Source organism: Phasianus colchicus, chromosome 23 (genome assembly GCF_987193195.1).
Source record: "Phasianus colchicus chromosome 23, bPhaCol1.hap1.1, whole genome shotgun sequence".
Lineage (NCBI taxonomy): Eukaryota > Metazoa > Chordata > Aves > Galliformes > Phasianidae > Phasianus > Phasianus colchicus.
The window spans coordinates 2,840,764-3,075,644 of record NC_143458.1 but is presented as its reverse complement, the minus strand read 5'-3'; the positions used below and the strand labels follow the sequence as shown (position 1 = coordinate 3,075,644).

The 234,881-nt window shown below is 51.9% G+C and overlaps 16 protein-coding genes across 38 annotated transcripts; 7 read left to right on the top strand and 9 right to left on the bottom strand.

The window, feature by feature from the left end:
• The first annotated feature begins 68,886 nt into the window (after window positions 1–68,886).
• THY1 (Thy-1 cell surface antigen) lies at window positions 68,887–73,259 on the top strand. Of its 2 annotated transcripts, XM_090123386.1 has the most exons (5): window positions 68,927–69,031; window positions 69,653–69,833; window positions 70,971–71,050; window positions 71,134–71,469; window positions 71,799–73,259. In XM_090123386.1, the coding sequence occupies exons 3-5, from the start codon at window positions 71,014–71,016 to the stop codon at window positions 71,909–71,911; spliced, it is 486 nt and encodes a 161-aa protein (XP_089979512.1). In that variant the 5' UTR covers window positions 68,927–69,031; window positions 69,653–69,833; window positions 70,971–71,013; the 3' UTR covers window positions 71,912–73,259. The 2 variants fall into 2 exon arrangements, with proteins under 2 accessions (XP_031455688.1, XP_089979512.1); XM_031599828.2 differs by lacking the exon at window positions 69,653–69,833 and having other exon boundaries at window positions 68,887–69,031.
• A 114-nt stretch (window positions 73,260–73,373) lies between these two features.
• Window positions 73,374–85,274, top strand: USP2 (ubiquitin specific peptidase 2). 6 transcript variants are annotated; one of them, XM_031599830.2, is made up of 15 exons: window positions 73,374–73,435; window positions 74,324–74,428; window positions 75,534–75,608; window positions 77,070–77,719; window positions 82,201–82,251; window positions 82,483–82,606; window positions 82,693–82,804; window positions 82,900–83,010; window positions 83,096–83,160; window positions 83,240–83,343; window positions 83,430–83,510; window positions 83,589–83,667; window positions 83,771–83,878; window positions 83,954–84,074; window positions 84,158–85,274. In XM_031599830.2, exons 4-15 carry the CDS (start codon window positions 77,111–77,113, stop codon window positions 84,243–84,245), a joined length of 1,653 nt encoding a protein of 550 aa, XP_031455690.2. In that variant the 5' UTR covers window positions 73,374–73,435; window positions 74,324–74,428; window positions 75,534–75,608; window positions 77,070–77,110; the 3' UTR covers window positions 84,246–85,274. The 6 variants fall into 6 exon arrangements, with proteins under 6 accessions (XP_031455690.2, XP_031455691.2, XP_031455689.2 ...); XM_031599831.2 differs by lacking the exon at window positions 73,374–73,435 and adding an exon at window positions 73,677–73,751; XM_031599829.2 differs by lacking the exon at window positions 73,374–73,435 and adding an exon at window positions 73,685–73,792.
• Window positions 85,275–85,629: 355 nt separating this feature from the next.
• MFRP (membrane frizzled-related protein) lies at window positions 85,630–90,253 on the top strand. Its single transcript, XM_090123387.1, has 12 exons — window positions 85,630–86,216; window positions 86,392–86,520; window positions 86,627–86,785; window positions 86,864–87,083; window positions 87,164–87,294; window positions 88,310–88,435; window positions 88,536–88,612; window positions 88,712–88,860; window positions 88,982–89,112; window positions 89,299–89,433; window positions 89,577–89,704; window positions 89,770–90,253. The coding sequence occupies exons 1-12, from the start codon at window positions 85,970–85,972 to the stop codon at window positions 89,992–89,994; spliced, it is 1,857 nt and encodes a 618-aa protein (XP_089979513.1). The 5' UTR covers window positions 85,630–85,969; the 3' UTR covers window positions 89,995–90,253.
• A 1,092-nt stretch (window positions 90,254–91,345) lies between these two features.
• Window positions 91,346–93,760, top strand: C1QTNF5 (C1q and TNF related 5). Its single transcript, XM_031599634.2, has 3 exons — window positions 91,346–91,446; window positions 92,107–92,339; window positions 92,781–93,760. Exons 2-3 carry the CDS (start codon window positions 92,114–92,116, stop codon window positions 93,296–93,298), a joined length of 744 nt encoding a protein of 247 aa, XP_031455494.1. The 5' UTR covers window positions 91,346–91,446; window positions 92,107–92,113; the 3' UTR covers window positions 93,299–93,760.
• A 3,813-nt stretch (window positions 93,761–97,573) lies between these two features.
• Window positions 97,574–100,853, bottom strand: RNF26 (ring finger protein 26). Its single transcript, XM_031599834.2, has one exon. The coding sequence runs from the start codon at window positions 100,764–100,766 to the stop codon at window positions 99,357–99,359; it is 1,410 nt and encodes a 469-aa protein (XP_031455694.1). The 5' UTR covers window positions 100,767–100,853; the 3' UTR covers window positions 97,574–99,356.
• A 6,014-nt stretch (window positions 100,854–106,867) lies between these two features.
• MCAM (melanoma cell adhesion molecule) lies at window positions 106,868–115,889 on the top strand. 2 transcript variants are annotated; one of them, XM_031599835.2, is made up of 15 exons: window positions 106,868–107,013; window positions 110,317–110,444; window positions 110,516–110,735; window positions 110,814–110,884; window positions 110,968–111,055; window positions 111,142–111,321; window positions 111,404–111,531; window positions 111,615–111,777; window positions 111,866–111,987; window positions 112,095–112,233; window positions 112,310–112,431; window positions 112,518–112,653; window positions 113,336–113,477; window positions 113,816–113,933; window positions 114,577–115,889. In XM_031599835.2, exons 1-15 carry the CDS (start codon window positions 106,920–106,922, stop codon window positions 114,604–114,606), a joined length of 1,881 nt encoding a protein of 626 aa, XP_031455695.1. In that variant the 5' UTR covers window positions 106,868–106,919; the 3' UTR covers window positions 114,607–115,889. The 2 variants fall into 2 exon arrangements, with proteins under 2 accessions (XP_031455695.1, XP_031455696.1); XM_031599836.2 differs by lacking the exon at window positions 113,816–113,933.
• Window positions 115,890–117,652: 1,763 nt separating this feature from the next.
• On the bottom strand, window positions 117,653–151,975 carry CBL (Cbl proto-oncogene). The gene is made up of 16 exons (XM_031599837.2): window positions 151,701–151,975; window positions 146,847–147,094; window positions 135,460–135,606; window positions 134,028–134,184; window positions 132,439–132,560; window positions 131,632–131,769; window positions 130,818–130,905; window positions 130,284–130,415; window positions 129,697–129,900; window positions 128,438–128,569; window positions 127,028–127,405; window positions 125,890–125,984; window positions 125,190–125,345; window positions 124,896–124,999; window positions 124,219–124,401; window positions 117,653–122,213 (listed from the first exon to the last, which is right to left on the bottom strand). The coding sequence occupies exons 1-16, from the start codon at window positions 151,845–151,847 to the stop codon at window positions 121,933–121,935; spliced, it is 2,712 nt and encodes a 903-aa protein (XP_031455697.2). The 5' UTR covers window positions 151,848–151,975; the 3' UTR covers window positions 117,653–121,932.
• Window positions 151,976–152,839: 864 nt separating this feature from the next.
• Window positions 152,840–156,906, top strand: DRC12 (dynein regulatory complex subunit 12 homolog). Of its 4 annotated transcripts, none has more exons than XM_031599842.2 (6): window positions 152,840–154,498; window positions 155,082–155,150; window positions 155,350–155,469; window positions 156,038–156,130; window positions 156,429–156,559; window positions 156,634–156,906. In XM_031599842.2, exons 1-6 carry the CDS (start codon window positions 154,270–154,272, stop codon window positions 156,760–156,762), a joined length of 771 nt encoding a protein of 256 aa, XP_031455702.1. In that variant the 5' UTR covers window positions 152,840–154,269; the 3' UTR covers window positions 156,763–156,906. The 4 variants fall into 4 exon arrangements, with proteins under 4 accessions (XP_031455702.1, XP_089979733.1, XP_089979732.1 ...); XM_090123608.1 differs by having other exon boundaries at window positions 154,362–154,498; window positions 155,085–155,150; XM_090123607.1 differs by having other exon boundaries at window positions 155,085–155,150; window positions 156,429–156,906.
• NHERF4 (NHERF family PDZ scaffold protein 4) lies at window positions 156,883–160,567 on the bottom strand. Of its 2 annotated transcripts, none has more exons than XM_031599841.2 (10): window positions 160,433–160,567; window positions 159,651–159,678; window positions 159,336–159,400; window positions 158,966–159,177; window positions 158,652–158,838; window positions 158,431–158,567; window positions 158,147–158,351; window positions 157,856–158,052; window positions 157,551–157,721; window positions 156,883–157,423 (listed from the first exon to the last, which is right to left on the bottom strand). In XM_031599841.2, exons 1-10 carry the CDS (start codon window positions 160,473–160,475, stop codon window positions 157,379–157,381), a joined length of 1,290 nt encoding a protein of 429 aa, XP_031455701.2. In that variant the 5' UTR covers window positions 160,476–160,567; the 3' UTR covers window positions 156,883–157,378. The 2 variants fall into 2 exon arrangements, with proteins under 2 accessions (XP_031455701.2, XP_089979731.1); XM_090123605.1 differs by lacking the exon at window positions 160,433–160,567 and adding an exon at window positions 160,064–160,215.
• NLRX1 (NLR family member X1) lies at window positions 160,313–166,216 on the bottom strand. 4 transcript variants are annotated; one of them, XM_031599840.2, is made up of 10 exons: window positions 165,876–166,009; window positions 165,481–165,550; window positions 165,229–165,356; window positions 164,972–165,032; window positions 164,662–164,762; window positions 163,898–164,514; window positions 162,097–163,511; window positions 161,290–161,376; window positions 160,964–161,215; window positions 160,313–160,841 (listed from the first exon to the last, which is right to left on the bottom strand). In XM_031599840.2, exons 3-10 carry the CDS (start codon window positions 165,347–165,349, stop codon window positions 160,523–160,525), a joined length of 2,973 nt encoding a protein of 990 aa, XP_031455700.2. In that variant the 5' UTR covers window positions 165,350–165,356; window positions 165,481–165,550; window positions 165,876–166,009; the 3' UTR covers window positions 160,313–160,522. The 4 variants fall into 4 exon arrangements, with proteins under 4 accessions (XP_031455700.2, XP_089979723.1, XP_031455698.2 ...); XM_090123597.1 differs by having other exon boundaries at window positions 165,881–165,896; XM_031599838.2 differs by lacking the exon at window positions 165,481–165,550 and having other exon boundaries at window positions 165,876–166,216.
• A 2,836-nt stretch (window positions 166,217–169,052) lies between these two features.
• Window positions 169,053–175,793, bottom strand: ABCG4 (ATP binding cassette subfamily G member 4). Of its 5 annotated transcripts, none has more exons than XM_031599844.2 (15): window positions 175,661–175,793; window positions 174,732–174,969; window positions 172,828–172,945; window positions 172,629–172,761; window positions 172,291–172,341; window positions 171,983–172,128; window positions 171,614–171,737; window positions 171,313–171,427; window positions 170,955–171,094; window positions 170,774–170,872; window positions 170,472–170,640; window positions 169,873–169,973; window positions 169,579–169,737; window positions 169,353–169,471; window positions 169,053–169,278 (listed from the first exon to the last, which is right to left on the bottom strand). In XM_031599844.2, exons 2-15 carry the CDS (start codon window positions 174,958–174,960, stop codon window positions 169,053–169,055), a joined length of 1,929 nt encoding a protein of 642 aa, XP_031455704.2. In that variant the 5' UTR covers window positions 174,961–174,969; window positions 175,661–175,793. The 5 variants fall into 5 exon arrangements, with proteins under 5 accessions (XP_031455704.2, XP_089979729.1, XP_089979726.1 ...); XM_090123603.1 differs by having other exon boundaries at window positions 174,732–174,964; window positions 175,661–175,732; XM_090123600.1 differs by lacking the exon at window positions 175,661–175,793 and adding an exon at window positions 175,211–175,632 and having other exon boundaries at window positions 174,732–174,964.
• A 661-nt stretch (window positions 175,794–176,454) lies between these two features.
• Window positions 176,455–178,820, bottom strand: LOC149915184 (complement receptor type 2-like). The gene is made up of 3 exons (XM_090123611.1): window positions 178,481–178,820; window positions 178,173–178,340; window positions 176,455–178,069 (listed from the first exon to the last, which is right to left on the bottom strand). The coding sequence occupies exons 1-3, from the start codon at window positions 178,572–178,574 to the stop codon at window positions 177,852–177,854; spliced, it is 480 nt and encodes a 159-aa protein (XP_089979737.1). The 5' UTR covers window positions 178,575–178,820; the 3' UTR covers window positions 176,455–177,851.
• A 1,167-nt stretch (window positions 178,821–179,987) lies between these two features.
• On the bottom strand, window positions 179,988–184,381 carry HINFP (histone H4 transcription factor). 2 transcript variants are annotated; one of them, XM_031599845.2, is made up of 10 exons: window positions 184,087–184,381; window positions 183,704–183,930; window positions 183,445–183,556; window positions 183,155–183,307; window positions 182,781–182,858; window positions 182,583–182,703; window positions 182,352–182,490; window positions 181,940–182,064; window positions 181,124–181,266; window positions 180,771–181,005 (listed from the first exon to the last, which is right to left on the bottom strand). In XM_031599845.2, exons 1-10 carry the CDS (start codon window positions 184,247–184,249, stop codon window positions 180,911–180,913), a joined length of 1,356 nt encoding a protein of 451 aa, XP_031455705.1. In that variant the 5' UTR covers window positions 184,250–184,381; the 3' UTR covers window positions 180,771–180,910. The 2 variants fall into 2 exon arrangements, with proteins under 2 accessions (XP_089979730.1, XP_031455705.1); XM_090123604.1 differs by having other exon boundaries at window positions 179,988–181,266; window positions 184,087–184,380.
• Window positions 184,382–191,483: 7,102 nt separating this feature from the next.
• POU2AF3 (POU class 2 homeobox associating factor 3) lies at window positions 191,484–198,378 on the top strand. 2 transcript variants are annotated; one of them, XM_090123610.1, is made up of 5 exons: window positions 191,484–192,715; window positions 194,467–194,561; window positions 196,204–196,261; window positions 196,996–197,222; window positions 197,820–198,376. In XM_090123610.1, exons 1-5 carry the CDS (start codon window positions 192,709–192,711, stop codon window positions 198,147–198,149), a joined length of 717 nt encoding a protein of 238 aa, XP_089979736.1. In that variant the 5' UTR covers window positions 191,484–192,708; the 3' UTR covers window positions 198,150–198,376. The 2 variants fall into 2 exon arrangements, with proteins under 2 accessions (XP_089979736.1, XP_031455707.2); XM_031599847.2 differs by lacking the exon at window positions 191,484–192,715 and having other exon boundaries at window positions 194,315–194,561; window positions 197,820–198,378.
• A 68-nt stretch (window positions 198,379–198,446) lies between these two features.
• On the bottom strand, window positions 198,447–207,149 carry LOC116233136 (NF-kappa-B inhibitor delta-like). Its single transcript, XM_031599851.2, has 6 exons — window positions 206,836–207,149; window positions 205,356–205,407; window positions 204,597–204,763; window positions 204,355–204,471; window positions 202,222–202,386; window positions 198,447–201,592 (listed from the first exon to the last, which is right to left on the bottom strand). The coding sequence occupies exons 2-6, from the start codon at window positions 205,369–205,371 to the stop codon at window positions 201,521–201,523; spliced, it is 537 nt and encodes a 178-aa protein (XP_031455711.1). The 5' UTR covers window positions 205,372–205,407; window positions 206,836–207,149; the 3' UTR covers window positions 198,447–201,520.
• Window positions 207,150–207,172: 23 nt separating this feature from the next.
• POU2AF1 (POU class 2 homeobox associating factor 1) lies at window positions 207,173–226,060 on the bottom strand. Of its 3 annotated transcripts, XM_090123609.1 has the most exons (7): window positions 225,838–226,060; window positions 220,307–220,580; window positions 212,448–212,575; window positions 212,003–212,045; window positions 211,641–211,912; window positions 210,215–210,486; window positions 207,173–207,481 (listed from the first exon to the last, which is right to left on the bottom strand). In XM_090123609.1, the coding sequence occupies exons 2-7, from the start codon at window positions 220,320–220,322 to the stop codon at window positions 207,313–207,315; spliced, it is 900 nt and encodes a 299-aa protein (XP_089979735.1). In that variant the 5' UTR covers window positions 220,323–220,580; window positions 225,838–226,060; the 3' UTR covers window positions 207,173–207,312. The 3 variants fall into 3 exon arrangements, with proteins under 3 accessions (XP_089979735.1, XP_031455710.1, XP_031455709.1); XM_031599850.2 differs by lacking the exons at window positions 207,173–207,481; window positions 225,838–226,060 and adding an exon at window positions 208,319–209,397 and having other exon boundaries at window positions 220,307–220,551; XM_031599849.2 differs by lacking the exons at window positions 207,173–207,481; window positions 225,838–226,060 and having other exon boundaries at window positions 208,319–210,486; window positions 220,307–220,551.
• Between the last annotated feature and the right edge of the window lie 8,821 nt (window positions 226,061–234,881).

The window sequence follows — 234,881 nt, the reverse complement described above, 5'->3', positions numbered from 1 at the left end:
CAGCAGTGTGGGGCCAGGGTTATTTCTGTCCTGGCTGGGGGCAGGTTCTAATCTGCATCCCTGTCTGCTCAGCATCTCCACCAAGGTGGGAACAAAGCTGTGTTTGCAGACCATGTAGGCATGGGGATATCATGGGTACAGAGAAGGAGTCTCGGAGTCCCTGTCTCAGAAAGAGTTGACAGGATTGGCACAGGCTGCCCAGGGAGGTGGCGGGGTCACCATCCCTGGAGGTGTTCAAAAATTGTGGAGATGTGGCTTTTGGGGACGTGGTTAGAGGGCATGGTAGGGGTGGGCTGGAGTTGGGCTTGGGGATCTGAAAGGCCTTTTCCAAACTTAATGATGGGGTGATGGTAGGCAAGCAGGCTCCACTGCCACCATCCCACCTAGGGATACTTCTTCTTCTTCCAAAGGGTAACCAGGAATGCTCTTTCGCTGCTGCCGATGTCAGAGCCTAAGAGCAGCCCTGGGGATGGGAAGGAAGTAAGGCTGAGGACACAGGGTGCCTCGTGGCATCCCACACCCAGCACAGCTGCTCCAGGAGATGGAGGCTGACAAGCAGACTGACCTCCTAATGGGTCTGGCTGACAGAGAATCCATTTCCTGAGAGCGGGGCCTCCTTCACACTGCGCAGGTTTGTACCACGCTCCCTAATTACTGTAATTAAGCAGTCACGCTGAGTGATGTTAGACAGAGGGTTCAGAGTCATTAGAGGCCTGTAGAAGATTAAACCAGTCTTGGCTTCAGTGTCTGAGCTCCTTTTGGGTAATAGAGATGGGAGCAGGAGACGGAGCTTCATGACGTGAGGGCTTGCCCTTGTCAAATGTGGCCATTGCAGGAGGGACAGCAGCTAATCCTGCTCGTTCTGCAGGACCTCAGCATCCCTCCATCTCCTGGAGATGGACCGCTGTCATGAACTGCAGTTCTGAAGCTCTGGCAGTGAAAAGTCATTGGGACTAGCCCGGAGATGATGGCTATGCTCACAGCCTGAGTGCCTATTTTGTCATCTGTCAAGCACCAGAATAAAAAAGCAGCTGGATTTGCGCAAGTGAAAACATCCTGTGGAGCAGAAGGGGTTCAGCATCCTATTCTTCACTTGGTGCCCATCAGTTATTCTCTCTCCTGGTCCCCTCGAGCTAGGAGGACTGAGGTTAGTCTATAACCATGTATGTCAATACCGCGGTGATCATGGAGCTGAAATCTGTTTCTCTACGGATTTATACAGCAGCCTGATTAGTTTAGCAACGCGCTCCCCAAGGCGCTCACTGACAATAGCACAGGGCTGGAGACAGCTTTGTTAGTCCCACAGCTCTACTCCTGCTCCCCTCAACCTCTTCTTTTCCCTTAAGGGCACCGAGATGTGCTTCTATTCACACAGGTAGGAAGACACGCTGTGTACAAGAGACTGTGGCTCAGTTCATATACAATTGGCATCTAATTCATTTCTCTGCGAATGTGAAAATCAATACTGTTTACAGAATGCACAAGGGCTCTTCAATCGGTCAGTGTCCTTGTTAAATTCGGTTCTGGCTGCCAGGAGATGATTCCAGGAGCTGATTCTATGAGATGAAGAAGGAGAATAATGGTCCTATCACTCTAATGAACCCTGAGAAGACTCAGATTCTGCCCCTGCCCTCGCTAGATGGAAAGTGGTTCAGAGTAATCAGCTTGATGGGATGGACTGGCTTTTCTTGGAATTTTGCCTGGCTAGTCCAATTCTGAGCCATGGTTTTGCTCCAATGGAGGTCAAAGTGTCTTCTTCCACATGCAGGAACATACATCTCTTCAGCACTATTTACTCGTGCAAACCTTGTGGGTGAAACCATGGCAGTCCCATTTGGTCTGTCCCAGAGCATCAGAGCTCCACAGCTCTTCCCAGTTTCCCATACACCCAACTTTATCTGTCGAAGCATCTTCCGAACAGAGCTTGATCTCCACACTCCTCTCACTCTGCCTGCAATAGGAGCAGCCCCGCGGTCAGCAGCTCCAGCTGGAGATGTTCCAGGGCTGCACAACTCTTGACATCCTTCCCACCTCTATTTATCCTCCCTCTGAGTCATCAGCTCAGTCCACAATTTCCAGCATCATTCTCGTGCCGCACTTCCAACAACACCAACCCAGCAACCACAGCCTCCAGGCTGAGGGCTCCAATTCACAGCCTCTCCTTTTGCACTGCACCTTCCAAAAGCCTACACAGCCATTACCAATATTCCACCCTTGCTTATTGACAATGAGCCAGCTGGAGTGCGATTTCTCCTTATATCTAATGCTGCACATCCCTGCAACACCAGCCATCTTACTGTTGTCTGGACTTCAGGACCAGAAAACCTTTAGTTTCCATTTCCATAATAAGAATAATACCCCCAGACTTTAAAATTATTTCCCTGCAGGGCATAAAGGACAGTAAGGAATCTTAATGGTAAATCCGGAGTTCAAATAAATTCGTGTTCTGTTTGAGATTTTTTCTCTCCTTTTTGGAGGAGAAATTATTATTATTATTATTCTGCAAAATCCTACAAATACAGTCATAGGACTCCACTGAATTTGTAGATTTTGTCTGAGCATTGGACTCTTCTGCTCCTATTCACTCTGCTAATTACCCTTTTTAGCTTGCTTTTGCTCTATTTTCACAGATCTCTTGGTTTATTTATATCTACCTATCTATAATGATTTCAGAGCCATTACTCACAGCAGCACCAGGAAACATTACATTTCCCAATTTACAATTGCAATTATGATATCCGTCAGAAACAAATGCAGCTGCCTTTAATTTTAAGCAATATTTTGATCATAATAATTAAAAAAGGAACTTATGGCATTGCACACATTAGAGAAATTAATATAATTTCCTGGCTGCCTTAAAAGGCATGCAAAGCAGTGGTTGCTGGGTGAGAGATACAAGGGGGGAAGTTAACTCTTTTGGTTGCTTTCACCACTCTTCAGGGCACACGTAGAGCCTTAATGATATTGTTCTTGAGAGTTAACTTCTCTGCAGGATTTAATACATGAGTTTTTTTGGCTTTCAACTTATTTTTCTCCTACTTTCATCTTTCCGAAATTGCTGGTTATTAAAGTATTTGTGTGCAAACAAGAACATTTTCCTGTCACTGTTCATTTAGGCTTGCCTGTTTGAATGCGCAGGGACAGATGAAATCCAGTTGGTGATATTATAATCATTCCCACAATTGCACATTACAAACTCAATAACAAACGGTGGCGGATCCCAGCTCTTGCGCGTCTCATTCTGCTTTACAGTGTGAGTCTGAATGACACAACAGCATCTTGGGGGGAAGCAGGGATGCAGCTGAACAGCCATGGAAGAACATCAATTCCATGAGCTGTAGGACTCATCCCATTAATTTTAATGTGCTCTCTTAGCTAAGAAAGGTGCAAGTTGACTTCTGGCTGTCTTGTTGGCAGAGCACAGGTGGACCAGGGAGGTGGAGGAGTCACCATTCCTGGAGGTGTTTAAGGAACATGGAGATGTGGCACTGAGGGATGTGGTGAGTGGGCAACACTGGTGGTAGATGAAATGTTAGATTGAATGATCTTAGAGGTCTTTTCCAACCCTCTTGGTTCTGTGATTCATCCCTGGGCTGAACGATCCCATCACAACTCCCTCCACTCCCATTTCTGCCAGGGCCATAAATCATAGAATCACAGAACGGGTTGGGTTGGAAGGGGTCTTTAAGACCATCTACTTCCAACCCCATGCTGTAGGCAGGGACACCTGATAGCTCGACTGACTGCAGACCTGCACCAGGGGCACGGTGATCACGAGACCACGTCACACAGTCAGTGACAAGTCACTCCTGGACGCTTTTAATGTTTTTTTCTTTAAGAACCAGAGCGTACAGCAACAACGCAGAAAGAGAAAAATCCATTCCAAACAGAAAAAGGAGCCGTGCAGGAGGAAGCGCCGCGTTTTTTTATGAATTTTCCTTCAGGTTGACACCTCATTTTAGCGGCCAGTGTGCTCACATTGTTAATTCCAACCTCCAAAGGTCAGCTCAGTTAAAGGAAATCAAGCTGTAGTCAGCTTGCGCCGCACATCAGCGCTCGGAGCGAGGAGCAATAATCACTCCCTGATCAGAACTTGTTTGCCATTATCTGCCCAGTGTTGGTCTATGATATACGATGCAATTTTGGCTGCGACAGTTCTGTTCTGTGCGCATGCAGCTCTTTCCTGGTAAAAACTATACAGGATTGGGTTTTTTTTTTTTTTCTTTGTACTTTCTTTTTTCTTTTTTTTTTTTTTTTTCCTTACCAAGGAGCAATATTTTAAACTAAAAGGAGTTTTCAAACCGTAGTCGCCATCATTCATCTTTAGAGTCTGGGGATGGGAACAATCCCTTCATTAGACACTGAATTTTTCTCCATTACAGCACTATCTGAATGCATTTATTCAGCCATTTATTAGAAGTCATGATAGGGTGCGGGGAAGGAAAGGACTAAATTAAAGCCAACGGGATGCGTGTGTGTAACACAGTGTCTATCCTAAGCGGGCAAGTCTATAAAAACACCCAAACAACATAGATGGGTGCTCCATGAAAAGCTCAGGGCCACCTGCTCGGAGGTGGGATGGGTGAATTCAGCCTGCTGGCAGCACACAGTGAGACCATAGGCATGCATCGTAGGCGACGCTCTCCCATCGCTGTGCGTGTCACACCATCACCCCCAGCTCCCTGCTGGTGGGATGCTCCTGGCCCTGCTGCTTTCAGGCAATGTGTGGCTGCGTCTGGGTTTATTTTCCTCCCACCTTCTCACTTGTATTAAAGAAGACAAGTCTTTCTTGCATCTTCCATGGTTCCTCAGAGGGGATTTGTAAGAACTGAACCAAAAAAGGGACCGTTTCCCTCGGAGTGCTCTTAAAAATTTAACAAAACGACACAGCAGCTCATCACTCAACAGCAGCGTTTAGCCTTGGTGCTTAATTTCCACTGTGAATCTTTCCCTCAGAAGTGTGCTCGTGTAGCAAACAGCAGACCGAAAACCGAATGCAGGCAGGCATTTGGCCTATGCAGGAGATACTGGGACATAAAGCAGGATTACGGTCCCAGAAAGCAATAAAAAGAGATAAAAAATTCAGAAGAGATCAAAGTAATTTCAGAACCAGATGAAACATTCACATGGGAAGCATGGCTTGCAAATAGAAACACAGCAAACTGTATTATCCCTTATTATTTACAAGGAGTGTCATTATTTACCTGAGAGCTAAAGCAGGGCAAGGTGAAACGGGAAGAATGAGCTGCTAGCACGTCAGGTCCCCAGTGAGTGCTGAACATGCTCACGGTAAACAAATTGTTGGGAAGGAGCAGGATGCAATTGAATCAGTGCTAGTAATAGTCAATTAGTTGGTTTTTACGTGAACAGTCATAAGAATGCTCTTCATGGCTCAGATCTTGGGAGACACCTGGGTCAGAGAGATTGCAGGCTCCTCTTGGCTTGAAATCCCTTGTGCTGATCAGAATTGTTCCCAGCCAGCAGTCGAAGGGAAGGAGGAGCTCAGGTTTTGCCTGGGAAGGAGGAAGGGAAGTCAGAAGCAGCACAGCAGAAAGGAGCCAGCGCCCAGGTAGGTGTCTGTGCACAGAAATTGATGGATGGAGGTCTGCTGGTGCTGGGCCTCTGAAACAAAGCCCTTTGACAAAGTCTTTAAATAGGTTCGGTGCCTTATCGCCGCCGTGGGCTCTCAAGATATATCCCCACCTGAGCTGGGGATGGAGAGACAAAAGGAGAAAAATCCCAAACCCAAACCGAGCTGCGATCAATTTTAATTTGTCTGGGACACAATACATTTTTTTTTGTCTCTCTTGACACAGGCTCAGGGAGAAGCAATTTTTTAATGTCACAGCTCATGACCTCCGCCTCTCTGCCCATTTATAGGATTCTTCCCTGCCCTGGTTGGGAAATGAGGCTCCTGAAGAAGGTGCAGCAGCCCTTGGGAGATGGTTTCAGTTTAATGCCCAGCATGTTCGGCTTTGGATGTTCTATTGAAATAGAGGGAATTTGTTAAGCTGATGAGGGAAAGCTGCAGTGGAGAAGCACAATAGCATAGTGGGATTAGGCCTGGAGTAAGTGTCTGTGCTTTGGAGGATTAATGAGAAAACCGCGATGGATTTTACATGGTGAAAAGGATTCACTGAATGCTTTAGGTGAAATGAAATTAGTCCCACTCATGCTCTCTGAGCCCTCAAGCAAGAGAGACCGGAGCCTGCCCATCACATACCCTAACCAGATCCCTTCCAACTGCTCTCCTTATGGAAAATTCCAGTGCCACAATGTGTGTCCTGCTCTCCTCTGGGCAATGTCTCCTAATGGCCATGGCTTGGTGCCAAGGGGTACCCCTAGTCTGGGCAGGTCTCACTATCTCTGACTTCAGAAAGTCTAAATGCCCCCAGATATGGCAGGAGAAAAGACAAGGGAGGGCAGGCATCCAAGAAGAGAGAAAGGGAAGGACCAGAAAAACATTCCCATTGGAGAAGACCTCTCAGATCCCCAAGCCCAACCCCAACCCATCCCACTGTGCCCACTGACCATGTCCCTCAGTGCCACAGCTCTGGAATGGCTCCAGGGATGGTGACACCTCCCTGAGCAACAGTGTCAGTGCATCACCACTCTCTGGGAGAAGAAATGTTTCCTAATATCCGACCTGACCCTCCCCTGGTGCAACTTGAGGCCATTCCCTCTCTGCCATCAGAGTTCCTTCGATGCATTGTTTTTTCAGGAGAAGGGTTGGTGGAGTCAATCAGCACAAGGCTGGATGAAATCAGGGTCACGCTGACACATGGGACCTGGTAGGGAAGACTGTCCCAGCCCCCTGAGGGAAGGATCAGACCAGGAAAATGGACGTCAGTGTCCAAGCATTGGTGCTGTGTTGGCACTCCTCCATTGGCAGAAAGGCCATAAAGAGCAGCTCGGGCTGGCTCCTGCCTCCCGTGTGCTGCCTTCCAGCCCATCATTCTTTCTAATTAGGCACCTCTGACACACAATTAATCCTATTTGCCTTCAGGCTTTTTTATCTTTCCTTCTGCTTTTATCAGACAGGGAATTAGACTCTGTTAGTATGTAGAGTGCGTCGCCTGGACCCAGCTTATCGTAGGGATTTGGAGACTTTTAAGAAGGCAGTGTCTAACCCATGATCTTAAAAGTTTCTTATGAGTAATTAATTTCTTACTCTCCTCTTCTTTTGCTAATCACACTGCTCATTTTGCCTGCACTCACACAAGGCAGATAGAAGAGAGGGGCAGAGCACTGATGGATGCTACAGTGCTGCCACACCAACCATGTGCCACTGCCAAGGTCCAGTGCAGCCTCAACCCAACCCAGACCCAAACGGTGAAGGTTTGGCTCTGCCCAGCTTGCAATCTGTCATTCCTCATCCATATTCCTCTGTGTTAAGTGATGGACTGCAGGGCTGCCAAGGTTGAAGAGTTACAGACTGCATGTCTCAATTCACTCAATTCCTCCATCCAAGCTGTGCTTTCAGGTCACAATTTCCCCAATGGGAGGAGTGGTGGGGAATGGGGATTTCGGTCACCTCAGGCCCTGGTCCCTCTGCTTGGTTCCTGCACAGCAGTGACTAGCAACAGTGAGCATGTACTGCAGGAAGGAGCTCCTTCGCAGGCTTCCTCCACTGCCTCTTATATATCAAACTGAAATGTAATTATCTTCACGGTGCGGGGTGTAAATCAGGGCGTGTGTCAAGGCGATTTCCTTCAGGGTTTTATTATATTGTGTAATAATATTTGACACAGGGCTTAAAGGTGCTGTTACCTGCCTAATCGCATGAAACAATTTCATGTGCAAACAGCTGGTAAGTGTAAAACTACCATCAACCAGCTCCGGGGGATTCTCTGCTTCACTCCTCTAGAGACCTTCTTGGAAAACACTCCGACAGAGAATACAGAAAGGGAGAAGCTGCTGGGGCCACTCACCCCAGCAAAGCCACATGCACTGAGAGAGAAGCAAAGGAAGGATGTGAGCAGCCCCAGCACAAACACAAGCCTTGGAATCTGCCTTAGAGAGAGAGAGCAAAGGAGCGAGTGAGATGGCAGTCCTGGAACAATAGGGGTTATTTATAAGGTTGTTTTTTTTATGTGCATTGCAGATCATAGCCAAGAGGCATCTGCCTGAGGTCTGAATTAGTCACAGTGGGGTTGGGAGGGGAGATGGGCAGCTGGCTGAAATCACTAGTCTCCCAGTCACTGGTTTTTCTCTCTTCAGGGTTGCTGGCATTGTCAGCGATGGTTTAACCTACTTACAACAATAATCCCTGTAATAAAGGCATTTTTTAAATATCTCATAGCCCAAAAAACTGCACGGAGGGGCATGGGAGCTCTGACTGGTTTGCCAGCAAAGAGCCAGCTTCGTGCTCTCATTCCTTCCCTGCACTGCCAGACCCCTGCCCCCTGCAAGGCAGTGGAATTTCTTTCCTGGAAGGGAGTTGGCAGGGAGCATCCCTTCCCCCAAAACCAGCTCCTCCTCGTGGCTTAAGGCATCACACATCTGGAGTGATATTAGATCATCTAGGTTTCTGAGGCATTCTGTAAAATCCAGCGCCTCTAATCCTCCCCACCATCTGGCCCCAGCCCCTCACCAGCTGCTGGGCTCCTTTTGCACACCCAGCAGTCCTCGTGCCAGGATGCTCGTCCCATTGTGGCAAGCTGCTGCTGTGCAGAACCACGGCACTGAGGCAGATGTTGCTCCAGGCAGCAGGGTAGGAGATGGCAAAGGTGATGCCTCCAGCTCTGGGTCCATCAACTTGGCAGCCAGGGATTCCTGAGCAAGAAGAAACCTTCTGACACCAGGACCAGCGGCACTGAGGCAGCACCAACCCAGCAGCAAAACTGAGGATGCTGTAGGAGGACTCACTGGCTGAGCATCCTGCTTTGTGGCACTAAGCATAAGAGCAAGGTGTGCACGTCTCCCACAGCCTGAGCTGCACAGAGAGACCCTTCAGAGGCCATAGGCAGAGCTGGCCTTGCTATTTATCTGTGCTTTGTTTCCACTCCTCCATCAAGAGCTCTCTTCTCCTGCTGCTGTTTTCAAGGTTTCCAGCTCTCCTTCAGCACACAGCTGCCCAGCCTCCTGCAGCTCACCATCACACTCCCTAGCTCTGCTTAATGAGGTGCAGACCTCTCTGTTTCCCTGAATGCAGATCCGATAGGGCCCTGGCTCAGCCCTCCCCTGCTCACCCACTCAAGGTGCTGAGCTCTGAGCAGGCATCTGAGAGAGCAGGCTGGGAGCTGCCCCCCAGGGCTTCTCCCCAGGCTGGGACACACGAGGAGCAGCAGCTTTCTGTGAGCTGGGCAAGGCTCACAGGCATCCTCCCTGCATGCAGAGTGATGCTATAGGTGAAAAACCCTATAGAGGAGCTAGGCTGAGCCTGGTGTGATCCACAGGGACATCGAACAGATGGGGTCACCCCAAACAAAGGCAGCCCAGGGGCTTTGCCTGTTCTCCTCCCCAGCCAGATCCCTCCCCTGTCCCAAGCCATGTTATTCACGAGAGTGCTTGGGGCCCTGGTGTTGCTCAGAGGGTTTTATAGAGCTGCAAATCCCAGCTGCCCTGACAGGGAATAAACAGCAAGTGGGGGAGATTTACCAGCACTGGGATGTGGAGCAAAAGCTTCCATGAGACCAGAGGAAAGGAAGGTGGCTGCATCCACAGGGATGTGGTACTGAGAGGGACTGGAGCAGGTGGGGTAATGGTGCATGCAGGATGGAGGATGAGCATCAGGTGAGGAGGAGCCTTCATCTCCAGAGCTGGTGCAGGATGCTGGTGTCCAAAGCAGCTGCTTTCTTGCAGGGCTGCTTTGTTTGCAGGTGGTGTGAGGGCTAAACAGGAGCTCAGGGACAGCCTGACTGATGGTGTCTCGCTCCTATAAGCGGGGGAGAGGGCAGAGGGCAGTGCCTATGTGCACTGAGCAGCTGCTTTGTGAGTGCTGCAGAGCCCATTCAGGCCGATGCAGGGCTCTTTATTCCAAACCATTCACAAAACATAGCTTGGAAATTGCACTCACTATTGCTACTGCTGCTGCCACAATCAAAGCTGAAGAAATACGCAGCTCGGAGGGCTGGGAGAGGCAGCTGGAAATAAGGCCTGGGAAAAGGGAAAGGGAGAAATACAGTCAGGAAGGAACAGGGAGGCAATGGGAGCTTGGGGGGCAGGGAGGAATCAGCACCATCCCTGCTCCATCAAAGGGAAGGGGAGAATACAATCAAATCCAAACTAACAGGCAAAAGCGGATCTACTGCAGGATGCAGTAACTATTTGGGAATCCTGTTAATCCTGCATAGATCATTTTAACACCAATAAAATACTCCGACGGTTCTCTCTGTAAAAATGTCAGCGTTTATTAAGTTCTGCTTAAGTACGAGCAGCAGCATCGCTTCATTTTTTTTCTCTGGGATTTTTAAGGGGAGAGGGACAGCGTTTGCTTTTACCATTTTGCAGAGAGAAGATTGTCTTTAAAAAAGACAAGACACAGTGACCATAGGGAGGTCTGGATGTAAGCATCCAGGCTGGTGCTGCACATCCTTCATCCACTTCGCAAGTGCTGGACTGAGCCTTTCTCTTCATAGGACAGCCAGCCACCAGCATGCAACACGAGGACTTCTGACTAATAGAGCTGATGGAGATGGGGAGATGACATCACCCAGCACCTATGGGGTCTGGGGGTGATGGATGGTGGTGACCACCCTGCACAACACCAGACTGCCTTTTTTTTTTAGATTAAAGTTGTCGATTTTGCTGCTATAGCTACTGCTAAAGTCACACAGGGGGCAGTCTGTGAGGGAGGAGAGGTGGTTTGGGGGGAGGTGAGAGGATGCAGGGCCCAGGCTGGGGGTGGGCTGAGCCCCAGGACCACAGCTGGGCTCTGCTTGTAGCAATGAGAGCAACACAGCCTCTCTCCGTGCCTCAGTTTCCCCATCAGAGTGCAGCAATGAGCCCCAAAAATGGAAGAGCTGCTCTTCGTGCCACAACCCAGCCGCTCTCCCAACGTCTTTCCTAAGTCACCCCCAACATTCACAAACCCACGTTGAGGTGAACGCCACCAAAGCCCACCATCCCTTGGCCAGGTTTCATGGAAGCCTTTCAGAGGTGGCATGCACACACACCAGAAATGGGCTGATCTCACAAGCTCCTCGCCCCAGGAAAGCCATCACACAGTGCTACGCTTCCCCCGTTTCAATTATTTTCCACAAATGTTTTTCTAAACCCAAAGTTGAGCAAAAATGGCCCTTTTCAAAGCAAAGGACTTCAATTTAGCTAAATTGTTATTTTCCAGCCAAAGTCTGATTTTACTGACAAATTCCCAGACAGCCTTATTCAACAGCTCAGAATAACCAAGCTTTCTTCCTTTATGATGCCTCTTTCTAACGTCGAAACAGAAATCTGTATATTTTAAGCATGCTTCTGTTTGTTCATAAGCTGACATTGACTTCTCATTCCTACCCAGTGTTTTAAGTGCATTAATTTTCCTGGCAGACGTTGTCAAACATGCATCCCCGTGTTTGCATCCCGGCTGCCAGCTCTGAAAAGCACGTTTTATTTCCAGTCTGACCCACTGAGCACTGATTGCAAACAACGATTTCTTCTGCTTTCCCATCATCTCTGCTCTGCCCTCCTTTTTTGCTTGGAGTTTATGGTCACTGCCTCTGGATTGTGTCATTCTTTGTCTTTGTTCCGTGTTTTAACCTTTGTTAGAGACTCAGCCATTGTGCAGTTTCTGCTCAGTGACCTATAATATCCTAATTTAGTTGGCATTTTGATCTTGGACTCCTGGTGAACAATCCATCATACGCAATGCTCCTCTCCCTTTCTGTTTTCATCACTTCACCACTCTTTTATTCCTTTGTACCTTTAGAGAAAGCTCTCCTGAGTTTCCTTGCCCTCCCCACGCTCAGCTCTCTCTCTTCTTCTGTTCTCCTTTGGTTAAAGTTGCTTTCACCCATTCACGTCCCTCTCTTTCTTCCTTCTGCATCTCCCTCCCCCTTTCCAACCCTGCTTCTCCCTCCATCCCTTAGGTCACCCGTAGGTGCTGGGATGCATAACACACATATGCAACCTCTGATAAGGAATCTGCTCTTCTGCTGAGCGATACATACTGGGAGATGAGGTGGAGCCCATGAGAACGAGCTTTGAGGAGTGATGCTTCCTGCCCTCTGAGGACCAGCAGCAGGTGTATGCATATACTCCTCACCATCACCAGAGGGAGTTCCTAGTGCTCACTTACATTTTCTTACCAGACATTGATGGGAAGGAGAACTAAGCAGCTCTTGGCTCATCCCAGCACTGGAGCTCTGCTCTGCATTGCCACCTACTAGCTGCAAAGAGAGGACCTGCACAGCTCCCCACAGCCTTCAAAACACATTGAAGGATCCTCTCATAGCAGGGAGTGCTGCGGCACCCAGCAGGTGCCCCAGGGAGCTCTTCAGTCCCTCTCCTGTCTTCCCCACTATCCCCAGTGGCTGGAACTAGTTGTGATATTCAATAATTAAGACAGCATTTGGAACCTGAACACTCAGAACAGGATTGCCCCCATTTTGCCTCCCCCATTCCCATCGGCTTTGGCTCACCAGTGTGTTCCTCTGCCTGGGAACTCCATGGGGAACATGCCCACATCTCCTCCAGCCACAGGGACATGAATATTGCAAGGGCTGGGAGCCAGCTGCTCCAGGAGGGCTGTATGTCCCTCTCCAACACACCAGCAGGCTCTTGGTCTCTGACACAGTTGAGCTCCAAGATGCTGATCCAGTCAAGCACTGCCCAGGCAGTGTGAAATACCTTAACCATAGCACAGCACAAGGCTGGCTCTAGGATGTGAACAGCCTGGCAAAAAGAGAAAAAGAGCCAGAGGGTTTAAATCTTCTGCAACATGGCCTGAGAACTGCTAAGATGCTGGAGGTAATGAACAGAGGAGACACAGCAGGTGTATAGTTTAGAAATGGGTGGAGGGTCCTAACAAGGATAGCCACCTGCTCGCCTTTGTGCAGCTGGGACCACGGGCACCATTTCCAAAGGGGTACAGACCCACACAGGGTGTGCTGTGTGCCACGTGCCTGCAGTCCTGTCCTCCTCCCCCTCGTGCATCAGCACAGCCAGCTAAAATAGCAAGATGGGGCACACTGCACTCGGCCACATGTGCCACCCATGTGCAGAAAAAGGAGTGCGCTGCTGCAGCAGCAGCTCCCCGTCTCTCCTATCGCCACGGTGGCATTGTAATGATAACATGAAACAGGGAGATAACACCAAAGGGAGGCAAATAAAGCCCTTTTTTTTCCCTCTCTCTCCTGTTTAGGACGCAATGCCAACCATGGCACGCAGGCCTATCAGATCTGTCAGCACAACTGGCAATGGGAGCAAGGAGAAGGTGCTATTGTGCGAGGCACTGCTTGGCGGCTCCTCTGCTGGCTCAGGGAAGGAGAGAGAAAACAGAAGCAAAACAAGATGCAGGCGTTCAATGGGAGCCAGAGACATTTGTTATCAAAATGGAAATGCGTCTCTTTGTTGATGAAGGTGTATCTGCTTCCCATTGTCTCTGGTGCCAGCCCAGTGAAAGGCTCCTTTGATGGCTCCGTGTTTGTGCACCGGCTATGAAATTGCTTTAGAAGATAAAGGGAGCACGTGTTTATTGGTAATGAAAAGGAGGTGAGGGCTCCGTTTCTCTAACCCCAGCTCGCCACACAAGTGCAATTTCCCCGGGAGCAGCTGTCAAAGGCTCACGGAGAAAATTGGAAGGCTGAGGGTGGATGGGGGCTGCTGGTGCATGGTGAGATGCGCTGCTCTTTTGCAGGCCTAATGTGGCCATCTGCTCTGCTTTAGTGCTCTGGTCCAAAAGGCAGAGCTCCAGTCCAACAGTTGGAAGCCCTTCAGCCACAAAGCACAGCATTGGGCCGCGGGGTGCTGGAATGGGTTCCCTTGGTTGGAGGAGTGAGAAAAGAAACCTAGAGCTGGTTGATCCTATTGCTTGTGGGTGTGCAACTTATTGGCTTGCCTGGGCCACAGTGAGTAAAGAGAAATTGTATTGGGCAGGGTAGAAAATACATAGTATATCTCACAGAATGGAATCATAGAATGGCTTGGATTGGAATGGATCTCAAAGGCTCTCTAGTTCCTGATGAATATAAGGACTGATGAATATAAGTAACAAAACGTATTTTTTTAATAACCCTCAGAAGAACCCGAGGCTTGAACATCTTTCTGCTCATCCCATGGAGGCTCAGCAGGGAATGCACCAGGATGCACAAAGCCAGGAGCAGCCACGTCTGAACTCACTCCTGCTCATCACAGAGCAGCGGTCCGAATGGGAAGGCACTGCTGTCCCCACATCTCCTGCTCGATGGTGGTTGCGTTGCTCCTTTATCTGCACACAAGGAGGGCTTTGTGGCAGACGGACGCCGCAGCAATTTCACACAGGGCCTTATCAGCACTCACACACAGTGCTGGGCTGTAGGAAGAGAGATGCAGCGTTTGCATGTCTAACAAGCGGGGTTAAACACTGCTTCTTTTTTTCTCCCCCCTCCTCGCTTTTCCTCTCATTGCTCCTTGTTCTGCTCTCCCTCCTTCTTGCTGCTTACAGCCCTGCTGGCTTTAAGAGCATCCTGCCCGGGGCTGCTGCTTCTAAAGGTGTTAATTTATTGTACTCCGTTCTTTATTCACTTATTGGTTTATTAAAACTGCCTGAGGTGACAGAGCGAAACCTCTGCTCTCCTTCAATCCGTCAGCAGCTTTCTGGACAGGACACAGGCATGCAGTGGTGCCTTGCTGAGGAGCTGTGCCCCCCATCCGTGGGGCTGGCTCTGCATGCTGTCTCCAGGACACAGCATCCCCAGCCCCACTGCCAGGCTCACCCAACCCTGCCTCTGCACAACCAGCACCTGCAAAACTGCAGCCCCCTCTTCAGCTCTCTCAGCAGCTGCCAATGCTTTCATCCTTCTGATCTGCCCTCCAGCTCAGCCACAATTGCTCAGAACACTATTACAGTGACATAGCTTGTTACAGATGGCACTGCCTGCCACATGGAAGTCAGCAGCACGGAGAGGAGCGATTAATGATAATGGCTGACATTTTACACGGCGACTCCCAGCCTCGGCATTGGAGCTGGAAAACCAGCTCTGAGACAAGCACAATGCAGCAGGTGGGGGCTCAGCACCCAAATCTACCAAACAGCCTCAGAAATCTTCACTTCCACCCCTAAGGCTGCCCCAGACACTGCTGATGTATGCCCCGCTTCCACCTGTGCAGGGGAACCCATGTGCTGATGTCTCCACTCTGAGTGATGTGCCTGAAACATCTTTATCAAAACAGAGACCCGTCTCAGCTAACCCGTAATTTAATTTTCTTCCCTTCTCAGTCAGACATGAGCAGCTGGGAGGGGCCTCGGGTGAGCATCATATTGCTCCCTCATTCACATAAGCACAATCAATTGCATCCCAGTGCATTGCCACACACTGGCTGAGCTCACCTTCAGAAGCCCCTGAGGAGGAGATGTGATGACTCCTGGGTACCTTGTTCCCACATCTCCCTCTTTTCACAGCTTGAAAGTTGTGCCTTACACCTCACCTGAGTTACCTTGTCACATTTTTTTTTTCCTCTTTCACCTATTATGGATAAATAAGCCATGAATCAAGCAGTTGTCCTGCATACCAAGATGAACTTTTAACACCATCCATAGGGAAAAAGCCCCACCCAAAAATTCACTTTTTTTTTTTGTTTCCAAGCAGAAAGCACTTGAGATGAAGGCCCAAGACCTAGAGATAATTGATTAGGATGAGCAAGAGGCATTTAAGCAATGTGTTGATTATAAACCAGCACTCCCGGATCTGTGCTCCCCCAACAGCCACAGGGCACAAAGCTCCTGACTCACACGTCAGCATTCTGGGCAGAGTGGGCTGAATAATTCATTGCTAACCCTACAGATTTGGCTTCTGCTCCCATCTGTGAGCTCTCCGCCTGGAGATGTCTCTCCCAGAGTCTATTCATTAGGTGAGGTTGCTCATGAAAATGGCAGAGGGACTCCAGGCGTGAAAGCCTGGCCCTGGTGGAAAGTTTGGAATTTGCTTTGCTTTGCTTTGCAGGAGGAATTCATTGCAAAATCTCAGGGCTGCTTTGGATTGGCCACGCTGCTCACATGGCAGCATCTGCCTGCTGAGGATCTGAACTCAGCCTGGAATGAGTTTCCAGGGTGAATAAGAATATCACATTTGATTTCCACTAATGTTCTATAACACTGCTTAAAATTCACGTCTTCCCGACGGACGGATCCATCCATCTATCTGTCTATCTATCTAATTTTGTTTCTAGAGCACCCATCACTGCTCTGTCTAATTATTAATTCATCCACTGGAGTGGTTGCTGCGAGCTCACATCAAAGGCATGTAGATACAACCGGAGTCAATCAGCTGAACAATGCAAACAGATCTTGTCTGCAGTCTGCTGGCCAAGATACTTCCCCTCATCTAACCCTATAGGGCTGGAAACCTTTATGTGGGACTATTTTTCTTTTTTCCAACTGCTGAACCACTTTCACAAATCCAGAAAAGGACAGGGGGATGAAAAGAGATGGGAATGGAAATTTGCTCGGGGTGACAAAGTTGTGCTGGAAAAGGTAGAATTTGCTACAAAGGAGTGGAGAGATTCTGTGTGTGCTGCAGCCATTCTGCACATCCAGGTGCTGTGCCTACAGCAGACAGCGAAAAAACCAGTGTGGCTCAACAGTGGATTTCCAATGGGCAGAAGGAGGTGGTAATGCCTTGAGACAAGGCACAAAGAAAGGGAGAGATCGTGTTTTGAGACATACAGACGAAAGCAGCAGAGAGAAGGGATTGCTGGGCTTGTTTGGGGGATGATGAACCTTGCAGAGAAGGAGCAGGAGTGGGCATCAAACAAAAGCAGAGGCTGAAAGGGCATCTGATGTCTGCAGCTAAAAACAGCAGCAGAAAGAGGAGGAGGGTGCTTCAGTCCTCGAGGTAAACGGTGACAGAGTGGGAGAGCAAACAGAGAAAAACCTTCGTGGCCACAGCTGGGCCCTAAAGAAGGAGCTGCTGTGCTGCCAGAGCCACCAGGTGGGGGTCCAAAGGAGGATGAGGAGGCACAGCCCATTCGGGGGGAAGGGCTGTGGATGCAAACACAGGTGGTGGCTGTGCCATGAGGGTGATGGGCAGCCCACATGGCAGCCCCACAGCTCACTGCATCCACCGACCTCAGCACAGATCTCCATCCCTCTTCCCACGGCCCCGAAACCTGAAGGGAGGATGAGGAAAGCACATCACTGCTGGCAGACACTGCCTGAATGAGTCACCCTCCCCTCACCCCGCCGTCCCCCCAGGTGACACCACACGTGGGAGGATAAATATAAATAAAGAGGGGGAAGAAGCCGGAGCATTTTGATGACTCATGTAATATTCATTTTGAATTAACTCGTACATGATTCTATAAAAAAGATACATTCCATGAGATTATTTTTGTGAGCTCTAATTTGCTGCTGGCAAGGAGCAGCGTTTGGGTCTTTTATGGGTATTAGTTCCATAGTGTATAGCAGGAGGCAGAGGAAGTTTAATTATGATTCAGTGAGCCACATTGTGGGTATGTTTTAAAGCCACTTAATTAGCGTAGAAATATACAGCTGTAATTATCCTGAAATATGGCCTAATTAACCTATGGAAAACCCATACACACGGCTCAGGAAACTTGGAAGTGTTAATAGTCTATTAATACACCAGAGCTGACAGCCTGTCACGCTCGTGGGGAGCAGTAAGGCAGAACGAGAGGGGATCTCCTGCTGGGACAGCTGTGGAAGCAGAGGTGGGACTGTCCCATGTCCAGTGAGGGACAGTGGCACGTGTGACACGGATTGGGCACACTGTTCTGACAGCTCCTGGGCAGCAGTGATGCTCTGGAGCCTCCCAGAGCATCCCAGCCCTTCCTTCAGTTCTGGCCTCTTCTCACACTGCAGGGCAGCTCTCAGCCCCGTAGGCACTCAGGGGGCTCAGGAAGCACTCAGGGCACCTACGATGCATTGGCCACACTCTGTAGCTCCTCTTTCTCTGGAGCTGGATCCCATTTCACATTGAATAGGGCTTTTCTCTGCTGGATGAATTCCCAGCCCTGGAGCATGAAGTGGATCATCATGGAGATAGCCAGAGCATGGCCAAAGCAAAAAGGCGATGGCAAAAGGCCTCCTGTTTATGCCTGGGGTGTTAAACCTGATAAAAAGCAGGAAGAACCAATTACCACTTTGTGTCATAGGGTTTCCCAAACGACTTGCAGACCCAACATTACAACTCTTAGAACAGCACAGGTAGGAGTCTTAGCAAAGCCAAGCATCCAATGGATGCCCTGTCCCTCAGCCCTGACATTTTATAGATAAGGAAACTGAGGCACACCACTGAAAATTTAACTCCCCGATTGTGTTTTCTTTCAGCTATGCCCTGACAATCAGATCTTGGCTGGGAAAACAGCCGATTTTAATTTTTAATAGATTTTAATAGAGCATCATCTGTCAGAAAGGGATGTTGACTTCCACTCAAGCTCCAGGAGCAGCAGCAGGACTCTTCCTGTGCAGGGGATGAATGCAGTGAGGTGGGGAGAGAAGGGAGGATGAAGGCAGCTGGCACGGAGCTCTTCTCTAGGCAGAGCACATCCCCAAATATTCACTGGCGTCTGCGTCCTTTGGTGATCAAAGCAAGAGAAATTGAATCCGGCTGTAATCATCCACAGGATAGTTTGCTTAAAATTCCCCTAATTATGGAAGTGCAGAAAATTACCGCTCCGTGGTGCTCTGAATAGGAAATGGAAGGTTTCCACAACCCAGTTGCCACCACTGTGACTTAAAGAGAAAAGGCAAGGGAGGGTCAGGGAGAAGGAGAGGGAGAAAGAGATAAATGTGAGCAGGACAGGGAGGGGAGAGGAAGACCAAGAGAGGAGGATAATTAATTGCCCCTAGAGAGGAGGATAATTAATTGCCCCTATCCCACTGCCTGGAAGGTCACCAATTTTGGAGGACTGTGAGCTGAAGAGGGAAATAGAAGTGTTGTGAGCTGGTCCTTGCAATTCTGCCATCACACACATGACTGTACCACAAACAGTGCTTCATCCAGAGCTTCTGCTTGGATCTCAAAAGCCTCTTCCCAGTGCCATTCCATCTGATATGCACAGAGCCACCCAATTGCATCGGCAGAAAGGTGTCTGTGTGTCTCTCTGCCCGCGGTGTCAGTTTGTCTCTTTGCTCTCAGCCCCAGGGTGAAGATGGAAAGGGACCCAAGGAGGGCTGTTGCCCAACAGAAGAAGGTTCTCACAGCACCGTAGTTCTCCTTCAAGCACAAGCACTGCCATGGTCCCACCTCTGCACGCATCCTGACTCCTGTTTGAATGGAGGTGCCTGCAGTTCCTGGCAATAACACGGGACATTAGGCTGCTGACGACTTTGCATAACAAGAGGATTGCAATTAACGTGACGATTCCTTGTGTTCGAACACGTTGGCATGGGTCATGAAGTCGGTGTAACAGAGTGATCCAAAGGGAGTTATTTATCTGGCTGTGAAGGAGCTGCGTTCCCGCTTGCTGCTGCAATGTCAGCCATTGCCATCTCGTGCCCACATGCCACCAAGTGGACAATGTCTCACTTTGCACACACAATATGCCCAGTCCGACACCCACCCAACGCTGTCAACTCCTGCATTGGAAAAGCCGGGGTCTCTGCCCATATGTTTGCCATCACATCTGCACAGACCTGCATGCCCAGCACCACGCAGCCAGGCTGTGTGCCATCACCTGCCACCTACCGTCACGGAACCGATGTCTCTGCTCTCCTTTCTCCTCCACCTCTCCTTCTGTAGCTGTAATGAGTGGCCAGCAACAAACGAGCGGTGTTTATCATCACTCTGCAGTTAAGCAGTGGTAATTAATGTAGACACACATGAAGATTTGCTGGCAAGTCCCCAGGGCTGCTGCTGTGCCATAGGAGAAGCGATGCCCCATCACAGCAGTGCTCCCTTGGGTGTCTGGATGGAAGTGCACCTCTCTGGGTCTTCTCATTGCCCATCCTTCCTTTTTCCACTTCCCATGCATGCTACATGGACCACGCATGGGAAGTGGAAGAAGGAAGGATGGGCAATGGGAAGACCCAAGACTCTTCACGTACCTCATTCAAAGCCTGTTGAATGCAGGGTTCTAAAGACTTATCGCATGCTGCTGCACAGTCATATCTTTCTGTTTCTTCAGCCCATGATTTTTTCCCCCAACCTGCCTGTTTCATAGTCAATACAGTTTGTACCTTGCTTTGCATAACTCCAAATCATTTCATTAATGAAAAAAAAAAAAAAAAGTCATTATAAAACAAATATACCAAATACGAACAGCTAATCTTTCCCTTATATTGCAAGGATTAAATAAGCAGAACTATCAGCAGAAAGTATTCCAGACACGTTGGGCTGCCGTAAAATTTAAGAGGTGAACAGTTAATTTACATATTCCCCAAATGCAATAGGGTGACACTTTTGAAATTAAAAACTGACGATACAAATGGCATTTAAAGTTCATTTAATATTATTTGTTAAAATTCCACTGACAAATCTGTCATATGTATAGCAGATCCCATTACTGGAAGAAGAGAGAAAAGAAGCAATTGAAATCCAAACCTACCCCTACACTGAAGGGTCTATTAAGACAGTAGATGAGAATTTGCGTTATCAAATAACCCTAACGGGAGGTTTTGTAAGTGGAAATGTAAACTGCAGAGGGTTCTAAATGGCAATTTCTGAGGATAACGAGCTTTAGGAACAGACTTGACTATGTTTCTCCTGGAGACGAGGAGGAAATGTTTCCCTGGGGGACTGGGAATACCCAAACAACAGAAGTGTATTTCCGAAGAACAAATCTGCACCCACCCAGGGTTAGGTTGAAGAAGTTGGATGGATAATACAGTGCTGTGGGTCAGCTGTGGGCTGTTTTTCTCCCTCTGAAACTCTGAGAAGAGCTCATTCCTGGCCTGCAGGGCTGGCTTCCCTTGGGACACACCGACAGCTCTGCCTTCAGCACCTAAAACAATACTCTCAGCCTTTTGATGCTGTTTGCAGCCACAAACTCTCTTATTTAATGACTGGTCCAGGATCTCATCCACTGTAGGAGCTTCATCCCACAGAGACTGCTGTTGGCTCTTCCAAAAAACTCCCCAGGGTCTCAGAACCCTGGAGAATTAATGTGATGATGAAGAACACGATTCCCACTGGCCAGAAAGATGCAGAGCAAGACTCTTTCCATGCAGCAAGGAGCATCCTGATTTAAGTGACAGGGAGTTCGTGCACCATCTATAAGAAGATAGATATTTGGACTCCTTTTTGTTCATTTATTTATTTCCCCCTTACATAAATATGGAAGGGAAGCATTGCAGGTGAAATGGTGCATGGAAATTAATCTAGTTCACAGTCCTCATAAATATTAACAAGCTGGTAAATATGTAACCCTATTTCTCCTTCCCTCTGCGTTGATTTCCTCCAGGTCATCCTCAGGAGGGGAGGTGAAGTGGCCATGGTCAGAAAAGGTGACCATAGAAGACCCAGCCCTGGGGATGATGCAGGATGCTCAACCCCTTTCCTGCAGGACAAATTCCTGCTGGAAAAAGAATTACCAGGGAAAAAAAAAAAAAGAAAAAAAAAAAAAAGAGAGATTTCTTCTTTTCTGTCTTTTTTTTTTTCCCCATTCTTTCAATTCAGGAGAGCATCTACCTGCTCTCTCCTCCTTCAGTAATTTCACCAGATAAACAACAGAGTGAGAAATTAATAGACGTTTTCATCTGCACTATAATAAAGTGTGTGTACTGGGCAAGGACAGTGGAGGAAAACTCCATCTAAAGATCAAAGCAGCAGCCTGGTGTCTGATGGGCTCGGTGGCATTACACACCCTGAGCTGGGCTACAGCTCAGTGCCAGCAGAGTGAGAAGGAACACATGGAAGGAAATGCAGAATTGAGTTTGTGGTGTTGATCTCTCGAAGTAGCAGCACTAGAAAAGCAGATGGATGGAACCATTGGGCCACGACATCCCAGAGAGAATGGCCACAGCCATAGGAAGTGGGAATATATGGGCAGGGCTCCCATATGGGCAATGGAATGGAACCAAGGGGACATGGGGAGAGCAAGAAGCAGAGACCTGCAGACACATACACTGCTTCAGGAGGGATTGCTCCTTCAGTAATGAGCACCTGTGGTTTGATTCCACGTGCCTGTGTTTTCCCCTGCAACAGTGCAAATGATGGAGGCTTGAAAGCAACCATGCCATTTTCTGCCATCTGATCTTTTCATGCTGAGATTTATGGGAGATGGCACCCTGTATTTTGGTGTTTACATGGATCGCTGCTCAATTGGAACCTGTCCTGTTTTCATGAAGGGATTCCTCCCTTTTTTGGCAGAGAAAATGGGTTTGTTTTCAGATCTAGCCTGTGTGAAAGATCACATGGCTGCGAAGAAAATCTTGAATGGGTTCCAAATGGTGAAAATCATGAAGGCAGATTTGTACCAAAACCTCTAACATTTGCAGCTTCAGATATTTTCAGCAGGGAAAACCCTCCGCTTGGCGAAATTTCACAGAGGAGACATATTTCACTGGCACGAGCTTTCCCAAAAGACGAAATTGTGAATCATATACAAAGGAAGCAAAAAAAAAAAAAAAAAAAAAAAGAAAAAGAAAAGAAAAAGGCTATAGAGACATTGCACAGCACTGCCATGTTCGTATCCTTAAGCAGCTCCCCAGAAAGGCAGTGCAGGGAGCCAAGGTTGGCACAGGGAGTGCATCAGGTGAGGGTGCAGAGGTGCAGGCAGAGAGATGTGGTGCAGAATGAGAGAAGCAGAGGGGACAGATGACAAAGGTGGCAGAGCTATTTGTGCTCAAGCTACCACGAATGTTCTGATCTTGGAGATGGAATGGTGCCCCATCCTGGCACCTGCCCTCTACCCCAGCACTGTGCTTCAGGTCTCACTGTGCTCCAATATTCCTTTTCATCACTATTGGGTGACCCATCCCCTCCGTGCTGTTGGGCCCCTTAGGAAGCATAGAGCTTGGGCAGTAATTGCTGTGTCGTGGGCTGACACCTCCAAAGAGGCAGCTCGGGTCTTAGCAACAGAAAATCCAGAGGCAAAGCTGGAAAGCTATTAATGTTTAACACACGAGGAAGCTGCTGTCTGTCAGATGCTCCCATCACCCCAAGCTTGGCAGGCAGAACGACGTGTTAGCACATCTGAAGCTGCTGAAAGGTTTGATCAGCCTGACATATCATCTCCCCTTCTGCTGCAGATCCGGTGCATGCACAAAGAGAGGGACCCAGTGGGATGAATGCAGACAGGATCATGGGCAGCTCCTGCACCCCTTTGGGTGAAGACAGCTGGTGGTGCAATGGGAGCTCAGGGGCTGCAATGTGTGGTGAAGCAAAAGACGAATGCTCCTTCCTGATTCCAGGGGGAAAAAATATATAAATAAATTAGAATTAAATGGACTGAAGGGCCCTCCTTGGCTATCCTCATGTCTGAGCACTTGTCTTGTCACGTACTGAGCGTTCAGTCTGTTTTCTAAATTTCTGATCCTGTTAAATTTCTCACAGAGGAATCATTTCTCTGACCCTGAAGACCTCAGTTAAGCTGCTGACAACAAGTTGGCTTTCCTCCTTTCCTTTTTACAGCTCTTTAGATTTAATCTGTTGACCCCCAGTAGTCTTCAAATTGCGGGTTGAAAACCACTGACCTGCAGCACTTTGGGGTCTGCCACCTGAAAACTGCTTCCCGACATCAGGGATTGGAAAATGCATTACAGATCCTATATTCCTTTATGGCAGCACACAGCCCTGAGGGGAAGTGGCTCAGACCAAACCAGGAGGGCACACTCAATAAAGTGCACGGGGTTGGGAACGCTCATTCTCTTTGTCAGCCTGGAGACATGGCAAGCCATAAACGCAGGTGAATGTGCCTGTCTATCTCTGCAGCAGGCAAGGAGAAATTGGATTTTGTTGTACCTGGAGCAGTTGGAAACTTGTAGTTTTTAGCTGCTTTGCTGAGTGCTTTCAGGCACTGTTAGTTCACATGAGAATCCAGGAGATTCAAGCTAAAAGTTAAGTTAAAGGTTAAGAAATCGCTATGGAGACAGAGGCAGTGAATGTGCCACTATCAGCCAGGGAATCCCTTAAAGGGATGCAGAAATGGGGTTACATATAGAATCATTAAGGTTAGAAAAGACCCTTAAGATCATCTAGTTCAACCCATCACCACCATACCCACTAAACCATGTCCCTCAGTGCCACATCCACTCTTTTCTTGAACACTTGCAGGGATGGTGACACCACCACCTCCATGGGCATCCAGTTTCATATTGCACAAGCCCTAGAGCACCTGAAATACTGCCCAATCCATGCTCCACGCCAGCACTTCTCCAGAGCAAAGCTGCAAGATGGATGACTCTGATGCACCTCTGCAGGACATGGGCCATCCATCTGGATGCAGGAATGCAGCAGAGACTCAACAAAGACTTCTGCATGCAAATTCCTGGCAAAAAAGGGTGCAGAGGAGTAGAGGTGGGACTGCACAGAGCTCTGACTCCCCCGGACCATGGCATGCTGAGCCTGGCCAGAAGGAGCCATTGATCGGTGTGACAGATGGGGGCTTAAAGGAGGAAAGTGTGCCAGATCAATATGCAATCCACAGTACATGAATCACTCCAGCTTTTCCAATTTATTCAGCTCCAAATCAAACGAGCTAACGAAAGATAAATATATAGCCATGGGGAGGCTTGGAAGGGGGGAGAGGAAGGCAGGTGGGGGAGGCAGACTCATACGGGATAATTAACTAGCTCTTATCATCCTGAAAAAGCACTAAGCCAGTAAATCTATGAGAAGGAGAATGCTCCAGAAAGTCATAACTGGTGTAAAGTAGAAGCTCTGGAATCCTCTCCTCATCTCCAGGGATGGCAGAGCTGCCCTGGGGCATGGCACAGCCCCAAACTCAGGGTGGGGATCCCTGTTCCATGGCATTTTGGGGTGGCAGCGTCTGCCCTGCACAAGCAGACCATCAGCTGGAGGCCAACAACACCACTTGGTTCAGCTCAATAGAGGAACCCAAAAAAACCCTCTTTTCTGGTGATGAAGCAGACAAACTCTTTATTTCCTTTTTGGGTCAACTTGAAATGTCCTTATGTTCAAGTCAGAATATTTAGGTTGGCTCTGGGGATTGCCCTGCAGATGGCCGACCCCTTTGTTGCACTGTTTTCTTTGGGGTGAAAGCTGTCATTAGATGACAGAACGTGGTTGTAAGATGAGAGCTGGTGAAGTTTAGTCAGACACAAGAAATGCCATTTCTGCCTTTTACAAAAGCGAGTGTTTAGCGCTCAAATATGTAGACATGCCACAGGGTTTCATTATCCCTCAGACCTTCATTTTAGGCATTCATTTGCTATTTACACAAAAAAGAATACGGTTGCTGGGAGATCACATGCCCCTGCAGGCTCTTTCCCAGCACTCTGTCCCCCCCAGCCCTCCCACCACCCATGTTGAGGGGTTTCTCAGCCAAGAGATCTCTGGCTTTGCAAAAACGAATGCCGCTCCACTGCTCCAGCACCCTGATTAATTACTGATCTAGTAGGATTTGCTCTGCTCATTATCAACTTCATTAACAGGATAGTGACAGGGAGGGGGAAGGCTTTGAGGGGGGGAGTCAGGAGTCTCAGACAACAAATTCTGTTTGTTTTATTGTGGAAATATTTGGAAAAGGCCCATGCTAGCTTCTTTCCCTCTCTGCTAATGTCTTCTGCTCCTCTATTTGTGCTCCAGCTTCGGGTCTTCCCTTGCCTTGTGGTCCAGACATCGCTGGGGGTGATCCCGTGGTGTGGCTCATACCTTCATCCCATTTTTAGAGCTCCACTTTTGGCTCTTCCCCTATACAACTGCTCTCTGCCTCCCACTGCCTCCTGCTCAGCGCTCGGTGCTGCAGAACAAAGCCACCAGGAAGCAAAGGAGAGAGGGAAGGGAAGAGATGGAGCAGGAGGCAGACCCACAGGTGCTGAAAACCTCGCTTTTCAATTCTGAGCACTTCCTCTCCCCTAGGCCCGCACAGGCAGAAAAAGTCAGTTTAATTAAAACTACATTAATTCTCCTCGTTCTGAACCGATGGGTGTCCTGGAGCCATCTGTCTGTCAAAGCCATGTGTGTGATGCTGTGCAAGGTGTGCTTTTGTCAGTGCACATGGGGACAATGCCCAGCACAGGGCATATAGTCCAAATTCCAGCCCTCTTGCTTTGGGATGGACAGGATAGGGTGGGAAAAGATTTCTCTTATAGAGATCCATCTGAAATTGAGGTGGGAAACCAAAGTATTGCCAATTTTTCCCAAGACGGCCAATTGAAATCTAGTTTAGGTTGGGTCACTCCACACTTCACTCTGATAGCTTTAGATTGCTCCATTTCAATTTTGTGCTTCGGGGCTTTTTTAAAGCATACAAGTTTAAACTTTAAGTGAAATGGAACATTTCAGCTAAAACTCTCCCAGACTTTGTGTCTGGATAACTTGAGGCTGGGGTGCCGTGATAATTTCCAAACCGTGTTTTTCCACCCCAGGAAATTCATCACAAATGCCTCCAAAACCCGAATCGTTCTGTTGCAACAAATCAGTGCTTTTCAGCGATGGAGAAAAACACATCTCAGTGCAAAATATTGCCACTGCCTCAGCCTGTCAGAGGCGATCTCATGCTCTCCATTCTCCTGCCAGGTCTCTCAACCCTTCCTGACCACGGCACGCTTTGCTGCGTGTTCAGAGAGAATTTCAGAGAGTTGGAGTGGCATGGGGGAAAAAAAGGCATTTTCTTGCATTAAAGCTGAGCCTACAGTTGCAGGAACAGACCTAGGTACAAGCTCATCTTCCCCTACACAAGGTGCAGCTGTTTTCTATCACAGCCTCAGGATGTCTTCTTGCTTGCTGTCCTCTTTGCTATTCCAACTAGGAGCAAGTGCTGCCCAGAGATGTGCTGAGGAGGGGAGAGGGGCTTTGTTGCCATGTCAGGATTTTTAATTTCCCCGTGTGGTGATGCTATCGTGGCCCTGACAGTGCACTAAACACGTCTTATCTCTCTGCCTGTGGAAAAGCAATATCAATTTTGTGGCTTTAAGGGCTGGAGAGAGAACAATGCGCTGTGCATTGTTAAACAAGCCACTGGCCCTGTGCTGTACAAGCAGAACAAGTGTAGTCAGTGATAGGGACTTGCAGCATAATTACAGCTCGTTGGTAAGCATGAAACCTTCCTTGTCGCCCCTGCCTCACCTTGAGCATCCTGCTCTGCAGCAGCTGAGTGAAACGGGACACAGGCTGGGAAGGAAGGCACAGGGCTCTCCATCCATCCATCCATCCATCCATCCATCCATCCATCCATCCATCCATCCATCCATCCATCCACCTCCTGCTGCCTCCTTTGGGGCTTTGCTCTTTGATGGAAGCTCCCACGTTCCCCCAGCAGCTGGGACAGAGTGTGGGCTGCCCCAGTACACACCGGTGCCTGCAGCTCCTGATTTATACAGCGGATCATCCTGTGCTGAAGCCTAATTGCTTCTCTTAGCAGACAGATTCACGTAATGAATACAGTGTTTTGAAATGTTGAATAGCAGCTGTTGATCGGTGATATCTCCGGAGCAAGGTCAACTGCTATGCAGTAAAATTCTATCCTGTCTTTCGTATCCCACCAGCTCCTCTCCGAATACCAAATGCAACAGCAAACTCCAGAACGAGTTTCCTTAGAGAGCATCAGGATCAGATGTGTGCTCTGGGCATTGCACTGTCCCCAGCCCCAGCACAGCTGGTAGGGGAGCACGCCTGGCATGAGTGCAAAGACAGCCTCCAAAGGGTTAAGGGCAGCATCTCCATTGGCCAGGAAAACAAAGAAGGGATGATTTCACAGGCTGGAGAGCAATTTAGCATCCACTCAAGCTCTGTGCCACTCTCTGAAATCTCAGTGCACCCCAACTAGATCAGAAATTGGTTTACACTCCCTTCTATGCATTTATGAGTTTGCAAAAGTTGATTTATTTTATTCTGTTGCTACTCCTCAATACCACAGCTGAGACACCTACTGAGAATAGAACTAGGATTCAGTATAAAGTTACCTAAACAAAGTCACTGCTAACGGGGTTGCTGGATCAGACAGTATTTCATTTTTTATTGAGGTACACCTTGGCTGTAGCACTAACTTTGGTCCAGCATCCGTTGGGGGAGTCTGGAGCTGTGGTCAGGTGCAGTCAGCAGAAAAATTGCTTTTCACTTCTCAGAGGACAGGGTCTCACCTGGAGAGTTCCATTTCACACGGGGCACCACACTGGCTCACAGTAGAGCTGCAGTTCCCCTTCTCCTGTCACTGCTGGAGAAAATACAGCAGGCTGCATGGATGCTGGGTCCAACACAAACAGCACCCTTGATGCTTCCTTCCCTCCCTGCATCTTCTTGCCCTCAGCCTCTTGGCTTCTGCCTGCCCCATCTTCCCAAACCTTTTTCTCATCTCACTTTCACCCATCTCAACCAAGAGCTTGACGAGCAAAACCCAATTGCATAACAATTTGAAAGCAATTTTGCAGTTGCCTCATGATAAGAGGCAGAACCAGGATCATGGGTGTTTGCTTAAAAACCACGACACGCAGAAATAATTATCTCTGTTCATGGAGAAAGAGAAAAACCATATGCAGCACGTGCCCTGTTGGCCTGGCTTCTTCTTCCTGGGTTGTTGGCTTGCTGTCACACTCTCCTGGCTGTTTGTGTTGTGTGTGGTCATCTTTGAGTATCTTTTCCAACCTTAATGACTGTATAATTCTATGAGTGGACATGATGGTGATGGTTGGACTTGGTGATCATCAGGCTCCTTCCCAACATTAATGATCCCATGATTCTGATTCTACTTACGTCCATCCCTATGATTGATTCCCCATTGGCTCGTGGCCCCAGCTGTTCTCTATGTTTATCAGCAGATCTGGGGAGGAGCTGTGGTTTGCTTCATGCCTGCACAATGCAACACAACCGGGTTCTGGTCTCAGCTCGCTTCAGCTGACTCTACAATAATAGAACTGAAACATTAAAATCTGCCATGACATATTGAAAACTCATGTCTTTTCTCTGAATGTAAAAATAACGCTTTTTTTCCCCAAAGCTAAGCCCAAACGCAGCCACTTCTAAAACTTTCACTGCAACTTTCTCATCCAGATCTGAAAATTGCCTGTCAAATCAAGCCAACAAATCGCAGCACTGCCCTTCCTCTGCTAATTCTGTGCCAAGAGTAGCATTCCTGCTGGAGCTGCAGGAGGAGCAGAATGAATAAACAGCATTTGCTGTCCAACCCTGCACCTTTTCCTCCAAAGATGACAGCAGATAATTGCACATATTCTTGGTTTAACAGCTGATTCTGGAGGATATTAAAGCTGAAAGGAAGAGGCCACAGCTGAGGAACATTGAGCCATGGGTGGGAGAGATATCCCAAGTGGCTGCAACAAGGGCATACACACAGTCTGAGTGGACAGAGGTTTCCTGTTTCACTTGAGATAAAGTGCTTTCTTATAGGATATAGGTCTCCAAAATCTAAGGGAGGCAACAAGTAGCAATTCCCCAGGTGAAGCAGCAGGAAAATGGCAGAAGTGGAAATACATGATGCCCCGTGGGGTTGGGGCTGAGTGGGCACATCTGGGCCATCCCACACTTCGCAGGGTTTCAGGTTCTGCAGCTTTTTAAAGACTCCCAATCCTCAGACACAAATCCTCCCAAAGAGATGTGCAGCCCTCCTCTGCTCTCCTAGTGCCCGTTCCAAGCCCTGAGCTGTAGCACAGCAAAGACAAACAGTGCACCTATTAGCACTGCATCAATATCATTTAAAGCCCCATTCTGAGGAGGGCCTGGCAGCCCTGTTAATGCACTTAATTTCCTCGTGTCTCTGAGCGGACATAAATAATCGTGCAGCCCTAGCCCTTCCTGCTCCATACTCTCCAGCCAGACGGATTATCTCTTGTTCTTTCTCCAGATTTGGCTTCGGGATGCAAACACCATTTATGGTCATTGATTCTTCCAAAGGACAAGTATATAATGTGCCATAAAATGAGATTTTGATACGTTGTGGGAGGTTAGAGCAGCTCTGTGTTGTTACAGCAGCCCACGTTCCCACACTTGGAACTCCAGCTTCTGCAACTTGCCACTGGCTCCAGCAGAACCTGCTGTGAGGAGGGCACATGGTGACTCTGCGTGGGAGAATTGCAGAATAGCTTAGGTTGGAAGGGACCTTAAAGATCATCTAAGTCCAACATTTCTTCAACCCCATAAGCCTCACACATGGGATGGCACACATGGGGCAAAAGGTGGCTTAATGACCTCCAGCAATGGAGGTCCAGCATCCTCCTGGCCATCACCACCACTTGGCCTCTACCAGGCTTTCAGTTGCCAACCCTGGGAGCTGTTGGTGGAGGAGAGGCCCTGGTGGAAGCTTCTGGTGGAAGAAGAGTGGAAGCTCTGCACAGACAGGCAGAGAGAACACCTCCAGGACATCCCTCCCACAAAGCAGAGATGAAACATCAGCTCAAACCTCCGTGTCACCCAAAACTGAGTGTAGGGAACAGACTGCAAGCAAAGGAGTGAAGATTTATCATGAATTAATCACAATAGGGCATCTTTCCTCCGACTTGTATAAGACTCCTGCGTGATAATTTAGTGGTGAGAGTATCCTCTAATGAGCTTCGAGGAAACTGCAGTCGTCTTAATGGGCTCCTTAATGAAGAATCATTTAGGTTTTTATTAACACTGAGGAAAAACACATGGTGTTTGGTAGCTATTTGGAGCTGGATGAACATGAATAATTGCTTCAAATGCTCAAACACAAGCGCTCTAACGGGCCCCTGTTTGGTGCTTTGAGGGATAGCACAAGTTTGGTCTTTGGGAAATATATTCAGAATGAAGAGTTGATTTTGGTTCCCAAGCAGAATTTCCAGCACAACACGCTCTGTGACAAGTGCCATTGGTACCATATGGTCCCCAGATGTTCTCACGACTAAAGATGAAGATCCAGAGGAAACTACCAGTGGATCTCAACCCTAAATCTTGCACTGAGTTTACTGCAGGTTCAGCCAATGCTCTCCAAGAGCAGTGTTTGCCCAACCACTCCTCAATCTGCTCCTACATGGCATTGGTTATTTTCTATTTTAAGTCCTGACACAGCGTCGTGTTGATTTCAGTGGACCACAGCCCAGCCCCAGAGTGAACAGCCCACGATGTCCACGTGATTTTCTCATTCCTGATCCTCCTCCAGGTTCTGAAATCCCCTCTCTGACACACCAAGGCTATGGCACACCAGTTGGGATGAGCTGGGAGAGCTAGGAGAGGAGTGGGGGATAAAGGTGTAGTGATGCACGGAGGCGATGCCCTGAGATGCACCCATCTCCTCCTGGCCTGAGTGAGAGGCTTTGCTTAATTATAAGTTTCATAAGAACCATCTGAATTTGCTCCCAAGAGACCAGCAGTTGAGAAAGACAGAAATAACCATGAAATTACTGTCTTAATCTACGCTGCTTGCTGCGCAATCAGAAGGACAGCAGTTACCGTATCATTATGGAGTTAATTAAATGGGTATCTGTGCCCTTAAACATAAAACATTACCAGGAGGCACCTGCTGAGTGCTGCATTTTGGAGAAATAAACGAGACAAAAGAAGGGAGAATGAGAAAAACTATTTTAGGTTAAAGGGGAGAAAGGAAAGGGGGGGGATCATCGTTGCCTTTTCTGATGTAGCACTTTGCTAGATGCCAGCAGATGAACTTGTGCTTAATTTCCAAGATCTGTGCTTCAGTGCAGTGCAAGCAGCAAAGGAAAGCTTTTGCCAAATTCAATAGAATTAGTCAATAATATTTCATTAATACCAGAGCAGTATCACAAGCTTTTAAGTGTGGACACAGTAATCACAATTTATTTTCAGGCTAGATCTACTCTCCCTGTACGACTGGCAGTGAAATTAATGGCAATATTACCATTATAATTAATTTCTAACCTTGAAATTTTAGTAATGGCTGAGAAAAGAAAAGGAAGCTATCTTTAAGGAGAAACGTTCCAGGGAGGTATTATATGCAGGTGGATTTATTCCACTTCCAATTAAAAGACTAACACTTCTGTTATTCTATCAGCTTTGATTTGCCAGCCGCTCTCTTTAGTTTCGCTGCAAACTGAAATTAGGTTCCTCTGTTTCTAATGGAGTCAACACCAGATTAAAAGGAGATTTACCCAAATAGCTGAGGAGTGCCTTGAGCTTCCTAATTCACACCATTTTGCGGATAGCAGCCCTGCAGTTTGCTTAGGCTCTCCCAAAAGCTCCATCTCTCTACGATCCGGACCAGTGCATTCATGCACAAACCACCTTGGGGTCACCAAATTGCTTTTTGCGGACGATGAGTTAAGGACCAATAGGCTGAGATCAGCAGAGATGAAAGAAAGCCAAAATTCATACGAAATCTCCTTTAATAACAGGGTGAAAAAGGTCATCGGCTGGTCAAAGCATGGAATAGGGATTGAACCATTCTCTGTGCCAGAAGGAGAACCTGGAGTCTTGAGTGCAATAGGGACAGATGTTAGATTAGGCCATTACTCAAACTTCCATCATCTCCACCACTAATTAATCCAGACTCCCACTCCCATGCTGTGATTTACCGTATAATCTCCTCTCTGCTTGCTCCTATTTGGGTTTCCAAGAGACATTCCCCCACCCATTGGGGTGTGATAGCTTGATTCACTTTTGGCTCATTTCCCCATCATGCCTAAGTGATGGACAACGTGTCTGGAAGCCAGCACAGAATAATAACATTAACTCTATGTCTAGTGAACAGACTAAACTTAAGAGAATGCTGCCAAAGAAACCCTGAGGAGGAGAAAGTGATGAAAATATAAATGATTAGAAAGAGATAAGAGACAAAGAGTCCAAACCTGTCCAGGGAGAGAGGAAATGAAAGCGGGGAAGCAGTATTCATTGAGTTTAAATCAACTCACTGATCATCACAGATTGACACCAGCTGAAGATCTGCCTCCCTGGGTGCTGCTGGGGGGGCTCAGCCCCTCACGCTCTGCAGGCTGAGTCCTCCAAGCCTTTGCTAGCCAATGTTAAGGCTGCAGAGCTTGGTATGTTGCACTGTGTTCTTGCAGCAGTGTGCCGATGTGTTTTGTTTGCAATCCCTCCTTCAGGTGCAGGCAGAAGGAACAGAAAGAGCCGGGTGGGTTTTGGTGCACCCTGGAGGATGGATGCAGATCTGTGAGCATACACGTGTGCTCATGCAATTAGAAGTTTCCCTATGGAAGCATGCTCCTTAGACGTGGATGGGTTCCCCACCCCAGAAGGAAGAATTTATGGAAATGGAGGAAGGTGTTTTAAATTATTCAATATAAATGTAAATAGGAGAAAGGGTTCCTTTGAATAAATTGTGTTATTTATGCTCAGCCCTGGAAAAATGGGCACAGGTTAGGATCTGCTTGCAAAGCAAAGGCATTTGTTTTCCTGGTAGTTGATGCAAATAACGTAAACACGCTTTACATTTTAGAAGGAAGCTTATGAAATATTAAAGCCAAATTCCTAGGTTCCCATCTCCTGTTGAGATGGAGTGCTCTTGGGGGAGGCTGAACTTGCACAGGACAGCTGAAGGGTGCAGAGCAGCGAGAAAGCAGAGCATGGAAAAGGCTGGATGGGAGAGAGCTGCATGCACAGAACTGGAGAGATGCCTGGAGGGACAGCTATGCAATGAAGGAGGGGGACGTGTAAGGGCTGTTTCCCAGGAGGGTCTCCCACTTTCCTGTTCCCAGGCGTGCGTAGGGTGATGCGTTTTCCCAGGGGACAACAACAAAGGAGGAACAGGGCACAAAAGTCCCTCAAGTGATTCACTGCTCATAAATTACCTCTCTGCTGCTTCTGTATCTGCAGGGCATGTTGTCATTGCAGGGGGGAGGCATGGGGATGGCAGAGCATCCTGACAGCAGGCATCATTTAGGGCAGTGGTGGGATGCTGAGGGCTGGAGGGAACTGAGAGCATCACTTCAGGGTTTCAACGTGTTTCCATAGTGAGAGACTTATTTCTCCCCATCCAGGCAGCCAAAGTGCCATAAACCAGCTCAGAAGTGGAAGGTGAAGGGCAGCAATTAAAGGCAGGGGGCAGTGATTGGAGGTGCTGCAGGGCACGGAGGGTGATTACAGCTGTGCAGGGAGCAGAAGCGATCCCTGCTTTGGTGCTGGGCCAGGATGTCAAGAGCAGGTCTTGAAAAAATGCAGGAGAGTGGATGCGCATGACTTGGTAAACATCATGACTGCAGTAGGAGAGGGGATAGGCACAGCACCTGCCCCCATCCTCAGCAGCCCCAGTGGGGATGTGACACGTGGGATGGAGCTGCAGCTATCAGCAATGGCACTGCCCTGCAGCGGAGGCAGAAGGGCACACACACACTCCTCTGGCACGCCTGAAGCAAGTGACCCAGCTCCTGTTTTGTCTGACTTATTTTCTTCCTTCCCTCTTCAGAGAGGCAGCGCGGTCATTTCGGATAATTCTGGAGCTACATAAGGAACAGTGCAAGGAGGGGGCAAAAGCAGGGCTTGAGCACCTGCTTTCCATTCCCTGCATATGTCCAGGGAATCTGAAAGCTCCAGGCATCCCTTTGGAAGACAACTGACAAATGTCACCCTTGCAAAAAGAGCAAGATGTCCCTTAGCAGGTCACCTCTCTGCCAGGAGATCTGAGTTCCAAAGCACTTTTAGTCTGGAAATTTATTTATTATTGAATGCCTTTCTCATCTGTAGTAGTGCCACAGTGCCAACCCTGAAGACAGCAGGGAGGAAGGAAAGCAAAAAGAGAATTATTTGACTTCTGATTGTGGGGTCTGCCAGCCTAAGCTGCAAATCTCTGACAACATCCAGCATCTTTGCAGCATTTTAAGCAGGACCCCCAAAAGAAGACATCACTTCAAACTCGTTGACTTGATGACTGATTGGGTCATTGCCTAAATCTGGAAGCTGCGTTTGTATTTACCGACAGAGCTGGAGATTCCAGCAATGCAATCATTTGCTTGAGTTCCCCAGGCAATGGTGTATGATAGGCAGCTGCAAATGGTAATGGATAGAGAAGCGTTGGTGGGGGCAGAGCTGCAGGAGGGGAGGAGGAGGAGGAGGCAGAGCTGTGTGCTCCCTGCCATTGCACAACCAGCAAATGCTTGATGGGATGATGGTGAAGAAAAACAAACAAAAAAAAAAAGCAGACAACGAACAAAATAGGAAACCTGCAATGACTTCTTGCATTATCAGCAATTAAGCACATTTCCAGCCAATGGAGAAGGGCTTTCCCCAATGTTGGCCCTGGGACAGAGCAGCACCCCAACGAAATCCCATAGGGAGCATGGCTGTGTGCTGGGAGCGGATCAGGCAGGCTCCAGCTGGGTGCTGCTGTGCCACCAGCTCAGCACCAATTATTTATGAAAGGAAATAGAAACAAAACTGCTTGACATTTGAAGAGAAATCATTACCACACACTTGTGGCGAATCAGAGCTGGAGTGCTTTAAAGTTCCGCCGTCCCAGCGCTTAATTAGAGACCAGGCAGCTAATGCTTAGCTCTCACAAAAACTAAATTAACCCCTGGCTGCTTTGCCAAGTTCCAAACGCTGCTCCTGGACAACATCTTCCACTTCAGGTGTGCTCTGCTCCCACGCCAGAACTCAGAGCATCCATCAGAGCTTTCACTCCGTACCAGGAGACGTGGTGCTCCAGCACGGTCAGCACTCGCAGGGCTTTGCCAGCTGTTGCTTCAGGTCAGATATTGGGAACAATTTCTTCTCTGAAGGAGTGGTTGTGCACTGGCACAGCTGCCCAGGGTGGTGTTGGGGTCACCATCCCTGATGGGGTCCCAGAACCGTGGAGATGTGGCACTGAGAGATGTGGTGGGGTGGATTGGGATTGAGTCTGGGGTTCTTAGAGGTCTTTTCCATCCTTTATGACTCTACGTTTCTAACTTTGGCCTGGGTTTGGGTTCCACAAGATATTTCCATGGATGGCTGAGCTCTTCTTAAGGAACACAAGGGGCAGGGAGCAGAGCTTGCTGCCCGCTTTGGGGCCCGGGCTCAGCTGCAGTTCTCCCCCTGGATGCTGCATCCATAAAGCAGAGCAGCAGGTGTAGCATGGAGATAAATAGACTGAGGAGCACTAACTGCTCAGATAATGGGATCTGTATAAGCTTCCGCAGTAAACGATCATTGTAGCTACAACTGAATTTCCTTAATCTAGACAAGCCTCTGCTCTCCTGTCCTTCAACCAGCAGTTTAATTTGCATTAAAAAATCCTTCCAAGATGATGTGGATTGCACTTTTTCCCCCTCCCTTCCATGCTTTACAAGATATAAACACCACATCTTCTTTTTAAATGTAGCCTCTGGGTAGGGATTCCTGTGAAACTGAGAAGCCGGGCCATTTTACAGATAAATGATTTATATGGAAGATGCTATGGATGACCTGACGCTGACCTGTGTGAATTAATTCCAGCGTTTGAGCTTCCATTTCTATTAAAACTCCATTTACCAGGGAAGTGAAAAGGTAATTATCGTCCCCTGCTTTAAATCACTCCGCTGCTGAATTATTAAAGGGAAGAATTAAAAATAATCAGGCTTTTTCATTATACTTCATAGAGAGGAAATTAAAGGTGTAAGAATGTATTTTTTTTTTTTTTGCTTGCATTTAAGTATTCATTTCTGAGATTTATGTCGAAATTGAAATTATTCTCTCTGTATGCCCAGCTCATTCTCTTTATGAAGAAACACAGACACATGCATGTGGGGAAAAAGGGGGAAAAAATAGCAAAAAACCCTCTTGTAAAATTAAAAGAATAGAAGGAAGAAGGGATTTAACATGAAAAAGTACCAGGAAAGCGTTTTGCATTTTAATACCCTTTTTTTCTGCACAATTACACCTCTGAGTGATCCAGCAGAGGGAGATTAAGCTGCTACTAATTTCAGATATACAGTTGTAAAACGCTGGGTTAGTTCTTATCAGGAGAGGTAGGAAAATCCGGAGCTCTGGCAGGCAGCAGATTGCTGCTGGTGCACGGGAGCTCCCAGGGAAAGCAATACAGGGACTGCAGGGGTGCAGCAGATTTGCACCACCGTTGGCAAAGATGGATGGATCTCCTCTGCATTCAGTGGGAACGGTGGAGGACGTTGGAAAAGAGCTCTGAGATCCCCAAACCCAACCCCAACCCATCCCCGTGGACCAACCTCCCTAAGGGCCACATCCACCCTTCTGTTGGCCAAATCAGGGAATCGAGGCCAGCAGACTTCTGGCCCTGGCAAAGCAGCCACAGAAGTTGATACACGATCCAACTGATAAAGAATTAAAGGCGAGAAATATAATTAAGATCAGTCAACGCGGTTTTCATGGAAAATAGGTCTTGTCGGACAAATCTGATTTCCTTCTTTGATCAGATTACGGGTCTGGTTGATAAGGGTAGCTGCAGAGATGTAATATATTTAGGCTGTTGTAAGAGGTTTGACTTTGTATCTCGCAACCTTCTGATTAAAAAATTAGCTCTATACGATATCAGTAGAGCACGTGTTAAATGGATTAAGCAGCAGCTTTCTGGCGGCTCCTTGGAAAGAGGAATCACTGCACGAGGGAGGGAGGCACAAGCAGTGCTTCTTCCACATTTCCAGGCTCGGACTCAATTTTCCTCAATAATCTTCATACGAAAAAATCAAATTAATACTGATGTAATGTGCAGGAAGCCCGAAGATCTGAGGAGAGATGTATGGCAACAAAAAAGGGTAGAACGCGGAGCGGAAAGCTTCCCCCAGTGCAGAGCAATGGAGGATGCAGTGTACAGAGAGCACTGATCCATCACTCCCCGGGGAGACATGAGAGCTCCATCCGTTAGTTTATCAGAGATGGAGAAGTGACTTGACTGGAAGAGATAAAAACCTTCACGGGGAGACAATGGCAGGTAATAAAGGCCTCGTTAATCTGCCACCAGAGACACGAGGAGAGCCCGATGACTGCGAGATGAAGGCAGGGAAATTCAAATGAGAACTCAGGCCAAACTGTTTCACTACAGCATAATTAAATGCCGACAAATTGCTGGGAGGGCAGCCCTTCCTCCAGCTCCAGAAGTACACATCCACAGTGCCACGCTGCCGCTCCCGGCCCCACGCACCCACCCAGCAGCTCAGCCCCATCCATGGGGATGGGATCCACGCACATGGAATGCACCGACTCCTCTCAGACTCCTCTTTGATCCCACTGGCTTTAACCCAGAACCAGGATAACCCAGTCTGCACTGCCCTCCTGCTCAGCATCAGCCTTTAAGCCCCCGGTCTCCAGCAGCCTTACCTTTTTACCATATTCTGCACAGAACTTAAACTACCCAATCTCCTGGGCAATGAATTTATTATCCCTTTAACTGCCTGAAAAGAACTTACAGCCCTTGTAATAATACCTTATATCTCTCCAGGGTTTTCCTTCAAGGATCTCAAAGAGCTGTGCAAATAACTGTTCCTCCTTACATTCCCATGTGCAGCATTCCCTTCCATCCTACAGAACTCATGTAGATCACAGAACATCCCATGTTGGAAGGGACCCATAAGGATCCTTAAGGACACGGAGATGTTTTCCATGCTCTATCACTTTTTCTCCAGCATTATTACATCTGTTGAGAAGGTAATTTGATTTAAAGACCCAATAATTCAGGAGAAGCATTTTTGGTAAAGTTGAAACTGTTTTGATGCTTGCAAAGGAACACCTTCACTTTTCATTCCGGACCCGCCATGTCAGAGCGTGGCTTTTCCACTATTATCTTCTCAAGGAACCATTGACAGGAAACACAGCAGCTGGCCCCAAAGCAGGGTTTCCTGCAAAATAAACAAACAAAGAAATAAATATTCCATGGGAAAGAGTAACATTGAGTTCTTATTCAGAGCAGTAAGTAGACAACCTCATCCTCTGCATGGAGGGGTAGATTGGGGTTGGACTCAATCTCTTGATTGAGTCCCTTCCAACCCCTGCAATTCTGTGACATCAGAAGACAAGTAGAGAAGAGGTGAGCAGGTAAAGAAGAGGTGGGTGGACATTGCAGATGGATAAAGTAATAGAAACATGGTTATAAGCAGGCAGGATCCCCAAGTGGAACAGATGCTCTTGGCACCATCCTGCTCCCATCTCCTTGTTCTCTCCCCTTCCCATTGGGTTTATTTTGCCTCTTTGACCTCTGAAGCTCCAAGCAACCACTCTCACTTGGATTTCTTTTGCGCTCCTTCTCCTTCTGTTCCTGCTACCACCTCCTGTTCTCCCATCACTTCCCACCATAGCCCAGTGAGTGTAAATATTGCCACCAAACAGAAATGCCTGCACGGATACCTTCCCATTCACCTCCCCCCCCTTCCCACTGTGCAAGTCTACAATAAATTAGGAGAAAAATGCTGCTGAGAGGTGTCAGAACAATTTCTATTAAACATAATTTCCTAATGAAAAGGTTATAAGCGGCTGTGTCAGAGCTAATCAAAATTCAATCTCCCCATCACAGCTCGGCAGCATCCCCCTGCACCTCCTCCAACCTCTATGGCCGTGTCTGTGTGTCAGAGCAGGGCTCTGTGCATCGCACCCCATGCAGATCCCAGCAGCCTGACCCCCAGATCCTCACCAGCTCACAGCCTTCAGGGCTTTGCCCATAGCACCCAGAATGTTCCTCTCCCAGGGATGACTTTTCCTCGCCTCCAGCACCACCCTTAAGTCATCCCTCTCATTTCTTGCTGTCTCCCTTCCCTCCCACCCTTCCTCTTCTCTCTGTCCCCCCCAAGCCACTAGGGAGGACTGAAGACAGGATTACTCGATGATAACAACAGCCACCATCCTAAATCCAGTCAGGGATGGTGGCTAATCCCTTTAATGAGTTGCTGCAGCTCTGGCAGCTGAGCTAACCTGCATGCTAACACATCCTCCGCCCTTCTCCTCCCAGAGAGAGGCTTCTGAGCCAGCAGACAGGCACAGGACATGGTCCCCCTGCCCCCCATTCATTCACATTGCCTTCCCTTCCCTTCTAATGAGGCTTTCCCTCTTCACATAACACGTGCTGCCTGAGTTTTTCCCTCCGTTTCCTTATTAAGATAAAGCTGTCATTGGCTTCCCCACTCTGCTGGTTTGTTGGGGCTTTCAAAGCCTGGAAAAGTATTAAATATTCAGCCCGCTCCTTTGGGCTGCATTTCAGAGCTGTATCCCTCCCTTTAATTGCTCCGTCAAGATGAGATGAAAGTTTGATGCTGAGGCTTTGACTGGAGCTAACTCCAACACTTTGGGCTCTGCTGATTTATTTATTTAAAGATAAAATATCCGGATTATTCTGCTTAAATTAGGCACCACACAATTACTAAAAGCCTCCTTCATTTGTTCTTCTGCTCATTTATGCATTCTCTCAAAAATTCACTCTTTCCCACGCTGTTTTGATTGTGCCAAAATATATGCGTGCACCTTCCTTCATCCCTTTCTCTCCATCCCTCTCCTGTCACCACACGTACATCTCCTCAAACACCTCTTCCAAAGCAGCACCGTGCCCTGAGCTCCCATGGGAAGCAGATGGAGACTTCCAGCCAAGGAGACAGCTCCCCTGGGCACTGCTGCAGCAGAAATCAGTATCGGGAGAGAGTTTGGCTGGCAAAGAAAGCGCAACCACAGCATCCCCTGCTCAGCTCCAAAGGCTGCCCTGATTGACGGGTGCCCAGCAGAAGCTCGTTAACCTGCCCCCCCTCCCTCCCACCCTACCTCTCCTAATGGGCTGAGCTCCCAGCCATCCCCCAGGGCCCTCTGGAGCAACCCCTGAGCATCGCCTGATGTCTCCCTTGAGCATCTTCCTTCTTGCTTTGAACGCTTTCTGTGCACGGAGTCCAGCTTTGCACAAGAAGGCAGTTTTCCACGCACAAATTCAGCTCCTTCTCATTGCAGGCTGCAGCTGGATGGAGGTTTTTTTTTGTCTGTTTGCTGGGGGGCTTTTTTGCTTTGTCCTCATCTGCCCCTATGTGCATCCCAGCTGCTTCTCACAGAGGTCTGGAATCAGTGGCTGAGCACATCTGTGCCACAACCAGGGGACAAGGTCAGCCCCTATCACAAGGCAGCAAACAGCAGCCATCCGGCTGCACTGCCCTCCTGCTTCCTCTGATGTAATTAACATCCCTTTGTTATTGTCTGCAATCACGGCTGTCTCTGCTTTAATCATCTCCCAGCAATGAGCATTCCTTCTCATTAGGGGCTTAAAAACCTCCATTATAAACATGTAAATGGGACGCAGTGAGGAGGGAAATATTTTACTATTCCAATTTCCTGTTGTGCCACTGCCAGCGAGTCGTGATGTTATTACCAAGCATCTCCATGCAGCACCAGCATCCATAGGACCAGACCACATCACTCTTGCCCCCAGCATCTAACAGCACTGGTATCAATGCTCCCAGCCTTCAGTGGTGAAAGGACGTTTTTCCTTTGAGGATGCGATAGAGATGAGGCTCTGAAAGCAGAGGAGGACATGATGCACCCTAGGAGAGACCCAATTCTCAGGTGCAATGATGGTCTTACCTTAGGAAGGAAAATTGACCTATCTTCATGATGCATTAAACAAAATCTCAGCCCTTCTGGCAGCACAATTTCATGTCTTTGGCCACTTCTGCTAAGAGCTCTGGGCCAGCAGCTCCTGACCTGCTAGCACACCTGGGCTAATACGAGCCCACCCTGCATGGACCTGGCTGATACTGCTGATTTCCTTCCCAGTTACCTGCAGAGCTGCCTACAGGAGCCCCCTTTCATCACAAAGATCCTCCAAAAAGGTCAGCCCAGGTATTTCTTCCCTTTCAGAAAGAGCAGGGTTTTATATTCCAGGAGGGGAACAGCCCCTCCTCCCTTCTTGCACACACTCCTGCCCAGCAGACAATTGATTTGAGATGAACCCCTTCCTGCCTCCCTGTATGACCCCCATACACCCTCACCAAACAGCTGTTGTGCAACTCAGTAACATTTACCATGCAAAGAGCAGCTCTGTTTGCATGCAGAGCAGCTGAGGGAGGAGTGCTGGGACCTGGCTGTAGCTGATCCACAGGACCACTTGCCATCCAGCCCCCAAAATACGCTTTTGGGGAGGTAAGAAGCTCTGCTCCCTTCCACAGCTAGTCTCATAGATCTCCCAGCAAGCATCTTCTGCTCTAAAAAGGCCTCTCATGCGCAGCCATTATTTGGACAACAGCTGGAGAGCAGAGCAGCTGTGACACCGCTTTGCTGCTGAGACCACCAGAGCTCCCACCAGCAGCTTAACCTTCAGCATCCAACCTTCCCCCGCACCAGCCTGCAGCTCATGTTACAGCACTGCGTCCGTTTTCCTCTTCTCTCTGTTTTTGTCTGTGGTAGGGAACAAGGGACACTTGATCTGATCTCTCCAGACAGGCTTTCTGCCTCGTGCATAGTAAGGTCTCTGCGAGCAGAAATCACTGAATACATATAAAAAATTTCTCACCCAAGGTGGCTAACAAAGCCCCAAAGGCAGAAATAGCAGCCAAGGTGCAGAGGAGAGATAGCAAATCAGGCACTACTGTGCTTTCAACTCCAATCTCCTCGCCCTACCTGCTGATAAAACGTCGCTGAGACTTCTTCCATCTCTCAGATCCTTCCTAGCGCATGGATTTGGCACCCATGAACTTTTTAATTTCATAAACCAGCAGCGCCTTGCCTTCCCTTTTTGCACTCACTTGCCTTCTTGGAGCTCTCTAAGCCAGGTGCATTCACTTGATAATTCCTTGTAATGTTATCACATTAGGGACTCTGCACCGGAGCTGAGCTGCAGCCCCAACTCCAGACCGCTGCAAAAGAGCAGGGCAGCTGGGACCTCAGGCTGGAGGGCATCACACAAACCCTATTTATCTGATCCCCAGCCCTGCTGACACCTACAGCATCCTCCTGTGGAGCAACATGCAGCTAGGCTGCTTGCCCCCCACCCAAAAATACCCTCGTTGGGTTCCTGCTGGCTGGTTTGTACCCTCTGTGCACCCGAGGGAAGGGCATGCATTGTTTGGATATAAGCACATGCACCTTTTTGCACTCCAGTCATTCAGATGTGGGCAAGGGGACTGTGCTCACTTAGTGAAAGGAGCAAGGGCAGGAGAGCTAGCAGAGGTTAAACAGAGCCTTTTGTACCAGACCCTGTGCTCAGGGCAAAGCCATCAGGTTTAATCCTCTTTAGAAAACACACTGGTTTGCTCCTGAACTTTTCTGTGTGTTCCCTTGGAGACGAGCCCTGAAAGCTTCCCTAGCAGCCCCAAGCACTCTGGCCGTGCCTCCGCCTTGCCTTGGCCAAGCAGGGGATGGGGAGCATGGGAGAGACCAGGTGATTGCCTCCTGCAGCAGAAATACCCCCACACCAGCACAAGTTATGCTTCATCCCACCCTTCCCTTGCACCAAGCCACAGCTGGCCAGAGCATCTCTTCCAAGGGCAACAGGGATGTGCACAAACAGCTCAGGACCCAGTGCTGACCCACTCACAGCCAATGGCTCGTAGCAAAATGGGATTTATAGGCAAACACATCCACCTGCCCAGGGGCTGCTGCAAAACTGTCTCATTCCCTTCCAAGCACCACTCAGTCAGAATTTAATGCGTGCACTTTGCTGTTTATGTGCCCATCCTGGGAGCTTACAGCGCAGCCAGTATTTTCACAGCAGTGGATCCTTGAAGTACTGAGCTGCTCCTGTGCTCAGCCTACACCATACAGCAATACAGATGAAATTTGGCCTTCTCTCGTGGCCAGGATGGGATACAAACCTACCACCAAAGTCAGAAGGATTTCAGCCTTTGCTCTGTTTGGTTGCTATTCCAAATTCTCCTTCGCATTGCTGGTTTGGGAAAAGATGTACCTGCAGATGCAGGGATTAAATGGCTTTTCTCTCTGTCAGTTTGGGTGCTGATTTTAATCAGGTTTTTTTTTCCCTCCTCTCCCATACCTCCATTTCTAAAGAAAAGGAACAGCTCTGAGAGAAATTGGAGCTGCTCCCAGGACAAATGGGCCCGGCTGGCTGTGCATAAAATCACCACTGTCTCTCCACCTTGCTTTCTGCAATTCCTTTATTAACTAATTCTGCCTCTCCTCACTCATTCATTCTCTTCCTTTTTCCCATTTCCAAGGTCTGTGGGAGCAGCAATGCACCCAGACCATGGTGCAGTGCTGGAGCACCCCAACTCAGGATGCAACCACAAGACTTCAACACATGGTTTATGCACAGGATTGGGGAAGAATCATTGAATCATGGAATGGTTGGGTGGGAAGGGTCCTCAAAGCCCACCCAGTGCCACCCCCAGCCATGGGCAGGGCTGCCCCCCACCAGCTCTGCTCAAGGCCCCATCAGATCTGGCCTTGAGTGCCTGCAGGGATGGGGCACCCACAGCTGTCTGAGCATCCAGGCTGAAGTTCCAGGAGTGTAATTAATTCCTATCCCAAGACTGGAGGAGAAGTGTATTTGTTTAATGAACGCATTCACAATTTGTTCTTCTGCTCAGTGTGTGTTCTGGCATTTTATTAAGACTTTTTCTTACTTGGGGGAGAAGGGGGGAGGGAAACAAAGGCTAATAAAATGTGTTAATGACAAATACCAACTGCGTGAAGAGAAGGCATTAAGGGACAGGATGATTTGTGAGCTGGATGGGAAGAGACTGAACACCCAGTTCAGAGTGAGGGAAAGCTGACATCACATTGACTGCAGTGGGCTTCAGCCATGCTCAGGTCTTGCTCATCAGCTCCACTGCATCTCCTCTGCAAACTCTTCTCCCTCGCACCCTTGGCACCATTCCTTTCTCCAGGACCACTTCTCTCCCTGCTCTCTCAGCCACCGGACCGCATCCAGGGGTAAATTATAATTTTTTATTTTCTTAATATTACATCCCTGACATGGCAATAAATAACCAGAACCGCCGCGCCTTTGCTGCAGCAAATATTGTTCTACAAGAGATGAAGGCAGATATGATCCTCAATATACTGCCCTTCACTGGAGTTATTTTCTCATTCCTCTATTTTGGGTGAAGCTTTCTAGAACCATTTATATTTTCCTTATGTCACTTTAAAATCAGAAAGAGCCTTAAACAGAAAATTGCATTTTTTCTCTCACCTCAGAGCTTCAGCTTTCTTAATACCTTTCTCTTTGATATTTCTTTTTCCTAAAGTAAATAAATAAACAAATATTTCCCCCAGCAGCCTGCAGAGGTTACACCCTGGTCATTTCTCATGACTTTCTTTCTCCCAGTGTTGGGTGTGCAATTCATTCAAAATGAATCATTCTTCTTCTTTTTTTTTCCTGGGCAGAAAAGAAGTTTCTTCCAATATCTCCAGGCTGGAGGACACCAAGCATCCAATTTCCAGCAAAATTTCTCCCATGCTGAGCTCCCTCCCTGCTTTCAACAGCTCTGCTGAGCGTGGGATCCTGCCAGGACATGCATGGTGTGTGAGCCTGGAATTGTACATCCTTTTGGCACTATTGCTAAGGACAAGTCACCCAGCCACCCACTGCCTGCAGCACGTTGTTCTGTGCCCACGTCATCCAAAATCCAACCTACATCACCTAGAACTTGTGCTTTTAAGAGAGGCACAGCTCTGGGGTGAATAACTCGTATTAAAGCCACGAGCCACGCTGTTACTTCAGTATCATCCCATCGTTTCAGAGGTGTGGGAGGCAATGAACAAAACCCCACCTCCTCACTGTACACAAGAAATTAAAACCTCATTTGTATCCGCTGGGGGAATAAACCAGAGCTAATGAAATCCCACAACAATGGGTCATTATACAAACGAGCACCGCCTCCTTACCAGCACAGCTGGGGATGAGCCCAGCTGCTCATGCTGTGCCCCTCCAGAGTGCTGGGGTGGTATGTCTGTCATGGAGCTCCCTTGTGCCCTGACAGCCAAAGCCAGCCAAGAAAAGGCGTTTTTTTCCCTTTCTTTTTTTTTTTTTTTAAGGAGGGGGGGCAGGGAGAAAGCACACACAGGAAGAGCATGGGTTCTCCCTCATGATAAACACTGCTGCTGCCAGACAGCAGACCCTGCTCTGTCTCTCTCCCTTTCTTCCCAGTATTGGGATGAGGACTCGAAATGGCAAACTTAGAGCCAAGAAACCAACCCACCGTGGTGCCAACACCTCCATCCAAAACTCCACAACTGCCCATCTCCCTCCCACCCTGCTGCTCTGGCATCCAGCAGAGGATGCTCTACCCCTTCCCAGGAGCAGCACCAAGCAGAGCAGTGCATCACACAGCAGGAGAGGTTCCCCCCCTCTCAAAACCAGAGAGTGCATCAGTGGGTACCTGACAGCTGAGGACCTATTTCCATACCATTTATTCTTCATTCCCATTGTCTGGTGTAATGCACACAACGTGTAATGCACACAACATGTAACGTGCTTGCTCGCAGTGCTGCGTTTGCAGTAAACAGTGTTTAGAAGCCTATGGGTGGATTGGAAAAAGAGCTGCTTTGTATGAGAAGGCTGAGGTTCATTCAGCAGAGCTCGGTGTAACTGCTGCAGCAGGAGGAGGGCTCCTTCCCTACCCACATCGACACAAGCTCAGCCTTTGTGATTTCTTTGTGACAGCGGTTAAGTACCTCGGTGCCTTCTAACACAAAGTTATGGTGTGTTTTTGCCATTTTGATAATGCTGAAATGGGCTGATTCATGAGTGCTGGGGGGTTTATAAGGTTTTTGCCCTGATTTCGTGCCAGTCCTGCAGTTCCCAGACACTGACTTGTGGCACAATCCCCCCCAGCATCTCCTCCCCTACCTTCTGCTCCCAAGGGCAGCCTCGTTAACTCACCTGCAAGATTATTTATTTGGCAGTAAAACGCACAAATAAAACAGAGCAGCCTAATGAAGACAGCTCAGTAAGTTTGGCCCATTTTTAATCTTAATGCTGCATATATTCCCCGTTTGGGTCCACAGACTTGTCAACAGCTTTACAACTTTGGACGATACGAGCGCGGCAGGCAGAGAGGAGCTGGGGAGCAGCTTTAGGAGCTGCCCCAGGGGAACCCTTCTGCAGGAGCCAAGGACGTGTCCTCACCATCGCAGCAGTGACAGAGAGCAGAGCTGAGCAAGCCCTGCTGTGGTGTCCTGCCAATAAAGCCCTCCAGACTCATCCGCCTCCTCTCCTTAGACAGGCTTTGTAGTAACCAGCTTACAGAACAGAGAGTAAATCTATTCAGGAGCTAAGGATTTTCTGACAGAAGGATGGATGCAGAGAAAGCAGTTTCCTTCCTATCATGAGCTGAGGCAATGGGAGCTCCATGGCTCTCCTGGATGCTGTGAAGGCTCTGCCCTGTGAGGTCTGCATTCCTCATAGGCAAGGCAGGAGGCACCCAGCTTTATGGATAGGAGAATTGGGACTGGGTGGAATTATATCACTGCTTCACAGCGCTACAGGGAACCTGTGGCAGAGTTTTATTCCCGTCCTCCATCACCTTGCCCCATCCAAGGCTCAGAATGGAGCTTAATCAAAGCTGCATCCTTTACAGCAGTGTAAATCAGGAGCTGCTCCCTGGAGGTCCTTGCACAGCAGCCTGCGGGGAGGCAGGGAGCTGCAGGGCTGCAGTCTGTGCACACAGGTATGGAGATGGACAGACTTCAGGCTCTTTTGCCCCCCTGCCCCAAAGCCTTCCTGCTGCTCGCTGCTCCTCCTGCTGGGATAACAGCGTTGCAGTGCAAAGTGTGCTTGATTAAGGCCCCGAGCCCCAGTGATGAGGAAGGAGCAGCCTGGCAACCCGGCTCCCTGCAGGGCCCAGCGTGCAGACACACACAGAGATGTGTCTTGCGTGAAGCACAGAAACTGCCACCAGCTGCAGAGCTGGTGGAAACCAGCCCAGCCATTGCCCAGCCCTCCTCCAGAGTGGGCTGACTCAGAAGGCTCTCTGCCTCCCAGGCAGCTCCTGTCGTGTCAGGGCTGTCACTTCCACATCCCACCATCAGCCAGAAGGGCTTTCTGCCGTCTGAGTTTGACCTTCTAAGGATGTTCAGCATCTTTCAGCATCTGGCCCATGAAGGATGTGACATGCTCCACAGACAGGCAGGATACAAGGCTCCTGCTTGGCAGAACAATAGGGACCTCATTCCCTTTCCTGCTGCAGCAGGATTCCAGCTCCCAGCAGGGTCTGTGCCAACACCCAGCATGGGACCCAGGTGACTGAATCTTTCCCTGGAGGAAGAAGCTTTGTCTCATTTACCCCTGCAAAAGGACTCTCTCCAGCCATGCTCTGCTTATTTCATTCCCTTGACACATTTTCCTGTCTCCATTGACGAGGGAAATTCCTCTGCACTTCAGGGCTCACTGAGCTGGCTGCAGCCTGGCTTTGTACCAACACCTGCAGCTACCCTGCTGGCTGGGCTTCCCGAGGGGCAAAGAAGAAGCTTGTCTGTCTTTACAGGTAATTAAATCTGGATTAAAACAAGATCTTACTGTAATCCAGCCCAGGAGGAATTGTAAAGGGCTTCGGGAGGTGGTGAAACTCCACACCAGTGCCCAAGCAGTGCTTTGCCCTTTCTCTGTCCCTTGAAAGCAAATGGGAAGCCAAAGCTACCCTGAAGCAGTTTGATTCTATCAGCTGGGACCATAATGAGCACTGAAGTACATGGCAAAGCCTTGCTGGGGATAAGCCAGGGGAATCTGCCACCTCCTTTCCCCGTGCCTCAGTTTCTCCAACCATAAAATGAGGCATCAGTGGGCAAACTGAGCCTTTGGTAAGCACACCAGCAAAGAGTGCATGCTGCAGCCCCAGCAAAGCTCCTGGCACTCGCTGCCCTCCCGAGCTCCTCCTCCTGCTGCTGCTGGGCATTTTCCATGGCACGTCCCTATGACCAGGCACACAGAGCTGCCATTCCCTGCTGGGTTCCCACAGCACCCCCGTCCCTCCCGGCTGCTGCATAATGGGCCTGAAAACACAGAACCGATATGCAAATCTGACATTTAATTTGGATACAAGAGCTTAATGAGACTGTGGAGATTCTGCCACTCGCAGCCTCCACATCCTGCATCCCGCAGCCACACTCCCTTAATTGAGCACGTCCCCATCCACACGTACTGATGCACACTCACGAGCATCTCCTCTCTCCCAAACTGCAAACCTCTCCCTAGTAGGATGAGTGCTTCAAGCCATCACAGTGGGGCCTGGAGCATCCCACACTGTATGCCACCAGCCCCGGTGCTCTCACCATCCCAAAACCTCAGCAAGATCAGCTCTGTGTGTGTTTAAACAGCTCCAAAGCAGCTTCCCTGCTGAGCAAAGGCTGCTTGGGCATCCCTGGAGACCCCCTTTGCCACTCTGCCCTCCTCTGCAAGGTGGGGAAGGAGGAAAAATGCACCCTCCCCAGTGTGCAGCTCATTCTGACATGAGAGGCACCCCTGGAAGCTGGAGCTGAACTGGAACAAATGGAACCATAATTAATCTGCCTCCTCGACTGCAACAGCCTGAAATCAGCACACTGCTGAGAGCCCCAAGTGAGATGAGCATAGGATATATTGGCGCTGAGCAGGGCACCCAGGAATGAGCTCAGGCCTTCTGAAATCAGCACAATCCTTAACATTTCCAGTGAAAAAGAAAACAAATAGCAAAGCCCAAGCAAAGCCAGGAAATCCTCCATCCATAGGAGTTACATTTTGTGCCACCCTCCAGAATGTGAAGCCTTGCACCAGCTCAAAAACCTCACAGTCTTTTTATTCGCAGAGGATTATGGAGCTGCCATTCAGCAAAACAAAGCACTACCCAAGCTCTGCGCTGTGCCTGTCCTTGTGCAGAATCAGCACCGCTCTGGGGCCATGGGAGCAGGAGCTGCTGCTGGCCTTGGAACTCTGCAGAGCAGAGAAACACCTGAGGGTGCATGCATAGGAGCCAGAGCGGCGTGAAAAAGCAGGAGGAGAGCTTCTCTTCTTCATTTCTGCTGCTCCTCCAACAGGTACAGCCGGGCTGTGCTACTTCAGCAGCCTGCTTTCCTCCTGGGGCGCAGCCAAAGCACTGAGCTGCTCCTCTGGCAAAGGAAATACAGCTCCCATTTTTCCCTGCTCTAGTGGGGCAGGAGGATGAGGGTTGCTCGCCTTCCCCGCTGCTTTATGTCAAAACAAAATCCCTTATTGCAGCAGCAGCGAGGCACCCCGTGCACCAAGGACGACGCTGCAGCCTCCAGCTAAGGCTGCCATATTGAATTGGGAATGGGAGCTGGGATGAGGCAAAGGGATGGGGAGAGCCAGCCTGGGGGAGGGGATGAGAAGGGGACTGGGGGAGCAGACCAGCGGGAAGAGGTGAGTACCTGGGACAAGAACCCTTCAGCATGAGCTGGCTTCAGGATGAAATATTAATGCCAGCATCCCAAGAAGGCAGCAAGCAGCGGCGTCTGCGCCGCTCGGCCATGAATAAAAGATGGTCCTGAAAATGAGGAAGAGCAGCAAATTAATTAATCGAAGCAAAAGACGCTCCACTCCCATTAAAGAACAAACTGCAACCCTCCCTCACGCAGCCTGGGGAAGAAGCTGGGGCACAGAGGGAAGCACCAGCAGGGACTTCTCCCAGCACCTGCAGCCTCCCAGTGACCACCAGTGCCTTTCAGCTCCAATCCTGGTCCAGTTCCCCTGGGAAAATGCTTGGCAGAGGGCTCAGCGATGCTCCTGCTAGCAAGGGAAGGCAATGTGGTTTTCTCCCTTTGGAGGTAGGGATTGTCTGGGTGCTGCTCAGCGGCTGCTCTGCCCGAGGCAAATCCCTTCAGCCTCGCCAGTTGACTGGGAACAGAGCAGGGGAGGCTGTGCAGATGGAGAGCCACCCTGAGCACCAGGCAGTGATTGATCTCCTCTTCTGAAGCTTTGCCCATAAATTATAGATTTTAAGCAGTGTTTGTTTAAAATATTCAGCTTGCCACTTAAAAAAGAATACTCACATACACCGGGAATGGGGAGGAGAGCTTGGAGGAGGGGAAGGGCAGCAGGAGCAAGAGGTGTTTCCTTGGTTCCTGTACCAGCAGCCCTCCTGCTGGATGCTGCAGCAGTGCCTGCTTCTCCCAACAGCACATTGCTCGGCCCAAAGGTTTACAGGAGCAAAGAGTCTCTGCTTTTCCCACCCAGCAACCAAAGTGCAGCTTGTCCCAGAGGCTTCCATTGCAGCCTGGCTCTGTTTGCAAAGCCAGCACCCAAAGGCTGAAGGAGGTGAGAAGGCAGCAACACAGCCACACGCACACCTAAAAGCACAATCACTGCTTTGATTAAAAATTCAGCTCTCCAGCTGCCACGGCCAAGGGGCAAATCTGTAAGAGGTGAGAGGCAGAGAGCTGCAGCTGGGCTATTTCTCATCAATGAAAGATGCTGCCCTCCATCCCTGCTCACCATCAGCAGAGCCTGCATTGCCGCCTCATGGCAGAGAAGGAGCAAGGCTTGCTGCAGTATGAGATTTCTCGAGCTTGCAGCACCTCCCAGGTGAAGGATTTCACAGAGGAGACAGCACTGGAGGAAAGATAGAACCGTGGCTTCTGCTGGCTTTTACAGCTACCATCACTACAGTGTGTTGCAGCAGCACTGCAGGGTTCATCCAGCCCAGGGAACAGCAAGTGAGGCTGCCCAGCATAGCCCTAAGGATGCTGCATCCCCTCCTCCTGTATCCCTCTGAGCAACCTGAGGGCCTGGTGGTCTCTGCTCAGCCCGCTGCCCACCAGCATGCCCTTTCTGGCCCCAAAAGGAAACAGGTGCACAAAGCTCACCAGCCCAGCCTGGAGCTGCAGCCAGAATCTCAGCACAGAAATTCAGATCCCTGACTTTCTCAGCAAGGTATTAAAATGCACTGATAAGGCCAAGCAAAGGAGTGATGCCGAATGAAAATCTACTCTTCGCTCTCAGAGATTCAGAGGAAAGGCACAAAAAAGAACCTCCAGGAGATCAAAGAGTCAACAAGCACCTGCTGAACACATTGATTTTACAACTTTTTTTTTTTTTTTTTTGGCAGCTCTGTCTCCAGGTTTGCTCAGCACCTCAAGCAGGGCAGGGCGATGTGCACTGCCAGCAGACAGCAGCACTGTGCCCTTCAGCTGCGGGCTCACAGCCCATCATTGCCCCACAACTCATTATCCCGACAATCCCAGCCCTCCCTGAACCCAAATCCCACACTCTGGCAGCACTGTGCTCCTCACCATCCCTCCCATGAGATGCTGACCCTTCTGGCGAGCTCCACAATCTATTTTTAATAAATTAGCCCCGAACTCCATTTGCATGGATAAATATAGCATCAACCACTCTGCCAAGCCATTTTTTCTCTTGGTTAACACATTTATCCAAGCTGCTCTATTTGTCTTTTCTCCACAGACTCATATTCTTCTGGATTCATTTTGTCAAACAAATTGCACAAGCTGGACTGCCCATTTACCCAGTGTTGCTTGATTACAGGGGTTATTTATGAAACAGCAAGACATATGGCATTAAGCTTCTTAATAATAATAATAACAATGAGAAGAGAAGGGGGGGAAGCACTAGAAGAGGAGGGGGGGGGGGTGGGAGGAAATGTTTTTCATTGCAGACAAAAGCTCCTGCCATGGGTGATAAATTCCAGACACTTTTCCCTGTTGTTCTTGTGCTGCTGGCATGACAAGCAGCATGGGCACCGGCATGCAGCTCAGCTGCAAGAGCACAGCTGGAGGTAAGGAGGTAAAACAGCAGCGTGCACAGGGCAGCAGAGGCATGCAGGGCCAGCAGGCACTTCACTTGCACAGTGTGCAGCCATCGCTGGGTCCCTCTGGGTGTCCCCTCTTTGGTCCCACACAGCAGTGAGATAGGAGGTGGTGAATTGTCATGAGCAGTCCCCTGCTGTCAATTCCCAGCTCCAAGTCTGCAAGAACCAATGGAAGACATTGGATTTCTGGGTAGCTAAGCCACTTCTGAGCCTGTTTTCCCCCAGCACGTTTCTCTGGCTCAGTCGCATAGTGTGGAGGTATGTTTGGAAATGCTCAGTTCAGCACAAGGAGAGCCCAGCCAGGTCTCTGGACTCACCCTCCTCTGACCTGGAGAGCCTGGCTCTAATGAGGGCTTACAGCAATTCAATCAAAAGCTCTTTCAAAGGAAGATGCTTGATTAAGGGCCTGGGAGACCTTGCAAGTGAAGTCAGTCCTGCAAGAAGATGGTAATTAATTATTTTAATCAGTGGGCACTAATCTCAAGGTCTAGGGAAAAGCATCAGCAGCAAAATTACTCCCACAGACAAAGTGGAACATTGGCACATTGCTGGGAGCCCAGTGCTCAGAATGGGGCTCAGCCCACTCCAACCTGCAGAGCTGCTGCATCATCCCACCCCTCTTCCTGCTGCCAGAAGGCCAAGCCTGGTCTGGTATTAAATGTGAGGTTGGTGGCCCTGCCTGTGGCAGGGGGGTTGGAGATTAATGATCCTTGAGGTCCCTTCTTGCCTTGGCCATTCTGTGATTCTGTGAGCCATTCCAAAGGGCACGGTGCATTTTTTCCCCTCAAGATCAAGGCTCAGCAGCTCTTCCCTTCACACTCTGTCCCAAAAAGGAGAGAACACCAAGCCTGAAATGAGAGGCAACAATCTGAAGATGATTCCTTAGCATCCAGGCTCCCTGGATCCCATCTCAAAGGGAAGAGCAGACAATAGGATAACCAACAGCCAACATTAATACTCAAGGCTTTCCCCTGGCAGATGCAGATGGTTCTGCAATACTACCTCAGCTTCTGCTTCCTTCTCCATCAGCTGGCACAGACCTGGGGATGCTGGGCAGGCAGACTTAATCAGGCCTCGTTTGTGATTACAATGAACTCTTGTATTTCATGGCCTGCATCCTAAACCTGCTTTCTAATTCCCCAAGGGAGTAGGATTTACACTTTCAATTTTATGTCTAGTTAGTTAATGGTTCATTACTGTCAAAAGGATCAGTCGCTGGAAGTTAAATCCTGCAGGATTTATGATAAAGAAGAACCAAAGGCTGCAGAGGAAAACATGCCAAGGAGAGGGCACCAGGAATGGGGAGGGGGGTTGGCCAGTCCATAGTGCAGTTCTAGAGCAAGGTTCACCCTGTCATTTTGAGGCAGGATGCTCTTCCTTTGGATGATGTACCACGTTTCTGAATCTGGTACCCAAAATTCAGTAGCAGGCTCCCAGGAGGAAGAGAATTCAAGTAAATTCACCTTGTATTGTCTTCCCCTATCCACAGAAAGAGGTCCTGCAAGGCAGGGATCAGATGGATGGGAAATCAAACGCCCAGTGCTTGTTGAGCTCCAGCCTACCTTCCATCAATGCCATCACAGTTGGGTGCCAAAATCTGCTTGGGTAGGTGTTGCAGCTCCCTGTGAAGCAGTCACTGTCACCATCCCATAGCAGAGATGCAGTGCTTATGGTGGGTAAACAGAGGCTTGCAGCAGAACAGCAGCTTTGGCAAGTCTCAAGTGGGTTTGCCCTGCTCATGTTGAGTTTAGCCTGCCACAACAAGAGGCACTGGAAGGTTTTGGCTCCCTTAGCTGGATAAAGGTTCCTGTGAAGTACACACAAGCCTGCCAATAGCTGAAAATTGGCATCTCTGTTTCTGATCCCATCCCCTGAGATGCATGGTGTTTCTGCAGAGGTATTACAGCAGCTACACTGAAAAGGTCTGTCAACATCACAAGGCTTGAAGTGCAGGGGCTTATAACCTGCACAGAACTCACTCCAGGCTGAAGCAGGGCAAGCAAAGTCCCCATACACCCCAAGCAGAGAAGTGCTATTTTCTTTTTATTACATATACACTCTGTTTTCCTGCTGTCTGGTTTTATTCAGAGATGCAAACAGTGCCAAGGAGAGTTGGGGGAATATCTTCAGGCAAAGAAAGAAGCTGTTCAGTTCAGCAAGAGGTTTGGAATGCTGTTACAGGACCAGGTAGCTTAAGTTGTAGCCAGGCAATGAACAATCACTGATGCTCACAATCACTGGTGCAGGTTCACACTCCTCACCCAGCCAGGTCCATACCTGCAGGAAAAGGATGTGTTAGGCTTGGAAAGATGCTCTATAACACACGGGGTAGAGAAGGATGGCTTAAATACTGCCATTCTGGGCCTCCAGCAGTGCTACAGCTCCCACTGCCAGCTCTGCCCACCAAAACCTGCATGCTTACAGCATCAGGGAGCCCACGGCACACACCACACTCATCAGTGCCAGCACTCAGATGATGTTCTGTACTGTTGTTGCTTTTAAGCACTTACCTGATGTGGGATGCAGCTGAGAGGTCAGCACGTTTGAAGCTTCTTCCCACTCTCTGTGCAGCTGGAAGCACTTCTGCCCTCTGAAATCTGTGCTTCCCCACCACCTCAGGGATTTGCACACTATCACTTCTGTACCCAGAACAGAGCTACGCCACTCAGAGCTCACTTTCATCCCTATCAACCTTAGTAAAAAAGCAGCACAGCGACCAGAGAGAAATCCAACCCCCACCATCAACAAACCGCATCCCACAGGGACTCTGGCTGCTACAATGAGGAGCGTTCTGCCTTGCACAAGACTGAAGAATCCACAACAAGGCCGTGAGATCCGGGCTCATCATCATCGGAGGAAAGAGCAGAGCTGTGCAGGACCGAGAAAAGCAGTGCAGCAAAGAGCAATGCTACCATCTGCTGCTGCCTGGGGGAACAGCTCTGCCTGCTGCTCTTCAGGGGGGCTGCAGTTGCAAAGAGGGGTTGATGTTGTCGTTGTTGTTATTATTATTATTTTATTGTTGTTGTTATTATTATTATTTCACAGAATTTCACAGAATTGCCAGGGTTGGAAGGGACCTCAAGGATCATGAATCTCCACCCCCCTGCCACACGCAGGGCCACCAACCATCCCACCTAATGCTAGACCAGACTGCCCAGGGCCCCATCCAATCTGGCCTTGAACACCTCCAGGGACGGGGCATCCACAGCCTCTCTGGGCAGCTGTTCCAGCACCTCACCACTCTCTCCGTAAAGAATTTCCCCCTGACGTCCAACCTAAATCTCCCTTCCCCCAGCTTAAAACCATTTCCCCTTGTCCTGCTGTCACTCACCCTTTCAAAGAGTTGATTCCCCTCCTCTTTGTAGGCTCCCTTTAGGTACTGAAAGGCTGCAGTGAGGTCACCCCGCAGCCTTCTTTTCTGCAGGCTGAACAAGCCCAGCTCCCTCAGCCTGTCCTCATAGGGGAGGTGCTCCAGTCCCCTGATCATCTTCGTGGCCCTCCTCTGGACCCTCTCCAACAGCTCCCTGTCTTTCTTGTACTGGGGGCTCCAGACCTGGACGCAGTACTGCAGATGGGGCCTCACAAGAGCAGAGTAGAGGGGAACAATCACCTCCCTGTCCCTGCTGGCCACCCCTCTTCTGATGGAGCCCAGGATCCCATTTGCCTTCCGAGCCGCATGGGCACACTGCTGGCTCATGTTAAGCTTTTCATCTATCAGGACCCCCAGGTCCTTCTCCACAGGGCTGCTCTCAAGGCCCGCTCCTTCCAATCTGTAGGGATGCCTGGGATTCCTCCGGCCCAAGTGCAAAACTCTGCACTTGGTCGTGTTGAACCTCATCAGGTTCACCCAGCCCACCTTTCCAGCCTCTTGAGGTCCCTCTGAATGGCATCCCATCCTTCAACCGTGTCAACCACACCACTCAGCTTGGTGTCATCAGCAAATTGCTGAGGGTGCACTCGATTCCGTCATCGATGTCATTGATAAAGATGTTAAAGAGCACCGGTCCCACGACAGACCCCTGGGGGACGCCGCTCGTTACCAGCCTCCACCTGGACATGGAGCCATTGATGACCACCGTCTGTCTGCGGCCTTTCAACCAATATCTTGTCCATCGAGTGGCCCACCCATCAAATCCACATCCCTCCAGTTTGGAGAGAAGGATGTGGTGGGGGACCATGTCAAAGGCCTTGCTCAAGTCCAGGTAAATGACATCGGTCGCCTTTCCCTTGTCCACCGATGCCGTCACTCCATCATAAAAGGACACCAGATTGGCCAAGCATGACCTTCCTCTGGTGAAGCCGTGCTGGCTGTCATGGATCACACGCCCTTTCCTCATGTGATCAAGCATGTCATCCAGGATGATCTGTTCCATGATCTTCCCAGGCACAGAGGTGAGACTCACCGGCCTGTAGTTCCCAGGGTCCTCCTTGCTCCCTTTCTTGTAAATGGGAGTGACGTGACCCTTCCTCCAGTCATCCAGGACCACACCAGACAGCCACGACTTTTCAAATGTGATGGAGAGCGGCTCGGTAACCACCTCAGCCAGCTCCTTCAGAACCCTGGGATGCACGCCATCCGGCCCCATAGACTTCAAGGCCAGGCTGGATGTGGCTCTGGGCAGCCTGGGCTGCTGGTTGGTGACCTGCACACAGCAGGGGGTTGGAACTGGGTGAGCATCGTGGGCCTTTGCAACCCAGGCCAGTCTATGATTCTGTTGCAAAGTGCTGCTTTCCCACAGGTCCGCAACATGAGGATTTATTGCAGGTAAAATGGCAGAAGTTAAAGCCTGTCGAAAAATAAAATGAAAAATGAAAATAGGAAAGAAATAAATGAAACATCAAAAAAAAAAAAAAATTAAAAAAAAGGAAAAATAAACAAATAAATTTTTTTAAAAAAAGAAAAAATAAAATTTAAAAAATAACAAAAAATAAAATAATAAAGAACAGAAAAGCAAAAAATAAAAAGTAAGAAAAAAATAATTTAAAAAAGGAAAAATAAAGAAATAAAATTTTAAAAATAATAAAAAATAAAATTTAAAGAATGATAAAATAATAATAAAAATAGAAAAGCAAAAAATAAAAAGTAAGAAAAAAAATAATTAAAAAAAGGAAAAATAAAGAAAATTTTAAAAAATAATAAAAAATAAAATTTAAAGAATGATAAAATAACAAAATAATAAAAAATAGAAAAGCAAAAAAATAAAAAGAAAAAGGAAAAAGGAAAAGAAAATTAAAAAATAAACGAATTAAAATTTAAAAAATAAAATAAAAAATAAAAATAAGAAGTAAAAAATAAAAAAATTAAAATTAAAAAAATAATAATAAAAAAGCAAAATAAAAAAATAAAAATGCAAATCAAAAATAAGATTATAAAAGTAAAAGTAAAAAACTAAAATAAAATAAAATAAAAATAATAAAAAATAAAAAATAGAATGTAAAAAAACAGAACAAGAAGTAAGAAATATTAAAAAATAAAGAGGAAATAATTAAAATAAAAAAATAAAAGGAAGAAAAATAAGACAAAAAAAATATAAAATGAAAAATAAAATGAAATAAAAATAATGAAAAATAAAATAACAAAAAATAAAAAAGTAAAAACTAAAAAGTAAAATAATAAAAAATAAAAAGTGAAAAAGTAAAAAGTAAAAAAGTAGAAAGAAATAGAACAAAACAAAAAAATAAAATAATAATAGATAAAAATAAAAATAAAAAACAAAAAAGTAAAAGTAAAAAAGAATAAAAAGAATAAAATAAAAAAATAAAAATAAGACTTGAAACGTAAGAAAAAGAATAAAATAATAAAAAAGCAACAAATCAAAATGAAAAGAAAATAATAAAATTTTAAAACGAAGTACAAAAAAAATGAAAAGTAAAAATAAAATAAAAAATAAAAAAAATAAAAATATAAAAAATAAAAATTAAAAAAATAATAATAAAAAATAAAAAATATAAAAATAAAAAATAAAAAAATAAAAAATAAAAAATAATAAATAATAAAAAATAAAAAATATAAAAATAAAAAATAAAAACATAAAAATAAAAAATAAAAAATAAAAAAATAAAAAATAATAAATAATAAATAATAAAAAATATAAAAATAAAAAATAAAAAACATAAAAATAAAAAATAAAAAAATAAAAAATAAAAAAATAAAAAAATAAAAATATAAAATATAAAAAATAAAAAATAAAAAAAATAAAAAATAAAAAATATAAAAAATAAATAAAAAAATAAAATAAAATCAGCCATAGGCAAAGCCCATCCATACCAATTCAATACTCGCAGAGGAGCTGTGCCCACACACAGCTGTGCAGATGCAGATTTTTTTTCTCACCCCCCTGCTGACACAGGAGCCCCTCAGGCTGGTTCTGTTGTAAATCCATCCCTGTGTCCACCTGCAAAGCAATCACTGTGGCACGGAGGGAATGGAGGCAGAAGGCAGCTCCACCCAAACGCTGCTGTGCAGGAAAGGACAGGTGGGGACCTCAGCCTCCACTTCACCCCCATTTACAAAACCTCACCTGCACAGAACTCTTTGTTATTATTCCCAATGTGTTTCCAGGAAATCACCCACAGCCTTCAGCCAAGGCAGGGATTGATGCATTAAGAGGAGGTGGTTCAGTTCCCAGCCTTCACTTCTTGTAGTAAACAGCAGCTTACATTGTGATGCTCAATAAATGCCCTTTTTGTTAAGTGTATGTTTATATGTAAGTGGAGCTTTCCCCTGTGTGTGTGTGCATGATTACAGCTGCAATGCTTTCTGCTGACAGCACGTGTTTCCCATCTAACTCTTTGAAGCCAACACATAGAATCATATCAGAGAATCAGAATGGTTGAAAAGGACCTCAATGCTCACCCAGTTCCAACCCCCTGCTGTGTGCAGGTCGCCAACCAGCAGACCAGGCTGCCCAGAGCCACATCCAGCCTGGCCTTGGATGCCTGCAGGGATGGGGCATCCACAGCCTCCTTGGGCAACCTGTTCCAGTGCCTCACCACCCTCTGTGTGAAAAACTTCCTCCCCATATCGCCTTTCCCTTCCTAGCATTGCATAGGAAATATAGAGAAGCCTTCCTTACTTAGTTGCTATTACAACTGCAAAACAGCACTTCGTGCTTCAAGGTTGGTGGTTAGAATGGGCAAACCCAGTGGCCTTTCCCAGCCTGGATGATTCTCCAATACAACTTTTCCATGCAAGAGGTGTAAAATACCTCACTCAGAATGCGCTCCCAATGCAAAAGTTAATGGATTTACTCAATAAATCAGGCTGGGCTGCACCTGTGCTCTGGTAATTGCTCCCAGGTGCTGCCCATGAGGTCTCCCAGCCCCAATGCCAGCAGATGGGGCACCTGCCAGAAGCTTCCCAACACCTGGGGGGGACTTCTGCTCATGCTGTAGGCTGGTTTGGGAGAGATTAGAGGTGCTTAAATCACCCCCTGAGTGTTCAGGATTAAAGCTTTGGATAGGGCTCAGTATTTGGCTGGGTGTTGGCATTTTAAGAAGTAGTGAAAAGTCTTGAAATATCTCCCAGTCTTACGGAATTCGTAAATGAGGTTTTGTTTTTCTTCTGTAACTCCTTGAGGTGGGGAAAGTGTCACTAAGGCTTTCCAGCCCTGAGAACAGAGGTGAGCTGCAGGGTTTTGATTGCAGGAAAATGTCCTCTTGTTATAAACACAGATAACTTCTGTCCAGGTGGAAATAGAAGACCTATAAAAGGCTTAAAATGCATAGGGAACGCTCTTATTTTCTTAGCTTTATAGCTCTGTGTGACCTCATTCCAGTGCAAAACAGCACACTCCCTTTGGAGCCCTCACTGGCAAAGCAGCAGCACAAATGTGGAAAAGATTAAGCAGGATGCTTTTGTGTTTAAAAAAAAAAAAAGAGAGAGAAAATATCCATCTTAAGTGAGCGCCATGTGGTTGAAAAGTTGGGGAAATCACATTGGAGTGCCTGATTTTCCATTGTAAATGGGGTGGAGGCATAGGGTAGAGCCTAGGGAGCTGCTGCAGAGGATGTTGTGGAGTTTTAGGGGAGTATATATATACATATGTTTATATATATACAGCTTTTTGGCAATAAGCCATGATGGTGTGCCTCGTGTTACATTCTGATATCACTTAGAGAGAGAAAAAGAGAAGAGAGATGGGGAGAGAGACAGAGAGATTGGATAGGCAGCGGAGGAAGACCTGGATTCCCATGATAGGAGCTGGTCTGGTAATATTCACCAGTGGTGGATGCACAGCTGGCTGTTGAGTTGTGGTCCTTTTTTGTTCATTGCAAGAAGGGAATGTGTCACATATGTTGGCATGTGAGATGGAAGTAGGTTGGATTTGGCATTTGCACGTGCATGAAGGGGGAAGGATAGCATCAACCCTTTCCTCCAGTAGAGGTGGGGGTTGCAGAGACACTGTCCCTTACCACATTGGCCACAGAGCATCTCTTACAACAGAGGGGTTTGCCCACACCTGCACAGTGGGATGGCCATTCCTCTATCCATCATAAGGATTACAGTATTTGTATAATTTGTACAAATATTGTAATCCTTATAATTATGCCTTCTGACACCATCTGCAGCTGAGGCTGTTTTGTGTTTGACCCAGGTGCTCTGCAGTGGAATCTCAGGGGTCTTGAGGTGGTTTCCAGATGGGAGTTTGATGCAGTGCTATGAAAGAGATCTTACTATAGGAGACTGGGACAGCTTGTGGGTGTCTTGGGATGGCTTAAAGGGTGGATAGTGATAGGATGAGGAGGAATGGTTTTAAACTAAGACGGGGAGGTTTAGGTTGGATATTAGGAGGAAGTTTTTCAGCCAGAGGGTGGTGAGGCACTGGAACAGGTTGCCCAAGGAGGCTGTGGATGCCCCATCCCTGCAGGCATCCAAGGCCAGGCTGGATGTGGCTCTGGGCAGCCTGGGCTGCTGGTTGGTGACCTGCACACAGCAGGGGGTTGGAACTGGATGAGCATTGTGGATCTTTGCAACTCAGGCCATTCTATGATTCTCTGATATGATTCTATGTGTTGGCTTCAAAGAGTTAGATGGGAAACACGTGCTGTCAGCAGAAAGCATTGCAGCTGTAATCATGCACACACACAGGGGAAAGCTCCACTTACATATAAACATACACTTAACAAAAAGGGCATTTATTGAGCATCACAATGTAAGCTGCTGTTTACTACAAGAAGTGAAGGCTGGGAACTGAACCACCTCCTCTTAATGCATCAATCCCTGCCTTGGCTGAAGGCTGTGGGTGATTTCCTGGAAACACATTGGGAATAATAACAAAGAGTTCTGTGCAGGTGAGGTTTTGTAAATGGGGGTGAAGTGGAGGCTGAGGTCCCCACCTGTCCTTTCCTGCACAGCAGCATTTGGGTGGAGCTGCCTTCTGCCTTCATTCCCTCCGTGCCACAGTGATTGCTTTGCAGGTGGACGCACCTGAATTCCACTTCAAGCCTTTGGACGGATTTCCATCGATTTCAGTGAGCTCTGAATACTTCCAGAGTTGGAGGCTGTGGATGCCCCATCCCTACAGGCGTTCAAGGCCAGGCTGGATGTGGCTCTGAGCAGCCTGGTCTGGTGGCTGGTGACCTGCACATAGCAGGGGGTTGGAACTGATGAGCATTGTGCTCCTTTGCAACCTAGGCCATTCTGTGACTCTACAGTGATTCTATGATTATAGGTCCCTATGGCACCCTGTGGGTTCTCTGGCAGCCTGGTCTGGTGGTTGGCGACCCTGCACACAGCAGGGGGTTGGAACTGGATGATTATTGTGATCCTTTTCAACCCAGGCTGTTCTATGATTGTATGGCTGGGTCCCTTCCTGCCATAGATGCCTCCTGCCTTTGGGGCTGTCTGGCCTGGAAGTGGAGCTCCCCAAGGGGGAGTTAGTGCATCAGCTGTCACAGGCAATTTGCACAGACTATGGGATGGACCCATTGCTTCCATTCCCAATTAATAATTAAATAACAAAAATAAGGCTCCTGGATTGCACACACAGTGAATATCACAGCCCATTTCTGAGTGCATCGGTTACGGAAAAAAATACAAAGCTATGCATAAAACACAGAGCGTATTGTTAAGCCATTAGAAGCAATACACAGATTAATAAACCAATTAAATTATCTTAAAAGAATAGGAGAGGTAGTTAATTGTAATCAAGTGCTGGCTGGCAGGATCCCAAGTTCCATTAGGAATCAATGCTCAGCCAAGTGTGGTGGAGCTTCCGATGCTGAACATGAGCAGCTGAGTACCTGAGATCTCTTCTGGTAAATGCAGACATTTGGGAGCATTTATCTTTTCCAGTAAAGTGTTTTTTTAAAAAAAAATTACAGGGATTTAATCTTCATTCGTTGCATCACTTGTTTTAGGGATGGCACAGAAGTGCATAGCATGTGGCTGCACCGTTTGTCAGCTGTCAGTAGCAGAGAAAACAGGCTCTGAAAAGAGCAGCAAAGCTTGCACCAGTATCCACATCCCTGCTTTGCCCATTAAAATATGAAGGGTTTGGAATAAACCCACTGTTTCATGAGTGACAGCTTTGATGGGAAACTCCTGGTGAGGGGATTTGCTGTCATTTAAGCAAGCAGATTGATGTCTCTTGCAATGCTTAAGTGGGATCTTGCAAAAAGCAGTGACAGCACTGCCTGGCCGTGGTGCCTATAGTTCCTTTCTTCATGGGGCCTTGCCCATCACTTTCTAATTTAAGGTGTTCTGTTTTGGTGCTTGTGGTTACAGGGCAGGCAGTGATTATGAGCCATGCTAGATGAAGTTTTCCAAGTGAGAATTGTTCCTGAGGTTCCTTTTTACAACAACTCAGTGGTCACTGCTGGCTGTGCTGTCTCCATCAGCGATGTCTCCTAGACCCATTTTTCAAATGAGAGGGTTGGCCTGGACAAAAAAAAAAAAAAAAAAAAAGCAGCAATTTCTTCAGGATGTGTTTCTCTGCAGTGACCCACTTAACTTCTCTGGAGAGAACTGGAAGAGATGGGGACAGGAGACTCCAGCTTGCTAGCTGTGCCTCGAGCACAGGAACACAAAGCTTTCCAGCCTTCTAGCAAGCAGAAGCAGACAACAATGGGTAAAAAGCTGCCTGGGAAGTGCTTGAAAATTGCCCTCTTCTCCAAACAATTTGTCATTATGGACTGGGGAGAATTGCTAAGTGCAACTGCAGTCTGAGTGCGTGGATAGCTGTGGCTCCAAGGGTGATGGTGATGGGAGAGGGGGTAACGTGTGCCTTGGAGGAATGCCCACTGGGCTGTAGGTAGGCAAAGCTGTGCCCACACCGTGGGTGTCCCTGGGGCTGGGGGGGGGCTCAGGCAGGGCAGACCCACTGTCTGCCATCAGCTGGAAGGAGGGCAGGGGGATCTCCTTGCCCAGCCCTGACACACACTGCCATTGTCCCTGCTAACAATGGGGGAGATGTGCGAGCGCTGGAGCTGATGACACAAACCCAAGTGCAGGGAGCAGCTGGTTGGCTGCTAAACGGGAGCACTGTGTGTGCTGTAGCAACAGCCCCTACCCATCTATTGCTGCCAGGGTGAGATCCAGGCCTGAGCATCCCTCTCCCACCAGTCCCCACGGTAAAACTGAGCTCTGTGCTGTGCTAGACCTTCCTGCCCACCTTTAACCCACCTCTTCCCAGAGCCAGGAGCTTTGCAGCTGGCCCGGATCACAGGGGTGCCCTGCATCCCTGCAGGAATCTGCTTCCAGTTGGCTGCTCTTCTCTGGGAGCCTGCATGCTGAGAGTTAACCATCCTGTCCTGATGGTTTCTTCATAAATAAGCAGTGCTCATAAACAGTTTCCATTCCTGAAGGCCCAGCAGGTAGGAGGAGAAAATGCAGGAAAGCTATTTCCATTTTCTGTAGCTTGCATTATTCATCTCTTCTGAGACATAGAGCAGAAAGCCTGGCTGAGAATGGAAGGCAGAAGCAGTGCTGTGCTCTGAGACCCTTTCTCTGCTCAGCAGCTTCCTCTTTTCCAGCTAAATTCCCCCATAACAGAGCAGTCTAAAGTAGCTCTGAGCATCAGCTGACTGCCCAGGTCCTGTAATGTCACACAACCCTGTTTGTGCTCCCCTCGAATCCCATCTTAATGAGGGATAGGTGTCACCGGGTTCAGCAGGTGTAGCAGGGAAGCTCCACCCTCTGAAACAGCACCTTTTCCCAGTTCAAGCTCTCCGTCCACATCAAATCAGTTATGAAGAGATGTGGCAGCCTTGCAGGGAGTTTGAACACGAGCCCTCCAGCCTCACCCTGCAGGCACCAGCCCTAGATCTGCAAAGTGAGCTAGCAGCTATCAGCCACGCCAGCCAGGTCCATTTGACAGAGATATCCCTCCTTCCCTAGGGATGAGTCTCCCTGTAAGCTCAGAACAGAGAGGGTTTGCTCAATACAGAGAGCAGCTCTGGAAGCCAGCAGCTGTGTGGGAAAAACCCAACCCCTGCCAAGCACCAGCAGGATGCATCACACGCTGCAATGGGAGGCAGCGAGGAGGAGGCGGCTGACGCAGGCGGTGCAGCTCCGCTCCTGCTGAGGCTGGGGAGCAGATGGAGTGAGCACAGAGCTCCATGCCTCCACCACCCCCCTCTTCCAGGCTCCTGTTATCCTGGCTGGCTCCCACTGAACCTCCTGCAGGAAGATTTTCATAGCTGTAGGCAGGAAGGCTTGAAGGAGGGCTGCTCTGCTCTGGTAGGGCAGGAGAACTGTGTGTAGGACAGGGATTTTGCCTGGTAGGTTCCCAGGTCCCAGGGGGGTGGGATGGCAGCCAGATGAAGTAGGCATCCACTGTGTGGGATCTGATGCTGCCATCAATGCTCATTGATAGAGGCATCTCTATCACCCAATGCTATGGGGACAGAGGGGTTCTTATAGGGATCCTTGGTGGTGAGGACAGCCCATAGAGCTGTGGTTATAATTAGAGTTTTACTGTCACATACAAATGTTGGCATTCTGAGTAGATTATTGTTATCTACAATCATGGGCAGTCAGTATAGCTTATAGTTACACAGAATTTTTAGTGATCAACATAGCTTTGTTGTTAGCTAGAATTGTTATGGATCGGGCCAAATTGTTAATTATCAGCTGTCCATACAGTAATCATCATCTCAGGCTCAGAGTTCAGCTAAAAGCCACTGATTCCTTAGGGATGGATGGTGGCATTGGCCCTCACCACTGGGGGACTGCAGCTTTTGCTGCCCAGCAGCATTTCCCATCCAAGTCCCACCAAGGACTTGCAGCTGCTTGATTTCAGAGACAGTATCTCATATGCTGCTGCACAGTGCATGTCACCACATCCAGTGCCACGGGCAAATCTTCCTCCAGCAAACCTCCCTGCTAACACTGGGGCTTTGCATCAGGCATCCCTCCCTTTCACTGGGCTCACAGGGCTGCTCAGAGTGCAGCATCCCCAGCGGTGCTGCAGCAGGAGCCCTGCCCACCCTGTTTCTGTGGCTGTGCTGCACGCAGTGCAGTCTCCTCCACCCCTGCTCTGTGCAGTGGTGTCACAAAGCCCATGGGCTTCTTATCTGGGCCGTGCTCTATATAGCATCCCGTGGGGCTCCCAAGGGCTGCTCTGTCTCTCCAAACAAGGGCAAAGCTTTTCTGCAGCCTCCCTTCCTCATCTATTGAAAGCAGCAATGGAAGGGCAGCAAGCACAGATCCTTCACAGCCCTGTGCTGCCTGGCAGGTGGGCATTTCCATCCTTGAAGCCACAGCTAGATTGATCACAGTTGTTCTCGGATGCCCTCTCTTGCTCTTCCATCCGGTAACTCTGGCTCTAACAGCTTTGTGGAGGAGGCCAAGGACCTCTCCTTGGGAGATGATGGTCAGGCCCTCCTGCCTCCCATTCCCAGCAATAACAGTGGACAGTTACTGGTAGGGAGAGGCTGCAGTGTGGGCAGGGTTTCAGTCAGACACACAGCATTCAGCTATGCAGTGATTCATGAGCAGGAAGGAGAGATGCTCTCTCTCCATGCCTTGGAAAAGGATGAAAGCAGGGGAGAGGTGTTCTTCCTGAGAAGGATGTGCACCCAGCCTTTCCCTGGAAGGGCAGTGTGCTGCAGCAGACGTGCTTTGGGGCAAGGCCAGGTTTTAATTGCTGCAGCAGCACCAGACACCTAAGGCATGGTCCTCCTCCCTTGTGCTGCAGCTGCTGGGCACTGCAGGAGCAGTGCTGCCCCTGATGCACCTCAGCACAGCAGGAGGACTCCCCACATTCCCCACCAGTTGGATTTCACTGCAGAACTGAAGGCAGTTTGGCTGATCTGAGCTCTCAGGAGGGCTGGCTGTGCTTTGTCCCACTGCATCGATCCGTGCCTGCTGATATCAGCCTGCACTGCTGCACTCTATTCAGCTGCCTCCCTCCCCTGCTTGTGCTTGTCTGTCTGTCTGTCACTGCCTGACATTTGCTACTGCACACACTGCCTTTCCCCCTCTCTCTCAGCCTGTCATTAGATTTTCTCATCCCCACCCTCATTTTTCCTTTTGCCCCTGTGTTATGTATGACTTGGGGTCTGATTTTTGGGTCTGATTTTCTCTGGTTTATGGATGGCATCCAGACTGCAGTCTGCAGTGAAAGGAGCATCCAGCTGGAGAACCTCTGCAAGGAGCCTTCTACAAATCACTTATGCAGGATGCTTGCTGCCAGCACTGCCCAAAAACTGCAAAATCACGCTTGTCTCCACAGCACCATCAACCAGAAATTTAAAGGGAGCTGACATCACTTGCAATGGTATTTGGGCAACAGCTTGCCTCCAAAACTGCCCTTTGAGTGTGAATTCTCTGCTTGCCTATATTTGCATGACTAGGGGGAAACTGAAGGAGACAGCCTGTGAAAATGTGGGACTAAATGGAAAAGAACCCACCAGCGTGCATGCTATTACATGCGCTGCCCCACATCACAGCCCTGTCTGCAAGCCTTGGGCTTCTGGGGTTTTTTTGCACCATGACATCGTAGCAACATGCAGGCAGTGTTTCTGTGAATTTGCATGGCATCAGTCTGTTTTCAGGCTTGCTAACGTTGGCTTTCTGTGCCAGTCTGCCATGCCTTTGCTCCCTTGCTCAACACTGTCAGTCCGTACCACCTCAGCTTGCTGTTATGGTGTTGATGCAATGCACACAGCTGGGTGCAGTCCTTGGCCAGCCTGGGTGTCAGACCCCATTTGGGGCAGCATGCCCTGCAGCCCACTCAGCAAGCCAGCAGCCCCAGTCTAGATTTTGTGGAATTAGCAAAACTCCCCTGCACTGGCAGTTTGCAAAACCTCAGCATTTGAATGTCACCTGGGATCAGGTTTTGCTGGAGCAGAATATGGCTTTCCATATCATCTTTCACCAAGCCAGCCCTTTTTGCAGAGACTAGCCAGGGATGGGAGGAGGTGAGGACCAAGCAGGACTCCTGCATGCCTCTGCTCCTTCCTTAGGGATGCCTTAGGATCCAAACCTGAGGGCGATCAACTCCCTGATGCTTCCATCTCCTTGCCCAAGAGCAGGGGAGATGTCTTTTGCCTGGCTGCCTTCAGGCAGACATTTTGCCTGTTCAGAAGCAGCTCTGCTTAGACCCTTCCCATCATAACGATGGGAGGCAGAATGGAACAATTCTTGGTTGTATCCTTTCTGCCACCAACCCTGGGGCTAAACCAGAAGGCTGGTGGCCTGTGGCATCACAGTGCCAGTGTCCCCACTGGTCCTACTACCACCTCCTAAACAAAGGCAAGCATTGGGTTCTTGAGTGAATTGGTGCAGGCTGCACTGGTGAGGACTCTGACTTTTATGCATTTGGAGAAGGGGAATCTCTTCCCTTCTCCAGCAGAGCCAGGCCCAAACTCTTCTTCCCACATCCATACCACCCTCCTTTCCCAGCAAAACAACCCCACATTGCCAGGGAAGGCTGCAGGCTGGCATGCAAAATGCCGCGTTCCCATGGCAATGGGGATCCACCACCCCTTCCAGCCCGCACAAAGATGGAGAAGGGTGGTGGTGGTCTGCGGGGGGGGGGAGGAGGGTGTGCCAAACAAGACCCCCCACCCATACCCAACCATGCTTCGGGGCTGCTTCGGGGCTACAGCACCGCCCAACACTCAGGCCCGGTGTCGGGGGGGTGCAGAAGCAAAGCTGCAGAAACAGCCCCCCTCCAAGCACCGCAGGGCTGGGGGCTGAGCCTGCGTGACGCCTCCCGGTCCTGATTTGCTGGGACCGCCCGATCGGCCCTTCCCAAACTGCGGGAGCTCCGCGCCTCCCACACCCCGCCGGGAGCCGCGGGCAGCAGCGGGCGGCAGCGCCGGGAGCAGCGGGCAGAGGCGGGCGGCACCGCGCCGCAGGTAGGCAGAGCATCGGGACACCGCGGGGAATGAAGAGCGGGGAGCCGGGGGGAGCCGTCCCCCAGCCCGGCCCGGGGGTCCTCGGGCGTGCCGCGGTGATGCTTTGCACCGGCGCACCGAGCGGGGAGGGGGTTCTGGAGCTGAGAGCTGGGGGGGTGGCGGTGATGGAGGGAGATGCTCTCGATTTTTCGCATCGCTGCTCCCTCTCCTTCTTCTCCTCTATTTCCCGATGGTCGGAATTGCGGCGCTGCTCCACGGGCGCGCCCGCGCGCACACGCACCCACCTGCATCCCTGCAAGGGCAGATGCCCGAGCTCTGCTCCTCGCACGGACGCACGCAGACCCCCGCGTACCCGCTTTCGCTGCCCTTCCTGCACTGGGTCTCGGTGTCTCACACCCCTGATGTCCTCCTATCTGCCATCTCCCCGCCGGTGATCCCCTGCTTGGCACGGTGCTGGGCGCAGAGGTGCACTGTGGCGTGGCACAGAGCATGGTGCAAAGCTTTGCTCCGCAGGGCTGGATGGAGTCCCTCGGATGCCCGTGTCCTTGTGAGTCCTGTCCCCTTGCACAGCCCCTGGGGTCACTCAGAAGAGGGTGACACCTGGCTCTGCTCCTGCTGCAGAGTACAAGGGACCAAAGGGCTGGGGGACACGAAGCTGAGAAAATCAGAGTGCTTTTGTGCATCAATGGGAGGAGGTCACCGTCTTCAGGAGCACATCTGAGCTGATGTGGCTGTGACCTAGGCAGTGTCCCAGGATGTTCAAGGAGGAGCAAGTCAGAGCTGGGGAATAACAAAGCAAAAGGCAAGAGCCAGCTTGGAGGAAAGCGGAGGAGACTCAGTCTCCTCTGTTGTGCCTCTGTATCCTTTTATAACCTCTTGATTATCAATACCAAAGAGAAGGGATTTTTTTATGCTTCACCAGGGTTTGAGGTTGTGAAATAGAGACCTTTCACAGCTTCAGAGTGAGTGAATGGTTTTGGTATTTCCTCTTTGAATGTTATATGAAAGACCCAAAAAATGCTCAAAAGAAAAATCCAGATGGCTGAGGTACAGGCAGTTCCCAGCTCTTCCCTGGATGCTTTGCCAGGTCCAGGCTGGGCTCTGCTCTCCCCTCTGCCAGACTGGGATCCAATGGGTGCTAATTCAGAACCCTTCTTGGACGTCCCCCAATCCCCTCTAGGAGGACTGACTGCAGAGCATCCTTCAGCTCTGTTCCTGCAATGCTGCTCCCCCACTCCTTCCCTGTGCTCTGCATATCTGCGGCTGGATTCCCCATGCAATTGCTTGGCTGGGCTGCAAACCTATAATTGATTCCTCTTGGTTGGATCAGATCACCAGCAGGGCTGGGGTTTGGATGGCACATCCCCAGCTCCAAGCCCACGCAAACCACAGGCAGCCTTCAGAGGGCTGAGTTGCAGGGATAAGGACCCAACAGGACGCCAAAAACCTTCCACCCAGCAGCCAGACTCAGCCCGTGGAGTCTGGATGCCATTCTTCAGCATCTCGGCTGTGTCCAGCTGCCGTGTCCCTCCTTCCTGCTGCTCTTGGCCCCTTTCCCTCACTGCATCGCAATGAGTCATCTCTGCTGAGCTCACCCACTGGGGGGGGGGGGGAGGGGGCAGTCTGGATCCCTCACCTGGCACCACGCTGTGCAGGCACCAGGAGCATCCATTCTCCTGCCCAGTCCTTGAACAGGCACCCAGCCTGCCCAAGGCACAGGGTGAGCACTGCATGAGGGTCTGCACTATGCTTCATGCCTGCTGTGGGGGCTGCATGCGGGTAAAAGAGCATGGCTGGCATCCCTAAGGATACCAGGATGTAAAGCATCATTGGTCCAAGATGCAGCAGCCTCCAGCCCACACTGTGCGTGCCCACGTCAGTGCAGCACAGCTGTGTGCCACAGCCCTGCCTGGCTCACCGCATCTCTCCCCCCACCCAGGTTCATCTCTCACTGGCAGCCACCCTCTGGGCAACTCGAAAAGATGAACCCCACCGTCAGCATTGCTGTCATCCTGACAGGTAAGGCTCTGTGGGGTCTGATTTGGGGGGCTGCTCGGATGTCCCCAGTGCTCACATTTCCCCTTTCTGCTTGCCTGTCCCAGTGCTGCAGGCTGCGCACTGCCAGATGATCCGGGACCTGAGCGCCTGCCTGCTGGGCCAGAGCCTGCGTGTGGACTGCCGCTATGAGAACAAGACCAGCAACCCCCTGACCTACGAATTCAGCCTCACCAAGGACAACAGGAAGCACATCATCCAAAGCACCATCAACGTTGCCGAGAACGTCTACAGGAACCGAGCTAACGTCACTGTGCACAAGAACCTGGTGTGCCTCTACCTGCACAGCTTCACCACCAGCGATGAGGGGGTCTACGTGTGCGAGCTGAAGGCCACTAACGACTACACTGGCAACCAGATAAAGAATATCACTGTCATCAAAGGTGAGGGGGCAGCAGAGCCCGGCCTCCAGTTTCTCCTTCCTACCCACCCTGGGCTCTGCAGGGCCAGCAAAACAAAACACATCCCACTGCGGGTGTTCCCAAACCAGGCACAGGCAGGGTTTGGTGTTCCCCAGGGTCTCTGCCCCCAAAATCTCTCCTGTTCTGTGAAGTGGAAGGGGAAATGGGCAGTGGGGCAGGGTGGGGCTGGCTGCATTTGCATGGCAAAGATGAGGTGAGCAGTAGGGTCCCAACACCCCGTAGCACCTAACCCTAACCTCATTCCTGTGAGATCTCATTTTTCTCTCCCTCCCCACTCCCCATCCTCACAGACAAACTGGAGAAGTGTGCCGGCTTCAGCCTCTTGATCCAGAACACTTCGTGGCTCCTGCTGCTCCTCCTCTCCCTGCCTCTCCTGCAAGCTGTGGACTTCGTGTCCCTGTGAAAGGAAATACCCCCTGCACCCTCACAGAGCACCCCAGCCAACCCGCCTCCCCTGCCAGAGCGCAGCCCTTGGAAAGAGAAGATTTGGAACACACGAAACCTCTCTCTATGTTATCTCTATATAGCCGTGTATCTAACGCTAACCACCGTCCTGTGCTCAGCCCTGCCATCACGCCCTGCTCTGCTGCATGGTGGCTCTGCTAGGCAGCATCGCTGCTCCCATCGTGCCCTCCCTGCACTCAGGCTGGTGCTGGGGGATCCGTGCTTCTCCCACCCCTTAGCTTTTGGGGTTCTGTTTGGCCTGGGGAAATGCAGCTGGACGAGCAGGTAAGGGAGGTGATGGGAGAGCGTGGGGAGGGGTCCCGGTGCTGTGGCTGCAGCACCAGGTGACCCAGTGACTTCTGACCATTGCAGCCAAGCTGGAGCCGGGGGGAGGGGACCAGCCCATAGCTGTGACGAGAGCAGTGCTGCCAGCCCCACAGGGAGGCCTGCGGAGCCTCTCTGAGCTAGGCACAGCACCGTGCCCCCCTGGGGAGTGAGCCTGGTTGGGGAGAGGGCTCCTCCGCAGCACCTCTGGGTTTTATTTGGGGAACATCTGGGCTCCCCATCCTTCCCCATGGGATGCATCCCTGTCCTCCAACCCCATCGGACCGCTGGGAGGAGCCCGTGTGCCCCCTCCTGCCTCCCCGCTCCCTTTCAGCATCTCCCTGTCTCTATTTAGGGGTAGAAAAAGGTGGTTAAGGCCACCCTCGGTCAAGCTAAGATGTTTCCCAGTGGTCAACGAGAGTGGGGAGAGGGACCCCAAGCATAGCCTCAGCCTGTCCCTATGTGCCACGGGACCCCAGGAGACAGCGGACCCCATATGAGCAGAGAGCTCTCCCAGGAAAGGGCACAGGGTAGGAGGAAGTGCTGGCAAGAGCATCAGCTCTGCGGAGCGAACCCCACACTGATCTCCTTGTGCAGTGCCTGACAGCTTAGAGCGATTCCCAGCAGCTGGTCCCCACTCTTTGCTTTTCTCCGGCCACCAAAAGCTGCCTCCCACCCCACTGCCTCCCACCCCAATGCCTGTCCCTGCCCATCCCTGCCTGCTTGCTTGCTGTCTAGTGCTGCCCAGGCTGTGCGTGGCCAGGGACGCGTCTCCAAGTCTCATTTTTTTGTGAACATTTGTAGTTGTTTCCACAGCTTGTCGTCAAAGAAATTCTGTTCAAGGAGAAAAAGAAAAAGAAAAAAAAAAAGAAAAAGAAAAAGAAAAGCCAACCTTACAAAAAGCAACAACAACAACAACAATACACCTATCCTCCGGGAGTTTTCCTCTGTCTGCACAATAAAACCTTAGGTTGTGTGTTGGAGCCGTGGTGACCTGTGTGTGTGGCGAGGGGCTGCGGGGGGGCACAGTTTGCCCTGCTGGGGGGTGACCCCCTCCTGCACCCATCTACGCCTCCATTCCATACCAGAGAACCCTTCTCAGCTCATTGTGAGCTCAGGGTTGCGGCAACCTGTGGCATGGGGAGAGGGGTAGAGTGGGGTAGGTACCAGTGGCTATCCCTGGGCACATGGGCATGGGATCCCTTGGCACCCCATCTCCATCCTTCCCTGCCCGCAGTGTGAAGGCAGCCCTGGCATCCTGCAGGCAGGGAGCATATGGGAGTGAGGTTGGGCACACAACACATCCCAGAGCCACGGGATTTGTGCCACGGGGTGCACTCACCCCTATGGGTGACCCCATAGAAGTCTCTCGGAGTCACACCCAGACGCGTGGCCCTCCCTGTTTCAGGGCTGGAGCTGGGCAGCAGGGAGGAAGATGCCACCATAATTGCATCCCGCCTAATTATCGTCAGCAGGTGCTGGCTGAGTCACGGCCACCGCGGTGCCGGCTCACTGGGTGGGTCAGGCGTCAGGGAGAGGTGCCCAGGGTTGTGCCATGATGTCCCCCCCGTGTCACCATGGGGCCGTAGGGGTGGGTGCACCTGGCCCCCACCCACCATGCTCTTCTCCCTGTGACTTTTCCCAGGACACAAAACCCAGACCATCTCCCCACTCCCCACTTACTCCTTATCCATCCTTTCCTTCCTGGTCCCCCATCTCCATCCCTCTGCCCACATTCACCCTTCACCACCCCTACAACCACCCGTGCCCCCCTAGCCTCACTGCCTTACCGTGGGCCACCTTGGGCTCACGTCCCCTTTAAGCCTCCCTGAAGCTGGAATGCGAGAGGAGCATTTCAGCGCCCTGCGAGGTCAGATAAAGACGCTATATTTATCTAGCTGGTAACCTGAGCCCTGAATTTCTGCTGTGTGGTTTTTACGCGGCCCCGCAACCCTCCGGCACGGCCCCTCCAGACCATTCTCAACTGAGCCCCGGGGGTGATCAGACCCTGCCACCAACTCCCCCACACACCTCTGCTCTGCTTCAGCCCCAGGAAGCACCCCAAGGAGGGAGGACCGACACGAGGCAGCCCCATGAGCCACCGCTCACCCCACACCGTGCCAACCTTGCGCCCCTGAGCGCGCACCCACTGGTGAGTGCAGGGAGAACAGGGGGATGCTGGTGCTAGGGAGGGGGCTGTGGGATGCAAGTGGGACCACTAACTCTGCCCTCTTTCCCCTTTGTTTGGGGTGAACCCATGGGGAAGATGTTTCTCTGTCTCCATAGAGGGTATTAACATAGGACAGCCCAGCACCATGCCCGGCATCTGGCCCCTGGGTGGGCAGAGCCATGTCCCGTGCACTTCCCTCCAGGGTCCCTGTTTTTTTTTCCACCTGCAGACCTCAAAGCAGTAACCTTGGGGCTTCCATCAGGGTTCCCCTGTGGGATTTGGGGATTTTGCTGCCTAGGGGTGGCCCTGGAGCAGTGAGCAGCCAGGTGGGGATGTGTCAGCACAGTGACACCTGGCTGGCACATGTGCACTGAGCTGGGAGCGTTCTCGGGCTGTGACTGCATGGGGAAAGCTCCCCCACCTCAGCTCCCTCCCAGCACCCTCGGCCTTAAACCAGATTGGAGCAGGCAGGGTGCTCCACGCGGGGTCCCCCCCATTGCCTCCTCAGTGGCAGCATGCTGGGAGTTCTGCAGTAACCTCCAGGCTGGGACATTGCGTCTCAGGGCACAGGGACAAGGCTCACAGCCTGCGTAAGTGAGAAGCAGCTGAGCCGTAACACCTCGGCCAGAGCCAGGGCTGTGTAAGCTGAGCTCACCCTGGGGCTCCGCAGCCACCAAGGGGGAAAGCTGCCACTGGGGCCACCAGTGCGAGGCCTCCAGCAGAATGTCAGCCTCCTCAATGCCTAGGAGACCCATGGGGATTCCATTGGGAATGTTGGTTGGAGCAGGATGTGCTCCCCAACACGAGCATCCCCGTGGTGCTCAGACCGCTGTGTCCCCTCGGTGCTCATGGCCACGTGGCCACAGACCGGACATTCCCGTGCCTCAGTTTCCCCAGGGAGGATGATGAGGGTGCAGGAGGCTTGACTCAGCCATTCCAGCCCCAGGGCTTTGCTATGCATCAGAAAAGCTCAGCATTATTATTGGGCAGGGAGGGGCCAGGCAGGTCAGGGAGCGATGGGAGGAACCGGGGTTTTCTCACACCCCCTCAGCTCCTCGGGCTCATGGCACACTCTGCTCTCCCGCAGCCCTGGGGTCCACAGCGATGTGACATGGGGACAACACGGTGCAGATCATCCTAGCAGACACAGCAGCCCTACATGGTAAGACCTCTCCTCCCATGATACCAGTGGGTTCACCACTGTGTCCAGGGCGAGTTCCCCTTCTGAGCCCCACATCCCTGCACATCAGCTCCCCACATCCCCAGGGCAGACAGTGTCCTGTAGGGACTAATCCCATGGACTGGAAAGCCCCCGTTGGAGCCACAGGGCTCCAGCACCCTCACCCCAGTGCCCGTGGGAGTGCTGGTTTTTGGCTGGGTCCCACATCCCCCAGCAAAACCCCACAGTGTGCATTGGATCCTGGCTGGTGAAGCAGCTCTCCACTGGCAGCCTCTGAGCCAGTGCTGGCACGGATGTGCTGAGGAGAGCCGGGTGTTGGTGGTGTGTTTGCCTGCAAGGGGATTATTCACCCCTCGGCCTCAGTTCCCAAACAGGTCTGTGCGCTCTGGCTTGCTCTTGCTTGTAAATAGTTTCCTCTTGCTGCTCCCTCAGCAATAGCAGCCGGGACACAGCCCAGGGCTGAGGAGGGAGGATCCCATGGTGATAGCACTCAGTGACCATCCCCGGGCCCAACTCTGCCCTGCATGGCAAAGGCAGGGCCAGGCTCCATCCCATCACCTCCACGCTGCCTTGGAGTGGGGCCAATGCCCGCCCCATTGGGGCTGGGAAAAACCTCTGAGCTGGGGTCATCTCCTGGGTGACAGGGGACTCTCAGAGCCACACGAACCACTGTCCAGCCAGGGAAGGGACACGAGGCAGCACAGCCCTGGGACAGGTAGGGGACCTGCTGTCAGCACAGAAGAGAGCTGTCCTCCCTGTTTGCTCAAAGCTTGGGGAGGTTTCTTGCTGCTCTGTCTTTGACTCTGTGCTGGTTCCTTGTTTGCTCTGGGTGCCTCCATCCCCCTCCTGTCCCGTGCATGGGTCTCTGTGTGGCAGAAGCCACCCCTCCCCATGGGACCCAGTGCTTGGCTGTCACCCTGCCCTGCAGGCTGTCTGTGCCTGGAGACAGGGACATGGTGGCCACCTCCATTGCTGAATTATTGATGGCAGGCAAGCAGTATGGTGTGGCAGGGAAACAGGCAGTATGCTGCAGGAAGGTGACCCCTGGCTGTCCCCACCGTCCCCAGTGCCCCCTGGTAGGTGGTGGCTGCACTTGGCCCCAGGCACCATACAGGGAGCAGGGATGGATGATGAGGACTCCTGTGCTAACAGCTGGGGGACAGCATGGCAGCAGTGCTGTGGCAGAGGCATCAACTGACCACAGGTGCCCACTGCCATGCCCAGCACAGCCCTACTCCAGTGGTGTCAGGTGCCCAAAGGCACACAGTTGGCATTGCTGGTGTTTCCCTGATGCCCCAAGGAGGGCTGGTAGGCACTCTGTCACCTGTGTCCCTGCAGCCTCCTGCTCACCCCTCACAGCATCTCCAGGTGGGGGTCTTGGGGTGGGCACTCTCTGGTGTCACCCATAACCCATGCAGCTGAGCCCAGGCCCTTCTCTTGCAGCCGATGCCTCCAGCCGAGCCCTCTGAGCACCAACCTCCAGCATGTCCCAGCTCTCCTCCACACTGAAACGGTACGTTGACTCGTCCCGCTATGCCGAGAACACCTACAGCAAGATGCCCAGCGGCTACAGCTCCTACACCTCCTACGGCTCCACCTATGCCTATGCAGACAGAGACAAAATTGGCTTCAAATCCAGCTACCTGCCCTCCCCTCGGTACCACCACAGCAGACTGTCCCCAACCAGCGGCTATGACAGCGGCCGCCTGCCCCTGTATCCCGACTCCAGCATCCGCCTGAGCCCCGCTTACATCCGCACACAGCCGCCGGGCGGGGGGCTGAGCGGGGGCTCGTGCTACTCCTTCACCGGGACCCCCGGCAGCCCCTCTGGCTATGTGTCCACCTCCACACTTCTCAGCCGTCGCAGAGCCATCAGCCACTCGGACCTGGTGCAGGAATTTTCGGGGCTGCACACTTCGGATAGCGCCTACGCATCCAGCCCCAGTGCTCTGTACCAGGCTGCCACGCGCTCTGACTACGTCCGCGATTACCTGGAGAAGAGCAGCCACTGCAGCCTGCCCTCCAGCCCCTCCAGCAGCCAGCTCTGTGAAAGGGATGATGGTTATGGCAGCACGCATGGCCCCGACCCCATGGTATGTGGCACGCGGTGGGATGGTGACTTGATGATGCCAGTGGGGTGCGTGGTCCGAGTGGGCTTGTGTGGGGCAGAGTGGTGGGATCAGTGTGGTGCAGGGATGGTGCTGTGCAGGGATGCTGGAGTCAGTCTGTCAATGACTGCAAACCCAATGGGTGCACATGGGAACACTTCTCTGCAGTGCTGGCACGGTGGCATGGCATAATCCAAGGCAGCACAGCGTCACATGTGGTGGCACAGCATCACGCCTGGTGACAGGCACTCGGGGCTCCAATAGGCACTGTACCATCCCCAGAGCCACGGCCCAAGGCACGTGCAGCTATCATGCACTCAGCCCAGCTCTGGTGTGCACAGCAGCGCTGGTAATTTTCCACTTGGGTCCCCTTCCAAGATCCCTCTGGCTCTCACTCTCCGTCCACCCCATGGTGGAGGTTGGTCCCCCCCAGTGCAGGGCCTGACCCCCAGCTCCATCCCAGTGCTGTGCACCCAGCAGGAAGGATAAGGGCTGGGGGTGTCACTTGTGCATTCCCAAGAGCAGGATGAGAGGCTCCTTCCCTTCAAGCCCCACATCCCCCCCTATGCCCACACGCCTGGGAGAAGTGCTGTGGGAGCATTCTGGAGGTGCCATGGGACAGCAGACAAGCAGGGAGCTGGATCGCTGACACCAGCTGAGGTTTCCTTGGCCTTTAATGTGCACACCTGCAATTTTCCAATCCTATGCATTTTTCCCCCCATTCCCAAGCAGGGAAGTGAACGTACCAATCATAAAACAAACTGCAGGTGCCTGCGGTCACGCCAGGTGCCGGAAACATGTGCACCCACTGCTACCATTGGTTCTGCCCCATTACACAGCCTCAGGGGCAGCACTGCAGCCAGGGCAAGGACGGGGCTGTCCCCACGCCTGCTCCCATCCCCTTACCCAGGCACCTTGGCATCACATGGAATGGAGGAGCCTGGCAGCTCCATCTGTCATCCTGTGGGGTACAGGGAGGTTTGTGCAGCTGCAGCGAGCAGAGAATTCATGGTGCCAGGAAGGAAAGGAGCAGTGCTGTGCCACCCCATTAACCGCCTTGTGGGGACATAGGGTCAGGAGGCCAAAGCCAGCCACAGAATCACCGGCAGCTCTGCACAGCCCCATCCTGAGCAGCTGATGGCTCTGGCCCTCGGCCAGTCCTGCCATTGCAGTGCCAGCTCATGGCAGAAGGTCACTGCTGCCGAGGGGACAACTAGGACAGGTTGCTGGCTCCTTCACTTTCTGTCTGCAGCCTTGCCCCAGGAGCCTGCATCCCTCTCCAGCTATAGGAACAACCAAAGTCACTGGGGAATGAGGTTGGTCATCAGATGGGGCTGATGCCACCCCTTCTGCCATCTAGCATCCTGGGGAGTGCTGCACCAGCACCCACACGGCACCTGAGGTACACAGCAGGCTCAGTTCTGACCCCAAGCCAGGTGCTGAGCTGCAGGGCAGGGTGCTGAGCCTCAGCCCTGGGGTGCAGCCGTGCCCCACGTGGGTGAGATCATACTGTGGGGCACCCACTGATCCCAGCGGGGTGTGCACCCCCGTGTGCACACCATGTCCCTGTGTGTGTACAGTGTACACAGCACAGGCTGTGTATATATATATACACGAGTGCAGATTACGACAGGGCTCCTCTTGTGATGCAAAAAGCGCTGGCCCTGCAGATGAATAACGCTGCAAGATGCCTCCTCAGATATTTTTGCTGATGCCAAAAATAGTCTCCTTCCCTGCTCCCACCCCCCCCCCCCAATCCCCATCTTCCCCTCCAGTGGCTAGGCATCGCGGGCAGGGCAGGCTGCAGCTGCATCACGAGGGGTCCAAAAAGCACTGCTGGTGTGGGCTGGGAGCATGCTGGGGGCTGGCAGGGGGCAAAGCAGCCTCACTCCATGCCTGCTACATGACAGCCCGTGGAAATTTCCCTGTGCAGGTGGCCAGGACACCTGGGCATGGATGGTCAGAGGGGTGAAGTGGAGGGATACAGGATGGGGAAGCAGGACGGGGATGCAGTTTGGAGATGCAGGTTGAGGATGCAGGACAGAGAGCTGGGCTCGCTGCCAGCCTCCTCACCTGCCCTTGCTGCAGGGGCAGAGCTGGATCTCTGCCTGCTCGGTGCCTCAGTTTCTCCAGTGCTCAGAGGGGAGTGACTGGGGGGGTCCCTGCTCCATGCCTTGGTGAAACAAACAAGTCTGAGAAACACCCTCTGAGCCCAGTGCTAATGCAACCTCCTTCCCCCCCTGCCCCGCAAAGGGGTGCTGCTCCCCGCCTGCCTCTCTCCCCACACTCCCTCCCATAACACTGTCCCGTGAGCTCCGCATCCCATTCGGATACCCTGCAGCCCCATTCCATGGCTTGGGGGCAACTTTCGATCCTCTGGGAGCCCCGGGGACGGAGGGGGCCGTGCCGGTGGTGCTCCCCACGTTATGCCGTGGCGGTGGCGAGACGGAGCCCTGGAGCTCAGCGGACATCGCACGTGTCCTCCCCGAGGTGCCGCGTCCCCAGCTCGGCAGCGGCTGCGGGCACGGCCGCCCCTCGCGGGCCCCCCTGGCTCAGGGCTGGCTGTACCACGCGGTGCGGCGGGGGCCGGCCGTCACGGAGCCCTGCTGCTGCCTCTCCACCCATTTGATGTCAGAGCCGCTCAGGTGCCGTCAGCCCCAAAGAGCCGGCATCGGCTCCGGCACCGCGACCGCTCGGCCACGGCGGTGCTCCGGCCCGGCCTGACCCCATACCCTTACCCTCGGCCGGCCCGAGGAGAGGGGACCCTCCTGCCCACCCCCCCTCGGCCCCTCGTCATCTCGCTTTGCTCGCGGGGGGCACCATGCGGGACTCGTACACGGTGACGCTGCCCGAGGAGCCCCCCGCGCTCCCCGACCTTCACAAGGAGTTGCGGCCCCGCACCTCCATGCCGGGCTCCCTGCTGGTTTCCACTTTCGTCGGGCTCGTCCTCAACAAGACCAAGGTACGAGCAGCCCGGAGGATGGGGGGCCGAGGAGGGGACGATGGGGAGGGGGAATCTGCTGTGTGCTTTGGGGAGCGCGGGGCTCCCCGCTGCCCCTCAGGGTGCACGTTGCTGCAGGATGGGGTGCGTGGTGCTGGTGCCCATCGATGCCACCGGCGCTGGGGGACGGAGCCTCCGGAGCAGGGAGCAGGAGGGGAGGTGAAAGCACGTGGCTGTGCACCAGGGTCCCTTGGCCAGCGCTGCCCTGGCCGTGACCTTGGCCCCATCCCATGCCCCCGTGGCAAGGAGGAGCTGGTGGCCATACAGCGTGGTGGTGGCGTCACCGGCACAAGTGGGAGCAGTACCAGGAGTGGGGACGCCCAACGCAGGCACAGCAGGGCCATGGAGGTCAGGGTCTGGGCACTTAGCTAAGTTGGGTTTCTCCAGCACTTTGCTGGTGAACGGGTGGAGCAGGGCGGCCCGCATCCTGTCCCCATCCCCGCGCCTTGTCCCCTGTCCCCCTCCCGCAGTGCAGCCTCAGGGACTCCCCAGCCACCGCCGCTGCCGCGTGAGCCAGCTCTGCTCCGCCGCCTGTGAGCCGCGCCGTGTCCTAGATAAAGCCCCGGCCGGGCGAGGGGGATTAGCTGGAGTTGAGTCACCCAGGAAAGGGAAAACGTGGGGGGGGAAATACGACCTTGGTGTAGCCACGGCTATGGCATCGGGGTTCTTGTGCATCCCTGCCCCATGGGAAGGGATGAGGGCTGTGGGGCCATTGGGCCAGCTCTCTGCTATAGGCACTGGCCCGCATGCAGAGCACCCGAGCTGCCCAGCAGAGCCACGTCTGCCCGGCACGGGGCACCTGGGTGCCCACCGGTGCTGTGCCCCTGCTGTGGGTGATGCCTGCATCATTGCTATGGCACACGTGTAACTGTATCTGGGTTATTTTGGGCTGCTGTCAGGGCTGGGTGCTCAGCACCTCCCACACGCGCACCAGCTGCTGCTATTTTGGAGCTGACGGGCCCCCTCCTCTCCTCCTCCTCCCCCTCCTCACGCCTGGGGAAGGACCGGGAGCTGCGGCCGTGATGGGCACAGGTCGGGGAGGCTCACCCTGTCACCGCCCTCTCTGGACTTTATCCCACAAAGCAGCCGTGTCTGTGGAGGGTGGCACTTGTGTGGGGTGTCCTGGAGGGATGGGCAGCAGTGGGACACCCCCTTCAGCCATAGGGCAGGCATGGAGCACGGCCACCCACAGCTTCCCAGGGTGTAGGGTTGGCAGGGAGAGGCAGGGGGTGGCCAGCTTGGCCTGCAGGGCATAGGGCAGCAAGAAGGACTTTGAGCCCTGGGAGTCATCCCAGGCCAGGCAGCTGGGTGAGCAATGGGTCCTCAGGCTTCTACTATGCATGGCAGTGCCAAGAGAGCCCGGAATGCCCCTGCATGGCCATGTGGGGCTGCCCCACAGCGGTGCTGGTGGCCCCACGGGCTACTCATAGGCAGCCTGTCTCAGCCCTACTCCTTCTCTCTGCAGAGCTCCAAGGTGGTGCAGGGGCTGACTGGGCTGCGGAACCTTGGCAATACGGTGAGTGCTTGCCCTCATGTGTGGGCACAGCCCCAACCCACACAGTGCCATTCTGTGGGCACGTTAGGGACCCCAGTATCCACTCTCCCAGTGGTGCAGGTGGACAAATGCCTTCCCACTCTCCCCCCTTCTCCATCCCCATCCCCTGCCCACCCGTCCCAAGGTGCCCCCCTGCCACCACCCGCCTTCCTCCCTCCGCCTTACGTTGCCATGGTTTTCTGCCTCCCCCAGTGCTTCATGAACTCCATCCTGCAGTGCCTGAGTAACACCAAGGAGCTGCGGGATTACTGCCTGCAGAACCAGTACCTGCGGGACCTCAACAACAACAGCCGCATGCGCACCGCGCTCATGTCAGGTATCTGGGGTGGGGGGCAGGATGAGGACAGCTATGGGGCACATCTGCCCCCTCCCCGTATTGCTGAGCTTCCTCTCTGCACGCAGAGTTCGCAAAGCTGATCCAGCTGCTCTGGACCTCATCCCCCAATGACAGCGTGAGCCCCTCCGAGTTCAAGACGCAGATCCAGAGATACGCCCCATGCTTTGTTGGATACAAGTAGGGACTGGCGGTGTGGGGCTGGTGGTGTGGGCCTGGTGGTGTGTGCAGAGCCCCCGGGGGGTCTCTCACAGCCATGCCCCTTTGCTTTGCAGCCAGCAGGATGCACAGGAGTTCCTGCGCTTCCTCCTGGATGGGCTGCACAGTGAGGTGAACCGCGTGCTGGTGCGGCCGCGGGCCAATGCTGACACCCTGGACCACCTCCCGTAAGTGTGGGGTGGGTGGTGGGATGGGGGTTGGATGCCCGTGGGATCCAGCATTGCTCAGCAGCTCTGTCCCTCTGTCTCGCAGTGATGATGAGAAGAGCCGCCAGATGTGGCGGAGGTACCAGGAGCGGGAGGACAGCCGTGTTAGTGGTGAGCATACAGGGAGGGGTGGGGGCAGGCAGGGGGCTGAGGCCTGGAGACTCACCCTTCTCCATCCCCTTGCCCCCAGATCTCTTCGTTGGGCAGCTGAAGAGCTCACTGACCTGCAGTGAGTGCGGCTACTGCTCCACAGCCTTTGACCCCTTCTGGGACCTCTCCCTGCCCATCCCCAAGGTGAGGTGTCCCCGTTCTTCCCTGTCCCCCTACCCCACACATTGTGCCCCATAAACCATGCTCCTGACTGTGCCCTCCTCCCACAGAAAGGCTATGGGGAAGTCACCCTGATGGACTGCCTGCGGCTCTTCACCAAAGAGGACGTGCTGGATGGGGATGAGAAACCGGTATGGGATGTGGGGTGGGGGCACAGGGAGTTGCATGGGTGCAGGATGGGTCCTCACTGTACTGCTCACTGCCTGCAGACGTGTTGTCGCTGCAAAGCCAGGACGCGGTGCACGAAGAAATTCAGCATCCAGAAGTTCCCCAAGATCTTGGTGCTCCGTATCCTTTGTACTAATAAAAGGGGTTGGTGGGGCTGGTGCAGGGTGGCAGCTCTTTGCAGGCTTCCCTTTGCTCCCCATCTCCTTGACGTGCCCCCCCAAAGACCTGAAGCGCTTCTCAGAAGCCAGGATACGAGCCAGCAAGCTCACCACCTTCGTCAACTTCCCACTGAAGGACCTGGACCTGAGGGAGTTCGCCTCACAGAGCTGCAGTAAGTGCTTGGGCTGTGGGGGCAGAGCTCAGAGCTCACATGTTGGTACCACTGATCCTCACCCTGTCCCCTCAGACCACGCCATTTACAACCTCTACGCCGTCTCCAACCACTCGGGCACCACCATGGGGGGACACTACACTGCCTACTGCAAGAGCCCCATCTCCAGCGAGTGGCACAGCTTCAATGATTCCCGGTGAGGCTGCATGGGTGGCACGGGGAGGGGGACCTCGTGTGGGCACCCCATTGCTCATAGTGCATCTCCCCATATCTCTGCAGCGTCACCCCGATGTCCTCCAGCCACGTACGCAGCAGCGATGCCTACCTGCTCTTCTACGAGCTGGCCAGCCCATCCTCACGCATGTAGCCGGCCCCCTGGGCACCCCTCAGAGCCTCCTACCTGGATTTTGGCACCCCAAGAACAGTAGAAAGCTCCAAAATGAGGGCAGAACCCAGGTAGCCCCGGTGCCTCCGGGCCGCTGGTGTTTGCTTTTTACCCTGGGGTAGGTTGTTCTTTTTTCTTTCTGGTGTGTAATAAAAACACTGAGCAAGGGCCATGGGGCTGCCTGCTCCCACCAGGACCTTGGGGACACCCAGAGTTGGGTCCCTTCTGCCATCTTTGTACTACTCTGCCATCCCCGAGGATCCACAAGCCTCCTCCCAGCTCCTCCAAACCTCCTGGTGAAGGATTACAGCTCTTTGGTCACCTCCATCCCACCTCTATCTGCTTTCTGATCGGCCCAGGACTCACGGCCAGGAGGGAGGATGATGTTTCATGGAGTTTCTTTCTATTTATCACGGACTTCTCTCATCCTGGAGCATCCCTCCTGGCTGCCCAGGGACTCACGCCGGGGGGACTGACCCACCTCCTTATACGACGGTGCCTTAAACCATTTCGGGGCGCGGGAGGCCCTTGGGGTGCACAGGGATGTCCGTCCTATGGGGGGTGGGGGGGGTGGGCAGCACCTTTCCAGTACTGGGGCTTTCCTCCCCTCTTCACCAGGAGCCCCATGGGGTGCCTAGAGATGCTCACCTAGCCCCACTGCTCTATCCTGCAGCTAGCAAATGCCAGTGGCCTTTTTAGCCTTTTCTCTAATTTATTCTCCTCCCCATCCCGCCCTGCCTGAGGTGCAATGGGGGGGGACATGCAACTGACCCAGCACAACCCCAGCCCCAGTCCAACCCAGCACCCATCCTGCTTTGGGTACGGGCTGAGCCCCCCTGCCCCAAGCACATCCCCCAGGGGCATCCCGGTGGGGCTGGGGGGCAAAGGTGGGTCCCGGGCTGGGGCAGTGCTGCAGCTCGGCAGGTGGCTTGTTTACTGTGTAAGCAAGATGGGCAGGATGTGTCTCGTACAAGGGAGACTCGTGTAGGAATAAATTTTAGCTGGAACAGAGTGCTGTGTGTGTGTTGTTGGCTCAGGGCTCCAGCAGCGGGAGGGAAACTGAGTCAGAATTCAATCTAGAAGGAACCATGGCACGGGGCTCGCCTGCAGCAAGTGGATGTGGTGGCTGTGGTGTGTCCATGGGGCACAGGGAGCCTCTCCTCCTCCTACTGTGCCCATGCTCTGCCCCCAAAGCCCTGAACAAAGGCCTCTTTCTGCCCAGCTCAAGCACAGACCTGTGGCATTAAAAGGCAGCAGGAACACGGGCAGCAGCGCTCAGACATCAGCAAGGGGGGACAAGAGGGAAGGAGGGGTGCACACCCAACACAGCCCCTCCAGGACTGCCCCACTCCCACCAACACCTGGAAAGCCATGTCCCCAGCCCCTGGGGCAGTCTTCCAGCTCTGGTGCGAGCACACTTTCCCCTTTAAGATGTGGGATCTCCGTGCCAGGGCCTGACCTCGGCATCCTCAGCTGAGCTGGATTAACGGGGCAGAGGGAAGGGGCCCACCAAGGGAAGCAGGGCCTCCCAGGGCTCCCCACACACAGCCATAGGGCTCTGTGGGGCTGAGCACACGTGGGCACAGCCAGCACTGTATGCGATGGGAGCATCCAGAGAGCAGTGGGTGGAGGGACATGCAACCACGCTGGGGAGCAGAGCACTCTGGGGGGGCTTTTAAGTGCTCTGTACCAGGAGTGCTGCTACCATGAAGGACTTCACTGAAATCACGCTTTGCCCCGAGGCTCTGGAGCGCAGTGAGGTAGGGCTGGGGCAGGGGTGCCACCTGATGGGTCTCCACAGTGCGGTCCCCACAGTGCCACGCACCACTGCTTTCGTGCAGACTGAGTTCTGCAACCCCGTCTTTGAGGGCGAGGAGCCCCTGGCAGTGCCTCCAGCTGAGAAGCCACCGGACGAGGATGGGGTGGGAGCCACATCACCCCAGGATGCCCTCGGTACCTGCATGGGGTTTGTACATGCGCCCGTGTCTGTGGGGCCGCTGGGAGCCCACCCATGGGGTGCTCCCTGTGGGGGTGTGGGGATGCGTGGGGAATTGCTGGCATCCTGGGGTGGCACAGGGCTGGGGACATGGCAGCACCCCGCTCTGCCCTCTCTCCTCGCCCTCCCCAGGCCGGCAGCTCTGGGTGCAGGCGGGCTGGCAGTACCGTGCCGACTGCAGGTTCACCTGGCTCTGCGTGGCTCTGATGAGTGCTGTTCTCCTCTTCCTCATCGCCCTCCTGCTGGGCATCGTCATCCACCGTGAGTGCTGTGAGCAGGGAGAGTGGGGGGGAATGTGTCGTGACTGTGGGGCTGGATGGGGTTCCAGAGCTCCCTCCCCACACTACATCCATCCCCCTTGGCGCAGAGCTGACATCCCCGCCACCACCCCACTCCCCGGCTGCAGCCCTGCCCGCCCGCAGCACCGCCACCACCACTGTGGCACCCAGCCAGAGAGACCCCCAGGACCCCAAACCCTCCACCCCAACCCATGGCCAACCACCTGCAGCCAGCACTCCAGCACCGGGTAAGTCCCCATGCGGGTGACACACCATGGTGGCCACGTCCCCATGTCCCTTAATCCAAACCCATTTGTAATATGCAGTGTGTGGTGGGATCCTGCGTGGCCCCGAGGGCTCCTTCAGCTCCCCCAACCACCCCGGCCCCTACCCACCCCATGCCCTCTGCATATGGCACATCGAGGTGGCAGCTGGCATGGCCATCCAGCTGACAATGGATGCGTTCAGCGTGGAGGGCACCGCCTCCTGCCTCTTCGACCGGCTGGAACTCTATGAGGAGCAGGGGACCCGGGGGGGCACTGCCAGGTAGGGCTATGAGCACCCAAGGAGGGGGTGGCATACCCAGGGATGGTGCAAGCAGTGCTACTACACCACTGTGCCCCCAGGTTCTGTGGCAGCGTGGTCCCCCCAACCTTCAACAGCATCTCCAACCACCTGCGTGTCACCTTTGTCTCTGATGGCAGTGTGGGGGCACCAGGCTTCAGTGCTCGGTACCGTGCTGTGGCTCCCAGTGAGAGTGAGTACACCATGTGGGTTGGCCTCAAAATATCCAGGGGTATGGGTATGAATGTGGGTATGGGAATGGATATGGGTATGGGTGTAGGTATGGATGTGGGTATGGGTATGGGAATGGGAATGGATGTGGGTGTGGGTATGGGTATGGGAATGGGTATGAATGTGACTATGGGTATGGAAATGGATGTGGATATGGGTATGGATGTGGGTATGGATGTGGGTGTGGGTATGGATGTGGGAATGGGAATGAGTATGGGTATGGATGTGGGTATGGGAATGGGTATGGATGTGGGTATGGGCATGGGAATGGGTATGGATGTGGGTATGGGAATGGGTACGAATGTGGCTATGGGAATGGGTATAAATGTGGGTATGGATGTCGGTATGGATATGGATGTGGGTATGGGTATAGGTATGGATGTGGGTATGGGTATGGATATGGATGTGGGTATGGGAATGGGTATGGGTGTGGGTATGGGTATGGGTATGGGAATGGGTATGGATGTGGGTGTGGGTATGGATGTGGGTGTGGGTATGGATGTGGGCATGGGAATGGGTATGGATGTGGGTATGTGAATGGGTATGAACGTGGGTATGGATGTCAGTATGGATATGGATGTGGGTATGGGTATGGGAATGGGTATGGATGTGGGTATGGGAATGGGTACGAATGTGGCTATGGGAATGGGTATAAATGTGGGTATGGATGTCGGTATGGATATGGATGTGGGTATGGGTATGGATATGGATATGGATGTGGGTATGGGTATAGATATGGATGTGGGTATGGGTATGGATATGGATGTGGGTATGGGAATGGGTATGGATGTGGGTGTGGGTATGGATGTGGGTATGTGAATGGGTATGAACGTGGGTATGGATGTCAGTATGGGTGTGGATGTGGGTATGGGTATGGGTATGGGTATGGGTATGGGTATGGATATGAATGTGGGCATGGGTATGGATATGGATGTGGGTATGGGTGACCAGCCTGGACAGCTGCACTCACTCCACAGAGAGCTGTGCATGGGATGAGCACTTTTGTGACCAGGGGCTCTGCATCCACCTGGGCTTTGTCTGTGATGGGTTCCACGACTGCGAGGATCGGAGCGATGAGGCCAACTGCAGCGTGAAGCACAAAGGTGGGATGACAGCATGTGACTCCCCCAGCCCCAAGGAGGTGATGGTAGAGGGAAAAGGGGGCACAGCTGCCATATGTGTGAGTGCTGTGTGTGTCCCCAGAGTGCGGGGGGCCGCTGACCACCCTGGAGGGGCACTTCTCCACCCCGAGCCACCCCCAGCCATACCCACACCAGCAGGTGAGAGAAGGGTTGCTGGGAGGAGAAGGAGGAGGAGGGCAGGAGGAAGGAAGGCCATGCCCCTGCCTGGCTTCACGGCTCTCATGGGTGTCCCCACAGCTGTGCCTCTGGCAGATCTCCGTTCCCCTGGGTCACATCATAGACCTGCACTTCCACAACTTCAGCCTGGAGTCACACGAAGACTGCAGCTTTGACTTCGTGGAGGTTCACGACAGTGCAGGCACTGGGACTGCCAGCCTCATGGGCAGGTGTGGGTCCTGTGGCTCAGCTGGGGAAACTGAGGCATGGAGCGGGATGCTGAAGTGAACCAGAAGATGAGGTTTAGGGTTCTGCACACCTAAAGCCCTCTCTTGCCCCATCTCCCTACAGGTTCTGTGGCCACCAGCTGCCACCTACCCTGACCTCATCACGCCACGTCATGACAGTCCTCTTTGTGGCAGATGAAGGAGTAGCAGACACCGGGTTCTTTGCCACCTACCAAGCCCGCAATGCCACAGAAAGTACGTAGCCAGGCAGGGAGCAGGGTGCCAGCAGGGGCTGTGTGGTCTCCATCCTTAGGGGTTTCCAAGGCCTGGCTCAAGGAAGCCCAGGTTTTCCCCCACCTCTGACCCTTCTTGAAGCAGGAGCTTGGGCTGGAGGTCCCCTGGCTCTCTTCCCACTCCCATCCCCATCCCCTGCTCTGGCAGAAACCTGCAGCCCCGCAGAATTTTCTTGTGGCAACGGCGAGTGCCGGGCGCTGGAGTCCGTTTGTGATGGTTGGCACGACTGCCCCGATGGCACCGATGAGCTGAACTGTACTGGGGTCTCCTACCCTGCATTTGGTGAGTGCCCACGGCTGGGGGATGCCCCCCAACACCCATCCCATAGCCACCACCTACCCCAGGAGCACACCTGGAGACCATCAGACCCTCAGTGATATGTAACCCCTAACTCTCACCCTAACCCTGCACCTCTCCCTGTGCAGGCTCCATCTGCGAGCCTGTGGAGGTGGAGATGTGCCTGGGGCTGGGCTACAATGCCACCTCCTTCCCCAACATCTGGCTGGCCATCCCAGACCAGGCGGGAGCTGCCGAAGTGCTGCAGGACTACCAGGTGAGCTGCTGGGCTGCAGGTGGGTGCTCTGCACCAACATTGTGCTCACTGCTTCTCTCCTGCAGACGCTGATGGAGCTCGCCTGCTACCAGCACCTCCGCCTGCTCATCTGCAGCCTCTTTGTGCCCAAGTGCACACCAGATGGGGGTGTCCTGCAGCCCTGCCGTGCTGTCTGCCTGGCTGCTGAGCTGCGCTGCCAGCACTCCCTGGGTCTCCTCGGCATCCTCTGGCCCATCAACTGTAACATCCTACCCGACTCCAACGACCCTGTGGAGTGCTTCCAGCCCTGAGATGGCGAGGAAAGAGGAGTGCCCCAAACCTCCCTTCTGCTCCAGCTGTGAGATGTCCTGCCCTGACGCCTGCCAGTTTGCTCTGTGCCCAGTTCAGTGCCCAGATGCCATGGGCTTTTTGCAGGATTGTGTTCTCGAAGAGGGACTCTGAGCCCTCAGCAGCAGAGCTGTTAATGCTCCGTGAATGGAGCAGGGCTGGGCCAGGGTGAGCCAGGCTGCAGGCTGTCCTCCAGCCTCAGAGCCAGCAAAATAAAGAGCATCAGCAGCTGATGAAGTGATGGAGCAGGAGGTGTGTTTGGAGAGGGTCTGCGTGTGGGTCCCACCAGATTATACTGCAGAAATGGAAGCATGGGCTAAGAGAGGGAAGCCAGGAGCATGGGCAGGAATAATAGGGCACAGGACTGTCCCAGTTGCAGGGAGGACATGGGCTGGTTGCTGTGCCCTCAATAGGATGGGGGACTCCAGGGAAATGGATGGGTGTTGGAGAGTGTCATGCAGGCATCTCCGTGGTGCAGGGAGCAGAACGCACTCCAGCCAGGGCTCTGTCCTTGCTGGCCATGCTGGCACCAAGCCACCCCACTGGCCACAGCCTGACAACACCCTGTGACCATAAACCAGCTCCCAGCTGGCCAAAACAAACAGCCCCTTCACACCTGGGGGAGAGTAGCCAGATCCCATGCAAGCACCCAGCTTTTTGGGTATGTGGGCCAGGAAGGCTCAGCCAGCAGTGTCACCCGCACCACTGCACCCTGCGGCATCCCTTGGATGCACTCGGTGCTGGAACAGATTCAAGGAGAGCTGGGAGTGCCTTGCAAAGCCCAGCACCATCCCAGCTTCGTCACATGCCTGCAGTCTCCCTGCCTGCTGCCTGCACCTGCAGCCTGGCGCATCCCTGAACCATGCAGCACCACGCCTGCACCCTCTGCAGCCCCCACGGGTGCTCCTAGTGCTGGCACTGCCACACTGTGTGTGTCTCACTGTTCCTCTTGCCTTATCCCTTCTGCCAGGGACAAAGTGCCAGCCAGGGCATCACACACCTCTAGGACTCGCGCTCCCCTCTCCAATTCTCTCGCTCTGCTTTCCTTCTGTTTTCTCTCATATTCCCCATTCCATCGTGCTGTCCTGCTGCCCAGATGCCTTCAGCGCTGATGATTCTCATCCCACGCCTCCCCTCGCCCTGCTGGGCTGTTTGTCTGGCTCTCCCTTCCCCCTGCTTACAGCGCTTCCGACACCGCGGGATTATTTTTCTTTTTCCCCTTGTCTTGTAGTTTTTGGCTCCCGGGGCCCGTGATTTCCTTTGGAGTTTGGGAGGAGAGACGTGGGGAGGAGAGGGGGGGGGGGGTGGAGAGGCAGCCTCTCCTCGGGCCTTCGTCAGAGCGAAGCGGTCAGGAAGAGCCGCAGCCATCCCAGCGGAGCACAGCGGGGCGTGGGGACAGGAGCTGGGGGACTGCGGTGAGTAGGGAGGCATGGACACAATGGGGTCCCAGCTCTGGCACTGGGACAGAAAGGAGCCACATTTCTCCTCCTTTTCCTCTTTGCTGTAGCCGTCACGTCCAGGAGAGGGGAGAGAGAAACTTCATTAGGGCAAGGCCATGGGGAAAGGGCTGGGGGCTGCGCCGGGGATGGGAGGGCTGTTGGGTGGTCCCAGCACAGGGGTGGTCCCAGTATGTTCCCATGCGATGCTGCAGCCCTGGATGGCTGTATACAGGGAGCTGGGTGGCTCGGAGCAGGGAGCCGGCCGTGGGGATGCTGCCAAGGGCAGGGCCACGATGCAACTGGAGCTCCTGAGCTGCCGCCCCGCCACGCACTGCTGTCTACCAAAACCACAGCCCATGCATGGTGTCAGCTGTGGGCATCTTGCCAGCGGTGCCCACTCGGCACCCAAAACCCCGTGTCAGCACGTGTGCACTGTTATTGCCTCCCCTACCTGGTCCCCTCCTGTTTCTGGCACCGGTATCACCACGGTTTGGGTGGGCAATGGGGATGCTGCAGCAGGTGCAGGCAGCGCCTGCCAAAAAGGCAACTGGGAGAGAATTGAGGGCAGCTGCAGGGTGCCAGCCTTCTGAATTGGTGCCCACAGGAGTGTAACCTGTGTCCTGTGCCCCCTCCCAGCCCCTGCATGGCAGACGAGATGAAGCAGCTCTTCCTTCTCTTCCTCCTCGGGCTCATCAGCAGCTCTATGCAGATTGAAGACAACAAGATCCCCAGGCAGTGCTCAGGGCAACCAGGCATCCCAGGCACCCCAGGCTTGCATGGGGGCCAGGGTCTGCCAGGCAGAGATGGACGAGATGGCCGGGATGGGGCGATGGGGATGCCAGGCGAGAAGGGCGAGATGGGCCCACCAGGTAAGTAAGGGGTCATGTCAATAGGGGACCCTCGCCATGGGAATGAGCTTGTGTCTGAAAGCTGGCACTGCCCTATATTGCCAAGCTGGGAGGAAATCCCACAAAAATGCCCCTTTCGTGCTGCCACTGCCCTACTTCTGCATGGATGACCCTCCAAGAGTCAGCAGCTTGCTGACACCAGCACCGCTGCGTTTCTCCCTTCTTTCCACTTCCTGCTTCAGGAACCCCAGTGTGGGTACAATATCCATTCCATGGTTCCTGCGGGTTTATCTCCTGCCCTTGTGGGGTATGCTGCATCCCCAGATAGAGTGACAGCACCCATGGGATGCTGAACCCCGCTGGGATGGGTCTGGGCAACTGAGCTGGGGGAGTTCAGATGGCAGGGGTTGCGCTGGGAACAGCAGCTTCAAGGTTACACTGTCCCCTCTGTGATCCCTCCAGGAGCTCCCGGACCACGTGGGGAGATGGGCAGCCCCGGCATGGATGGCATGCATGGTGAGAAGGGGGCACAGGGTGAGTGTGCAGTGGCCCCCCGCTCCGCCTTCAGCGCCAAGCGTTCCGAGTCCCGCAGCCCACCGCTGGCCGACCAGCCCATCCGCTTTGACATTGTCCTGATCAATGAGCAGGGCCACTACGACCCCAACACTGGCAAGTTCACCTGCGAGGTGCCTGGCCTCTACTACTTTGCTGTCCATGCCACTGTCTACCGCTCCAGCCTGCAGTTTGATATCATGAAGAACGGGCACACCATCGCCTCCTTCTTCCAGTACTATGGGAACTGGCCCAAGCCCACCTCGCTCTCTGGAGGGGCTCTGGTTCGCCTGGAGCCCGAGGATGAGGTGTGGGTGCAGGTGGGAGTCGGGGACTACATCGGCTTCTACGCCAGCGTGAAGACAGACAGCACCTTCACTGGCTTCCTCGTCTACTCCTACTGGCAGAACTCTGCCGTCTTCGCCTGAGCGTGAGGCTGGGGATGGGGACCCCATGGGCACCCCTTGGGGATGGGATCTGGCCATATGGGAGCCAGGATGTTCAGCATCCTCCCCTTGCTCTACTGCGACTTCATAGCCTCGTGCCAGGCAGGGGCATGCTCTCCCTGCCACCCCATGCAGCTCTGTGCCAGAGCTAAGTGTGATCGTGGGCACCCAGCTTTGGGGCTCTATGCCCATGCCGGGGAGCTGCAGTGACCTGATGGCCACATTGTCCCTGTGCACGCAGCATCCCCCCGGCCCGCTTCTTCCCGCGGGCTCTCTGGCCGCTGGCACGGCGAGGGGCCCGTCCTGCCACCCCCTGCCACGTCCCACGGTGGGCAGCCATCCTGCCCGTGTCACCCGTGTCCCCGTCCTTGTCGCTGTCCTCCAGCCGCCCCTCTCCTCCTTCACCCGCAATAAAGGGGTCTTCATCCCTGCGCCTGCTGCTGTTCGGCCCTGCCTAGGGGTCGGAGGGGAGGCTGGCACCGCTCGGGGGGCTGCACGGAGGGATGCCGGCTCGCAGCGCGGGGAACAGGACGCCAGCAGGCAGAACAGCCAGTGGGAAGCCACTAGGTGGAGGCATCGGCATCCCTTTGCTTCCTCCCTCCCCGTGAGCCTTCCCCTAAATCATCGAGGGGAGGGGTTGGGGAGGGACTCCCCTCCCAGACCTCTGATCTCGGCTCCCTGCAGTGCGCAGTGATGTGTCCGGGGGTCGCTCCTCGCAGGGACCTCCTCACCCCCCCCCCGCCCCCCCCCGGTGCCATGGGGGCCCTGACCGGGCTGGGGACACGGAGGTTGGGCAGGGGGAATTGTTGCCCCCCACCGTGTCCAGGATTTCGGGAGTTCGCCAGCCCTCTCCCATCCCGGGATGCAGTGTGAGAGCAGTGATCCGCTGGGAGAAAGGTCCCTATTTTTAGCCGTGGAACGAAAAGCTTCCTCATTCCTGCCCAAAATAGGTCCTGCGGGGATAGGGGACGAGCAGGGAGGGGGCTTTTGGCTGGGGGCCGAACTCCTTCACTCGGCAGCCGTGCTGCCCATCAGGCCGGGGACAGAGGGACGAGCAACCCCACAGTGCAAGGAGCGAACCCTCCAGACCTTGGGACCGCGCAGGGGCCCGGAGCCAAGGGAACATCGCTGCATCACACCTGAGCACACAGAGCACAGCGGTGCTTGTGGGACCACCCACAGCCCCACAAGGACTTGCAGAAGCTATGGGGCCAGGGGTGAGGGCTCGCTCCCCATGGGAGCCCTGCAGCTCCCTCCCAGCCCCAGCCGCAGGGTCGGGTTGCAGCGGAAGCGGCTGTTTGGGTTGAAGATGGCTTTTTCTGTAAGCAGAGCCGCTCAGGGATAAACAACGAGGCAGAGCAGATCGATGGTCGGAACTGTCTATTCTGAGAGGAGGAAAATGACTTTTCTTGGGATGAGGCCAGGGGAGGTGCGTGGGGGCTGGGAGCATCCTCCAGGCCCTATCATGATGCGGGGAGCAGCGCTTGGTGCAGCAGCTCTGGGCTCTGCTCTCCTTGAGATGCTCTTTTTTGCCTGGGTGCTTTGTATGGGGTCAGTGGGGGACTGCTGGGACCCCCCCGAGCAACATAGTGGTGTCCACAGCTGCCTAGGGAGGGGGACAGGGAGGGGTTAGGGTTATGAGGAGCCACAAAAGGCTTTAGTTGGTGGCAATACCTAGCAGCTCCTAACGAGCTCCAGCAGCTGCCCCTGAGGAAGGAGTGGCCATAGCCCCTATTCCAGCTGCACCCAGGTTGGGGAGGGACCACCACCCCTTTGGTCAGCAGGAGGGTGAAGCTGCTATAAGAGGAGGATGAGCAGATAAGCCTTGTTGTGCAGCTGACAGAGGTGGCAGCTGGAACAGAAATGTTTATTTAATTAAAAAAAAAAAAGAAGTGCTGGCAGCCCTTCCCAGAGCAGCACTCTGTTTCTTGGCCACAGTAAGGTCACATCTCCAGCTGGAGGCTTGGGCCCAGCAGGGCTGGGGCTGCAGCAAGAGTCCGGGGCTGCCATGTGCAGCATGCAAGAGGTGTTGGCTGTGTGTGCGCCCTGAAGCTGCAGAGGAGGTGGAGATGCCAAGTGGATCAATCATCTCCACCAAGAGCCCAAACCTTCAACTGCAGGAGCAGAGTATGGAAATGCCTTCAGTGGCAAAGGCTGTGCTGGTGACTCCTGGCTGACCTGGTAAGGAGAAGTTCAACCTGGGAGAGGGGATGGGGGCTGTCCACAATCAGGGGAGGATGAGGTGGGCAAGTAAAGGGCTCTAGTGTGCAACCAGGGGGTCTATCCAGTGCATGCACACAGCAATTCCCACACCAGCACTGTGTGAGTTCTCATGGCTGTGCTGGGAAACAGGCTCCTGCTAGGGTATCCAAAGTGCCTGTAGAGCAGTGTGAGGACAAACAGGAGGGTCCTGAGGGCTCTGTGCACTGGTTCCTGTGGGAATGGGAACCACTTCGATATCTGGCAACAGCTCACAGCAGCAGGTGGCTGAGGAGCAGAGCTCAGGTGGGTGAGCCCCTACAAACCAGAGGAGCTGAAAGAAGGGGACAAGACCAAAGGAGGACCCAGCTGGGGGCTTCAGGAGAGCAGACACTGTCTTCTTCAGGGATCTGCATGGGAGAATCCCATGTCCTGGTGAGTAGAGTGGGACCAGCAGGTCCAGGGATCACCTCCTCCAGGCTCAAGTGATGTTTTTATCTGCACCCCAATGAGATGGAAACTCTGGGAAGGCAGCAGGGAGTTTCCATTCATGATGATATGCACAGCCCAGCTGAGCACAGCCCCCTGCAGCATTCTCTGAGCCACTAATGAGGGAGCAAAGCTGGTGCCTGGGAGCAGCCCAAAGGCCCCCCATGGTTCTGCTGCTGATCATCACCTGCTCCCTCCTCATCGGCCAGGGGCTGTGAGCTGCTCTGCAGTGTGTGTCTGTCATGCCAGCTCCTTGTTGTCACACAGGCAGTGGCAACTCATTAGGGCTGGGATGTTGCAGCTGGGCAGACAAAGGGATGCCAGGGATTTTCCCAAGGCCTGGGGCAGATTTCAGTTCCAGCAAGCTGTCAGCATCCCCCCATCTCAGTGCTTTTAAGTGGGGGTAACTCAGCAGCATCACACTGCTCCCATCCTAGTAGAAGGGAACGCACCCAGGACCTCAGACCTTATGCCCATGACTGGTTTGTGAGCATCACTGCAGCCCCACATCAGCTGCATGGTGTTGGAGAAATATCAGGACACTGCGGGCTGCCATCAGCCAGGGGATGGTTGCATTTTCCTCTTGTAATTGCTTGCTGCATGTGAGCCAAGTGCGTGCAGGACAGCTCCCAAGGGAAGGCTGTGTCCTTTACATCCTGTTCTCACTTGACCACAGTGGGATGAGGTGGCTGCATGCATCTCTGCTTGAATGTCTGCTGCACAGGGCATCTCCCTGCCAACTCCCATCCCCCAGCACACCTCAGCTTTCTGAAGGCTGTGCCTCAGTTTCTCCTGGTGCAGCCAGTCCCCTGCAGGGCTTGGCAGCTCCATGCTGGCGCTGTGTCTGGCTGAGCTGCACTCCTGCAGCCTGCCTGCAATCCCCCTGTGTGACTTTCAGCCAGGACATGAGAGTTTCCTTGTTAAAATTAGTTTGTTTGCTGGCATAGCCCTGCCAAGGCAGGTGAGTTCAGGGCAGGGTGAGCCAAACCTCCTGAGGTCTCTGCCCATCGGGGTCTTGAAATGTATTTTCCAAACAGTTTGCAAGGATTCTGGAGAAGCTGAGGGTGCTTAAAAGCACACAGTAGTCTGCCAAGAGCTCAGATCAGGGCCAGGGAATAACTGTGCAGCAAATCTGCTCACCAGCTCAGCCTGTCCTAGCTTTTTTGTGAGGCAAAGTTGCCCCTGTGCTGTCTCCATCCCTGAGGATACTGGGCTTGCCAACACCCTCTGTCACAAGCAGCAGGATGGGGAAGCACCAAGGACACATGAGAGCTGGGATTATGCATCCTCATGCTTTGTTCTGCCAGCCTGGAAAGTCTCAGCCCTTCTGCTCTGGACTGCTCCAGCTCTGGAGAAGCCAAGCACAGATTGCATTGGTCTAGCAGAGAAAAGTCACATGCTTCTTTCCAGGAGCAGCTCAAGACCCTCTGCAAAGCAGACTGCTCTGTCTTTTCCTCACTGAGCAGCCCATAGTGACACCAGCCCTGGAATCCAATTCTGTGTCAGTGATGGAGTCCAGGGGTAAGCAGAGAGGAGGTCCCAAGGGATGCCCACCCCAAGAATGAGACAGCAGGTGGCTTCTGGTAGAGGAAACTTTAATTTGCTTGTTTGTAGTGCAAAGAGTTAAACTTAAGGCAAAGCTTTCTCTCTTTTTTTTATAAACAGGCAAAAAACAAATGGGCTCCTAAAACAGTGACTGCTATAATAATAATTAAAAAAAAAAAGATTTGTAGGGAGAAATTGCAGTCTGGAGAAGGTGTCCTTCCTCCCCAAGATTGGAAAACGTTGCACCCCAAGATCGCTAGCTGGCCCCAACCAGGGGTGAGTCCATCTGAGCTGCAGGAGAAGTGGCTTGGAGGTGAGGATGAAGAGACTCCAGCACACAGCAGTCCCTGCAGAGCTGCTCTCACACACCATCACACCTCGACACAGCACAAGTTTGCAGGGCAGAGTTGTCTCCCAGCATGGCCTCGCCTCTCTGCTGCCTCTGTTTTGGCTTAAATTACTAATCAATTATTTGTTAGCAGGAGAATGGAGAAAGCCACGCCAGCCGCCCCCAGGCTCTTGGCTTGCAGTCGAGGAGTCAAGGCTCCTTCCAATCTGGCTCCAGCCAAAATTGGCTTTGATGCATGGCTGACCCCAGACAAGCAGCTGAAAAAGGGAAAGCTTTTTAGCGCGTGGCTCTCTTGCAGCCCAGCAGTTTCTTGGAATAGTGCTGGGATGAGGCACTTCAGCCCTCCCTGGCTAGGAACGGATGGCCTCCTCAGACTTCGTGGGACACTTACATTAAACAAACTGTATTTCACATCGCAGACAAAAAAAAAAGTGTAACCCTGCCCTAAACAAACATAGCTGTGGTCCTGGTACTGCTCCGTGCACAAGTCTGCAGGTCCATTACACTTGTGCCTGGAGCTGGAATGTCTCAGTGGGCTTCAAGGAGGATTGGGGTGTCCCCTTGACTCCCAAAGAGCCACCCCTTCCTGCCAGCCCTGCCTGGGAAGTGGCAAATGCTCTCCAGCCTTAGGGAGCCTGAGGGCTGCTCAGGTTTCCCAGGCAACAGGTAACAAACTCCCTTCAAGCCCCTCCATGCAAGTAACGCAGTATGTGCTTGCTGGTCTTGCATAGGTGTGGAAGCAGCAGCAGCACTGAGCTCTGCAGTCAGCTGTCCTGCAGGGAGATCATGCTCATCGTGGCTCCTACAGGCAAGGGAAAATTCAGACTCCAAAGCCATAATGGCTGGGATGTTAAGGAGCCTCAGAAACCCTGCTGTCCTCCAGCTGAGAGCTGTGCTCAGCCCTTTGGTAGAAAAGCCTAAAAAGCTCAAGTGTGCTTTGCTAGAGCCTGCAAAAGGGCTATGCGAATCCCTTCCCTGGGAGCTGCCCCACTTAAATGGAAGGAGGAAAAAAGAGTGCAAATGCAGTCCACCTGGTAGATTTTTGGCCAAGCCTTGGTAGAAAAACACTCCTTTGCCTTGCACCAGTTCCAGTAATTTCCAAGATGGCACAGCTTTTATCCTTTCATCAGCTTTGGCTAGGAGGAACCAGAGCATCCCTCTGTGCTTTGTTTCAAATCACAGGCTCAAGGCAACAAGCCTTGAAACAGAAGTTGTCAAATACAACAACAACAAAAACAACCAACCTTTCAGCCTGCTGCTTCTACTGTGCCTGCTAGCAGGATCTACAGCCTAGTTGTGCACTGAACATGGCTCAAAGACACCTCTGACAGCCTCTTGGTCCTTAGTTCTTTGGAAATAACTCAGGGCAGCCTTGGGAAGAGCCATCCTGTGTTCCAGCATGAGGCAGAGGTGTCTTCAATCACCTGGAAAGACAACCCAAACCACCCACCCCACAGTTCACAGGTACACGTTGAGCGTCTGGAGGATCATCTGGCGGCACAGCGGGCAGTTGCGTTGGTAGATAGCCTGCTGCAGGAGGACTTCTGTGCACTCCTGGCACAGGCACAGGTGCCTGCAGGGCAGAAGCAGCACTGTCTTGGTTTGATCTTGACAGATGACGCATTTCTTACGTTCCTCTTGTTCTTTCAGAAGCATCCAGGGGTCGTCATCTGGAGCGCCTTCTCCATCCCCAGCTGCTGCGTTCAGCTGCTCTCTCCTTGGAGCTTTCCCCCAGGAGGTGCTCGGCTCATCCCTGGATGCCTGGAGACGCTGCCCAGACACAGTGCTTCGACTCGTCCCTGGATGTGCCTGCGGGACCTGCTCTGCACGTGGCTGCTCCTCCTGCTGAGCTGCAGCGTGGTCGTCCCCTGCCAGCATCAGCCTGCCCAGGGCCTGGGCTGCCCCTCGCCGCTCGCTCTCCTGGTTCATCGTTCTGCCCCCTCGGCTCCAGTTGGTCACCTGCAAGCTCCAGTCCACCAACCTGCGCCAGGTCTGTGAGGTCATGGCCATGCCCAGCATCAGCACGGCCATCTGGTAAAGCCTCCACACCTCTTGCTGCAGGCGGGGATATGCAGGCAGCGTGTGAAAGTAGCCCAGCACATGGCCCAGAAGTGTGAGGAGCAGCCCGGGGTTGAAGATGACAGCGCTGACGACAATGATGGCAAGGAGCAAAGCCAGCCCATACACGTTGACAAAGAAGATGCCAATGAGCAGCTCGGCGGTGGAGACCAGCAGCTCGAAGGCCAGCTGGCAGGGCGACCAGAGCAGGATGGAGACAGCAATGGCACTGCTGGAGACGTGTGCCAGGAAGGCGGCCAGCAGGTCGGCAACGCGCAGCACCGGGCTGACCACCGAATCCCAGAGGGCCAGCAGCAGGGTGAAGAAGTTCTGCGTGCCCAGCAGGCACAAATTAACCATGCTGTTGACCAGGTAGGCCAGCAGACTCACCCCGATGGCCAGCCCCTCGCCCGCCTCCCTCAGCAAGGCCTGCCCCGAGCCCAGCAGGCTGCAGAGCCCGCGCTGCAGCAGCTCCCTGCCCCGCAGCCCCAGGTGGGTCAGCAGGTGGCCCAGCACCTTCAGGCCCTCCAGGGCGGAGCAGCAGCCCCTCAGCAGGCCGCCCAGCCCCTGCACGGCCCCCAACGCCAGCCCGCAGGCCGCCTCGGCCAGGCCGCACAGCCCGCCCAGCAGCCCGTTCCAGCAGGCCCACATCCCGGCTGTGGCAGCACCGGGGAGGCTGGCGGCGGTGGTGAGGAGCCAGAGCAGCGCGGTCACCAGCGAGGACACCAGGAAGAAGTTGAGATCGAGCAGGAGGAGCAGCAGGTCCAGCGCCAGGCGCAGGCCGCGCAGCAGCAGCAGCACCAGCTCCATGGCGGGGCCGGGCCCGGCCGCAGCCCTCAGCCGAGGCCCAAGCGGGGCCCCCCCGCTATGGGCGCCGCCATCTTGTCGTGGGCGGGAACGCGGCGCAGGCCAATCGGAGGAGGGGGACGCGGCGAGTCTCGCTTCCCATTGGGCAGTTCGGAGGACGCCGCGGGGGGGAGGCGCCTCCGATTGGTTGTTTGCGCTAGGTTGGATTTAAAGGGCCAGCAGCGCCGACTTAACCCCTGCGAGCGGTCCCCAGCCGGGGCAGGCTGCGGGGTCACGCGTGTGATGAGTCGTGCCGGCCTCAGCGCTGGTTGCCAGCAGGTTTCCGGTTGTGACGCTCCAGCACAGGGTCAGCCAGGGCAGTGCTGCTTACACCACATCAAGCAGTTTCCTGCACAGGTCTCAGAATAATTCCAAGGCCAGGACCAGCCCAAGGTTTGGCCAGGGAGTAGCTCTCACAGCAGGTCCTGCTTCCTGCTGAGAGGTTCCTGACAGCTTTCAGGCTGGGCATCCCCAGGAGACAGCCTGGCCCCACTGCCTGGACGGTGACGCCAGGCAGAGGAACACCCAGCATCGTACCCAAGGCTTTTTAAGGAAGGGGAGAGCAAGTGGAACAGATGACCCATGAGAAAGACATCCAAGGCCCTGGGCAGTGCCTGGACACGGGGGGAGCCCCTGAGAGTAGGGTGCCTGGGTGCCCCTCCTGCAGCCCCCTTCCACTGCACAGCAAAGCCATGTGTCTGTCTGTCAGTCTGTCTGTCCTGCTGGCTGCTTTCAGGTCCGTTCCCTCCCTGCTTGGCTGGTTTCAGGGTTTTGGCTGTGTGTTCCCCCGTGGTAGGGTGTGTGCCGGTGCCCACGTGACAGAGCCAAGATGCTTTGAGCATTTATGGTAATGTTTGGATTTCTTATTGCTTTACCAGGAGGCAGGAAAAAAAATAAAAGGGGGTGGAGGGGGGCAGAACAGAAGAGCCGGGCGTGCTGTGCTCCATTCATTCCTCACTCCATGCTATGGGGAGGGGCCCTGCGAGCCCCATGCACCTGCGTCCCCTTCCCTGCTGCCGGGAGGCACAGACAAGGGCCAAGAGTTGCAAAGCTTCTCCTTCCTTGCTCCTTTCTCCTGCAAGGATGTGCAAAGACCTGGAGGAAGAAGCACCTTGAGAGGGGCTGCAAACACCCGAGGAAGGTCACTGAAACCTGTGCAGGATGGGGTGCTTGGCAGCCTGCCCCCCCCCCCCCCCCCCCCTTTGGCAGGCTCCCCCCCAGCTGTCCTCACACTTGCTGGAGGTGTGGGCATGATGCCACCGCCCTGCCAGCTGTGCATGGCAGCTGCCTGGAGCAGGGCAGACTCCTGCTGCTCAGACCTCATTCCTCTCATTGAATCAGGGCTGTGCTGTACCTTTAGGGTATAAGAATTGGAGTGTGGGTGCATCATGCCCGGGGCTGTGCTGGCACCCAGCCCTGCTGTGTGGCTGCATCACTGCCTTCCCAGCTCTGAGCTCACCGCAGCGTGTCGGGAAGCAGCAGCAGTCAGCCTGGGCTATTCCAGAGCTAAAAGCAAAGAGATGAAGCATCCCAGTGCTGGAGGAGCTCTGCTTGTCCTGGCTCTGGGGGGGGTGCGTAACACTGTGGGGCCCAGCGTGCGGCTGTGGGGGTGGAAGAGGAATGGGAAAAACAGGGAGACAAAGGGTTGGCAGCCTAGCCTGCAGCTGCACAGGGGGGAAATGATGCTGAGGAGGGGGGGAATGGCGCCAGGGGCCACCACGGCTCCCACCTACGCTGCTTTGCAGTAGGACACAGCTTCCCCAGCCCCAGCATCTCCTCCCAGTGCTGCCTGGGGGCAGGAAGGGTGGTGCTGGGGTGTGGGTCCTGCTGGCATCGTGCCCCTGCTCCCAGCCCTGGCTGGGTCCATGGAACTGTCCCTAGGGTGCTGACCCCATACAGGAGCAGGCTGGCTAGCACTGCACGGTGACACCAGCACACAGCCCAGCTGTGGCTGCTCTCAAGGTGCCCGGCTAAATGCCCCAGCACAGCCCCATGCTCCAGATCAGGCTCAAACAATGGCTCATTTCAGCACATCCGCTCCAAGAAGGTCTCCATCCCCATCTCCAGTTAGGCTCTGCTCCAAAGCGGTGTGCCTCACTCTTCCTCCAGCCTCCACCTCTGGGTAGAAAGGAGCCCTGTCCCCCAACATCCCTACTGCAGGCACCACCATCCATGGGCTGTGGCGATGGGGAGCCTGAGAGCTGTAGGAAAAGGAGCTGGGATCTCTCTGTCCTGTTGGAGCCCAGCCAGGCAGCCCTGGGAAAAGCAAGTCCTCAACCATGGGAAAGTCCTGTGAGGAGAAATCCCTGCCTGGCCCCACAGCTCCCATGGGTGTGAGTGGCCTCGCATGTCCCCAGCATGGTAGGTGCAGGCAGGGGGGTGGCATATAGACAGAGCCCTGCTCGCTGCCCTTGCCCTCTTTTGAGCAGCCCCAAACCCTGCACAGCATTACCCCTGCCCTCCCCCCCCAAAAAATCTGGTGATGTTGTGATTGACTTTTCCTTCCTACTCAGTGACACGAGCTGGGGAAGCCCAGTGACGTGGAGAGCTGAGACCTCGGGTGCCCATTCCTCTGGGAGCTGCAGTGTTAGCAGGGGGCAAGGATGGAGCGTGGCCGGCCCCCTGCCCATCCCTGCACCGTGGGACCCCCCGCCATCCAGCCCCATAATCCACCCCATTGTGCAGGCGGGTGCCCGGCCCCAGCCCATCTGGCGCCAAGACAATGGGGCCTTTTTCCATCCGGCAATAGCCGGGGGGAGATGAACTCAGCATCTTCCGAAGGAAAAAGCCTGTTTATAAATAGCTGTCCCTGCTCTGCAGGCTTCCCCCAGCCCCAAAGCTTTCCCTTCACAAGTGTGGTGCACTCAGGGCTGAGAGAGGATCCTTGGGCACAAACGTGATGGTTGTCCCAGTTTGGCTGTGCACGTGCAAATGAGAGGGCAGTACGTGGCCATCTGCACACCATGCAGGGCTGCACCTGCTCTGGGCTGCATGGAGCCCGCATCCATGATATGGGATGAGCATCCAGCCCTGGGTGCAGGGCTCCTTCCCTATGCCTTGGTGGTGGCCCCCAGCCGGGTAGGGTTTCCCCTTCATTCCCCAGCTGTCCTTGTCTGTCTGTGCTGTGTGTTCTCAGAGCAGGTTTGCATGCCCCAAACCTTTCCCCACCGTCACCGGGGCAAGTGTGGGGCTGGGTGTCCCCTTTGCCATTTCAACTCCTTTTTTGGGGCTTTGCCACTACTCGGCATCTGCAAAGCTGCCTTCCATCCCCAGGTGCACAAATCCAGATGTCATCTTCCTTCCTCCCTCCGCCTGCTCCCAGCCCCTCCTAAACAAAGCCCCGTAGCCATGGTCGGTAATCCCTGTAGAAGGGAGAGCAGAGGCTGCAAGCCCAGCCGAGCAAAGGAGGGAGGAAGGGAGCTTTCTGCTGAGCCATGGGACGTCACATAGGGCTCTGGTGGTGGTGCAGGTTGTCTGTGTGCTCCCGGCACAGCTGATGTTCGTCCCTCACCCTCCACTCAGGATTACATCCTCACAATTCAGCCCAGGCTGCGATCGATCTGTGCATCCCATGAGCCCTACAGCTGGAATGCAGCCCCAGGGGTTTCTCCCCGGACGGATGGAGGCAGTGAGCTTCCTATTGCTGAGTGCTGGCCTCACTCCCAGCCTTTCCCTGAGGATGGGCCCCTTCCACCCCAACGGTGTTGTGTGAAGCAGCGCAGGCCTAGGCGGATACAGCAGCCGGCTTCCATCCTCCTTTCATCCACTCCGTGCCAGCAGCACTGCATCACCCAGCACCCATCATCAGCCTTCATCACCCATCATCATCAGGGCGAACGCTCAGCCCCATGCATGGCCCTTCCTGCAGCTACTGCTCCCCGCCGGCAGCACAGAGCCAGGTGCAGGAGGAGCAAATGCAATTACAACCCGCCTGCAGCTGGGGATGCTCAGACAGCACCGTGAGACAGCCCTGCTGTGGGCACGCACCTCGAGCAGAGCAGGGATCCATGCCACTGACCTCCCCACTCTGCCTGTGTGTGCGGGACAGCGGCCCCAAGCACGGCGCACGCTGTTTGTTTGCATAGCAGCGAGCGGGGGCCGAAGCCAAATCCATTAAGCAAGCAAATAAATAAGAAGGCGTGAGATAAAGCAGCTGAAGGCAGCCCGCCTGCTGTGCTCCCTGCTGAGCCTGCACCCACTGGGTGCCAGGTGATTTCATGCATAACCCGGCTCCCAAACCTATTTTCCCCAGAACCATGAGGTTGGTTGGGAAACAACAAAAAACATAGGAAAAAGTTGTCTTCAAAGCAAAGCGCCCCGAAAAGCAGAAGGCACATAGAAGCTGCTGTCGGCTGGCACCCACAGCCAGGCTGTTTTCTCATGGGAGTGGCATTGTCCTTTCCCAAGGGCTGGGAATTTTCGTTTTGCTTTATTTTTAACGGGGAATAAAAGCTCGCAGTGGAACAGAATGCACAGCAGCGTGGCAGCCAGGCTCTCCCACTTGTTTGTTTGCAGCATTGGGTTCTTTCTCTGCCCTCACCGGGTGGCATTGGTAGGGTTCATTCATGCTGCTTTGTACAAAACAAGCAGAGCACGGGGCTGTGGTGCAGCATTTGGGGAGAGGAAAGCATCCAGGGACCCTCAACCCTGGGCAGCCTGTGGCTATGTGAGCATCTCCACCATGCGCCCATAGGGGAGCGAGTGAGGCTCTGCTCCATGCACTTGTTCCTGGAGGGCTGCACCAGTCCAGGAGCCTTATCATTGCCCAGCACTGCCATTTTAAGCAACTAATCTCGACGGGAAAGAATTTAATCATTTCCGATGAATCATCGAGTCCATTTGGCTAGGGAAGGATTTTTGGGGGCTGGCTGCTCCGGCACGGAGCCAAAGGCAGGAGGGGGCATGGAGAGGGCAGATGCAGGGCACTGCTGCGGCTGGGGGGTGAGAATGGGGATGCTGGGGGGACTGATGGCATGGAGAGAGGCTGAGGGGAGCCTGGGTGGGGTGGGCAGAGGTGTGCAGTCCCCAGGGCCTGTGCTGCAGGAGCAAAGAGCAGAAGTGCAGAGCTGGAGGAGGGCATTCTGTCTGCAGCAGGATACGGGTCAGAGAGCTTTGGGTGCAGGTGGGGAGAGGGTGGGAGGCAGAGGGGGCTTCAAGGGAGCTGTGGTGCTTTGTCCCCGAGATCTGATGGAGAATGGGGACAGTGAGGCATGCAGCAGTGTGGGGGACAGGAGCTTGGGGGGGGGAGGAGGGGTTGCTCTGCTCTCTGGGCTTGCACTGGGAATGGGTCTCAGTGGGGTTGTGTTGGGGACGGGTGATTTCCCCAGGATAATAGCAGCCTTGTCCGCCCCACCGCCCCCGGGCCGGCCCCCAGCCAGCCCTCTGCCCCGGCCGTGCAAACCGCGGCTCTTCCACAGCCGCCCCATTCAGCAGCTGCGCGGGGGTTGGGGGGCAGCAGTGCGCCGTGGGGCCCCTCGGTGGGGCTCTGCTATAGGAACGGGCATCTGCTATAGAGCGAGCATCCCTGCTCGGTACGGCATCCCTGGTACGGAGAACACGGTCTGGGGGCAAAGCCACAAAGATACGGGTCTGTATGGGGTGTGTATGGGGGTGTCCCCTCCGCCCCACAGCCCAAGCAACGACAAAAGGCGTTTTGTTGTCCCACTGTTCCTGAGCCACTCTCCGAGGCTTCAAGGTGAGCCAACCGCTTTAGGGGTTGCTTTATGGGGCTGCTCCGCTCGACGGGGATTGTGCCCCTATCTGCTATTCCCGAAGAACGGCACCCCAACCCCCAACCCCCGAGGGGTTCCCACCTCCAGCGCCTGCCTGTCTGCTCCCGACAACCTGAGCAAGCCTGGGCAGGGCGGGCGGGGCGGCAGGAATGAGCCGCAGTGGGACCCGGCGCCGGAACCGAACCGAACCGGGGTGGTGATGGTGGGAGGGGAGAAGTGGGGAGAGCGGCTCGGCACCGCGCGACCGCTGGGGGGGGATAAGGGGCTGCGGGCGGGGGGCAGCAGCACCGCGCCTTCCTCCTCCCCGCCTCCTCCTCCTCCTTCTCCTCCTGACGTCAGCCCGCGGGTCCCGTTCAGTCGCTGGCGGGCGGCGGCGGCAGCGGGCATGGCTGGGGGGCGGCGGGCGGCCCCGCGCTGCGGTTGGGGTTGGGGGGGCGGCTGGAGCTGCTGCCCCCTCCTGTGCCTCCTGCTGTGCTGCGGTGAGTGGGGCAGGAGTCGGTGGGTGGGTTGGGGAGGGGGTCTGGGAGCACCTGAGGCGGTGCGGGGCTGTTTGCGGGGTGTGGCACCGGGAGCACCTGGGTGGGGGGGCAGGGGGGAGCGGGGAGCGTCTGTTTTTTTGGGGAGGGGTGGGATGCAGCCCGACTGGATTGGGACGAGGGGTGCTGTGCTGTTGGGATGCGGTCGGTTTGTGGGGTGTCTGCGGGATGGGAGAGCGCGGGGTGTGGCTGCTCTTGGGGTGCTTTTGGGGTGGGACGCGGCGCGCAGTCGCTTTTGGGGCGCAGCTGCTTTTGCAGCGGGGCACGGAGTGCATCTGTTTTGGGGTGCAGCGTGGAATGCGTCTGCTTTCGGGTGCAGACTGCTTTTGGGGCGTGCTACGGGGTGCAGTCCCCTGTGAGATGGGAGACCGCAGGGTGCAGCCGCTTTAGTGCTGGGAAATGGTGCTCTGCTTTCAGGGTGTGACTCTCGGGGTGCGAGGCATAGGTGTCCCCCCATGAATAGGGAGCCCCTTCCCCACCAACTTTCCTCCCTGTGCCAGGGATGCGGCCAGACGCTGCTCCTGCAGTTGCGGTGCGTGGGGCTGGGTTCTGTGCTGCAACCCTTCCCCAAATGGAGCTGAAGAGCCCCGTGGGCCGTTCCCCACTCCCGGGCTGAATGCAGACGGCCGGGGGAGCTGACGCCCTTCGGGCACCGCCTGGCCAGAGTCCAGGAATGCTAAAACCGTGGTGCGGGGGAGTGGGGTGGGAGCAGCCCCCGCCCCGTCCCCCCCCCTCCGTCCCCGCCCTGCACGTCCCAAGGCTCCGCTTCAGGAGTGGATCTGTGTGCAGAGCTGGGAGTTGCCCCGTGCTGTCCCTGGGGCCGCTTTGCAGCTCCCTAAATCAGCACAGGGCAAGGGATGCTCTCTGTATCCCCGGTGGCTTCGGGCAGGTGGCTGGTGGTAGCCCCAGTCCTGTGGCTGTTCTCCATGGGGCAGAGGTGAGGGCAGGGTGCCCGCACGTGTGTCCAGTGTGCGGCAGGGTGCATCGGTCAAGCTGTTAGGAAGCATCCACCCCTTTCCTTCTAAGGAGTTTTTCCCCGAGCGCCGTGTTTCTCTTGGCTTTTTACACTTTCTTTTTTTATCTTCTTTCCAGTCCGTTTTCTCTTGGTTTATGGGCTGTGCTTCCTACCCCAAGCTGTGCCTTCCCCATAACGGGGGTCCCCGCTCTTCACCCCTGCCAGCCTGCAGCACAGCATGGGGTAACCCTGTCCTGACCGAGGCCTGGGTGCTGTGGGAGAGCTGAGAGCTGAGCTCCCACCCCCGGCCCGTGCTGGGATCCCCTTCCTCTCAGCACACGTGCTGAGCAGAGCACCCATTGGTTGGCATCACAGCGGTGTTGGCGAGCAGAGCTTCGGCGAAGGGCTTGATGCTTCCCAGAAGCACGAGGGGTTGCGGCCAAAGCCTTTCCCAGACAGGCTGGGTGCTTGCTGTGCACCCCCAAGTGGGGGTATAGGCAGTGGGGCTGTTGGCATCGCGTTGTTGGAGACGGTTGGGTTTGGAGAAGGTGTGAGATTGGCCATTCCTGTTGCACGCAGCTGGGGGAGTTTGCTGGGATGGCAGCAGAGCATTGCCTCCATCACCATCTCTGGCACAGCACGGAGCTGGCAGCAGCTTCTCCCCCCCCGAGAGGGAAGCAGAACCCCACTGCAGCCCCCCACCATGCCCCCACCATGCCTTTCTGCTCCGTGCGCTGCCCGCACACCTCGGCTCCACAGAAAGCTGCTGGAGGGACCGTGCTGCTCCCCACCCCCTTCCTCTGCTCTAAAAGCAAATCTTTGTTCTTGCGGAGCGCTGGCTGCCGGCCGGCTGTCCGCCAGCCAGATGGAAAGGCACGGGGGCTCTCCTCCCTTCCCAGCTCGCTTGCTGCAGGCGGCCCCTCCGCATCTCGAGGTCTCCCGTTGGAGCTGTGCCAGGCACACAGGGCTCACTGTTATGGGCTGGCGCTCAGCTCTTGCAGCCTGTGAGTGGCTAATAGTTTTCCAGCCCTGACCCGGTGCCCGCTGCTGGGTTGAGGTGGTGTCCTTGTGAACCCATCTAGCAGTGCCTGCCATGTCACCAGGTGCTCCCTGCAGCCCGGTGCCTGGCTGAGCCCTTCACCCTGGGTATCCAGCCTGTCCTGGAGCAGGCGGGGAGCAGGGAGACGTGGGGAGGGGGCTGCAGTCTCCCTCTTTGCCTCTTCAAGGGCAGCGAATGGACAGGAGGGGTGCCTGCTGCCAACCCAGGATGCCAGCCATTCCCCAGCTCTGAGTTCATGGTTTCGGCTGCTTGGCGGCCAGGACGGGGGCTGTCATGCTGAGCTGGTGAGCTCTGAGAGCTGCAGCTTTCCTGCCTCTGCCTGGGGCTGGGGAGCAGAGCCTGGCATGCCTGGGTCTGTGGGTGCCCAGCTGTGCCAGGTTGGGGCCAGGTGCCTCCGGTTGTGCATTCAGTCCGGTTTCCTGACCCCAATGCACACTTTATCTCTGGGGCTTTCACCTGTTTTTCCAACTCCTCCTTTCCTGCATGCTGTTTTGCTTGTCCCTCTGCTTAGTGCCAGCTGTGCTGCCCCTATGGAAGGGGTGAGGACAGGAGCGGGCTGCTGCAGTGCCCTGGCTGTGCTGGTGGTGTGAGCCAGCACCTTGGCTGTGGCAGAAAGGGCTCCTGGCTGCATTCTGGGACCGTGCCACCACATGCCCACTTCACACAGAGAGCATTCTATGGGCACGGTGTTACCCTTTGAAGCTGCAGCCCGTGTGAGGCTGTGTGGCTGTCACCAAGCAATGCTATCAGGTGGCTGTTGACACAGCTGCCTTCCTGCAGCCCTCTTATCTCCTGTTCTCAGACGTGGGCTGGGTAGGGGGTGCTGCACTGCTGGACCCATTCCTGGGCTCCCCATTGCCATCCCAGCTTGGGGGACTGCATGGGGCATGCACACCTCATTGCTTTACTGGTGTGCCAGCCATGCTGTGACGCAGCTCTGCTCTGCCCTGTGCTGTGCCCAGCTGGGGCTGCTCAGCCCACAGCCCCAGTGCAGGGCAGCTCTGCTTCAGGCCCTGGATCAATAGCCATTACCTTGGAGCATGGCCAGGTGCTCCATTAGTGCTGCAGGCCCCCATGCTGCAGGCAGGGATATAACAAGGAGCTCACCTTGGGTGTGTTGGAGGGAGGGTGCTCAGGCTGCTGGCTCTGTGGGTGGAGATCTGCAGTCCTGGGGTAAGCCCTGGCCTCTCTGTGCTGGGGATGTGGTGTGAGGGTGCTGTTCCTCCCCCAGGTGCGGCTGGCAAGCTGGAGGTCTACATGCCAGCAGTGCTGGAAGTGGAGATTGGGAGCACAGCTAGGCTGGAATGCAGCTTCTCCATCCCTGGAAACGTCTCCTTCACCTCCATCGAGTGGTTCTATGTGAGTGCTGTGGGGTTGGGTGGCCACAACACGGGGCTGTGCCCAGGGCTTTACATCAGGCTCGTCCCCAGGTCAACCACGGTCACTCCAATCGGGTGAGGCTGTGCGTCCTCACCGCCAGTGGGGCACGGATAGATGAGACAGAGTACAGCGAGAGGCTGTCGGTGGGGGAGGACAAGGCCCTGTCCATCAGCAAGGTGACAAGGCAAGACAACGCCAGGACCTTCATCTGTCGGGTTGGGGCGGACAGCCAAGGCGTGGGGGAGAACCACACCGAGCTCAGCACCTACAGTGAGTGATGGGGCAGCCATGGTGTGGGGATGGGGATCCTGTCCTGTTCCTCCTAATGCGTGGAGTGGCTTCTTCCAGAGATCCCTGCGCCCCCTGAGATCACACCCAACTCTGCCGGCATCCCTGCGCAGAGCAATGACATGTCAGAGGTGAGGAGAGGTCCCCAGTTCCCCATCCCCACAGGGGCACCCCCTGGGCTGTGCCATGCCCATGGTGCTCCCTGCTGCTGCAGATTGCTCAGTGCACGAGCGAGAACAGCTTCCCGTCCCCCAACATCACCTGGTACAAGAACGGGGAGCCGCTGCTGCAGGAGGAGGACAGTGAGTTGGGGTGGGGATGGGGTTGGAGAGGGACGGGACACCCCTCCCTGCTTGCGGGCTGGGAACAGCGGCTGCATCTCCTGCAGAGACAAAGATCCTGACCACGTTGGTCCGCCAGTCGAATGGGCTGTACACGGTGGTCAGCACACTCTTCAGCAAGGTGACACGGGAGGACCGCAACTCCCTCTTCCACTGCACTGTGCACTACTGGCTGCAGGGACAGATGCGCACGAAGGACTCTCCGCGGGTGAACGTCACCGTGTTCTGTGAGTGTGGGGCTGGGGGCTGTTTCCAGTGCTGTGGGGAGGGGGGACCAACACCCATCCCGTCTTCTTCCTCCTCCCGCAGACCCCACAGAGCATGTGGAGCTGCGCCTGGTGAGCAAATCGGGGGTGGTGAAGGAAGGGGATGATGTGAAGTTGGTCTGTGATGCTGATGGGAATCCGGCACCTGTCTTCAGCTTCTACAAGAGAGAGGTGAGGGGGGGTTCTGGCCCCACTCCTTCAACATCTGTCCCAGGATGGAGGGGCTGAGGGCTGTGCTGTCCCCGTTCCCGCAGCTGGAGGACAACTGGCAGGATGTGACCTCGCTGGCGGACACCAACAGTGGGGTGCTGATGCTGCACGATGTCAACAAGAACAGCAGCGGTGTGTACAGGTGCCAGACGCTGGACTTGGATGATATGACACAGCACGAAGGGGATCTGGAGCTGATGGTGAACTGTAAGGCTGGGGGACAGGACACTGTGCATCTTGTGGGTGGTAGCCCCTCCCTCTGCTCATGCTGCCCTGCTCCGCATCCCTCTCCTAGACATCGAAGGGGTCCAGGTGAAGATGGAGCCGTCCTCACCCCTTCATGAAGGGGACAGCGTGAGGCTGAGCTGCAGTGCCCACAGCCCTGTAATCCTGGACTACCAATGGAGGGACGCGAGGGTGAGCAATGCTCGGGTACTGCCATGCTGGGGTGCCCCATGGGGCCCATTCCTGCCGTGGAACATGGGAGGTGCTGAGCCCCAGCCTTGCGTTTCCCTCTCCAACAGGGCAGGAAGGTGGCAGAAGGCAACCAGCTCCTCTTGAGCAACCTCACCTTCGAGACCTCCAGCAACTTCAGCTGCAGAGTGCAGGCACGCAGCGTGCCGGGGCTGGAGCAGAGCAAGCAGGTGGCCGTGGCTGTGCAGGGTAAGGATGAGCACAGGGTGAGCTCCTTGCTGCTTCTATCAACCCCACAGCAGACACTCACTGTGTCTCCCCGCAGGGAAGCCGCGCATCGTGGCCATCAGCTCCCCGCTGTACGTGCGGCAGGACGAAGTGATCAACCTGACCTGCAAGGCCATCGCCTTCCCCCGGCCCTCCGTCCAGTGGAGCATCAACGGGACGGTGAGGGCTGGGAGGGGCTGTGGGCGGCTCTCAGGATGAGGGCTGCGTGTGAGTGCTGAGCTCTGTGCTTTCCCACATCCCTGCAGACCCACGAGTACGTAGATAACCAGCACATCGCCAGCAACCTGACGGTGCGTGTGAACCACGACCTGCTGCGGGCAGGAGCCATGTGCCGGGTGTCCAACGCGCTGGGGGTCAGCGAGAAGCACATCCAGCTGCTGGGTGAGCCCCACCTGCCCCCATTTCTCCTCTGCCTGCTCTGTGCCACTAAGAGTCATGCTGCTGTCTTGCCTGGGGAGGGAGCCTCCTGCATCTGCTGCTCCTCTCCCTGTTCAGATAGGGAATGAGGCTCTGTCTCCACCTGCAGGGGTGGAAAAGCTGCTGCTTGGTCTCATCCTACTGCCCAGCAAGGCCAGCAAGCTTCCTGCAGGGCAATGGAGCAAAGGGATGGCTGGGGAGGCTTGCAGGAAACACTGTGAGCCATTGTCCTGCAGCATGCTTGGGAGCTGGGAGCAGAATGCAAAGTGTGGCTGTGTGGGTACTGCTCTGTCAGAACACATTCGGGTTGGATATGTTGGATATTAGGAAAGATTTCTTCTCAGGAAGAGCAGTCAGGTGCTGATACAGGCTGCCCAGGGAGGTGGTGGTGTCACCATCCCCAGAGCTTATCAGGATCTGTGGAGGTGTGGCACTTGGAGATGTGGTTGGGGATGGGTTGGGGTTGGATTTGGTGATGTTAGAGGTCTTTTCCAACCTCCATGCTGCTATGATTTCTGTGCTGACATCTGCGTCCTACAGACAGCAGGGAGTCCTGTGATGCTATGCTGGGGATGGAGCTCCTTTTCTTACCCCTGGGAGCACAGGAGGTTTGATGCACGTTCACCTACTCTCCTCTTGCCTCTAGATCAAAAGACCTCAGAGAGCAAAGGCATCATCATCGTGGCCATCATCGTCTGCATCCTCGTGGTGGCCGTGCTGGGCTCCATCATTTACTTCCTTCACAAGAAAGGCAAGATCTCATGTGGCCGCAGCGGCAAACAGGACATGTAAGCACCGCCGCCCTCGGGGCAGAGCCGCTTTGCCATCACCACCCATCTGCTTCCCATCCCATCCCACCTCACCCTGCCCGGCATGGCAGTCTGGGCCGCTTCCAGCTTCCCGCGATGAGGAAGGAGCAGAGCTTTAGGGCAGCCAAAGGACCCATCCCCAGGGAGGGGCCGTACAGCCCAGGGCTTCCCCCCTGCTGGAGCTTTGTCCCCAGCTGTCCCTTGTCCCACGGCGTCCCCCGAGGCGGAGCCCGGGGGCTCGGTTGGCCTCTCTCCCCCCAGCCACGTGCCCTTGGCTATGGCAAAGATGTCTCAAAATTGTCACCTCCCTCCCTTAGCACAAAGCCAGAGGCACGTAAAGACAAGAATGTAGTTGAAGTTAAGTCAGATAAACTTTCCGAAGAGGCGGGGCTCCTGCAGGGTGCCAACGGCGAGAAGAGGTCGGCTGCTGACCAGGTAGGACCGAGCATCGTGTGCTGGGGCCAGGGTTGTGCTGCAGCTGGGCAGCAGCCAGAGGTGCTCCAGGTAATGCTTTACTCCTCTCACAGCCCTTCCCACCCTGCATGGGCCTCCATCATCCATCAGCAGCGCTCGAGGAGGGGCTGGGAGGGAGGGGAGGAGATGGATGTGCTGCTGCGAGGATATGCAGGGCAGCTCTGCCAGCTCTGCTGTGTGCCAGCCCTGGCACCTCGGGGAACAGCTGCCTGGCTGTGTTCCGTGCTGGCTTCTCCTGGGGCTGCCCCAGGGGCGCTGGGGGAAGCGGCTGCACGATCAGCCCTGGCAGAACTCAGCCCAGTGCAGGCTGAGATGGCAATCCCAGGGCTGAGAGCCCCCCGGGGGCTGTGCAGGAGTTGTTCCCAGTGCCTGTGCCAGGCAGTCACCGTGCCAGGGCTGGGCTCTGTGCACTCATCTCATGAGATGCAGCACTGAGCAGGCTGCCTTAGAATGGTTCCAGCCCCACTCCTGCTGCCAGCACAGCTCACTGCTCGCTGCCCCATGCCCTGCGATGGTGCACGCTCCTGTTCTTACCCCCACCTGTTCTGTTTTGTTAACTTAACTGCTTTCCTCTCCCCCCTTTTCTCTTTTCGTTGGCCTGAAGAGCGAGAAATACATCGATCTGAGAAAATAAAGAGAGGGCGATCTCCGAAGTGCTTTCTTCCTTCGATCCTTTCCTGCTCTTGGATGGCCTTATCCCACCCTGCCCCACACCTGGGGGGCACAGCCAGAGGCAGCGACCCCCCCTGACAGCTCACAGCGGGCTGGCGGGTTGTCGGCTCAGCAGCAGCCTTTGCTTACTGCTACAGAGAAGCCAACAGCAATACTCACACCCCACTCGGCTACCTACCTGATGGAAGGGTTGGAGGCTTTTCTTGTTTCTTTTTCTCGATTTTTTTTTTGTTTTGTTTGTTTGTTTTTAATGGAAATCTGTACGTGTGTGAGGAGGTTTGGATGAGTTTTACCCCAAAACTTGGCTCGGAAAAGCTGATGGGACTTTGCCAGCAGGATGCCCCAGGCAGCATACAGGCACGGGGGTGTGCAGCTGGAAGGGGAAGGGCTCTGTTAGGGGGATGGGGAAGAGCTGTGTGAGCCCTTGATGCAGGGCAGGGCTTTGCTCTCAGACAGGTGCCTGAGCTCTGAGCCTCCCAGGTTTCGGGCTTTGCTGAGCAGGGGAGGGAGGTGGGATTGCTGCAGGGAGGATGTGCGGCTGCTGGCGGCACTGGGCTGTGTCTGGGTGTGAACAGAAGGAATGCGAGGTCAGCGCCAGGCAGCGACGGCTCAGGGTTGGATTTTTTTTCCTTTCTTTTTTTCTTCATTTCGTCATTTTTCCTTCTTTTTTTTCCTTTCCTCCCCCCTCTCCCTCTTTTCCTTTCCTCCCCCCTCTCCCTCTTTTCCTTTCCTCCCCCCTCTCCCTCTTTTCCTTTCCTCCCCCCTCTCCCTCTCTTCTTTTCCTCCCATTTCTTTTCTTTTTTTTTTTCTCCTTTCCCTTTTCCTCCTTTTCCCTCTTCCTCCCTTTCTTCTTTAGCTCTTGCCCTTCTTTCTTATTCTTTGCCTAACATATATCAGCCCCAGGGAAAAACTCCTTCATTACTTTCTCCCCCCTGATCCCACAGGAAGGATCAGGACAAGCAGAGACCCCCCCCCCCCCAGCCCTTCCTCTTCCCCTCCTTGCCCTTCCCAACCCAGCTCTCCTCTGCCCCCCCTGCGCTGCAGCAGGACCTCAGGTCACCAGGAGGAGGGACAGATTTTCCCCCCCCCACCTCCGAAGCTGTAATCGTGAGCTGCAAGTGTTGTCCAAACAGACGCTTTGGTTTATATATATTTTTGTTGGATGGTGTGTACATTTCCAGAAGTTTTTGTCTGATATTTGCAAGGTTTTTTTTATATATGTGAAAATAAAGTACCGAGTTCAAAGCTTGGTGGTGGTTTTGTTCCTGGGGGTGGTGATGCTCTGCTTCTTTGCATGGGGTTCCCAGTGCTGGGAATGGTCAACTGCTGGGATTCCAACAGCTGCTGGATCCGTTCCCACTCTTGGATCCTTGGGATGCCATTAATAATTCTTATTAATGGGTTTTAACACATTTTAAGAGGTAATTGTACTACTGATACTAAAATAGGTCAAGTAGCTTATGGGAACAGTGACAGTTTGTAACAGGGAATGACAACAACACTAGTATGGATATGAACAAATACGTTAAATTTCTCATAGATTGAGATAAAATACTACCAGTTCTATTAGAAACCAGCAAATCGTAACATCCACTCAACTTGATTGGCTTCACAAGAGCCCACTGGAACCATGAGCATCTCATTGGGCCTAAGTTACACAGTGGGAACCAACCCCTGTGTCTGTTAGACCAAAATTAACCCAGGGGGACAGTTCAAGCCACTTATTTCATGTCCAGTTGACCCTCTGCGTCCTTGCTTGACCTCATTTGACCTCTGTGACCTCATTTGACCTTTCTGACCACTTATTTTCTGTGATTGGACCTCACTTGACCTCTGCGTCCTCATTTGACCTTTCTGACCACTTATTATCTGTGGTTTGACCTCTCTTGACCTGTGACCTCACCTGACCTTTGTGTCCTCGTTTGACCTCCATTAACCTCATTTGACCTTTAGGACCACTTATTTTCTGTGATTTGACCTTTCTTGACCTCATGTGACCTCATCTGACTTCTGTGACCTCATTTGACTCCAATTAACCTCATTTGACCTTTCTGACCACTTATTTTCTGTGATTTGACCTCACGTGACCCCTGCGTCCTCATTTGACCTCTGTGACCTCATCTGACCTTTCAAGCCACTTATTTTCCCTGATTTGACCTTGCTTGACCTCTGTGACCTCATTTGACCTTTGTGTCCTCGTTCAACCCCACTTAACCCCTTTTGACCTTTCTGATCACTGATTTTCTGTGACTTGACTACACGTGAGCTCACCTGTCTTCATTTGACCCCCAATTAACTAGTCAACTTCATTTGGCCCACTATGTCCTCATTTTAGCCACATGGCAACAGGCCTTTTGCCCATCAGTGCATCACAGTGTAGCAGTATCCAAGCACTCTTCCCAACCCTGTTGGACCCCACAGCCCCTCATGCTTCCATCTAAGCCCACAACACACCATTCAGGGCAGGCAGTGTTTTAAGAGCATCTCTGCCCACCAGTGGCCCAGCAGGGTTCATTGGGCACCAAGTGCATTCATTAGAGCTCAGGAGAACCCTAGACATGCTGTACTATGCATGTATACACATCACCTTGAGTTCTTCTGATCTCTCTGTATAATTTTCTGCATTCCACAACTATGTAAGAGACATCAAAACAGGATGCAGTAAAGAAGAGATTAACATTTACTGTGATAGACCAATGGAATTTGTGAGAGGCAGATGGGCTCTACAGAGTGGGATTGATGCTTCAGGATCTCCCAGCCCCCAACCAGCACTGCAGACTCCATTAGCAGCCATTCCTTTTGTACTCTTTTAATGGATAGGAACAAACTTGTTGATGTGACCCTCAGACATATAGATTCTTATGGATTCTATAACATGTTAGTCAAGATTAGTATGATAGCATATGCTCTATCATTAGCATTAACTCCCCATGCCAGACTTCGGTACTCAGATGAGGCAAACTCCAGCTGGATGCTCCCCTCTCACAGAACCACCACAACGCAGCCCATCTGCTACAACAAAGGAAATTTTATTTAAAAATAAAACTTTGTTTCGTTTTCTTTTTTTTTTCTTTTTACTGACACAGGTGAATGAAATCCCAAAGAAGCTCTTAGTGGGCAGCATACGAGAATGGAAACAATTAATAAATAACATTAGTATAACCTCTAAACATTAACAATGCATTTGCAAACAAAATGAGGACTTTAAACCAAGTGAACCTTAAAGCTCAGCTACTCTCTGTAAGAATATTTACCTTCTGTTTTTCCTTATTCTTTACAGATCTGAAAGGATTAAATACTGCTATTATATTTTATATTAATGACACTATTATACTTCTTTTTAAAATATTTTTTTTTGTGTGAAAATCTCAATATTTTTAACACTGATATTATACAAATGGGTACTTGTCATTCAAGAGAAAGAACAACTGTTCCTCCCCCACCAGAAGTTTCAAAAAAAAAAAAAAAAAAGCTTTCTAGGAGGAACTTTAAGAATAAGCTTCCTTATTCCCCTCTGATTTCCAATGTGGCACCTTGAAGGAAGTGCCCAGGGAGTTGCATTTGTAATTGCTCAACTGGAAAACAAACAAACAAACAACCAACCAAACAAAAACCATGTACAGTAATGACCCTGCCTCAGGATTAGCTACAGTAATGCAGTGAGCCTCATGCAGGGAGCAGCACGCTGTTCTCCTGGGGGAAGGCTCAGCAAAAGGTGAGCAGCAAAGCCCTTCTGTAGAAAGCAGGGCTGCTGGGAGGCTGCCAGCCTAAACCTGCATCTCGTGCAGGGACAGGCAGAGCAGGGCAGTGCAGCAGACAAGCTCCAGCACACTCCTGCCAGGATATGTCTCCCTGCAGAATCCCATTCAGCTGTGGTGGCATCCAACTCACCAAGTCAGCAGGGCAGACAGATGATGCGTGCTGCTTTCCTGCTGCTCCCATAAGTTCTGTGCCCCAGCCCTCACTGCACAGAGGGTTTTCTGCTTGCTTTGTGTCCTGGCTTGGCAGGTGGGGGGGAGAAAACAGTATTTTTTATTGTGAGCAGAACTCGTATTTTGTTACAAGCAAAACCAATCTTGTTCCTCCAATTCTACCACCTTCACACTGAGCTCAGTGCAGCACCAGTGCAGTTAGTAACAGGTAGAGTGGGAAACCTCCACAGCTGAAATGCTACAAAACACAGTGTTGAAGTGACAATTGCCCATCTCTCTCGCCCCTCCTTTTCACACCTTTTAAAGTCATTTCAAAGGCAGCGTGGGGCTTTTTACTTCCACCCAGATCCAGCCCAGTGACACAGCATTCCCTTAAGAAAGGCACGAGACATTTGGGTTTCTCTTGTTAAAGTAGCGTCACAAAGTGAACTTCTTAAGAATAAAGAACAAGGAGGTGAAGGGAAAGAAAGAGAAAATAGCATCAGGCTCACCTTTCTGAAAGAAAAACAGTAAGAAAAATACACTGTACAGTGCCTGGGTGGACTTCACAGAGCACAGCCATAAAACACAGGCAGGACTCTGCTGCACTTCAGTGGTGCCAGCAAACGCTTACACATCTAAGGAAGAAAAGCCAAGGCTTAAGTTTCTTAACTCAGTTGGAGACACAAACAGTGCACAGAAAGGACACATGCAGAAAAATTAGTGATACATGCCACAAAGATTGCTCTCTCTAATCTCTAATACCTGGAACAACATCTGCAGGAACGTCCCTTGGCACACACAGCCCCAGAGACAGGCCTGCATAAAGCTCTGCTAGGTGTGGGTTGTTCAGCATCACGGCCAGCCTGGAACCAAGGGCTAGCAGGGGATGGGGCATCACTGCTCCAATGGCACATGCTGTGCAAGACAAGAGTTAAGGCTTTCCAGCTGGTTGCACTCAGCTCCTAGCAGCCCTGGCAGCAGCAGCCCTGCCTGCGTGCTGCAGCCTCACACCACACTTGAGCACACTTAGGCTGAGTTTACACAGCAAGGCGGAACTGAAGTGGCTCCAACACCAACAGGGAGTGAGTGGCAGCACTGGAGAGAAGGGAAATAAAGAGCAGTGCTCCCTTGCAACACATTTCTTTATGTGGGTCTCCAGGACAAAGCCAGAAAATAACTCCCAAGCACTAGGATTGGATGGTCAGGCTCCCAAATGCAACGTGCAGATGGGCAGTGAGAGCACCCAGGGTTGCCCAGGAACCTGCTCAGCAGTGCTGGTGCTGGACTCACTTCCCAACAATCTGCTGCAGACACGAGAGCTGCTGGGCATCACTGAGCACAGTGAGAGCAGGGCTGGCTCAGGGTTCTGCTGACCGCTGCACCTGTGGGCACAGAAGAGGGAACAGCTCTGCTTCCCCGAGCACAGCATGAACAGATATGGCCCCCTCTGCCAGGCCAGACCCTGCTCCTGGCTGCTTGACCTCTCTGCAGCACTGCAGAGCTCACTGCTGGCTGACAGCAATCTCAGCAGCATGCTGCATTTGCAATTTCAGCCCCAGCCCCAAAATAGCAACAGCAGTGATGGCATTAAGTGTTGCACTTAAGAGATCTCCTTACAGATTCAGAGAAATACAGAAAGGAGAGGAGTGAGGAGAGACAGCTCATGCTTTTCAACTGCCTGGACCCCGCATCATCAATTTACAAAGCTGCAGATTTAAAGAAATACCAATACTCCACACAGAACAAACATCTGATGCTTAGTTTCCTATGCTAACATTAGTTAAGTCCCCTCTGCAAACTGCAAGCTGCTTCGCTCAGATGTGGAAGCAGCAACCAGATCCTTTAAAAGCTTCAACTGCATCCAACAGCCACTCCAGCAATATTTCACGTTGTAACCCTTTGCCTAGTGACTGCTGCTGCCCTCCCAGTGATGCAAGTAATGCAGGACATGCTGAGCAAGGCGAGCAGCCCCTCGCTGTGCACAGAGCACCGTTCATCCAGCAGGCTGTGACCTGCAGATCCTACTCCATTTAAATCCCCTCCAGAGGAACCCTGCTTCTCACACACCAGGCATATTATGCACAGAGTTAAGGAGCTGAGTATGCAAGTCAGGTTTCTGCAAAGTAACTGCCGAGTACTGACTTGTAAAGCCCAGTGTGATTGTTTTACAAATGCAGAGGTTTCCCAGATCTGCTTCAACACGAGCTCTGGCAATTCCTTGGAGTAAGGACAGTGCAAAGAAGAGCCCTTGTGTTGTTCTGATAGCCATGCAGAGAACTGCTGCGTTTATTTTACTGTAAAGCAGGTAAGATACCAACAAATACATCAGCTGCATCTACCAATCCCACAAAACAGCCTGGCACAAAGACAACTGGCTCCCAAGGAAGCTGTCTGAAGGAGACGATGGAATGTGCGTGAAGGCCACTAGGCTGCAACAGCCACCATGCAGTTAAGATAAATAAAACATTGTATTTACCAGGTGCAACATTCCTAGAGAAAGAGCATCCGGTGGTGCTGCTCAAGCCCAGCAGGGCTGCAATCAAGTTGGAGCACCGAAAGCACGAAAGGCTCAAGGCTACAAAAGGAGCAGCACAGCCAGTTCTCTGCTCCTAGCTCAGCTTCTTCCCACCACTCCAAAACATGCAGGACTCTCAGCTCATCTTGCTCCCTGGAATCTGGTGCTGCCAGCACAGCTGGCACGAGGACACTTACGACAGAAATCCAACTCCAAGATCCAAAATGCCTGGCAGATGCTGGTCAGGCTATCTCCAAGCAGAAAAGGACAACTCAAATCATAAGCAATAAATGCTACTGTTACAGGTAAGAGGGAAACGCCGTGGCGAACAGGAAGCAATCGAGTGATTTCTTCCAAGGTCTCCTATTTATTCCCAGCAGAAAGTGACCTCTCAACTGCTCTAAAAAGCCTGAGCCAGATACACAGCAGCGAACAGGTCCAAACCTAGTACCATGAACCACAGGACACACCACACCGACCCGGAGACTTTGTTTCTCAGAGCACTCACTTAGAATTCACAGCACAACACACTCCCCCCCAGCCTCCAGGGCATCAGCTCCAGGATCCCTCATTACGAAACCTTCCTCTACTGACACCCTGGAAATAAATCTGTTCTCTCAAACAAGAGGTAGGGGTAAAGGACTCCAAGACACACACTGTATAAAACACCGTTCCGCTCCATTCCATTTCACTGCTTTGAAATCTGGAACCACAAAAACCTGATAACTGATTCTCTTAAGAGGCAGGGCTGACCTCCTCACGAAGTCTCTAAAGGAACCCCCTTCCCCTTTGGTGAGTAGCCGGGCTACGGCTGCCCAGGCAGCTGGTCCACAGAAGCTCTAGGTGTGGAGGTAATGTGCTATGTGGCCACGTGTGCAGGGGAGGAAATGGAAACAAACTCACGGAGAATATTCTTGGCCATTTCAATATTGTTATGTGCAATGACCAGAGCTTTCTGAATGTCCTGATATGAGTAGCCTTGGCTCATGAGGTTCTCAATCTCGCTGGAGAGCTGCAATGATGTCCCAGTGCTGCTGCTGGCTGCTCCTGGCTGGCAGCTCCCTGCTTTGCGCTCAGAATTGATTCTCCGTGGCAGTGGCTTCGGAGGCCTTTCTGGAACTTGAGAGCCATCCGAAAAACCTGGAAGGAGAAACAAAGGAGTCACAAAGGGCATGTGATTCTTGCTTGGAACACAGAACGACGTCAGATTGGTAAGTGGCACTTAAACATGGCACTGAAGCTGGTGCTGCTTTCTCCAGTCAACCCATCGACCCTCTCAGTGTCACAGATCAGATCAGCTTCCCTCATTGTATGCAAAAGCAGCCACAGGGATTCATTATTTGATGGGCACATCAGGCTCATTTATTAAACTAAAACTAAAGAAAAATTTGGCCAGGGGGGTATGCACCCATGTAAGCAGAGCTCAGGCATCAGTCTTAGTGTGAGACAGTGTCCTGCTGTGATAAAACAGCACAGGGAGTCCACAAAAGACTGCAAATGATGAATATTTGACATCACCTTAAAGAAAGTTGTATTTACCTTCCTCTAGGTACTCAGGATGGAGTTCTCTAACAGCTGAACTTGTACACAGCACACAAATCTAGAAGGCTAAGAACACCCACACAATCCCTCTATAGGAGTGGGCAGTGCTGGTTAGAGATGAAGCAGTCATTGTGGAGCTTTTCTAAAAGACTTCTACCAAAAGCACTACGATAGAGGAAACAAATTCACTGAGGCTTCCTCACCAACCACAATGCAGTTCATCTCCCTGATCCTCAGAGTACAAGCTTCTTACTCATAAAAAGCTTTTTGTACGTTGGAGAGAAAGGACTACCCTCTCCTCTCCCCCAAACTGTCTTTTGAAATAGCTGTTTCAGCTTGAGCTGGTTCAAATTTCAGACACCATGGGTCAATTTCAAAGGGCGACAACCAGCTCAGCTTTTTTGGTAAATGATTAAGAAACTAAATTGTAGAGCACAAAGCATGAGAACATTAATCTGCCAAAATGTATCCCATAGAAGTCAGGCTTGCTTAGCACCAGGCTTCAGCAGCAGCCAATACCCAACTTTTCAGACAACAGCAGATGCTTCCCAGAGCACTAACATCAGCGTTTTTCATGAGCAGATCTCCTACCACTACAAAGCAGAACAACAGCACTATCATTTCAGGGTTGTATAAACAAGGAAGGGTCAATGATTAAGCTCAGTTGTTCATCTGGGAGCAGCATGTGAGCTTCCATTGCACTTCTTCTCCCTGCCAGCCATCACGGTGACAAAGGCAGGGAGCAGGGAGGAGTGGCAGCAGCTAATACATTTATCTGAACTAATAAACTCTTCTCTGAGCTGAAGAAGAGAAAGCTCCAAAAAAGGGAAGCCAGTGAAGCAGGTGAATAGAAAACGCATTGGGACAAGCAGCCTTGGGTATGGGAGGCTAAAGGAACAAGAAACTCACTCCTCTTACTTGGCAAATGGCCAGAGTTCAGACGTGTTGAAGCCCAGAGCACCCCAACAGGATGTTTCAGAGCTTCCTTTCGTGCTGCAGGGCAGTCATAGGGAAGAAGCCAAGCATTATTCACAAATGCTCTTGGAGACACGAGGCTTTGGTTTCCCCTTGGTGAACGTGTGTCACAGCCAGAAGGACGAGATGTCCTCTGCTTTTCCTTTGGGGACAAAAAGCTGACCTTGCTGAGCCACTGCCTCCTCGCTTAAGGACACTGAAAGCATCAAGCAGTACACTTGTGCCATCTGCTGGCAACCACCCCTTTGGAGCCAGGCAGAAGCCAGGCCAGCCATCCCATCTGTTGCCTGAACAGCTAGAAGCAGTAATGTTCTGAAGTTCTGCTTCATGCCCTAGTACGAAATAGATGCCATGTCCTATAGGACAGAGTGGCTCAAGCATATCCCTCAAGCTGAGAAAAGGTTTTGCTAACTGAGATTTAATCATGATTTGCTAGCTCAGTGATTTAAATGAGTAAGGAAGCATTCTGAGTCGTAAATCAAACTGAACAATTAAGGACCAGTATAATACTGCTGTGTAAAGCAGATTTTACAGCCTGCACACAAAGTCTTGAGTCGGTGACAGAAGTTTCAATAGCAGCAAGCCATCGGTACCCACGAGAACATCCAGAATACAGCTGTTCTCTAACCTGTTACTGGGTCATTTTCCAAAGACATTCGGCTGAAGGCAGGTGTGGCGTTGGAGATATCAGACAGTGTGCGACGAGCAATGGCAACTGGGAGTGGTGGCTTGGGGATATCGTAGCCATCCTCTTCATTTTCTGACTCCTCAGGGCCGTTGCTGGCAGTGGCTGCTGCCAGATCCCCTTCATCTGGAACAAGAGGCGCAGTCTGAGCTCTGGGGCCAAACAGAGCCTCTGGCTCTCAAGGCAGACTCTGTTCCCGTGTCCACAAACACTGACAGGACACAGAACTAAGGCTCTGCTGCCAAGAACCCATATTCAATGGAAGCTCTTTCCAGAAGGTAATACGTGATGAAAAATATTTACCATACATGTGGGCTGTCAACTGCTGCAGCTGCCTACAGCAACTAAGCCCAGAAAACAAAGTCTTCAAAATAGCAATTCTGTTGAACAACTGCTGGATGTTTTTACAGTACATTCCAGCTATGCTTCTCTCTAACATCCCCACACACAATTTGCAGTGCACAGATACAAATGCTTCCACACACATGATGGCTATTTTAACAGCAAAAGCAAGTAACATTTAGCACAAAAAGCTAAATGCTATTCCAGCTGGTACTGAGGTCAATTCATTGCATCCCAGTTTGGTTTTGGTGGGGTTTTTTCTTAGCACACCCACTCACCAGAAGTGTTGATGGTCTCAAAAGCAGAGGGCACTGCTTGGGAATGAATGTTGTACATTGCTTCGTACATACAGCCATCCGCCTGCCGGTCGCACTCCAGAACTCTGGGGGAGAGAACACACATTCTGCAAAAGAGCAGCAGCCACATTTCATTTCCAGTTCGCTGCACTGGTCTCGATCTGGTGAGTGTCACCAGGGAAATTCAGCTAACGGAGAAGGCAAAACCTCCACCCTATTAAACAAATACCCCAGAGCAGCGAGGAGGAAGAACAGCACGTGCAAAAAGAATCTCACCGCAAACTCTGAGTCATTTCCAAAGGCATTTTGAGCTCTGGTTTTTGTACAGCAGGACCCGGAGGCACCACTGGCAGAGAGGAGGGCGACATGTATTCAGTGTCTTCATCGCTTTCAGACTGCTCCCCAGGAGGCAGTTTTGGTACAGGCAGTGGTCTGGAGGCAGAATAAACAAGATATAAACACCAGGAAAAAAAAAACCAAAAAACCATTTACACTAAATCCAATTAATATCAACGTGTCCTTTCAAAGGCAGAGCTGAAGGAACAAGCAGTCACGTTACATTAACACTGTCTAGAGAAATAATCTGGCTTTTGGTATTCTCAGCAGCCCAGCTGCAAAGTCACACTGACACAAGGTCATTAAGCAAAAAGCAGTTGACAGCACATCATACATCACCTGCTTTGCAATGTGCATTTATAAAGGCTAACTCAGAAGGAAATTTATGAGAGAGCTAGTGGCAACCGTAGCCTGTTTCCTACTGCCACAGCCAAAGGTAACAACTCAGCCACAAACCTCTGGGTGCTGATTTCATCTCCTTTCTCTAAGTTCTGTGTTTGGAATAATCCATCATCGTGGACTGAAACTAAAGCTGGACGGAGTTGTGTCAGACACTGCCTCTGCCACCAGCATGCAGAGAGACCTACAATTACCTTTCTGTAATTTATGAAAGAACACAGTTTGCAAGAAAACAGCATACCTGGCAGCTAAGGAGTAGATAGCATTGGCAGACGAGGAGGGTTTGATTTTGGGATGCTCACATTCTGAGGTTGCCGGTGGACCAGCGTTCAAGCTCTGAAAGAAAAGGTGCCAACCCAGGAATTAGAAATGTCAGGTCTACCAATGCAGTTGCAAAGCTGTCAGCCAGCCACCCAACATGCCTTCTTGGGGAATGAAACACCTTCACTTATCCAAAAGCATTTACTGACACTTTAGAAATTCAGCAGTTCTGTGTTAGTTTTCCCTTCCTGAGAAGCACAAGCAGAGTTTTTCTCCTCTAGCCAACTGCCTGTTTACACAAGAACCAAAGGAACTCTTATCTTTGAGACTCCAATGACTTTGTCAAACTCAGCTGAAATTGGCCCAAAGGCCAAAATGTTAATAAGGGAAAAGAGGAAAAGGATGTAGAGAAGCATATACACACAGAGACAGAACCATAGATCACAGAATCACCAAGGTTGGAAAAGACCTCCATGATCATCTAGTCCAACCAAGTGCAACAGAATGACAGCTGCACTAGTGTCAACTTCTTAGACAATGTGGCTAAAAATGTACTTGTTTCAGTTTCTATTTTTCAAGAAAGCTGGAGATTTTAAAAGGAAAAAGTAGGCAAATGGAATCAAAGGAAGCCAAACTGCTTCAGGTTTCTCTTAGAGAGCAGTATGTTGGACCACCAAGTTATAGATCATGACATTATTAATAGTAGCAGACCCAAATTTAACTCAGATTTTACTTCGTTAACCGTTGCTATTGTGTGCAGGTTTTACAGGATTGAAATCTGACGTGTGTGAATTATACTTTTTCAGCATACCAGCTCCTAATGCAAAACAGCCTTGGTTTTTCAAAATCCAAAGGTGAACAGGGATCGTGAAATTGTGGCTCACGACTGCTCTGTGGTAACCGTGCAGGACACGCTGAGATTTCAGCCCTGCTCCCAAGAGGCAGGAAAGCACATCCCTAAGAAGTCCTCTGACTGTTCCCTCCTGCCTGGCAATCACCAGCTCCCTTCTGCATCTCCCTTGGCACAGGAACGCCCTGTTCTGATGCAAATGAGAAAAGGGCACCTTGGCTGACTCAGTTCCCCACAATCTGTCTTCACCTCCAGTAGATCCACTCACCACTGGGTTGTCCAGGCTGAGCGTGCTCCCAAGCCGATGGCTTTCAGGCCTGGAATCCATTTGAGAGGGCAAGGAGAAAGGAAGCGAGTGCCTGTTTGACAGTTCTCTCCCAGGCCAATGGTCACCAGGGCTGTGAGCTACAGATGGGGCTTTTGGAATTGGTCGGGAGGGCCAAGGATCCCCCTGACGGTTAGAGGGCACAGGGGGTGGTTTGTCCCTTGCAGGACAGTCTGCTGGTGTGCAGGGCAGGGGCCTCCTCTGAGGTCGAGCGTCGGTGCCGATGGAATGCGGTCTGTCTGGAGGTGGTGGTGGTGGGAGATCTCGGAGCGTGGGTGGGATGGGCAGAGGCTTGTCTTTGTGAAGGGTTCCAGGAACAGTCTGGAATGCAGAGGAATGTAAAAATATTGCTTAGCAAAGGTAGTTCTGCTACAAAACAGAAAAAAGCTGGGCAGAAGGTTTGGTTTTCTTTCTTTTTTACAAGAAATTATCTCAACGGATGAGGAATAATGCCAAGTTAACCCTCCAGAAACACCTTCTCTACAAGCTTGAGAACACAGTATAACCACATGCAGCTACAGCAGCTAGGCACTGAACACACCAGGTCATCTTTCTTAAAGGAAAAAACACTCTCAAGGCAGCATTGGATTGGATTCCGAACAAAGGACACTCATCATTTCAAAAAACTTCGGCTGCAGCTTATTTACAGTTGTCATTCATCAGTCAGCAAGTCACATAAATGCTTATTTTTTTCTGTCTGGACTTTCAACTTGATCACCCAAACCAGCAGAAGAGCTGCTGCTGTATCTCAGCAGCCAACAAATAAATACCACCAAGATCACACTGCTGCCTTCTGCTCATCTATCATAGGAACAGCTAATCTCTCCCAGTCACACACATTTCATTCCATTCTTACTTCTCTATCAGTGGAAAAGTTTGGGAAGAGAAGAAAAACTGGGACAGGCTTGTGACACCTTTCCACATCTAGCCACTAGCTAGAGCAAAATACAAGTCAGTAAGTGCAGCTCTGAGGGCCACAGGCAGCAGTGAGTGGGGCTGAAAATCAGTAATGGCAATAATGATCACTTTGCCATTCACCATAAGTGATCGAGCACTTCAGCTTAGGATCATCTTCTTTCTATCAACTGTTTGGATGAGTGAGAAGAAAGACAGGTTTTCTATTTCTATGAAATAGAGACTTTCCAGCAATAGACTCCAGAAGGAAGCATTCACTTTCAGCACAGACTAAGCTCTTCTGGGGAACAGAAGGAAAGTGGCCTGACAGAAAGAATATAAAGCCTTGTGTGAAAGACCTTAGGGATGGCACAGAGAACACACAGCATTCTGCAAAATGCCTTCCTTCCCATCTGCCCTACTAAAATCACACCTGAAAGGGCAAGAAGTGTGCTTTACCTTTGAAGAAGTGCTGGGGCTGGAAGCTCCAGGTGGATTGGACACTCGCTGCTGCAGAAGATCCAGTCGTGGTGGCACAGGAGGAAGGGTGGCCTGTGGAGCTACTGAGAATGGGGAAGGAGGACGCTCGACCTGAAAGAGAAGATTGGGAAAATCAACAACAAAATCCAGCAGAACTCTTTTCTAGAGAGGCTTTCGAGCTCTGTGACTCTTATTGGCTTTGGTAATAGATGACTATAATAACAACAACCATACACTAGCAAATTAAGGTAATTTCACAGCACAACAGCATTTGACTTGCAGCAAACAACCTGAAATGCATGCTTAGCAGGGGCACAATAAAAGACAAGCTGTTTTGCTGGAGTGCCAAACCTGCCTTGCTGAGCCCTGAGCAGCAGCAAGCTTGCTTGCTTTTCAACACAAGAGGGCATATCTGCTGCAAAACCTCCTTATCACTGCAGGCACTGCTGTGCAAGCTACCTCAACTACAGTGTTGTGGCTGCTGGAGCAATCATTAGTGTGCACCAAAATGTCCATTTTTGTCCCTGCAAAGCTGTTTTTTTACCTAGCAGAACAGTGACTCTTCTCCTCTTTTTAAAAAATGTTTATTTTGTGAGAAAGGTTAGTGCTTGGTAACTCTGCAAATCTTTATACATGTTTGAACTCACTAATGCTAACAAAAATGGAATACTAGCCTGCTGCAAACCACAACAGGATGTCACATCAAGGAAACTGTGCTTTGCTTCCCCAACCTATGTATACAAAAACAATCCCCAGGAATACAGTTTACAGAATTTCACAGGGTAGAGGCTAAAGAGAAATGTGACCATAGGTTAACATTGTAGAGCAGGAAAAGCAGTTTATTTTAATGGGTTCGACTATGGAAAATTAGCCAAATTCAAAACCACCTTCCAATGAAGCAAAACAATGCTTCAAAACTGTAGATGTGCAAGAGCAGCAACATGCACTGAGAAAAGAATGTTCAGAGATCCATAAAGTATCCCTGCCCTGCACATGTATCCTGGAAGGAAGGCGCAATAATGGCAGGGAGCTACCAGACCTTTAGTATCCAGTTTTATCAGACACCATATAAAAAGATGACAATCAAATTGTCTTCCTCAGCAAAACACCCTGCCCTCTAACCCGTTAGTCATCATGACCTTGGGAAGACTGTGACTGGTTGGCTGCAGTGATCACTGAACAGAATGGACAAACTTTTGCTGATATGAGTGAACCAACGCACACAGAGGAGACCTTACTTTGGTACCAGCGAGTTCTTTCATCATGAAGAGGGAATCATCAGCTCTGTCATCGTCATCATCATCGTAGTTGGGTGAGGGAGTTCCTTCTGCACCTTGCCGTGACAACCCTCCTCCTCCTCTGGGGTCAAAAGGGTCCACAACAATTGGCTCCGTGCCTTTGATTTCACAGCGGCAAAAAGGACAACCCTGGCCTTCTGATTCCTTCAGGGCAGAGGAGAGATCTGTTACAACCACCATTAAGATGCAGAAATTAAATACGTGGTTAATATATAGGCAGGTTGAAACCTGCTTTTTGGCAGGTACAGAGAGGATGAGAGAAAAGCAAACTGTGCTAGAAGTATGGAGGATTTTCCCTCTGGAGTAGAGAGACTTTTTAGCAAGTCCTTGCACTTGGCTATATATTGAGATAGAGCATCTGAGCAGCCTTTCCCTGTGCAGGGGAAGCTAGCACTGACATTTCTGAACTACGAGCTTATGTCTCTTCATCTCCATACCTGAAGGAAACAGAACAGGAGGACACACTGTGTTTCTGTAGGAAAGCAATTAGTCTCACTCAAGGAGACAAACAAGAGGCGACGCCTCACCTGCCATGCAGTGAGACAGGACGTGCACATCAGATGGCCACATGGTTCAATCTTCACATCCTTGTCGTTTTCAGCACATATTTTACACAGCTGGAACGTGGAGCCCATCTCACAGTACAGTTCATATTGTTCCTTGGAGAAAAGATGGACAGACGTTGTTGATATTGTAAAATAACGTGCAGGATTTATCATAGCTACAAAGAAATCCAAGACAAAATGGGCACAATAGAAACAGATTGCTCTGAGGTAAGTGGACTTCAGGTTTTCCCAGATTTTCATTCAAGTGTCCCAAGAACAGACTGGGAATGAAGGGTCTGAGGGTGCAGACATGGTGGATATCACAGAAGAATTAATCTGTTGCAGAACATTCTAAATAAGTAATTTAAATTCTGTGAGCAGAAAGCTTTGCAGTCTCTCTGCCCAGCCCTACCTGTCAAAGACTTCTGCAACTCCTTCAAGATACAATAAAGCAGCCTTTAAAAGAAGCCTTTAGGATACTGAGTATGACAGGGCAGGATAGAAGACTTCACTCACCTGTGTGACTTTAATGTGGTCCTGAGGCGTGGGCTCACACAAGCCAGTCAAGTCAGGGTTCTGATTCCGGCCATCAGGAAATAAATAACTGTAAGCAGTTGAGAAAAAATAATATCTCACTCTGTTTACACACACACACACATACACATGTACATAACGTTTCCTTTCAGGGTGGGGGGAGGAAAAGAAGAATGAGGGTGAAAACAAAGGGGTGGGAATTCAAGGTACTGTGAATTCAAAAGAAGTTTTGCAAGAATTCCCTTATCAGACAGAAAACAAACATGCCATTCTTTACTGCAGAAAGAAGCTTGTTTTCCTTCCTGGGAGCAATTATACTCGTCTTAAATCATTCCACAGTGAAATTGTAATTATCCAGAGTGAGAAAACCGAGGTCATAGTATCAGTTAAGCACAAGTTAAGGAGCCAATTACAAAAGAGTCTATGATGAGGAAAACACTGACACACACTCATTGTCTGCTCTTGCAAAGGACAATACAGCTCCCAGTACAAATGATAGCTGTCTGAGTATTCTCAAGTGCCAAAGCATACAAATTTTTCCACTGACACCAATTCACTTGCTGGAAGTGTTTTCCTGAATCAAGGTCTAAATAAAAAGGAAGAGCTGAGAGATGCTCAGAAGGGGCTGAGTGATGTCAACAGTGACTGCTTGACCTCTGCAACACGCTGTGTCTCCCAAGAAGAGATAATGTGTGATGAGCCCTGCAGGTGCACTTCACCATTCAGCTGACTTTGTGGCAGCAGGATTAAGGGGTATAACACAAACCCACAGTAAAAACCAGCAAAAGTTACTTACAAGCCTTCCCTGAAGCCGTCAATCAATGCTTGAAAAAGAGGTTTGTTGTGAGGGATTGTCTGAAGAATATTCCCATCTGCAGTGACATATCCAATGGCCCACTGACCAAGTCGGGTGCAACTCAATCGAAAAATGTAACTGAAAACACAAAGGAAAAGGAACTTCAGTTTGGACTGGAACAGGCAAGTAGGCCTTTGCCTGTCTCAAGACAGCAAATAAAAACTAGTAGGAATGACCGGATGATTTATACCAGCTTTCCTCACTTTACCCCCAAGCAGATCAAAGGAGAACTTTGCAATGTGATACGAAGTGAGAAAAGCATCCAAGCAATGGCCTCTGTGAAATTAAACACAGGATCTACAGCAAGAAACTCTGGCATCTTCATAATCATTTGTTTCAAATTAATTTCAGGAAAGAAAAAAAAACCATCAGACTACACAAGGTTTCCATTTTTAAAACCTGCACAGAACTAAAAGCATACTAACAACCTCCAGAAGGGAACACTTGACCCTTCCTCTTTATAAAGAGAAATCTGTCAGCTTTGTTGCACTGGGCCACATTTAACCCAGGATACTGGGCAGCCCAAATTTACTCATGCCTACAGATCTCTGTGTCATGCTCATGCCTGAGTGAGCTGCTATGACACTCGTGCAGGTAAACCATGACACAGAGGAGAACTGAATACAGGACAAGCTAGAGCTTTGCATAATTAACAGAGGAGGACGAAGACAAAACCAAACCGATCTCCTCAGCCAGTAGAGTAATCAGCAGTGTTAGAAGTAGCTACCAGAAAGGCCAAGCACTAACCTGCCAGGTTTGTGAATGAATTTCTGAAGCCGGGCTTTCACCTCATCATACGTTAGGAATGCCATATAACCAGGATGAGTCACTGCTAGGCTATTCCAGTTCCTGAGCAAAGAGGACCATGGCTAGAGAAACAACAAAGAAATATATTAACCTAAAAGGCATCAAGACACACAATACTCCTTAATCAAAGGGCTCAGTGTTTCACTTAGAACAGCAGGTTTCTTATCCCACCATAAATCCCACAGATGACCAAAAGCCTACAGCACCTCAGCGTTGGATTTTCTCTGGTCAGCAATAGAAATATTAGCTAAGAAGGACCTGCATCAAAACTCCTTTAAAAATGAGGGAGAGGTCACTGACATCACAAAAAGCTCAAGAAAAACTACCAATCTGTATTGCTTCTGCAGAGAAAATGACTCATTCCTGAGACAGGGATAGAGATGGGGAACTTGGGAAGGTTATGCAGAAACCACGACCAGCCTGATTCCATCCCTGACTTCTTCATGGCCTCAGGAACGTGACCTCCCTTCTCTGTCATGGTTTCACTGTGTGTAAGATGCTTGTGACTTGAGCCACCTAACCTCACTTGGGTGTGGCATGGATTACTGCCTAGTCCAAGATCTGAATCAATGAACCAGCATGCACACGTTAGGTTTTCCCCAAAAAGTGATGCGTAACGACAGCTTGAAAACTTTCCATTCTGTGGAAAAGTGCTGGGACATCTAAATCTCATCTAATTTTCCCAAACTTCTCAACTCACCCAAAATGATACCTCTCCCTAAGAACTCTGTATCTCTTGGAAATCACATAACTCTTTTATGTACCATAGCTGGAAAAAGTGCAGAATGAAATGAGATACACTGCAACACCAAACATGGGAATTTTTCATCTAGACGTTTCTTAATTACAACCCACCCTATCACATGGGAAAAAGCAAGCCTGAGCCAAAGAAGTAAGTGTTTGTTCCTGTAAATACCCATCTGCACCATCAAAAGCTGTGTTTCAGAGCTCAGGACTTTTAAAGACCATGGGCTAGAATTTTACTTGCTATTAATATCCCTTCAGCAACACAAATACTTCTTGCACACAGAGCACAGAACGTGTCTGCAACATCCTGGCTGTGTCAGTTCAAAAGCTAGGAAACCTAAATTTCCATGCTATGATCCATCCTGAACATTCCCCTATGGAAAATAAATCTGACAAGAAAGAAATGGATACGAAGAAAGATGGACTGATAAACTCAGCTTCACATTTCCTGAAGCTGTGTCAGAACTTTGGTCTAAAAATGACTTTTGAAAGGGAAAAACTGATTCATGGGAGGATACAAAATGTGCCTCTTACATTTGGTTAGAATCTAAATTTAGAAAACTTTTTCTTCTCCAACCAAAAATATCAAATGCTCCTATGTGATTTAACTACCAAGTGTTTTAAGAACTGCTCAGGGGATGAGGGGCAAGACAAAATCCTTTGCAATATAAATACCACGTTAGTGTTCAAAATATGGTTTATCCTTGGAGAAGTCTCAGCTGAAGCACTAAGACAGATTTCAAGTGATTTACACTCCTGTAAATCAAGTGATTTACACTTACCTGAAAGAGTCGTGTGAAGATATCAAACTCAAACACTGAAATGTAGTCATTGCACGTCAAATCAATCGTTGACTTCAGGGCCATGGCTTCCAGCCCCGAACTGATGGGATGCACTTCATGTAGGGCTTGGCGGAAGCTCTTCCAAGGAACAATGGTCCTAGGGAAAAGCAAGCCATCTGAGACTGGATGTGTCCAAAGAGCACAATCACATGCCTACCACCTTATACGTTTTACCTGCGGAGTGTACAGGGCATAATAATGGAAGAGGGAAAATCAAGAATGGCCACAAGAGATTTAATCGTGTTGTATGAGCTAAAGACTCCTTGGGACTGAAGGGAACCAACAGCCAAGCATGCTTTTTAGCCAGTTTTCCCTGCAAATACAAAACTCTGGCATCTGAAGTCCATCTCTGCTTTTTCCATTCTCTTTTTCTGCTGCCCTGTCATGTCAGCTGTACATATTACTGCCATTTAGTAAGAGTTTAATAGTTTTCTAGCTGGCAGAAAAGGAGTTAACAATAAGTAGAGGTGCAGACAGTTAAAAAAAAAAAAAAGAAAAGAAAAGAAAAAAAGCTGCAAGCAATTCTCCAAACAGGCATTAACAGGAGAATGAAGATAATCAGCAAGCCAAACACAGGCTCCTCTTTAAAGGAATATATTCCTTCCTTTAAAATATCAAGTGGAATAGAAACATGAAAAGAATGTGTCTAGCTTCAGACAACTGAATACATGAGTAAATACACTACAGCTTTCTGTTCTGACAGCTACTAATTAAACTCTTTATGTGAAGCACCTTACTTAAAAGCCGTGCCTAATTCCATTAACTTTAATCCCTACACACTGCTGCTGACACCTCTGAGGTTCATTTACACAGAGTTTCATTAGACACAAAAATTAAAGCTGACATTTCAACTGTTTACACCTAAATATACGCTGTGCTCAACTTTCTCCTTCATTCTGTCTTATCAAAGCCATCATGCAAACTGACAAAAGTTCAGAGAATGCAGAAGAAAGGTGTCTTAAATGATTGGAAAGACTAATTGGAGGGAAGATGAAAGAATTTAATATGATGGCTTAGCTTGAGGACAGCTAATATTGGGGGCACAGAAGCTTTGGAAGAAGAAAGGTGATTCTGCATTGTTTGTGGAGCTCGCTTAGAAGTTAAGGAATTAAATTAAAGAGTGGAAAATTTAAGTTGAATAATCCAGAGAAACCTTGTGACAGTGCAACAGTCTGCTAGGGAAAGTGGGAAGGACCATCACTTAACACATCTAAAATGAGACAGGACCAAGAACTGGAAAATATATTGTAGGAACAACTCTGTACCCCACCCGGGACAGCATACCAAATGACCTAACAGGTCTCTCCCATCGCTCATCCAAGCTTAAAAACACAATTCTGTGCACAATGTGTGGTCACAGCCAGAAACTCACTTCTCCCCAAATGCTTTTCTCCAAAATTCTGCAGCATCAGCTTTGGTGATCCGGAATGTGTCTCCTTGGAAAAGGCCACTTGGGAAAATACCTTTGAGTTCTGCCAGCATGTGGCTGAATATCAGGGATAACTTCGTCAGGTTACGTCTAGAAAGGAGCACAGAAATACAAGTTTCTTTTAGGAAAGAAAGATGTGGTTTTGCACGATTAATGCCTGTAAGAAACAAGACTTGTTTTTTGGTTTTTTTTTAATATTAAAACATAAAGAAGAGGGAAACAAATGCATAGAACTGGTGGGTTGGATACTGATGCTCCTCTTCTCCCCCCCCCGGTAACACCCTCTAGAAGCTAGGAAAATGGAGATGCAGAAAAAAGAGCTGGGTATTTCTAGGCCAGAGGCCTTTTTTATGCCCCACATCACATGCTGGGAGAAGAAAGAAGGAAGCAGTATCACATGGGGAAGGACAGCTTCTCCTCTGCTCACATCTGACACCCTGGGTCTGGTCAGGAGACCTCACTGACCATCACAGACACAGGCTGGTGGGACACCAAGCAGGCTGACACAGCCTGCAGTCTGCAAAGCTCAGCTGCTTCTTTGGCAGCAGCACTCACCCTTACGTTTTCACGTGTACATTGTGTCTCAGCAGTGCTTACACCACAAGGGATTCTGGTTTTTGCTATTTTATCCATACCCAACACCACCAGGTGCTGGAAACCAACTGAAGTAAAACTACCCAGAAGCTCTTCTGGAGGCTGCTCAGTTCAGCAGCCCTCCCCCGGATGCATTACCCATCCAAAATGTGAGTAAACATTTGATTTGATCCTACAAACACTGAGCTAAAAGCTGTCTTCACCTTCATTAGCTTCCAGGAGAGGTGATGTGGGAAGCCCCCCAGCCCATTGCTGTCCCAATTCCCAGTCACACTGCTTCCTCTGTTTCACACCTTGAGGTTCTGGTGCCATTCCCCACCCCCTGCTTTAGGAAAGCTTATGTATCACTAAAAGACTACACAGTAAGAGAAAGCAACTCAGTGAACTGCACCCAAACAGCCAGGTAAGAGATCACCACGTGATCAGAATCACACCTGTAAATATCAGTATAAACTCATTTCAAATGGTGTATTCCTCTTTCCAGGAGCAGATGAGCATCTCTGCATTACCAAAGGCAGGCTCAGGTTAGGGGGCACATCCCTCATCCTACAGGGGAGATGATTTAATGGTGAGCTCACTCACCCCTTTGGAAGCACACAGGTTGTGTTCCTTCTATCCTTCCAGCAAACATTCAAATAATTGCCAATGGAAGGTTGCAGTTGCATAGCCTGCTCCTTCAGCCCCCTCCCAAAAGTGCTTTTTTTCACAAAACGAGACAAGATGACACTTTATGGCAGAACACACAGAAAAAGCAAAGACTATTGTGAGTCATTTAATCCCAACTCAAGCAACAAAGGAGAAGTGGAATTTGTATCCACTCCATTTGTAAAAACAGAGGCGTGAGCTGACGTGGAAGCAGTCTGTAGAAAATGCTGAAGGGTTTCCTGAATGGGTTAGGGAGCAACGTCTGCATGCAACCTCAGCAGGTCGAGCAGCATCAACACACTGCTGTGAGATCCCACGTCCCACAGCAGCAGAAGCCTGAAGGCACCGAGGTCCCCCAGCACTCCAATGTGTGAAAAGGGGCTGATTTATGAAAGCATCCCAATCCTGCTTGGAGTGAGCACCTACAGCACAGGAAGGAGCATCATTTCAGGTGTTTACTCCCATGTGCTGCGGAAGGCTGGGTAGGATGGGGTGAGAAACAAGCTCCAGGAACAAGGGTCTGACAAAAAGCAAGTGGGTGCACTGCAAGGAGACAAACTGCATTCCTGTGTGTGCTCACTCAGGTCTGTGAGAGCTCTCTCCTCTCACTGTGCTTCAGGAAGTGCCTGCACCGAGCTGAGCCCAGCAGGCAGACAGAAGAACAGCTTCCTTCAGCAGCCTTCGGTGTGGTTTAACCAATGATGACTTTACAGCGCACACACACACACTGAGGAACACGGGGTTTGCAGAAAGGTTTCTAAGGTCGAAACACTTTCAGGTCTTAGGTTGAAGTCGCCTTCTTTTTGTACAAATATTGAGTCATATCTTCTGTAAACAAAAACAGGAAGAGCACGGGCTGTAAACAGAGAAGAGCAGATTACAGAAGGCTCCAGGTTAGAAACCAGCTTGCATACAGAAACCAGCTTGCATGCAGCAACCAGTTACCAATCCTGTTCCCTTTAAAAAGCATGCTGCTTTATTTGAACAAGCCAAGTTATACGTTTGTAAATGAATACAGACCAAGTGAATGCTTGCAGTTACAGTGATGTTTACAGCCTGTTATCACATTTTCACTGGCATTTCAGTGCTTAGTGATTGTGACGATATTTTACTTTAGTAACATCAGCAACTGTCCTTATCTCTGTAGCTGAACAGAAACCAGCATTCACCCACAAAACGTGGCAATGTTTTCAAAGAAAATTTAAGCAATTTAGGTCATAAAGTCTCAAATCTTTTTGGCCACAGACCTGCAGGGTTCCTTCTGTGTTTCTTAGAGAAGAGGGCCCCTACCAAGCTGTTGGGAGAACACAAAGGCTGCTACCAAGTGCTGTCCCAGAGCTCCACCAGCCACAGCTTGGCACCTAAATCCCACAGGCCATCAGAGGAACTTCAGCACCTGCCAGAGGCATCTGTCAAAACCTCACCCAGGGAGCACAGGCCACATCAATGGGCTCTCCTGGCTGCTTGCAACGAGCTGAAGGCAACACCTGCACCAGCTTCTAAAGAGCTGCAGCACATCTCTGCGCAGCGGTCGGGTCTGGAGGCAGAGCAGCAGCTCCGTTTGGGTGGGATCTCATGTTCCCTGCGAGCAGCTTCACACACACATGCAAAGCTTGCAAGCACAGAAACCAACCACACACACAGAGAACGAAAGCGTGGAAAACCAACGCTTTTCCACTCGCTGCAGTAACCCAACATATTACTAAGAAACACCTGCAGCTTTAGCGTGGGTCCATTAATAACAGGCAGCAAGAAACCAGTAACACCAACAGAGCTTCCTCAGCTGCGATTACACTCTGAGCATCGTGCAGCCTTCACAGCAACAAGGGCTCCAGCGATGCTGGTGTGCAGCAGTGCCTTTGGGGAGGCTGTGACCGCCCTGCTCAGCTGCTGGCTGTGGGGCTCCATCCCTGCGTCCTCCCGGCGCTGCGGTCGCTGCTTCCTTCCTGCTCGGCTCCACGCATTGCAGCGGAAGCCCGGAGGTCAGCTGGGCACTTCCAGGCACACCAGGGCTGCTCCCTCCCCCAGAGCCCGAGCAGAGCTCTCTCCTCCAGTTTCCTGTTTGCTGGACAAAGCGTTTTTCCTCTGTACAGGCTCGGTCTTGCAAAGCCATTAACAGCAGAGGACCGCTCTAATCTCAGCATTGCCTCTTGCTGCTGCAGTGATGCAATTAGTTCAATTAATCCACGTTACAATCAAGCAGCATCTCGCGGGCTCAGGACTACATCAGCCTTACCTCGAGGCAACGTGAAGGCAGTGCTGCCTCTTCTACCACTGCCAGTCAGAGGTTTGTCATTGCCTTCCAACATCTCTCAGCTACTTCTCAGCAAACCAACGGGCATGGGATGATCCTGCTCCTCCTCCATTGGCTCAGTACTGCACCAACATGCCGTGATGCAGCACTAGGGCTGCAGAGCTACTCCATGCAAAGGGAGGAGCTGCCATGAGACAGTCAGCTACAAAAAGCTTCAATTATCTGGAAGTTATTGTGTGCAATTTCTTATCTAAGGCAATTTCCAGAAGGATTTTCTATTTGCGCTTCTGCTGATGTGAGCAGGGGGTCTGCATAAGCAATGCTCAGCACCTTTAGGTACAGGCTGCTTTTAGCAAAGATTCTTCAAAGGAAGAAGACAGCCACCCCTCCACCTCAGCCCTGAAACAAAATTCAATGCTGTTATTTCATAAAAATCAGCAGCAAGCTGAGCTCGGTTACGAATCAACAATGAAAACCAAGAGGGTAATAAACTCAAATCAGAGCACCTAAGTTTCAGTAAAACCATCCTACTCAAAACTGAAGAGAAGGCTCTCTATATGCAAACTTGGCTGTTTGAAAGGGCACGGCCCGAAACACAAAATGCAATCTCAGTCCATGGAAAAATGACAAATGACTGGTGAGTGTTTTTTAAGAAAGCAAAGCACGCTCGTTTAGTCTGATGGAAAAGTAAGGGAAAAAAAAAGCATTAGAGAGGATGTGGGAGTGTCTGACAGCTAACACTAATCCATTGACTGCAAGTCAGGGCTCCTAAGGGAGATGATGCAGTTTCTGATTGTGTTGCCCCAGAACTAACACACACACCTAGGGCAGCTCCCACACACAGCTCCCTTCTTTAGAAATTCTGCAGCACTGTGGTGGCCTGGAAAGGAGATGATTGCTCAATTAAAGTGAAGTAAAGCACTCTGATGGCTGCACTATTCCTTGCTGCTGCTGCTGCTGGAAAAAAAAAAAAAAAGTGCATTTTTATAATCAACTCAAGGTCCGATTCGACCCACAGCACTGCAGCTGTATTGCTGCACCCCAGGGGAGAGGCCACACAGAGCTGCCAGCACACTGTGATTATTTCAGCAGTAGAGCAATTAATGGTTGTTTTTCTGTAATCACATGCTGCTGACCCTGCTGATGGACAAGGCTTCCTTCAGGACTTGGACATATTTCAGGTTGCCCAAGGAGGCTGTGGATGCCCCATCCCTGCAGGCATTCAAGGCCAGGCTGGATGTGGCTCTGGGCAGCCTGGTCTGCTGGTTGGTGACCTGCACATAGCAGGGGGTTGGAACTGGATGTCACCGTGGTCCTTTTCAACCCAGGCCATTCAATGATTCTTCTGTGATTCTGAATCATATTGGACTTCCTAGAGGCAAAAAATCCCAGTGATTTACCTTATTTTACAGGCGAGGCAGCTGAAGCACAGGCAGTGCTGGAAATTAGAATGGGAAATCTAAAATCCTTTATCACGTGCTCATTATTGAAGAATACTGTCCACTAAGTGCTGCTGCAAGGAGTTACTGCTATGGAAATCCAAGTTTCCTACTCTCACTCCTGAAGTCAATGTGCAGTTATGTTCAGGATGACACTCATCAGACAGGGTTTGTATCCATGTGGATAAATGGAAGCACAAGCCTCGGGACTTAGGAAAATGAAACCACAGCTCTTGAGGTCCTGAAAACAGCCAGATAGGAAAAAAAAAAAAAATACGACTACTTTATATATGTAAGAGTTTGAATAAGTCAGCCTGTTTTAACTCACCAATAAGTCAAACTCACGTTTCAGAAACCACAAAGGCACGAGGTTATCGTGTAACAGATGCATTTCAGCTGTTAGCAGCTATGCACCAGCCAGCAGCAGCTCCAGCCCATTTGGGCAGCTAGGTGGCTGCACCTGGTCCCAGAAGCAACAACTGCACCAAGGTTCTCATCTTCGTGTCAGCACAAAGCACCACGCACAACCAGCAGCAAGTGGGAATGCTCGAGGTGCTCCCAAGCTGACTTTCATAACTCAAACAGCTTCAGAGCCCTCTATGCAGAGTGATCAGTTTTAAAATAGCTACAGCGGAACTACTTTCAACAAAACTTGCAACACAGGAAGTGAATGAAATTCCACTTAACTATTGCTAGTTCAACAGAAGTCACCTTCTGCAGCAGCACTGAGCCCTGACCTGCAAAACACACAGCATGCAGGCATCTCCCAGCAGGGAATTCACTGCTTTCTTCAGACTCTGCTAAAACCACCTTGGTTTTGTGGAGATGCCTGTCTGGGAAAAAGGAAGCAAGCAACACGCTTATCGTGACTTGTTTGTACAAGTTTCACTTCCAACTCACTTTTTGGTTTAAATGGGTGCAGGCTTTGCTGTTTCGTTCTTTACAGAGCTACAAAAACAGCTGATCCATCCTGCAGTTCTGAGGCTTCCCTCACTAAACCCACGGTGCTGAAGGTGCTGTGACCTCAGCAAGCAGAGCTGTGTCAGTGCTGCCCTTCAGTCCTGCAAAGCTCTGTGCAATGCAATGCTGCTTGCCAGCAGAGCCCCAACTACAGCCTTCTTCAAACCCACTGAGACCCCAAACACAGCAGCCTGGCCCTGTGCACACGAGCTGAGCACCCAACGAACACAGCACAGTTGCCAAGAAGCAGAATCACACTTGGCCAGCACCAGAACCCTCCACATTTTAGGTGGCCATTCCTCCTGACTAAACTGCATGCTGGTGCCACCATCCACCAAGCCAGCACACAGAGCTGGCCTTGCATAAGGCTCTACACTTTTATAGACTCTGAGAAGAAGAAAAGTTTACTTCCCCATTGTGCAATAAGCTGGAAGGTTACCTTGGCCCATAAACAAGACAGCAGTACAAATTCTGACCGAAAGAAAATGAAAATGAATGCAAGCTTATGCCAGTGATATGAAGCCTTATCTGAGTCTCGTAACTATCACCTCAACTTGCAGTTTAAAGCAGAGTTAAAGAGAAAATAATTCACATTCCTCTCCCCAACAACATTTAAATGATAATGAATTTCTCCTTGGGTAATAAGCAGTTAGTTAGTTAGCACTCATATGCTGGAGCCTGGCAAGGAAACCTTTCTTGTGGGCAGCTTTGGAGCCTGCTCTTTTCTTTAAGATGTTCTAATTTAAATGCAGATGCAGACTTCACACTAGTGGGTTTTGTTTGAAAAAAAAAAAAATAAGAGTCTTTGCTGTATTGGAAGGAAGCAGCAGCAGGAGGACCAGCTCACAGTGTGTGTGTGTGTGTGTGGGTGTGTGTGTGTGGGTGTGCAAGCACTCCCAAATACGTGATCAGAGCAGAACCTCCTCCGGAGGGCTCTCCTGGGTCACAGCATTGCACCAATGCTTTCCGAATTGTTACATTCCAATCCTTTTTCCAAGTCATTCTTCACGCATTTCCTTCCCCTTGAGGGACACACACGGTCATTTTGAATACACATTAAATCCCGGTAGCTTTTTCCTGTGTAAATCACTCTCCAATACTGGAGATGGAGAAGAATACGAAATCCTGCTGAGCCAGCATCCCTTCTGTCAGGAAGACAACAGTTAAACACAGACAGCTTCCCAAAACTTCCCTTGTTACAGGCAGGGTTTATGCCACTCCCTGTCCAAGCCCATTTTCTCTTCTACAAATGCATTAATTTTGTTAACTGCTTACTGGAGCGTGCAATTTCCTAAACAATCAGTCGATATCCTGAGTAATTACTTCTCCCTTCACCTGCCCCCACCCACTGACTCAATTCTCACATGGAAACGTTCACAATGGTCTGATTTTCTTCAGGAAACAACTTATCTGAGTTTCCCCTTACAGCAGACACTCTATCATATTCAGTAAAGCTGATTCATGACTGAAAATGGGACTCTTTGCACTAATTTATCCTCTCCCAAGTAAGGGAGGGTTCCCACTACGGGTCCTTTGTGTGTTGACCTGTTGGGTATCCTGTACAGAACTGCTCTTGTTGCACTGCTTTGGCTGTAGAGCAGATGAGCTTCACTTCTGGGTGGTTTGCTTCCTCATTTTTAACAAGTCTTAAATATCTTCTGCATCAGGAAGCACTGGGACCTATGAAGAATACAAGCCAGCAGTTTCAGAAATGTTTGCATCCTCAGCAGCACTGCTGGTTACACACACCTCACCTCCAGCAAATATCAAGAATGATAGACCAGCTCCTGAAATACTATTTGACCCCAATACCAAACCCTGCAATGTTAACTTCGTAGCCCAGCAGATTCTCAAACACCAGTTTTAGAGATTTTAAAGACCAAAGAGCCCATTAACAAGGGCAACCACAAGAAGCAGCCAACAGTCAGTGCTCAGAGTAACACTGCACCTCTGCTAAAAAAGAAAACCTACTCAGAAGTCACCATGCTGAAGCAAACCTACGTGCCTACTCAGTCTATAAGCAGGAGCAAGAAGTTACCAAGCATACTCAATTAGTCAGGAAGTGCACACGCAGCACCCTTAACAGTGCTGGTTTTTAAATAGAAACCCAAGTGACCTAAAGCAGAATTTAAATAGTTATCTTTGAAGCTCTACTAATAAAATAAACGAGCAAGTTCCCCTTGCAACAACTGCAGGATGGGTTTGTGGAAGTTGGTACCAGCTGAATGACTACACCCAACCACACTAAGGACAAAAGGGAAGCCTTGAGGGCTGACAGCAGTGTGTGAACCACGAGGACAGCCCAACGGGGGCTGCTGTCAGCAGGCTGACCGTTGAGGTATGACACAGGAGAGCGTTTAACAGCTCTACCATTGCAGCTGGACTAAAAGTGAAGGAACAAAGACTCACCCACATCCGTAGTACAGCGGGTGAGCATACGAGGCTGTCCTAACCCTGCTCTTGGTGTGTTATTCTGACTTTCAAACAAGCCTTGTGTTGTGCTCTGCATAAACGCACCTTCCGACGTCCTTATTTCTGCTTGTGGATTTGACACTAAGTCTGCCTTACAGCAAACCCCGAGCTGTGCTCCCACACAGCCTGCTCAGAACATCCACACACTGCAGTGCTGCAGAGCACTGACGCTGCCTGACACACATCTTGCAGCTCTGAGGGGTGTGTGATGCAGCACGGGCAGCCACGAGACGCGGTGCTCCTTGCAGCTCTGCTCCTGTTCTGCCTCAGCCCACTGCAGAAGGATGTGCAGGAGAGTCTGTGAAAAGTATGAGCAAAGGCACAAAGAGGTTTAGAAATAAGAAAAACAGCTTTGGTTGCTTTGATGCTCGAGTGTGAAGACAAATCTGCTTCCACAACGTCAGATACTTTGGGCATTTCTAATGGCTGACACGTTTGCTAGCAGCAAACACCTGCAAGGTTTGCACGCTACTTATGCAAATGTCACAACAGTGCATTTGCTTTACATCAAGAGATTCTGGGGGGAGGAAAAAAACGGCGTACACAACAGGAAACAAACCGAATGCTAAATCTGGAAGACAGGAAGAAAGAAGCTTCAAGGACAACAGAACAAAAAAAGCCAGAAAAAGTCAAGAAAAAGTGATTATTCAGTACACCAAATTAGATTTTTAAAGGCATGTTTTCAAAACACTGTAGACTAACATTAGCAGTGAGCTTACATAAGATCAGGACAGATTTTTTATATATACATACATATGCACACACACATTGCCATGAGTGTGCTTGCAATGAATACCAGATTCGAGTTATATTTGTTTGCTCTGCAGGATGCTGACAAGCTTCCAGAAAGTTTCTCCCACGCTTTGGATATTTGAACTCATTCATGCTTACAGACATTAAAAAAAAAAAAAAACCACACAGAAAAAAAAAAAAAAACGACACCACTTTTGTCTTCAACTCCTAACAAGGTAAGAACATCTTCCCTTTTAAATCAAAAGGTGCATTGATGGCAACGTTTCTTTTAAGTCAATTTCAGAAGAAACAAATGAACAGCATTTAGTTACCAGCTTCCAAAAGGCTGCACGGATGCTGGAAGTGCAGCAATTAGCAGATTCCCTATAGCTGAACCAGCAGCAGCATTCTTTGGGCAGAGCTATCTCTTGAACTGGTATATGGCTCACATGCACACCTTCTTTCTTCTCTACAAATTAGAGAATTGAGAAGGTTACCACTCTTGTTACCAGCCCCAGGATAAGCATATTTTGCCCTCTGTGCCAAAATAGTAACTGCTGCTTCCTGGGCTGAGCACAAAGCAGAAGGAGATGCCACGACACTGCTGGGATGTGATTCTGCTTTCACACTTAGGTCTGTAAGTCTCACCGCAGTTGCTTCTCTGGTAAATTGTTTATTTATAAATGGCACAATTAGCAAATCACCAGAGACTCCTGTCACCTCTGATAGAATCCTCTTTCAGTTCATTCATCTGGATCCTCCTGCTCCTTTTACCAAAACCACTGATGGAACAAGGAGCTTTTCCAGGATGGTTAATTCTGCAAAAACATTTCTCTGCTTCCCCTCCTGTCCCTTGGTATTTCAGAGGGAGAGGTTGAACCTACTATTGACACGGCTGTCCTCCATTTGCTCATCAGATGTTCCACACTGACGACAGAAGGATCACAACACACGCACAGCTAACCAGAACAAGCATCAGATAAACCCTGAAGGGTTTCACATACCCTCAGGTATTTCTGGAGAAAACAGTGAACGTTCTAGAAAACATCATCACCCGTATTACGTGGCAGCAACATACAAACCATAAGCAATAACTTCTACTTTAGGTATTTTAGGAGCAACCTGTTGCACTGCAAAGTCATCATCTCCAATGATCATCCATCTGTCACCATCTTAAAGAACAATCCAATCAAATAAGCAGGAGACTCAGAGTTCATTTGCTGTGGGTTTACACAGAAAACTAAACTTCTTCTAAGGGAGACAATCAGACCACGTGAAGATGCCATATTTGCACTCTGAAGCCCCATCTCCAGCAAGGTAACTGCAAGTCTCATCTGACAAGGCAATGCTGAACAGCAACTCTAAAAGAGATTTTTATTTCTTCATTCATTCTTCAGCACTGGCAATGAGAAATCAAACAGCACGAACAGCAGCTTCTACAGCCACTCCAACAGACTTGCTGGAGTTCAGAATTATAGAATATGCTACAGTGAGTTCAATATATACCAGAAACATGTGCCAGCACTTCTCTTTTTTCTTCACCCCAAAGTAATTCAAGCAAGTAGTTGCCAGGGCGTTAACCACATATTCTCCCCAGAGCAATTACATTCAGCTACTGGGTTGTTTCACTTTTTTTTTTCCACTGTTCCTTAATTCTTTGCCTGCTGCAAAAAGCTGAAATGACTTTTAAATGACAAGTGCACACTTTGTATGCCTCTGTCCATTACATCTCGCTGCCAGCAGTTGGACAAATGCATAAGATCAATGTTTCCCAAAGCTGTATTCTTCCCTTAAGTCACCCTAGCTCTCCTTAAAGCCAAATGAAGGGAAGACACAGCCTTTCAAGTACAGCACAGCACTCCTCAGGATCCAGACAAAGCCTAAAGATAACTGCTTTGCTACATAACACAAAACATTCTTCTGTTCCCTAAAACTGCCAGAAAGATTATCCTGAATCTTATCATGCTTTAAGAAAGGAATAAGACCTTTTCACAGCACGCTTTATTGTTCACACACACCTAATGAACCTGAACTACACAACAAGGGCCATGCAGGCTCTGAACACATACCCTGCACCCTGATTTCATTAGAACCAAGTATATTTTGCTTGAAACTCTACACTTAGCCTTAAATTTCATCAGTCTGTTCTCATGTACAGACATGTCACCCAGCAGACATCAGTTCACTAAAGCACATTAGTATCACGAATATGGGAATGCATTTTTCCCCATTACCTGGGCTGAGAGTTCTCCTCATACATCCGCTCTTTCCCCTCCTTGAAGAGGCTGATAGTCTGCTTGGTTTTCTTCATCAGGTTCTCCATGAACACACGGAAGTACTCGTTTTCTCCCAAGGTCTCCATCTTCCCCTCGTAGCGTGACAGGATGGTCCGGAGGTGCTGGTAGGTATCAGGCAGAAGGTCCAGGATGTAGGGTGGGCTGTTCTTCAGGGCCAGCTTTGGGTTCTGGCACAGGCGTACCACCTGTGGGTCATCAAAAAGACTCATTTTTAAAAGTTAAAAATAGCAAGCAAGTCATCAGTCACTTCCAGACCATCCCGTGTTACTTACAAACCACATTTCTTTTGTTCAGACAGGGAGCCCAGCCACTGGGCAAGCCTAGAGACCAAAGCACACCAGGATGTAAGCTGAACTTACTACAGGTTTTCACTATATATGCCAGTGGCTCATGATAACAAGTCTGTGATGGGGGCAAATAAAAGAAGCCTCTTTGCCACCTACTACTGCCAGTGTTATCTGTTGCCTAGAATGAGAGAAGGGAAGGGAGAAAGAAAGGCAAAATGGCAATTGGAAAAATTACTGGTGTGCTGTCAGTTGTAAGAAGAACCAAAACTCTGCTATTCTGTTCTACTGTTTTGAGCCCAGTTTCAGAACTTGGAGAACTAAGAAAGCAGCTCATACAGCCCTACTCCTACCCTGCTAGATAACTGCTTCCATCTTCAGCCTCTTCCATCAGATGTGAGCAGAAAACCAGCACAAAATAGGCATACAGCTTCCTAAAGCTCTTTGATACAGTGCAAGTTATCTGACGGCCTAATACCAATGCACACTAATGAGGTCTATTAATGACAGCCACATGCACAAGAATATACAGGGGTCCTCATGCAGACAACACTTCCACAAAGCCTTGAGAAATCACAATGGCTCGAGTTGGAAGGGACCTTAAAGATCACCTAGGAATCTTCCTGAGCAATCTGCTGCTTCCCTGCTTCCCTTAAGCACCTCAGCACTGCTGTAAAACAAATAAATTCAGGCTGAAACAAAGCTTTAGCATTTCACTTTGCCACTGAGGGCTGTAAAAAGGAACCCTGAAGGGTTAAGAGCCATCTCCACTGCCACCTGACTTACAGCAGAGCCTCCAATGCGAGCTGACTGAGAAGGACTGTGTCACTGAAGAGATGGGCACCCTGTATATTAACAAACAAACAGAAAAATCCGACCTGGCATTTAGAGAACTGCTTGCCTAGAAAACCTTCCCTGAGAGAAGATGGAAATTAAAGCACCAAAATGGCCCCTATGTGTGTTAGGAAGCCTCAACCAGCAGACGGGTGGTCACGCAGCTGACTTAGCCAATTGATTTGGATGCCTCAATTGCTGCTTCCTTGGAGCCTGTGAACACTGCAACGAACCACATCAACAAATTGAGTCAACACATTCGTCCCCTGGATAAAACCAGCTTCACTGCAGAGCATGAGCAGATCCTAAATATGCTCCACAGGCAGCAAAATCGCTTCCTCCTTAGAAACTGTTTTCTTACACAGTGGCTTAAAAACTTAACAAAAGCAGTTCTTATGAGGAAGCCACATTAAATAGGCACACAGGTCTGAGTATGCCCTTCTCTCAGTCATCTATAATAGAAAACAGTTGGAAAACACCCAGCCACAGAAGCAGACCCTGTGAGTCAGTACTGCACCAACTTCAGCAGTGATTCCAACACGTCCATGCAGAAGTCCTGCAAAGCACAGTTCCCACAGGATGCCCTACAAAACATCCCGCTCAGCTCGCTGTGCTCTCCATTTTGCCATCCCATGTCCTATCCCCATGGAAGCTGCAGCCAGCCCATCTGCTAGGGCCACCGACCTGTTGCCTGATGGTAGAAAGGCTTCAGCACAGACACCTCTGCTCTGTGCCATGGGCTGGGGATGCACTGCAGAGCCTGCCCAGCCCCTGGAACCACTGCACCATGGCACAGTTCTCCAGCACTGCAGAAACACTACAGTTCTTTCCTTAAAAGCAAGTTCTGTTGAAATAACATCTCACCTTGAGACAGCAGTACAAGAAAAGCTACTCAAACTCCTCTTATCTCTTTCTGCATTTGTACCCAGCCTCTCTGCTACTTGCAAGGAAGGTGACCTACAGAGGCATTTCTCAGTATCAGCTTCAGCAGCTCAGTAACATCAGCACGCCTCTCTGAGTTACCTATAAGCTCATCTTCCCTGCCAGATCTCACTGCACTGTACTGCATCTCTTAAACCTTGCCTCGAGTGCTTCAGGACCACAACACCGATCCCTGAAATGCCTCCAGATGGTCTGCATCAGCTGCTGCCCCTCCACATCTGGGAGAAGCCATTCCCAATTGCAGCTGTTCATGTAAAAAACGGAGAGTTGATTTCACCAGCCAACACATCGTATGTTTTCTTACACAGAGCACTGCTTTATTTGCTGAAGACAGTGATAAGATGAGCAAGCGTGATAAAAACAAATGAAAAGCAGTTCCTCCCACTTGAACCAATCTATACACCAGGTTCAAGATGCTGCAAGGAAGTGACTGCATTGCTTACTGTGCTGTTTGTGCAGGCTCACAAGATGCCTGACAACATACCCATCCTCAGAAGGGCGCTGATATTTCAGAGATAAATGCACAGATATCACCTAGTTGAGTGCAGGTGTGCATCCTTCTGCACAGCCACGACAGGGATGCAGAGGGCTGTGTGTTAAGAGTGCAACCAGGGCAATGGCCCACACTCACAGTTAGAACTTCAAGTTAAAGAATCTGAAAGGCAGGAATACATCAGGCAGCTTATGGAGAACATTATGGGGAAAGTATTTGGACAAGAATCAACTTGCATAGGAAATTCATCAGTCATATCCAGAACCAGAGATGCACGATTGCTTTGACAACTCCTGTTCATTATGCAGGCTGAGGAATCAGGCCATGAACGCACTGTATGTACAGCACACATCTCTGCAAGGAAAACATCATCTATTAAACATGCACACAAGTTGTTTTTCTTCATTTGCACCTGTACCTTCATTTAATTGGCCCAGAAAACTAACCCACTTTCGATAGCTCCCACGCACCCCTTCTCACCACTGGATTCACAGCCACTGTATGAAGGCCTGGCATTTCCTACACAAATTTTCAACTCTCAGTGTCCATTTACACAGCTAAAGCTAACTGAAATCAGAGAGGCTTTTCAACATCAGATCTTCCTCCTGCTCCCATAACGCTGCACAATGAGCTAAGACTCAAAAAATTAAGCCTAGAGCCAGAGCTTTCAGGTGTTGCTTAGGAGCAGAACTGGGAAGCCGGTGCTTTTAGCTTTTCCTCTGACTTGGGGCAAACAATCATACCCTTATCTGGGCTTTTTTGTTAGTGGTTTCATTGTGGAGATGGGGGATAGCCAAGGATGGCTCACATAGATGTGTCATGAATGCATACCCAAAACAGCCCACCACAATCCAGAACACCTAAGTGTCTGCAAGCCAGCCTTTTCCTTAGAAAAGCCCACCTCATCTAGGCAAACACAGACTGACATTCACCTCTATATCACAGGAGCAAAAAGGAAGATTTGCATTCCTATAAGTTGTGCCTGCAAGTTGAACTTATTCCCAACAGAATCACATTTCTGTGCTCATCTTCAAACCAGTCTTCCCACCTCAGCCCTTATACTTATGCCCTCAGTGTGTGTCAGAGGCAGCCACTGGCACTTCTCAAAAGACTTCACGCTGGATCCCAGTCTCTCTCTGCAGAAGGTGATCAAAGCTCATCACAAATCCAGCAGGGTGCAACCATAAACCGTGTCTTTTGTGGAGCCAGCCAACGCAAAGTGATTTCCTGGCACGAGCATCATTTAATACGTCTTGAAGAAAGTCACCTACCCTGCCTTCCACAGCACCGACTGCAGGAGATTCAGACACTGCATGCATCAACGCAATGGAAAAGAGAGAAAAGAGGTGAAATGCATAAACCCAGGGGGTAATAGGATGAAGGAGGGAGCTACGCTGTGCTCCTGGGGGAGGGTGACACCCCCCAGGAACTGCTGGGATCTTTGCACCGAGGCTGTGCTGCTCCTCATGGCTGTCCTCCTGCCTTGAATCCAGCAAAATCCACCACACACTGTAGTCTGCAGCACACCAAGCATAACCCCAGCTCTCGACAGCAATAAGAATTATCACAGTCGCAGGGAAAAACACATCAGACGTTTTTATTTCCTGCACAACCACAATACCTGTGTTTTTCACTCAGAGCCTGGTGAGGCACTGGAACAGGTTGCCCAAGGAGGCTGTGGATGCCCCATCCCTGCAGGCATTCAAGGCCAGGCTGGATGTGGCTCTGGGCAGCCTGGGCTGCTGGTTGGTGACCCTGCACACAGCAGGGGGTTGGAACTGGATGAGCATTTTCAACCCAGGCCGTTCTATGATTCTATGCTCGCTTACTGAGCGACCCTATACACTCCACGAGAACCCACGACGTGCTGCTCACCAGGATCTCTCCCAGCAGCACACAGGGCCACAGCTCCAGGCCGCCCTGCTGTGCCCATGGCCGTTTCCTGGAAGCACGAAGGCCACACGAGGGGAATGCCCGACCCCAGCACCGAAACCTGGGATTGGAAGAGGTCCCCCTCCATTCCCACACCGCGAGGTTTGAGTGCTTATCGTTAGATCTGATTCTATTTTCGCAAAGGCTTTTACGCAGCATTTCGTGGCCGTTCCAGCAGTGCGGCCCCAATCCCATCAGATCGCAGCACGGCGCTGTACAGCCTCGCCCCATCGCGTCCCACGGCTCCAACCCAAAGCCCGGCCCACCCCTCGAGTCCCCCCCGTGCCACCCCCCGCCCGGGCCCACCTTATCCATCAGCTTCCAGCACTTCTCCACCATCTTTTTATCCACGGCGCCGGGCTGATGCGGGCCGAGGTGGTGGTGATGCGGCTGGAAGGCGTCCTTCATCAGCCCGATCAGCCCCCCGGGGCCCTTCTTCAACGGAGCCGACATGAGGGCAGCGCGGGGGCGGCCGACCGAGAGCCCACAGCCGCCCCCACCCCGAGCGGCACCGGGCCGCGGCCCTGCGGGGCTGACGGCCGTGAGGAGCTCCGCGGGCCGGGCCGGGCGGGCGGCGGCAGAGCGAGCCGCGGGCGGTGGCGGCGGCGGCGGGGGGCGCCCGGCTCCAGCGCCGCTCCGCCCTCCGCCCCGGCCACGCCGCGCGCTGATTGGCGGGCCGCCCCCTCCGCGCGCCACGCTCCGCCCCCTCCTCCGGGGAGGAGCCGCTGCCCATTGGCTGGCGTCAGCGCCCAGTAGGAAGGGGACGAGCGGAGGGCCGAGCGGCAGGACCCGCCCCGTCGATTCGGAGCGTGCACAGAGCAGCGTGAGGGCGGCGCGGCGGCCATGTTTAGTGCGGGCGGGGTGGGGCGGTGTCGCCATGGGAACGGGTCCCGCTGGCGGCGCGTTGCCCTCAGGCCGTTCCGCTCTGTTTTGCGGGTCTTGCACAAGCGATGATTTCCCCTTTCTAAAAACCAGCTTCCCTTTTCCCCAAAATAAAGAACTGACAAGCGTTGAAAGCGGGAAGTAGCGTCCTGTTCCGGCAGAGAGCTTCCCCGTGCCCGTGTGCGCCATTCCCCTCAGAACCCGCCCTACCATCACCTCACAGTGGTTGTGCCCTTGGTGCCGGCCAGGCCTGCAGCACAGCAACCAGAACTGTGGAGGCTGCTGGCACAGAGGACAGAAGGCCGTGGGCTCTGCTCCGTCTGCGGAAGCAGAACCGAAGTGAAGCAGATCTCTGGTGCCATCCTAAGGCACGGGGTGGACTTTGGTGGCATGGTGGCATCTCCCTCCATAACAGGGCCAGCATTGCACCAGGGCATGGGAGCAGGGAGAGGAAAGCAGGCCATGCCATGGGTACGTCTGTGTTTTGACACGGCTGACAGCAGCAGGCCTTTGGAAATTACAACATGAGCTCGAAAGTGAGCTCAGTTCTGTTTCCGTGCCGCCTTCAGATCCTCTTTTCAGCTCCCTTTCCAGCCAGAACGCTTCCTCTGTGACAGGCAGGGCTGCTGCAAACCTGCGTCAGCATCACGGCGTGGGCTGCAAGGGGAAGAGAGACTGCAGCAATGCTCTGATACCCCTGGCCTGCAGGCTGCCAACCAGTTGTGCAGGGCCTGGGATGAGCAGGGCGATGTGAAGCAGCACCCAGCACCAGCTGGGAGCCTTGTGTCGAATGGTTCGAAAGCTCTCTGTCTTGATTTTACTGCCTTTCGTAGAGCTTAGTGTATATTTCTGGGACAGGCAGCTCCTTGTCTGGCTTTAATTACCTGGGCAAATTTTCTTAAGGATTATATTGACCTCAAATATGTCAACGTTTATTGAGGCCGTGTTTCTGAGGCTTTTCCCATTAGATGTTAATGGATTCTGGCTAATAGTCAAGCCGGATTGACCACCGGAGGGTGCCCTGGCCAGCTGCAGGATACCACAAGTACCTGGGGAAAGGGATGGGGAGGGTTCCACTGGCTTTGTGGAGCCAAAGAGAAAAATCACCATGGCCCCAATCCAAAGAGATCAGAGAGCATGCTGGAGCAATTGCACTCCTGACCATCTGCTGCTCTGGGCAAGCCTCACCCCAAGTCATGGCTGTGTTCATGTGCAAGGCTTCAAGGAAAGGTTGCTGTCCCCTCCCTGCAGAAGGGGCTGTGGCGTTCAAGTTGGATTTTAGAAAAAAATGATTCTCAGAAAGAGCAGTCAGACATTGGAACAGGCTGCCCAGGGAAGTGGTGGGGTCACCATCCCTAGAGGTGCCCCAGAATGGTGGAGATGCAGCACTTGGGAACATGATTTAGTGGGCATGGTGGGGACGGACTTATGGTTAGATTTGATGAGCTTATTGGTCTTTTCCAACACTAATGACTCTATGATTCTATTCCTATGCAGAGCCTCTGCCAGCTCACTGCTCCTGCTGCCCTGCCCATACAGCAAGGTTTAGGTCCCACTGAGCAAATCTCACCTATACGCTCCCAGGTGTTTCGGGTGAATCACATCCTGAGCAGAAATAACTGTTTGAAATCCCCTCCCTTCCTTCCTGTCCTGTTTTATAAAGAGAATCCAAATCTAGCCACAGTCCCCAGGGCAAAAATCACTGCAGCAAGCAGGAGAGCAAGCAGGAGGGTGTGCCAGAGGGGAGAGGCAGGGCAGGCAGGGAGGAAGATGCTGGGCTTGTCTCAGGCTGTGACATGGGGGCATCACCTTTCCCACTCCATCCCTGCAGTGGCAGGGCTGCTGCAGGACTAAAGCTCTGGGACACACATAGGACAGAATCCACCCAAACTTGTGGGAGCCACATCCTACAGCCAAACCCAGCCAGCTGAGTTCTGGCAGTGGGGTTGGCTTTAGACCACTCCAGCACTGCTGTGCTGGGTGTGTGTGGCCCATGCCTGTGTCACAGGAGAGAAATGCTCAGCTGCTGCAAGGCGGAGGCGGGTGCGGGGCCAGGCAACCTGCCCTCACTGTGCACACAGTTGCTACAACAACAACTTGGCTTGGAGGCAGCTGCTGTGTCCTGAGGGATTGTGCTCCCTGCTTTGCCAGAAGAATGCCTCCAAAGGGCAAAGGGAAGAGGAAAAAAGGAGTGAAGCTACACAAAAAGAGAAATGCAGCAGGTGAGTCTGGGGGCTTGCAGATTAAAGCCAGCAGGGGCATGCCCCTCTTTTCTGTCCTCTGATACTTCCTGATGTGCCTGATTAGAAACAGGAGGCAGCGGGGTCTGGGCTGTGCTCAAGCATCCTGCATCCCACCGCACCCTGCAGCTCAGTGGGACCTGGGTGGGGGCTCAAACACAGAGGCTCCACCAGGCCCTAGCTCCTCCTACAGAGCTCCAACTGGAGGTGTGTACTGGAGGAACATGGGTAGGGGTTTGGAAGGATCCCTGAACCTCGGTGTGCTAAGGACCCCAGCGACTTCCCCATCTTCACCATGAAATCTCAGCTTTCAATCCCAACCTCGCATGCATCTCTCCCAGGGAGGCCACTTCAAGTAAAACCAGCTACACCCTGATTCTTTGTCTGCACAAACACAGCCCTGACACTGGTGTTTCAGCTGGAGGCATGTCCCAGCCAAGTTTTCCTGGGTTGAACATCTCCAGGCAGGCTGCCCCCAGGCCATCTGACAGCTCGCAGTATCCCTGGGCCAAGCCCCACCAACCAGCTAATTCTGACCCCGTCCCTTCTTCCTCCCCTATGGCAGCAGAAAGCCAAGCTGCAGCCACATCCAGGAGAGCAGCGCTGGAGGCTGACAGGCTGCAACAGCACCCAGGTAAGATGGGGAGGAGCCAGGGGCATGCTTGCAAGCAAGGAAAAGTTAGGAAAGATGCAGTGCTGGACCAAAATGCTGGGCAGGGCATCTCGCCCTATGGTTTGAATACAGCCACAGGCTCCAGTATGCTCAAAGGGCTGGATCCCAGTGGGTCACCCCCAGCAGCACGCTGCCCTCACAGCAGCACTGTGTCTTGCAGTTCACTGGAGGGATGTGGCCTGGCAGACGAGGGCTGACACTGATGGGCTCCGGCGGAGGCTGTGGGAGCTGGAGCAGGCACTGGAACGGGCGCAGGATGACAAGCGAGACATGCATGAAGGTAATGGATGGGGTGGGAAGGGGCAGGTGCAGGAATCCCACACCTCAGTGCCAGCCACGGATGCCAGCCAAGCTCACCCACCTCTCCCATCATCCTGTTCTGCTCAGCCCCAAAGCACCCATGCCATTGGCATGCCGAGGCTCTGGCTCTGCACCCCAGCTGCTGGGCTCAGACACAGAGCAGACCACAGCCTGCAGAAGTCACTGTCTCGCTGCTTCCTTCAGCATTTGAGAAGGAGATGGTTTTAGCAGAGGTAAAACCTCAGCCAGAGGTTTGCGGTCTTTGCCACATGCAAAACTCCGTGCTCATTTTCACTCTCCCACGCTCAGCAGAGGTTGAACTAACTTTCCACCCCCCTCCCCAGGGCTCCCTCCTGCCCCTGCCACAGCCCAGTGGGACAGGGAGAGGGGGCTTGGCCACTCTAGGTGCACAGCCTGCAAGAGAAACCCTCAATTCCCGCTTGCTGGAGCCCTGCCTGGCCACAGGTTCTGGGTTCCCAGCACAGGGACTGCCTGCTTGTCCCTCCTATTGTCACCATTTGTCCCCTTCTCCTCTCTTTGGCTCCCAGAAATGACCCGGCAATACCAGGAGCTGCAGAAGCAGACAGCAGCACACAGCCAGCGCCTGGAGGCAAAAGTGAAAAGCCTGCAGGAACAGCTGGGTATGGCCTTGGCATCTCTGCCTGTCACTAGTGGGATGGGAATGGGTTTGTTCACTCCTGGGCAGGAAAGCATTCATTTGGGGGAGCAGGGGAAACAGGAGATATTCGCCCTGTGCTGTCTGCCAAGCAGCAGCTGAAGGCAAAGCTTGACCCTGGTCCCAGAGCATCCCTGAGCTTGGGATACTGACTGCAAAGGGGATGCTGTGATCCCACTCCATCCCAAACCCTGGGGTGGGGGCTGTACCGCACCCTCGATGCCCACACAGCGTCCCCTGCCTTTGTCCACAACACCCCACAGCCACCAGGCTGCAGGAAAGCCAGCATACCCAGCAGACTGCCACCAAAGCACTTGCAGAAAGGGACAGGACCATCGCCCAGCTGCAAGGCAGAATGGACATCATGCAGAGGGAGTACGAGAAGATCTTCCACGTGAGCAAGGATGCGGCTGTGGGTGGTTCCCCTCAACACAGTTCCCCCCCCTCATCACCCTCTCCCCCAACTAGGATAGCCTGGACCTTGTGCTGGGCAAGATGGCAGAAGCCAGGCAGCACTGGGAGGAGGAAGGCACAACCATCTGCCTGGAGCACAAGCAGCTCCTGCAGGAGTTTGGCCTCAACCCTCTGGAAATATAGCACTCAGGGACCACCTAAGAGACGACAGGCTCTCAGCCTCTATCAGCACAGCTGCCCCAGGGTTCTGTCTGTCCCTGGGACATGCTGCTGAATGACAGACCCCCCAGCACACCACTCACGTGAACGGCAGCGTGGATTTGTCCTTTAATCACTCTCCAAAGCGGTGACATGGGAACAGTGCTGTGATGGGGGCAGGTACCACCCAGCAGTTTGCAGAGGAGAAGCATGAGGGAGATGTCCATGCAGGGCAGACCTGAGCCCAGATGAGAGCTGGGGGGTTCCTCCAGCACCCTTTTCCCCTTGGCCCAAAGTTCAGCCCCCCAGGTCATGGCACGGAGGGCAGTGCCTTGGCTCTCCTGGGAGCAATCCAGAGCCTGGAGCATTATGTCTTCAGATAGCCCTGGAGGTGTGGGACTGTCTTCAGGTTATCGCTACATTCAATAAAAGCTTGAGGCCAATCTTGGCCAGTGGAAATGAGTCTCTGGTAGGTGTGATACTGGCAGTTCTATCCCAGGAGCAGAGATGCAGTGCTGTCCATAATTACAATCCTTGTGTTCTCTGGGTATATCAGCAGTGCTGCATGGGATCCTGGCTGGAGGCAGGGTGCTCCAGGCTGCTAGAATGCATGGCGCAGCCGCCTCTGCTCCTCTCTGCATGGGCTCTGCAGGGACACAGCAGGGACAGGTAGGCAGCACACTCCCACCAGCCCCATAGTGCCAGGAGTTCAGCAGAGAGGGCACAGGGTAGGAGGATGCCAGACTCAGAGCAGCTCAGTGAAAGTTTTTTACCTGTGTGATGGTTATGCTGTTGGCAGCAGTCATCAGCCAGGAGCCAGGTCTCTTTGGTCCCACGTCGATGTGACAGAGCCCAGGGGAGTTGCTGGGAGAGGGCAGGGAGGGCGTGCAGGAGCCCAAGGCAGGGTCACCATCATCGAGGAACAGCAGAGGAGACAGCCCTATCTGCAAGAGCATCATGGGTGAGCCATGCAACTCCTGGAGCTCCTTGGCAAGCTGGAGGTCTTGGAGGGGACCTCACTATGCAGGTCTGGGGGTGAGGGATCCACCTTGCAGGCTGTGCGTTCCGCAGCACGTACCGAGCGGTAGAACGCATCGCTGGCAGGGTCGATGACCAGCATTGTCACCTGTTCCTTGTGTGCACGGATCCTCAGTACTGTCTCCTGGTGGTCCAAGCCCTCAATGCTCTCACCATTCACAGCCAGGACACGGTCCCCTTCCTTCATCCCTGCCTGCTCAGCTGGCAACCCCGCGTCTATGTCCCATAGGAACTGGCCTGCAGGGATGAGAGAGGAGAGATACTTACCAAGGCATTCAGAGAGCATCCCAGCACTACTGCCCCTGAGTGCAGGTGGGATCAGCTCCCTTACCTACATCCCCCGAGCCATAGTCATCCTCCTTGAGCAAGAACCCATAGCCAGCGTCACCTTTCACCATGTGCAGCTCCCGAGCCTTGAAGGGCAGCCAGGAGGTGTCTGCCAGGGCAGCTGTCACCTGCAGTCCCCGCAGGCGGTAAAACTCCTCCACTGGGCCAGATGCCACCAGCAGTGTCACCTTGCTGCCACTCTGCTTGAACTGGAGGAAACACACATGATGCCCAGCACCACAACCAGCCCCAGTCTTGTACCCAGCACCAGAGCACACACACACACACCTTTCGGGCAAGCTGGGTGTGTGAGCAGCTCCTGACACTGTGCCCATTCAGCTCCAGGAGCCAGGAGCCTGATGGCACTCCAGCTCTCTCCGCCGGCCCGTCCTGCCGCACTGACAGCTGGAACGTGCCCTTGACACCTACAAGAGGAGCAGGCTGCAGCATGCAGGGTGATGCTCCAAGTGGGTGATGCTGCGGGCTGGCAGTGCCAGCTGCCTCCCTACCTTCTGGCCCCGACACGCTGAAACCAAAACCACTTTTGTCTCGTGTGATGTGGCAAAGTCGCGGGCGGATGTCAGCAGGCAGCATTTGGGACAGATCTCTGCCCAACGCTTTGGCTGATTCGTAGGAGTCGCCATCCAGCACTGCCAGCAGGACCTGGTTCCCACTGGCCTTGATCTTCTGCACCACCTGCAAGGGGCCAGGCTGCAGACCCCGAGCACAGTTCTCCTCCGGTGAGGCCAGCATCCTGCACTCCCTCTGTGCCCAGCTGGGGGTACCCAGGTGTTCCCACATTCCAAGGATGCTCGTGGCTTACCCGGTGGTGCTCCATGTGGTCCACGAAGAGGCCGTTGACCTGGAGGAGCCGATCCCCATCCTGCAGCCCCCGGCGCTGGGCCAGCCCCCCCAGTTCAACCTGCCGGATGATGTGGCCCCGGCAGCCCAGCTCCTCATGCAGGCAGAAGCCGAAGGTCTCTGTGCTGCCCTTGCTCAGCAGGTAGAAGCGGGGTTCCCCCATGGCCTCGCCATCTGCATGGGGACACGGCCCGTGAGCAGGACAGCAGAGATGCTAACAGGGCCATGGTCTCCCCGTTCCTCTCTACTGTAGGCATTCACCTCCCTGCAGTGCCCCGGGGGTGACCAGAGTTGCCTGACCCCACGCTGATGGGGGAAACCCACATATTTACCAGTGTCCTCAGCCAGTGACAAGGCGGGGTTGTCAATCCCATCTTTGGGGTTAAATTCAAATTTTCTGCAATGATAAAGGGTAGGAGAGGCCACATTAGAGCAGCCCCATCACGTTCCCCTGCCCCTCCATAGGACCCCCATTCCTGCTGGGGCCACAGCTGTGGTTTTCCCTAGGGGAAACCAAGAGGGATGTCACTTTGGGATTGCCTCTATAACTCTCTTGTTGTGAAAAACATTCCTGGGACTGACAGTCATAGCCCACACCACCCCTGCACTGCCCAGCTGTGGGGCCAGGGGGGGAGCACAGCACTTACATGATGGATGCTTTGTCGCCCTCGAGCCCTGCAGAGGGAGAGGAGAGGTCAGCACAGAGGGTAGCGAGCTGGGAACAGAGCTGGGTGCTCAGGGCTCATCTGTTCACATGGTGTGCAGGGTCTGCACAGCCCCTCAGGACTTTTGGATGGGGGTGAGGAAAGTAACCAGGGCCCCAGAGACAGAGAAAGCAGCATTCCCCTGCACACCTCCCCAAAAACCCTCCAACACCACCAAACCCTTGGAGAGGGGATTCCTGCCAATGCCCCCCTTCAGCCCATCGGCATTTTTCTGGGTGCCCGCAGCTCCTTTCCGTGGCTCTGACACTGTTTTGCTCCATGAAGAAGCAGAGCCTGGAGACACGCACACGAGGAAGGGTCTCTGTGGGACGAAGCCCTGCAGCCCCAGCACATACCTTCCGTTTGCTTCATGGCTGCAGCGAATTCGAGAGGGAGCAAGGTACAGGGTGAAGTGGCAGGGAAGCACGGCGTCCCCGCCTTCTCCAAGACGCCCCATGTTTAATGGTTAAACAGCTCCGAGTTTCCCCTGCCCTCCCAGCCCTGGCAGTGCCAGCCCTCACCCAGCAGTGCTGGGAGCTCAACCAGCACCTGGGGCTCAGAAACAGCCCCTGGGTGTCCCACGGTGGGGAAGACGGACACCAGGAAACAAAGCGGTGCACTTTAATGCTACCAAAGGTTTCACAAGCAAACTTGAGTCCAAGCCCAGAAGACAAGTCCCATTCACACCTGGGCTTTGTGCCATATTTCAGCCTGGCCCCACATACCCAGCACCTTCAACAGCTTCTGCAGCACCCAACCGCTGGGCATCTCCACTGTGATAAGGGTGCCGGTGAGGCACTGCACTCTCCAGCAGCTCAAATGGTCCCATGCTGGAGTTTCCCCAGCATCTTCTTCACCTCGCTCTCCACCCGTAGGAACTTGGCTTTCCTCCAGGGGTTGACCGTCTGCCTCCGGCTGCTCTCCAGGTCCTGCAGGATGATGGTTAGGTGCTGCCGAACCCTTTCGCGGTCCCAGAAAGGCAGATTCTTGTGCACCACGTTCAGGATGCTGGACCAGTAATCAGAGACATCAGTGCCTGCCGTGAGGAAGACCAGTGCCCTGACACCGTCCCGGTCCATGCGCAGGCTGTCGAGTGCCCTCTTGCCATCCTCACTGATGTCATTGAAATATAAACTATGGGGTAAAAGGAGATGCTGAGGGCTGGGAGGAGGGATGCGGGGCTTTCTGCTGCAGAGAGGGATGCTGGCTCGCAGCGTCCCCTGCAAGAGCGAAGGAAAAGGATGGGATGAACTCACTGCACTTTGTCCAGCGTCGCGTGCTTTTTGGCCACCTCCACCACATGCAGGGCAGCCGTGTCTGTCAGGGAGTTGTAGCCCAGGTTGAGCTCCTGAAGCTGCTGGTTCTCAGTCAGGTGCTGGGCGATCAGCTCCACACCACGGTCTCCCAGCGCAGTGTGCAGCAGGGACAGGTGGGTCAGTGAGCGGTTGCCTGCCAGCGCCTCAGCCAGGTACTGTGCCCCCTGCTCACCTATGGGGTTGTTCCCCAGCCTGCAGGGATGTGAGGTCAGGGTGCTGCCTGCAGCATGCAGCCGGGTTTGGGGTGAGGATGGGGCAGTACTCACCGCAGGTTGCTCACTGCACACTTGTCGTGCAGGAGCAGGTCACGGATCTCCTTGCAGGCATCAGGGCCCAGGCTGTTGAGCTGCAGACTGGTGCAGAGCAAAAGAAAGGGGTGGTGGCAGGATCGAAGCATCTGCCGTGGGGCCATTCACCCCATCCATCCCACCACCGTCCTACCCGGCTTCCCCATACAAGGTCACCCAAGGCTCCCTCTCCACAAGCAAGCCCACAGCAGCTGCCCCAGTGGACGGGTAGCATCAGCCAGCAGAGCCAGCACCAGCAAAAGAGAGGGAGAGGAAGGGGATCCGGGTGCCGCTGGGGTGCCTGAGGGTCTCAGGAGGGAGCAGGACCCCACCGAGCCCTCCAGAGCATCCGCAGGAAGGAAGCACTGCACAGCCCAGCCGCACAGCTGCGTCCATCTCTGCCGAGCACGGCTCGCCGCCCCCTGGGCAATGAGCAGATTGCAGGTTTACCAACGGACCGGGACAATCTGGGCTGCTTATCTCCTGCCCTGAGCGAGCCACGAAGCGATGCTATGCGGCTCCGGGTGCTGAGGAAGGGCAGGGAGGCGCATTCCAGCCTGCAGCGCCAGGCGCAGACCGCTGCCCTAGGGAGGGGTGATGGGACTACAAGTCCCAGCGTGCAGTGCCTGAGCAGGGCTGCTGGTGGAGCATTGCATCTCGGAAGCTGTAGTCCCTCCCCGTGATACGCTCTGACTGTAAACAAAGGCATGCCCTGCCTTCAACGTGGCTCCTTGCGAATCCCTGCGATGGGCACAGCGCCCAGGGGCAGCAGCAGGCGGTACTCACTGGAGAAACTTGCACCGCAGCAGGACGGGGAAAAGAGTCCTCAAGCTGCCGGTGTCAAGGTTGCAGGAGGTCAGATTCAGCTCCTCCACCTCATGGCTCGTGCTGCCCATGACAGAAGCCAGAACAGAGCACTTGAGAGGGGTCATCTTGACGGAGGAGAGGTTGACGGTGCGGAGGGAGCGGATGGCCTCAGCTGTGAAGCGTTCATTCTGGAACTCGTGCAGGAAGAAGAGGTAGTCCATCAGCTCGGAGGGGGGCAGCCCTTTGCGGCTGTTCCTGATGACAGTCTTCTTCATGGCCTTGGCAATCTCAAAGGCTGCCAGGTTCTTGATGGAGCAGCCCAGCTGCTCCAGGATGGCACGGTTCCGGCGGGACAGGATCCCACCCATGAAGATGGGGAAGAGCTCAAAGACTTCATCATCGGCGGCCTCATCAGGATGCCGCATGGGGCCCTCCACGCCCAAGATGCTGGAATTGATTTGATCCAAGACGTCATCATTGTAGTAATCCTCCTCTTTGAACAGCTCCTCTGCCATGGTGCGGGCGATGGTGTCCTGGCCCTTCCCACTCAGCCGTGAGAAGAAGCGAGGGAACATCTTGAGCAGGTTGAAGAGCACCGGCAGGAAGCGCAGGGGGAGAACTTTGGAGATGATGCTCAGCACCACAGCGGCATCTTCGCTCACTTTCCCGATGATCTCCGACACCTCCTTCCCCACTTTCTGCACCAGGGTCTTCTTCTCACCCAGCACCACGTACAGGGCCGCCAGGTACTCCTGCATTGCAGGGATGGTGAAGACAAAGGTGTGCTCCTTGCCTGGCTGCACGCACGGCGTGAGGAAGAAGCGGAAGACATCACTGCGGAAGACCTCCAGCTGATTGAGCTCACTTTCAGTCTTCATCTCCACCTCAAAGCACTGCTGCAGATCCTCCTCTGTGAAGCTGGTCTTGCGGGACATCACCCCTTCGTGGGCCAGCTTGCCCACCGTCTTGGCCACGTATTTCATCATGGAGATTTTGGTGGGGTCAGTGCTATCCAGCACCTCCCCGCTGAAGTTGAGCCGCAGGAAGCTGGTGTAGATGCCACTCAGGGTCTGGCTGGGAGGCACCGTCCTGGTGAAGTAGAGGAAGTGCAGCGTGGTGCACACCAGCCAGCAGTACGAGGGCAAGAAGCAGGCGGCAGCGATTTGGTTTTGACGCTCCAGGTTCCTTGACAGCATCTCCACCAAGTTATCCTGCTCGCCCGAGCGGCTGGCCACGTTGTTCTCTCCGTCACAGCCAGGCTGGCTGAGGCGCAGCTGGAAGTACAGCTTCTGCAGGTTGGTGTCTGAGAAGCCACAGATCTCTGCATAGCGGCCCACGTACTTACCAGGGATCCGGCGCACCGCAGATGGGCGCGTCGTCACAATGATGCTGGCCTGGAAGCAGAGGGCTGGGTGAGTTTGGAGCTGCCTTTGATCTAATCTCAGCAGGATCCCAAACCTACAGCCCGTATCCAGAAGCACCCAGGAGCTGGGGTCTGAGAAGCTGCTGCCCAAAGGTTTAAACCTGGCCCAGACAGAGGGGACAGAAGAGCTTTCCACATCCCTTTCTAGACATAAACCGAGTCTGGAAGGCAACAACCCCATGGACTGATTCTCAGGTACTACCTGCTTTACCTTACCAGGCCTCCCAAATATTCCCCAGCAACAAACCAGCATGGAGAGTCCCGCCAGGGGTAGAAGCTACAAGTTGACTAGCAGCCAAGCTGGGCTACAAGAACTAGCACAAGGCTTTAATCTGCAATACCCCAGCAGCCACTGACCTCTGGCAGGAGGTATTTCCGCAGCAGGTTGACCACGATGGCAGAGGGAGGCACAGGCTCATTGGCATCACAGCACAGCTCGGTGCCAGCCAGTCGGAAATCCAAGTTGAGGCGCTCCAGCCCATTGAGGATGAAAAGCACCTTGAGGTTGGAAGAGCCCAGGAGCGGCACCACGTCCCGGAGGTGCTGGTACTTCTTGGTGATGAGGCGTCTCAGGGAGATAGGGACGTGACTATAGGACAGGTCCTCACAGGAGAAGGGGATAACCAGCTCAAAGCGGGGTAGGAGACCATGGCACCAGTCTACCACCATCTTTTTGATGAGGGTGCTCTTCCCTGTGCCCACGGTGCCGTAAAGCACCACGTTCTTCACCTGCCGCCCACAGGCATCCACGTCAAAGAGATTCTGGAGGCTGATGACCTGCCTGCAGGGCTGCTGGAGCTGGTGCTGGATGGTCAGGTCAGGTGAGGGCTTCAGGATCTGCTCCAGGGAGCTCTCCCGGATCACTGGGTCCACGTGGACGGCGTCTAGTGAGAAGGAAGGGCCAAACTGCCTCTCTTCGTTGGGCTGGTTGCTGAACCACGCAGACAGGCTCTTCTGGTGTTTCTTAATAGCATCTGGGAGGAAAAAGGTGTTTGGCAATACAATGGCTTCTTGCTGGCAGGAGTTTGGGAAAGCGCAGGCAGGAGGCAGAACCCTGCACTGCCCAAGGCAGCAGCTGTGCAGGACCCTCCATCCTCCTCAGCACAAGGTGGCAAGCTTACCAGATGAGGCCACGTTCCTGAGATGGTCCAGGCCGTGGTGGGAGGAGCTGCGCTGGGCTCGGTTCTCCTGAGACCCTCCCTTGTACTGAACACAGCTCCTTCTAGAGGAAAGAAAGCATCGGGAGGTGGGCAGGGGCCAGCAGCCCCAAGGGCAGGGTGGGACACCATGAGGCAGTGCCAGATAAGGGCTGAATTCAGAGTGGCAAGGAGTTGGCTCTGTGTGGTTTGCTAGTGCAGGCAAAGCAGCATCTCTGACTACAGAGCCCCAAGGTCCCAAGGCAGCAGCTCAGCCACCCACATCCCACTGTACCTGGGGAGGGAGGCGCCACCCACATGGAGGATCTTCCTGTGGAAGCAGCTGCCTGCAGCACCTGTGGGGATGAAGCATTCCTGCACTGACCAGAAGTCTCCCCCAGCCCAGCAGAGCTCACACCTCCGAGCTCAGCAGCTCAGCACCCCGCAGAGGTGACACACAGACTGCCCAGGCTCTCCTGTAGAGCTGGGGATGGACTTCCAGCAGGGACACCGCAACCCTGGGAACGAGGTGGCTTTGGGGTCACAGCTCACCTGGCCCCGAAGCAGCACAGAGGTACACACACCGTGCTGCCCTGCAGCCAGGCTGGGACCCACACAGCCGTGTCCAGCTGCCCCAGGGCAGCCAGCCGTGGTACTGCATGGCTCGGGACATCTTCTGCCTGAAAGAGAGCAGACAGCTGAGAAGGAGCAGGGCACTGAGGATGTCCTCACCTGCAGGGTGAGCCTACCTACCCCCAGAATCCACAGAACTCACTGGGGGCACGAGTGGCAGAGGAACATTACCTCCTGGTCCACGGCCAAAAGTCATCAGCCTGGATTCAGCTATAGCACCGCATCCCGGAGAGAAAAAGCGCTGGAGAGGAAGGAGCTCGACTTTTTAAAAGCTTTATAGCGCAACAGCGCCAAGCCCAGCTCTCCCCGCCCTCCTGCAGCTGCGGACGAGGGGCTGAGCAGTTCGGGACGATCCCGAGGGCGGCCCGAGGACGCGCTGCCCTCCCAACCTCCCACCGCAGGACGGGGCCGAACCGCCGCCGACTCACGCGCTGCGCGTCCGGCTTGCAGGGAAACTGAGGCACGGGGGGGGGAGGGGAGGGTGAGAAAACTCCAGCGCGCAGGAAACGATGAGCCAAGCAGAGGCCGAGCAGGGCTCGAACCGCGCTGCTTTCTGCCATCCTCACCTTACCCGGCTCCCAGCCCTCCCTCTGCTCCGCCACCACCGTCCGCCGTCTTCCCCGGGGTTCTGGTTGGGGCAGCGCGGCCCCGTTTCGCTTCCCTGAGCCGGGAAGGGTTCCGAAGTGGCGGTGACTTCCTGCAGCACCGCCCCGGCACGGCACGGCACGGCACGGCCCGGTTCGCCCCCGCACGGCGGCCGGGAGCAGAGCCGCAGCCGTGCGTCCAGCCACGCATCCACGAGCCCGGGGGCAGAGCTGCTTTTGTAATACCGGGAGGTGGTGCCGAAAGCTGGGTTGCTGCCTGGGGAGAACAGCCCGCGCTCACAGCTTTGCGCATCCCTCTGCATCTCGGCACCCAGCAGCACACGGCCATCTCAGCATCCCGACACACGCGGACCCCACGCCCACTCGGAAGGAACCGAAGGGTACGCTATAAATATAAGTTTTATTGATGTGTGAAATCCAACAAGTACAGCTGGCAGCTCAGAAACGCCGTTACAAGTTGCGACCCCTCCACCTGTATGGCAACCCTCCGGCCACCACGAGTGCTGCTCACAAGCCAGGACCCCCCCCTCCCCACACACAGGGCACTCACCTGCAGGCAGCACTGCCAGCAGCCCCGTGCTCCCCCCACAGCCCAGGTCATGCCCCCTCCCCCAGGCCTGGCCACACCTCTGCAGGGCAGCGATGCATCTCCATTGCAAAGCTGCAGGTCCCACTGCTGGCAAAGCCCTTGCACAGCAGAGCCACAGCCCCATGAGCAGTTCTCCCTCGGGCTCTGAGCTGCTGTCTGCATGTTATTTTGGTAATGGCTCACCCCGACCCCACATGCACACCCCAGCACAGCACAACCACACACAGCACATGGGGGCAGGGAGGCAGCAGGAGACCCCCAGCGGGACAGGATGGATGGTGTCCACACACAGCGAGAATGAAACACTGCTTTATTGCCTGCTTGGGGTGGGTGAGACCCCGCAGGCAGATCTTTGCCCCCTGTGCCGCCCTGCTGTCCCTTCCAACAAACCCCAGAGGGTGAGGATGCTTTTGCTTCTCATGTGAATGTGACAAAGGTGACCTGGACATGCGTGGAGGGGAGAGGCCGAGTCCCTGTGTGCCTGGCAGCATGCTGGGGGCTGTTCCCAGCACACCCACCCCAGCAGCACCCATCCCAGCTGAGCCTTTGAGCCTGAATCGGTTCAAGATGGGCTGAGGTTCAGAGCTCAGAGAGCTGCAGCCACAGCTCAAACCTCATCCTAATGCACTCAAAGTGCATTGCATGGGGAGGGAGGGGGTGGGAAGGGAGAGGAGGTGGAGGGGAAGAAGCCTGCTCTCCTCCATCACACTCCTCGTGATTATCCAGACGCGTTCCCTGGAGGGGTGCCTGCAGCCAGAAGCACCCAGAGTTCCACTCCCCCGCTCCAATAAAGTGCATCCTCACTGCACACATCCTGGACAGGGCAAAAATCAGCACGGATCTCCCTCGACCTCACACTGCAATCCAAGAGCAGGGCAGAAGTGGGGAACTGAAATAGCCCAACAGCCCCACAGACATGAGATGGAGGTGGGGGACAGGCAGCAGCTCTGCCATCCCCTGGTGGCACAGCAGATGTGGTGACTGCTCCCCGTGTCCCCCCAGCTGTGGGTGCCAGCAGTGCTCCCACCCCCTGCACAGCACAGGGATAGTGAAGGTGGATCTGGGAGCAGAGGGAAGTTTTGTGGGGGACAGCAATGAGTCAGCTGAGATCCCCTGGGGAAACCCCAATGCTCAGCACTGGAAGAGCATCAGGGCACATCCTGCTTCCAGAGCCTTTATGCACGAGCTCCTCACATCCATGCAGGGGAAACCCAGCCCCGCTGCAGCAGTAGCTCCATCTCTGCCCTCCAGCCAGCCCCTGCAGTGCAGAGCAGTCCCAGCAAACCAGGAAAAGGGAAGAAGAGTTCAGAGGATATTGCTGCAATCTGTCCTTGTTTCTGCAGTCCAATCCCCTGCCATGTCCATGCTCACCAGCAGGCAGTGGGCTCCAGTAGCAGCCATGCAGCCCCATGACAGCAGTGCCAGCGTGCTGTCCTCACCAGCTGCACTCCTTTGGAAAGCCAACGAGGTGCTAAAATGCCCTGAGGGGTGCAGGGCTTTGGGGGAACCACCAAAAGACGCCTTCTCCTGGTACCAGTCCCAGCATCAAGGCGGCTCAATGCAAACCAACTGCTCCCAGATCTCACCTGCCTTCCAGCTCTGGCACCACTGGGACCCACTTGTCCATGCTCTTACCCACCAGTCCTGCTGCAATGGGTGGGTGCCCACAATCTTCATCTCCTCCCTGCAGGCAGCACACAGCTGTTGCTGAAGGAGGGTCATTCCCATCCTGCGTGGTTGTGCTGGGGAAAGGGAAGAAGAGGCCAGCAGAGCTCCACTGATGTCACAGTGCTCCACACGGGGTTTGATGGGACGGCCGCTTCTCTTTGTATCGCTCCCTTTTATCCTCTTGGCTCAGATCCCAAAGACTGAACGTGACACCCCCTGAGATCTGAGAGCAGTGTCCCACTCCCACAGACACTGCTGTGTCCCCAGATAGCAGAGGCCAGCCCTGAGGATGGCACTGAGCAGCAGCAGAGGAGAGCCCCGAGTCCTCTGCCCCCTGCTCCCATTCCTCTCCATGCGGACTGAAAGCAGCGGGGTTTCAAAATTAAATTCAAAATTAAAAAGGAGGCAAAAGAAAGAAAGAAAAAAATAATAAGTAAAGGGAGGATTGAAGCAGAAAGGAAAAGGGGAGGCAGCAATCTGTGGCTGCAGCAGCAGGAAACACAGAAGCCTTGTGCAACTTGGTGGCTTGGGGCTCTTCTCTATGCGATGGCTCTGTGTGTGTCCCCACGTGGCTCGGACCCCCAGCGCCTCTCCTTCTCCTGCTTCTCTCTGCCTCCATGGGACCATCCCTGCTATCCCCCACAGGCAGGCAGGTTGAGTGAAGGGATGCAGCTCCGTGGGGTGAGGCAGAACGGGGGGGACACGTGGTGGGGCTGTACAAAACGTTTGCCATGAAGAGTGCGTGGAAAGGTTAAAACAGTTCCGAGATGTCTCAAAACCCTTCTCGACTGAGCCAGGCCTGGCTGGCACCTACCAACGTGGTCCATGGCTGCCATGCAGCAGCTCAAGCCCAGGGGCAGCTCTGGGGTCCTGTGGCCCCTTTATCTCTCCGACTTGACTTTGTACCTGAGCACCAGGTACGCCAGGAGCCGCAGGATGATGAAGAAGATGCCCAGGATGAGGAAGTCCAGGTAGAGCTTGGCCTCCTCCACGTCCAGTTCCTGCAGGATCTTGATGGGTTTTTGGAAAGGGCAGAAGTCCTCGAGGCACTCCAGGTCCTCGCGCTCCATGGCATAGATGGTGAGGATGACGCCTTCAAAACCATACCTGTGGCAAAGCAGAGTCACTGCGCGCCCCGCACGGCCCCACTCCCACCCCACAGACAGAGTGTGCGGTCCCACCTGACGTAGGAGACATAGGAGCTCCACTGCAGGTAAGTGGGGATGGTCTTGAAGCTGACAAAGAAGCCCGAGAAGAGCAGGACAGGGATGGCAGTGACAGGTCCCACAAAAGTGGCTACCTATGGAGCAGAGGTCATTGGGTGCCATATCCCCATTTGTGACCCATGGCACTCCCCGTATGTGGTTCTCTGGGACACCCACGTCCACACCACGGGCAAAATCTGACCTGCAGGGAGGTGGAAGCAGCACCGATGAGAAGCCCAAGGGATTGGGCCACCAAAGCAGTGGCGGTGGCCAGGGCAGAAAAGAGGAGGAAGCGCGTGGCCTCGGGAGGCTGGCCTGTCATCCAGTACACGATGCTGCAGTAGGCAATGGGGCAGATCACCTGGGAAGGGGTGAGCAGAGTTACACACTGGACCCGTGGCTGCTCTGGTCCCATAGACCCTCCCTCAAGGGTGGAGAGTCCAAGGAGTCCATCCAGGGCATTGGAAATTGGCCATGCCAAGGGGCCAGTGCTCACCTGGAAGGGCACATCTGCCATGGTCTTGGCCAGGTAATAGGCTTTCAGGCTGTACCAGTAGTTCAGGTGCTCTCGCAGGAATACAGACATCTCCTGGGGGACTGTGGGGAAGCAAGGAAGGAGTTGGCAGTGCCCCAGGCCAATGCACCCTGCAGCCTCCTGCCCACGGATGGGAGCTTCACCAGGGACAGAAACTGAGAGGGGAACCTTCACATGGACAAGTCAGCTCAGCCAGGGGGGTTTTGCTCAGGCTTTTTGAGGAAGTGAAAGGGAGATCTGAAGCAGCTGAAAATGCAGCTGTGCAGACAGTTTCTCAGCAAAATAAGTAAATAGATAAATTCCAGTACACTGCTTAGAGCCATTCGGTAAACAATGGCAATAAATGAACCAGACAGTAAACAAATGGCAACTGGGGGGATTTACTCCAAGTGATGCAAACACTTCCACCCTTCTCTTTGTACCCTTTCCATCTCTATCCTATTGCCCCACTTTGGACCAACTCAGCTGTCTCCACCATACAGCATCCATTGGACCCCTCCCACAAACACAACCCCCCTGCACACCCAGGGGTGGGAGCAGTGGGGCGAGGAGCTCCTTACAGGTGAGGATGGTGGGCATCAGCGCAGCGAACATGAGGAAGAGCATGGAGAAGAAGAGGAAGCCAGTGTTGTTGAAGACTTTGCCGGCGTCGTTGCCGATGTGCAGGTAGAGCAGCCCGATCAGCACCCCGATGCAGATGTGGGACATGAAGCGCAGGTGGGTCAGCACCTATGGGTGGGCAGAGGGGATCAGTGGGGCAGGACCACGTCCCCTGAGCATCCCTGAGAAGGTTGAGCCCCACTCAGCTCTGCTTGCCCCCAGCAAATTACTCCCATCCCTTTAGTGTTGGCTCAGCCCTCACCGTGTCCCTCAGGATGCAGATAAAGGTTCTCTTGAAGAGGATGCAGAACTGGGTGGAGGTGTTGGTGGCGAATGTGTGGCTCTCGATGTGGTCCACATCCTGCAAAGGGATGTTCAAAGTCAGAGATGCAGGTGAGGGACAAGGATCACCTCCCACATGGTGTCCCCTCTTGGGCTCTCACCGTCACACAGTGCGCCGGGCACGATGAGTCTGCCTTGTTGGGGCTGCTCTTCTTCTCTGCCATGGTGCACATGCCATTCTGCACAGCACGGAACAGGACGGGGTTGAGGTCCCCATACTCTCCTGAGGCCACCTCGATAACTGTGGAGCACAAGAGCAGCACTGAGCCAGCCCTCACTATCACACTGCTCAGGTCACTGAGATTCCCCAAGGTCAGCCCCAGTGCAGCCCTCACCCCACAGTGCCACACCACCCACAGCACAGCATCCAATGGGGGGAACATGACTTTGGACCTCGCCACGTGGGTTTGGACCTCGCCACCCTCCCCAACACTGCTGAGCTGAGGAGGGGCCACTCACTGAAGTCAGCGGGGTTGTGGTACGTGGGGCAATGGAGCCCAAGGCCCTTCAGGTAAGGAATGAGGTTGGTCACGACGCCTTTGAAGATGCACTGGCCCTGGCTAAGGATGTAGAGCTGTAAGAGAAATCAGCAATAGGGCAGGTGCAGAGCAGCCAGAGCACCACTACTTACTCCAGATCCCATCATCAGGGCCGTGAGTAACACGAGCCCAGGTCAGCTGCCTGCACCAACCCCTCCCATGGCCTCTCTGCACGGTCAGAATGACCTGCTCCCCAGAGAGCTCTGTGCCCCAGCCCAAACCTTGTCAAACATCTCAAAGAGCTTGGCGCTGGGCTGGTGGATGGTGCAGATGATGGTGCGGCCGCCCTGAGCCAGGGATCGCATCAGGGAGACGACCTGGAAGCAGGAGGCACTGTCCAGACCACTGCAGGATGGAGCAGAGGAGAAAGAGATGGCAAAGAGAGAAGGAGAGAGTTGAGAAAGCGAGAAGAAAATCTCCAAGACACCTCCACCACCACGTGGGCACCCTGCGTGATGGAGAAGAACATCCCTTTGCAGCCCCAGTCCTGTTGTCCTCCAGTCTCCTTGGTGTCCCACAGCCCCTCTTGGATCCAAAGGGCTCTGTCCCCCCCGGTGTCCCCCAGTGCTGGGAAGCTCCTGCAGTCTCACCTGGTGGGCTCATCGAAGAACATGACTGGAGGATTGTTCACCAGCTCCAGGGCGATGGCCAGGCGCTTGCGCTGCCCACCCGACAGCGAGATGGTGCGGGTGTAGGAGCACTCCAGCAGCCCCAGGGCTGTCAGGATCTCATTGACCTGAGGGATGTCATTCACCATGAGCTCCCATGGACCCTCACCCTCTCCCCATCACCTCCTCCCACGTCCCCATCACTGAGGGTCCATGGTTCCTTCCCTTCTCCACTGTTCCCACCTTGGAGTAAGACAACGGGCCCTGGGCTCACATTCCTCTTCACTTACCAGCTCTTTCTTCACCTCCTGCTTCTCGCTCAGCTTCAGGTTAGCAGAGACCTGCAGGGAGAAGATGATCAGGGAGATCAAAGCATCGTAAAGTGACTTGGGTTGAAATGGACCTCAAGGATCATCCACTTCTATCTAGACCAGGCTGCCCAGGGCCCCATCCAACCTGGTCTTGAACACCTCCAATGGGAACGTCATATGTAGGCCACTGAGGTATTGCACTCATCCCCAGCTGAGTCGTACAAGGGCGAGGGCAGGACTTCATCCCCACATCCCACAGCCCTTGGGAAGCTCCTATTTGAGGATCCAGCCCCAGGAAACCCTGCAGCCCCGCTCACCATCATGGCCTCCAGCACGGTGAGGTGTGGCAGCAGCATGTCATCCTGCATGATGTAACAGGACATCTTGCGAAAGGTGCGCAGGTCCCGCGGCCGCCCGTTCACCAGGATCTGACCCTTCATTCCCGTCTCCCTATGGGACAGGGAGGATATAATACAGCCCCCAGCCCCGCTCCCCCAACCCCTCCTCCAGCCCCACCTGTAGCCAGCCAGGATGTTCATCAGCGTGGACTTGCCGGCACCCGATGGCCCCATGATCCCAATGAGCTCTCGTTGGCAGAACTTCCCTGACAGGCATTTGAGGAGGGTCTTGTAGCCTGGAAGAAAAGAGAAGAATGGTGGGATTGCAATGGGACCCCAGCAATGGGTTCCAGCAATGGGACCATGTGCTGTGCCAAGGGACCACCTCTACCAGCATCATCATGGCCGTCACCCCCAGTACAACCCCCATCCCTGCTTCCCCATTAGCTCATCCATTTCCAACGCAGACAAGATTAGAAAACCCCTGGGACACAGCATAAGGAAGGCCACCAGGCTGTGGTACTGCCCTGGTCCCCAGGCAGTGAGGAGCAGGGTGCCATGGGGCAGCAGTGTCCCCATGCCCACCAGAAGCCTGGCTGCTGCCTTCATTGGTATTCATGCCATGACACTCAGCAGCAGCCACTGCTAATCAGACCTGGAATTATCTCTGCTTTAAAGGCAGCTGATTAGCATTTTCTGGCAGCAGGAACGCAATGTGTCGGGAGCACGGAACAGGCACAGCCTCAGGATGTCAGAAACTGCCCCGAAACACAGCCCTGCCTGGGGAGCTGTGGTTTGCATGGTACCACGGACCAGGTCTGAGCATCTCCCTACTAGAAATACACCCCCTTGCCCCATGGGATCAGCTGACATCGGGTGAGGACAACGCATCCATCCCATACCCACAAACTAGGGCAAGCCTCAGGATCAGGGCAGCAAAAGCAGCAGGAGGAGATAGGAGGGGAAGGGATCCAGCACTGTGATCTTCCTGTGCCCCAGCAGCACTCGTTGGGGTCAGGCACACCCAGGAGAAGGGCCCTGGAGGTTGGGAGGTGTGAGCAGGATGCTGTGTGTGACGGCAGCAGGGTGAGCACAGCACACAGCCCCAGCAGCGCATGCTGCTCACGTCGGTGCCACTGCAGCTTGCGCAGCGGTTACTCGCGTTCATTGACTGCCAGTAACCTCCTGCTTCAGCAACGCGCGGCAGCACGGCCGGATCCTGCACAAAGGCACCTGGAGCTCCACACCAGTTCCTGTGTGCGGTCCAGGGGAGAAGAGCATCCGTCCTGTGCAACCCCACAGTCCCAGCAGCCCTCTGCTCCAGCTGCCCCAAGTCTGTCCCCACCACAGGGCATGCAAACACTCCAGGCAGCCCTAGTTCCAGCCTCTATCTTTTGCTTCCCAGCAATCTAAGGAGGCAGAGCTCACCCTGGGGGCTTTGGGCTGGTCCTGCTGTCCATCAGTGCCTCAGTTTCCCCAGCTGCAGAGCTTAGCTGGAAGCAGCAGGGACCCCACACCCTCAACCAGCTCACCCCAGGACCCTGCTCAGCCCCCCCCCCCCCCAACCTCACAGGGCCAACCTGATTGGCATCCCATTAACTAACAGGGCTAATTAAAGCTGACTACCACCCACCAGCTGCCATCTGCCTCCCCTTCCTAAGCTGTCGGCAGCAGTCACACAGAGGGAACTGCCAAAGAGGAAACCCCCTGCAAGCCCAGCACCCCTCTGCACATCAGGACACCCCTTGGGGCCTCCTACTGCCAGCACAGCAGCACTGAGTAAACCCATCCATCTTGTCAGCCCCAAGCCAAGCAACAGCCCTGCCTGCCCCATACGACCTCTGGGATGGGATCTGGTTTTGGGGATCACAGGGCTGGGTGGCCACAGGGGACAGCAGGGTGAGCAGCTCCGGAATTTCCCACTATTGTGCACTCAGACAAAATCCTGCAGAGCTGAGACACGGCTGCCTGCATCAGCAAAGAGGGATGGACCCATGGCAGGGGGGTCTGGGAGAGATGAGAGGAGACTGGAGGGGAGATGTGGCAGCCTCAGGGGTCCCCAGACCCACATGCAGCTCCTACCTCTCTTCCTCCACCAGGAGCCCTCGCGCACGGAGTAGGACAGGTCAATGAACTCGATGTTGACAGCTGAGCGTTTCGGGAGGTGGGAAAACCTCTGAGCCTCTGTGATGTGGTTCTCCACCTTTTTCAAATGGGTGGTGAGGAGCGGGGCGTCCGGGGGGCCGGCGTGGCAAACCGTGTCCTCCAGGACGATGGAGACGCACGCAGGATCCATGCCTTTCTCTGCCATCGTGCTGCTCTGTAGGGAACATGCAGGGATGGAGCCACTCAATCTTTGGCACGAGGGCTCTGCAGAGCTGGGGGAATGCTGAGCCAGGCGGGGTGGGAAACACGCTGCACCCCAAACCCTCTGCAGCATCCCAGATGAGGATGGGGCTGGGGGTCCCTCATTGTGTTGAGGACAGAAGGCTGAGCCGTGCCCTGCTGAGATCAGCAGCCCCCCCTCCCCTGCAGGGCCGGGGTCCTAATGCCGTGCTAACCTACATTTTGCTGAGCCGCAGGCTGCAGGCAGCTCCTCGCCGCAGCTGCAATGCACACACACAATCCCCTGGAAGGGGAGGATGGCCTCGCGAGGAGCTGCGCCGAGATCTTCCCAGCCCTCTCCCCGATGCAGACAGATCTCTTTCAGGGCTGGAAAACAGCCAGCCTCGGCCCTAGGGGAGACAAGGGGCGAGCGAGGGCTGTGTGATCCCATCACCCCCACTCCCTCCTAACGCTTTATGTTCCCCCTTCCTACAGCCGTAGGGCACAGGGCCAGCAGGACGGGGGGCTGCAGGAGCCACAAACCGCCCTCGGGCTCACCTTGACTCCTCGAGCCGCTCCCCACCCCACCCCTACCGGCGAGAGCATCTCCTCCGGGGCCGCTCCTCCTCCATCTCCTCTCCCTCCATCCGCCGGACCCCAACCCCTCGGACCCTCCGCACGCTCACCTGTACGAGCTCGAGCTCCGCTCCCCGCAGCCTCCGCCGCTCCGCGCACTGCCGCAGCGCCGCCGCCGCCGCTTCCCCCCCACCCCCCTGCGGACAAAGGGGCGATGCCCGCGGCGGGGCCGAGCGCCCGCAGCCCCCGGCGCGCACCGATGGACCGCGGGGGAGGAGAACGGGCGGCGGCCGCTGCTCAGTGCCGCTCCCCGGGCTTAGCGCTGCCCCCGCGGGTCCCCAGCCGGGATGCGCTCCCCATCCCTCTGTAGGGCTGGGCTGGGCTGGGCAGGGCCGGGGCGGGCGGTGAGGTGGGAGGACCGGTTCCGTGCAGTTATCCGCTCCCGTATTGGTGCCCCGGACCCGTCGGTGCCCCCCACCGCCGGCGCTGTCTCGGCTGCCGCTGTGTGTCGGGACGGTGGGAATTGGCTGCTCGGACGGCGCTGCCAGGCGGCGAAAAACCCTCTTAAAGGAACCGGCTTTATTTCCTTTCCCCACTCTGCTCTGCGTGTCAGGCAGAAGGCCTCGAGCATCTCCCGGTTGCAAAGCTTGGGATTTGGCAGCCCCCGTTCTTCCGTTCCCACCGCTGCACCTCTGACACAGCACAGAGCCCACGGCTCCTCACCACAAAGCCCACTCCCAGGGCTCACCTAGCCACGCACTGAGCTGCCTTTGCATTGCATTGCATTACATTGTATTGCACTGCACTGCATTGCATTGCACCCAACAGCCTCCACCACAGGGCACAAGCAGGGTGCAATGATGGCAGAGCACTGCTCAAGCAAGCATCAAAAGGGGGCACAGCTGCCCCCCCCCAGGGTCCTGGGTGGAGGGTGCCAACCCCCCAGCTTGCCCCTAGCACCCACTTCCCTGCATGCTGTCCCCGTGCTGTCGCTCACACCTCTCACCCACCACAGCACTTAAACATGAAAGACATATGGAAATAACAACAGTATTAATTAAAATACCCATCTGGTGAGCTAAGGAAATCCTTTCCCTCCCACAGCCAGATCGGGGCTGGGACAGAGCTGGGGGCAGGGATCTGGCCCTTTAAGAGTGGGATTCAGGCAGAGGGTGCTGGAGAGGGTGCAACATCAGAGTCAACCCCACACCAAGGCCTGCAGTCAGTTCCTCGTGGAGCAGAAGAGGTGCTGGGCTCATCCCAAGGCCATTTCAGCATGCTGCCTCCTGAGCCAGGATGCTCACATCTGGAGCTTGGAGAGCCGGTCCTGGCCCTGCCCTCCCTGTGTGGGGCTGCGGGGATGGAGCAGACAGCAGAACCTCCGTGCATAACTGCAAATTTGTGTCATTTCCTGTAAACAATTTTTTTTTAATTACCCACAGTGGTAGTGGTGGTGCTGCCCATTACACATGCTCCTGCCCCTCTTCTTCCCCATAGAATAACAATTTTGGTTCTTCCATTTGCTGCTTCAGAGGGATCCAGGGTGTCCCTGGGGAGCATGTGGCACCCAGAGACCATCATGACAGTGGGACATGAGGGGACATGGGACAGAATGAAGGGCTCAGGGCTGGGATCCCAAGGAACCCAGGACCAAGGAGGGGTCTTGTGCACTTAGAACAGCTCCTGGCATCTCCTTACCTGTTCTGGCTGCAAGGCATCAGCTACCCAGAGATGTCCCTGGGGAGGATGGGGGGTCAGAGCAAATCACTGCAGGAAGGAGCAGCCCCAGCCTGCAGGCACCACGCACAGCAGCCCCCACACCCTGTCTGCACAGATGGAGCAGCAGGACAGCCCTGCTGACTGCACACAGGGGCAGGAAATAGCTGGCAGAGAGAAATGGCAGCCTGCAGGACAGGCAAAGTGCTGCCTCCCTGCTAGAAGAGGATGTGAGCCTTCTCCAGGGAGCAGCCAGGAAGAGACACCGAGGTCTCCAAGTCCTCAATGCAACTGCCCTGCTCCTGCTGCCCACAGCATTCCCTGCATGCCATGTAATGGGGCCAGGCAGGAAGGCAGCAAGTCCCAAACCTCTTCTCCAGATAACAGCTTCAGGATGGATGGAAATTACGGAAAGGAAGAGCCCAGCACTGGAGATGCGTGGCCAGCAGATCTCAGTGCAGAAGGCTCAGCTCTACCAGGAGAAACTGTAAGGACAGCAGAGATGTTGAGCTGCTCAGCAGCCCCCAGCTTGCAGCCACCCCTTCCCTAAGGGCAGCATCAGCCCTTCACCAGAGGTGGGTGCTGCTACTGGGTCTCCCCACAGGGCACATGGCAGTCGCACTCGCAGATATCACAGCGCAGGAACCAGCGCGCCCAGCCCGAGCGTTTGGTGCTGCAGGAGGAGATCTTGATGCAGCCGTGGTGCAGGGAGGCTCCCAGGTTGCTCTGGGTGCTGCAGGACGACGAGCAGCTCCCACTGATGTCCCGCTCACTGATCTCGATCCGACCTCGCAGGCAGATCCCTGCAAGAGCAGGACTGGAGCAAACCCCCAGTGTATCCACCAGCCCTTTCTCCCCATGGTGGGCTGCCAGAACAGCAATACCCATCCCACCCCATGTACTCACGGAGGCAGGTGGGTTTAGGTGTCCAGCGGCCATCAGACTGGCAGGCACTGGCTGGGTCCCCCAGCAGCATGAAGCCGGGCCGGCAGCTGTAGCGCACCACGGAGCCCACCCACCAGTCATTGCCAAACACCACTGAGTTGAAGTCTGCCTCGGGCCTCCCGCAGTTCACTGGGGATGGGGAGGTTCCCGTGGGCAGGCAGCTCGGTGGGACACACATGGATGGGAACGTGGAGAGCTTCCACACACGCGTGGCACCAAACCTGCCCCATGCACTCCCAGAGCCCCCCCACGTCCCTGCAGTGCCGTACCTCGGCAGAAGGACTTGTAGCCCAGCCAGCAGCAGCTGCCATTCCCACACTGGCTCCTCTTCAGCTCCTTATGCTTCCCCTTGCAGCCCCCCATGCAGATGGGTGCAGTGCCGGACCAGTAGGTATCCAGATCTCCTGGTGCCACGGGAGCAAGGCAGAGCGGGGCTGAGGACCACTCGTTCCAGCAGCTCCTCAGCCCTGAGCCCTGCTGTAGGTGATGCCCAAAGGCTCAGCCACAAGCCCTGCTGCAGCAAGGAGCACATCCACTCGCAGCCCCCAGCTCCGGCTTCTCCAGCACCAAGCTCCATCACAGGGCCTTACTCCTTGCTGTGTCAGCAGCCCTAGGGCACCCCGTAAGCAACCCTTCTCCCAAACACCCTGTTACCTTCTGGGTGCTCAGAGGAGACCAGCGTGGCCAGCATGGTGAGGAAGAGAAGACCCAGCCCCATAGCACAAGCACTGCTCTCCTCCCCTCACCCCCAAACACTGCCAAGGAGAAAGTGAACTTGGTTTCCATACACACAGCACAGCATGCTGTAGGGCCCAGGAGTGGGAGGAGACTCCTCTTGATGCCAATCCTCTCCCCATCAGATAATCCCTGGCAGATTACCCTCTCTGGACCCAGTGTTTAAAGGGACAACTCTTCTCAGCCACCACTCCACTCCCAACACCAAACACTTGGGTAGCACAGGAATGCTGCAGCTTCAGAGCAGTGGTGCAGCCACGGCTTTGGCAGCAGAGCTCATGTGTTGGAAAGGGAGCCAAGATGGAAATGCTGCGAATGCAAACTTGGCACGAGTTCCTTCTCTCAAAGGTATCTGCAGCCCAGCTCAGCCAAGCAACAGTGAGCACGCGCCGAGCAGGGAAGGCTGGGCAAGGCCAGGGCACACTGCATGCTGGTAGCCCAGGGATGCTCTCATCAGAGAAAGCAGCATCTTCTGACAGTGCATGCCATCAGAGCTGCTGGGGCAACCAGCTGCCTCCTGCCCTGCCTCAGTCCAAGCACAAGGAGCCTGGTTCCATATGCATTTCACCAGTCCAAGGAAGGCATCTTGCTTACAAACCTGTGTGTAGCCCCAGAAGACTTTCCTACTCAATCAGGGGCAGGGGGCTCTCCCCACTTCAACTCTGCTCTTCATCTCAACCAGGGCACAGGCCCGAGGGGCTGCTCTCATCACTCCTGGCCAAGGGCACTAACACGGATCACACCCACAGTGCTTGTAATTAGAAAGTGAGCAGATGGCCAAGGGTTTAGCATAAAGTGATTTTCTCCATTAACCTGGAATTCCAGCAGCTTTTGCCAAACTGCTTGAGGAAGTGAGGGGAAAAGTCAACCAGGTTGTTTTCCTGCCTCCATCAGGGCACATCACCCCCACATGCAGCATCATGAGGATCCAAGGGTCACTCCAGCTTCACATTGTCCATATCATGTACAAAAGAGGAAACTGGCTCAGCTCATAAGATCAGGTTACTCTTTAGATTTAGAAAAAACAAACAAACAAAAAAAAATAACCACGGTAGGCAGCTGACACTGATGGCCAGAAGGAGGCAGCAAAAAATCAAATCCATGCCAGGGCAGCAACCAGCAAGAGCCTAAGCTAAACTTGGCCCTCCAGTGCCACCACTGGGGACGTAGAACTGCATGCCCCAAGCAGGAAGCAGCTGCACCAAGCAGCAGCACACAAGATGTGCCAATAGATGCTGGCAGCTCTGCAGTGCTTGCCCCACGCTGCAGGCCCTAGGCAACTTGGCCTCACCATGGCACCACAGCATCCCTCGACTGGCAGGAATGTGGCTGAAACAGACACCAGATGCTGGCTGGCCCAGCAGTCTGACCTTTATTTGGCTCTCCAAAGTACACTCTGCCCAACCAGGAGCCCAAACCCCAATGTGGGGAGCAAACTCAAGGAAGAACAAAAGCAGGAAGGCCCCAAGCCCCCCATGCTGCAGGTAGCCTGCAAGGGCCAGTGCCTTCCTGCAGTCCTCTCCTCCCATAGAGATCAATGCAGTGAAATGGGAATGGCAGTGCAAACACCTCTGACAGCACTGGCTGAACAAGTCAGGGAAGATGATGTTCAGGGAAGCACTCTGATGAAGGCAGAAGAGGAGCATGCCATCCCATGGAGAACAAGTTATGGGGGAGGCAGAGGAGAAAGCTAGCCATCTGCATGCAGAAGACACACTGGACCCTTTCCCTCTACACATCTCCCAACCTCTCCCTGCACCACGTCCCATGGAAGCCCAAGGTTTTCAGGTTAGCACCTCACACAATATGGATACCCAGCTCTTCAGCTGTCTTCTGCAGACGGTCCATGACGTTCTCCTCCAGCTCCATAGCCAGCCCACTGCCTGCTGCTGCCCGCTCCTCTGAGAGTGTGCTGGCCATGATATAATACACAGTCTCACTCTCCCCGTGCTCGTTGGTCCGGTTCACCACACGGATGATGGGGTTGGCTGGGGTGCTGGGCTCCTGCTCTGAGGACTGCACTGCTCCTGAGAAGGTACTGGGCTGTGCTTGCTCAGAGCTGTCGGCAGAGCAGGTTGCAGGATGCAGCAGGGCCATGTGTGGCTCGGACACACTGCTTTCCACAGAGGGAACCTCTGTTGGAGCCTCCAGAATGATGCCCTGCAGGTTGCCCTCACCTTCAGACAGCACCACACCGTCAGTGGAGCCATCCAGTGCCTCCTCCTGTTTCTCTCCATCCTTCAACAGCTGCTCCGTCAGCTCCACACTCTCATAGCGCACCAGCTGCAGCCTCATGTAGCCATCCTCATGTTCCTTGTACCTGAACACAGGCCCAAAGAGAAGGGCAACAGCCTGAAGCAGCAGCCAAGGAAAGGGCACCGTATTCTGGGCTCCAAAGCCCAGCACTACAAACCCAACGCCAGAGTAATGTAAAGTAAAACCTAGCCCAAGCCCTAAAAAGCACACCCATGTAGCAGCTACTCAGAATTCAGCCAAGCCTTTATCATATTTCAACTCCCATCTCCTTTCCCCATTCTGTTTCATTAGGAGCATTTGAAATTCACCCTCTCCCCATCCCTGCTTTTAGGTTTTGGAAACTCTTTGGGAATTTCCTAGAATTGAATTTCCTAGAATTAGAATGCAGAAAAACATCTGTCAGGAGACTGATCTGCAGCAGCTCTTTCTAGGCGTTCACCTGGACCCAGCCCCTGTCAAACTCTGAGGTGTATCATGAGATGCAGCTGCGAAGACACCACTGCCTGATCTCTGACCCACTGCTGGAGCTGTCATGCAGCACTGCTCCATTGCTGTGTCAGATCCTAACAAATGGTTGTTTCCAAGTGCTTCACAGCCACTGGGAGATGAGCCTTGAGCACACTCCAGGCAAATACCAGGGCCCAAGCACTACCATGTTTCTGTTGGCTCCAGCAAGAAGCAGGATGTGGTTCCAGCTGTTGCAATAGAGGGTGTGAGGAGCTAAGGATGAGCAGTACCTGAAGCGAGGATGCCCTGAAGGCCATTTGAACTGGTGTTTCTTCCTGAGGTGGACAGTAAGGTTGTTTCCACGTGTGAAGCTCTTGTCACAGACATGGCACTTATAGCGGGGTTCTGAGTCACCCTGAAAGGCAGAGAGGGATATGAACACCTTGCAAGACTGACCAGAAGGGCTGGTACCCATACACGTAACAGAGGAAAGAATTGGGTTCTCTGAGACTAACAAGCTGTCATTGCAGCAAGAAGAAAGGAATGCAATCCGAGCTCACATTCCTACAGCCCTGGTCAGCCTGGGGCTCTTCATGCACCTTCAGGTTTTTTTCCCATGCTTCTGCAGACCATGCTGCATTTAGAGCTTCTCAGCCTTGCCAGAAGAGATTACACAGCAGTCACCCTCTGCTCCCTTCCTACCTCGTGGACTTTCCGGTAGTGCAGTTTGATGGAGCAGAGGGAACGTGCAGTGAAGCTGCAAGCCTCAAACTCGCAGCGATAGGCCGGCTCTTTGCTGTGCGTATCCAGATGTTTCCTCAAGTCAATGAGATTCTTGCACCTAAGAGGAAAGCGGGGAACAAAGTTGAATACTGTGCACCACACGTGCATCTCTACCAACAGTAAAGGAGTACAGAAAGCACCATTCCTCACCTGTAGTCACAATAGTCACATTTGAATGGTCGCTCCTCACTGTGCCGAAAACGGATGTGATTCCGCAGGGAGGAGGGCAGTGGGCAGGTCATGTCACACAGAGGGCACTTATAATGGTTCACTGTGGGAAAACATCATCTCAGAGCGGGGGGAACACAGACTTCAGAGCTTCAGCTGGGACAGTGGGCCTTTACTCACCGTGGTTCCTCATGTGGTCACGAAGCAGCCTCTCTGTGGCGAACCTCTTGGAACAGTGAGAACACTGAAACCTCTGCTCTGCAGTAATGGCACCAGGAAGAGAGGGGAGGGAGAAGTGAGAAATGGACCAAAGCAGAGAGTAGAAAAGAGCAACAAATGAGAAAAAAGATGCAGTTACAGTGGAGCTAGGAATCCTCCCCTCCAGCCAGGGATAGAAGACACTAATTACAAAGCCAAAAGACACAAACGAGCAGAAAAAAAACCCAGCACCAGTTGCAAGGACCACTGCCTTCTGTTTGTGCACCCTCTTTTTGCTGTCAGTGTAGAATCTAGGAAGCAACAATCATGCACATCCCCTGCCCCCAGGAGCTTACGGTCCAGCGCGGTCTGACGGCGGATGTGATCAAAGAACTTGGTGTTGTTGGCAAACATCCCACCACAGGTAGGGCAGGCCACCACCTTCTCCTGCGTGTGGCTCCGCAGGTGCTCCCGCAGCTTGCAGCGCCCTTTGAAGGTGCAGTCACAGTCTGAACAGGAAAAACAGAATGCCATTAAGATCCTCTGCTCAAGGGCTCGATAGGCCAAGCATCTACAGCCTGACTGTGTGGCGGGTTGCTCACACAGATCCATGCAACATTTGTTGCAGATACCCTGCACCCAATACCTTTCCAGCCACAGAGGACCACATGGTTCTCCTTCCCAGCAGCCTTATATTCCGAACAGAAGCTGTGATCCTCCACGTGCCGATAGAACCACTCGGGATTATCAAATGATCTCTGTTGGTGGAGGAGGAACAGACAGAACAGAGCAAAGAGATCAGCATGTGCCAGAGCACAATGGGCAGGGCAAAAGCAGCTCCCCTTCCCTCAGCTCGCACCTTACAGACAACACTCAGGAAAGCAGAACTAGGTCTCTGTTCTCACCTCACAGTACTCCCATAGGCACTGAAAGTTCTCCTGGATTTCAGGGATGATGTTGCGGCTCTGGAAGTCCAGCTGGCAGTGGCTCACCTCCGACTGGCCCTGCAGGGCCTGCAGTCCCCACTGCTTTAGCTTGGTATGGTAGCAGTGGAAGTAGACATGGCGGATGAGGTCGGCGGGGCTCTCCGGGGAACAGAAACCACATTCCTGCCACAGACACGTGTATTCCTCTGCAACACACACAGAGAAGACGAACAGACCGTAAGGATCTGAGGCAAACACTGCAAACAAACCTACAAAGGCCTTCATGGGGCCTGAGTCCCGCAGCAGGCAGAATCGCTCTCCCCAGGGTAACCCCACCCCCTCTCACAGCAGACGCTCCTTACCGAGAGGGTCCAGCTCGTCCCGCTGCTCGCCGGGCAGGTGCAGCCGCAGGTGCTGGGCCACATGCCCGCAGAACTCCTCCATGGCGGAGGCCACGTAGCTGCACGCCTCCCACTCGCACTGCAGCACCAGGGCTTCCTTACCGCCGGCCTTCACGGGCGGCATGGCCGGAACCGCCGAGGCCTCTCCTCACCCTTCCGCTCGCGTTCGCACAGAGGCTGCCCGGTGCCCGCACACCACGGCGAGGCCGCGGGCACAGACCGGAAGCGCCTTGCTGGGGGACACCGGAAGCTAAAGGACAGCCGCCCGCTCAGCCAATAGCAGCCGGCTCCTCTGAGCCACCGACCAATCAGCGCGCAGGAAATCCCAGAGCGTCCGCCGGCGCAGAGGAGGACTACAAAGGTTCCGGGCACATTTCTGCCCTCCGGGAGCCGCAGCGGGATGGCGGGTGCCATCCTTTGGGGCAGCGGTCGGACCGGCGTACGCTGGGGCTTGGCAACCTCTTGTCCTTGCAGCCAGGCTCCATATATGGAAGACTGCGGGTTTTGACACAAGTTCCAGCTACTGCAGTAGCAGAATGCGAGCTGTTGTGCACACAAGTCCTCCCATCTGCAATCAGAACACACACACCTGGGCTGGACACAAAACACAGCCCCAGCCATCCACCAGTACCGCGGTTCCCGCTGTGAGACAATGCAACATACTCTCTGTAAGGACAAGATGTGCTGAAACGGCAGTTGGAAACAAACAAACACCCGTGGAGTGCTGCATCTGCTGCACCAAGCTTTTGTGGTACAGAATAGAGATAGGATTCCTAGGAAAGTTTGTTTTGGCACAGGGAGATAACAAGCTAAAAGTAAATGGCTATAAAAGGTACCATAAAACATGCCTTATTAACACATAATTGCTTCCATAATTCCTACTGTATACATAGTACACGTCCCAGCTCACTGAATTACATAGAACAGTTGGATCTGATGCTTTGTCAAATGAAAACGGAACTTCAGGATTGAGCCCCGCTTAACAGAAGGCAAGCTGAGTTTTTGTTTTATCTCTGTTCAATTCTTTTCTACAGGATCTGCTGTTGTTTTCCATGCGGGACAGAAAACACCTGGACTGGCCAGATAGTGCAAAGCTATTAGCTGAGATGGTGCAGGGATTTAATTTCTGTCTCCTATCCAAACCAAAGTACATAAATATCTGGCACAAGAGACAAAACTGGACGGACAGCCTGCCAGGAGGCAGGTGGCAAGCTAAGCCTGCTGCTGATCAAGCAGAGACAGCTCCCTGCTGTTGAGACCTCACATCTGTCTGCACCTCACCTGGCTGCCTTACTGCCCTTCTGGCACCTCTCAGCCAGATCTGAGGCACTGCAGATAGCACGGTGGCCAAGGACATTCCCTCCCGACAGACAGATCCCTCCCAAGTGCAAGAGGTGATATCCATTTCTGCCTGTGTCCTGGCTTGTGCACAGATGCTGACTGGTCAGCATGCAGACCACACTCACCTCTTTTCTGACTATTTTGATCATAAGCTTTTTGGGAGCAGTGTCTCTTGCAAAGTGTTTGCCTTGTGCCCAGACTCTGGTCAGTATCCAAACACCAAATGCAAGGAGCAGTTGCCCCAGAACTGCAATCACCCAGCAGAAAACATTTGGGGTAACCACAAGCCAGTACTGAGATTCTGCATTACTACTCATCTCTTCCTAGCTCTCCATGTATCCGTGCACCTGGGGATACAATGCCATATGAATTTCAGTGGTAAACAGAACAGTGCATCCTGAAAATCAGTCAGGCAAAATGGTAAATCCCATTTTTAGACATCAAACGTGTCAGTTGTGGAATGGCTGTTTGTGTTCTCCTAGGAGAACACAGCTGGGTGTTAACCCAGGGGATCAGCTTCAAAGTTCAGTTTTTCTCTGGAAGACCTCAATAAAAGCCCATCTGCACATTCCTCCCCGGTCCTGCAGGTGTGAGCTGCATGGCACAACCCATCAGCTGGGATAAAGGAGACAAAAGAAGAAGCCCATAAAGGACTCAGAGCCATCTTTCATCTCCACAAAGCTTGCACCAACCTGTTGCATATAGCAGCAGTTACTTGCATTCACAGCTCCAGCTGTAAGGAACATGTACCTACACATCGAGCTTGTTGTATGGCACAGACCCAAGCTCAAAGGGCAGAGAGCCTCAGTAGAAAGCTTGCTGCCCAGAGCATCCCAAAGCCTTCAGGTGAGGCTGCTGGAGGATTCAGCTCTGCTGCTGTTAGATGGGAGTTACGTGGCATGGGGATTTCAAAGTATCCAACCTTTTCAGAGTTTGGATGTGCTCTTCTCCAACTTGCCAGTGTCCAAAACGCTCAAACCTTTGAAAAATGATATGCTACTGTTAAACAGAAGTGAAATCACAGGCTTTTCTCCCAAAACTCTGGGTAACCCTCATTCCATCCCTGCCACCATGTTCTGCACAGCCAGACAACATCTCCAGCCACCTGGGCTTGCAGTAGGACATCCATGGGGACTTCCTGGTCTGAGATGGCCAAGCCTCATTGGAAAGGTTTGGGGATGTCTGTCAAGGCCCTGTGCCAGCTCTAAAGGGGCTCAGCTGTGCTAACAGAGCAACGACCTCCACCTGCTGTGGGGCTGAGGCTGCCAAGGCACAAAGCTGAACACTGAGCTGCTCAGGGGTGGTGGGCAGCACCAGGTTGAAGGGTTCTTTGATCCTCATGGATGCAGTGGTTCCGCTCAATGGGAACCTGGAAAGGCAGAGGTCAGGACAGTAAGGTCACAGCAGAGCAGGAATGGGCACAGGGGGGTTCAGGGGACACCTATAGATCCCTTGCAGTATGCACAGGGTGATGGCCCTCCCCAGCAACTCCAGCACAGAAAAAGAGCAAGGGAAGCATCCTGCTGCCAGAAATGGGGGCCAAGAGTGCATCCCCACCCTGAACGCATTGCACTTTCCAGTTTGGGGTGCACGGAATAAAACAGAGGCTAAACCACGAGGTTTAAGTTAATAAATATACTGTGTTTACACTTCCATCTGCACACAACCTCCCCTTCGCACAAGGCTTTCTCCAGGCAAGCAGAAACTATGGGCAGCAGAAGGCACACACTGTGATGCTCTTACCCCCAATCCCTGAGGGTGTTTGCTTCGAGCTTTTTGCCTTTAGCAAAACAAAGGGACAAACCTCGGAGGGACTCTCAAGCGCTTTTCCTTTCATGCACATTGATTGTAACAAAACAGGCAGAAAAGCAGCACAGACCCAACCAAACAATGCAAAACCTGCCTTCAAGCAGCACAGAAAGGCAGGAGAACCCCTGAGCCACAGACAGGCACTGGGACAAACTGCTCCCACAGCAGACAGGCGCTCAGAAAGACTTCTTTGGGGAGCACTAGGAAGGAATGGCTGTGGTTGCATTCCCACCCTCCTTCCTAAGGACTATCAGCTTTACTCACTGCCTTTCTGGAGGCAGCTTTTCCGTTCACAAGCACAATGGAAAGCCCAAGGAGCTATAAAACAGGCACTGCTTCCTCTATTGACCTCTGCTTTATACCCCAAAGCTCAGTAGTCGTGTGTATCTCATGCAAAAATCAGCCTTATTGCTAATTCCCTCTGATAGACAAAAGACATTGCTGTGCATGGCACATGCACTGCGACACATCATGGAACAAACAGCTGTAAGAGCAGCTCTTTATCTGACAGATAACACAATCCAGACTCAAAGCAAACAGCAGATAACCAAACAACCCTTTGTATATTTATCACAACGCCTAATTGAGCGGCATCTTTTATTTGAGCGTGATCTTGCCACCAAAAAACAGTACATCTTTGTTGTGCAAGGAATGATCTATGGCGCAGCCCAAGCGTGCGTGGGGCTGGGGCTTCTGACAGCTGAACATGTGTGGGCTGCAGTGATGCTGAGCAGATGTGCTGCAGAAGCCCAGCTAGCCCAGTCCCACTGCGCTGAGAGGAAGTCATGCAGGAGGAAATGGACTAATGGGCTTAAATTAAGCTGCGCCATTCATCACCCGATAAGGAGCCAGGAGGCAATGGAAATCAAGCTCCCTGCAACATGAGTGTTCTTGCTGCTGGGAAAGCCAAGGGAGGGCAGCTGCAGAGGCACTGTGGTTGAATGAAGGCAGGAGAAGCCCTCCCTAAAGGAGGGTTGTCAAACAGCAGCGCTGGGCTGCTTCCTACTAAGACTGGAGCCCAAACCCTCGTGCAGAGGGCTGCACCATTACCTTCAGTCAAAGGTTCAGAAAAGAATACAGACAAGCTGGCAGCAAGATGCTGTAGCCACGGGCAGGCAGAAGCTCATGCAGCAAGAAGGGCATCTGCTGAGCCCCGATTTGCATGTGGCAGCTCCAGCTCTGGAGCAATGGTCCCACTGAGGTCCATGCCACGCAGACACCCAGCCCTACGCAGGTGCAGCCCCAACCCTGAGGGGTGAATCCCGTCTGCCTGCAGGCCACAGGGCTCCTTCCTGCCACCTCCTGCGACACGTGTGGGCTCAGGACTCATTTCCATGCTGGAACAGGGAGCAGCTGCAAGCCTCCCTCAGCACCAAAAGGAAGTCTTAGCGCTGGCAAATTTAATTCAAATCTAAACCTCTGAATTTGGTTGCTTGCTGCGGCAGGAACCTCCTGTTTGTGCTATGCAAACTGAACACAGCACGGCACCATCATCAGCCATGGAACCATCACCAGCCAGAGCTCAACACAGCCCCACAGATGAGCTCTGCCCCCAAGGAGCAAGTGTCTTTGCCACAGTGCACATAAGGAATTAACCACCCTGAGCACAAGGGTCACGCAGGGCTAATTAAGTACCTGGGGGTCAAGAGGAGATTGTTGTTATTATTATTATTGTGCTCAGCACTGCTGTACCACCCAGCCAGGAGCTACAGACCACCGCCTCCACACACAGCTCACCAGGAGCCAGCTCAGGAGGCTCTGCAGCAGGGAAATGCAGCACGACAGAGCTGGACCGTTACTCGAGTCGTGCAGATTCAGCCTGTTTTGATGAGCCAAGGACTTATATATCGACTCCTACTGTGACCTGTTTTGTGCTGACGCCAAAATAACTGCTCAGCACTGTGGCTGTGCTGAGGGACCTTGAAATATATGGGAAAGAAACCAGTTATCTTGATAGTTCTGCCACCGGCTCTGCCCAAGTCCTTTGAAATCTCTTCTTAGCCTACATCTGCTAAACCTCAGAGGCCCCAGGCTTGAAATCTTGAAGATAATCTCCCCATAGTGATGGTACCAAGGCTCAGGCAGCTCATTGCAGCCACGCCAACACCTTCCTGAGCTCCGTGCTCAGTGAACTACCTTGCTTTGAAGAGACATTTGGTGATGTGCCTTTATCTTTTGTGGGTCAGTGACAACACAGCTCAGTCATCTTTTTGCCCCCTTCCCTCCCCACCAATAAATAAAGGCCTTCTGTGCTGTTTGGACAGAAAGACACAGCCCCAGAGGAAAGCATTTAAAAGAGTTAACACAAAAGCAGTGATAACAACGGAAGACCCCTATAGCCTTATGTGAAATCCCAAAAGGGGGGAGAGGTAACTAACAGCTCCCACCTGTTTTGATGGAGGTGGCACATGGAAAATCCCTTCTTCCTCTGTGCCTTCCTGTCTTCCCTGGAGCTGAAAGAGAAAGCACAAAGCCAGGAGCTAACAGAGCTGTTCCTTGAGGTCCTGGGTCAGGAAAAAGGACCGAGGCAGAAGGCTTTGCTGTCAGGCACAGGTTCACCCCTCTCCCTTCCCCAAGGGCATTTGGCTTGTTGCAGGTGGAGATGTGCTGACTTCAGGTGCTGTAAGCTCTGGGCTGATGCTCCTGGTTAAGCCAGACTGACTCCTGCCTGGGGAGGGGGCTCTGCTTGGCCCCTGCAGAGGGGCTCTGTGGTTCCCCAGGTGTGATTTTCCCCTCATCCATCCCTTTCTGCTGCCCACAGCAGGTTTGTTCCTCCCAGCTAGTTACTGCAAGCAGAAACTTTAATAGAATCATAGAATGGCCTGGGTTGAAAAGAACCACAATGCTCATCTAGTTCCAATCCCCTGCTATGTGCAGGATCACCAACCACCAGACCAGGCTGCCCAGAGCCACATCCAGCCTGGCCTTGAATTCCTCCAGGGATGGGGCACCCAAACCTCTTTGGGCAACCTGTTCCAGTGCCTCACCATCCTCTTCTTTCTGTCTGTTTCCATCTCTTTGCTCCTTTTCCTGATCAAGACCTAAACAAACAGCTTTCCCTATCCCCAGACAGCTGCTCCATTAAGCCTGCTGAAGTCTCTAGAAACATCCTTTGCTGTCTCTTGGCAGCTCCCCATGACCCAACTCCACTCATCCCACAGCGAACTTCAAGCCCTTCACCACACCTTTGTCTGGGCAAAGGAGGATGGAAGGCTCATCTAGAGCCTCCGAGAGCTGGAGAAGAAGGAAAACAGTTTATTACTGAAACAAATGAGTTATTTGTGCGCTTTTCCCTAGCCGGTCCTTCAAACAGAAGGTGCGAACAGAAGCACTGATACACCACATCTAGCTTATGAAAGCAATCCTCACGGACGGCCGCCCCTGTCGTGCTCCGTTCCACCAGCAGCACCCGGTACCGGTGCGGACATCGGGGCCGAACCCGGCGTGCAGCGGCGGCCGCTAGAGGTAGCTCTGCTCACACGAACACGCGAGTCCCGAGCTGCCCCTCGGTTCTGCCCCTTCCCTCGGGTACCCACGGCAGCGAAACCCTCCAGGACGAATCCCAGCGTCCGCGGGTGTGCAGGGATGCGGCAGGAGATCCTTTATGAGCCCCTCTCCCACAGCCCGACGCGTTCCTCCATCCCGCAGCCCATCAAGATTTCTCACACTCCATAAGCACGGGCTCCACGCCAGCCCTCACAGCCCCTTCCCTCCCCCCAAACCAGAGATCGGGGCGAACACTCTGCTGCTCTCAGGCGTCCCGGTACCGCCCAACCCCACAGCCTCACCCCGGTACCCCCCAGCAGAGCCCCGCTGTGCGGCTGCTGCCGGCCGGGAGCGCCCGGCTCCGGTCCTGTCCTGGCTTCCCTCCCTTCTGCCGTTTCCTGATTCCCCAGCCCTGTTCAGACCTGTTGGGAAATGCAAACCCTCGCGGCTCCGCGTGCCCCGAAGCCCTCGGGCCGCACCTTTCTGTTCGCCCGGGGGGACAAACAGACTCGGCCCACGGACAGTGCCAGCAGCCGAGCACAGGGAGAGCTCTTTTGGATGTGTTTGACCCCACACAGCACTCAGCCCTTCACCGAGGCAGGGCCTCTGGAAAAACTCCTTATCCAAGAATAGGCTCCCCTCTGCATCTCCAGTTCCAGAGACAACCACCACCTTCTGGTGAAAGCATCCCCAGCAATGCAAGGGCCTCAGGACACTTAGCATCATCAGGTGCTGCAGGAGGTCCTTGTGCCCCCACCAAGTCCCCCGTGCTGCATCACAGGGTGGGGAGAGGGCTCCTCACTGGGGCAGTGTCCCTGAACCCAGCACAAGTGGAGAGCAAAGGAAGGGATCACCACCATGCCCACTCCTCCCCGAAATTGGGTGCATTTGTTCTACTTCAAGAAAAGATTCAGCTGCAACAACAACCCCAACTGAGCAGCTGGTAGATGATTAACAGCCCGGCCTGCTTTCTGGCATCAGCCAACTATTCCTGAGGCCCGGCACTGCTGTGTAAAGATTAAACATGACTTAAAACAAAACCAAAAAAAAACCAAATACATTGATATTAAGCAGGGATGGAGTTGCCCTAAATCTGCATCATCCCACCAGGCTGCAGCCTTGCCGCATGTGGGGCAAACCAGTGCTTCAGCACCCGAGAGAGGGGCTGCCTCGTGCAGGGAGAGCACACAGCCTGCATTTAGGGGAACGTGCATGTAAACTCCAGCCCCAGGCCATAACTTGGGGAGAGAGAAAGGAGTGCTGTGGGAAGAAGCAGGGTCTGGGTGGTTTCCACCAGCATGCCCAGTGTGGCCTTTCTGCTCGGCCACATCCTTCCAGTGCCATTTTGGTCCAAAATCCGGAGTATTTCCCCTTAAAAAGTGACAAATTGTGCAAAAAGCCACTCATTCCCTTGCGGAGTCCTCTCTGCAGGTAGCACATGAAATATGAGAGGGCTGGAGCCCAGCCTGCACGTCTGAGGGGAAAACGCTGAGCTGGGTTCGAGGCATCTGCTTCGTTTGGGGAAAGATGGAGAAAACCCTGAAAATGTCAGAAAAGCACAGGGTGAGGAGGGCAGCCCCACTGGATCTTATTCCCCCAGACCCTCTGCTAGATGGGGATGTGCTCAGTTTCACAAAAAGATAGCCCATTTTGTGGAGCCTTTGAATATTCAAATTGAAAGTATCGCGCAATCATTGATTGTCAAATCATTGGTTTCTAGAGGTTTTAAATACTTGGCATAAGGGGAGAAAAACTCAAACTTATACCCGTAGGTATAAAACAATAATATTTGAGCGGGCACCACCTGGCATCGCCACGAGGCCGCCGGGTCCCTCGGCCCCCCAATTCCCAGCTCGCCGCCTCCAGCCCCCATCCCCCCCCGCGGGGCCGGGGCCGCCGCCGTTTGCACTGGGGCCGCCGGGCGAGCCGCTGCCGCCGCCGCTCAGGATGTCCGGTAAGCCCCCGGCCCACGGCATCAGCCCGGTTTGGGGCCGTTTCGGCGTTCCGCGGGGTCATTCGGCGTGCGATGAGGCAGCGTCGCCTCCCCGGGCGAGGAGGAAACGGGAGGGCGGGGAGCGGGGAGGAGGCAGCGAGCGGCTCTTGCCCGACGGGGCCGGGGCGCAACGGAGCGCAGCGGGCAGAGCTGCTCGACGGAGCCCCTTCAGCCCCGACCCCGCAGCCGGGACCCTCCGCTCACCCAGCTACCTCTGCTATCGCTCTGCCCCAGCCTGCCCTCGCTCTGCCCGGCCTCGCATCCCCTCGCCCCTTCCATGCTCAGCCCAGAGGAGCTGGCAGCCTTATCCACACAGTCTTCTCGGGGCGCAGCCCCCTCTCCCCCCCAGCCAGTCCCCAGCTTAGAGATAAGACCGTGCCTCAGCTGGTGAGTTGTCCTGAGAGCACTCGTGGGGTGGGTGGCAGCCCTGCCTGCCTCCCTGTGCAGACATGCTGCATACATCCCAAACTTGCAGGAGGGGTGGGTGCCCTTCCTGACTGTAGGGCCTGCTAAAGGGAGTTCTCATTAAATTCAGCTGAAGGTGCAGCTCAGCAAAGTCTGGAAGAAGCCCCAGCTGAGCTTGCTGAGTTGCTTCCAGGGGGACCCAGCACCTCTGTAGCATCCCTTCAACAAAGGGAGGTGAGACGGGATGGAGAGATACTGCATATCCATCAGCAGCAGGGAGAGCTCATAGCAGGGAGAGCAGAGTGCCTGCAGTGGGGTTTCACTTATCCTAATCCCAGAGCACAAGCATCAGCACTCCCGTTGCTTTTGGGGCAGTTATGGTTTAGTAGCTTGTGATACTAATAGGAATGGGAAGGCGGTTGGACTAGATGATCTTGCAGGTCATTTCCAACCTTGTGATTCTATGATTCATCGATGTGTGAGCACAGCATGCTATGGGCCAGGGAGCCTGCAAGCAGCTGTGGGCAGAGGAACCATGCTGGTGTGTGTAGGATTGGGTGTGGGATGGAAGCAACAGCAGAAAGTCAGGACAGAAACTGAACTGCCAGAGGCTTTAAGGATTTCAGCATGAGTACAGCAGGTGAAAGTGATTCTTCAGATGAGATAAATTCTTTGCCATTTCCTGTACTAAAAATCCCTGCTCAGGTAGTGACTGATGATTGATGGTTGTTTGGGGCTGGACTAAAGGTATCCTAAGAGCTTGCTTGAAGGCAATGGGAGTTGCACAGAATGAGTGAATCAAAGAGACAATCCAGGCTTTGCAAAAAAAAAAAAAAAAAAGGCAGAAAAGCAGGCATTTTATATGTGTTTTATTTAACCCTCTGAACAACCGCCCACGTATTTGTATTGTTTGATTCCTGCCCTTCATCTGCCAGACAAAGCAGTTCCCACTTCTGTTTTCAGGTCCTGGGAGCAGCAAATATGAGGGGGATTTAAATGGATGCAGCAGCAGTACCAGATGGAGCTGTTAGGTCACCTGGAGGGAAAAATAGAGATACCAAAGAATAAAACCTATATGATTAATATGTATGATCAACAACTGTTGTTTTTTGTTTTTGTTTTTTTTTTCTCATAAATACCTGCTTGTCACAAGCTTGATTAGCAGGTGTGAAAGAATTGCCACTGCAAGTCACTTAGAGAGAGCAATGAACCATCTGTTAGCTCTAAGCAGGGGGTGCCTGGAAATATGCCACATGCTCCCAAAAAGTCTCCCATCCTGAGAAGAGTTTTTCCATCCTTTCTTTCAGGAAAGCCCAAAGTGTACCAAGGTGTCAGAGTAAAGATCACTGTTAAGGAGTTGCTGCAGCAGAGAAGGGCACGACAAGCAGCAACCGGCGCGGCGGTGAGTGAACCACTTGGTGTCTGCTGTGTACCTTCTCCCTTCATCATTTATTTAATGTTTTTGCCAAGGTTGTAACCTATGTGACGTGGGGTTTGAGCACGGCAGGGTGATAGGGAAGAAGGAAACTCAGCCAGGACCGCAGCAGTGGTGCAAACCGGTGCTGGGCTGAGCCTTGTGCAGGTGGAGGAAGTGTCCATGGCACGCTGCCCAATGCAGCCAGGGCTAAAGGTGTGCCATGCTGAAACCATGCAGGGTTTGGGAATATGGGAATCCGGGTCTCTTGTGTTATCCAGCACAACCTGAGCTCTATCCCTTCTCAGAGAGGGGAAGGAAGGAGGTGGGTTCACCTGCATGCACGCAAACGTTCCCCATCTATGTGAGAGCCCTCCAGCTCCAGCAGCACTGGGAATTTGCATGAAAAGGTCAATAAATCATTCCTGCTTCCCGGTTCGTGACTCCACACCTTGGCATGGCTCTCAGATCTCATCTCCCTGCACCTGATGGCAGCTGATTGCACAAGGCTGGAAGCCAGGTGGAGCAGCCGGGGCCAGCAGAGCACAGAGCTGCTGGGCTTTGGGAATAGGGGGTCTCTGCTCCCATGCAGCCTCAGCACGGTGTGCAATTGGGTTTCCTTCCTGGTGCCAGCTGGCACCGTGCTGCTCTGACCCACAAAAGAAAAAGCCAAACAGGCAACAAGGCAGGAGGTTCCCACTGTGGATTCCTGCTTGTCCTAGAGGGATCGGCTGCTGCGTGAGCTGGATCTGAAGACTTCTGCTATGGTGCACATCTGCAGCCAAAGCCAGGAGGGGCAGTCCTACCAGCACCAAAGCAGCCACTGTATAATGATTTAAACACATGGGGGGAGGAAGCTGTTAGCAGGAAAATGAGCTATCAGCATTTCGAATAGAGGAAAAGAAGTGGAAGTCTGTGTGAGTTACAGCTGAGAGGGGGGGAGAGGATTTGCATTTGCAGAGTAAAATCCTAGTCCCAGAGCACAAGCATCAGCACTCCCATTGCTTTTGGGGCAGATATCTCCCTCCAGCCAAGCTGCTGGAACACAGACCCATCAACTCCAGATTGCAGCATCCTTTGGGAATCCCAGCCTTTCCCATGGGGGCATAGAGCTGTGTTAGGGGCAGATATGCTGTATCTCAAACAGCTTTGGCACCAGCCCCAGTGATCCAGAGATGCCCGGCTGTGGGGACACCTGGAATGCCTTTAGTCACGCTTCAAGGCAGCTATTGCTGCACTTGTAAATGGCTTGCTCTTATTCATACCCATCCCTACAAGTTCCTGGTGATCCACAATCCTGGGAATGAACAGATGTCAACATGGGGAGGTTTGCAAGGCAGCCCCATCTCTGCTGCAGTGACAGCAGCAAGGCAGCAGGCAGAGCGTGCTGATGGTGTTATATTGACAGCTTTGCACCAGGCTGGTGCTGTGCTCCTCCAGCCCCGTTATCTACGCAAGCTCAGGTTGAGAATGTTGCCCTGTCAGTTCCAGAGAGGCTTACAGTGCCTCAGCCCTGAGATAAATGAGGTTTACATGAATAGCTTGAAGCAAAATGACTTACCTCGGTGTGCAGAAAGACACTCCTGCATTACAGCACCTCCAGACCCTCCTCTCCCCTTCTCTTTGCCAGGTTTCCTGGGGCAGCAGCAGCATCCAGTTTGCAGAATCTGTGTCTCCTCCTCACCCAGGTTGGTACAAAGCCCACCCAAGTGTCCCTTCCCAACCATTCCCACAGCCCAGCGTCCTTCCAGCCCTTGGTTAAGGCAGAGAGCCAGCAGTGCAGCTAATCAGCACCTGAATGGAGCCCATGGAATGCAGATGAGGATGCCTAGAGGCCAACAGGGAACATATTCCCCTCTGCAGGAGCACCATCCAATGCTCTGCTTGGGCAGCTTCCCACTGCAGGAAGGCAGAGCCCCTTCCCCAAGGGATGCTCAGCCCCAGAGAGCACTGCTGTCCCTGGGCTGCAGCCCATGGGTTGGGAGCAGTGTGCACTGTTGGCTGTTCTTGCTCTGCTGGCAGCCCCTGCAGCAGTGAGAGGAGTGTCAGATTTTCAGCTCCTTCCCCATCTCAGTGGATATCCAAGGAAAGGGGGAAGGGCATTCGGGGCTTTCAGGTCCTTCGAGCGTTCTGCAGCCAAAGCAAAGAGACCTCAAGGGTTGGGCAGGTGTGAATATATACATTGTGTGGACAAGGAAATGATTAAATCATCAATATTTAGGAATCAATTTGCTTATGTTAATACAGAAACATGAGATGTACTCAAGGTCTTTCAGGATGGTAAATCTCCATCTGTTAATGCACTTTGGGTACTTCTCACTCCTTCCCCCATCCAGCTACACACTTCTACTTGCACCTGCACACACTGCCCTTTGTGAGATACTGAATAACGCACTGCTTCTTGCTTTACCTTCTCCCCCAGCACCTTTTGATGCAGAACCCATCTCTTCAGCTCCCAACTATTGCCCATCAAGGCAGTTCTCAAACTGCCTCTCCTGCGAGGAGAGCCCCAGCCACCTGGAGCAGCTGGTGGACTCCTACCTGCAGGCGGAGGCAGCCTTCGAGCCATCGCTGGGCACTCTGCAGACACCATCACATTACATCCCTGATTCCTTCCAGCCAGTCCCTCTCTGCTTCAACCAGGGCTTGGTAAGCACTGTGCGCTCCAAGGGTTGCTGGGGATGGGGTCACAGCATGGGGCAAAGCAGCAGAGAGCTGATTTGGGAACGGGGGTGCTTCAGGAATGCAGACATCGTAACATAGATGGTGCTCTGCATGGAGATCCCATAGGGCTCAGAGGGAGTCTCTGTTAGTGCTCATAGAACTGGAATAGCCTCTTGGGTTTAGTCTGCTGTTGTGATGATGCCACATGGGATGGAATATCCATATGGCCAGCTTAGGTTGTCTGTCTTGGTTCTGTCCTCTCCCAAATCCTTGTGCCCCTCGCTAGCAAGACAGCATGAGAAGCTGAAATGTCCTTGGCTCTGTGCATCAATACTGAGGAACAGCTAGAAACATGGGTGTGTTATCAGTGTTGTTTTTCTCCTAAAGCCAAAACATAGCATCACACAAGACAGTATGGAAAATATCAACCCTCTCCGAGCTGAAACGTCCTCCAAAGGCCAACACACCTTCTGTGCAGCCAGACCCTCTGAGTGGACAGCAGTGCAGCAATCCCAGCTGTCCTGCTGCATCCCCAAGACAACACTCCAAACCAAAAGCATCTCTCATTTCTCTCCCTTGCAGGCTGCAGCATCCCCGAGCCCAGCTGATCTGCCCAACGCGCTGCCCCACGGCTGCCCTGCTCCCCAGCTGCCCCCATTCACCCCCCTGACCCACAGCCCACCTCCTGCCCTGGACCCCACGCCCTATGGCTGCCCAGCAGAGGGCTGGCCCTGCCACCCCCCATCCCCCTACACACCCCTCGCCTGCTGCTGTGCTGCCTGCAGCCCCCCACACACCGACCCCAAGGTCCCACAGCGTTTCCCCTGCCCTGGCACGGACTGCTCGGGCTGCCTGCCACCCAGTGATGACTTCTTCAGGAGGGACAGGAGCTGGGACATCTGTTACAGCTAATGGGGAGGGGCTGCACGCTGCCTTCTTGTTGGCATCGTCGCCTGGGAACTGCATACGGTTGCACTGCCTCCAATGTACTCATCACTACTCACACATGGTGTTGTCACTACATTCATCCTCCTGTTTTCTGTGGTCAGGGGTAGCTTTTTTTATTTGGTCTTTATTTTATTTCCTGGTTTTGTTTTTAAGAACCCCCCCCCCCCCCAGCTGCCTTACCAAACCCATGTCATCAACACCAGCTCTTTGTGTCAGAAATAAATAATTTGGTACTCACAGTGCCCATTACTTGTGTGCTGAATGCCAGCAACTTTCTCTTTGGCTAATGATCCTCATTACTCACTCAGGCTCACAAAGGTGGGGAAGAAGTCCTCAACCCCCAGCACACCTCCAGCTCTTCAGCTGCCACAGTAATGTTCTCTGGTGGCTCTTGCAACTGAACACCTTCCCTCTGCCCAGAGCTGGAGGCACTCAAACGGATGCAACACGTGTACTGCTGACAGATAGGGAACTTCCTCCATTCTACCAAAAAAAAACCAAACCAACCAACAAACCCAACCAATATTGCTCCACCTTCACCACAACCTTCAGCGATGCTTTCCTCTCTTCCCTGTTTTCACCTGGTTAACCTCAGAGTCATAGAATGGCCTGGGTTGAAAAGGACCACAGTGACATCCAGTTTCCACCCCCTGCTATGTGCAGGGTCACCAACCAGCAGCCCAGGCTGCCCAGAGCCACATCCAGCCTGGCCTTGAATGCCTGCAGGGATGGGGCATCCACAGCCTCCTTGGGCAACCTGTTCCAGTGCTCAGAGCCAGCCCAAGCACTAAGCCTGTTATAAATAGGAGTCAGCAGCTGTGCTGCTGCTGCAGATAAATGTGCCATCACCTCTGTGATGCTCCAACACGTGTCATTTAGTGGTGCTGGAGGTGCTTTGTTCTCTATGGGGGTATGCTCACCTCCTGCCCCAACGCTGCTGAGCTCCTCGATGCCTCATACTTTGAAGTCCATCCTCACCAACATTAAACAGCCATGGGAGGATAAGGTTGAGGAGAGATGTTTGAGGCTGCTGGTGGAAATGGGATGAGCACATCCTCTCCGTGGGCTGGCTGCATTAGCCTGAGCTTAGCAGAGCTACCAGAGGGTGTTCTTGTGCAGCAAAGGAAAGAACATGTGCAAATGGGTTGCAAGCAGACAACAAGGAGAGCACCCACATTAGCACAGCAAGGCTGACACTATCCCCATCTGTTAACTAAGTCACTCTCCATCCCTGGCAGCAATTTCCCATTTCCCTGCTGCACTTCTTCATGCTGTTCTATAGTCCCCCATACAAGGGGGGGTGCAGACACCAATCCCCAGTGCTGTGTCAATAGCCCCACACGTGCAGTGCAAGCCGAAGCTTGCCCCTTGTTGACACAAGGATTCCTGGGCTGATTGTGAACTGGAAGGAAAAAACAACGGAGGAGAACCATTCAAAGGCAGACTGTGGATTTTCTGGCTGGGAGAAGCATGTTATTTCCCTGCTTTCCTTCCTTGTAAAAGCTGATTACATGAAAATAGCTCATGCCGTATCTCTAACAGAACTGGCACAGCGCGACCAAATGCCAGTCCATGCCAGGTGGAATTAACACGTGGGCACTCAGAAATGAGGATCTCCCCACTCTGAGCCGCGAATAGCTCCAGCAGCAGCCTGCAGTTAGAGAGAAAATAAAGGGCTCTTATTTTAACCGGTTGCTCAGAGGATCTGATCAAAAAGCTTTGCTTGCCAGCCGCCCAATGGCTTTTCCATGGTGCCACTTGGAAGCGTTTGTTCAGTGCTAACGAGCTTTTGTTCTCTGTGACTTATCTGAAGCCACGGGTAGGAAGAGATAAAGTGTGCAAACAAGGGGTATTACGCACTGCCAGCGCTGCTGATGTTATAAAAGGGACATTCCTCCTCAAAACAGCTGCAAAAAGTGGGGACACTGCGACCCGACTCAAAGGGATGAAATTCGTTTTGGCACAGGGATCATTGCTGAGCCACGGGAGGGATCGTCTCAAGGTCGAGAAAGAGAATTTATTGACCACTTTTCCTCGTCAATGCAGTTCTCACTCATTTGGGTCTCGTTACAGCATCCCATCAAAGCAAGGAAGCACATGCTTGAGCCGGCCCGTGCCCAGATACATGCAAATTTATGCAAACACATGCAAATACGCGTCTGCTTTTTTTTGTCAGAGGGCGCTGGCAGGTTTGTAGGCATGACGTAGTGAGAAGCAGTAGCCAACCAGCAAAGAGGAGGGATGAGGAAGTCAGAAGGTCTCTAATCAGGTTTCCTGCATTTCTTAAGAGCTTTTGTTTGGATCTGCAAAACAGTCGTTGAAGGGTTTGCAAGGCTCACAAGCGCTTAACAAAGCCCTGCTGCATTGAGTCAATGGAGGAAGTCACAAGGGTGATTTAAGAGATTCGCCCTTCACCTTAATCAGTTCAGTCCCAATGGGAGAAAATAACTTCTGCAAGACTGAGAGAACAACATTCAGGGTGTGCACTGGAGATGAGAACCTCTGTGTTGGCTGTCACAGCAGAGCTCTCACCCCTGCAGGCACCTGCCTTCACTCCTCCTGCCCCACACGCTGCCAGCTGATTGCACAGCAATTCACAAATCATTTCACAGAAAGGATAAGAACTTCTTAACATGGGATGAGGATCGGAGAGAACCCGCGCCACGCACTTGCTCTCACGAGCATCTGCTCTCCTTTCATGGGTTGGGGTGAGGGATGGGGCAACGGAGAGCTGATTCAGCTCCCTTCCTCAAAGTGCTAAGAGCAGGGACAGCAGCAGCTTGCAGGAACCCTCCCTTGGAGGTCTTCAGCTCAGCCGTGCCCCTGGAAACTCTGCAGTCTTGTTGTGACCTCTTTGGTCCAGTCTTTCTCTCCCCCCTCCTCCCCCCCAGGTTTGTGCATCCCAAGGACAGTCGAGCTCATTGCACATCACAAAGGCTTCAGCGTTTCACCCAGTGCCCCTGCACAGAGAGGGATGTGAGCATGGCTTCGAGCAGTATTTCTCAACCATTGCTACCAAGGACCATCTTGTGTTCCGGCTGCCCTTTGCCACCAAATCAAAGCTTGGCTGCATGTGAAATGTTTGCTAATTTGTGTCACGGGATTATTAGCATTCCCTGTTGACAAAATAAGCTTCTCTACCATCTCAGAGCTTATCTCTTGATATCTCCCATGCTACTCATGGTCCAAAGGCCACAGGTTGAGAAACACTGCCATCCCACCCCAGTGTATGGATTCTGGGGGCAGAGACACGCTGGTTAACCATCCTCATGGTTGTTCTATGGGGCTTTGTGCCATTGGCTGAAGTTGAAGCCATTCCAGAAGCTGCAGGCAACCTAGGATCTGGCATTTCGGCAGCAGGAAATGAATGTTGATGCAACTTTCCCTCTCTTCAGCAAATGCCTGACCTGCCAAAAAAAAATGCAAAGGTTTATAATGCACCACGTGAAGCTGTGGGGAGTGACATGCACAAGCTACATGTGGACAGAGATGCACACACACACAGACACACACACACCCCTCATTATATACACATAGAGGCGTAACTAAATACACATTCTAACTCACTGAGACTAAAATGAGCTTCAGGAGCCCTTTCATACCCATAGACATGAAACCTCATCTTCCCTTGAGTCACGCTGCCTTTAGGGAACAGCTGTAGATTGGTATAGCACAGCTGTGGTTCAGTGGGCATGGTAGTAGTGGGTTGATGGTAGGACTTGATGATCTTAGAGGTCTTTTCCAACCTTAACGATCCATTGATTCTAAAGCCTGCTTTGTGCTCCTTCATTTTGGATTTGCTGAAGTAGGGATCCCCCAGCAAGCTCAGCCCCATGCCAACTTGGCCAACACCGTTGGCACACAACGTCCTCACAGAATCACAGAATGGCCAGGGTTGGAACGGACCTCATAGATCTTGAATCTCCACATGCAGGACCACCAACCTCCACGTTTAATACCAGACCAGGCTGCCAAGGCTGCCCTCTCTGTTTCCTCCATTAAAGGCAGAGGGCAGTGGTGCAGCAGGAACACGTACCTGGTCCCCAGCTTTCCCAGAAGGAGCCATGTGGATCGGCTGGTCGTTGTCTAAGTTTCGGATGCTCGGGTCTGCCCCGTGGTCAAGGAGCAACTGAATGATTTCCTTCTGGTTCTTGTCACCATGCAGTGCAGCTGCCATGTGCAGAGCTGTGTTTCCATGAGCCTAAAAATAAAGAAAAACCCTCTGAAGGGCTGTGCCCCTTTCTGGAGATCAAGAAACTTCACACTATTTCTTCTCCAGAGCCAAGAGAGTATTTATCCCTACCCCATGTTCCCCATTCAGCAAGAGGTGCTCCGGAAGGCACTGCAGAAGGGTGCAGAGAGCCAGAGCTCCAGCAGCTCACATCCCTCCATGCACCACAGCCTGAGCAGGGGGGCTCAGCACAAGGCATGGCACCTGCCCATGCAACCCTAATGCTGCCCAGTGGGGTATGACCCGTAACGGTTTGACACGGCGAGAAGCAAGCATGCAGATGCACAGGGAGAGGTATTTTTAGTCGGCACCAAGTCTCGTTGTGGCAGCTGTATCTGTTTGTTCCTCACTGAAACAATCGCACGTTTCTGATGAGGTTGGGAAAGATGGGCACAGATGGCACCGCGCATCGCAACTCCAGCTGTGAAAAGGGATCTGTGTGTGATTTTCACCTCCTTTTTACCAGCGAGGCAGAAGAGACTTGGAAGCACGAGCACGAAACAAAACAGCAAATTAGAATGGAAATCTCAATAGCTATTCTTAGGCAAGGCATTTTTACAAGCACTGAACAAGCAGACACTTGTCAATTTTACCATCCCATAAACTCAAGAGAAAGTTTATAAAGTCTTTATACGAATTCTCATTAAAAAGGAAGCATCTGCATTTGTTTGCTGCATCTTGGTGGCAGAGGCACTTCATAGCTTCCAAACCCAGGCACAAGGCCATGAGGGCCAGGCCAGCTGGCAGTGCTTGATCTTGAAGCCCCTCCATTGACTTTAGTGGGACTTGTGTGAGCCACTATTTCAGAGCACATCTGGGGTCTAGAGATCGGTGAGATGAAAAATACCTCAAAACCTTCAATGGTTTTCTCATCATCAAATCCACAACTGATTGAATTTAGAATGAGACAACTTGCAGCAAGCAAAGGGTGAGCCAGGAAAGCCAAAACACCAAAACAAAAATCTCCATTTTCTTCTCTTTGTCGTGCTTGGAAGAGGTAGGAAGACCAGATAGGACCAGCCAACCCTGCCACTACCTTTCTCCCTGTCCCAGGCATCCCACCAACAAAGCTCCAAGCGATCCTATCGCAGTAAGAAGCTCTCCCAGCATTGTGATCAAGAGACAACAGCAGACTCCCCTGGACAAGATAGCACGTGCCTGATGGCTCTTAAAAGATACAGAAAGAATGCAATAAAAGAAAAATAAAAACCTAGTGTAATTGCCCATGCATACACACTGAACCAAACATGTTTTTCCATCCTCCAGCCCAACTGGTTGGATTTTGTGCCCCAGCAAACAGCTCAGCTGTGCAGGAGCACCCAAATCATTACCCAGACCTGCACAGAGATGGCAGCTGCTGGGATCTCTGGCTGACAGCGCAGGGCAATTGCTCAGCACGCACAGGAATGTCAGGATCTCTGCTCGGGAGGATGGGTGCAGCTGATGCAGATGCAAGATAGTGTCACTGCTTTGTGTCTGCTCAGAGGTGAAGCATGGGGCAGGCAGGAGGTGGGTGACAGCAGCAGTGCTGGAAAGCACCCAGCTCATCCAGGATGGCTGTGCCCACAGAAACAGAACAGCTCAGCTCTGTAAGCAGTGCCTGACTCCATGCATTTAGCACTGGAGCTTTGTCCCTCGCTGTGCAGGGCACTGTTGGGGCAGGTTACCAACACACAGCTGCCCCAAACACTGCCAACAGCAAAGCATCACATCACTGCTGAGCTGTTTTTTCAAACTTCAGCCCAGTGTCACAAAGTTCCCATCCCTCCCCAGGAAATCATTTCCCATATCCCTCTCTCCCCCACTGTCTGTCTTGCTGCCTGGGCTCAGCCAGGGCTAAGTCCCATGTGAGTGCCTCTTTGCTGCTCAAAAAACATGTGTGGGAGGGGAGCCAGTGCTTTCTGCAGGGCTATCTGCACTGCCTCTGTCTGGGCTCACCTTGCTGTTGATGAAGTCCTTGGATTTGAAACCATTCATCTCCAGGAAGTAGCGGAGCAGGGAGATGTTCCCATCCTGGACGGTGTAATGAAGAACTGTCTTGTTGCTTTTCACATCCTATTTCAATGCAGACAAACACAACCAAGTGAGAATCTTTCCACAGAGCATCTTAAGGCAGAATCGCCCCTCATACCAACAAACAGCAGAGGGACAACCGAGGGATGGGGAGAAGCAGTTCCTACCCGGCTGTAGATGGAAGCTCCTGCCTGCACCAGCTGCTGCACACAGGTCTCCAGCTCCCAGCTCTGGTGCTGCAGCTCTTCAGTCTGCTGTTCTGGCAGTGCCAGGCGGCCCCGGTCCCGCAGCAGTGTGTTGTGGGCCAGGACAGCACAGTGCAGAGGGGTATGGCCTGGGGACACAGCAAGGAGGGAGTGATGATGGTCTCCATCAGAGCAGCACCATAAGGGAGGATGTGAGCTCTTGATGGAGCTGTGGGTGTCCCTGCTTGCTGCAGGGGAGTTGGACCAGGTAGCCTTTAAGGGTCCTTTCCACCTCCAAAGATGCTATGCACACATCTTAGCAAGGGTGTCTTTAAGCCCCAAGACTTTTCTCTAATTACAAAAGTCCCACTCTGGCTGCACAGACAATTTGGGGGTATTTTTGGTGTGTACTCAGCTCCACGTGTGCACTGAGGCACCACTAAGCTCTGTGGCATTTGAGCTTCCAAAACGATGCCTCTGAGCCCACCACCCCACACACCAGCAAACCCCAGTGCACATCAGCATCAGTCCATGACATCAATGGCATCACTTCTTTCTTTCTTTCTTTCTTTCTTTCTTTCTTTCTTTCTTTCTTTCTTTCTTTCTTTCTTTCTTTCTTTCTTTCTTTCTTTCTTTCTTTCTTTCTTTCTTTCTTTCTTTCTTTCTTTCTTTCTTTCTTTCTTTCTTTCTTTCTTTCTTTTTTTTAGGACCACTATAAAACACTTGTGCATAAGGTCTCACCTTCAAAATCCTTCATTTCTAAATCGAGAGGGAGGCCTTGTGAGAGTATCACCTGGGAGTGACAGAGAATTGGGACAGTTTTAGCTCAGCAGAACGTTGTCCAAATCACAATAGCTGGAGCTAACAAAAGATGGGAAATGACCACCAACCAATCCCCCCAGAAGAGGCAATTAGACAATAGATAATTACAATTTAACTGTAGACTAAGCAATTTGGCACTAGATTTTGGCACTCTGAGTCCTATTTCCTAGCAGGGATGTCACTCAGGTTCGCACAAGATGATCACAATCCCTAAGTCCCCTAAAAAATATCTCATTGGATTCTACTAGATTCTCAGTTCCTAAAATTGAGCTCAAGGGCGTTAACTTCCTCACATTTCCCCTGCATTGAGCACAGGCACACCTTGATCACACCGCTTCATGTTTGTTCCAAGTTTCTCTTAGCAAGGATAAGCATGCAGGTGGAGTGACATAGTGATCCGTAGGGGAGTATTGCTTGGATTTAGCAGAGAGCAAAAGAACTGCCTTAAAGAACAGATCTGATGTGAGGCAGCCAGATAGCCCCTTGTCTGAACTACTACAGACTGTGCATATTTTGCTCTGGACTGAATGCAGCATGTTGTTGTTCACATTACAGCATCTTGCATGGGGATTTGGCTGCGTGGTGACTCATCCCAACCCCGTCGTGTTGGACAAGGGGAAGGATTACTCAGAAACGTTAGGGCTTGTGCTCTCTTATCATAACAAGAATATAATATACCCAAAGCAAACACTGACAGGAGGCTTTGAGCTGCCTGATGTTTAGAGATTAGACGTCTCAGGTGTTTAAGAAGAAGAACAAAACCAAAAAATGCCGTTGCATGTCATGCCTGTGACCCAGGCGAGGAGCAAACCCACGTGCACTATTCCTTGCTCCCTCTGATTCCTCTTTTTATGTTTAAAAAATAAACACTGAGAAGAATAAAAAAGATTCATTTCCACCACTCCAGCTGGCACTGATGGAATTATCTGAATGCACGGTGCTTTAAATGAAACACCTGCTTTCCAAAGAACTGCCCACGTTATACATTAACCATTGCTGCTGGCCCTCAAAGGACGTGCGCCAAGCAGAACTGATGGCTGCTGGAGCTGTATATCCCATAGCATTGGGTTTATCCAACACCCTGCAGAGTCTTGCTCAAACTCAAGTGAGCCCACCATGTCCAGCCCACCATCAGCTCTGCAGGAAGAGTCTGTTCTCCCCTACAGATATGCTGGGGAGATTCCTTCTGTGATGGTGTTGGCTGCAAGTCCTAAACTAGGAAAAAAAGCCCTAGGAAAATCCTAATGTGTGAATGGAAAGATACGCTTTTTTTCTCCTCTTAAAATCTTAATTGCTTACAGACGTCTTCCCTTCTGAAAGAGTTATTTAAAGACGGCGATAATGAGACGATAACATATGCTTACATTGCTAGCAATTAAACCATAAAAGCTTTTCCTACCTGGAGAACCTGGGCATACCCATATGTTGCAGCAAGGTGCAGAGCTGACTGCCCTTTGTTGTCTACAGCATTGACATCTGCTCCTGCCTGGATCAAATCGTGGACGATCGCTGGCTGCCGGGCAGTGACGGCCACCAGGAGCGGGGTCTGGAAAGGGCAGCACAGCAGAGAGCCCTGAGAGTCTGGAAGGAGATGTGATCGTAAAAAAAGAAAGGGAGAGGCAGACTGGGTTGGATGGGATCTAGAAGGCCAAGGGTTGTGGTGCACAAGCCAAGGGGAGCTCAAAGGCAGATTGAGAGTCCCACGGCACCGTGAGTGAGGGGCACTTCCCAGCTCCTGCTGAGCTCTCCAGCCTTAATTCAGATGGCAAATTAAGAGCAGCACTTTCAGAATGCCAGAGCAAGGCACAGCACTGCTCAGAGCTACTCCTGCAGTAACAGAGAGGCTGAAGGGGGATTTTCCCAGCATCACTTGCTCTCAGCCACGCAGCTTTGCCCATCCCAAATGCTGCTGTTTGCAGGAGGAGGTGGTCAGCATTACCTTTCCTCTGTGTTCCTTGGCATCAAGTCTCCGCAGCTCCTTCATGCGCTCTGCAGCTGCCAACGTAAACGCCCTCATACCTTTAGCTGCATAAATATGTAGAATTCTAAGACAGTAAATAAAGACATCGATCACTGCTTGGCCATGGATCACCCTGGAAGCAAACAGTTTTACAGGGTAACAGCGCTGCTCTGGGGGTTTTATACCCAGAGTTCCCCCCAACTATGCCATAACCCCAAGGGCTTGAGATTCAGATAACCCATTTCCAGGAACTGGATTTCCTACCTCAACATAACTGCTGCTTTCCCAATCCCTCAGCACCCCGAGTTTTGCCATGCTGGCTCCTTTCCATCAGCACTTTCCCTCGGGTGAGCTTGACACTTGTGCCACGATGTACCAAAGTCCCCCACAAACTCAGCACTGGGGCTCCCACTGGTTTGGGGTCACACAGCCCTGCATGCCATGGTAGCATAAAACCTTGGCACAAGGCAACCCTAGCAGCCCCATTTGCTCCTCTCCAGACAGCAACATTCAACACTTCTTAGTCATAAATCAGTGGGCAGTCGCTTCTTCCCCCAGGTGATTTTGTACCCCAGAGCCACAGCTTGCAATTTTAGGAAGTAGAAATGCAACTTCACGGCTGGTCTGGTTTGCAGTCAAGCTCAGCATGAGCTGTGAGTGCACACCATGCATCCCCATGGTTACCAATAGCAGATAACTGTGATCAAACCAACACCCAAACAGCAGCAGTGCTTGTGTCAGCGAGCAAGCAGTGCTCCCAGCCCACATTTGGACCACAGAGATCCTCTTTAGCCTGCCTCAATGTGCAAAACTAGCAGAAAGCCCAACAGCTCCTTGGGCTCTGGGCTGTAATCATGGGCTGACTGCTAACCCAGCGCTGGGTTATACTTCTGTGTAGGAAATAAAACACTCTAGGCATATGGAAGTTACTGTAGATCTTTATTGGAGAATAATTTGTCTTTTTCTAACCAGAACAACCCAGAAAGAAATTCTGAAGTAGTTCATCTTTGGTATCCACACACAGAATTTACATACATCGAAGTGAAAGGAATTAAAATGCAATCTTAGCAACCACAGGTTTGGTTCACACACCTATTATCCCAGTTTTACTGAATGATTCTGTACTCATAAAACTGGAGTAAGCAGTGGTGAACCAAACTCCTTCTAATTAATTTCTTTGCTGGGTTTTTCTGCAAATGTAAGCCACTAATTTCAATGCGCCTGGACTTCTGCTATTTTCAAGTGACTTTATGATCACTTACATGATCTATTGCTCGTGTCTTCTAGATTTGTGAATATTAAACAATGAAATATGCTTTGAAAGTCCTCAAGACTTTTGCTCTGATCTTGCAAACCTCACTCAGGCATACAACATTAAGGTTACTTGAAATATTGCCTGGGTGGCAACTGGAGTGCTGGGCACCAGGCAGTCATCAGTGCAATAAATTACTTTGCATAATCTCACAAGTACTGAATTCAGCTAAGGATCCTGGGCTTCAGAAAGCAGAAAAACCCAGAGAAATTGTGTTCACCAGCCAAGAGCCCCCAGGTTTTTTTTAAGGAAATGATAAACAAAAATCAGAAGGGGGTACATCTCCTGCAAGTATGTTTGTGGCATGGTACTCCTGAACATCAACAACAATATTTACAGTGGCATCAGAGGAAAAGGTAAAGCTACTCATTGTCTGGGAAAGAAAACCAGAAAGCCATAAAGAGAATGTGTGCACCTGTGAGCTTGGGAAACTACAGCGCAGAGGAACTTTCCATAACAGCAAGGCACAAGAGAGGTCACTAAGGTTCCCTGGCTCAGCACACCAACAACTTCATACTCAAATGCTACAGAAGAAATGAAAGTATTGCCAGCTAATGGTCACAAGTTTCTTGTTAGGCTGAAGTCCAGATTTTGGAAGACCCTGTCTTCTCAATGATTTGCTGATATGGGGCCATGTTGTGCAATCCTGACTCAGGCAAAACTCTCGGTGACGTCAGTGGGACCAGGATCTGTCCATTGGTAGAACACGCAGCATTACCAGCCAGCCACAGAACCAGCCCCCCATCTCCAAGATGAAAATTCAGAGTCCAAAAAACACTCTGTTGATGAAAGACCACGACTGCAAAGCACTGTCCTTCAATACCTACACATCTGTCTGACAGGGACAGATAAGGTGAGAGCTTTGAGTTTCACCTTCACGTGAAATCAGAGGTTTCACCCAGGCCACTTTGCATTGCTCTGTGCACAGGGACACCCAACTGCACTGTCATGCAGTTCAACTGTGTTGACTTTTCATCTTTGGACTGATGCACCCATTTGCACCAATAGAACAAATGTACCTTCTACATTTTCTTGTTTTCCAAAGGGGTGGTTCAATTTTGATAAGTACCAATGCAGGCCCCCAAACATTCTCTAGCGGCATAAACAGCTCTACAGACAGAGCAAAGACATACACAAGGCATTAGCTCTAGAAAGCAGTCCTACTGGAAAGGTCTTGCCAACACTTAGAGGCGAGGGCACCCTCACCAAACACTGCAGTTGGCCGTGGCTACACTACGGTTTGTCCATTTCAGGCTGTGAGATGAAAGTCACCTCGTGCTGAGGCTGTAACAGCACAGACATTGGGTGCTGGGCCCCAGGACAAAGCAAGTTTCACTCAGCACTCAGCCACGGTGTGCTGGAAGTGGACAATAAAACCCCAAGTCAACTCTGGGCTGGGTTTCCTCTGTACTCAATGCTCATGGTGGAGCATTAAGTATACAAGGACCGGACCCAAGATGTGCAACTTAAAGCCCTTCAACAGAGAGAGCGTGGTTTAACACATACGTATCATTGTCTTCATCTTCTAGAAGCAGCTTCTCTATGGGCAGCGTGCCGATGACCCTCCTGGCATCTTCCAGCTCCTGCGGGGCTGGCTCAGGGATGGAGATGGGCAGGGGCACAAATTGTGGCGTGGGGAGCGTGGAAGAGGCCGGCTGGTACTGCAGGGTAGGGGCTGGCAGTGCTGAGAGGGGCTGTGCCCACGGGAAGTAGGTGATGGGTGGCTGCTGCTCCGTCACCTCCAGCTGGGGCACCACGGCCGGGGTGCTGCTTCGGGGCTGGTGGGAAGGAGAGACATTCAACAGAATAAAAAAACCATTGGGCATTGGGTGGGGCGTGGGGAGGACGGGAAATGAGGGGAAGGATGCTCAGTCTCACTTTGAACATCCCTTTTCCTGTCTCTCTGGGGAAGCTTTACACCCAAGGTGACAGTTTTCCCACGCTGCTCCCATGAGAGCAGTGGCTGTGGGTGTCCCAGGTGCTCGCGGGCAGTAGCTTGTGCTCATGACGAGTTCCCTTCAGCTTTCTGTTCCTACTCCCACCCTCGCTGCAAGGCCATGAAACAGCTTTGCTCTGCGCTGAATGCTGCCTTCTTTGGCAGCATTTTTTTACCAAGCCATTTTCCTGGCATGTCCGGTAGGTGTTTCCTAGAATTCCCTTCACTTCTGTTTTTTTTTTTTTTTTTTCCAAATATTTGGAATTAAATAGTGAAGAATCCCATGAAGACTGCACAGACCTCTGAAGGGACAGCTTCCTTCCTATCCCTGAAGGCACTCAGGGTCAAGTGGGATGGGGCCCTGGGCAGCCTGAACCACTGGGCACTGCCCGTGGCAGAGGGTTGGAACTGGGTGATCTTTGAGTTCCCCTCCAATCTGAGCCATTCTATGATTCTTGATCTGACAACAGTGTTTATGGACCATGGAATAAATCCACTCAGAACTACAGCTTTCTCAGCTACTGCAAATCCAAGATGAAGAACCCCTACTCCAGTTGGAACATATGACAACAGTAAGCTGAACACTCCCCATTAATGTTCCTGAGCTGCAAACAATACTCCCTGACAATAAATAACTGTCCACAGAGCCAAACAAACTCAAGGCAATGGCAGCCCTGTTGCTGACGTGGTGGGAGATGACTCATTTCTCAGGACAGCAGCAAGAACAGGCTGTATCAATAACATGAAAAGTGCTGAAGGAGTGTGGAGAGCTGGAGAAATGGCAGAGGAGTCTCCAATTTCAAAGCAACTTCAAAGCTCTCCAATGCTCAGCATAGTACAGAAGGGGCTACGCTATGAGAACTACATGCAAGAATGAGCTGCATGATAATAATCAAATTATGTGAGTTATAACCTGCACTCCCCATTGACGCTTTCTGGAAGGTGGGGAATTTGCCATCATTTATACTTTTTTATACATTTATATCTTTGACTTACCGTGAAATTGGTGATCAGTGGCTGAGAAGCATAAGTCAGTACAGACGAAGGTCCAACCAACGTGTAACTGGGACACATAGGCTGGATGTACATGTCTGCAGTGTAAGGACAGCTGGCTGCTTCGTGGGACACGTAGTCGGGGTAAGTGGTCCACTGAGTCAGAGGCTGCAGGGATGAGGGAGAAGGCTGGGAGAGCCAGCTGGAACACAGTGCTCCTTCCTCCGCGCCGGGCAGTGCAGGGGCAGCAGCATCTACATCAATGCACGGCTGGCCTGGAAGATAGGAGGGGATCACAGCTCAGTTCTGCATGGCTTTCCCTGCAGCAGGGCTGAGAAACATGTAGAAAATCAAGGAAATATTACCCATTGGTGTGTAGGAAGGGAGCGGCTGGTGGGGCAAAACAACCTAGAAAAGAGAAGAAAAATATCCAAGGGTTAATACCACAGGCAGCTCCCTCCTTCCATTCAGCCAAATCAATGGCGGCTGAAGCTGCCCAGAACTATAAAGGCAAAAATGTATTTATTTCATAGAATGTGTCGGGTTGGAAGGAACCTTTAAGATCATACACTTCCAACCCAATTGCTACAGGCAGGGACAACTCCCAGGTTGCTCAAAACATGGTCTTCACTTACATCTAATTTATATATTGCATTTAAAATATATTTCACAGTATCTCCAGGTAACAAGAGGTTCCGCTATCTCTGAACACTCAGGTGATACAAAGATTTCTCTCATTGCATAAAGCAGTGCCGGGGCCTCTCAGCTACCCAACCAAGCTTTGCTCCTGCATTTCTTTTTTCCTCCTACCGTTGTGGCTGCTGCTGCAGTGGCATTGTGAACATTTCCCCGTTTCCTTTTCAAGAGCTCCTTCACTGGCTCTTTGACACGGACCCCTTGGTAGGGGCGAGGCTGCGGCTGTTGTTCTGAAGCAGAAGCTGTAAAAAAAAAAAAAAACAAACAACAAAGGGACAGGTGGTGTTTATTGTCTTTTCTTGCCCCTGTTTTCCTGCAGAACACTCCTACATGATGTGCTTTCCCTTTGGTCTATCTGCTTCCTGTTGCTCCTGTGCCACAGGTGTGCAGTGCAGTGATTTACGAAACCTGGAGGGCAAATGGGTCCGAGTGAACCTGCAGGCTGGTTGATGAGATATTCGAGAGAAATATGTTATGGTTTAAATATGTTATTTAAAAGCAAGCTGCAAATAGAACCAAACATGAAGAGCATCCCCATTTGGACAGCCATTGCAGCCATCGCTCATTGGACACGTGTGCCCCATGGCTTTTGGAAGCAGGAAGGGAGAGCTCAGCAAGGTAAATGATGACATGACAAGAGCAGAGAAAACACCATTCTTCATCAGCAGATATTATCACCCAACATTACACAATGTCACTGGAAGCAGTTTAGAGCAGGAGACCACGGGATAGCAAAGCTCAGGAAGGCCCCGTGTTTTCAGAAGCACTGAGAGCAAGACTTGCTGCCTGCCCCTTCGATCTGTGAGTGTGTCAGTTGGTAAGTTCCCATTTCTGAGCATTGCAGTTGGCTTTATGAAGAAGCCCAGCTGGATATCCAGCTCAAATCATCCCTGAAAAGCACCATCCCAGTAGCGATTCAGATTTATGATCTGTGCTTTGCACTGCAGAACAAAATGAAAAACTGAGTCTAAAATTACAAGAGAACCTCAAAAATAGCTTTTCTGCTTGGACGCCTTTTAAAAATGAAATCCTTATTTTTCCTCAGCTTTGCAATACCAACAGTTTGCTCTTTCAGCCCCACCACATACCATTTAATCACAAAATCTTCAGAGGCCATTATACATACTTCTGGCAGCAGATAACACCACAGTTATGCGTGGAACTGCTCTCTTTGTTTGTTACCCTTATGCATATAGGGAAAATTCCATGCTTTGGAGCAATAGCTGAAGGAGAGGTGATTTCTCAGCCTTTGCCTAATGTGTACTTGCTCTCTCTGACCATTCCTTGTGGAACTTCAAAGCAGGTTGCCTGCATTCTCATACCTCCTGTGGCTTTGGAGGTGCAGTCAGCAAAGGGAATGAAGATCACTTCGTTTAATACAGCTCTGCTTTTACAATGTAATTGGCATTAATTTCTCTGAACACTAACTAAAGGCAGTGCCACACAGCGCTGTGCTGCGGGCTGCACTGATAACTCTGAAAACGAGCTGAATACAGGACAGGTCTGAAACGAAACCCATCCCAAAGGTGCTTCTTGCTCTTGCATGACATTTATTTGGAAGCGATGCATTGCTGCCTTACTAAGAACGTCTCAGAATTGGGTGTTGCTGCTGTTTATGGTGAGCAAAACCATCGGCTCTGCCAAAGCCAGCATGCTGTAGGGTGGCACGAGGGGCAGAAAATCCCTCCTGGCAATGCCCAATCCACACTGCCCTCACAGCTTCTCCCTGCAGGTCTGGGTGGGGAAGGATGGCAGTTTCTGGCTCCAGGTTTGGGGGATGGGAGAGAAGAAATTTACTGTAAAAGCTGACAAATATACCTATTCACAGTTTCCGGTGTAAGCAGAGTAACCAAAAAAAAAAAAAAAAGATAAGAAATAAAACCAAAGTCTGCATGACATATTTCGGTTCCCCCCAAGCTGACCTCCAGAAATAAAAATAATGCTAGCACAGCTGCTTTTCCACTGCTCAAGTGTGCACCATGTCTGAGCAGCACAGAAAAAATAGAGCAAACTGAGCTTGGTCCTCAGCGTGCAATTCCTCATAAAGCAAAATAACGTGATCCTTTACAAGTATTTTGGGAAATAAAGACCACTAAGTATCCTTATGAAGAACGTAGCTGGATTGAGCGCTCTCCAGCCTCATCTATCAGGGTTGCCTTAATGAACTATCAAGGCTACCTTGAACTCACACTTAATAAAGACTGTTACACTGAGCTGCAATGCACCAACAAACCCCAAACAAATAAAGAACAGCATCACCTGTATTTTGGTGCTCAAGTGTGCACAGCACAACAGCCATACATCCTTCTTACCAGTCACTAGGTCCCAGTTTGCAGCTGTTTGCTGAAGCAGTACAAAGCATTGGGAGCGTAGAGAGAAGAGAGGGAACCTGACCCAGCCAGTAGGATTGGCCATAGTTTTTGTGTGCAAACTTATTTGAGCTCATTGCAACGCTTTGGTCAGGCTGCCTTACAAAACCAAGCTCCTTTCATCAATGTTATCACTCATTGCATTTGCTGATTGCTGAGAAAAGCCTGGCATGAACCCCAAACCCTTCGGAGCAATCTCTCCAAGTGGATGGAGAGCACCAAACGGTACCAAACACAGCACTCCCTGCAGTGCTATGCATCAGAGACAACAGCAAAAAGCCCGTAGAGGTGTTGGATTGAAGGCTGCTCTGCCATTCAGCTTGTTGAGATTGCAGAGAAGCAAACGACACGCTTGCCACTGCTTCACAAGGTTCCCTTTCTCTGTGCTCATTGATAAGCTATCAACCAGCCAGTGGAACCAGAGCAAACATTTTGCTCTTTCCTTCCAATGTAATAAAAAAAATTGAAAAGAAATACAATAGAAATCTTTTTCTTATTTACATTAACACCAAAAAGCAAACGGTTCCTCTTGGATAACAAGAAAAAATTGCGTTTTACTTAACAAACCACTGACATTTGGCCTTCGGTCTTGAAAATTCCATAGGGCAGCTGCTGACACCACTGTGGTGTGCAGTGAGCTTTGGTGAATAAAAAGTTCAAAAGAAAGGGGAGAAAAATAAGGTGTAGCTTTGGATACGCTGCTTGGATGCTTTGACTCTAATTCAAATCTTTTTACATTAAAAAACCAATGTCCACTGAGGAATACTGAAGCAAGAGACCAAACGTTGCATTACGTTTGCCTGCATTTTGTATGCAATTCAAACTCAGATTCCTCAAAATGCTTTTCAGAAGTATTCAGTCTGGTAGCATTGGTTCGTAGCTGTTGCTGCTTGGAAACGAGTCGTGATCAAAGCAGACTGACTTATTTCTACCAAAATTTTAGGGAATTGTGTTGGCTGGTAGGCACTGGCTGGTAGGCACTGGGAGTCATGACCAACAGACCATTCTTTGGCTGACAAACAGCGCACGTAGCATTGCTGAATAAACCATGAAGAAACTCCAAACGTAGCATTTCCCCACACTGCCTTTGGTCATTGCCCACTTTGTCATCTCATCAGCGGTCTCTCCATTTGAAATGATGTTAAAGGGCCACGGTGTTGGCGTGGTGTGTCCATTTGGAGGCCTGAAGGCACCCTGTGCTTCTGACACATCCCAAATCTCCTGTGAGGTGTTGCCATTCTTTTATAAGACAGCCCTGAGCAAGAGAACTGGACGAGAGCAGGTTATTTCCTATACCACTTGTCACGCTGAGGGTGTGTATCTCAATCAGGATTTAGTTAAATGCAAAGTGCTAAGCAAACATCTTGGGCAGAGAATCTGCTGTACAATAAACAGAAAAACTCAGAGCAAGAGCAAAGGAGACAAGCGATGGTTCATTGCTCAGCATAAGGAAATGAACTCGGGAGGGTCCTTAGTGTAATTAAATCAATAGACTAAATATTTCACTTGCTTACCAACAACTCAGTGCAGTATTTGGTCTCTTTCTGCTCAGTTGCTTAGCACTACAACTACCCAACGGAGTGAAACAGATTAGTGCCACAGTACTATATTTCACAATTATGCCCAGTCCCTTTGTTTTTGGGTGTTTATGTACAGCTGGAAGATGGCCAAGCACCAAAGCAACCTTGGGTTCCAGCAGATCCATGTGCCATCATACCCTGCCTGCATCCTTCCTGTGTGCTCCTGCACACTGCCCTTGCAGGAAAGGTCTCCTCCACACCTCTAGGAGATGTAAAGAAGTGGAAGCCATGGGAGCATTTTGCAGAACCTGTGTTCTGCTCCAGCACAGGGAGATGGCTGCATTGGCCGTGCAGTGGTGAGGGCTGCCAAAAATTATCTGTTTCAGAATAAGAGAACTCCTGGTACAAAGGGGAAGCTGAGATAGACAGAAAGTGGCTTAACCATAAGTCTCACCCGCACGTCCCAATTCCTCCCAGCCCAGAATACTCTTTCCATTTTAGTAATGCAAGCTTTCCATTTAATTGCCGATGTGGTCATTCATAGAGCCCGACACCTGCTTCGTAAAGCATGGATGGGCTCAACTTTCGTGCTATCCATCTTTCCCAGTGGGGTTTTACCAAAATTAAGACTCACAAGATGCGACATATTGCAGTTTCACCTCTCGGTCTCATTATCTGATACTTTCAGAAAGGCGGTATAGAGCCCACATCTGTTGAGGGCAGAAAAGGCTTCAGGGGCTTAAAAAGCATTTGGGAAGAGGTTTGCAAAGGTGAAGATTCACATCTCTCTGTTGCACGGGAATCCTGCCTTACCTGCACCAGTCCCACAAGACTTGAGTAGGAGTTGAGTGTCCAAAGCTTTCTGACCTCACCAAAAACACCACGTCAATGTGAAACGCTTGCCGAATTGCAACCTGCTCGCATACCCTCTCATAACAGAAGTAATTTGCATGAGAAGTATGTTCATTTTGTCATCAAAATACAACATGGAGTTGCTATCTGCATACAGACACGTAAGAGGAAAGGTGCCGCGCAATAGAAATTTCCCATCCCGCTGAGCGGCCGGCTCCCATCCAGCAGAATCCTGCCAAAAGCTGGGAAGCCCCTACAGTCACTTTGCTCCTGCCGTGGGAGGGGATGCTTTCAGGCTGTGCCTTTTGCTCAGCGGAAGCTCTGGGCCCCATTCCTGCACAGAAGCTCCCGCAGGGTCACGGCACAGTGCGCATCTCCAGCCATGCGAGACTCCCCAGAGGACGAGGGCCTCTGGTCACCACAGGGCTGAGGGCTGCCCTGTCCCTGTAGGGCTTTCTGCTGAAAGGTCCTCTGCAGAACCAGGGAACTGCTGTTCAGAAGCGCTCACAAGAAATGCCCTCTGGTGAGGTGACACCTATTCAAATCACTTCATCGCTCTTCGATTTTCAGTTTGTTTTGATATTTGCTTGTTTTGGTTTTGTTTATTTCATGGCTGGGGTAGAATATGGGGATGATACCATTCCTATTGAAACCTCCTATTGTGCTAAAAACCCATACTGAGGCATCCTGATTGAGGAGGCTGCCAGGAGTTCTGTGCAGCCTCCTTTCATCCAGGTACGGATGAAGCAAACATTTCTGCCTCTACCTTTGCATTCCAGCTGGCACTGCCCTGAGCTCAATTGCAAACGTAGCTGTGAAAAGCCAGTGTTAGAGTGGATGTAAGGAAGAAGGTTTGGCACTGAGGCATTGGCACAGGTTGCCCAGAGAGGTGGTGGTGCCCCGTCCCTGCAGACAGCCAAGGTCAGGCTGGACTGACTGTGAGCACTGCTGGAGCTGTGGGTGTCCCTGTGCACTGCAGGGAGGCACCAGGTGGCCTTTGAGGCTCCCTTGCAACCCAAACCATCCTACGATTATAAGTCTGAATAGTACTCAAAGCTGCTTTCTAACTCGAGAACCATCAGGAAAGGGCAACAGGCAGTGAATGGATCCAGGAGTGGGACAGAGCAACAGCCCACAGAAAGTTGCTGTACAGCAGCTGTGCAGCACACAGAGCTGGACTTACTGATGGCTTTGTGACTTGCACGAGGACACTGGGACATCCATGTGGTCACAGGTGCTTTGAGCCAGATGGTGCAGGAAACACGAGCCCACAGCTGGTCACACTGGCAGAGGACAGTGGGACTAAATGGGGACTCACAGAACTGTCGCAAAGTCTGACTTCCACTGAAATCATTGAGACCCAACACCACGCTCAGCAATACATGGAGAGTCAGCACAGAGAAGGTAAATGCACCCCAGCTGCCATCAGAGCACTGCTCATGGCTGCACCTGAAGCCAAAGTGATTCATCGCTGCAGTGCAACAGGAAAGAAGCAGGATAACAGCATAACATTGAAAAAATGATCCGATATTTAGGTTTAGCAAAAAAGCCAAAGGCCTCTGAGGCTGAGGAACCCCAGCCATGCCATAGCACAACCAACACCAACAGCAATCAGGCAGCAATCTGCCCTCAACTCCTTCCAAGTCTCAATTAACACAATGCCAGGCTGACCAGCCCAGGAGCAGAGGGAAGCCTGGCTGCTCCATCTGCTGCAAGAGAAGCCAAATGCAGGCAGTTGCTGTCTTTCAGAACAGCAGGGAGCATTGCTACAATGGGAGAGTCCAGTCTTTGGGAGCTTAGATGCATGGGGGGGACGCAGGGATGGGCAGAAATGGTGTTGGCTGGAATCTCCCAGTGGGGAGATGGATGACACTGAAACATGCGTTTTGATCTCCTCTGCTGCAGGCTTGCAATTCCTGCTTACCTGTGAAAGCACTGCATGTGTCAAAGAAACAACGTATGGGGAAAACACCTTATCAGTTGCCAGTTTGGTTCTACCTACAACATAGCTTGTTAGTAATGCTTTGTCATTGCAGTAAAAAAAAAAAAAAAAAAAAAAAAAAAGAAGTAATAATAAAAAGAAGATTGATAGGCTTCTCAGATGGAAGATAACATCTGACCCTTGCAGCATGTTTCACATCATATACCTACTGGTTCTGAAAACAGCACGAGATCATCGGAAACAAGGTGTGTTACCATAGAGTCCCGCTTGCTGCTGACTACTCATCACACAAACTGAAACACCACGATGTAAGCAGCCAGGGCTTCTTACTTCAGGACTTAAAGTTTGCACAGTGTAATTTCACAAACACACATTTGAGCTTCCAAAGTTCCCGAGCGAAAAGAGTAACAGAAGCTCTTAGCAGGGAGAACAGAATTAAATGTTAACAAGTTCAGACAGACGCGGGCATCGTAAACCCATCTCCGTATAACCTACAGGCTGCAATGTCAAAGAGAATAAGACTGGTCTTAGTTCCATGTTAAGACATTAAGAAAGAAGCTTCTTTCAGTCAGATACATTATATTATGATTCCAGGCTAAAGGACGGCATCGCACGGTGCCAAGGATGGAGAAATGAGCGCAGCCATAGCATCATAGAATGGCTTGTGTTGGAGGGGACCTCAAAGCCCACCCAGCCCCAGCCCTCTGCCATGGGCCACTATGTCAGGCTGCCCAGGGCCCCATCCAACCTACAGATCCGCACAGTGAGAATGAAAGAGCTGCAGAAGCAGAGCAAACACCTACCTGCATTGGGATCGGCAAATTATCTGAGCAAAGGTGGGCCAAGAGTAGTGAAATTATCTTGAAAACAAGAAAACTGATTTCCTGTAAACTCATAACCGTATTGCCTTCGCTCCTTATCTTTATTATTAGTTGAAGAAAAAAAAAGTACATATCAAAAAAGACACAGAAATAAGCTTTCTCACAGGTTTCACTTTTAAAAAGGAAAATTCTCTGGTATGTAACCACCGTAACCTTTGATATAATACCTGCATCCTGTTATTGTTTTTATGAATCATAGTCTTCCACTTGATTCATAGTGATGAATGCCAACAAAGCAGCAATGCTGCCCTGTCTGATATCCCTGCTGGAAAATCAGCATCACGTTTCTCATTTGTCTCTCCTCAGAGCGCATCTCTTCCTCAGCATCTCTCCCGTGCTATGCTAACCCTCACTTATCCAACACCTCTTCTATCAGATACGAAAACAAAGGCAACCAGAGCTCACTTACATTTTTGCCAGTGCATGTTGAGTGGTGGGACGGAGCCTTTTGTGTCTTGGCTGAAGGACAGTCGGGCTCTTTAAGAGCCAACGTGGGTTTGACTCCCTTTCGGGGGACGCGATCACTGAGTGTCAGGATGTTTCTTTCAGCTTTTTAAAAGCCCCATGTTCCCGCTGAACTCTGTGATGTCATCACATCCTCCAACCACAACTACTTCTATATTTTCCCTTGCTCTGTGTTGTTCTTCATGACGCTAAAAAGTTCCTCCAAGACCAAATGCGCTCTGGAAGATATTAAGCATCAAGCAGCACGTGAGATCACCGAGATCCATTTAAACAAACCACTGAGCCTGGAACCTGCCTCTCGTGGGGCTTTTGATGGAGATTTGCAAAAACGGGGTCACACAGCAGAAAAACAAATGGGGTTTTTAACAAGGCGTTGACCAGGCATTGTGGATGACCTGAGCTCATGTCCAGTGACCATCCTGTTGCAATCGTGGGCTCCAAACACTCAACCAGACCAAACCAACACACGCTCCGTGTCTGTGGGGCCCTTTAAATGCTCACAACTTTTAAAACACAAAACTGGAGTGTTCGCCCCTGCCTTATGAGAATCTCAACTCCCTGGGGCCGCTAAATTTGAACTTGTGAGGAAACACCTGTAAACACTTCAAGCCTCATTAAACGAGGACGTCCTTCATTTAAAAAAGAAACCTCTCTTTTTTCTGTTTTGTTTTTATCGAAATACAGCACTTCCTACAAAGGAAGAGCTGGCCCTTCCAAAGAGCTTTGCAGAGATGAAGGAAGGCTGACAGACTGCCATAGGAGTTCAGCTACGTTCTGAACATTAATCATAACAACACTGTTGTGTCTGACCTATTCATACCACTGCATGAATGTGTCCTCTTTAACAACTTGGGATTGCCAATAAAAGAACAAGATGGGGTCTGGTCTTTGTTTTTGACCACGAGTATATCAAAGGGATTTCAGCCCTTCACATATGGCCAATGTGTCTTGGGAGGGAGGTTCATGCTGCAAAACATTTCGCAGTGTAACATCAGTACGTGTTCCATGAAACAAAAAACAACAAACAGAAAAAAAAACCCGATGGACTTGACAGAGCAGAGATCACAGAATCACCAAGGTTGGAAAAGACCACCAAGACCAACCAGCCCAACCATCCACCAATACAACCCCACCAACCCATGTCTGTTAGTACCACACCTCAATGTTTCTTGAACACAAGAGCTCTGCCCAAGAAACCCCACAAAGAAACAACCTCCAAACCAAGCAATGACACAAAGGAGACCACGCAGCTCCACACTGCTGCTCTCAGCAATAGGCCCCCACCTCCCGAGCATTGTTCTGCCACGCTTTGCATATCTGCATTCATTCTTACTACCAGCTGCACGCTGTGATATCCTCTCTGCTGTCAAAGTGCTTAGTAATAGCAGGCATGCTGTGAGCTAACAGCACGCAGACGGACAGGGGAGGGCTCAGCTCACAGCCCTGTGCTGCTGGATGAGCAGAAGGACAACCTCCTTCAGTGCCACTCATTTGCACCAATGCTGGGAGAATACGTGGACTCTCCTATCTCTGGTATGGTAACTATTGGATTTCTCCCCAGAATAATGCAATTATAGGATTACCAAAAAAAAGGAAAAGGAAAAGGAAAAGGAAAAGGAAAAGGAAAAGGAAAAGGAAAAGGAAAAGGAAAAGGAAAAGGAAAAGGAAAAGGAAAAGGAAAAGGAAAAAGGAAAAAGGAAAAAGGAAAAGGAAAAGGAAAAGGAAAAGGAAAAAGGAAAAAGGAAAAAGGAAAAAGGAAAAAGGAAAAGGAAAAAGAAACCCCTTCAGTGTATAGAATTAAACTTCTATTTTTCTAACAATGCAAAACCTCTACCTCGCAAATGATGTTCTTCAAATATCAGTGCTTGGTTTGATTTATTCATTTATCTGAAGTAAATTCAGATTTACTTCAGGCTCACAGTGCAGGGCAATATCAGGAAGCAGTGGTAGAAGCTAAGGGCATTCGGCTTGAGTCAGTGCGTGAGAAGACAGTGATCACAACCAGGAGATGGACTCAGCAATCCTCCCAGGTCTCTTCCAACATGAGACACTCTATGATTCCATAACTGTGCTCTGCTGCAGTTTTCTTTTGGAAACATCCGACTTCTGCCACCACAAAGCTGCTGGGAAGCAACACGGCCAGTGAAGGCCTCCAGCAGGTCTCTGCCACGAATGGGTCCTCTATTTTTAAATGTGAGAACACACCCTGTGTACATCTGCAGAAGCACCGCCTGAGACTCGTACACAGCAGACTGCCAGTGCATGCAAAGGCGGATCGCACACGGCGTGGTCCTGTGCTGACACCCAGATCCAGCATCTCACATTAAACCACGTGTAGCTGTACCTAGGAATGCTGAGGGTGACATGGAATTACTCAGGATTCAGCTGTTTTTAAGGTCTTTGCATCGGTACTTTACGAACGTGAAACCAGTTAAAGTCTGGTGATAAATACCTAAAATGAGGAAGTTGCAAAAAAGGGCATAGATATCCACAGATAAAACAACTGGCAGCACTTTGGTGGCTGACAATCACCCGTTTTCATTTATACCCACAGTCAGTAAGCTTTTGATATTCGTTCCCATGCCTCCCAATCCCACCTTGACCAGTTCACCATCAAAGCAATAAGCTCAATGTCTTGGAGCCAGTGAGACCCCTGCTAGCATGGAGCATCTCTGCCCCAAGTCTGGGTGAGATTTCTCTCATTCCTGGTGGCTACACATTGAGTCGTGTCCACAGACCAAAAGGTTCAAAGACAACACAGTTCTGCCACAATTCTGGAAGTACAAACAAAATAGAATCATAGAATCATCACAGAATGGCTTTGGTTGGAGGAGACTTCCATCTCCTGGCCATCAACTGCCCCCCACCAGTTCAGGCTGCCCAGAGCCCCCATCCCACCTGGCCTTGAGTGCCTGCAGGGATGGGGATGTTGCTGGGGAAGCCTCCATAACAGTAAGTTTGACAATCTGATCCCAAGCTTTACCTTGCAGCTTATGAATTAGGCACTCCCTCCCCCTTATCTCCTTATTATTGCCTCATTCCCAAGACAGCAGTTGAGCTCATAAATAATTTTCTCCCCAAAAGTGGATTAATGCTGTTGACAGATGCCCTTTTATATATATATATTTTAACATGTGTCAATATTAGTGCTTTAATCCTGCCATACAGTGTCAGAAGTATGAATACACAAACAGCAGTCTGGTATTTCAGAAAGCTCTGCGGTCTGCAAGCACAAACATTTGTCTTTGGGGATACAATAATGAACTTAATAAGAGGATCTCTATCTCATAGCTCTGAATGAGTTTAAAAGACAACCACACTTAAGCCAAGGTTCCTTCTGAAATTTCCTCCATCATCCATCAGGAGAGGGAAAGGAGATTGAGAAGCTGAGTCTCACTGGAGGCAATATCATCTGCCTGAACCAGGGTAGGTATTTCAGACTGCAAATTCTGTATCTCACATCTTTGTTCTATTCCATGACATTGTGTGTGAGAATACAGAAAGACAATCCAGGACAGAAGTCCAAAGAGAGGCCAGGATCCATCCTAGTAAAATGATGTAAGTCGTATCACCCAACCTGGGAGCATCCCCACCTCTGGGAGCTCCTGCAAAGAACACCTGCAAACCCTCAAAACCCGTGTTGGGAATGCAAAAGGTGACTTCAGTCAATGAGACCAACCCCCCAAAAAAGTCAGAAATGAAAAATAAAAGAAAGTTTCCCATTTTCAGCAGAAACTCTGAGGTTTACCAGGACAGCGTGAGTCACAGCAGGAGGGAGATCACAAACAACCCAAGCAGGGCCGGAGAGACCTGGGGTGAATTTGGTGTTAAATCTTATCAAAACCCTGTGGGAAATGCCAGAGTTTACTCTATGCCCCACATTGGGAAGGCTTAAAAGAAATGACAGACATGATTTCTGACGTCCTGATCCCACACAGCATCACCAACATCTTCGTGTGTCACAGATCCAGAGAAACAAACACGAAGATGCTCTTATTTTGCTGAAACCTGTTGTCAGTACTCAGACGTTTGGTTGGTTTTCCCTGGGAATGCTGCCCAGCCACGCACAGTGTCACCCCCTCATTAAGTGCATCCTTCAAACAGCCTCTGAGCACCCCATGGGGCTGCTGTGTCTCTGTTCATTGCCAGGGAGTTGGACTAAGTGATATTTGAGGGTCCCTTCCAACTCAAATGATTCTGTGAACATCACCAATTTCTTATGGTACTATAAATAACAGTAAAGCAGCTATAGTACAATGAGCTCCACCTAAAGAAGTTCCGTAATATTTTTATTTTTCTACGTGAGCCTCACACCTCCCACTTGGCCCTCTGAAACGAGCTCTGATTCATACCTCAGTTTTAATAAGGAACAAATGAGGCATCCTCCATACCCAGTTGGCAGCAGCATTAAGCCCTGGGGCAGTGTAAAGCACCGTCACCCTCATGACCTCTCACACAAGCTGAGGATCTGAACCTGGGACATTCCACTTCCACTCCATGGTTGCTGCATGTATTTTTGCACATTCAGAAACTGTAGGATGGTTGGGGTTGGAAGGGAGCCTCAAAGGCTGCCTGGTGCCTCCCTGCAGTGCACAGGGACACCCACAGCTCCAGCAGTGCTCACAGCCCCTCCAGCCTGACCTTGGCTGTCTGCAGGGACGGGGCACCACCGCCTCTCTGGGCAACCTGTGCCAGTGCCAAACCTTCCTTACATCCACTCTAAATCTCCCCTCTTTGAGTTTGAAAACATTTCTCATTCATCCTACTGAGTGCCCCATACTGCTCACACCCAACGTCAGACACAGAGGACAGAAGAAAGCCCTCAGAGCCTCTGCACGCAGGTGACTCTATTCCCCCAGTGTCCTCAAGAGCATTCTGAGTTCAAGGCTAGGAATCATATTAAAAATAAATTTAAAAGTCGAGCCAACGCAAATTTGCTAACAGACTTCTCCAAGCTTGACTTGCAAGCTGCTTGCAGCAGGCACAGCACTCGCCTGTCCCTGCCTCTCCCTTCCTGCTCCTCACTCACACGTTCAGGTGTTTGTCTGCAGATGAGTTGCAGTCACGTTGAGCTTAAAAGTTTCCGGCGCTGAGTCAGGCAGTGGGAACGACAGCAGCCAACACTCTGAGCTCGTGTGATGCAAGCCAACTGTGGTCAGAGTTTGTCCTCTTGGTAGAGGACAAAGAGCAGCGATGGTCCTATGGGCACAGTGCACCGATGCACAGAGAAATGCTCGCTTTGCAGCAAGAAAAGGGAAGGAGCAAGGCACCTTTTAACTTTCCCACCTACAGTAAGTAGCAGCAGCCCTGAGGTCCTGCTGGCTTTCAGGGTTTGTGCACCAACGTGAAGAAAACCACCCATCCTCACACAGATCCACCCCCCAAAATCAACCTGAAAATGGGCAGAAATCTGAAGATCTCAAATGATTCACCGAGGGAAAAGTACAAGCAAGAATACCATTGCATGTTACTCACATGGGTCGCATGACTGGCTCTGGAAGCTGCAGGGTGAGGCTGCGAGGAAGGACGGGGTTTCTGCAGCTACGAAGGCAGTGCAGCAGAAGGGCTCGTTCCATTGGAGTCCCAGCACAGTGGTCCTGCATAACAGCCAGAAACACAGTGAGGGCTTGGGTCCCTTTCCCGAGTCTCCTGCAACAGCATTTCTTTACAGGAACATGTAATTAACAACCTCACTTTCCTCTCACTGAAGCAAAACTGAAGCTCTGCAGATGAACAAGGAAGGCTTTGTGTAATGTGAAAACAGTGATACTTCTTATGACCAATACTCGCCATTTGTAAAGCTGTTCTCACTCAAAATTTGCCTAACTGTTGACACGGATTTCAGATGAAACTCGCTTTCTGAGAGCCTCTCATTTGACTGGATTGCAAGTCCTAGAAAGGCATCGTGCTTTGAGCTCACACGGTGCAAGTAACACCCAAACACAACAACCAACAGCTCAAAAAGCTGTATCCAACCAAGCCATGAGCCCAAACTTGGTAGAGCAAACCAGAGGCTTCACCACCTCTTTTGCCACTGAGATATTGGCCCAGGCTTGCCACAGTTTTCAAACCAACAGCTTTGAGCTGGTGGTTGATATTCTGCCACCTGCAGATCAGCCCTTGTGCCAAAATCACACCGTGGGGCTGCCTCTAGCTGGTTCATTCTGAGCCTGAGCCCTGCCCCTGTCACCAAGGCAAAAACTTGAGCTCAAATTGTGTCACAAGGAAAGTCAAACCGCCGGTGTGTGGCCTCTCTCTGAGCACATTTGACTCTGGAGTTTCATCGAAAAACAGGACTCAGCAGCTCCACAGCATCCTCACCCCTGAAACCCGCAGTGTTCAGCTGCAGAGGAGTGGGCAGAGGGCTGCAGGGAACAATGGGATCACGGCAAGATGTGAATCTGCACAGAAGTCCCCACTGCATCGTTCAGCACATACTTTTCTGTGGCAGCACCTGGGAAAGCCCCAGGCAAGGTGCAATCCACCTGCAGATCCCACCCCAGCTCACTAAGGAGATTGACCCTGCCTGGTTTAGGGGAGCCATTAGGAAGTCTAAGGAAAAATAACTGGAGAAGTTTTGTAGGGGGGGTTTCCTATCCACGTCCCCCGTAGATTGGTGTCTGGCTCAGTTCCATACCGTGCTTTTGAACAGGCTTTTTTCCCCATCTTATTCGGCCTTTGGCTGTGCTGTTTTCCTTGGGAGCTCCTATCAGGGCTTAATTACACCTTTAATAATCGAGTTAATAATTCATTGGCAAAATTTCCCCCTCTTCTTTGCTGACTGCTAGTTTTGTAGAAGGCCTTTCAAGCCTGTCTCCACTTGACTAACTGAAAGCAACACTTATCAGCCTGTTCTCATCATCAAAGCACAGATGGAGCTGTGTCACCTGCCTCCAGAGACACCGATGGGACAGAATCATAGAACGGCTTAGGCTGGAAACACTGATCCACTCTGTGAGCATTGAACCCAGTTTAGACAAGGAGATGGGTTACATCTTCCTTTGGCCCTTGTGCTTAAGAGAGGCTGCAAGCTTTACAAACTGATTTTATACCCACATGAAGGAAAAAGAAAAAAACTAAACACGTCCCCAGCTCTGGTTCCTGGTCGGGCCACACTGGGGGTCAGTTTGCAAAGCAGCACTGTGGGGTTCAGAGGGAGAATCTGTGCTTGTTCTGAACAGAAAGAATGGGGAAACCAAAAGCAAACTCAAAAAAAGATAAACCACCCAGCCAAAACAGCACCTGGACTAAAAGGCAGAATTCAAAGCTTGATAAAGTGGAAGCATCGTTGCCTGCCATAAAGACGTGCACACTGCTGGCAGCTCTGTGCTGGGAGGGAAGCGACGAACGCTGGCTGTGGTCAGCAGGAACAGAAGGAATGGCACTTTCTGGCTGGAATCAGCCTGTAGCAGAGAGGCTGGAACTAGATGATGTTAAAGGTCCCTTCCAACTCAAACCATCCTGTGATTCTATGATCTGAGAGGCCCCTTCCAACTCAAGCCATTCTATGACTCTATGGTCACTGCCACTGGAGCAACAAGCAGAGTCTGTTCTAAAGTGAAACGGTACTCTGGGATTGGCTGCTGGAATTCTTCCTGCACCCTGCAGGACCTGCATTTGGGTACGAAAGGAGAATCCCACTGCCACAGCTGATGGTGGCACACGCTGCGTCCCCTCTGTCACCCATCTGCTGGGCGAAGCTGCCACCTGCCGGCCCTCACCCACACCCTCCATCCAACCCTCATCAAAATGGAGATCTGAAAGCACAGCTGATGTCCAAACACATCAGCATGAGCCATGGGAGCAACACGCCAGCAGCACCCAATGGCGGGTTGAAGGAGAAATGCTCAATCCAGACGTTGGCATTTAAAACACAGCACTGACAGCTGTCTGAACATCAATGCCACCTAATTCTGAGTGCAGAATTATGGGTTCCTTCCATTCCAGATGCATGAGACGTGTTTATTAGTACTGTCTGTACCCTGGGAACAGAGGGACTTTCCTTAGTCCCTCCAACAGCCTTATCTTTTCTTCCAGTGAGCAAAATCCTCACTGTGCAATATTCTATTGCATGAAATGCAGGTGCAGAAACCAGCCCTTACTTCTCATGAAATACTGACAGCTGCACTTGAGTTTCCAGTTGACCCTCTCCATCATTTCTCATTCACTTACCAGTCATTGGTTTTGCACTCAATACTTATACAACTTATGTCCCACACTATTTCACTTCACCGTGCTCTGAGCCAGGCACAGATCCATGCTGAATGTTGGCCATGAGAGCAACTCAGCCCTCAGGAACCCTCACCCAAAACAGCAGGATTCACATAGAGCAGAGAATCACCAATTGTGGGACTCTCCTCCTTCTGTCTCCCTCTGCTCTGCAGTGCATCAGACCTCATGGCAAGAATACAAGAAAAGGCAAAACATGCTGTCACAAGTGGAAATAACAGCTGCATTCACTAAAACTCTCGGGTTTTTCTTCGAAACTCCATGCATTTGGGTCACTGTAGAGCTCCATGTCCAATAGAGATAGCTGACCTCAAGCAGCACGCAGATACCCTTATTCCTCATTGGATTATGTCCACTTCTGCACCCAAAACCAAACATTACACCAAATATGAAGAGTCCATTGTGGTTTTGTTGCTTTTTTTTTTCTTTTTCTTTTTTCTCCAGACTAGACCAGGCCAGGTGATTTCCAAAGAAAGAATTTTAAGTCTCTTTTATGTTTACAGAAGGGTTGAATTTTCATACCGCGCGGTTTGGATTACACATTAAACTGTTATAATCATTTCTCCCCTTACAATTGTGGAGCTGAGAGCACACAGCCTGGGTCCCTTGGAGTTTAAGTGCATCGCCCAGCAGCGTGCCAAGCCAGGTGAATAAATTCAGAGCTTTCAGGACAAGGGCTGCCAATGGCAGACATGAAGGCTATGGGAAACACTCAGCCATAGATCACACTTTCTATGCCTGTCTTCCTCCCCACTCCTGGCCAAAACCTCGAGCAGCGACAAGAGGTGAAAATTTAGCTCTCCTTCCAACACCCCATTTTCCCATTTATCTCCAGCAAAACCCCTGACAAGAAAAAGCACAGAAATTTGCTGGAATCAGAGTGAAGTATGAACTTCGTATACTTGGAACGGAATGAATTTTCTCAGCCTTTTGAAGTCACTGCCTCAGCACAGGGCACGAACCTGCACTGTGCCAGAGGTCCTTAAGGTTCCCCAGTACTTGCCTAATATTTTCTGTTTTATCTGATAACATCAGAGAAAAATGAAACAAATCGGATCATACTGTTCCAATTATGAGTCGCTACAGTGAGGCAAAGCTGGACTTTCCCAGCTAAACATCTCAATATTGTGAACATATTCTGACTCAATTATTCTAATTTGTTCCTTCTAACATCTGAAAGACACATCTGAAACAAAAGAAGAAACACTCATAAAACTAACCGAGAGGCTCAATGTTTTTATGAAGGGAAAAGCATTGTTTTCAGTTTCGCTTGCAAGCTGTGTCGATGCTCAGTTAGTCAGAATTAAAGAGCTGTCTGAAGAAATGGGACATTGCAGCCCTGCAAGGGAGGTGCAAAGGCTCAGAGCACAGCACTGAATCCTGCCCTGTCATTTAGTCACTGGATACTCAGAAACTACACCAACTTTTTATTGCATATATCATCAAACACCACCACCACATCACAGCCAACCACAGGTAGGATTCCCAGGGATGGGACCTTACACCTCCCTGGCTGGGGCAGATGATCTTTTGCACCATTTGTTGCCTCTTTCCTCCAATGTGAAGCTTCTCTTGGGCATCAGCTGTGAAATGAGTGCAGACTTTTGCTGTTTGCTGGGGAATAAAGCTCAATCTCCAATAATACCAATGCTGGCCCCATTGTTTATTGTAGAGCTTTCGCCAAAGCATGCATCACCATCGCAGATGAGAACCTCACCGGTTAATTAACGCTAATTAACAAGGTGTACTGCATGCCCTGTGCTTTCTAGGAAATCTGTCCACTGGGAGACTTCTGCTTTAGGAATTACCAAAGCACGAATGGCTGCAGCACAGCATGCAGAGCACTCTGCATAACCTGTGGGCACTGAAAGCCAAAACAAACCCAACTGCTGACAACAGAAAATAAGAAGTGGGAAGGAGAGGAGGCCAGGAAGGGCCGAGCTCACAGCAGAGTACAGCACAGCTCCTTCTTCTCCATCTGGCCATACTTGTGGGGAGCTCCTCACCTCCGTCCCCATCCCCAGAGTCTTCAAGGCTTGGTGAAGATGGATCCCAATGCCACGGCCTGATGCTTCTGGGACAGCTCCTCTTGCATTCCACCAGAAGGCAGCTGGAATGGGACTCAGCATGTTTTATGGAGAGCATTGTGTTTTTCTGACCCTGAAATCACAGCTCTCTGTTGTTGAGCCACGCTGAAATGGCCTCTTGTCCTGCAAGAAGACTAAGGTTGGCAGATTTACTCCTGAGAGGTTGAGCAACTCGCTGAGAAGTGGGTCAAAGCAGGAGCGAGGGAAAGGCCTCTGGCGGTGCTTCATCACCAGCTCACAGGTACTGAGATTTGTTGTTGTTTTTTGCTTCCTGACTCTTCTGGTTCACTTGGGAATTTGTGACGTTTATCTTAAAGATCCCACACCTGCAATCAAGTTGTTGAGTATGTCTTCTTTTAATTAAAGAAAGCCAATCCCTGAGACTTCAAGTGCAAAGACCTTGCAAACATGAGCTGAGTACATTTCTGATCCAGAAATAGACTACAAGGGGGATCAAGTTTTATAAGAACAAGCTTTCAGCAGCACACAGAACTTCACATGGCATCATCCCACCTCTGCTGGGTTTCTCTCAGGACTGAGGTATGAGCTCACCCACTGCCCCGAAGCACAACGAGGTCTAAACAGCATCCCCAGGAATGCAGAGGTTCAGAGCTCAGAGTCGTGTCTGAAGGTTACAGCCTCGACGTTTGAAGGAGCAGCAGGCTTTGGAATGAAGCAGTTTGATGGTATCATATATACTTTGTTTTCAGACTTGTAAACTGAGAGCAGAAGTTATCCTATTGAGCAATACGTACGGAATGGTCCACGCTTTTGTTAAGGGCTTCTCTCCCTGGGAAGAACAAACACAGCAGCCCATGTGAGTTGCAGCCCTGAGGAATTGTTGCTCCCGGTGCTCCTGATTGTATCAGCTGCCATTCAGCTGGCTGTAAAAATACAGTTTGTCCCAGGGGAAAGCAGTACGTACAAAAGCTATGGAGTGCAGTGGGGTGTCAGATGAAGCCCTCTGTTACTGAGGGTTGTAGTGTCACTCCAGTGCCTCACTGACCCGAACAGCTCAAGTGTTAGCAGAAAAACATCTGCCTTTTGAGGTCTGCATACCAGCACTCTATTTGCATCCTCAACAGAGGGGGCACGAGCCACACAAACATCAATTCAAAGTACCTCCAAGTGGTCCCTGCCCCTTAGGACTCAGGTTATACTGCTTTCAAGGGAGAAGGAATTGTTCTGCCATCAAAACATCAAAACTCCATCAAAACTGGAGTGTTGTTTCCACGTCACTCTTCAAAACTCAGTCCTGCAATGAAATGAGACAGTGGTCATTGGCCATACCTTGGGTAGCCCCCATTGCACAACAGTGCAGTCAGGGCTGGGAAAAGCCATTTCTCACTTCACGTACAGGAGCCAAATCCAAAGCTCATCTTTCTCTCTCAAACAGTCTCTGTATGCTAACACAAAGGTTTGTTGCTAATAATTTAGATTTTAATAAGCCCCACGGAGAACACTAGCCTTGTGTGACTGGGTGCTCTGTGTACACAGCAAGAAAATTGATTTCTGTGCCAAGGGATTTACAGCCTAATCCAAGAAATGGGTGACAAAAAGGCACAGCTCTCATCTCCACTTTACAGGCAGGGAGTCAGGCAAATTAAAACATGCACCCACACGGCACCCTGTAAAAGCCATCAAAGGGATCCAGCTGTGACGAGGTGCAAACCATCCCAGCTCTGCACAGAGCTTCTACCTCAACTCACAGCCTATCACAAGTATGACGTCCTTGGTACATCCAATGGCAAGAGAGGAAAAAGGGCATCTGAGCTGGAAAAGGATGTGGAAAATCCATGGCAGTGCTCTCAGGGCTGCTGTTCCCTGCGGAGCTGCAGGCAGCACGCGTCCCTCCTGCTTTGCACAGGTGTGAGGTTTGCACCATAGCTTCGGTTCCACATTTAGCTCTGACTTTTTTGTTCTGGAATTATTGGAATGATAACAAAAGGACTGCGTATTTAATCTGCCAATTGGCATTTCTTTCACCCGGTAAATATTTAATTCCTTTTTTCTTTCTTTCTTTCTTTCTTTTTTTTTTATTTTGGTAAGACCGCCTCACTCGAGCTGCGCTTCCATTAACCTCTTGACCCTGGATAAAGAGGCTCAAACTCCAAGCAACACCTGCATTTTTGCATTTCCCCACTTCCCTACACAAACTCACCCCCAGGCAGCTACATACCCCAAAGAGCTGCACCATCTTCCCCCCTCTGTCCCCTAACAGAGGTGCATTCCTGGGCAACGTGCGATGCGCTGCACCACAGCAATGCAACACTCATAGAAACATAGAACCAAAGAATGGCCTGGGTTGAAAAGGACCACGATGCTCATCCAGTTCCAACTCCCTGCTGTGTGCAGGTCACCAACCAGCAGCCCAGGCTGCCCAGAGCCACATCCAGCCTGGCCTTCAATGCCTGCAGGGATGGGGCATCCACAGCCTCCTTGGGCAACCTGTTCCAGTGCCTCACCACCCTCTGGCTGAAAAACTTCCTCCTAATGTCCAACCCAAACCTCCCCTGTCTCATAAACAGCCATTCCCCTTCCTGTTTATATGCTCCATTCAAGTATATGCAAGGCCACAACAAGGTCTCCCTGAAGCCTTCTCTTTTCTAAGCTAAACAAGCCCAGTTCCCTCAACCTTTCCTCATAGGAGAGGTGCTCCAGCCCCCTGCTCATCTTAGTGGCCCTCCTCTGGACCATGCTGTGTGTTGGCTCAGTAGCAGACCTTCCCAGCTCAGTGTGATCTGATGGGAGATGCACAATTTATAATGAAAGATTAGCTCAATCAAGGGGAAGACAGCAGAGCTTTCATGGGAACTTACCACCCAGGAATGAAAAATAAACGTGGCAATAAACCAACCCAAACAATCCCTGCATTAAACTGGTTCAATCCGAGAGTCCCATCCTTTACAGCAGGCACATATTGATTCATGACTCAAGAACAAACAGAGCAAGAACAATCCAAAGTAATTATCACCTACCGCTAATGAATATACGTCTGTAAATGAGACCTACACAAGCACAGCACTCTTCCCATTTGCCCTCTTCAACAAATTCTCCCTTATACTTTCCCATTTCTTGTGATGTTTCTCTTATACATCCCCATTGCTTGCAATTTAGTGCCTGAACTTAAGAGGAAATGAAGGGCTGGTTATTAGGGCTGCATGCACACAACCTGTCACCTATCCTGCTGCAGTGGAACTGAACGCAGCTGGATGTGCCTCTCAGATCTGTTGGCTAATAAGGTGCACTTCCTTATTTTCAGATAAATACCAGATGTCACAATTATTAAAGCAAAGCCAAGAGTAAATACTACACACAACCCTGAGCAAATAAAGCAGTGCAATCATCTCCGTGCAGTTTCACAGACCTGTTTTTCAGGGTTCAGCTCTTATTCACTGTGTTATTGTCCAGAGATTAGCATGGCAGTGTCTGGGTCACATTTCACCATGAGGTGTTGACTTCGGGCATCTTGAGCTCAGTTCTACAGAACCTTTTCTGCTGCAGCCACGTTGGGGCAGCATTACCTGCCCCCAATGCTGAACAGATTGGGTGAAGCCCATTGGGAATGCAATGTGACCTCTGTGTATGGGAAAGGGACCGGAAAACCTGACCCCAATTTACCACCTATTGTTGTCTGCCACTCTCACCAGTTTTGTTCAGAAGGGAAAAATGGACTTCAGGCCTTTATTTGCTTATCTCCACTTGAGGCATTCCTTTTAATCATTAACCTTAAAAGAAGTCAATTGTTACAGAGCTAATTTGCAGTTAATAGGAGAACATTGGCTGTTCGGGCCATCTTAGTTCTGGTTTGGTTCAGCTGTTCAATTGCAGAATGACAAATGGACAAAGCATTACGGAGCACAGTTAATGGGGAGTTTTGGGGTGGGTTTCTTCACCCATCCATGCCCTGTATGATAACGTATATTGATAGGACAAGGGGAAATGGCTTCCAATTGGAACAAGGGGGATTTATTTAGAGTGGATGTAAGGAAGAAGGTTTGGCACTGAGGGCGGTGAGGCACTGGCACAGGTTGCCCAGAAAGGTGATGGAGATAGCCAAGGTCAGGCTGGATGGGACTGTGAGCACTGCTGGAGCTGTGGGTGTCCCTGTGCACTGCAGGGAGGCACCAGGCGGCCTTTGAGGCTCCCTTCCAACCCAAACCATCCTACGATTCTACACGTATGAAAATCTCACAGGTAACA

What these genes read in the sequence shown, in the direction of transcription:
- THY1 (XM_031599828.2), top strand. Translation starts at nt 71,014, where the DNA reads ATGAACCCCACCGTCAGCATTGCTGTCATCCTGACAG. An exon ending in CATTGCTGTCATCCTGACAG is followed by an intron (nt 71,051 to 71,133) that starts GTAAGGCTCTGT and finishes TGCCTGTCCCAG; the next exon opens with TGCTGCAGGCTGCGCACTGC. An exon ending in GAATATCACTGTCATCAAAG is followed by an intron (nt 71,470 to 71,798) that starts GTGAGGGGGCAG and finishes CCATCCTCACAG; the next exon opens with ACAAACTGGAGAAGTGTGCC.
- USP2 (XM_031599830.2), top strand. Translation starts at nt 77,111, where the DNA reads ATGTCCCAGCTCTCCTCCACACTGAAACGGTACGTTGACTCGTCCCGC. An exon ending in TCTCCCTGCCCATCCCCAAG is followed by an intron (nt 83,344 to 83,429) that starts GTGAGGTGTCCC and finishes CTCCTCCCACAG; the next exon opens with AAAGGCTATGGGGAAGTCAC. An exon ending in GTTCGCCTCACAGAGCTGCA is followed by an intron (nt 83,879 to 83,953) that starts GTAAGTGCTTGG and finishes CTGTCCCCTCAG; the next exon opens with ACCACGCCATTTACAACCTC.
- MFRP (XM_090123387.1), top strand. Translation starts at nt 85,970, where the DNA reads ATGAAGGACTTCACTGAAATCACGCTTTGCCCCGAGGCTCTGGAGCGC. An exon ending in TGCTGTGGCTCCCAGTGAGA is followed by an intron (nt 87,295 to 88,309) that starts GTGAGTACACCA and finishes CTCACTCCACAG; the next exon opens with AGAGCTGTGCATGGGATGAG. An exon ending in AAGTGCTGCAGGACTACCAG is followed by an intron (nt 89,705 to 89,769) that starts GTGAGCTGCTGG and finishes TCTCTCCTGCAG; the next exon opens with ACGCTGATGGAGCTCGCCTG.
- C1QTNF5 (XM_031599634.2), top strand. Translation starts at nt 92,114, where the DNA reads ATGGCAGACGAGATGAAGCAGCTCTTCCTTCTCTTCCTCCTCGGGCTC. An exon ending in GGGCGAGATGGGCCCACCAG is followed by an intron (nt 92,340 to 92,780) that starts GTAAGTAAGGGG and finishes TGATCCCTCCAG; the next exon opens with GAGCTCCCGGACCACGTGGG.
- RNF26 (XM_031599834.2), bottom strand. Translation starts at nt 100,766, where the DNA reads ATGGAGCTGGTGCTGCTGCTGCTGCGCGGCCTGCGCCTGGCGCTGGAC.
- MCAM (XM_031599835.2), top strand. Translation starts at nt 106,920, where the DNA reads ATGGCTGGGGGGCGGCGGGCGGCCCCGCGCTGCGGTTGGGGTTGGGGG. An exon ending in TCAGCTTCTACAAGAGAGAG is followed by an intron (nt 111,532 to 111,614) that starts GTGAGGGGGGGT and finishes CCGTTCCCGCAG; the next exon opens with CTGGAGGACAACTGGCAGGA. An exon ending in ACCAATGGAGGGACGCGAGG is followed by an intron (nt 111,988 to 112,094) that starts GTGAGCAATGCT and finishes CCTCTCCAACAG; the next exon opens with GGCAGGAAGGTGGCAGAAGG.
- CBL (XM_031599837.2), bottom strand. Translation starts at nt 151,847, where the DNA reads ATGTCGGCTCCGTTGAAGAAGGGCCCCGGGGGGCTGATCGGGCTGATG. An exon ending in GAAATGACTCAGAGTTTGCG is followed by an intron (nt 125,000 to 125,189) that starts GTGAGATTCTTT and finishes TCTCTCCCCCAG; the next exon opens with AGTTCTGGAGTGCGACCGGC. An exon ending in GGAAAATGACCCAGTAACAG is followed by an intron (nt 122,214 to 124,218) that starts GTTAGAGAACAG and finishes TTCTCCTTCCAG; the next exon opens with GTTTTTCGGATGGCTCTCAA.
- DRC12 (XM_090123606.1), top strand. Translation starts at nt 154,270, where the DNA reads ATGCCTGTGTCACAGGAGAGAAATGCTCAGCTGCTGCAAGGCGGAGGC. An exon ending in CAGGCTGCAACAGCACCCAG is followed by an intron (nt 155,151 to 155,349) that starts GTAAGATGGGGA and finishes TGTGTCTTGCAG; the next exon opens with TTCACTGGAGGGATGTGGCC. An exon ending in AAGCCTGCAGGAACAGCTGG is followed by an intron (nt 156,131 to 156,428) that starts GTATGGCCTTGG and finishes AACACCCCACAG; the next exon opens with CCACCAGGCTGCAGGAAAGC.
- NHERF4 (XM_031599841.2), bottom strand. Translation starts at nt 160,475, where the DNA reads ATGCCCAGCGGTTGGGTGCTGCAGAAGCTGTTGAAGGTGCTGG. An exon ending in GGCGACAAAGCATCCATCAT is followed by an intron (nt 159,401 to 159,650) that starts GTAAGTGCTGTG and finishes TTATCATTGCAG; the next exon opens with AAAATTTGAATTTAACCCCA. An exon ending in GTCACTGGCTGAGGACACTG is followed by an intron (nt 159,178 to 159,335) that starts GTAAATATGTGG and finishes GTCCCCATGCAG; the next exon opens with ATGGCGAGGCCATGGGGGAA.
- NLRX1 (XM_031599838.2), bottom strand. Translation starts at nt 166,216, where the DNA reads ATGCAGAGGGATGCGCAAAGCTGTGAGCGCGGGCTGTTCTCCCCAGGC. An exon ending in CTGTGCTGCTTCGGGGCCAG is followed by an intron (nt 165,033 to 165,228) that starts GTGAGCTGTGAC and finishes TCATCCCCACAG; the next exon opens with GTGCTGCAGGCAGCTGCTTC. An exon ending in CTGCGGTGCAAGTTTCTCCA is followed by an intron (nt 161,377 to 162,096) that starts GTGAGTACCGCC and finishes GCTCTGCACCAG; the next exon opens with TCTGCAGCTCAACAGCCTGG.
- ABCG4 (XM_090123600.1), bottom strand. Translation starts at nt 175,425, where the DNA reads ATGGGATCACACAGCCCTCGCTCGCCCCTTGTCTCCCCTAGGGCCGAG. An exon ending in TCTTTGAGATGTTTGACAAG is followed by an intron (nt 171,428 to 171,613) that starts GTTTGGGCTGGG and finishes TTTCTCTTACAG; the next exon opens with CTCTACATCCTTAGCCAGGG. An exon ending in TGGCAGATGTGCCCTTCCAG is followed by an intron (nt 169,738 to 169,872) that starts GTGAGCACTGGC and finishes ACCCCTTCCCAG; the next exon opens with GTGATCTGCCCCATTGCCTA.
- LOC149915184 (XM_090123611.1), bottom strand. Translation starts at nt 178,574, where the DNA reads ATGGGGGGCTGCAAGGGGAAGCATAAGGAGCTGAAGAGGAGCCAGTGT. An exon ending in CTACAAGTCCTTCTGCCGAG is followed by an intron (nt 178,341 to 178,480) that starts GTACGGCACTGC and finishes CCCCATCCCCAG; the next exon opens with TGAACTGCGGGAGGCCCGAG. An exon ending in ACCTAAACCCACCTGCCTCC is followed by an intron (nt 178,070 to 178,172) that starts GTGAGTACATGG and finishes CTGCTCTTGCAG; the next exon opens with GGATCTGCCTGCGAGGTCGG.
- HINFP (XM_090123604.1), bottom strand. Translation starts at nt 184,249, where the DNA reads ATGCCGCCCGTGAAGGCCGGCGGTAAGGAAGCCCTGGTGCTGCAGTGC. An exon ending in GGACGAGCTGGACCCTCTCG is followed by an intron (nt 183,931 to 184,086) that starts GTAAGGAGCGTC and finishes TGTGTGTTGCAG; the next exon opens with AGGAATACACGTGTCTGTGG. An exon ending in TGACCACATGAGGAACCACG is followed by an intron (nt 182,704 to 182,780) that starts GTGAGTAAAGGC and finishes GTTTTCCCACAG; the next exon opens with TGAACCATTATAAGTGCCCT.
- POU2AF3 (XM_031599847.2), top strand. Translation starts at nt 194,406, where the DNA reads ATGCCACATGCTCCCAAAAAGTCTCCCATCCTGAGAAGAGTTTTTCCA. An exon ending in TGTGTCTCCTCCTCACCCAG is followed by an intron (nt 196,262 to 196,995) that starts GTTGGTACAAAG and finishes CTTCTCCCCCAG; the next exon opens with CACCTTTTGATGCAGAACCC. An exon ending in TCTGCTTCAACCAGGGCTTG is followed by an intron (nt 197,223 to 197,819) that starts GTAAGCACTGTG and finishes TCTCCCTTGCAG; the next exon opens with GCTGCAGCATCCCCGAGCCC.
- LOC116233136 (XM_031599851.2), bottom strand. An exon ending in GAGCTTCCATCTACAGCCGG is followed by an intron (nt 204,472 to 204,596) that starts GTAGGAACTGCT and finishes GCATTGAAATAG; the next exon opens with GATGTGAAAAGCAACAAGAC. An exon ending in CTGGGAAAGCTGGGGACCAG is followed by an intron (nt 201,593 to 202,221) that starts GTACGTGTTCCT and finishes TTTTTTTGGCAG; the next exon opens with GTCAGGCATTTGCTGAAGAG.
- POU2AF1 (XM_090123609.1), bottom strand. An exon ending in CCCTTCCTACACACCAATGG is followed by an intron (nt 211,913 to 212,002) that starts GTAATATTTCCT and finishes CCTATCTTCCAG; the next exon opens with GCCAGCCGTGCATTGATGTA. An exon ending in GAAGATGAAGACAATGATAC is followed by an intron (nt 207,482 to 210,214) that starts GTATGTGTTAAA and finishes TTACTGTCTTAG; the next exon opens with AATTCTACATATTTATGCAG.